Source organism: Phyllostomus discolor, chromosome 3, assembly GCF_004126475.2.
Source record: "Phyllostomus discolor isolate MPI-MPIP mPhyDis1 chromosome 3, mPhyDis1.pri.v3, whole genome shotgun sequence".
Taxonomy (NCBI): domain Eukaryota; kingdom Metazoa; phylum Chordata; class Mammalia; order Chiroptera; family Phyllostomidae; genus Phyllostomus; species Phyllostomus discolor.
The window spans coordinates 93,822,923-94,094,329 of NC_040905.2; the positions used below are offsets into that span (position 1 = coordinate 93,822,923).

The 271,407-nt window shown below is 42.2% G+C and overlaps 4 protein-coding genes, 2 long non-coding RNA genes and 1 pseudogene across 22 annotated transcripts; 4 read left to right on the top strand and 3 right to left on the bottom strand.

Moving 5' to 3' along the window:
• Positions 1-2,814: 2,814 nt before the first annotated feature.
• LOC114510426 (general transcription factor II-I) lies at positions 2,815-119,079 on the top strand. Of its 13 annotated transcripts, none has more exons than XM_028529059.2 (35): positions 2,815-3,223; positions 33,653-33,756; positions 40,031-40,169; positions 41,564-41,698; positions 42,728-42,911; positions 43,087-43,115; positions 47,737-47,791; positions 48,290-48,333; positions 55,146-55,223; positions 62,349-62,408; positions 64,442-64,498; positions 66,391-66,453; positions 74,317-74,427; positions 75,317-75,382; positions 79,288-79,471; positions 85,247-85,305; positions 86,478-86,549; positions 91,575-91,758; positions 92,763-92,821; positions 95,915-95,986; positions 97,021-97,204; positions 97,810-97,868; positions 98,227-98,301; positions 107,885-107,986; positions 108,559-108,624; positions 108,928-109,111; positions 110,079-110,137; positions 110,556-110,636; positions 111,121-111,204; positions 111,780-111,963; positions 113,586-113,614; positions 115,825-115,866; positions 116,670-116,711; positions 117,191-117,266; positions 117,938-119,079. In XM_028529059.2, exons 1-34 carry the CDS (start codon positions 2,944-2,946, stop codon positions 117,247-117,249), a joined length of 3,285 nt encoding a protein of 1,094 aa, XP_028384860.1. In that variant the 5' UTR covers positions 2,815-2,943; the 3' UTR covers positions 117,250-117,266; positions 117,938-119,079. The 13 variants fall into 13 exon arrangements, with proteins under 13 accessions (XP_028384860.1, XP_035876730.1, XP_035876731.1 ...); XM_036020837.1 differs by having other exon boundaries at positions 62,352-62,408; XM_028529075.2 differs by lacking the exon at positions 2,815-3,223 and adding an exon at positions 4,386-4,739 and having other exon boundaries at positions 117,938-119,062.
• Positions 13,688-14,585, top strand: LOC114502384 (annotated as a pseudogene).
• On the bottom strand, positions 115,496-117,191 carry LOC118499544. Its single transcript, XR_004902041.1, has 2 exons — positions 116,464-117,191; positions 115,496-116,267 (listed from the first exon to the last, which is right to left on the bottom strand). It is a non-coding gene; the product is annotated as an uncharacterized LOC118499544 (long non-coding RNA).
• Positions 119,080-120,569: 1,490 nt separating the features above from the next.
• Positions 120,570-122,794, bottom strand: LOC118499545. Its single transcript, XR_004902042.1, has 2 exons — positions 122,599-122,794; positions 120,570-120,902 (listed from the first exon to the last, which is right to left on the bottom strand). It is a non-coding gene; the product is annotated as an uncharacterized LOC118499545 (long non-coding RNA).
• A 5,903-nt stretch (positions 122,795-128,697) lies between these two features.
• NCF1 (neutrophil cytosolic factor 1) lies at positions 128,698-143,758 on the top strand. Of its 2 annotated transcripts, XM_036020847.1 has the most exons (12): positions 128,698-128,976; positions 134,103-134,183; positions 136,251-136,326; positions 136,475-136,640; positions 137,601-137,656; positions 138,893-139,015; positions 139,446-139,553; positions 140,364-140,481; positions 141,619-141,726; positions 142,269-142,414; positions 142,631-142,759; positions 143,629-143,758. In XM_036020847.1, the coding sequence occupies exons 1-11, from the start codon at positions 128,905-128,907 to the stop codon at positions 142,750-142,752; spliced, it is 1,176 nt and encodes a 391-aa protein (XP_035876740.1). In that variant the 5' UTR covers positions 128,698-128,904; the 3' UTR covers positions 142,753-142,759; positions 143,629-143,758. The 2 variants fall into 2 exon arrangements, with proteins under 2 accessions (XP_035876740.1, XP_028372741.1); XM_028516940.2 differs by having other exon boundaries at positions 128,699-128,976; positions 142,631-143,758.
• A 2,957-nt stretch (positions 143,759-146,715) lies between these two features.
• LOC114499295 (general transcription factor II-I repeat domain-containing protein 2B) lies at positions 146,716-211,328 on the bottom strand. Of its 3 annotated transcripts, none has more exons than XM_028515356.2 (16): positions 211,114-211,328; positions 202,823-202,926; positions 198,108-198,246; positions 188,978-189,100; positions 187,517-187,700; positions 187,325-187,353; positions 185,774-185,828; positions 185,187-185,230; positions 181,329-181,406; positions 165,972-166,028; positions 162,730-162,792; positions 154,151-154,228; positions 151,377-151,460; positions 150,463-150,646; positions 150,122-150,150; positions 146,716-148,525 (listed from the first exon to the last, which is right to left on the bottom strand). In XM_028515356.2, the coding sequence occupies exons 2-16, from the start codon at positions 202,919-202,921 to the stop codon at positions 146,922-146,924; spliced, it is 2,850 nt and encodes a 949-aa protein (XP_028371157.1). In that variant the 5' UTR covers positions 202,922-202,926; positions 211,114-211,328; the 3' UTR covers positions 146,716-146,921. The 3 variants fall into 3 exon arrangements, with proteins under 3 accessions (XP_028371157.1, XP_035876738.1, XP_035876739.1); XM_036020845.1 differs by having other exon boundaries at positions 162,730-162,807; XM_036020846.1 differs by lacking the exon at positions 162,730-162,792.
• A 15,588-nt stretch (positions 211,329-226,916) lies between these two features.
• RCC1L (RCC1 like) lies at positions 226,917-264,481 on the top strand. 2 transcript variants are annotated; one of them, XM_028517604.2, is made up of 11 exons: positions 226,917-227,363; positions 236,161-236,290; positions 239,103-239,231; positions 240,096-240,162; positions 240,734-240,785; positions 242,513-242,597; positions 248,911-249,092; positions 253,793-253,880; positions 254,737-254,910; positions 258,181-258,266; positions 263,477-264,481. In XM_028517604.2, the coding sequence occupies exons 1-11, from the start codon at positions 227,007-227,009 to the stop codon at positions 263,552-263,554; spliced, it is 1,428 nt and encodes a 475-aa protein (XP_028373405.1). In that variant the 5' UTR covers positions 226,917-227,006; the 3' UTR covers positions 263,555-264,481. The 2 variants fall into 2 exon arrangements, with proteins under 2 accessions (XP_028373405.1, XP_035876741.1); XM_036020848.1 differs by lacking the exon at positions 239,103-239,231 and having other exon boundaries at positions 226,930-227,363.
• The last annotated feature ends 6,926 nt before the right edge of the window (positions 264,482-271,407 follow it).

The following is a 271,407-nucleotide window of genomic DNA, read 5'->3' on the forward strand; positions in this document are numbered from 1 at the left end:
TGGGAGCAGGGACTGGATGGGGCAAGGGAGAACAACGGGGTGGGGGGTGGAGAATGGGGACAACTGTGACTGAATAACACCACCACCAACAAAAAGAGTATCTCAGCTTTTTCTAGGAATATGGTTTGGGGCAATTTAAAGTATGTGACAGTGACAAAAATATTATTCAGTTTAGATCTGAAAGGGCACCTTTGTTTTAAAATGAAGCTTTTATGTATTTTTAGAGATAGGGGAAAGGAGGAAGAAAAAGAGGGAGAGAAACATCAATCTGCAAGAGAAACACATCCATTGGTTATCTCTCCCACCCCAACTGGGGACTGGCCCACAATCCTGGCATGTGCCAGGACAACACCCAACACAGTGAGACATGTTGTTATGGGCCTGACCAGCATTTAGTCCTTTAAAAGAATGACTAAATGATCTCAACAATGACCTTGACCAAGTGGTGTAATGTGGGTGGTCAGCATGGGTAGTCAGGGGATCCTATCCTGGGGTAGGACACATGATAATGTGTCACTCCTGGCACCAACTATTAAAAACCCAAGGCCCTGACTGGTGTGGCCAAGTACGGTAGGTGTTGTTTCAAAAATGAAAAGGCCACTGGTTCAGTTCCTGGTAAACCAATGGATGTTTCTCTTACACATCCATGTTTCCCTCCATCTCTTTCTCTCTAAGAAATAAGGAAATAAAATACTAAAAAACCCCACAAAAACACCCAAGGAAGGGGTGATTATTCTTTTTTTAAATATTTTATTTTTTTATATTTAGAGAAGGGGAAGGAAAGGAGAGGGAGAGAGAGAAACATCAATGTGTGGTTGCCTCTCATGTACCCCACACTGAGGACCTGGCCTGCAACCCAGACACGTGCTCTGACTGGAAATTGAACCAGCGACTGTTTGATTCACAGGCCCGTGCTCAACCCACTGAGCCACACCAGCCAGGTAGGGGTGATTATTCTTCAGAACTTCTGAAGAGATTAAAATATCACCAGATTCCTTTTATTTAAAAATATATTTTTTAAGCCCTGGCTGGCATAGCTCAGTGGATTGAGCGCGGGCTGCGAACCAAAGTGTCGCAGGTTCGATTCCCAGTCAGGTCACATACCGGGGTTGCAGGCCACGGTCCCCAGCAACCGCACACTGATGTTTCTCTCTCTCTCTCTTTCTCCTTCCCCTCCCTCTCTAAAAATAAATAAATAAAATCTTTTTAAAAATATGTTTTTTTACTTATTGATTTTAGAGATAGAGAAGAAGTGGGGTGAGAAAGAGAGAGAGAAAGAAAGATCAATTTGTTGTTCCACTTATTTATGCATTCATTGGTTGCTTCTTGTATATGCCCAGATTGGAGATCAAATGGGCAGTCTTGGCATATTGAGAGGATGCTGTAATCAACTGAGCTACCCAGCCAGGGCCAGATCCTCTGTGTGTGTGTGTGTGTGTGTGTGTGCGCGTGTGTGTTTTAAAGAATTTATTTTACATTTTTTAAAGATTTATTTATCTATTTTTAGAGAGATGGGAAAGAAAGGAGAAAGAAAGTGAGGGAAACTTTTTAAATGTGTGGGTGCCTCTCACACGCCCCCTTACTGGGGACCTGGCCTGCAACCCAGGCATGTGCCCTGACGGGGAAATGTGCCCACGCATGTTTGCTTCACAGTGTGGTACTCAATCCACTGAGCCACTCCAGCCAGGGCTAAAGATTTTATTTATTTATTCCTAGAAGGAGGGGAAGGAGGGGAGAAAGAGGGAGAGAAACATCAATGTCTGGTAGCCTCTTGCATGTCCCCAATAGGAGATTTGGCCTGCAACCCAGGCATATTGCTTGACTGGGAATTGAACTGGCAACGTTTTATTTTGCAGGCTGGCACTCAACCCACTGAGCCACAGCAGACAGGGCTCCAATGTGTTTTTTTAAAAAATATTACATATTTATTCGTTTTTAAAGAGAGGGGAAGGGAGGGAGAAAGAGAGCCCTGGTTGTTGTGGCCCAGTGGCTTGAGTGCCAGCCTGTGAACCAAGAGGTCCCTGATTCGATTCAAGTCAGGGCACATGCATGGGTTCCTGGCCAGGTCCCCAGTTGGGGACATGGGAGAGGCAACCAGTCGATGTTTCTCTCTCTCATCCCCTCTCTCTGAAAATAAAACAAACTTTTAAAAAAGAGAGAGGGAGAGAGAAACATCAATCAGTTGACAGAGAGTATTATGCTAAGTGAAATAAGTACACTGAGAAAAAGGCTTGGCCTCCATATGTTGTTGAAACCACATAGCGTTCCATACACTGTTCATTGTCCCAAAGGGCCAGCTTTCTTGTCTAGAGGCAATTCAAAGCCAGCTTAAGTTTCAGAAACTGCTTTAGGATTTAAGAGTTTTAGGAACTGCTTCAACACCAAGGAAGTTGGAGTTGTTCGTGAAAAAGCAGCAAAATTCCACTCTGAAGCATTAAACAAATTCATAGAAGCAGGGCACTATCTCCCCCAGAATTTTAAATGACAAGGGTAATCTTGCCCAAATGAACTTTTGTCTGACAACTCACTTTCTAACATCCTTCCATGCTTTGTCCAGCGTCTCCACGCTGTAGACGCTCCCTCCCATGAGTCACTTAGTAGCTGTCTCCGTTATCAGATCAACCGTCTGGGTATCGCAGAGCTGGTCTTCAAGTAACCTTTTTTTACTTAATAATGGCCCCAAAGCGCAAGAGTACTGATGCTACCAATTTGGATATGCCAAAAAGAAGCCGAAAAGTGCTTCCTTTAAGTGAAAAGGTGAAAATTCTTGACTTAATAAGGAAAGGAAAAAAATCCTATGCTGAGGTTGCTAAAATCTACAGTAAGAACGAATCTTCTATTCGAGAAATTGTGAAGAAGGAAAAAGAAATTCGTGCCAGTTTTGCTGTTGCACCTCAAACTGCCAAAGTTACTGCCACAGTGCGTGATAAATGCTTAGTTAAGATGGAAAAGGCATTAAGTTTGTGGGTGGAAGACATGAACAGAAAATGTGTTCCGGTTGACAGCACTGTGTTGCGCCAGAAAGCACTGAGCCTATACGAAGACTTCAGCAAGGGATCCTCTGAAAGGAGTGACACCAAGCCTTTTACTGCAAGTAAGGGATGGTTACACAGATTCAGGAATAGGTTTGGACTGAGAAATGTAAACACTGCAGAGGCTGTGCCTGCTGTTGGAGAAGCTGCTGCCACATTTCCGGCAGAGTCGAAGTTGATTAAGGAGGAAGGTATGTATAGGAAAAAAACAGTGTATGTAGGGCTTGGTGTTATCTGGGGTTTTAGGTATCCACTGGGGGTGTTGAAAGGTATTTCCCCGCGGATAAGGGGGGACTGCTGCACATCAAGAGTGGCTGTTTGCAAAGTTTTCTTGCCAGATGCACAGGCTGGAAAAGGCGCTGCTGTGGTCGCCACCTACCGAGGAGGGGGAGGGGGAGGGGAAGGATGGCCGGCGTGGCTTGAATCCCCAGTGAGGAGAAAAATCACAAAATCACTCAATCGCGCACTTTATATTAACGTATATAATCTCTGGGTCAAGTTTTTTAAACTTTTGACTTTAACTTAGATTAACAGTAACGTTTCTGCATTTCCAAAATTCATGAGCTAATGACAGTTGAGAAGCCAAAAATAACTGGCGGGGGTGCGGTGGGTGGTGGATGCTTTTGAATAAAACTGCTTAGTCTGAGCAAAACCGGCTACAAATCAGGTTATCTGTTACCACTCCATGGCTTTTCCTCAACTTTATTTTTAAATGTCGAGTGCAGACGAGAGCAAAGCCGCAGTGGGTAAATAAAAACAGGAGTCCCATCTCTCCACTGTCCAAAGTCCGGGCAAAATGTTTCTTTTGAGGCAAGCTTACAAAACTAACGGGTTTCTCTGTGTCCCAGAGGGTGGTGCAGGGCGGAGAAAATCCCCTGGAGGAGCAAGGAGGCCGCCAGGCCGCCCTGGGGATCCCCGGCCTTTGCCGTGTCCCGGTCTCGCAATTTGCAGGGAATCTCCGGTGCAAGAGTAAGTGCGAGTCTTCGGCGGCGGCTGAAACTGGCTGGAGCTCCGCAGGGAACAGGCAGGAGCCACCACCGGTCTGGATTTTGGCCCCTGCTCCCCTCCCCCACCCGGGCCGCCGAACAGGCCCCAGGTGCAGCCATGTTCTCGATCCCACCACCCCGCGCCTCCATTGACAGTCCTTGTAGAGAGGGCCGGGCGCCGTGTTCTCGGCGTCCCCCGGCTCGGAGTTCGCCCGCGCGATGCTTTTTGGGAGTTGTAGTCCACCGCCCTCTCCACAGCGTTAATGGATAGGAATCACAAACTACAACTCCCGCTGGGCGGCGTTGCGGGTGCGCAAGCGCCGCGAGCCTTTGAGGGACAAAAAAAAAAAAAAAAAAAAAAAAAAGGAGGGGGGGGAGAGAGAGAAGCTCGGAGAGCAGAGAAAAGGGGCCACTGATCGCCCCCCCGCTTCCCCACACGCGCTCTCTAACCGTGGCCGCCCGCCTGCCGCGGTTATCCCGGCCCCTCTCTTGGTCCCTAGCGATTGGATCTAGGCGCTAAGCGAGGCCCTGCCCGGGCGGCCATGCGGCGGTGACAGAAGCTCGGCCGAGACGCACGAGCCCTCGCCCTCTCACCTCCTGCCCGCTAGTCAGCTCGCCTCAGACTGAGGCTGCTCCGTCGCCGCCACAGCTTGCGCACGGCTCACACTCGCTTTCCTTCAGCACCCCTACCCCGGCGCTGCCCGGAGGCGGCTGCACTCGGGTGAGTCCCTGGCTCCTCATCCCCTGTCCCCCGCCCCAGTTGCCATCGCGAGCAGAGTCTTTATTTGAGACTGCCCCTCCGGGGCCTGCACGGAGGGGAGTCTAGGGACTGTCGGCGGCCGAGTTGGGGTACCCCTGTTCCCCAGGCCCGGGCGGCTGGCTTTGGGGGTGGGGCAGGAACAGACGCGGTCGCGGGGGACAACAGTTGCACGCGCGCGCCTCGGTACTCATGGGGGAGGGGCGCGCGCGCCGGCGCCGTGTTATGGTGGGGGGGGTCTCACGCGTGAGGCGAGCGCGTGAACGAGCTTGCGGCTGCGCATGCCCGACTGCTGATTGGCCGGCTCGGACGGTGCGGATGCGCGCCGCGGTGCCAGGCTCGAGCTGTGGGGTCGCGCTTAGCTTGGTGTCTCTGGGGCTAGTGCGCCCGGGCAGCAGACTCTCCGGATTGGCCGCCGGGCGGCGGGGGCGGGGTCGGCGCTTCTGTGCTTGGTAACTTGGGCCGACGGGCGGGCAGGCTGGCGAGCGTCGCCCCTCCCTGTCCCTGTCTTTCCCTGCGTTCGCCCAGGTGGAAGCCGGAGTGGGCTTTGTCCCCGCCCAGCGGGCGCGCCTGCCCTGCTGGGCCGGTTTTGATGGGGGAAATAAACACAATGACCGGAAGGAAAACCTCAGCCTTCAGGCCACGAATATAAGCCGTCTGTATTGGGCCAGCACCTAAGCGGGTTTCAGGGCGGGGAGGAAGACAAAAAAAAAATTGTCTTTGCCTTTCCTCCCCCATACATATTTGCTTATCCAGATTTTTCCTTTATTAAAGCGAGGTTTCATTTATTTATTTATTTATTTATTTAGTTTTACGGTTTTGCGCTAATTTGCGACTGAGAGTGTTCAGATGTCTGGTCCGGTTCAAGTAGTGCTCACTTCAGCGAATGTGGGGCCTGGTGCAGACTTCTCACCCTTTCTGCATTCAGCTTTGCTTCAGACAGTGGATTGATGGATGGGCCACAGTGCCTCAGAGTAGTCTCTGGGTAGTAAAGAGACAAAAGGGGAAGCTAGTTTGCAAATGAGAATGTACAGAAGACTGCCCTGAGGAGGCAGGGCTTGCATTACACTCCTTCCACCTAAAGCCTATCATTTGGGATGACTTATTTCCTACTACAGTAGACATCCCTCATCCACGGTTTTGCTTCCCGCGGTTCCAGTCGAGGTCAGAAATGGAAAATTCCAGAAATAAACAATTCGTAAGTTTTAGATTTCTTTCGCTGTTCCGGTTAGAGTGATAAGGTCCTGCTCTGTCCCACCGGGATGTGAATCATTCCTTTGTCCAGTCTTTACACACTTACATGCCACCAGCAGCTTGTCAACTCTTTTGGTATACAGTGCTGGTGTTCGACTAACACTTACTTTCCTTAATTATGGCCCCAAAGGGCAAGAATAGTGATGCTGGCAATTTGGATATGCCAAAAAGAAGGCGAAAAGTGCTTCCTTTAAGTGAAAAGGTGAAAATTCTTGGCTTAGTAAGGAAAGAAAAACATCCTATGCTGAGGTTGCTAAGATCTACAGTAAGAACGAATCTTCTATCCGAGAAATTGTGAAGAAGGAAAAAGAAATTCGTGCTAGTTTTGCTGTTGCACCTCAAACTGCCAACGTTACTGCCACAGTGCATGATAAATGCTTAGTTAAGATGGAAAAGGCATTAAGTTTGTGGGTGGAAGACATGAACAGAAAATGTGTCCCTGTTGACGGCAGCACGTTGCTCCAGAAAGCACTGAGTCTGTATGAACATTTCAATTTCAGCAAGGGATCCTCTGAAAGGAGTGACACCAAGCCATTTACTGCAAGTAAGGGGTGGTTACACAGATTCAGGAATAGGTTTGGACTGAGAAATGTAAACACTGCAGAGGCTGTGCCTGCTGTTGGAGAAGCTGCTGCCACATTTCCGGCAGAGTTGAAGTTGCTCAAGGAGGAAGGTATGTACGTATTCAAAAAACATAGTACATACAAGGTTTGCTACTGTCTGCGGTTTCAGGTATCCACTGGGGTCTTGGAATGTATATGCTGCACATAAAGGGGGACTACTGTAAATGTTTTTGGTTTGTCCATTCTTAAGCTAGTATAGCCTTGTGCTTTCCTTTAGCCTGCTTCTCAGTATCTTCGTTCACACCTGTAGGCTAGAATGACTTTTTCTGTTCTTCAGGCTCTTCTTGTTTATATGTCTTCACTTTTTTAAAGGCTATATTGTTGGGTCAGAATTGGCTGTTCTTACATTATCCCAGTCAATTTGTCTGCCCCTTCTAGGAGGCCATCTTTTTTCCTCTGTGCATGTGTTTGGTTCTGCCTTGTTTTCCTGAGCCTGGCCTACTCACTAGGTATTAAACTCCAGGCTTTTCTGCCTGTGTCCTCCTCCTAGTCTACACTGTTCAAGTGCTTTAACAACAGCTAACATTTGAATACTTATGTTTCTGGCATTGCTCTGAAGCCCTTACCATATGTTTTCTTATTTAATCTTTAAAGAACAATTTTGTAATTCCATTTTACGATGAGGAAGAAGCCTAGAGAAGCTGAGTAATTTACTCGATCACGCTGTCAAGTTAACCTTGACTGTAAGGTTTGAATCTAGGCCACCTGACTCTCAACCTGGAAGCCAGTGGTTCTCAAACTACTTTGAGCATCAGCATCCCCTGGAGGACTTGTTAAAACACAATTGCTAGGTCCCTCCCTGGGTGGGGCCAAGTAATTAGCATTTCTAAGGAGTTCCTTGGTGGTGTTGATACTTTAGAACCTTTCACGCTGGCAGATTAAGTTTTAAGTGAGGGAAATTTATAGATGGGTGCATTTCATTACTTTAAAAGTAGATCTGAGCCCTGGCTGGCGTAGTTTAGTGGATTCAGCGCGGACTGCGAACCAAAGGGTCACAGGTTCGATTCCCAGTCAGGGCACATGCCTGGGTAGTAGTCCAGGTCCACAGTGGGGGCCACGTGAGAGGCAACCACACATTGATGTTTCTCTCTCTCTTCCTCCCTCCCTTCCCGTCTCTAAAAATAAATAAAATCTAAACAAAACAAAAAAAACTAGATCTTGCCCAGATTGGTGTGTTTAAGTGGGTTGAGCATCAGCCCGCTAACTGAAAAGTTGTGGGTTCAGTTTCCAGTGAGGGCACATGTGTGTTTTGAGGGCCAGTTCCTCAGTTGGGGGTGTGCAGGAGGCAGCTGATCCATGGTTCTCACACATCCATATTTCTTTTCCTGTGTTTCTCCCTCCTTCTCCTTCTCTCTAGAAATGAATAAATAAAATCTTAAAACAACAACAACTAGATCTTAAAAAAAAACAAAAATAAGCTGAGCTGTTTATAACTTACTGAGTGTTAAACACTTTTATTACCAATGGTTACAAAATTAAGAGTTTAAAAAATAAAAAGTCTCCATTTTAAAAAAGAGCCCAGAATATTTAAATACAGAATAAAATTAGGAATCTAACAATTCACGCTTACTCACTTAGTTAATTTATTCACAGCACAGGCATTTATCTCTTTCCAGAGATGCCTAAAGGTCATCCCATCCCCACCTTGGAGTACAAAGCCTGGGCACTGGAACAGGTGGGGTCATAGGACTAGAGCTTGGGACTGAGATAGGTTGGGCCAGGCTAAGGCTGGCAGAGCAGCTAGAGCTCCTGCCCCTCCTCCCTCAGCTGCTTAGACCTCCAAGGATTTGGCTTAGTTTTCAGAATATGACTATAGAGTCTGACATTAAAATACAGGTTTTGGGTTCTTTTTATTGTGGCACAAGTCTTGTTGAGAAAGATTTTTTTTTTTAAACCGTGGCTATTTTGTTACATTATCTTTTTTTAAAGATTTTATTTATTTATTTTTAGGGAGGGGAGGGAAGGGAGAGAGGGGGAGGGAAGGGAGAGAGGGGGAGAGAGAGAGAGGGAGAGAGAGAGAGGGAGAGAGAGGGAGAGAGAGAGGGAGAGAGATATCAATGTGCGGTTGCTGGGGGTTATGGCCTGCAACCCAGGAATGTACCCTGGCTGGGAATCGAACCCGGGACACTTTGGTTCCCAGCCCACGCTCAATCCACTGAGCTACGCCAGCCAGGGCGATTTTTTTTTTTTATAGTGAGTTTCGTAATAGGGAAAGCAATGTCAAATTAGGTAGGAGGAATGGGATTAGTTTACAATTAAGGTCTGTCATTTTTGATCATTCTTAGCTTGATGGTGTGTTCCAAAACATAAAATATAGAAGACAACCTCCCCCTACCCTATGCAACAGCATGGATGGAGCTGGAAAGCATTATGCTAAGCGAAACAAGCCAGGCAGTGAAAGACAAATACCACATGATATCACCTTTAACAGGAATCTAAACAAGAAAACAAAACAAAACAAAACAAAAAACTAGCATAATATAACCAAAGACACTGAAATAGGGGATAGTCTGATAGTGACCAGAGGGGAGGGAAGAGGGAATTTCAGGGGGGAATGGGTAGGGTTTACAGGAACAAATTTGGAGGACACATGGACAACACCTAGGGGTGGGGGTAATGGGGGGGAAGGGGGGAGGGTTGGGTGGGTGGGCTGGAATGGGAGTAGGGGGTAGAAAACTGTACTTGAACAATGATTAAAATTAAAAAGAAAAAAAGAAGACAAGCTCCCTAATCCAGGCTGTTGTTACTATGTAAAGGAGCAGTAAATAAAACACTGAAAGACTGCTAAACACTTAACTTTTTGTCTGATTACTGGTGAGTAGCTCTTTACATTACATTTCATTTCAGTTCTACCATTGTTTTATTCTTTATTGAAAATGTGAGTTTTTGCCCTGGCTGGTGTAGCTGACTGGGTTGAATGCAGGCCTGAGAACCACATGGTGGCTGGTTTGATTCCCAGTTAGGGCAGATTCCTGGGTTGCATGCCGGATCCCCCGCCCCTGGTAGGGGGCGCATGAGAGGCAACCTCACATTGATGTCTCTCTCCCTCCCTTTCCCTCTCTCTAAAAATAAATAAATTTAATAATAAAGACAACAGGAGTTTCTAAATACTGCAGTCCTTTTTTTAACAGTTGTGGTTATAATTAAAGTGAAATTGTCTTAACCTTTGGGTTCTGCCGATGCTGATCACGTAATTTTTATGTATGTCTAGGGGAAAGCATTGTTTTTGAAGAGTTTTTTGAGAAGTATTCTGAGAATGGTATTTCACTTTTCAAAAATGTGTTAGAGGCAATTTATTTGAAAGATAATTGTGAAGAATTTTATTAATATCAACCTACTAAAGATCATAACATTTTTCTTCAAAAGTTGTATATATTTATTTGGGTTAAGCTTATTCATTGTTACTAACTGAAAGAACATAAGAAATTCAATTAATCAGTTCATTGTAATTGTAGAATTGAAATTCATTGTATTCAGTGAGCTTAAAATGGCAGCAAAGCATTTGAAGAATAATATAAATATATCTTTAAAGATTTTATTTATTTATTTATTTTTAGAGAGAAGGGGAGGGAAGTAGAGAGAGGGAGAGAAACATCAATGTCTGGGTGCCTCTCTCATGCCTCCTACTGGGGACCTGGCTTGCAACCCAGGCATGTGCCCTGACTGGGAATCCAACCAGTCACCTGTTGGTTCATAGCCCGTGCTCAATCCACTGAGCTACACCAGCCAAGGCTGAAAAATAATATTTGATTACTGGGTTATCCAAAGTATAGCTGAGGCTATACTACCTGCCTGGGGTGGTAACATTAACAGTTAGTATTCTAGAGGATGTATGTAGACTGGAAAAATGTGGATAAATCAGAAGTGCTGAGGTTATTATCTTGATATTCATTCTCCAGTTTTTCCTCTTTCTGCCTTCCCCATTTTTCTTCTGTTTGTCCTTTACTGGAACACTTATCACTGCAGGTGTTTTTTTTTTTTTTTTTTTTTTTCCTTTTTCCTCTCTGTTCCTTGTATTATTCCATGGTTGTTTCTGAAACTACTTACTACTCTGCTATTTCCCATATTGGCCTAGTGGAAGAGTGAGAGAAAGTTTAATGTAGTCATGGATTGTCAAGAGTTGATGGAGGATTTAGTTGTAAGGTTAAAACTATAGAGGAGTTTTAAGGAATTGGTTTATTTAAAAAGTGTATAACTTGCGTGGCAAAATGAATTCATAACTGAGAGAGGGAATACCACTTAGTGAATATAGATGTAAGTTCTGAAGTCAGACTACTGGATTCATGCCGCTTCCTAGTGACATTGCCTTGGCAGTCCACTTTCCATCTTTGTGTCTTAGTTTCCCTCTTTTAAAGGTGGGGTGATGATAATAGAATCTGTTTCTTTTTCAGGGTTTTGAAGATAGAATGAGTTAAAGTGCTTAGGATGGTGTCTGGCATACAGTAAGCATTCAATAAATACTAGCCATAAAAATACTGTTTAATACTTTTGAGAAATTGAATTTCCTAAGGAAATGAAAATTTTGCAGTTTGACTACAAAGTTAATCTCCAGAAGCTCTGGAGGATATAAAGTCTGGGAGGACCAAGACTTGTTCATCCTGGGATTTTTCTCCTTGTGATTGTTAAATTGTTTTTGTTTTTGTAATATGGCAAAGGAAATGATATTTTTCCCTTAGCGAGTACTGTATGATTATATTATAGTATAACTATAGAAGCAGAGAGTAGTGAAGAGGTCTTATTTAGGGTGGGTATCTGGTTAAAATGAGCCCTGGCTTGTAGACAGAACCTGTACATTTATTTCTTTTTCTTTATTTTACTTTTTAAAAGATTTTATTTATTTTAGTTTTATAGAGAGAGGAGGGTAGAGAAAGAGAGAGGGAGAGAAACATCAGTGTGGACACCTCCCACATACCCCACACTGGGGACCCAGGTATGTGCCCTGACTGGGAATCGAACCAGTGACCCTTTGGTTTCTCAGGCTGGCGCTTAATCCACTGAACTGTACCAGCCAGGGCTTTTTTGTTTGTTTTAAGTTTGTTTATTGTCTTTTTTTCCCATTATCATTTATCCCACTTATAGCCCTCTCCCCCCTGCAATCACCACATTGTTGTCCATGTCCATGAGTCCTTTTTCCCTCCACCCCACCCTCATAGCTGTCATCTTACTCTCTAGGTATTTTGCTTGTTTGTTCAGTTCATCAGATTCCACATATGAGTGAATCATGCAGTATTTGTATTTCTCTGACTGGCTTAGTTCACTTAGCGTATGTACTCTAGGTCCATCCATGCTGTCACAAAGGGTAAAACTTTCTTCTTTTTTTTTTACAGCTGAGGAGTATGCCATTTGTAATGTATGTGTATAATGTATTGCAGAGACTAATGTCTACCTTGCAAATAGTGAACTTACAATTGAAATAGCTAGCCTCTGGAACTGGTTACATAGCACATAGATGGGCCAGACTGGTGTGGCTTGGTTGGGCATTGTTCTGCAAAGTGAAAGGTTCCCATTTCAATTCCTGGTCAGGGCATATGCCTGGGTTGCAGTTTCGGTCCTTAGTAGGGTGCATTCAAGAGGCAACTGATCGATGTTTCTCTCTCTCATTGATGTTTCTCTCCCTCTCTTTCTCCCTCCATTCCCTTCTCTCTAAAATAAAAAATAAAATCTTAAAGAAAAGAACAAATAGATAAATTCACCTATATTCTGTCTTCAACTCCTGTAAGTTTTGGAGGTAGTGCCTTATTTCCCAGTGGGGATGCTGAAATACAGTATTTGAGGTAGAAACTAGTAAAGGAATTGAATGTAGTTGCAGTTTCATTGCTTTTATAGGTCAGTTAAAGGAGATAAGAAAAGCACTGTGGCTGGTGTGGTTCAGTGGATTGAGTGCCAGCCTGCAAAGCAAAGGGTTGCTGGTTCGATCCCCAATCAGGGCACATGTGTGGGTTTCAGGCCAGGACCCCAGTACAGGGTGTGTGAGAGGCACCCACACATTGGTGTTTCTCTCCCTCCCTTTCTCCTTCCCTTCTCCTCTCTCTAAAAATAAATAAATAAAATTTTATAAATAAAAAAGCCTTAGCTATCTGATTTGTGGCCAAGACCCACTCACTTAAATGTTTTTACTAGAAATTGACAGTTTGATTAATGAAAGCTGAGAAAGAACTTTGTTTCTGCATTGTAATATTTTGATGAAGCTCTTATTATTGACTGCAACATAAATGTGAGTAGGCTTTTGCGTAGATTGGGTTTGCAGAGCAAAAGTGATTTAAGAAAATGAGGTTTGAAGCCCTGGGTGTTGTAGTTCAGTGGATTGAGTGCCAGTCTGTGAACCAAAGGGTCCCTAGTTCGATTCCCAGTAAGGGCACATACTTAGGTTGTGCACCAGGTCCCCAGTAGGGGCCTCCTGAGAGGCAGCCAGACATTGATGTTTCTCTTCCTCTCTTTTTCCCTCTCTTCCTCTGTCTCTAAAAATAAATAAATAAAAATTTTAAAAGAAAGAAAATGAAGTATTGAAGCTGAACTATAAAATTAACAAATGGTCTTGGCTCCAGACGTTACAACATTTAGGTTAAATTATTTTAGTTGTGACATGATAATTTGACAGGGGAGGATGACAGCAAGGTTATAGGGATGGGCAAAGTAGGTAAAGTACCAGCCATCATTACCTGAAAGAGAAATCATGAGTAAGGATACAAAATAATAACAATAATAAGGCAAATAATATAGATGAGTAATAATAATAAATACATACAGTACAAGAATAAACTCACATACTCAGAATGTAACTCTATTTTTGCCCATCCCAGTGTATTTCTACCCACTTTACACATGAAGAAAGAGCAGAGAAATTGACTGGAGTACTGGAATTTGTTTAAACTTGATTAAAGGGGTAAAAGATTTATTAGCTCCGTTTCTTCAACTTACTCTTTTTATTCCTTATATTCCATTTTAACCGTTTTTTAACATTTTTAATTTAATGGCATTAATTACATTTACATTGATAAAACTGTCATAGCTAGAGTTACCTTGGTGAAGCCCAAGATGGCTTGTCCACTTGGTACCAATATGAGGCCAGCGTGGGTGGTTCCTATCATCTCCTTGAGGGTCTCCTCTGTGCCAAAGTGATGGGCTGTTGAAGGGGAGACAACAGTGGCAGGGAGCCTTGCTGGGGGTTCAGGAAGGTGCCTGTGGAGTTGGGTGCCCTGGCATGGAGAAGCTTCTCTCTTGGTGTTTCTGGATTGTTACATGTAAGGCTCACCCACCCGCTGCCCAAAGTGGTTGATCATTGGAATGAGTAGAGGGCCATCCATGTTCAGGGTGTATGATAACATTGGGATCCTGGAAAATTTTGAAAAGCAACCCAAAGAATTAAACAAGGGTCCCAGATAGCTTCAAGGCTGGAAGGGGAATGAATTGCAGCGTTGTATCTAAGAGAAGAAAATGGTTGGAAATCTGATGTTCACTGATAACCTACACAACTTTAACAGACACATCAGCAATCTCTACAAATACCTTAATGATGTGGAAAGTACCTGTAGAAGACAAAGGTGGGGACAGTGGAAGAGGCCTGGCTATCATCTAGGAGAAGGGAAACAGTACTTTTCCCTGTGAGGAAAGGGATTTGTATCCTCCTTGTAATAAAACGGGGCTTCTTTAGAATCTGTTATACACACACTCAACGTGCCCAACATCACAGCTACATCTACAGTTTTATCGCCCCAAATGGAAACTCTGTACGAATGCAGCAATAAATCTCCATTCCTCCCTCTCCCCCTAGTCCCTGGTAACCTCTTGTCTATTTTCTGTCTTTGTAAATTTGCCTGTTAGAGATGTTTCGTGTAAGTGGAATCATACGTTATTTGTCATTTTGTGTCTGGCTTCATTAGTATATTGTTCTCAAGGTTCATTTGTATTGTTGCATGTATTGGAACATCATTTCTTTTTATAACTAAATAAGGTTCCTTTGTATGATATACCACATTTTATTTATCCATTCCTCTGTTTTTTGTTTTAAAGATTTTATTTATTTATTTTTAGAGAGGGAAGGGAGGGAGAGAGGGAGGGAGGGAGAGAGAGAGAGAAAGAGAGAGAGAGAGAGAAAGAGAGAAAGAAACATCAGTGTGCGGTTGCTGGGGGTTATGGCCTGCAACCCAGGAATGTACCCTGGCTGGGAATCGAACCTGGGACACTGTGGTTCCCAGCCCGCACTCAATCCACTGAGCTATGCCAGCCAGGATTCCATTCCTCTGTTGATGGGCATTTTGGTTGTTTCTACTTTTTGGCTATTATGAATATTACGTCTATGAACATTGGTGTACAAGTATATTTTCAATCCCTGTTTTCAGGTTTTTTTGTGTATATATTTTAGGAGTGGAATTGCTGGGTCATTGTCTTTTTCTTAATGCTTTTCTTCAGGTGGAAGAATTTGGATGGATCTGAACAACTCTCAGTAGTATGTAAAATCTTTACATTTATTTCACTTAGCATAATGTTCTCAAGGTTCATCCATGTTGTAGGATTTGTGAGGATTTCCATTTTAATTCTCATTGTGATTTTTGAAGTTTTTGTTTTTATAGTACGACGTAGAAAACAATTTTTAAAAAGCACTCTGTAAAAGATTATGTTGTAATTGTAGAAGCAGGGAGTAGTAAAGAATTGGTTAAAATGAGCCATTGTTAGATAGCCTATGATTTCTGATTGTATAGGTCCCATACATCAGAGGATTACTGTGTGTGTTTTGATTGCATTTACATACATGGGCCTTAGTAGTTTTATAGTAAATTAAAATTTCCTTTATTTTACTCGGTTTTATTTATTTATTTTTTTTAGAGAGACAGGAAAGGAGGGAGAGAGGGAGAGAAACACCAGTGTGCAAGAGAAACATGGATCAGTTGCCTCTCGAGTGCCCCCTATTGGGGACCTGGCCTGCAACCCAGGCACAGCCTTTTGGTTTGCAGGTTGATGCTTAATCCACTGAGCCACAGCAGCCAGGGCTGTTATTAACTATATATAAAATGGAACATCTGAATAAAACACCAGCCTAATTTGTTTCCCTTTGGAAGGGGGATCTGTTGAGCCTACGGATATATGCTCTTAGAAATGTGAATTAGCCCTGGCTGGTGTAGCTCCGTGGATTGAGCATGGGCCTGTGAACCAAAGGGTTGCTAGTTTGATTCCCAGTCAGAGCACAAGCCTGGGTTGCAGGCCAGGTTCCCAGAGAGGGGCGCACAAGAGACAACCACACATTGATGTTTCTCTCCTTCTCTTTCTCCTTCCCTTCCCCTCTCTCTAAAAAAAATAAGTAAAATCTTTAAAAAAAGAAATGTGAATTAAAATGTTTTTCTGTGTAAATAGGAAGAAGGAAATTCTGGGAGTTACAAGTCCTAGTGTAGCTTCTGGTGAACTGATCGGATCCAAAATGTCATGTCCACTTCTGGACATTGTCTGGACAAAATAGGGAATATTTTGAGGCTGTTGAGCAGCTGTGAAATGTTTTGGAAATAATGTTCCAGGTAAAGCAAGTGGCAAACTGGCCATGCTTAGTTTGGAGAAGAGGATTGTGAGGGGAGTGCAGTGCAGTACTGAAAGGCCTCTTGTAGAAGAAGTTTCTTCTCATTATGAGGACTGATTTTAAACTAGTACAATAATTGCAAATTATCACTTTAAAAGTAGCAAGCTCTCTACTAGAGGACATGTCAAAAGTGGGAGTTGGTGTGAGAATTAAACGGTAATGCCAGTAACGACTAGTAACATTTTTTGAGCGCTTATAATTAGTTTACTGTTGTGCTGCCTCCATTACTTCATTTAATGCTCATAGCAATCCTGTGTCCTAAAGTAGGCACTGTTAGGATTACTATTTTAAAGTTGAGGAAAATGAGGTTTTGAGATGCTGACTAATCCCAAAAAACCATAGCGAGGCATAGTTTTAATATAAATATAGGCAGTTGGATTCTGAGCTCTTAACTACCATATTATACTAGTTTCCTGTTCTGATACTGTTTATGTATAGATAATGATATTGACTAGCTAAATTTAAGGAGCATTGTCTTTATGAATTTTAACTAAAAAAAGATTTTATTTCATCTTAAGGAGAGGGGAATGAAGGGAGAAAGAGAGGGAGAGAAACATCCATGCGTGAGAAAAACGGATCTGTTGCTTCTTGCACATGCCGCAATCATGGACTAGGCCACAACTCCGGCATGTGACCTGACTGAGAATTGAACCAGCAGCCTTTTGCTTTGTGGGATAATGCCCAAGCAACTGAAGCACACCAGTGAGGGCTAATTTTAACTCTTAATAAACAAGATAGGTACAAGGTTGAAAATCGGGTAAAATTACCTGGGGTCAAATTATGACTTCTTTTTTCTTTTAACATAAAGATTTTTTAAAATTTTTTGTAGAGAGAGGGGAAGGGAAGGAGAAAGAGGGGGAGAAACATGAATGTGTGGTTGCCTCTCACACGCACCCTGCTAAGGACCTGGCCCACAACTCAGGCATGTGCCCTGACTGGGGATCAAAGTGGCAACCCTTCGATTTGCAGGTCGGCACTCAATCCACTGAGCCTCACCAGACAGGGCGTGATTTCTGTATTATAGCCTATGATCTGATCTATTTTCCGAGATCAGATGAGATCGGGCTCATTTGGGGTGGTATGACCATCGACAGTCTAATCTGTTTGGTGGCACTGGGACTAAATTCTAGTGTTGGCATGGGGAGGATCAACCTGGAGCCTAGAATTTATTCTGGAATTCAGCATTTGTGTCCTGAGTGCTTATTGTGTGCAAGTCATTGTGTTAGTGCTGGGATGAGAGGGTTCTCCCCCCTTTGGTTCCCCCCCAACTCGGCTTATAGTCAATAACAAATACTTTCCAAATTGAATGACCTAATTTACTGGTTGATGTATAGTCTGTTGAGTTTTATTTAATATACTTTAGATCATTTATACTTTTGGACGTATTTACCTGTATGAATTTCCAGTCATTCCCTTCTTAAAATGCAAAAAAGAAAAAAAAAAACAAGACGAAAAATAGCCCATTTCTAGGGTTTTTTTTTTTTTAGCTAGAATTATAATCAATAGTTTACTTTTTACTGTCCTTAGTTCTTCTCCCAGGTCTGATATTCAGAACACTTGTTGACAGCAGAAGCAGAAAAAGAAGACAAAAGTAGGAGAAATTTTAATTTGCTTTCAAAATTAATGTGAAACACTTATTTGAAAAAGTTACTGATTTTAGAGTGAAAGAGGAAGGGGGAGGAGGGACAGAGAGAAGAAAAAAACATTGCTTTGTTGTTCTACGTCTCTGTGCCTTCCTTGGTTGCTTCTTGTATGTCCCCTGACTGCACGTTGAACCTGCAACCCTGACACATCCTGATGAGGGTCTAACCACCTGAGCTATACACTTTTGACACACTTTTAATCTCACAAAATACAGTTGACCCTTGTGTCACATGGAGGTTAGGGGTGTGTTGATACTGGCAGTTGAAAATCTGCTTATAACTTTCGACTCCCTACCAAAACTTAACTACAGCTAGCCTACTGTTGAATGGAAGCGTTACTGATAACGTAGTCAATTAACACACATTTTGTATGTTATATACTGTATTATTATAAAGTAAGCTAGAGAAAAGGAAATGTTAAGAAGATCATAAAGAAGATAACATACATTTACAGTATTGTATGAATTTATTGAAAAAAATACTGCCCTGGCCAATGTGGCTCAGTGGGTTGGGTGTTGTCCCACAAAATGAAAGGTCACTAGTTCAATTCCTGGTCAGGGCACATGCCTGGGTTGTAGGCCAGGTACCTGGTTTGGGGCATGTGGAGGCAGCCAACCGATCAGTGTTTCTTCCCTCACTCTTCAAAGTTTCTCTCCCTTTCTCCTTCCATTCTTCTTTCTCTAAAAATCAATAAATCTTTTAAAAGTTTTTTTGTATAAGTGGGCTTGTGCACATCAAACCCCGTGTTGCTAAAGAATCAACTGTAGTTTCAAGAACAAACAAAATTCCCCACACAGAAACCCCATTCAGTTTTGCTAAATGTCACTTTATAGCACAAGGGTCTAATCCAGGATTACATTTTCACCCAGTTGTCTGACATACTTCACTTGATAACAGTTCCTCAGTCTTTGAGTTTCATGCCCTTGACCTATTTGAAGACTACAGGGCAGTCATTTTATAAACTTGGGTTTGTCCAATGCATTTTGGGTAGGAATATCACAGTGTTCTCATTGTGTTCTGTTGGGTTGGACACGATGTTTGTCCTGGGACTGGTGTTAACTTTGATCACCTGGTTAAGATGGTGTGTGCCTTGTTTTCCTTTGTTGGTGAGTATTTTGTGTGGCAGTACTTTGGGATAATGAAAATACCTTTTTCTAGAATCAAGGAATCTCTGAGGCTGGGTATTTTTTTGTTTTTAATTTTTAGGATAGTGTACAGACTTAACAATTCCATTATAGTTGTTGTCTAAGTCCTGAAATGATGATATTTTTCTGAGATTTGAATATGAAACTGTTAAGAATTAGATTAAATTTACAGTGCGTGATGTGGTTTGAAGGAACATGGGGAATTAAGAACAGTCAGATCTGGATTAGATACTATTTAATAATTTTGTGGTCTTAGGCAATTTACATTGTATGTCCAAGTTACCAAATGTTGTTTTGTGGGGAAAAAAGGTGTGCTTTGTAAATTGTGTCAGGTAGATGCCACTCTTATAAATAAACACACCATGATACTAAGTTAATTTCTTTGGTATCATTCAGAAGACAGATTAGTATGGTCAGTGACTTACCTTGAACACATTTTCTGAGGTAGCTACTAATTGGACATAATTAGAACAAATGGTAGTGTGTTGAAAAATTTACGACAATTGTAAATTCTGTGTCAAAATCTGAACCAATCATACTAAATGTATACTGACATTTTAGGGTTAAGTTTCCTCTTCTGAAAAACATTACCTTTTGGTATGCAGTAATTACAGGTTGAACATGGAGTTATTTAAGTATGATTAATTTCAGAGGTAGAAAGACGACTCTTAAAAGATTGCCCTAATGTAGTATTGCATGATAATATAGGTAATATTAATGCGACTGAGTATTATTTAGGATGAAGTCAGCTGATTCAAGTGTGAGATCCTTTTCATTTATTTTAGGCATCATCATAGGACAGTTTGTAACAATTTACATGATGAAGCGTAACTTATTCTTAGTACTGATTTTGAAGAAATTATTTTATAAGTAGATTTTTTTAAAAGTTTGAGATTTCACTTCCTTTAGAATTAGATGATACTTGAAGTTACATTATACTTCTCACTGAAGATGTTTCTCTTAGTGTATATACAAGTATTTAAGACTGTGCTGGAGCCTGTAGTCATTAATTTTGTTGAAACTTCGTTTTACTAGCTTTTAATAAAATGAATTGGTAAATTTGAGTTTTACCTCATATACACAAAATAACCTGAGACTAGGTCTCAAACAATGGGCACAACTGGAAGACTGAAAAAACAAGGCAGAGATAGCTCATTTTAAAATCTGGCCCAGAGAAAGACCATCCACAGCAGGGGAAAGTCACACTGCAGTTTTTGGAGTAAAGGTCAAAAACTTAAGTTTGGATGGAAGATTTTCCTGTTAAAAGTATCCTCCTCCCTGCCTTAAGCCTGTCAGATAATTATAGAATTGAATACCATTACTTTTCTTTAACACTGTAGCCTTTGATGAGTAATATCCTAGTGGTAGGTATTTTAGCTTATTTTAAAGATTTTCTCAGTTTTAGTTGATCCAAGTATCTGGAGTTTAGTGCTGATAGCTGTAGTACAAAACATTGAGTTAGGAAAAGTTACAGATTTTTGAAATCTTTGTTTTTTATTTTTACTTTTTAATTAAAAATGTTTTAATTACAGTTTACATTCAGTATTATTTTGTATTAGTTTCAGGTGGTTAAACGTTCATATGCTTTCAAAGTGTTCCAATATTTTCAGTACCCACCTGGTACCATACATAGTGATTTTTGCAATCTTGAAGTTTTTTTCATCATACTTTTGTAAATGTACATACAGGGTAGATTGTAAGGAAAAATAACATAACTTTAGCACTCTGCAGAAAATTGTGAAAATAAGTTTTTCTGAAGAAAATAAAATAATGGTCCTGGTGCCTTGATCAATTCAGATTCATTTCCTTGTAGCTGAGGGTGAATCTGATCTTCAATTTTGTGTTACTAAGTCAAACTGTTATTATTATTATTATTTGTTTATTTATTTTTAGAGAGAGAGGAAGGGAGGGAGAAAGAGAGGGAGAGAAAACATCAGTGTGTGGTTGCTTCTCATGTGGCCCTCACTGGGGACCTGGCCTGTAACTCAGGCATGTGCCCTGACTGGGAATCAAACCAGCAACCCTTTTGTTCACAGCCTGCTCTCCATCCACTGAGCTACACCATCCGGTGCTCAAACTGTCATTTAAACCCAACTCTCACACTGTTTATCTGTTAAAGGAGAGAAGTTTGTCTGTTAGTGCCTGTCAGCAGTGTTTTGTGCTGTAAGTTACATGTTCATTAGACAGTTGTTCTGTAACACATTCACATGTTTATCTTTGAGCCAAATCCTTTATTTTCTCTGTAGAAAATGACTGATGTGGATATAAATCAGGTACTCCTCAACTCATCCATGATTTTTGTGTCACGAACAAAAAAGATTTTTGCTTCAGTTTGTTTGCAATGAAGGACAGTTAATTTACTGCCTAATAAAGATTGCCTAGTGTTACAGTCTAAGTACTATATAATTATTTACTTTGGGTTTTTTTTAACCTGTCTTTCGTTATTATTGTATGTGAAAGAGTTAATTTGGGATTTGGAGATATGGATTCTAGTCCTTTTTTATAAAATGAACTGGGTAACCTTAGTAAGATAGCTAATCTTTCTAGGTTGGGCTTATTTATAAAATAATACAACAAAATTGTTGCACTAAAATATCTTACATTTTCTTCTTGATTAGATTATACATTGTAAGTTTGAAATGGGAACATGTTTGTTGAAAAGAACATAATAGCACAAGGAAGAAAAGGTATGAATGTAATAAAAAAAACAACAACAGATCAGGGTTATGGTACCTCCCTCACTTACCAATCTGACCTAAAACTTAATTTGAAGCAGATGTGTGTTGAAAATTTAGTGATATTTTAGAGATTGACATAATAAAAAATATTCAGAGCAACACCAGTTTTTTTTGTTAAGAATGATGATAATGTGTGTGAAAATCTTCAAGAGCTCTTTGGCTCACTTTAATTTTTGTTATTCTGCTGTTCAGTATTAACAACAAGGATCAGTAAATTCAAAGCAGAAATATGGGCAAATGAAAAAATTATGTGCAATTAGTGATTGGCATATATTGAGGTAGAACAGACCAGTAAGGACACAGTGAAGCCTAATCCCTGAAATGGATCTCCAACCAGAAACACAAGAAGGTTTTAAAGAGTGGCTGGAGTCTGTTTTGAGAAAGATAAAAGAAGTCCATGCAGGTATCTATGAAACAATAGCTGACAAGGATAAAAGGTAAGGAAATGAAACAGGGACAGGCCAATTAGTTCATCTTTGATACTCATAAAGGAGGATTAAAATCAAATTAGGGACACAAAAGATAAAAACTCAGAATGGAAGGATGAAGGAAATTGAAAGAAGATGACTCAGGTACCTGATGTAGTTTGTGTTCCTGGTGTGCTTTTCTCATGCCTTTCTCCACTGAGGGTCCTGTTTTGCCTTGTGAGTAGCTGCCTGTGTTCCTATTTCATGTGGTTCTAGCTACAGTAGGCTTGGTTATGATAAGCTTGTGACACAAACTCCTAAAACTTTTGTGCAGAGAGTAGGAGGAAGATACAATAGTCTGTTGTGTCTGGGGTTACAGTACAGGTGTGCGGTCAACTTGAAGATGTTTGTGGCTGTTGCCTCTGTTTTTGGGCAGAAACCCATCTCATCTGCTCAAGTGAGGCAGGCTCACAGGGAGGGAGTAGAGATAGGGTTAGCTGTGTGTAGAGTCAGTGCAACCTTTAGACTGAATACTTAAAAATAAAAATAAAAATTCCCTTCCTTACCTGATATGGCTTGAATTGAGAATTTGTAGCCTCATAACCTGGCTAATTCATACCTTGTTCTTGAGAATGAAGGTCATTGTAAGGTGTGGTTCCTGGAGTTGGTGGAACTCAGAAGACTGTTATAAAATTATAAAGCCAAATGTTGGTAAAAATACCAAAAAGTTGATAAGGTAGAGAGGAATTTGGAGGGGTAATGTGAAAAGGCTAATATTAAAAAGAAAATGGGAACTCCAATATGAGAATTTAGAATTACCTTTGCCCTGTGGGTGTTTGCTAGTATCACCAAATTGACTTGAGGTTTGCAGACCTTGTGACATGAGAGGCTCAGGAATCAAAGTTCAGCCCTGCCTGGATGGCTCAGTTGGTTAGAGCATCATCCCAATAAGCCAAGGTTGTGGGTTTGATCCCTGGTCAGGGTACATACAAGAATCAACCAATGAATGAGTAAATGGAATAACAAATTGATGTTTCTCTCTCTCTAAAACAAACAAATAAATAAATAAAAATAAAATGTTCTGGTTAATGACAAAATAGCACACTATTTAAAAAAAGAAAAAAGAAAGAAATCAAAGTTGAAAACCTGCACAAAATTCAGGGGTTATATTGGAGACTCTTCTCATTAAGCTGGAAGTGCAAAAAAGAAGTAAACCAGCTTACATCCCTATTTGTGGTCTGGGTTAACATCTTCTTGGTAGTCCAGGGAGCCTGAAGCCTTGAACTGGGATTATGGTGATCCCAGGCAGGTAGTATTTCCAGGTACCTGGAGGAAACTACCTTCATTGTGGGCCTGAAATTTAAAATAATTTATTAATGTAAAGTTGTCAGGACATAGTAAAAGATAATCGGGAATACATGGGATCGAGTATCATGAGTATGAGCAAGAACCGCCTGAAACAACAGAAATATACCTACAAAACTTGAGATTTTTAAGTTATTAGAGACTATGAAACAATTATCCCTATTATGTTTAAAGACATTTGTCAAGCTAGAAATTCTTCAAGGAGTAGGAAATGATAAAATGTGACATAGCAACAAATAGAAATCCTAGAAATGGAAGTTATAAATGGAGTAAAAGTTCGGTAGGTGGTTTTAATAACAGAATAAGCAGAGGTGAAGAATTAGTGACCTAGAAGATAAGTTAGAAGATAAGATAGTGTTTAGCTCAGAGAGAAGACTATACAAGAGGGGAAGAGATTTAAGGACTAACATGGAGTTAATCTGAGTCTCAGTAGGATAGGAGATAGAAAAGGGGGTGAGATAGTACCTGAAGAGTCAATCCTTGAGAATTTGCCACAACTGCATGTTAGTAATCCTTAGTCAAGAAGCCCAGAGAATGACAGACATACTGGATAAAAAGAAATTTGTATCCAGACACACAATGAAACTAGAAAACCAAAGTCAAAGAAAACATCTTTAAAAACAAGGGTGGGGGAGTGGCGATTACCTTCAAAGTATACTATAGATGAGTTCTGAATAGCAACAGTGGGAGCCAAAAGATAATGGAATAACCTCCATGTGCTGAAAGAAACTACTTGTAACCGTGACTGGTGTGGCTCAGTGGCTTGGGCATTGTTTCCGCAGTCCGAAAGATACCTTGTCTGTTTGGTTCCTGATTAGGACACATGCCTGCATTGTGGGCCAGATCCCTGGTGGGGGGGCTTCGTGTGAGAGGAAACCGAGGCAACCTATTGATGTCTGTGTACCTCTCTGCCTCCCTTCCCCTCTCTCTAAACATAATAAATTTTTTTTTTGGTTTGCAAGATTTTTTAAAATTTTATTTTAATCATTGTTCAAGTACAGTTTTCTCCCTTTTACTCCCATTCCAGCCCTCCCACCCATCCCTCCCCACTTCCCTCCCATTACGACCGTCCCCCTAGATTTTGTCCATGTGTCCTTTAAATTTGTTCCTGTAAACCCTTCCCATTCTCCCCTGAAATTCCCTCTTCTCTCCCCTCTGGTCACTGTCAGCCTGTCCTCTATTTCAGTGTCTTTGGTTATATTTTGCTTGTTTCTATGTTTTGTTGTTTAGGTTCCTGTTAAAGGTGAGATCATATGGTATTTGTCTTTCACTGCCTGACTTATTTCATTTAGCATAATGCTTTCCAGCTCCATCCATGCTGTTGCAAAGGGTAGGAGCTCCTTCTTTCTTCCTGCTGCATAGAATTCCATTGTGTAAATGTACCATAGTTTTTTGATCCATTCATTTACTGATGGGCATGTAGGTTGCTTCCAGCACTTAGCTACTGTAAATTGTGCTATGAACATTGGGGTGCAAAAGTTCTTTTCTATTGGTGTTTTAGGGTTCTTAGGATATAGTTCCAGCAGTGGAATTGCTGGGTCAAAAGGCAGATCCATTTTTAGTTTTCTGAGGAAGTTCATGCTGCTTCCCATAGTGGTTGTACCAGTCTGCAGTCCCACCAACAGTGCACTAGGGACTCCTTTTCTCCACAACCTTTTCAACACTTGTTGTTTGTTGCTTTGTTTATGACGGCCATTCTGACTGGGTAGAATCTTAAAAGTAATTGTCAACCTAGATTTCTATTTCAATGAAAATATCTTTCGAAAATAAGGGAAATTTTCGTAAATAACAGTTTGCCCTAAGAAAGAGCATTCTAAGGGATTTAACTTCAAGCAGAAGAAAAGTCTAAGATACAAGAAGGAATGAGCAAAGAATGGCATAAATGTGGTTAAATGAAAAATTGAGACAAAAATACTGCATTTCCAAATACAGAATTAAAATAAACATAATAGAAAAGCTGAATAATTAAGAACCTGCATCTACATAATGATTACCAGAATTAAAAGAACAGACTGGAATAGAAAATTTTTGGCCATTTATGCAAATATGTAGTTATCAGACATTAGTTTAGGAATGGCTTACATGATGAGTCACCCAAGAAGAAATACAAAAACTATGAAAAGTGTTTCTGTAGTAAGCAGAGAAATTAAACAATTTTAGTGTAATGAAGTATTCATAGTGATTAGGTCATAGACCAAAATATTAGTGAGACTGAATTTAGTATATATAAACTTTTCTGGTAGCTATTAAAAATTTTGGCATTATGTATGAAGATTCATAATGATGTTCATGCTATTTATTTCATATTTCAGTATTAAGAATTATAAAATATGGAAATAAAAAGGCAAAAGCTAACTTATATACGAGGATGTTAAGAAAATGGTGTTGCATTTTGGTGCCAGTTGATCATTGAGGGAAGGTCACTGCACCCGTTGTGGGTTAGGCTCTTCGGAATTTTATTAATTTATCCTAAGAATCTGTGTCTCTGATGTCTCACATCCATGTTAATCGTAGCTTATCGCAAGACTGTATTTCTATGTTCAATTTCTCAGGGAATCTACCTTGCTACCTGCTTCCATATGGACACCCTTGTGCCAGTAATCTTTGGAGATTGGCAGTGAAGAATGCTCATGTGGAGTTGGATGGACCTTTGTATACTGGCTCGTGTTCCCCTAAGTTCTCTTTTCCCTCGGTTAACTCATTCTTCTACTATAGCTACCACCATGGTGGTTCAAGGGGGCATGAGAATTTATTCAACACCGATTAATCTCTATAGCAGTCCAAAAGTTTTTGTGATCATGAAAATGCTCTTTGTCTGTGAACTTCAATATAGTAACCACTAGGCACATGTGGCTGCTGAGCACTTGAAGCGTACCAGTGCTTCTGAGGAACGGAATTTTAAATTCTATTTAATCTTAACTAATTTAAGTCTAAATAGCTACATGTGGCTATTGGCTACCATGTGGGATAGCACACACATAGAGGGACGCCGTTCCTGCTGGTCCTTGACTACTGATTTTCTGCCTTGGATGATTACCTTCTTCCTTATAAAGAGAGATGCCCTTTTCTCCCCACACCACTCCTCTCTCAAGGCAGCATCAATCACAGTGGGGGAAGCAAGTACATTATGTTGCAAATGCAGAAACCAAAGTTGTTTTCTTATCTAACATTGGCTTCAACATGTGAATTGTCCCAGTTTAATTGTTCTTCCATTTCTGTTTAAAAAGATTTCAGGAGGTCAAGTCATCCTTTTTGTATTTAATGTTTTATGGAGTACATGATCATTTTGGTCATTTTCCCTTTTGTTCCAAAGAACTATAACTGGTGAAGTTCAGAGGTACAAATCTTGCTTACTTGCATTACTTATGAGTGCAGAGCTAAATATCCCATTCTAGTTCCTTTAAATTTTTTGTTTCATGGTCTCTCATGGGAGAATAGTGACTAGATGTTTCTTTTTTGTCTGTCCAACTCATTTGAACATGAGGGTGCTCTGAAAGGTCAGGAACTTTCACAGTAAATGGCTGATTTAATCTTGCTTCTCTGTTCATAGAAAGGGAGCCTGGGTGCCACCCATTGGAGTTGCAGATTTTGTTAGTAGTCTGGGTAACCCACAACTGGCTTTCTTGGTGGCTGGTTCTGTGAGGACCAATGCCTCGTGCCTCAGAGGCTTACAACACTGGCCTGGTATGTCCTCTGATGTTTGTCATCGCCACTGTGTGACGCAGTATTTTCTTTTTGGGAAAGGGCGAAGAGAGAGAGGCAGCAGTCAGTGAATGATGGGCATGGGGAAAGTGTTTTATGAATAGTCTTGACTAAAGGGAAATAACAAATAACCTCTTGGGACTGGCAAAGAGCAGTTCAGCGAATTTGCTGTTGTGATCCAAACTCACCCATTTCTGCAGAGCAGAAAGCCCCAAACAGAATGTGCTGTTTTCTGTCAAGCCTGAGTGAACTTGGTGACCTCAAGGTTCTTGCCTTTGAAGATGCTTCCTGAAAAGTTCTGCTAATGGGATAGGACCTCTCATTGCTTGTGGCACCCCTGTGGGACTATTGGTGTGGCAGCTGTCTCCTGTTTCTTAACATTAAGTGTGAATGACATCATATCAGATTTATGACATTTTAAAGTGAGAAGTGGACATAGGTGTAAAATTGCCCTAGTGTTATGTTCTGGCTCTGATAGTGGATATATGACCTTGATAAGTCACTGCATTTGTAAATTGAGAACACTTTTGTGGGAGAATTAAAAGGAAAATGAGATCATTAAGAAATATGAACTTTCAGAAATAATGACAGCATTCTAAACTAACATTTTGATTATGGAACAGGAATATGCAGTTGTCCATTTTGACTGAGCTACATTTTAATATAAATTTATTTATCCAAGAGAAAAGAATTAGGGAAAACTTTTTCTGATTTAATTACTTTCTTGCTTGATGCTTTTCCTGATGCTGTCTCCATTCAGAATAGAGATCTTGTTTTGAGAAACAAAATTACCTCTATTTGTTCATAGATATGTGGTGATAAGTGTCAGTTGGTTTTATTACCATTTTTTATTAGTCAACTTTCATTTCCTCAGTTATGTATACTTTATTATTTGTTGATGCCTAAATCTAGTATAGCAGTTAATTTACATGGTAACAGATGGAAGATAGTTCATAGTTTTAATTTTTTTCAAGATTAAAAAAATTATTTTTAGAGGCAAGTTTTTGGTAACAGTAGAACATCCTATTTTTAAAATATATTTTATTGATTATGCTATTACAGTTGTCCCATTTTCCCCCTTTAAACCCTTCTACCCTGCACACCGCCTCCCACCCACATTCTCCCCCTTTAGTTCATGTCCATGTGTCATAAGTTTTTTAGCTTCTACATTTCCCATACTATTCTTACCTGTCTATTTTCTGTCTATCATCCATGCTACTTATTCTCTGTACCTTTTCCCCCTCTCTGCTCCTCCCACTCCCCTGTTGCTAACCCTCCATGTGATCTCCATTTCTGTGGTTCTCTTCCTGTTCTAGTTGTTTGCTTGGTTTGTATTTGTTTTTGTTTTAGGTGTGATTGTTAATAATTGTGAGTTTGCTGTCATTTTACTGTACATGTTTTTATGTTTTTCTTAGATAGGTCCCTTTAACATTTCATATAATAAGGGCTTGGTGATGATGAACTCCTTTAACTTGACCTTATCTGAGAAGCACTTTATCTGCCCTTCCATTCTAAATGAAAGCTTTGCTAGATAGAGCAATCTTAGATGTAGGTCCTTGCCTTCCATGACTTGGAATACTTCTTTCCAGCCCCTTCTTGCCTGTAAGGTCTCTTTTGAGAAATCAATTGACAGTCTGATGGGAACTCCTTCGTAGGTAACTGCCTCCTTGACTCTTGCTGCTTCTAGGATTCTGTCCTTCATTTTAATCTTGGTTAATGTAATTATGATGTGCCTTGGTATGTTCCTCCTTGGGTCCAACTTCTGTGGGACTCTCTGAGCTTCCTGGACTTCCTGGAAGTCTATTTCCTTTGCCAGATTGGGGAAGTTCTCCTTTATTATTTGTTCAGATATCTTTTCCACTTGTTCTTCCTCTTCCCCTTCTGGTACCCCTATAATTCGGATGTTGGAAGATTTAAAGATGTCCTGGAGGTTCTTGAGCCTCTCCTCATTGTTTTGAATTCTTGTTTCTTCATTCTTTTCTGATTGGATGTTTCTTTCTTCCTTCTGATGCACTCCATTGATTTGAGTCCCAGTTTCCTTCCCATCATTATTGGTTCCCTGTACATTTTCCTTTATTTCATGTAGCGTAGCCTTCATTTTTTTCATCTGATTTGTGACCAAATTCAACCAATTCTGTGAGCATCCTGATTATCAGTGTTTTGAAGTATGCATTTGATTGGTTTGCTATCTCTTTATCACTGAGTTGCATTTTTTCTGGAGGTTTGATCTGTTCTTTTGTTTGGGCCAGGGTTTTTTTCTTTTCTTTTTCTTTTTTTTCTTTTTTTTGTCTTGACACACCTGTTATGTAGTGAGGGGAAGAGCCTTAGGTATTCACCAGGGTGTGTCAACCCAGTTGCTGGGTTGTGATGCTGTATGTCGGGGAGGGGTCCAAGAGGGAACTGTGGCGCTTGCTCTACTCTGTTGAATTTTTGTCACTTTCCCCTCTTCCTGCAAGGAACTTGGGACCTTCTGGTGCTGATTCTCGGGTGGGTGGGCTTGTTTACGTTCTAGAACCCTGTGGGTCTCTCCAACGAACTCTCTTGTGAGGCTGGGAATCTGTTCCAGCACCCCAACCCACATAGGTGTTTTCAGTTGGTGTTTTGAGGTTTTATTTCCTTGACCTGGACCCTGGGTTGTGCAGTCGGTCTCGCTCCCCAGTTTCACCTGGTTTATCTGCACACTAATGTGGGACCACCCGGTCAGCCAGCCGCCTTGTGGTTCGTGTTTCTCCACAATCCGCTGCCTTGCCTGCCAGGGTCCACTAGCCTTGGCTTTGCTGGGAGCACTCTCCTCACCACTGCCCAACTCCGCACCTCCTACCAGTCTGGATGAATGTGTCTACTTTAACTCCTTGGTTGTCGAGATTCCATACAGTTTAATTTGCTATCAGTACAGGGTTGGTTTTTTTTCTTTTTAATTGTTGTCCTTATTTTGGTTGTGCAAGGAGGCACAGTGTGTCTACCTATGCCTCCACCTTGGCCGGAAGTCTAGATCATGCTATTTAATAGTAGGGAAAAGATTTAGGTACTTTTTATTTTTTATATATTTTATTTATTTATTTTAGACAGAGGGGAAGGGAGGGAGAAGGAGAGGAAGAGAAACATCACTGTGTGGTTGCCTCTCCCTCGCCTCCTCCTGGTGATGTGGCCTGCAACCCCGGCATGTGCCCTGACTGGGAATCCAACTGCCAGCCTTTAGGTTTGCAGGCTGGCACTCAATCCACTGAGCCACATCAGCCAGGGCTAGGTACATTTTTAACTAAAATAATTTTCATATGTTCTCTGGGATATTGGGGCTTCAGTTAAGGGATACCAGATATTCAGTAAATTAATTATATACATAGATATGTTTTTAGAATTTGCGTTCAAACTTAGTCTTTAATTTTTTAGACTTCCTTTCATTTGATTACTTGATCTCTAGCTAAAACTGGAATTAATTAAGCAAAATTAAGAGATAACTTAAAAAAGGTTTTATTTATTTATTTTTAGAGAGAGAGGAAGGGAGAAAGAGGGAGAGAAACATCAATGTGTGGTTGCCTGTCATGTGCCTCAAAATGGGGACCTGCCCGGCAACCCAGGCATGTGCCCTGACTGGGAATTGAACTAGTGACCCCGTGGTTCACAGGCCGGTGCTCAATCCACTGAGCTTACAAGCAGTCAGTGAAGAAAAAAATAACTTTTAGCAGGCATCTAATTTAGCACACTGATTGATGGGAAACAGTTTTTTAGCATGAGTGTTTTTAGAAATTTGCTTTAGATTTTGCCTTAAGAGTATTTTCATGTGACGTTTTTGCTTTTACATTTTGAGAAAATATTCGTAACAAAATTTATCATTTTAATCATTTTTAAATGTATAGTTCCTTGGCATTAGTGCATTCTCCTCGTTGTGTGACCATCACTCCTGTCTCTGGAACTTTTTCATCATCCAGATTAAAACTCTGTATGCATTAAACAATAAGTCCCCGTTATTCTCTCCTCTACATTTTTGGCAACTGCCATTCTACTTTTTGTCTCTATGAATTTGGTGTCTTATGTGAGTGGAGTCATATAATATTTGTCCTTTTGTATCTGGCTTATTTTACTTAGAAAAATATTTTCTTATAGAATACTTTTATGGTTCACATATATCATAGCATATATGTCAGAATTTCATTTCTTGTTAATGTTGAATTCCATTGTGTATATATATGTATGTATATGCATATGAGGTCTGTCCAGAGAGTATACAGCCATGCAATATGAAACATAGAAAAGTATATTGAAGAAGACATAAGAAACATTGTACATACGACAATAATGCCTCAGTCCCCTTCAAAGTAGGCACCTCGGGCACCTCACACAGTTCTCAGAATACATCAGCTGCACCTTTATATTATCCTGAATCTCATCAAAGTTCTGAAATCGCTTCCTTTCAAAGGTGATTTTAGTTGTGGGAAAAGCCAGAAATCTCAGGGTGTCAAATCTTGGCTGTAGCGGAGCTAAGTCACATAGGTGATTTGGTGATTTGATGTTTGGCCAAAAAACTCTGCCTGAGATGTGAGGCATGAATGGGCTCAGTGTCACGATGAGGCTTGCCCATCACCAGTTGCCCATAGCTGTGGCCCTCTGAATCATCTGAATAGTTTTTGTGGAACAGTGTTCAAGCTTGATACAAAATTTGATGCAGATTCATTGCTCTACTTGCTCAGTCATCTTGATCAGCAGGGGACTTTTAACTTTTGCTCTGTTTCCTACCTGGGCCAGTTCACCCCTCCTTAGGCAACCTGGTGACCCCCTGCTCCTGGGAGGTCACCATACTGATGCTGAACTTAGTGGGGACACTTGATCGGCATAGCACACTATAGCCCAGAACTCCTGGACTCAAGCGGTCCTCCTGCCTCCGCCTCCCAGGTAGCGGGACTACAGGCACGTGCCACCATGCCCTGCTTTGCTCAGTCATTTTGAATGTGATGGCCACACAGCACACATGCTCACTCAACAGCATCTACTGCCCCCACTGATTAGTACAGTGAAGTCGTCATTGTTCACACATGTGTATTCCAGTCCACTCTCCTTGGCTGTCAGTTTACATGGATGTTGCACAAATTGTTCTCATTATGTTAACAACGGCTGGATGTTTTCCAGACAAACCTCATACATTACATTTTGTTTATCCATTTATATGACAATGGACATTTGAGTTGTTCCCATCTTTTGGCTATTGTGAATAATTCTGTGAACATGGGTGCACAAATATTGTTTGAATCCTTGCTTTTAGTTCTTTTGGGTATACACCCAGAGGTGGGATTTCTGTATCATGGTAATTCTGTTTAATTTTTTTAGAAACTGCTATAGTTTTCTACAGTGCATCATTTTACATTCCTAACAGCAATGCACAGGGTTCCAATTTTTCCACATTCTTGCCCACACTTGCTATTTAGAGTGTATATGTTGTATTTTTATAGTGCTTGCAATTCAGCTGAGGCTTTTTGCTGATATCAAAGTATCAGAAAGTGTTTTTTAAAGAGAGTAATATGCTGTATTACAAAGAAATCTTAGATGACCTTTGTCCTGCAACCCATTTCCTTTATTTTTTAAAAACTATTTTATTTTTAGAGAGGGTGAGGGAGGGAGAAAGAGAGGGACAGAAACATCAATGGGTTCTCTTTTGAATGTGCCCCTGCCGGGGGACCAAATCTGCAACTCAGTCACGTGCCCACGCTGGAATCGAACCGGCAACCTTTTGGTTTGCAGGACAGTGCCCAGTCAACTGAGCCACACAAGTCTGGGCACCATTTCCTTTTTGGTAAGAAAGAAGAAATTATCTTCATGCAGCCACAGTTTACTATACGTACTGTTTCTATAATCAGTGTGTTGTATGGGAGAAAGGGAATTGTGCATCCGTTTCCTATGCTGATTTTTAATAAACTGTTGTAGGTTGTGAAGTGTATCACTTCTTCCTTCTACTTGGGAGAAATTTTAACTTGCTCTGGAATTTATTTGGGGGGATGATGCTGGCCTAACTTTATGGAGATAAAACTAAATGGAACCCTGGCTCCAGTGGATTGAGCGCTGGCCTGCCAATTGGTTACCAGTTCGGTTCCTAGTCAAGGTACATGCTTGGGTTGCGAGCCAGGTCCCTAGTTTGTGGTGTGCGAGAGGCACCCACACACTGTTGTTTCTCTTCCTCTTTTTCTCTTTGCGTTCTCCTGTGTCTGGAAATAAATACATAGAATCTTAAAAAAAAAAAAAACTAAATGGAAAGTTATGGGATAGAGGCTCTAATTTATAGGATAGCTGTTGGTGGCAAATAATACTTGGTTTTTGAGCTGTATTTTTCTCTTAATGCAGTGTTAATTAAAGCACTCTGTGGGGGACCTCATACCTATAACGTTATGTTTAGCAGGACACTGAGGATTTCTAAATACTCACTTTCTTCTTTCTTCTCTTACACAGGGATCATGGCCCAAGTAGCAATGTCTGGCCTGCCGGTTGAGGATGAGGAGTCTTCGGAGAGCAGGATGGTGGTGACATTTCTCATGTCAGCTCTTGAGTCCATGGTGAGACGGCTTTACAGTTCTATCAAACATCCCATATTTGGATGGATATGGACTTGTGGATGAGATTGGTTTGTTCTTGTAAAACATGGTTTTCAGTTTACTAATAAGAGTAATATATTTTGCTTGAGTAATAGTATGGATTTAAGCCTTTCAAATCAAATTTTATTACCAAGTTTCAGAATATTCTTAACTTTTTAAAATGTTTAATATTTTACATTTAATTTCAACTTTTATCTACAAATATCTTAGGTAACCCAGTATTTTGCAAGCATTAACTTTATGTGTAATATTTGAGTTTCTCAGAATGAGTTGGTATATTATAGTGTGGTGCTGGTGTTTTATTATATCTGTATAAAGAACATTACCAGAATTTTGGGCCTTAAGAGCATATTCACTATTTTATATCTTTTACTTTGATGTGCTGTGCATTCATAATTTTCTTGACTCTGCTAGTGTGTTAGCTCTTAGCTCTTTCTTTTTTTTTTTATTCTGAAAAATTTATTTATTTATTTATTTATTTATTTTTAATATATTTTATTGATTATGCTATTACAGTTGTCCCATTTCCCCCCTTCTCTCCCCTCCACCCTGTACCCCCTCCCACCCACATTTCCCCCTTTAGTTCATGTCCATGTGTCATATTTATGAGTTCTTTAGTTTCTACATTTCCCGTACTATTCTTGCCCTCCCCCTATCTATTTTCAACCTACATTCTATGCTACTTATTCTCTATACCTTTTCCCCCTCTCTCCTCCTCCCACCCTCCTGCTGCTAACCCTCCATGTGCCCTCCATTTCTGTGGTTCTGTTCCTGTTCTAATTGTTTACTTAGTTTCTTTTGGTTTTGCTTTAGGTGTGGTTGTTGATATTTGTGAGTTTGCTGTCCTTTTACTATACATGTCTTTTCTTTATCTTCTTTTCTTAGATAAGTCCCTTTAGCATTTCATAAAATAAGGGCTTGGTGATGATGAACTCCTTTAACTTGACCTTATCTGAGAAGCACTTTATCTGCCCTTCCATTCTAAATGAGAGCTTTGCTGGATAGAGCAATCTGGGATGTAGGTCCTTGTCTTTCATGACTTGGAATATTTCTTTCCAGCCCCTTCTTGCCTGTAAGGTCTCTTTGGAGAAATCAGCTGACAGTCTGATGGGAACTCCTTTGTAGGTGACTGTCCCCTTACCTCTTGCTGCTTCTAGGATTCTCTCCTTCGTTTTTACCTTGGCTAATGTAATTATGATGTGCCTTGGTGTGTTTCTTCTTGGGTCCAACTTCTTTGGGGCTCTCTGAGCTTCTTGGATTTCTTGGAAGACTGTTCCCTTTGCCAGATTGGGGAAGTTCTCCTTTATTATTTGTTCAAATACGTGCTCAATCTGTTGCTTTTCCCCTTCCGATTCTGGTACCCCTATAATTCGGATATTGGAACGTTTAAAGGTGTCTTGGATGCTCTTAATCTTTTCCTCAAGTTTTTGAATTCTTATTTCATCCTGCTTTCCTGCTTGGTTGATTCTGTCTTCCTTCTGGTCCACTGTATTGTTTTGAGACTCAGATTCCTTCCTTTCACTATTGGCTCTCCTCCGCGTGTCTTCCTGCATCTGTTTTATGGTACTCTGCATTCTTTCATCTAAATTTCGTCCAAAATCCACCAGTTCCGTGAGCTTTCTGATCACCAGTGTTTTGAACTGCGCATCTGATAGATTGGCTAATTCTTGGTCGCTCAAAAGGATGAGTCCTGGGGGACTGATTTGCTCTGTTGAAAACATGTTTTTTTTTTTCCCCCCCGTCTCTCTCTTTTTTTTTTTTTTTTTTTTCCGGTCTGGTTGCTCTTGTTACGGTGGGGGGCGGAGCCTTAGGTGCTCACCGGGGCTGGGCACCCCAGTCGCTAGATTGTGACGTTATATGTGGGGGCGGGGCGGGAGCGGGAGCCGGGCAGGAGAAAACAATGGCGGTAGTTCCGTTCCCCTGGACTCAGACCCTTGTCTGGGCTTCCGGGCCGCGAGTTCTGCCCTGGTCCACAATCGCTGCCCCTCTGGGTCTGCCAGCCGCGGCTTGCGTACTCAGGGATCACCGCTGCCTTCTTACTCGCCCGATGGCTTTTGCGCCGATTTTGCGCCAAACCTTCCCCTGACCTCCGCGCGCCGCCGACCCAATCCAGCCCCGCTCCCGCCGGCTCGTCTTCTCCTACCAGTCCGGATGAACGCGTCTACTTCAAGTTCTTGGCTGCCCAACTTCCATTCAGATAAATCCTCTGCCGGATCTGGGTGTTATTCTGATAGTAAATTATTGTTGTAAATTATTGGTTTTCTAATCTTGGTTGTACGAGGAGGTACGGTGCGACCACCTATTCCTCCATCTTGCCGGAAGTCAGCTCTTAGCTCTTTCTTTTCAAAAGACCTGTACAAAACATAATTACAGCAAAATACTAGTATTACAATTTGCTTATCATGTTTTTTAAATAGGTAGCTGGAAATCTTGTGTTTGATCTCATAGGTTTTGTTTAAAAATCATCAGACTTGGTTTCTTTTTTTTTTTAAATCTTCACCTGAGGATATGTATTTATTGATTTTTAGAGAGAGAGGAAGGTGAGGGGAGAGAAATAGACATTGACTTGAAAGAGAAACAGTGATGGCTTGTGTCCTGACCAGGGATTGATGCAACCTACGTATCTGCTCTAACCGGGGATTGAACCTGCAACCTTCAGGTGTTCAGGGACAACACTCCAACCATCTGAGCCACCTGGCTAGGGCTAGGTTTTTTGACACATCGAAATGAAATATCCTATAGGAGGAAGCTGTGTACTTTCTGTGTTAAGTGTTGACTAGTATTAGATAGTGTTTAACCCCATAAATTGCAGTATGACATAGTTTGTAGATTCCTTTTTCTTATCTCATTAGGAAAATTCTTTTTCTATCTAATAATTTTAAATGATCTCCTTAAAGAAAAATTTTAGAATGGTTAGTGGCTATTTACCATTATTTTCTGAAAATCACTTATTTCTTCTTTGTAATGATAAAAACTGCCAAAATTTGGGGCTTAATGTTAAATATTAATTTAGAGATTAAGTCTACTCTGTTGGTATCAAAATATTTTCTTCTGATCTCTGCATAGAATTAACATAGGGTGGGTCACATAGGGTCTGTTTTATTCCTTAGAATGTCTTTAGAGTTTTCTCATCTTTGTCGGTCACTTTATTATTCTCAGCTTTTATTTCCTCCTCGCCAGCAGGAGTAAGAGTATCTCTCCTCATGTCCCCCTAGTTGTAGTTATGAAGTATAATCGTAGGTGTATAGGCCGGTTTCATCCTTCCCTTGGCCTATAGGTTTCTTTGATCTAATCCTTGGACAGTGCATGAACCTTGCTTTGCTGTTTCATAAATACTGCCTTTGGTGACGGGGCTGTCCAGCTAAGAGGGTGGACAGTGCAACAGAATGCACTGCTATTACAGGTGAGCAACCAAAGTGCATCTCATACAAATGCAGTGTAACGGAATTTTGGTATAGCATGATTCTTCCTGCTGGGAACAACTTTTGGCTCACCTCTTGGTCGGAAGTTCTTCTACTATGGCTTCATTATAGTTCAGAAGATTTCTGCATTGCAGCAAGTATAACATTATTTATTCTAGATTACGTTTTAAAGTAATATTATGCAATTATGCAAGCACTTTCCATTTAAGAAATTAGAGGGTTGTTATACAAATCAGACAAAGAGAGGAAAGATGTAGTTTTCAATGAATGAGAATAGGCTGTTTGGGGAAAAAATTTAGTCTTTATCATGTGTCAGGTTAAATTCTAGATGAGTAAAAATGAAAAATAGTTATACTAAGACAAATTCAAAAATCAGAAAAATGGTGTAATTGCGTATTTAATTCTGTAAGGAGCTTTCTACGCCTGACATTGAGGATTTTTATGCATCAGTGGGGAAACACTACTAACAACAGTAAAATTAGCAAAGGATATGTTAATTGAGAGAAAAGTATCTAAAGTACAAAACTCTTATTTTAATACCAATCAGTGGCTTATTGACCACACTAATCACCCTATTAAATGTTTCTTGGAAACTTGAACAATAATATTTGCTAGGTAGGGAATTGTTAGCTCTTTTAGAAGTGCAAGTGGGAGTATAAACTGAAAGAGCCTTGCTTTCCCCTTTTTGTAGGTTTTGAGAACCTTAAAAATATTTCTTTTCAGCCCTGGCTGTTGACTAGGTTGAAACCTTGTCTTGTATATTGAAAGATTGTGAGTTTGATCCCCAGTCAGGGCACATGCAGGAGGCAACTGATAGATGTTTCTCTCTCATGTTAATATCCCCCCCCCCACCCCCCAAAATTCAGCTGCTTCAAGCAACAATAAACATTTATTATCTCACACAGTTTCTGTGGATCAGAAATTCAGGAGTAATTTACTCCTTCCCCTCCCTCTGTCTCCCTCTCTTCCCTGCTCCCCCTCTTTCCCTTCCCCTGTTTCTTTGTAAAATCTATAAACATCGTCAGGTGAGGATAAAAAAGAAAGTATTTTCTTTCTTTCTTTCCTCCCTTCTTCCTTTCCTTTCCCTCCCTTCATTTATTTATTTTTTGAGAGAGGGTATAGGAGGGAGAAAGAGAGGGAGAGAAACTTCAGTGTGAGGTTGCCTCTCACGTACTCTGTACTGGGGGCCTGTTCTGCAACCCAGGCTTGTGCCCTGACTGGTGACCCTTTGGTTCTCAGCCGGCACTCAGTCCACTGAACCACCCCAGGCAGGGCAGAAAGTATTTACTTTGATAGTCAAAGTTTCCATGTGTCAGTCTCTTCTGAGAAGGTCATTCAAGATACACATGAGTATTCTGTTCCCAGATTATTATATTTCAGTTTTGCTTTTAGGAGTGGTAATTAGGATCACCATCATTTTCAATAAGGTTCGTATGAAATGAATTATTGTATATTCATAAAATGGAGTGTTATATTGTATACTCTTACTAAGATTTTAAAGAGTATTTAATCTCTTGGGAATATACTTAGTAAAAACCATTCTTAGTAAAAGTATACACTGGAATGTGATTCCAGTTGTGTATACCTATGGAGATACTTTTGGAGGCAGAATAATGTAATGCAGGGTTGTCCAAGATTTTGGCATCTCTAGACCATGCTGGAAGAAGAGTTTTCTTGGGCCACTCATTAAATACACAAACAGTAATGAAAACTGATGAGGAAAAAATGAGGTTTAAGTACATTTACAATTTTGTGTCGGGCCACATTCATAGCCATCCTGGGCCCTATGTGGCCCGCAGGCCACAGGTAATGGATGTTGTGCTGTGACTTCCAGACCCCTCTTTAGGACTGATGGCACTTATCACCCTAGCTACTGTGTGCGTTAGAGAATCCCTTGCCCAAGATCTCTCCACTTCTTTGGGGAGGGCCATGTCGGTTCCAGAGCGCTCCTGATGCAGGTATATCTGTGTTCAACTCCCTGTGACTCCTGCGCCCTTCACACTCCACAGGTGTTATTACTGAGAGTGCTCTCCAGTAAGCCTGTATGTGTACCTGAGTCAGTTTTTTGTGAATTTGACCTTTAACAGATCAAATGGGATCTGTTTTCAGGGATCGCTGCCTTTTTTCTTATAAATTCTGTACTTTCTTCTTTTTAAAATCAGTGTTAAAAACTATTCAGAAAGAGCCCTGGTTTGTGTGGCTCAGTGGATTGAATGCTACCTGGGAACCGAAGAGTTACTGTTTGGATTCCCAGTTTAGGACACATGCCTAGGTTATGGGCCAGGTCCCTGGTGGGGGCGGTATGTGAGAGGTCACCCCACACTGATGTTTCTTTCTCTCTCTCTTTCTCCCTCCCTTCCCCTCTCTAAAAATAAATAAATAAAATCTTTTTTTCTTTATTTTTTTTAAGATTTTATTTATTTATTTTTTAGAGAGGGAAGGAAGGGAGAAAAAGAGAGAGAGAGAAACACCATTGTCTGGTTGCTGGGGGCCATGGCCTGCAACCCAGGCATGTGCCCTGACTGGGAATCGAACCTGCAATTATTTGGTTTGCAGCCCCCACTCAATCCACTGAGCCACATCAGCCAGGGCAATAAATAAAATCTTAAAAAAAAAGTATTCAAAAGAAAGCCACCTTAAAAAATGGGGACTCTTTGGCTTTGTATATAACTTAAGGCCAAAAAGTAGAAAGTTTATTTGTTTCCAGGTCATGTATTAAGACAAGTTTAAGTGATGAGATTTTTTTATTCATCCATCATAAATAGTACTTTTAAATTATATCTGTATGTAACACTTCGTTGTTTCTATTTCAGTGTAAAGAACTAGCCAAGTCCAAGGCAGAAGTGGCCTGCATCGCAGTGTATGAAACAGACGTGTTTGTTGTTGGAACTGAGAGAGGACGAGCTTTTGTCAACACCAGAAAGGATTTTCAAAAAGATTTTGTGAAGTACTGTAAGTATTGTATTGTTAGCTTTTGTATTTCATAAATATTAAACCTAAAGATTTATGCATTAGCACACCATAATATAGTCTAAAGCAGAATGAGATGTATACTAAAAAAGCACTTTCTGAAATATCCATGGAGATATTGCAAAGTGCTCCAAATGAGCTTTGGCCGGTGTAGCTCAGTGGATTGAGCACTGGCTTGCGAACTGAAATGGTGCTGGTTCCATTCTCTGTCAGGGTACATGCCTGGTTGCGGGCCTGGTGTCCGGTTGGGGGCTCGCAAAAGGCAACTGTATTCTCTCCCACATCCGTGTTTCTCTCCCTTGCTTTCTCCCTCCCTTCCTGTCTCTGAAAATAAATAAAATGTGAAAAAACAAAAATTCTGAAAATGAATCACTGACATGGGAACATATAAGGATAAATACCAAAGAGTAAGAAAATGGTAAATGTTCCTTATACTGTGTTCCTTGCTTGGCCTTACTCTGAATTTGTGAAACACATGAAAGAGAACGTAAATTTTGAATTGAGTGAAAGTTCTTGTTCAGATGAGTAGTTCTTTTCTTGATAAACAGTGTGTTGAAAAAAGTCTATTTGTGCATTCATGATACTGTGTTAAACAGGTCTCCCCAACTCTCACAGTGGAATGGACTTGACTGAGGGTTCATTGAGTTCTGCCAGTTGGGAGTCGTGCAGTTGGTGAACTTACTTGGCACTGGCACCAGTGCAGCAGAGAAAGTCACTGTAGGGCATTACTACCTATTGCTTTTCACAGTATAGCAATTTTGTATCTGTGTTTAACCTAACACTGTTCATAGCTTTTATTGGGGTTTTATTTTTTTTTTTTGAAGATTTAATTATTTTTAGAGAGATGGGAAGGGGAGCAGAAAGAGAGGGAGAAAAACATCAATGTGTAATTGCCTCTTGCAGGCCCCATGCTGGGGACCTGGCCTGCAACCCAGGCATGTGTCCTGACTGGGAATCGAACTGATGATCCTTTGGTTTGCAGGCCCGTGCTCAATCCACTGAGCTACATCAGCCTTGGCAAGCTTTTTATTTTTATATTTTATCCTCATCCAAGGATATAGTTACTGATTTTAGAGAGAGAAGAAGGGAGTTGGCAGAGTGGAGAGAGAAAGAGAAAGATTGATCAGTTAACTTCCTGTGCATTCCCCAATTGGGGATCAAACCCACAACCTTTTTGGTGTACTAGACTATATTCCAAACAACTGAGCCACCTGCTGAGGGCTTTGCTTTTATTTTTAAATTTTCCCGTCTTCGCTTTTCTTTCTGTGTTTATATAATACATCATAAGTGTTAGAAAATTGGAAAAAATAATTGTACTGAAAGCCAGATAATAGGAAATGGGTACAGGCCTTTGTATATCATTAATTATTTTACAGGTGTTGAAGAAGAGGAAAAGGCTGCAGAGATGCATAAAATGAAATCTACAACCCAGGCAAATCGGATGAGTGTAGATGCTGTAGAGATTGAAACTCTCAGAAAAACTGTTGAGGACTATTTCTGCTTTTGCTATGGTAAGGTTATACACTTGAATTTTCTGAAAGATAGATTATGTGAGTGAGTTTTTTAAAAGGTAGTTTAACATCATACAACACACTTTCACAAATTGAATGAATTAATCTGTAAATTTTGGGTGCTAACATTAGGAACAGCTTTATTTTTTATTTGAAGTTTGAAGGAACCCAGAAACAAATATAGGATTAGAGCTGTTTGTGTTTTTCCTTAGAGCAGGTTTAGAGTCACAGCAAAATCAAGGGCAGGTCCATAGATCTCCCGAATACCATTCTCCCTCACTCAGGCATAGCCTTTTGCCATCAGTATCCTTCACCAGAGAACCTGCAGTGGCACATCATAATCATCCAGAGGGAATTGTTTGTTTTTTTATATGTATGCCAATTGCCTAGAAAAAAACCACCTTTTGTTAATCCAGTTATGTGGTAACCACAGCCCTTTTAAGAAAAAAAAGTGGTCAGAGGGGGGCGATACAGGTTATGGTGTAAGGTTGTACATAAAATTGAACTCTGGGGGATGGAGTTCCAGCATCCATGGGCTCACTGCCTCATACATACCGACAGCCTGACAGAATACAGTCATTTGTAAACGTAGGTTTTGCTCATCTAATAAGTTTTCAATCAGAATATTAATCAAAAATTGCCTCTTGTGGTAGCAGTTTGATTTGTGAGGTTTCCATGTTCTGAGGCTGAATTGTAAGTGGGAAGATCGTGTTATACGAGAGTGGGACGGACCATCATGAGGAAAGAGAATAGTGCAAGAAATCGACCATTGTTCCTATCTGTGTAGGTTTTATATGAGTATCTTATGTACATGCTTTTCAGCCCTTTGGATTTGTTTCTGGTTTAGAACTTTGGCTAACATGGGACTAGGGCCCTATGATATTTCAAAGTAGTTTTGAAATTAGATGCCACAAGATAGCATGAATAGCATTTATTGAACCATGATAAACTGATGGTTTAGATTTTTATCTTAACATTGAATGACGTTATCTTCTTCCCACCTCACCTCACCACTGTCTCTTACCCCAGGGAAAGCTTTAGGAAAGTCAACAGTGGTGCCTGTTCCGTATGAGAAGATGCTGCGAGATCAGTCGGCTGTGGTCGTGCAGGGGCTTCCAGAGGGAGTTGCCTTTAAACACCCTGAGAACTACGATCTTGCGACTCTGAAGTGGATTTTGGAGAACAAAGCAGGGATTTCATTTATCATTAAGAGGTAAAGTATTTTTGTCCCTTGCCCATCAATAGTTTCTTTATATAAAATTGAATAATTCAGCTTATTTTTTTATATTTAAAAAACTCATGCTTAGTGTGGAAGTCATTTAAATTTATGCTCTCCAGTAATTTTGGTTTGTGTATTCTTAGAGTTGTTTTGTTTTCTTTCAATGCAGACCTTTCCTGGAGCCAAAGAAGCACCTAGGTAAGGGACTGCTTTGCCTGCGTGGTAGCTGGTTGGGTTCCTAAATCCGTTGTGCCAAATTTAATACATCGTAATGATTTCTCTTACTTCCTCTGAGAATACGATGTAAGGTATTTTGGAGTGAGGCATTATGCTACTTATATAAACCAATGAAAAGTCTTTGAGAGTAGAATTCTTTTCAGCTCTGCTACTTTGTTTATGATGTGTACTCAAAGTTTCATAGTTGCAATATGAATATGATTTAATTTCTTTAATATTTATTGCATAGGCACGGAATTATTAAGCACAAGATTGTGTGGGGAGGGGATACACAACTATGTGTAAGCATTAAAGGTTTTGAGTGCTGGTGGTCTAATGGAAAAGATGAAAAAATCCATAGTCACCCGAGCAAGAACATGCCGCAGGAATGGCGAGAGAAAGTGCTGCAGAAGTTTGTTGGAGGAAGGCTTCTGTCATAGTCCAGGAAGGCTTTCATGAAGAAGAGAGCATTAAGATGAGCCCTTAAAGAAATGAGGAGGAGTTGAACAGGATTTTCTTTGGGGAAGTCAGCCATTCCATTTGATGGGAAGAGTGATAGTTAGAAGACTGGGACTCCTTGGAGCAAGGTTCATTTGAGACTTTTCAAAATAAATAACCATTGTCATTGGCAACCTCTTAACCAATGTGAGGATAAAAATGGAAGGATAATGTATACACACCCAAACGTATTTTGTTTTCTGTTAAATAATCTTTATTTAGCTCTCATCATGATGACAAGATTAATTTTTAAAAGCTGTATTGAGGTATAATTGGCATGCCATATGATGTACCAATTTTAAATATATCATTCAGTGATTTTTGAAAGCTGTACAATTAAAAAATTAAAAAACAATTTTATAACCATTGCCACAGTCTAATTTTAGAATATTTCCATCATCCCCATCTGTTACTTCATGAATGTTATATAATTGAAACACACAGGTTGTATCCTTACAACATGTCACTTCAGGAGGATGCTTTAACCAACTGAGCTACTGGCCAGGGCCTTGAAATTAGCTTTTTTCACTCAGCATAATTGATTTGAGACAACCTTGTCCCAGGATGGCTATGAATGCGGCCCAACACAAAATCATAAATTTACTTTAAACATTAAGAGATTTTTGTGTTTTTGTTAGTGTTTGTGTATTTAATGTGTGGCCCAAGATAGCTCTTTCTCTTCCATTGTGGCCTGGAGATGTCAAAAGGTTGTACACTCCTGGTCTAGGCTGTTGGGCATATCATCATTTTATTCCCTTTTTATTACTGAATATTAAGTATTCCATTGCATGAATATATCAGCCATTTACCCATTTATCATTGATAGACATTTAGATACTTCCTACTTGGCTGTTATTAACACTAATACTATGACCATAAATAAGTTTTTATGTGTATGTATTTGATTGAATTTCTCTTGGATATATGTATACCTAGGAGTGGAAATGCTGGATCATAGTGCAATTTTTCATTTAACTGAGAAACTGCCAAACTGTTTTCCAAAGTGACCATTCCATTTAATGTTCTTACTAGCATTGCTTGAGGGTTCAAGTTTCTCCACACTCCTTTTGTTTTTGCCATCTCAGTGAGTGTGAAATGGTATTTCGCTGTGGTTTTAATTTGTGTAACCGTGATACTAAAGTTGAGTATCTTTTCGTATGCTTACTGGCCATTCAACGTATATATTCTTTGGAGAAATGACTAATCAGATCCTCTCCCCCTGGGTTTTGTTTTGTTTTTTTTTTTTTTTTAGATTTCATTTATGTTCAGAGAGAGGGGAAGGAGAGAGAAAAAGGAGAGAAACTTTGATGTGTGAGAGATACATTAATTGGTTGCCTCTCACATTTCCCCAAGTGGGAACCTGGCTCACAACCCAAGCACTCCAGGCACATTTGCTGACAGGGAATTGTACCAGCTGCCTTTCAGTTCACAGGCCAGCAGTCAGTCCACTGAGCCACACCAACCAGGGCCCTTTCTACATGTTTCAAATGGGTTATTTGTATTTTTATTACTGAGTTATAAGAGTTCTTTATATATTCTTCCTATAAATATTTTCTCTAGTTCTACAAATTGCCTTTTCATTTGCTTGATAATGTTCTTGTAGGAACAAAAATTTTAAATTTTTGTGAAGTTCATTTAACTATTTATTACTTTACTTTTGATGTAGTTATCCAAGAGACTGTTGCCGAATCCCAGGGTCCTGAAGATTTGTTAGGTTTTCTTCTGTTAAGTTTTATAACTTTAGTTCTTACATTTAGATATACTTTAAATTTTGAGATAATTTTGGCACATGGTAAAGATATAAATTCATTCTCAGTTTGTGTCAGCAGAATTTGTTGAAAAGACGATTTTTTCCTCTAGAATTGCTTTGGCATCTTTGTTAAAATTTCGTTGACTCTGACTTTATTTCTGGGTTTTCTACATGGTGAATTATGTTGTGTGTGAACCAAGACAGTCCATTTTTTTGCAATGTGAATGCTTTTTATTTTTTTAATTCTGTTAATGGGGCTACAATATCCAATAGAACGTTTCACCTTGTCCTAGATATTAGCTGGAAGGCTTCCAGGCTTCCGCCATTATGATGTAGCTGTTGTTTTTCTGTGCATGTCCTTTTTAAGACTGAGAAAGAAGATTTCTTTGTCATGTTTAAATTAAAATTCAGACTTTTTTCCCCCTTAAAGCTTTCTAGATTAAATTTAAGTCTGCTATTTGTATTTTGTTAAATCTTTATTTTAGAAACTTGCTTTCAAATGTTGTCACCTGGGCATTAATCAATGACATTTTTTTAGGTTTATTTATTTATTTTGTTTAGAGAGAGGGGAAGGGAGGGAGAAAGACAGGGAGAGAAACATCAATGTGTGGTTGCCTCGCGCGCCCCCATCTGGGGACTTGTCCTGCAATCCAGGCGTGTGCTCTGACGTGGAATCAAACCCAAGAACTTCTGGTTTGCGGGACGACGCCCAACCCACTGAGCCACACCAGTCAGAACTAATGAGTATTTGTCGGGTGTTTTATAGTGAGTGGTCTCAATTGGTGGGTTTGTATTACTTGGCTTCTTTGCCATACCAGCTCTCAAAGTAATTGAAATGTTGTGATTGTGATGGGATTATATGTTTTGCTTCTAAAACATTTTAACAGCTTTATTGAGATTTATATCCAATAAGCCCACATGTATTTAAAGTGTATAATTTGATAAGTTTTGATACTGTGAAACCATGACTACAATCAAGATAGTGAATACATCTTTTATCCAGGGGTTTCCTTACACCCCTGGGTGATTCCTCCCTCTGGTCCTTCCACCCCTCTTCCCTAGGCCACTACTGATCAGCTGTCACTCTAGATTGTTTGCATTTTCTAGATTTTGTGTAAATGGAGCCATATAGTATGTACTTTTTTTGGTTTGACTTATTTGGAGACGTAATTCATGTTGTTTCATGTATCAGCAGTCCATATTTTTAAATTGCTGAGTGGTATTCCATTGTATTGGTACACTGCAATTTGTTCAGTCATTCACCTGTCCTTGAAAATTTGGTTTTTCATTACTTGGCTGTTACAAAGAATGTGCTATTCATATTTTGAGTGCAAGTATTCATGCGAATATAAATTTTCATTCTTTTTGATAAATACATAAAGTTGGAATGACTAGATCATATGGTAGCTATACATTTAACTTTTTAAGAAACTGCTGGACAGCTCTGGCTGGTGTGACTGACTCAGTGGATGGAATGCTGGCCTGCGAACCAAAAGGTCACCAGTTCAATTCCCAGTCAGGGCACATGCCTGGGTTGTAGGTCAGATGTCCAGTGGGAGGGTGCACCAGAGGCACCCATACACGGATGTTTCCTTCTCTTTTTCCCTCTCTTCCCCTTTCTCTAAAAATAAATAAATAAAGTCTTAAAAAAAAAAAAAGAAACTGCTGGACTGTTTTTACATGATTGTTCCTACTAGCAGTGTATGAGACTACATCTTCATCAGCATTTGGTGGGGGCAGCCCCTTCTTTCCTTCCTTTCCTCCTTCCCTCTTTCCTCCCTCCCTCCCTCCCTCCCTCCCTCCCTCCCTCCCTCCCTTCCTTTCTTCCCTCCTGTTCTTCCAGAACAAAATTCTTGATGCTAAAGTATATAATTCATTGGGTTTTAGTATATTCACAAGATATACAACTATCACTGCTATATTATTTCAGAGCATTTTCATTACCCTAAAAAGAAACCGTGTACTTGTCAGCAGCCCCTCTTTTCCGAGTCCTCAGAACCAGCTCTACTCTTAATAGAAATTTTTATTGTTTATACATCAGTAGAGTCTTACTCTACATTCTAGAGTAATAGTACATTGCTGTGTTTGTTTCACTGACAAAAGGAAGAGCTTTTTCATTAAAGGGAGGGTGCTGTGGGTGAGGGGATAAAACTGGTTAGATCTTTGTCATCCCTAATTACCTTCCTTATAAGGGAACACAAAAGGCACTTTTATAAACTAGTGCAATACTCGCTCTAGTATGACCCACAACTGTGAACTCCCTTCTCCCAGTTCATTCTATATTTAGGACCTTTGGGAGTATTAGTCATATTTCAAGTGTTGTAAGAACCTAAATCTCTTTTTTTGTACATATAGGTGGTCGTGCGATGGTAACAGATACTGAAAGGTCAATGCTATCTCCAGGTGGAAGGTAAAAAAATTCATTAGTACTAATTAACTTGTACACTTCACCAAGTTTTAGTTTTTAAATTACTGAGTTACTAGAATATTGAAAGGGCCTATGTGACACATGTTGAAGATTAACATGCAATTGAATCATTCGGGGATCCTGTGAAGATGCAGTTTTTGACTTACTAGTTCCGCATGAAAGTAGTTCCTGGGTAAAAGTGATGTGATTGTCTGATGATCAGATTGTAGATAGAAAGGCCTTGTAGGTAAAGTGGAGTTTGAAAGTTAATTTGCTACTCTGTATTATTTTGATAATACTCCCCCACCCCAAAAATGTTCAATTAGAATTAAAGTACTACATTCAGTTGACAGGCGATATTCAAGGAATAAATACGTAAATTCCAAAGCTGATTCAGTGTGCATTCAGCTTGGTCAGGTGAATGATTTGATGCTGAGCTGCAGTGCATGTGAATGCTGTGTGAGTGGCCCTCACCGATGCAGAGCTTCCTTTCCCTTTCAGTTGTGGCTCCATCAAAGTGAAAACTGAACCCACAGAAGAGTCTGGTAAGTACTGGTGCTTTTAGAAGCAATTATGAAATTTAAGTAAGGAAGCCTTTTAATATAGTAGGTTATATTTTGACTCATTACTTATTATTTTGATGAGAAGTACAAATTTATTTCAATGGTGACATTATTTGTTAGTGTTAGCATATTATACGAAACTCAAAAGATAGTAATTTGTTTGATAAATGGTAGCTAGAGAAATTTGCTAATTACACTTTTGTGGACAGAATTTTTTAATAGTTTTACTTTTCAGTTATACCGGAATAATAATGTAAAATGCCAGCTAGGTTTTTCTGTTTGTTTTTTGTTTTTACAAAAATTAATATACTACTCTCTTATTCTCCTTTTCCTTTTGCACACTCCCATTTTCTACTCTCCAAAGAACCTGTTTTTTAAAGCTTTTTTGCTATTTGATTCCTGATTGCTTAATTTTAAATGTTATGTTCATAATGTTATTTCACATAGATTTTTTTGATAGCTTTATTGAGATATACTTTATATGCCAGAGAATTTATCCATCTTAAGTGTATAATTCATTGATGTTTAGTAGGTGTACAGTTTTGCAGTGGTCAGCACAGTCTAATTGAACACCTCTATCACCCCAACTAGAAACCTAGTTCCCGTTTTGAGTCACTCTGTACCTAACACTGATTCAAGTTTCGTAGGCATTTAATACACGTAGAATCAAAGAGTACATAATGTTTTACATTTTGCTTCTTTTACTTTGCATCATGTTTTGAGGCTCACCTTCAATAATCGTTATAGTGCATTTAAGTGGTTCATAGCTGAATGTTATTCCATTCTACTAATATACTGTCTTTTCTTTATCCAAATACCATTTGGTAGACATCTAAGTTTTTCCCACTTTTTGGTTGTTTTTAATACCACTGCTGTGAACATCCACTTATTTGTCTTTGTTTGGAAATATGTCTTCTTTTCTTCTGAGTGAATGCCTAGGAGTGTTGCTGTGTCTCTGGCAATTCTATGCTTAACTTGAGCTACCGACAAAATTTTCCCAAGTGGCTGAACCATTTTTTGTCTTAACACCAGCATATGAGGGTTTCTGTTTCTCCATATCTTGGTCAGTAGTTGTTATTATCTATCTTTTTTTTTAATATAGCTGTCCTAGAGGGTGTTTCTTTTCTTTTTCTTTCTTCTTTTGCTTTTAAATAGACATTTTATGGCAGTGTTAGCAAGCTTGGCCAGAAAGTACAGAATGTTCCCATACACTTTCTACCTCCACACATGCACAGCCTCCCTTGCGATTAGCCTCCCACATCAGAGTGGTGCATTGTTTATATTGATGAACGTACCATGATACATCATGATCTCAAAGTCCATAGTTTACATTAGGGTTGTGTCTTGCACATTCTGTGGATTTTAACAAATGTATAATGACACGTATCCACTATTACAGTAACATAAGAGTAGTTTGACTGTCTGAAAAATTCTCTGCTCTGCCTTCTCATTTTTACCTCCTGACACCTTGCCATCATTGATCTTTTTAGTATGTCCAGAATGTCCTATGATTGTGGTTATAATTTGATTTTCCTAATGATTTTGAGTGTGTTCTCATATGCTTATTCACTATTCAAATATCATGTTTGATGAAATGTCTGTTTAGCCCTGGCTGGTGTGGCTCAGTGGATTGAGTGCTGTCCTGCAAACTGAAAGGTTGCTGGTTTGATTCCAGGTCAAGTCCCTCTTTGTGGGCATGTGAGAGGCAACCAGTTGATGTATCTTTCACACGTCAAATGTTCTCTTCCTGTTTCTCCCTCCCTTCACATCTTTCTAAAAATAAATAAAATCTTTAAAAAAATCTATTTAAATCTTTTGCCTAATTTTAAATTGGATTGTTTGTTTTCTTTTTTTTAGAGTTATATGTGCTCTTTATATATTCTGCCTATAGGTCTATTATCAGAGATAAGGTTCCATACATACATTGTATTCTGTGGCTTTTGTTACTTCATTTAAAACTTTATTGATATTTTATTGCATTTTTCCCCTTACCATTTAGTCCGCTTATATTCCCCCTAAAATTTTTTTTGAAAGATTTTATTTATTTATTTTTAGAGAGAGGGGAAGGGAGCAAGAAAGAAAATCAGTGTTAGATTGAAATGTTGATCGGTTGCCTCTCATATGTGCCCTGAATGGGGACTGAACCCTCAACCCAGGCATGTGCCTTCACTGGGATTTGAAACTTGTGACCTTTCACTTTGTGGGATGATGCTTAACCCACTGAGCCACACTGGCCACAGGTTTCTCCTTCATTTTTTAATTGTTTTGTTTTGAAGCCTAAAAATGTCTATTTGGATGCAACCCAGTTTTCCAATTTCTTTTTTAATGGCTTGTGCTTCTGGTGTTATATTAGAAAAACTTTGCCCACCTAAGTCATAAAGATTTTTACGGTTATGTTTTCTTTTGAATTTTATAGTTTTAGCTATTATGTTTAGGCCTAAGATCCATTTTAAATTAATTTTTGTACATGTGGTCGAGTAAAGGGTCTAAATTCATCATTTTGTATGTAGGTATACTGTTGTCCCAGCACCATTTATTGAAAAGATATCCTTTCCTCATTAGATTGCCTTATTAGCACCTTTGTCAAAAGTCATGTGGCCAAATTTAGTTTCATTTCTATTCCCTTGAACTTGAATATTTATTTTTATCCCAGTAGCACATTGTACCACATTGTATTTTATGTAGTTCTAAAATTTGGTTTTGTTTCCTGTTAACAAAGAAAATGAGGATATCATTATTATGTTTTTAATGTTTATTGATTTTAGAGAGAAGGGCGAGGGGAGAGAGAAACATTGATTGGTTGCCTCCCATTTGCTCCCTGATTGGAAATTGAACCTTCAACCCTTTGGTGTCTGGGTTGATGCTCTAACCAACTGAGCCACCCTGGCCAGGGCAAGGATATAGAGAAATGGGGAGGGAGGAAGAGACAGAAACATCAATGTGTGAGAGAACCACCTATCAACTGCCTCACCATAGGCATGTGCCCTGACCACACATCAAACTAGTGACCCTTTGCTTTGTCAGATGATGGCCAACAAACTGAGCTGCATTGGTCTGGGCTGTACCATTTACTTTCAGTGCTTTTCCTTTTTCCACTTCTACTATATAGTTACAATTATTTTTACTGTTCAGGTCTGTCAGATCTCAGTGTGATCTGGAAACTTTTACTTAATATTTGCTTTCTTGCCATGTTCCATTTCTAGGGACATGAGTGATTTTGCTTATTTAAAGAGGACACAGCTCTTCATGACTTGATTACAATGATGTTACAGTTTTTTTGTAATTCTGGTTTTATGATAAAACTCAGAATGAAAGCAACTTGAAGTAATGTATAACTTTAAAGGATCATTGTATGTTTTATCATCGCCCTCTGTGATGGCAAAGAAAAATGGTATTTACAGTATTTTCTTTTTTAAAAAGAATTTATGTATTTTCACAGAGATGAAAAGGGAGGGAGAAAGACTGGGACAGAACCATCAATTGGTTGCCTCTGTCATGCCTCCAACTGGGGATCTGGCTCACAACCCAGGCATGTGCCCTGACAGTGAATCAAACTGGCAACCCTTCGGTTTTCCGGCTGGCAGACAGTCCACTGAGCCACACCAGCCAGGGCTACAGTATTTTCTTATCAAAGGAATAATTAAAATACGTAATATGAACATAGGCTATAGGTGGGGTGCAAACATTTTCATTATGTAAAAACTCATTTTCATGGCATTGCAAAGTAATGACATTGTTGGTTTGACCTCTTGCAGAAGATGGGAGCTAGTTTATAATTGTATTGTACCTGAATTCTCACTGTTGTAGAGTATGTCATTGTGGGGCTTTTACTGTGCCCTGAAATGAGTTAGAAAATCATCTTAGATGCAGTTAATTTTAGATTTAGGATTCATCTAGGAATACAAGGAATATTTTAGAACTCTTAATTCATTTTCTTATTTTATTGAACAAATGGAAGTATCATCTGGGCAGATTATGGAAAGGCAGCATAAATTCTTAACATGATTGGTTGGACTATTATATATAATTGCAAATGCCACCTCATCATTATATTTAATAGTGAACTACTAGAAGCACTCCTTATAAGAAAGAAGCACATTTTTACCAATTTTCTTACCAATGCTTTAGATGTACCAACCTATACAAATATGAAGTGTAAGTAAGTAGAAAGTAGAGGGCATCATTAACTTTCATAGGTGATATTATATTTATAAAACACAAAGAGAATCAATTAGACAGCTGCTGAACACAAAACATTCATAAGCTTATTTTTACTTAAGTATGTGTTAAAAATTCCAGATAAAATAATAACTTCGATTAAAAGCACTTAAACAATTTAATAATCCTTTGAATGCTTTTTAAAAAATGATTTTATCCATTTTTTATTTTTAGAGAGAAGGGAAGGGAGGGAAAAGGAGGGAGAGAAACGGCAAAGTATGGTTGCCTCTCCTGTGCCCCCCCCACTTGGGACCTGGCCCACAGCCCAGGCATATGCCCTGACTGGGAACTGAACCAGCAACCTTTTGGTTCAGATGCCAGCTCTCAGTCCACTGAGCCACACCAGCCAGGGTGAAAACTATTTTCTTTAGTTGAAAATACTCTTTGCAAAGCTTCTCAAATCGCATGACACCAATGCAATATCAAGTTCATAATAGGACTGGTATGATTATGGTTGAGTATCTTAGTCTGAAATGTGTATAGACACTCATTTGGTTTTTTGGGGGTTTTTTTAGTGATTAATTAGACTATTCACATTTCACCACCTTGTTTATTTCTTGATGCTTGCTATTCAAGAGTATTACTTATTCCTGCAATCATATGAGGAAAACAAATTTTTTTTTAAAGTTCTTATGGTCTAGCTTCATTAGATTGCTCAGCAAAGGATATTCATTTATTTTTTTAATTATTAAATTTTTAAAAAATATTTTCTTCATATAGGTCCTATACAATTTTTTTACTCATTGTTTTAAAAGATTTTATTTATTTATTTTTAGAGAGGGAAGGGAGGGAGAAAGAGAGAGAGAGAGATATCAATGTGCGGTTGCTGGGGGCCGTGGTCTGCAACCCAGGCATGTGCCCTGACTGGGAATCGAACCTGCGATGCTTTGGTTTGCAGCCCGCGCTCAATCCACTGAGCTACGCCAGCCAGGGCTAAAAAAATTTTTTTCAGTTACATTGGACATTCAACATTATATTGGTTTCAGGTATATAGCCTAGTGGTCAGACACTTATATAACTGCTGAAGTGCTTCCCCGTATAAATAAGCCTAGGACACCCCTAATGTCATATCTAGTTATTAACAATATTATTGACTATGTTCCCTATGCTGTACTTTACACCCTTGTGACCATTTGGTAACTGCCCATTTGTACTTTTTAATCCCTTTACCATTTTCACCCTTAAAAAAAAATTCTTACCTGAGGGTATATTTATTGATTTGAGAGAAAGAGAAAAGGAGGATATGTTTATTGATTTGAGAGAGGAAGGGAGGGAGAGAGAAAGAGAAATATTGATTGGTTGCCTCCTGAACCGATTGGTTCAACTCACCCCAACTGACAGTTGAACCCATAACCCCGCAACTTGGGTATGTGACTTGACGAGTTGTTGAACCCGCAACCTTATAGTGTACCAGATGACACTGTAGCCAACTGAGTCACCTGGCCAGGGCTTCACCCTATTTTCTCATGATACAGAGTGAGGCAAAAGTAGTTTTACTCTTGTGAATACACCTTTACTCTTGTGTTATTCTTATTAATTATTGTATTATTTTCCATATGAACAAATGTATACCTACTTTTGTCCTACCCTGTATATGAAGAATATATCCTTAATAAGAATTTATTAAAGAATTTGTTAAGAATATTTCTTAAAACTTTTAATTGAGATCATACAAAGTATAAATGAAAAATAAGCACACCTATAACCAAATACTCACATCAGGATACTGAACAGTAGTGATACGCCAAGAAGGCCCTCTCGTGTCCCCTTTTCATTACTCTTCTCCCAAAGCCAACCACTTGGTTCTTTTTTTTAATCAGAGTTTTATGTGTTTTATTTTATTTTTTCTTCAGCTTTATTGAGGTATAATTACCATTATTTCAGTTTTAAAAACTAAGATTTCTTTTCCCTGATTTTGACTTTTCTGTATGTGGAATTATATAACATGATTGCTTTTATATCTGGCTACAAAAGTGCACTTCAACTTATCACCCCTCTGATTGTAGGCAAAGGATTCTACAGAAGAGAGTGCTTTTGTACTCTTATTAACAAAGCAGTTTTTTAGGAGGAAAAAAAATCAGTATATCTCATTATTAAAATGGGTAAAAATTATGCCATCTTTACTCTGAAATACCGAGTCATTAAAACCTCATTGCCTGAGTTCTTGAAATACTTCTTATTTATTGTTCCTTGATTGGCAAATGTACCTGTAATATATATTAGAATAAAGTACTCACAAGTAATTTTCAGTGGCTGGTAAAGGTATTTTTAATAGTGAATGAATACAGAGTGTGACTAGTTTTCTTTAATTCCAAAGACAAGAACTGTTAGAGAAAAATTAGCAGGAAAATATCCCAGAATATTAATAGTAGTTTAAATTTTGTCTAGGTTGGATTTGGGTCATTCCTCTCACCGCCCCCTACTACCTCCAACCCCTGCTGTCTAGCATACTTTTATCTTTCAAAGTGTTTAAAATATGCATTACACTGCATTATTAGGAGGGCAGAAGAGATTTCCCTGTACCACTTAACTGAATGTCCTGAAGTATAATCATATAATTTCATTTGTTCTTACAGGTATTTCCTTGGAAATGGCAGCTGTGACAGTGAAGGAAGAATCAGAAGATCCTGATTACTATCAGTATAACATTCAAGGTAATCCTGTCTAATACAATTGTTCTTTCCAAAAATTATTACTGGTGAAAATTTAAATTTATCAATTGCCTGAGTTCTTGAAATGCTTCTTATTTATTGTTCCTTGATTGGCATGTGTACCTGTAATATATACTAGAATAAAATAGATTTAAAAAATTAGGCAGTACAATAAACTTAATTACAGGGGAAACATAGAAAAGAAAAGCCATTACTATTCATGAAAGGTACAGTAAAAGCGGCACAACCTAGAATTCAATTCCAGTTTCTGATATTTGTAAGGCATGAATGATCTTCTGAAACTTTAATAGTTCGTTAAAGATTTTTTAAAATTAATTTTAGGAAGTGGGAGAGAGGAACATTGATTTGTTGTTCCACTTATTTATGCATTTATTGGTTGATTCTTGTATGTGCTCTGACTGGGGATCAAACCCACAACCTTGGTGGATTGGGTGGATGCTCTAACCAACTGAGCTATTCAGCTTGGGTGTTGAAACTTCAATAGTTGTATTTGTGCAACAAAAATAACTGTGTAAACATTATCATTATCTTAACAATCTATGAAAGGTAAGACAGTAGTAAGCTATGGCTACTTTTTGTTACATGTCTTTTTACTTGATTATGAGGAAGGAATTAAAATTTATAATTTCATAATGAGTTTTGCTTTTAAGCTTTAATAGACTTTAGAAGAATGTTTTCTAGATTTCATAGAAAGTTTAATTTTTTTGCATGTGTAAATTACATCAAAACATTTAAAGAGTAAAATCTGTTTAGTTTTTTTGTGTATGCCTATCAAACCATGGTCACTTCAATCAAGATAATGAAATGTCCATCACCTCCAAGCTTCCTTGTGTCGGTTTGTCAATTCACTGCTCTCCCCAAGCAACCACTGATGTGTTTTCTATCATTTTAGATTAGTGTCCATGTTTTAGAAATTTATATAAATGGAATCATCACCAAGTATGTACTGGTTTTCCTGGAGGGTGGTGTGCTGTGAATTGCTTCATTCCATTCGATTGTTTTGCAGTTCACCCATGGTGTTCCATATACCAGTAGCTAGTTCCATTTTCTTTCTGGGTATTATTCTGTTGTATGGCTATACTGCAATTTGTTTGTCCCTTTGTTTATTGATGGACATTTAGTTGTTTCCAGTTTGGGCTGTTAGAAAATAAAGCTGCTGTCAACTTTTGTGTGCAAATTCTTGTGTGGAAATATGCCTTCCTTTCTCTTGAGTAGATTCCTAGAAATGGAATAGCTGGGACATATATGGTAGGTATTCAACTTTTTAAGAAACTGCCAAACTGCTTTGCACAGTGCATGAGTATACTGTTTTACATTTCCTTCAGCAGTGTATGCTAGTTCAAGTTGCTTCACATCCTTGTCAACATTATGTGGTCAGTCTTAATTCTGTATAGTCATTTTAGTGAATATCTTATGATACCTCATTCTGGTTTTAATATGCATTTGCATAATATAGGGTTAGTTCATTTAGAGAGCTAAGCCATTATCTGTTCTGGAATAGTATAAAAGTGTTATGAATTAATTTATTCTGGTTTGTAATCATGGGAATGAATACCTGTATCCATATGTTAAACTGTTTTATGGTGAATTCCATGATTTCTATCGGTCAGTTTTGAACATTTTATTGCTTGTGAGATTAGGAATTGCATGGCTAAAAGCTTGAGATAAATGTGAAAGTTTTTAATTAAAAAGTTAAAATTTTGGAAGATATTTAGCCTTCATAGCAGTTGTTAGTACCTTAAAACATGCATGAATTTATTAAATACTGTTTAATATTTTTTTCAACAGATTATTTAATTCTTAAAATAAGTTTACCTTTCTTTTTAGTATTGTGGTTTTAACATTCGTCTTATGTCGACCAGGATTTTTTTTTTTTCTGGTCCTCTTGAAATTGGGAGTGTGATTTTAAGATGATGCCTGAATAATAAGAGTTGGAAACCAGATATTATGAGAGGAGAAAGATTGTCTGAAATGATACAATCTTAAATGCAGTTGAAGAAGGTGGGAGCCAGACAACTAGTTTTTTTTGTTTGTTTGTTTTGTTTTAATCTAGCAAGCTGACAGATACAGTCCATGAAGTTTGGATATTTTTCCTAGTAATTGAATTTTGACAGTTCCTTGTGTATTCTGAGTAAAAGTCCTTTGCAGCATGATTTGCATACTTAGGGTTTTTTTTTTTCCTTGTATGGATTGTGCTTAAGTATCATAGCTAAGAAATCTTAGTCTGACCCAACATCATAAGAGATTTTTCTTCTATATCATAATTTGTATGGTTTTACACATAGGACTGATCAGGTTAGACCTAGATTTTGTACAGAGTGCAAGATAATGAGTACCCAGTTTCCCAGCATCCTCTGTTGGAAAGGCTGTTCTTTTTCCATTGCATTACCTTTACATCTCTGTCAGTTTCTTGAGTATATTCTGTTACATTGACCTCTGTGTCTATCCTTTTGCCAAAATTACATTGTCTTGGAATCATACTGTAAGAGTTCCTCAAAATTGTTCTTTTTCAAAATTATTTTGCCTGTTTTAACTTCTTACCGTTTCATATGAATGTTAAAAATCAGCTGTTGATTGGTTAAGAAATCCGTTGGGGATTTTAATGACAGCTGTGCTGAATCTATAGAGTAACTTGGGTTAAATATCCTAATACGGAACCCCGTAGTTCATGAGCGTGGCATATATGTCTTACCTGTTTAGCTTCGCCTTGATTTCTTTCATCAGTGCATTGTTTTCAGTATAGAGATCTTGTACATACTTTCTAAGATTTATATCTAAACAGTTAATGTTTTTTTGGTGTTAATAAGTGGTACTGTTCTTTTACATTTCAGCTTCCAATTATTTATTGCTAACTACAATAGATTTTTTACGTTCTGACCTTCTATCTTGTGACCTAGTTAAAATTCACTTACTCTAGCAACTTTTTGGTTCAATATTTTGGCTTTTCTAAATAGATATTGTTATTATTTTCCATTTTTCCCCCTTCGTGTTAGTTTTACTGGCTGGGATCATCTAGTGTTATGATGAATTGGGGTAGTGAGAGCAGATAATCCTATCTTGTCCACAGTTTTAGAACAAAATCTTTCAGTATGACAGCTGTGGGTATATGTTTTTGTGTCAGTTTGTGAAGAATTTTTATGGTGATTGGGTGCTTGTGAAAGGTTTTTATTGCAGCTATTTAGGTGATTACATGGTTTTTCTTGTTTAGAATATTCAAATGATAATTGGCATTAATTTTCAAATATGGAATCAGCCAGGTATTCCTGGGATAAACCCTAGTTGGTTAATTTTTATTTATTTCTTTATTTTTGTGTTTCATCCTCACACAGGGACATTTTTAAAATTGCTTTTAGAGAGGGAGGGAGAGAGGAAGGAAGGGAGAGAGACTACAGTATCAATCAGCTGCCTTCTCGCATGCCCTGATCTAACCCACAACCTGGGTATGTGCCCTGACCTGGAATTGTACCTGCGACCTTTTGGTCCACAGGAGGACACTCGAACCAGTTGAGAGCCACACTGGCAAGACCCATACTTGGTTAACTTTTAAATTTCTTTTTATACTTATAAGACTATTTAGTTTTATGTGTTTATTCTTGAATGATTTGGCGCATTATATCTTTTAAGGAATTTGTGTATTTTGTCTTTAAGCTTTTTTAATTTTAATGTTAGTAAGGGTTTATCCTGATCCCTCATTTTCAATTTTGTGATTTGTGCCTTTCATTTTTCTCTTGGTTGGTCTAGCTCAGGTTTATCAAGCTTGACAGTGTAGATATTTAGATCAGACAGTTAGCTGTTGTTGATATTTGTTTATTTGTTGTATGCTATGTGTTATATGATGTTCGGTAAACTCTGTGACCTCTAACCACTAGGTAGGTATCAGTAGCAACTTCCAAGTTACAAGAATTAAAAATGTGTCCAGATACTGCCATGTCCCTGGGGAACAGTATCATTCCCAAAACAGAACCACTGGTCCAGCTCTGGAGTTTTCTCAAAAAATATTTTTCCTCAATGATCCAGCTTTTATTTTGGAGATTTTTGCTCTTAATGTTTCCTTGTTTTCTGTTGCTTTATTTTTGTTTCCTAAGATAGAAGCTTAAATCGTTGATTTGAGGTCGTTTCCAGTATAAGCATTTAATGCCGTAAACTACCCCGCATAAGCATTCGTTTAGCAATACCTCATGAACTTTGATGTGTATTTTCATTCAATTCAAAATATTTTCTAATTTCTCTTGTGGTTTCTTCTTTGTCCTGTGGTTTATGTAGAAGTATGTAGTTTTAATTTCTCTAAATTAAAATTTGTGGACTTTTCAGATATCTTTCTGTTAATGATTTGCAGTTTATTTTTATTGTGCTTAGAGAACATTCTTTGTGTAATTTCGTTTAACTTTGTTAAGGTTGATTGATAAAGTGGTACAAACGTGCTCTGTCCTTTCTCATATATCTGTGTCCCTATTCTATAAATTGCAGTAGTGTAGAAATGTCCAGTTGCCTCTGTGGGTTTGTCTGTTTCTCCTCTCATTTCTGTCATTTGTGTTTCATGCGTTCTGAAGGTCTGTTGTTTGGTGTGAGTCTCATAGAAGCTCCTTCTCTTGGGCTACTTTCCTGGCCACCAACCCCTGTCCTGACTTGTAACAACCTAGATTAGTTCTGTCTGTTTTTGTATTTCATGTAAATGGAAGCCTTCAGCAGGTTCTCTTTTTTTGTAAAACAGAATTTGTGAGACATATCGTTTGGTGTGCTCCATTTTTTTGCATTGCTGTATTATATTTCTAAAATGCTTTTTGAAATGTTTAAAATCTACCAACAAATTGTACATCTGCCGAGGTTCACTGGAAATCTTTTGTTGTCCTCATCTCCCACATGACATAACATGTTAAATATGTAATTGACATCCTTCTTTGAGCTCTCCCAGATTACCACTTTTTCCCTGTTTCTCTTGAGTTCACCTTAAGTTTTATTGAAATGAAGCTTGTCCTTCCTGATAAGGCTTTTATAGTTTTACCTTGCATATAATCCCACAGAGGTGTCTGTGTGTGTATCTGTGTATAAATATTTTGTGTATAGTATTTTCTCAGTTTTTAAGCTTCACATAAATGGTATCATACTATATATATTATTATGTATGTGTTCTTGTGTGTCATTCAGTATAAGTTTTCAAGATGTGTGTATTTTATCACATGTAGATTTAATACTGTCATTTTGGTAGTTATATTGTGATCATTTGTGCATTCTTCTACATAAGCACATTTATGTTTTATTTTGGGTTTTTTTGTTTTTTGTTTTTTTCAAAACTTTGGTATCCCCAAATAGGCTTGTACATATTTCTGCATACATTTCAGTCTCCCTGTAAGATAGTAGTATTCAGATATGAGCGTTGGTAATATTCGATTTTCACAGTGATTGGTAGACACTACTAGCATTTTTGACTTTGAGGTTCAAATATGAATAAAATCAAAATTTCAAGTGATCAGAGATCATTTGAAATTTTAATGATCTGTGACAGTATGCTTGAAGAAATTAAAGTTAAGCAATATTAATTTGAGGCCAAAAAAGGAAGAGATAGGTATAAATAGTAAGATTACATAATATATATTGTAATAAGTTACCAAGTTGATAAAGCAGTCATTAACTTTGTATACCTAACAGTGTAGCCTCAAAATAAAAAAATTGACATAATTATGACATATTTACAAATCCACAGTCATTGAGTACTTATAAATGATAAGTAAAATATTTGAACTCTACAGTATATTGAGAACTCTATACCTAGCAAATCAATGTTTATTTACAAATCATGGATCTTCTGCAAAAATTGACTTTGTACTTGTTCACAGATAGCCTTTAAACATTCCCTGAACATAATGTAATTTATAACTTAGTAAAAACAGGTTATTTAAAATAGAAGTCCGGTAATAATGGAATACCTAAGAAATACACTTTGATGTAACAAGGACCTCATGAAAAAGAATTTAACACAGAACAATATTGAAAAATACCACATACCAAAACTTGTGAAAAAGCAGTTGAAGCAACATTTAGAAGTCTGTTACTACCCTTAGCTATCGTTTAATTAATGTTTTTTGTATGTCTTTACCCAGGATCACATGGCTAGGAGGCCCTGAATGTGACATTTAAATTTGGGGCTCTTTCATTCAATGCTTTGCTTTTAGCTATGCTTCCAAATACAATTTTTGTATTTTCTACAAAGTTGTGTCCCTCTGTGATCTGTTCTTTGCTTGTAATGTGTGGTTTTGTGCCTCTGTGAAATTCCTCATGTATTAGCAAACCAAAGGGTCTTAGGATATTTTCCAAATCAATAGTCAGAGATAGTGTGTATTTCATATTCATGTAAGAGGTTTCATGTTAAGTAGCCATTGAAAACACTTTTCTTTCTCTTTTAAATGTTTCATTACTAATGTGCTGGAATAATAACATGCAAATGTATTATCATAATCTGTATAGCACTTTGTGAAGGTTTAATTAACCCCAAATACTTAATATGTTAACAATTGGAAAGAACCATGTTAAATTATTAAAAAGTACATATGAATCTGCAGGAAAGGGGGATTCTGAATTAACAGTTTGTCATGTTTCTATTTCAAAGGAGATTCAAGCTTACTGGTAGCTTAATCACATAACTTTAGAGATCCTAAGAAAGGTATAACAACTTGATTCTGCATTTTTCTTCAGTAAGACAAAAAATTAAGCAAATATTTGTCAAGGAAGGAACAAATACACACTGTAAAATAATCCTGCACTTATAATCTGTACGATGTAAAAGTTGCAATTTGCTGTTATGAACCTTTTATTGTTGTTTAAAAAAAACCCATATTCACCATTTTAGAAATCATTCCCATTCACTTCATGTCTAGTCATTTTCAAAAACTCTTCTGACTGTCTATGAATTTATCTGAGCTCAATTTTTTCATTCACTGAGACTGTAAATTGACACCACTCATTTTGTCAGTCATTTTTTTTTAATGTTGCCCTTTTTTTGTTCAGGAAAAGGCTGTAGTATTCCATATCTTTCACCCAAATTTCTTTACTAAAGTGATCCAAAATACATTTTTGGGATTGCTTTTGAAGTATTATCTTTGTATTCCAAAGCAGGCCCTTCTGAAACTGATGATGTTGATGACAAACTCCCCCTTTCGAAGTCTTTGCAAGGTATATATAACTTTTCACTTCCATTTTCCCACATACTGTTTTTATTCAGTGTTTCTTTATATTGGACGGACTGTGTTTTAGTATTTATATTCATATTATTACCTTTCTAAATGGAAAAGGAAAAAATGTATCAGCCTTTTTATTTTTTGAAAAACATAAATGAACTTCACAAGCAACAATTTTTCAAAACCAATTTTCCCTTTTGTGAATCTAGTAATGAATCTCGAAATGGGTACATGACACACTTTCATATTTAAGGTAAAGTACACATTTATAAATACCTTATATCACAATAGCCAGAAGTAAGGTTTTTATTGTATAGCTAGTAATGTAAATATCGATAAGGACATGTTGATATTTAGCTTATTGAAAGATTGATCTCTTGTAAATCCCTAAGTTCGTTAATTGAATACTTTTTTGAGAATTTTTGTAGTGTTCCGTAACTTGATGACCATAGGCTCTTTGTGATGGCTTTTGCTTCTATCTATGCTGGCTTTGAGCACATTAGATTTATTTTCTTTAGCTTTGCTTTTTTAACGTAAATGTAATTGCTTATTTCATATTTTGAAAGAACAAAGAGGACACAAAGAATCATTGTTTACACGCACTCTTGTAATAATTGTGAGGGTAGAACAACCAGCTTAAGTGTTGTTATTCTTTCCCCAGTCTGTCGTTTTTTAAGAATTGGTCTCTTGTCCATTACCGCCCATTCCTTTGACCTCACTCACATCTTTGTTTTCTTCGATGTTCGAGCCAGAGAACCTAATGCTTCGTAAATCCCAATGTTGAAGTTTTAAAAAAGAAGGGAAGGTTCTCTGCGTTGAGAAAATATATTGGAAAAAGTTCAAGGTTCAAGAATAATTCATTGATTTAGATTTATAGATTTGTATTTTGAGCTCAGGTGAGTTTTCATAGTATGAAGTAGAAAAGAATCCCAAGATAATTATTGTATCATAAAGCTAGATATCGAAAACCAAAACTACTTGACCTTAGTATGACATTTCAAATTCAAAAACACTGAACACTGAATGACAGTTTTTGAAACTGATCAATGCTTTTTAAAAATCAAGGTAAAATATATTCAGAACCTTCGTCTCAGTGTTGTATGTTTAGTATAGCTTCTGAAATTAGTTGTCAATGGATGACAAAGTAAATGATTGATTTTTTTTCCCTTTCCCTCATGGGATTTATTTTTTACTCATAGGTAGTATATTTATACACAAAGGCAGGGATCTTCAACCTTTTCCATGTTAGCAGCTCATATATTTAAGGCCAGAGGATGACTATTTCGGGGCAGTTTGGGTACTTAATTCTAAGTGGCTCTCTAATGTTTTAGTTGACTATTTTCCTATTTATGAGTAAAGCTTCTGCGCTGGTAGGATGAGCCTGTTTACCTTGTGACTGCCTAACCTGATACATTGCTTTATGTTCCAGTTTTTAGAAGCAGGCAGATTATATTACCTGCATTAAAATGCTTTTGAGACTAAAGGTAGTATCTTAAATTTTAACTTACAAATTTCCTTTAAGTTCAACTTTGAATAAATAATGGGGATTGAGTTTCCATAGCTTCCATAGTAAAAATGGAAAGCAGGAAACATGTTACAGCAAAACCTGAACTTGTTTATTTAGACTCAATAGAGCCTATGAACAAAGAGAGAATTTACTGTGATTTGTGTTTTTTTTGTGTGAGTCATTGGCAGATGAACATGGTACATTGAAACTTAATTGTTCTATTTCTCAAATTCTAACATCTCTGAGTAATTATATTGTACGGTTATAGTAACTAACAGTAAATCCCCAAACCTACTTAGGTTTACACTATACATTTTATATTTTAAAATAATTTTTTTGAGTTTTCAAACAGAAGTGTTAAATGTTTTCTGAATTAGATCACATTGTGTGAAATAACTACTGAGTTAAAGAATCAGTTTGTGTATGTCATATATTTTAAATGGTTTGCATTGTTACTTAGTTTCTTTTCTTTCAATGTAGGTTTTTATTGGTTTGTTATATGTGGTTCATTTTCTTTTTAGGAAGCCATCATTCTTCAGAGGGTAATGAAGGAGCAGAAATGGAAGTACCAGCAGAAGGTTAGAAATAAAGGGACTTTTATTTTGCTGTATATGTATGCTGTTTGTGTTCTATATTACAGAGATTACTGTCCTTAAGACACCTTATTCGGAAATTAAAAGATGATTGTTTTGGTATACCTTCTTAGCCAACAGGTTCATTTTTTAGTCCTAAGATGTAATATACCTCTTTTACTATACTGACTAATAAAGCATATGGGGACGAAAACTTAAGTGGTAAGTAAAACTCTTCCTGATGCAAAGTGCTGTCCCTTTTTTTCCTGATCATCTTGTGGCATATTAACACTTTTGAAAGAAAGAAAGGCTTCAGTAATTTAGAATTGTAATTATTACTGGCTCGGTTCCTATTTCAGTTTTAAACATACTATTTAATGGTGTCAATTTTAAAAGTAGGATACTATATGCTACATAAGATAAATAAAAGAAAGTTTTCCTCTGTGCTTATTTTATACCCACAACTACCCCATGAACCACATTTTCTACTTATCAGCCATCCTCCTTTACTCTCAGGGTTGAATGAATGTTTAGCTGTGGTACAGCTTTTTTAGTTACTGGAATCTTGAGTTAAACTGTTAGAACGTAGAATGGCTTCCTATTTCTAAGTGGTTTATATAGTTGAAAAAAAGTTTTTATAGTTTGTTGCCAAGAAAAACGACTGGTAAGTTAACTGAATCTTGTTTTAGAATTAGTTCTCTCATAGACTGGTCGTGTTGCAACTTATTTTTCTAGGTTAAAAATGAAGTCTGTTCTGTAACTTTATAGTCTGTATATTTGCTTTTTTTTTATTTTTAAAATCCATTACTTTGATCTTTTACCCTCTCTGAGTGGAGGGACTTCTTAATCTTTCCAAATTCAATTTTATAAGTAAGGTTTCTAACTGGAATACATTTCTTGCAGAAATAGTAATATGCTCATTTTAAACAATATTTTAGATTTTTCAGTTTTTTTAGAAGATAGTGTACATGAAATTTTTTTTCTGTGTGGAGATAATTAAATACTTCTGATGTAACAAAATTTCTATTTTGAATAGGTGGTATTTACAACAAAATGCCAGTATATAATATACATGGAGCAGGTTTCCTCAGGCACCATGAATTACTTCACAGTTTACAATTCTATAATTAGATATTAGGCTTTCACATACTTTATTTTTGAGGAGATTTTTGTTGTTTTATGGCAGTGTTAATGGAGTTGAATCAAACCTGGGTTCTGGTCCTCATTCCTTTACTAACCAATAAACAATCTTTGGCAAATCGATTAATCTCTGAACCTTTGCAAAATCAAAGAGAGTTGATAAAGATACTTTCTAGCTTCTAGCACTAACCTTCTGATGCACATATATTTGTTTGGTGGAGTAACACAAATATTAATGAAATATTTAATTTTTTAAAGAATCTTGCATATAAAATTAGGGGATATAGTCCTGTTTGCATTTTTATTGTCATTGTCTTAACCTAAAAGTCCCCACTGCAAACAACTGTGGTTTGATTTAACAATTAAATCACTCCTAGGATTTCTGAAAGCAGAGGAGAAATAGTAAAAACGGGAAAGAAAAAAATAAAGCCTTTATTTTCATTTTAGCATTTTCTAGTTATACTAGGAAAATAATTGTGACTTTATTATAATCTCATTCCTCTAAAAATAGAAGTTTTTTGAGTCCATCAATGCAGGCAACTTGGTATTATCTAATAGTTTTCCTGAAGTTCTCTACTTCTTGTTTTTTTATCCCTATTTCTAAGTCAAGAGGCTAGATATTTTAGTAAATATGAGATGAAATAAAATGCCAGTAAAACTTTATAGTAGGCTGCTTTTGGAGTATCAGATCAATAAAATGTTGGAACATAGAAAGTGCTTTATAATGAATGTCATTTTAGAATTTTATTTTTTTCAAGATTCTACTCAACATGTCCCTTCAGAAACAAGTGAGGACCCTGAAGTTGAGGTGACAATTGAAGGTTAGTTATTGAAAAGCCTTGATTCCAAAAGTTTACTTCTGGTCATGAAAACACTTGTCACATTCACATTTCTAAGTATGCATTTCATTCATTCTTAAAGGAAACTTGTGATAAGAATTGACGCATATATGTGTATGTCTAACCAAAGCAGCCCACTTCCCAGCAGTGCACCCAGTGCTTTGGGAGTTTTAGAGAACAGAAGTAAGCTGTGAAAAAGAGCAGTGGACCAGGCTGTACCCTGTCATTGGGAATTGAGAATAAACAATGAAAACTATGACCAGACTGGATGCACATGAAGTCAAATTCTGTAATCTGTTATTGGGTTGTGCTAGCTAGATCTAATTAGTATTAGTAACCCCTGTTATCTCCTTGAATAAAGTAGAGAAGAAAGAGTTGATAGGTTAGTCAATTTTTAAAGGGAGTTTTCTCCTAAAATACTATTAGAGGCTAACATATAACCTGTTCTTAAAAAGTGTTTTTGAATCAGTAGCAAGAAATATATTCTAAACTAATCTTTATAGCCAAAGTTGCTTTAAACCTAGTTTTTTCTTCAAAGGTAATGCATGAATGCAGATGAGCCAGTTCATCCTGAATTATTTAAAAATTCAGCTAATATAATTGTTAACAGTATCATCATTCATATTTAATAGTGAAGTATGTATTTTTTCCTTTCACATTGTCCCACACTACTCCCCTATAAATTTTTCTCCCTCAGAGTAGTTCTTACCTAAGGAAAAATACTGAAACAAAACAACAAATTACACTATGTTATGTTTACATCTGCACTGTTCTCAAGTCCCCTTACACACTTAATTGTGTATACATCTAAGAATAATTTGATACATACACATGTATATAGTTAGTTTTATAAAACACATACTTTCAGCATATACAACATCATAATGAACATTTAAAATACACATATATCACATTTCCCATAGGTTTTTTCCCCACCATAACCACACATCTTGGTAGTTCATCTTTTTTCTTTTTTTTTTTTGTTTTTTAACTGTTGCATAGCTTTTCTCGGATTTATCTTGTTCTCTCTCTCTCTCTCTCTCTCTCTCTGTCTCTCTAATAACATGTCTCCTCCTGGTGTCACTTGGTTATTTATAGTATTTGGCTACTTAACAACTAACTACTCAAAATGTATGTCTTCATTGCTTCTAAAAAAGTATAAATATATTGGTAGCTTTCACCTAACATGAGATTTTTCTCATCCTTCAATCTCAAAATAATATAGATTTTTCTTTTATCATTTATCTAATTTTACTAACCTAAAAGCAGTTTTGAATTGTCTATAGTTTAGCATTAAATAATTTAGTTTTTTTAATTTGTAAACCTCATTAGCCATCAGAAAAGGAAATCTAACTTAAGATTTTATAAACATTATAAATAATGAAAATTTTGTCTTTTCTATGCAGATAGGGAAAATAGATTATATTAAAATTTATTAGGACAAAGATTTAAATAGGAAAATAACCAAGTTATTTTTTACCATATCTTAGAGCAGATGACAGCTGTATTAAAATTGTTTGGAAAGGAAACAACATGCTTTTTATAATATAAGACTTTTAAAGAGATGTTAATGATAATCATGAACTAAATGGCTCATGAACCTGAAATGCATCAATCTTCAATTTTACGTATTTGGAAGGACTGATAAATCTTATTCTTTTAAAGTAAAACATACTACAAAAAGCTTTACCATTCAAACTTGCCAACAAGTAGTAGAATTTTGCTATTTAGATGGGTTTTGTTCACAATACCAATGAAATTCCAGGTCTGTATAAGTAATTACTTTACATAGTAGGTTTTTCTGCGGCACATATGTATGTGAACAAACTGTATGTCAACCTTAATTAAATTGCTACTGTATTTGCCATGTATAATGTGTATTTTATACCAAAATTTTAGGGAAAAATAAGGATGCGCGTTACACATAGGTAGTACTAATTCTGTATCATATAAATGCTTTGAATTCTTTTATGTATGCTTATGCATTAAAAGTGTATGTCTAGAAAGCAATAACGATATCCATATGCAAAATAATACCCTGGAATATGATCATTGGTTTTGCTGAATTTTTGGCGAACTTACAACAAAAGCAGTTTTGGCCAATGATTCAACAAAATGAAATGAAGAGCAATATATTGTTATCCTCAGAGTAAGATAGATGATGCCAATTGTTATCCAGCTGATAAGACAGGGGATGCGGACTTTATTACCATCTGGGGAACAGCATGACATTTCTCTTCATACACTTTAGGCGGGAGAAATTATGGGAAAATCCCTTGGAGAATGTCAAAACAGTTTTCATACACTGCAAGCTTTAAGCTAAAAGTTATTAAATATGTTAAAAGCATGACAACAGAGCTGCCGAGAGACACTTTGGACCTCCTCCCACAGAGTGTGTCATCAGGTTGTGGAGGAAACAGGAAGAAAAGCTTCTTCAGATGCCAAGGCAGAAGAAGGCAATGCCAGGGAAACCTCCAAAACCTCCAAAGTGGCCGGAGGTGGGGAAGGAGGTGAAGACTTGGATTTTGGAGCAGCGTCAAACTGGGGTCTGTCTTTCAACCAAGATGATACAAGAAGAAGGTGAAATGATTGCACAAGAAAAAAACATGGATGATTTCTCAGGGACGCCTAAATGGTTTTGCCGTATATAAAGCACCTAGACGGTTTTTTATGAGTACATCAAGGAAGGTAAAGTTTAAGTCTGTGATATTAACAAGGAAGGTCAAAGGAGAACTTGTGCATATTTTTGATAGATACTATTTATGTTTTCTGGAAAGACTGCACAATGGTAGGAATTCATTAAATATCTATAGTTAAGAAATTAACTTTTGGCATATCTTCATAATAGAAAAAATATAGAGTCACTGAAATTGTGATTTTTTTGGTTTGTTTAATGTAGATGATCCAGAAAAAGGTCCCTGTTGTCATATGTTTAGTTGGGGAGCGGGGAGGAATTCCTGCCTTTCATGAATAAGACAAGTTTAAAAGGAGAAGTGTATGTAGAGAATGATGTTAGTTTTGTTCAGAAAAACACTGGAAGAAGAAGATAAATGAAGATCATTGCACATGCCTATGGATGACTTTTATTTTCTCCTGTTGTATCTTTCTGCATTTCCCAAAGAGTTTATAGAAAAGATTTAAAAAAGGACTTGGTTGTCTGAGTTTGTCAGGTTTTCCACACTACCTTAAGTTTGATGTATTCATTTGAAATTATGTGGCGTTCTAAGGGGCTGACTGGCATTAATGCAGATGCATTATCTCTGCAGGATAACATTCCTTACCCAGTGCCAGTGGTGCGCTCTTCCATTTGTGGTGGTCCCCCTATACTTAAATCGGTGGTACACCTTTACAAGTTGTGTGACTTAGGTTTGAGAAGTAGCCCTTAGAATTATACAGCTGCGCAAGCCTTAATTTCATAAGCACCATGACTATGTTTTTGGGTAAAATCAAATTGCTCTCCCGTCTTTGACAGGCTTATCTTTGATGTGTGCTGAGAATGTCTTAGCTCAACCTTGTCTGAGATCTAGCTGTTATGAAACAAGCTAATATGGGAAGTTTTTTGCTTTCAAAGAGGTTCTCTAAGCATGCAGTTCTCCTTTAGGGCATTGTTTCCCAAACCTGAGCCATTCACATATGTTTGTTCTGCTGTGGCCCAACCTTACCCTATTCATTACTTAGTTTTTCCTTTAAATTGATTTTATGCAGATTCATAAAAGTGAATTTTGTATCTTCCAAAGTAAAACTGTCTTTGAAATTTTTAGATTCCTTTCTTTCTCATATACATTTAGAAATATACATAAATATTTGAATAAAAGAATGCAGTTGAACATGCAGTTGGTTCACATCACCTCATACAGGACATGGACTACAATTCGGGCAGCACTGTTTTAGAGCTTCAGGAGTTGGATTACCTGTCATTCTCTGGTGGTATCCTTTTTTGTGAAATTCATGCTTAGGATGTAGGTAAATATTTGGTTGCTGTATATGATTAAGGCATGTGTTTATTGAAATGTTCATTTAAACATTCTGCAAATGCCAAGCAACTTGTATGTATGGGAGAAGGACTGCACTAGATGCCAAGGGTTTAGGAGTGAGCGAGATAGGCCAGGTTCACTGGAGGGTGTTGAACAAAGGAGCAACAGGTTCTGTTCTTCACTTTGGAGAAACAGGGCTGCTGTGTTGCCATAGTCTGAGAGCAGAGCATAGTGGAAGCCAGAAATCCAACTTGGGAGGCTGTTAGAATGATCTAGGGCAGATAACATGGTGCTTCAGAATAGGATGGTAGAATAGGATGGTATAAGGGGTTGGATTCTGGGTATGTTCTACAGATAGGGCTGATATGCTATGCTGTTTGTGATTGATTAATTATTGTGCTTATCTTTTTATTTTTAAAGGTTTTATTTATTCATTTTTAGAGAGGGGAAGGGAGGGAATAAGAAAGGGAGAAAACACTGACATGAGAGAGAGACATCAATCACATGCCCTGGCCCACAACCCAGGAACATGTGCTGATGGGGAATCCACCAGGGACCTTTCAGTTTGCAGGACAACACCCAACCCACTGAGCTACACCAGTCAGAGCTTTGCTTATCTTGTAAATGTAACTGGGGAGTTCACAGAACCTGTAACCAAGTAGGTTAGCATGTGAAGACTTTGTGAGTGGAGTTATGACCTGGATGCATGGGCGAAAAATGACAATTATTAATTTGTAATGTGAAGGGTAATTAATGACTTTGAGTGGTTTCAGAAGGGATACAGTGCCTGGTTGATTTTTATTTGTTTTTTGTTTACTTTGAATGGGTAACAGTTTGTATAATAAAACATACCAATTTGGTTATGAAAATAAAAGTATCAGAAAAAGCTTCATATTCTGTTTATGCATTTACCGATGAGATTATATAACATATTTTAGCTCTGAAGTCTGTATTATCTCTAACTGTATTTGTAAAGGTGATGCTAAAAGAAAAAGAGAGATTTTTTTGTAAGTACAAATTTTGAGTTGGGCACCGTTGCTGCCATCTTTTGAGTCATGGAATCACTAGTGTCAGTACTGGTAGAATAACATTTCTGATTAACAGGTTTTGTACATTAAAAATATTTTGAAAGTTGTTTTTTTAAGCTTTTAGTTTTGATGCTATGAGTAGTTTGGGCTTAATTTTGAAGCATCTTGAAATACATGTCTTTTTACACAAAAATGGTTGTTTATAAAGTTGGAACACCATGATATTTAGAAATGGTGCTATCTCCTGGACCCAGGTATTAGAGGTAGTGTCTTGGGGTTTTCTTTATATTCTCTGCTACAGAGAATTAATTTTGATTTTGCAGTCAATAAAAACATTTCTCATCCTTTCTTAATATCAATTATAGGGCTGTTTGTTTTCTAACAGAGTGGAGAAAAAATGGAAGGTGTGGCTAAGTTCATAGCTATTATGATTTAATTTTATGGGGTTTTTTATATGATTTAAATGAGTTACTCTTAATGTAATATGTGGTGTAATATTTTATCATTACAGGTAATCTGTATTCATTCACATAGTAGAGACTAAAATTCATTATCTATCCCTTCGAAATGTAACACTTTTTAATTTTTTATAATCTTTGTTAAAGATTTGAAATCATTGTTGTCTTGTTAAAAAATACTGTCCCAGACTTGCCTTTCTTCTGTTTATGATCAATCAGGTTACTTTTATCCATGTATTTATACTGCTAAACCCTTTGTGTTCTAAACTAGGTTAGACTGAAGAAGTGAGGTCTTGACACTAAAGAAAAGCACTCTTGGCCTTTCACCTTGGCCGCTGTTTCAAACAGCGTAGATGATCATTGAGATTAATATAATCATTGCAGTTCTTCATTATCATCCTACAGCTATACTTTCTTTTTCATTTTATGTAATTTAATTAACCAATTTAAATGATCTATAAATATTTTAGGCAACATTAGCCTATGGGGAAAATAATTCTGTTTTAAATCATTGTTCAATGTTTGGGAAGAAATATTCATATTAAATATTTAAAATGCTTTGATAATATTTATAGATGAAACTAGTATATTTCCTTTTACCTTTTGGAAACTAGCATAAAAATACTCTTAGGGTTCTAAAAATCTGTTAGGAGGTTGGAAAAGAGGGTTTATTCTTTCAGCATGTCTCCAGAATTGAAGGCCAAATGAGTGAATGATACCTAATGTTTTCCCAAATGTACCTACTTAGGTTTAAGTCTAATTACCTAAATAATCTATTATAGGTCTTTCGACCATTTTTAATTCTTGTTGTATTTTAATAATTATAAACCCAGGTGACATAGTCATGTCTTACTTTACTAGTAGTTGGTCCTTTTTCACTAGTTTTGTGCCGTGGATTTTTTTCTGTATTTGAACATGGATTTCTACAGTGGTATTCAACACATGAAACCTTTTATAGTGTTGTAAGTTGTCTTTATGATGTTTTCCTGAAATAGTGTCCCCCAAAGTAGCATTTTTGCCTTTGCCAGCACGTAAATTGGATCATAGTGGCACTACACCTGCTATTGGTGACATTGGTACCTTTTCCTCCTGTCGTCAGGTTTCCGGGATATCTGTGGGCATTATAGGAAGAACCCAAAGTCAGTGCACCCGAGCAACAATGTCTGTACTCAGTGCTGTGATAGCAATGAGATGCACAATGTTTCAGGCTTTAGGCAGATTATTTTCTGGATTAATATGTACAGCGTATATAATAGTACCCATTACTCATCCAGGAGACATTGTATATTAGGCTGAATTTGGATTTCATGTTATCTGTTTGAGCATTTATCTGTTAGTTTAGTGGAAAGAGTTTTACCCATAAACTAATCTCTCCCGCATTATCTAGTGATGCGACATGATTAAGTCGCGTAACAAACATTCTCTGAGTTTGTTTCTTAACCTTTAAAGTGAAAATGAAAATTATACTGATCTAAAAAGGTAGCTTATAGTTCAATGGTACCTTTTGTTACTGCTAGTATCTTTTACACAGTAATTATTTTCTATCCTATACTTAAAGTATAGATGTAAAATTATAATTTCAATAATTTACATGTGGTATTTGAGGAGAAATGTTAGTAGTGTGCAGTGACATTTTCAGGGACTATATGATGATAGTGAGAACTTTTTTTATTTGAGCCAAATGTCCTTAATTCTAGCATTAGATATGTTAAAGTATCATAGCGGTGTTGCGTTACAGACTTATCTACGAACAAATTAACATGAACTCCTGCTAGAAGTATTTTCGAAGTCTGTATTCTGTGCCTAGATATCTGATTACTTACTTCTACCTAGGTTTTGTACTGGCCAAATCAGTATTACCTGTTTCACAAATAATATAGCTATATTTCTTTAATTCTCTATATTCTGTTTTTAAGTGTTTGATGTATAGTTGTTCAACCTCCCTTGTTTATGTGCTTGAATTTTATGTAAGTTTAACTAATTTTCCACTCAAGCTGTATTTTCTCTCCCCTTTCTGATATATTTGTGTAATTGTAGGTAGCTATCTCCATCAAAAGTGTTTTTTGAAAGACAAAATAAGAGTATAATTCTAGGCAGTTATCTCAGAGCAGTTAATGAGAGGAGAAATTTCCAGTGACAGTTCAAATTAAGCCAATGAAAAAGGAAAAACAATGAAGAAGTCAGGGAAAATGAGGTATATTCACTTGAGCACACCCCAGTAGAGTAGGAAAACTTCAAAGGTAACTGGGAAAAATGTGCTGAAAACGACAGTACAGGAATAATGATTTCAAGCTCCCCTTATCTTTTGAGTGTTGAGGATTTACCAAGTGATGGCTGTAATTCATTTAGTCTGTCCCCCCACTGATGACAGTTTTCTTTTCCAAGATGATGATTATTCTCCACCTACCAAGAGACCAAAGAGCAATGAGCCGCCCCAGCCGCCAGTCACCGAACCTGCCAATGCTGGAAAACGGAAAGTGAGGGAGTTCAACTTTGGTAAGTTCCTGATTAAGCACATGCCCTTTTTCTTTGATTCTGAACCTCTTGTGTTAGTGATAAAAGTTTCAACATTCTTGAGGGGCATGCTGTCCAATGTATTACTGTTTCATAATCTACTCTGAGGAAAACCATGGACAGTTTGAAGTCACTTTACATTGTTTAAACATAGTTTGGGCTTACCAGAGCATAAGACATTCCATTTGTGATGTTAATTACAGTTAGTAGACTTTAAATCAGTGTTCATGACTTAGTAATTTAATTATTTTTTCTTAGTTTTAAAACATTTATTTTTTAAATTTTTTCATTCTTTCTTTCTTTTCTTTGTGTAACTGTGAGCAGCTCATCTAACCAGAAACGCTACTGCCAGTAGCCTTTTGAAGGGACTAAAGAAAACATTAGTGGCAGATTGTGTTTGTGATGTCCATTTTGAGTAGATAGAACATGTAGCTTGTTATACTTTTAAGACAGTGTGTTAATGTTTTAACTTGTCATACAGTCTCATGTTCATAAAACCTAGACATGATTTAGAAACATCCCTGAATGACCTTGGAGACCTCACTCTTTTTTGCCTTCACTTTGTAGTGTTTATTGTGTTGTATCGGTCTTTCTGCCCTCCTGCTTCTGAGAGGTTTTAAGGCTAAAAGGAGGGACTTTGGTATGAAGTGTTTAAACTATCAACTTTAAAACAGCCTCTATTGAGCAAATTCTAAGAACCAAAAAGGAAAAAATTCTTAGGAAAGCAATAAAATTATATAAGTGAAGATAGATTATTAAAAAATGAGGATATGTTATATAGAAAACAGTTATTAGACGTTAGGTAGTCCTCAGAACTTATTAGTACTCCCAAAGAGGTATTTCTTACTGAGATTTGACTTTCAATTTTCAGAGAAATGGAATGCTCGAATTACTGATCTACGCAAACAAGTCGAAGAGTTGTTTGAAAGAAAATATGGTAAGCTAAACTAAAAACTTCTTGTAATATTTTGTTTATAAGCGTTCCTTAAATTTTTTTTTAATTTATTGATTTTAGAGAGAGAGGGGAAGGAAGAGAGAGAAACAGAGAGAAACATGAATTTCTCATTTCACCTACTTAGGCATTCATTGGTTGATTCCTGTATGTGCTCTGACCAGGGGTGGCACCTGCAACCTCGGTGTATCAGGACAGCACTGGAACCACCTGAGCTACCCAGCCAGGGCTTGTTCATAGGTTTTTAACAATGGAGTTACTGATCATCTAACGTGAGAACATCCAGCTCTATTAGTAAACTGTGCCTTACTTTTACATATCTGTCCCTCGAAAGATTATTGGGTAGTGTGTGTCCAGATGTTAGTGTATTTGTTTCTAGATTTCTACAAAGCTTAGGAAAAGTTTTTTCCCTTTAGGTATTAATAAGCATTTTTTTTAAACTTTCAGTATGTATATTTGGGAGTTTATTTATATGCAAGGTGGGCAAAAGTAGATTTACAGTTGTGAGTATGTGAAAGAATTTATTCTTAAGATTTTATGTATTTATTTATTTATTTTTACATAGAGGAGCAGGGAGGGAGAAAGACAGGGAGAGAAATATTGGTGGTTGCCTCTTGCATGCCCCCTACTGGAGACCTGCAACCCAGGTATGTGCCCTGAGCGGGAATAAAACTGGTAACCTCGGTTTGCAGGGCGACGTCCAACCCACTGAGCCACACCAGTCAGGGTGAAAGTTTATTCTTGTATTGTTTATTAATAATTGCATTGTTTTTCATACAAACAACTGGAAACCGACTTTGCCCCCCCCCATCCAGATATGCTGCAAATTCCTGGTTCTTAGAGATTTAATTGAAGATTACGTACTTAAATAATAGTGTATCTTAATCTGTTATGTTAAATTTAGTATTCTGTAGATGTCCTTATTTTCTTTATGTTGATATGTAACTTTAAATTAATCACAAGTTAGTTTTGTTTTACTATTCTGTACTTTATGTAGTAATAAAAGAAACAAGGAGTTTGTCATCATCTGATGGTATATATCAAATGCTCACATTAAAAATAGTGACAGCCCCAGCAGGTATAGCTCAGTGGGTTGAGCATTGTCCTGCAGCCAAAAGGCTGTGGGTTTAATTCCCAGTCGGGGCACATGCCTAGGTTGTAAGTTCATCCTCTGTCCAGGCACAGAGACTTGTGACCCCCCAGTCTGGATGTGTACAATCCCCTGTCTGGGTGCATACAAAGGCAACCGATTTGTGCTTCTTTCACACCAGTGTTTCTCCCTCTCCCTTCCTCTTTCTGTCTAAAAAAGCAAATGAACCCTGGTGTGGCTGAGTGGATTGAGTGCTGGCCTGGGAACCAAAGGGTCGCTGGTCCAGTTCCCTGGTGGGGTACATGTCTGGGTTGTGGACCAGGTGTCCAGCTGAGGGCATGAGAGGCAGCCACACACTGATGTTTTTCTCCTTCCCTCCCCCTCTCTCTAAAAATAAATAAATACATCTTTAAAAAATAAAAATAAAAAAAAAAAGCAAATGAAAATGTCCTCATGTTAGGATGAAATGATAAGAAAAATAAAAAAATAATAACAATTATTTTCAAATACATGTTTTGTCGGTTTTTTTTTGTTATTTGGAGAATTCTTTGCTATTAACTATAAGTAAAGTTGTATAATATTCTGACTTAATTTAGAAATCTAATTTCTGTGGTTCTATTCTATATGACTAAATTTTTCTAAGTATTTAAAGAATAAATCACATTGGCATTATTTACTTTAATAAACTTGAAATTAACATTTCTCTGTTTATCATGAATTAGAATTTGAGTAAATTTAATAATGAATTAAATAACTTATTTGTTAAAATTCTGAGCTCTTTTTTATAAGGTTCTCTTAGTATTTATCACACTTTTCTTATTTATTTAGTCATTCATTCATTTTAGGGAGAAAGGAAGGAAAAGGAGAAAGAGAGAGAAACATCAATTGGTTGTTCGTGCACATCCCCAGCTGGGGACTTGGCCCACAACCCAGGCGTGTGCCCTGACTAGGGATCCATCTGAGGACCTTTCAGATTACCCTCAATCCCCGGAGCCACACCCTCCGGGGTTTATCTCACTTCTCCGTGGTCAGAGTGTTTTGCCAGTGATTTCAATTGGTCCACCTCAAAACAAATACTGGCCGTGACCCGTGTGGGGCAGTTGGTTGAGCGTAGTACTGCAAAGTGAGAGGCCACTGGTTCAGTTCCTGGTACAAGCCTGGGTGGTCGGGGGCACGTGAGAGGCAACCGATAGCTGTTTCTCTCCCTCTTTGTTTTCCTCCCTTCCCCTTTCTCTAAAAATAAATAAATGAAATGTAAAAAAAAAAGGTGAAAACTGAAAACATGTTCTACACAGGAAGCAGTATAACATGGTGATTGCCTTAGTGGAAGCTATTTGCATTGTTAAATGTGAATATGATTTTCAGGAGTAGCATATTAACAAAGATATTAAATATGTAACATGGTAGACTTGAAACTTTAGTACAGATATTAATATGTAGCAAATAGACTTTTATGTAAAATACCAGCAAAAGAAAATTGAGCTGTTGTCATGGTAATTTCTGAGGGAGGAGAGGTGGAGTGGAATCCACAGGAGTCGTGTTTGCTTGGGCAGGGTCAGGAGCATCTCCGCTGTTCTTTCAGCTACTAGAAAGCATTGTAGGCGACTGTGCTGTGTGAATTAAATGAGACGGAAGCTTTTGAAAGAAGAGTGAAATGTGTATGGTATGTGTCTGTAGTCATAGAAAACTTGGCATTGTTTTACTTAGTGACGAAAGGCTTACCTGTGGAAATTTTAATACGAACTATAAATGTGCCTGTATTATGCATGAGCATACTAATACTTCTTAATTCCTTTTTATCACGAAAATTTCCAAACACAAACGAAAGTGAAGAATAAAGGCCCTCTAAATATTCATCACTAAAGTTCAGCAGCCTTTAACATTTTACAGTATTTTCTTTTTCTCTTTTGTCCCATCTATCTCTTTTTCATGCAAGAATGTTTTAAAATTCCAGTGTTCCAAATATCATGTCATTTCATCTCTCAAAAGTCTGTTTCAAAGAGGGAGTTGAGTGAGAGGAAGGCATTGTCTTAATCTCAGTTCTCTTCTCACACATAAAAACATTTAATACCCAGTGATACTTAAATGTCTCCTATTCAGAAAAATTGACTCTTTATAGTTTGTTTAATAAAATGAAGATCTACTCATTATAGTCCGTTCTTTTTGAACTTAAGTATAGTTAGCATACATTATTATGTTAGTTTCAGGTGTATGGCATAATGCTTTGACATTTATGTATTATATAAAGTGACTATCACCATGATCAGTCTATTATCTGTCTGTCCCCATACAAAGTTACTATGATATTATTGAGTGTATTTGATTCTTAACATTCCTCATGCTTTTCATTTTTGAACCTCTTGTATTATTTTCCCCTTGGGTAAATAAATCTAGCAGAATTTTTAATTCAATATTCTGTTTCTGTTTTTTTAAATTCTTTTACACATGTTTTAAATGTTTCAAAAATACTCCTCTTTCATTCCGTATTGTACTCATTAGCTGAGATTAACTGACATGTTCTTCCGGGTTCATTTTTGGTTCAGATTTCAATAGAGAGTCTGACTGTGTCTACATTTACTGTACAACATACTTTAGTTAATTGCAGATCCAGTTACATAGAGCCTTGTCATCATTGGTATTCTTTTCCTTTTAGTTCTTCCGTACTATTTTCTGATTGAACTATAATAAGCAGAAGTAAATACAAAGTTTTATAAAAGTTACAGAACAATAAATATTCAACTGTTTTGTGCTTAATCCTTGTCATTTAATGGTTTTTCTCTTTCTCTTGTCATCCCTAAAGCTCAGGCTATAAAAGCCAAAGGTCCTGTGACGATCCCATACCCTCTTTTCCAGTCACATGTTGAAGATCTTTATGTAGAAGGACTTCCAGAAGGGATTCCTTTTAGAAGGCCGTCTACTTATGGAATTCCTCGCCTTGAGAGGATATTACTTGCAAAGGAAAGGATTCGTTTTGTGATTAAGAAGTAAGACTTCTGGACTTTTATCTTTGTTCATGATTAGTGAGGTTTTTAAAATATTATTGACAAATATTCAGTCGGTAGGGCTAAATTTAAATTAAGTTTCAATTATTATATATTGTTTTAATTTCAGTGTGTCGGGGTATCTATGTCAGTTATGACCGAGTTGGCTTTTGGAACATTAACACCTGTTACACCTGATTGCATAGAACTGTCTTTTTCTTTTCCAATTTCCTGCTAAATATACTAAAGAAAGTAGTAGTATAGTAGTATTGTCTTGTTTTTAGGTCTCAATTTTTTACAGCATATATGGAGATATATGTAACTTGTAAGATTGAAAATGAATGAAACGATACAAGCCCTGGCTTGCATGGCACAGTGGATTGAGCGCCATCTGTGGACTGAAAGGTCACTGGTTCAGTTCCCAGTCAGGGCATATTCCAGGAATGCAAGATCCAGATCCCCAGTTGGAGGCCTGTTAGAGGCAACCACAGGTTCATGTTTCTCTCCCTCTCTTTCTCCTTCCCTTTCCCTCTCTAAAAATAAATAAATAAAATCTATAAATTTAAATCTATTTAAAAATAAATGAGGTAATAAAAGTAAGAATGAGCGGAAGAACTAAGATAGTAGAATGCTCTAAATTGTTTAGCATTGATATAAAGGCTGTGACAAGGTTTATTTTTTTTTAATAATTTAAAACATTTTATTTATTTTTAGAGAGTGGGACAGGGAGGGTGAAAGAGAGAAACCTCTGTCTGTTTCCTCTCATTTACCCAAATGGAGGACTGAACCCACAGCCCACCTATGTGTCTTAAAGGAATCAAACTGGTGACCTTTTTTTTATATGACAGCACCCAACTCCCTGAACCATACCAGTCAGGGCACAAGGAGCTTTTGTAAAAAAAAATAAGTGCAGTGGTGGCCGGTATGGCTCATTGGATTGAGTGCCAGCCTGCGAACCAAAGGGTCACGGGTTCTATTCCCAGTCAGGGCGCATGCCTGGGTTGCGGGCCAGATCCCCAGTGGGGGTGGGGGGTGGTGCATGAGAGGCAACCAGACATTTATGTTTCTCTCCCTCCCTTTTTCATTCTCCTTCCCCTCTATCTGAAAATAAATAAATAAAAATTAAAATAAAAAAAAAACAAAACCCTTGCAGTTCTGGCTGTGTAGCTTAGTGGATTGAGTGTGGGCTCCGAACCAAAGGGTCACAGGTTCTATTCCCAGTCAGGGCACATGCCTGGGTTGCAGGCCAGGTCCCCAGTGGGGGCCACGTGAGAGGCAACCACACACTGATGTTTCTCTCTCTCTCTCTCTCTCTCTCTCTCCCCCTCCCCCTCTCTCCAAATAAAGAAAAAGAAAAAACATTTTTTAAAAGATTATAAGTTTTTAAATTGCAGAATTGGATTTGGATATATAAATGTTTCCATTTTAAAATGACAGCCACATCAAACATTTTTGTATTTTGTATTCTTTTATATTCTATTGAGATTACAGTAAAAGGTTTAAAAAACCTAAGAGAGCATTTATCAACAGATTTCTGCAGTGCAAATATATGGACACTTCCCTTTACATCCATGAAACAAGTACTAGATATAGTTGTAAAAGGAAACAATTGGAGAATACTTTTCTAGGAAATGATGAAATGTAATTGCTAAACTAAAATTTTCAATGAAATTGGGTTACAAGGGTTGTTAGTCTTGTAGATTGTAAAGAAGGTTCTGTCTGTGAGACACAAGAAAGAATATACTGAGTCATCTGGTGCCATCGGACTTGAAGTGAAAAGAGAGGGAAAATATCAAAAATGAGCCATCTCATAAAATTTTGGTGCCCTAAGGATAAGGGGAATAAATCATTTGGGTCTAGAGAGTAAACCAGGTCATCCATAAAGAATGAAACCACACTGATGAGAAACCTACTTTAAGCAGGAAAGGATGTTGTACTGCTAATTAAGCAATTCTTTCCAAGTTCTAAGTCAAGTGATTTCAATCTGAAATTCCAGCGTAGCCAGCCAAACAAGTATGAAAGCAAATAGAAATTTTTCAACCTGGAACAGGAAAGACAGCAGTTAGGGTTTCTGCAGAGGTAACAAAAACCCTTATTCAAATTAGCTTAGTACAGGGAGTTGCTTATCTCATGTAGCAAGGATCAGAGATAGGGTGATTGAAACTTGTGACAATTGGGGCTTTGCTCCTCCTCTTCTAGAGTCCTCCTTTTTAAAAAAGATTTTATTTATTTGTTTTTAGAGAGAGGAGAAGGGAGGGAGAATGAGGAGAGAAACATAGATGGGTTGCCTCTGACAACCCGACCCAGACATGTGCCTGGAGCGGCAGATGAACCAGCGACCTTTCAGTTCACAGACTGGCGCTCAGTCCAGTGTGCCACACCTGCCAGTGCTTTCCTTCCTTGTTTTGATAGTTTCCTTAGTCTGGTCTTGAACCAGATGCAGTAGTCCAGGCCTCACAGCTAGATATGTCTCTGCAGGAGAGACAGTAGCCACCTATGTTTCTTTGAGAGCAAGGACACCTTGGGATGTGGCCTTAATTCTCTGGTTAGAATTGTGTCAAGTGCTTATTCCTGAAGCAGGCACAGGCATGGGAAAGATAGTGTCTTGATGGGTTTAGAGGGTATGGGTTTATATCTCCTGAAAGGCATGGCTTTCACTTTAAGTTCTTCCATTTTGAATGAGTCTCTGAACCATGATCATATTATAACTGATTTTTTAAAAGCTTTCTGACATATCTTTTAGCTATTAACAATAACGTAAATAACATTAGTAGGACAATAGTCATATCATTTGCAAAAGCTTCTGCTGCATTTCTCTAATAATGCTCTGGTACTGTTGAGTAAATGGGGAAGGTAATGACCACCTTGATGAATAGGTACAATCAGGCAAGCTCACCTGTCTATATTGGTATTAAATAAAGGAATGTGTCTTTTTAAAAGATTTAGCTAAAGAGGAAAAGGGCCTGAGACATACCTTAAGATGATAGGTGAGCTATTCTCCACAGGGAGGAACTTGTTGCTAATAGATATTTTTCTTTCCAGTAAATTGTAGTTTAAGATTTATTAGTTTCTTTTCTCTTTTTTTTAAGATTTTATTTATTTATTTTTAGAGAGGGAAGGGAGGGAGGGAGGGAGAGAGAGAGGGAGAGGGAGGGAGAGAGAGAGAGGGAGAGAGGGAGAAACATCAATGTGTGGTTGCTGGGAGTTATGGCCTGCAACCCAGGCATGTACCCTGGCTGGGAATCGAACCTGGGACACTTTGGTTCCCAGCCCGCGCTCAATCCGCTGAGCTACGCCAGCGAGGGCGATTTATTAGTTTCTTATAAAACAGAGCAAAATGGCTTGTTCTAAAACCCCAACCCTAGTGAAGAGCCATAAACAAGACCCCCCTCCCTACACATTGATACATTAAGTGTATTGTTTTAAGAATTCTTTTGTACTGTTACTTTATGAAATTATTCTTTTAACTTGACAGAAATTTGAAGTGGATTTTTAATAAAGAAAATTTATAAATTAATTTATAGGTTTTGATTGTGTTTGCTAATCTTGTCAAACCATATAAAACTGTGTTTGGAAGTTTAAATGTTTATGTAAGCTTATCATAAGGTACTTGATGCTAGCATATTGAGCTTGAAGTCTTTTCAGTACACTCATTTATGGGAAACTATCTTCTACATTTGGAAAGGACTTTGAAAAGCCTTAGGTCCTTTGTAAAGCACATAAACTATGTTGTTTATTTAGAAGGGTAATTCTATAGAGTTTAGCAAATCTTTTATTTCACTTACTAATATTGATCAAATATTGTATATATTATTGACTTAATCCTGTGTTAGTTTTCATCATTTCTGGGATTACTGTTGATATATGTATGGTTATACCTGTTTTTGCCATCTCTTCCTCCATCTCCACCCCCAATTACTTTAGGCTGTTAAAACAAAATAGAGCCATACAGGATATGGAAGTTAAGATTGCAAAACTTATGTGATCCAAAAATTATGTTTTATGGGCTGTTTATTAGGGAAAATTCTCAAAAGCAAGCATATTGTCCTGCAAATGGTAGTATTGAAATGTATTTAGAATTTTTATAACCAATTTTTATGGTCTGTCCAGAAAGTATCGTATCATGTAATATGAAAAATAGAGGCATTTATTGAAGAAGATAGAAGAAACATTGTACATAGGGCAATGCTGCCTCAGTCCCCTTCAAAGTTAGCACCTTGGGACCTCACACAATTCTCCCAGCATCTCTTCCACTGTGTAAACACTGCAAAAAAAACCTTTGTTGGAATTGCCATCAACTGCCCCTTCATATTTTCCTGAATCTCATTGGTGATCTGAAATCATTTCCCTTTCAAAGGTGATTTTAGTTTTGGGAAAAGCCAGAAGTCTCAGGGCACCAAATGTGTGCTGTAGGGGGTGCTGAATCACCTGGGCGATTTGAAGTTTCACCAAAAAACTCTTCATGAGATGTGTTGCATGAGCAAGTGCATTGTGGTGATGAAGCTACCAATCACCAGTTTCCCGTAGCTGCAGCCAATTATGTTTGCATCTCTCACTGACGAAGAACACTGAGATAATAGTATTATTGTTTGGTCCGGAGGGGCATACTCCTGATGGACAACACACTTCCAATTTTTAAAAAAGGGGGTTAACATGGTCTTGATCTTTCTGCGACTTTGCCGTGCCTTCTTCAGTGTAGAGAACCAGGTGACTTCCATTGGGACATTTCCAGATCTTAACCGTAGACCCATGATTCATCTCCAATTATGAGCCTCTTGAGAAAATCTGGTTCATTGGTAGTGGTTCGAATCAAGTTGTTAGCAACTGCGGTAAGATGTTCCTTCTGCTTGGTAGCAAAAACCGTGGAAGGAATTTCACCATGACATGTTTTATGCCAAGATCCTGCATCAAAATCTCAGACACAGTAGTTTTTGGAATCCCCTGATCAGCTTCTAGTTCTTGTGCTTTCAGTCGTCGATCTTTGTTGATTGCAGCCCATACACATTCAACATTCTCAAGTGTTCTACTTATTGCAGGCCTTCCAGAACGTGGGTCACTTCCAACAGATTCTTGAACATCTTTGAAACGTTTGTGCCACACTTTTATCTGTGCTGCACTCACTGAATTGTCTTCAAAAGCCTTCTGAATCACCTGAATAGTTTCCACGGAGGAACGTTCAACCTTAATGTAAAATTTGATAATGCAGATTTGCTCTGCTCGCTCAATCATTTTAAATGTGAGGGCCACACAGTACACATGCTCATTGAGCAGCATCTACTGCCCCCACTGACTTGTACAGTGAAGTCATCATTATTCACAATGTGCATTCTAGTCCACTCTCCTTGGCTGCCAGTTTTATATTGATACCGTGTGAATTGTTCTAATTACATTAATAATGGCTGGACTTTTTCTGGACAGACTTCGTAGATATGTTGCAGTAAGGTAATCTTAAATGACGTGTACAATTAAAGGACCTCATTTAAAATTTTAGTAATTTGTCCTTTGGTGTTATGCTTTTATAAAATGCCTTTGGTTTGCATAATTTTTCTTTGAGGATGTAGGCTCTATGAAGCACCTTATGAAACAATGTGCAATTACCATTTACCTTTATTACTCTGAGGAAATCTCAAGAAATTAGGATTTAATTGTACTCAGGACTCCAGATTGTCTTTTCTTTTTAAACTGGTCTTGATGACTGAATATTAAATAAGTACTAGTAGTTACTATTTTTGCTCAGTATTACTTTGTGAATATTTAGTACTTTTTCTCACCTTGCAGACATGAACTTCTGAATTCAACACGTGAAGACTTACAGCTTGATAAACCAGCTTCAGGAGGTAGGTCTCCAGTCTTGTAGTCAAATCAGAGCATTTTGTGTAGGAGATACACGATGTCAAAATATTGTCCAGTACTCTCTAGAAGAATACTCATTTTTAAGTTTAATAACCCATTGCAAATAAGTGCAAGTCTGCATCATATTTTTGGATAGACTAAAGAAGCATGTCTGTTGGACTTTTTTTCCCCCCCAATCCTCACTGAAGGATATGTTTATTGCTTAGAGAGAGAGAAGCACTGATGTGGGAGGGAAACATCAATCAGTTGCCTCCTATAGTAGCCCCAACTGGAGATCAAACCCACAACGTAGGTAGGTGCCCTGACCAGACATCAAACCCGCAGACTTTTGGTGTACCGGACAATGCTCCACCCACCTGAGATACCCCGAGAAGACATGTCTGTTCTACTTTTGAAATGCAAATGTTATCTGGCATAAAGTATTCAATAATTTATTGCCCAAGTGTACATTAGTAAATTGAATAATCATTCATTGTTGTACCCAGACGATAAAAAAGATACACTGCTTAAAGCACATAGCCAATGGTATCATCATTTGTTTGTTAGATGTGTTTTGAAGGAAATACAGTTATGATATGTTCTCTTGCTTGCTGTTGCACTAGAGTGGAGTTGGGGTGCATATATAAAACAGAGTTTGAGCCCTGGCCAGATAGCTCATTTGGTTAGTGCATCATCCTCATACAACAAGGTTGCAGGTTCAGTTCCTGGTCAGGGCACATAATGAACCAACCAGTGAACATATAAATAAGTGGAACAACAAATTGATGTTTCTCAAATCAATAGATAAAAATTAAAAACTACAGAATTTGCATCACTTAAGAGTTTGTAATGGAATGATTACTAAGTAGTCTTAAATGTCTAAATTTATCATTGCAAAAAACTCCTGCCAGCTGTTCTTGAGTAAACTGAATTGTGGTGTTTCCTACCTTTAATTATGACTCTTGAGGGTACCTATGTAGAATTACTCTTCAGTTATAAATTTCCATTTTGTCCATGTTTTAGTTTTTCTTTTTCTATTCAGTGTCAGCACCATTTTAACAAACATATTCTGAAATCTTAGAAATAATTTTAGAACAGAAAAATACTGCTTATTTTAAAATTATAATATATTAATGCCATTAAATTGAGGAAATTTTTATATTTGTTATTCTTATAGTAAAGGAAGAATGGTATGCCAGAATCACTAAATTACGAAAGATGGTCGATCAGCTTTTCTGCAAAAAATTTGGTAAGTCTAATTTTTCATCAACTAAAGTATGATATAGAATAATTTTCCTAAATTTTGCATTATGAAATACAATGAATATGACTCAGTTTCAGTTTTACAGTTTTCTTCTGTTGTTTTCAAATACATGTTTATTATGAAAAGTTTTAAACCTGTATAAAAGAGAATAGTGTAACAAACCCCCAGATACTCTTTTTGTGTAATATATTTTAATACAGTATAGTTTAAGTTTATTCAGCATAGGGCATGCCACAGTTTTCGAATCATTTTGTCTTGGGATCTTTTAACAGTGTTTAGTTGCTTCTCCGGAATAAAGGAGACCTTCAGTGGCTGTGTATCACTGGAGTGCTGTGTAGTACACCGGTGGCTGTCTGAAAATGTCATAGGACCACACTACAGTGGTTATCTTGTTTGTTGTGCTTGCTGTGCTTGCATTCCTAAACACTGAAAATATTTAGACTTTGTTTATCATAGCAACATGTTTGGCAAAAATCACTTTCTTCCCTGCTTTATCCTTCTTAGCAGCATTCAATGGAATTGTTCTTCTTCTTATTTTTCTTTTTTAAAACTAATATAATGGGACAATTTCAAACTTTTTTGACTCTTAGTTTTTTCCTGTCTGTTGTTTATCATTTTCATTCCTTTTTTTTTTTTTTAAGGTTTTATTTATTTATTTATTTATTTATTTATTTATTTATTTATAGAGAGAGGGGAAGAAACAGCAGTGTGTGGTTGCCTCTTGTGCACCCCCTACTGGGGACCTGACCTGCATCCCAGGCATGTACCCTGACTGGGAATTGAACTGGTGAGCCTTTGGTTCACAGGTTGGCACTCAATCCACTGAGCCATGCCAGTCAGGACTCATTTTCATTCTTTTGATGGCACCTCCATTTTGCTCACTCTTTAAAGTTTGGGAGTGGTTCTCTGTAGCTCAGTCCTGAGCCCTTCTGTTTTTCTTGTTATACTTTTTCCACAAGTAATCACACTTCATCTTGTATCTTTAAATTAATATATTGTCTGTATCCTGATGGCTTTCAAATTTAAGTCTCTAGTCCTAAAAACTTCCCTTACCACCAGACCTTTATATTCACCCACCTATGTGATACCTCTTCTGACTTCCCATGTTCTAAGTAGAGACCTTGATTCTCCCCACTGCAACGTGTTTGTTCCCCAGTCTTCCCAGTGGCACCTCACTCCACCCAGTTGTCCTAGCCAAATCCCCTAGGAGCTATTTATTCTTTATTTTTATTTTCACAAGGCCTTCTGCTGACTCTACGTTTAAAACATACCCCAAATTCATACCCTCTTCTCCCTCACTGCTGTCTGTCACTGTAGTCAAAGCCAGTGCCACAAAGCAGCAAGATTTTAATCACATTAAAAATATGGTGCATGTCACTTCCCTGTTTGGTACTCATTGGCTTTTCTTTGTACTTGGAATAAACTCCACAGTCCCTGATCATGGCCATCCTGCCTTTTTTCTAATGTCACCTCATTCCCTATCCCACTTGCTCACTTCACACCAGCTGTAAAGACCATCTACTTGTTCTCTGCTTTTTTCTCATACCTTTTTTGGAACTGTTGCACTTTTAGAGTTCTTATTTCTGGAATGCCCTTACCTCAGGTCTTTTTGTGCCTCTCCTTTTTATTTATGTCTCAATGTAAATGTGGCCACACTGGAGGGTCTTCATTGAGTACCCATCTAACATAAACTGCCACGCACACTATAACTCTTCACCTTTTTATCTTCCTCAAAACTCTAATGGTTGTCTATTTCTTTTCACTCTCCTTTTTTTTTTCCCAGATTTTATTTATTTTGGAAAGAGGAGAAGGGAGGGGGAAAGAGAGGGAGAGAAACATCAATGTGTGGTTGCCTCTCACATGACCCCCACTGGGGATCTGGCCGGCAACCCAGGCATGTGCCCTGACTGGGAATCGAACTAGCGACCCCTTGTTTCACATCATGCACTCAATCCACTGAGCTACACCAGCCAGGGCTTCCTCTTACTCTTAACACAATAGATGTGACCACCCTAACTGATCTTGTCTGTCTGGTTTACTGCTAGAGCCCTGCTTGGTGCTTGATCAGGTGCAATGTCTTCTGAAGTTCTCAGAAATCACTGGGCCTTTCTGTCATATGGTATACGTTGTACCTCATTCAGTTTAACACTGACAGGACCAAAGTACAAAAGTGCCACAGCTATCATGGGCATGGAAAGTCTCCCGAGTGAGGATTCTTGTTTGTCCTGTGGTTTCCAAGATGATTGCTTGGCATTGGGTCTTAAAGTCTCAGTAAATCAGTTTTTAAGTGCAGCTCAAGTGGCAGCTACAAACTGAGGTCACTAATGTGTGGTGTTTGCAGAATCCATGTACTTACCTTATGGCTTATTGTATTCCCTGAGAATTTAACATATCAGGGAAGAAATTAGAATTTTAAGATTTTAATCTGTCAAAATCAGCTAACTAACAGTAAACAAAAAATCTTCACCACTTTAAAAGTAACTATTTCCAAGGAATTTAGTAAAATAAATCAGATGAAGAACACTGTTTATCATTAGAGGTGCTACCATAGTATCATTGTAATTCATGAGTAGGTGACATTTGATAATGAGTATCTGCATGAACAGGCTTAAACTTTGCCCTCACATTTTAGTTCTGGAAATGAGCCTGGTAAAAGAAGCAGCCAAGCCTAATGGCATCATTGCTTCTTGCCAAGCAAGCTTACTTTTATGCCATGGAAGGAAGAGGAGTCGATGAGTTCACCTAGTTGGAGTGTGGTCTGTAAGCACATACCTAGTTATGGGGCGCGTTCGATTCTTGGTTGGGCGTGTGCAGGGGGCAACAGTCTATGCTTCTCTCACATCAGTGTTCCTCTTTTTCCCTAAAACCATTGGAAATAAAAAGGTTCTTGGGTAAGGATTAAATAAGTAACTAAATAGTTTAAAAAAGAAAGAAAAAGTAGCCAGTGGAAAAGTATTTTGGCATTGTATCAGAGATAAGAAAATAGGTAAGAGTTTATGTATTATCACGTCACAAACAACAAAAGCCTGGCTCTTTTTTGTTGGTAGTAATGGCCTTAACTGGTCCAGGAGTCTAATGACTTTAGAGAGTGAGAAGGAAGAAAAAATGTTGCTTTCTTTAAATTAAATCTCCTGGAAGGGAAAGACAAAATCTTAGATTCTCTGTAACTGTCAAACATGAACAGTTTTATGGTAAGTTCTCACTACAGCAGCAGCGTAACCAGTCATTCAGCACCTGTGAACACCTGTGTGTCAGGTGCTGCTAGCCCATCCGAACAGAAGACAGTAGCCTCCCCCAGGAAGCATTTATTAATAAATTAGGGAAAGATACACATAGTAAGGCAACAATTAAGTATTCGTTACATAAGGTGTTAAGTAGCCTGGGGGAAAAAATGAAGAACAAGGGCACCCAGGGAGACAGGGTGACTGTTATCTTATAGAGAGGAGACCTCATTGATGAATCACCAATGCAGTGGGCTATCCCCATTTTCTGAAACTTCTCCTCTTTCTCAACTCTGACAGCTGTTTTTTTGTTATTTAATAGAAAGTTTCTTAGAATTATGATGATATTCTTTTCTTGTTATATTGAACTGTAATTAATACTACTCCAGGATGAGTGTGTGAAAGCCTTTTCATATCACAGAGATCCTGTATTTAAGCCCTTCAGATTTGGTCTAATGAAATAAAGGAAGAAAATCAGACAGAAGGCCTTTACATTTGAGAAGAAAGTCAATCTAAGAATCAAAGAAATGCAAATTAATTCTTCAGGGAGGCACTGATAAACCATCAGATTGTAGCATATTTAAATGTACCATACAGAATATAAGGGAAACTTATATATACTGATACTGTATAAATTGTTTGACTCTCTTATTTATTCACTTTAAAGATTTTATTTATTTATTTTTAGAGAGAAGGAAAGGGAGGGAGAAAGAGAAGGAGAGAAACTTCAATTGGTTGCCTCTCTCACACCCCCAACTGGGGACGTGGTCTGCAACTCAGGCATGTGCCCTGACTGGGAATTGAACCCAGCACCCTTTCGCTTTGTGGGACACTCAACCCACTGAACCACACTGGTCAGGGCTGTTTGACTCTTTTATTAAAACTACATTTGAATGTGGTTTCAGAGCAGGGATCAGGGTTTTCACTTTTACATCTTAAAATTTCAGTTCTACACCTGTTCAACAGAAAAATATACCCAATTTTAAATTCAGTGACCATTAAGATTTTTCCACATTTGTTCATCTTTACCTCTTTGGGGTGTTGTATCATTTTCCTTATTTAGTGTGCATCCCTGACAGTGTGGACATTCTCGTATGAACAAGCACAGTGTCATTTACTCTCATACCTCACAGGATTAGCTGTGTCTTTGTATCCACTCTCATCCAGCCCTTCATTGAGTTTCCTCATTCATCCAGAAAGTACCTTTGGAGCGTTTTTTTTGAATGTAGATCTAAATAAGGTTCATATACTAACTTTGGTTGATATGTCTCTGTTAGTGTAAACCAGTCTCTGCTTACTATTTTTATTTCCCATTCCATAAATTCTTTGCAGAGGGTTATTTCCTTATAAAATGGCACATTCATGATGTTTAAAGGGTAAAGAATATTAATTACAGTTGCAGGAGCTAATAAAAGAGGATTTTTACAGTCAAAACATTAAGTAACAAAAATCTCTCTTCGAATATTTGAAAACGTAGTATTTAACGTTCTTTATTGTATCATAATTTTCTTTTGATAATCTTTCAAAGATATCGAAAAAAGTTTTATGAGGTCTTAGCGTTATTAAGATGGTCTTAGAATCAGGAAACATTAAATCCATTATAAGTCACCCTTGATCAGGGGCCCTTTGTATTCGCATTTGCTGCATTGAGTCTGTTTTAGTACTTATTGTATGTATTTCCAGAGTGTACTTGACTTTTTAAAAAGTTGGCATGTCCATTGCTTTGGATTATACTAAAATTTGATTTCAGGAGAAACTTAGTCTCCTGAATTGCTTTTCTTTTGTAAAGCTGAAGCCTTGGGGAGCACTGAAGCCAAGGCTGTGCCTTACCAGAAATTTGAGGCACATCCTAATGATCTCTACGTTGAAGGACTACCAGAGAACATTCCTTTTAGAAGTCCCTCATGGTATGGAATTCCAAGGCTGGAAAAAATCATTCAAGTGGGCAATCGAATTAAGTTTGTTATTAAAAGGTAAGATTATAATCTACAGAAACAAGTTTAATGCCTGTAAGAAAAGATTGGTTTCATGAAAATGGGCCTTTTGTTCCCCTCTCTGGTATTCAGAATTAAGGTTTTACATTTAGATTCATTTACTGAGAAAATGTTTATTTAGTATCAGGTACCAGATACACAAAATTGTTTTTGGAAGGCTTATTACAGAGATAAATGCAATAAAGCATTGCTAAGCACTTTGGGGGAGGAGGCAAGGGGTAGCATGTAGATTGGTCAGTTGTACATAGAGATTGGAGAAAAGGTGTTTCAAATAAAGGAAATAATATAAGTAGGGGCAGGGAGGTGTCGAACGTACTTTAATGTTTACGTGACTATACCAGTCTGTGTAGAATGAGCAAGATGCCTTGTGGGCATGGCATGGTAGATTTCACGGTAGCCAAGTGGAGGGAAGGCCTTATGTCTTATACGATCAGTAGATTATTAAATAATTTGGATTTGCATTTTAGAAATGCTATTTTGGCCTGTTTGAAGGACAGCAGAGTGGGCAGTTCAGGAGCAGGGAGGGAGTATGAACAGAAGGCCTGTCTTTACTACAGAATGATGGTGGTGGGGGTAGACTCTGATACTTGGGCTTACTCTTTGGGGATTGTGCATTTGTGTATGTTTGTTGGACTAATTGTAGAAAGGAGTGGCAACTTTAGGATGGCACAGCTAGATATTTCTAGTTGTATTGTGGTATACTTCATCTGAGGTTTAGAAAGAAGGTTGAACTGGTTGGGGGGAACATAACGGTTTGGTGCATTTAAGGGTAGAACGCCTTTGAGGACACAAAGGTGGTCCCATGTGCATCTATTAAAATTGCTGTTTTCTAAATAATCTGTAGTCACCAGAATGATACTTTCCACTGCACAAGAAAGCAGAGTGAACCATTTTGAAAATCATTAGCACTGCAGAGGTGGTTGGGGAAAGCCTTTAAGGCATTCTTAAATGCTCTGTTACTAATACCAAGTGAATTTTTACAGACCAGAACTTCTGACTCACAGTACTACTGAAGTTACTCAGCCAAGAACGAATACACCAGGTAAAATAATTGTGAATTCCTTTTTAAAAAACGTATTAGATAAGTTTTTTTAACATTTTAAAAAATATTTTATTTATTTGTTTTCAGAGAAAAGGAGGGAGAAAGAGGGAGAAAAGCATCAATGTGTGGTTGCCCATGTGCCCTAACTGGGAATCAAACTGGAGACCCTTTGGTTTACAGGCACATTGATGCTTCTCTTCCGCTCTTTCTCCCTCCCTCCCTTCTCTGTCTAAAATAAATAAATCTTAAACACAATTTTTAAGTTATGAAATTCCTCTTCTTTCCCAGAAATACCTTTTGAGGAAGCTCAGTAGCATGTCTTTGATGTATCAGTATGAACATAAGCAGTTTTGGAAAAGTTGAGCTTTGACTTTAGACCAGTGGTGTTCAGTAAGAATAAAAGGTGTGTCACGAATGCAAGTTACAGAAATCATTTTAAGTTTTCTATACCCAAATCTGTGAAGAACATGTAATCATATAAAAATGATGAAGAAAACATGATGAAGAAATTTACATTTTATTTTATATGTTTATATTTTATTTGAAGTGCCCATGTGTATTTTACACTCTGTCTCATTTGAACTAGCCACGTTTCAAGTGCTCAGTCCCAAATGTGGCTGATGTGTCAGACCATTCAGACCCTGTGGGTTTAGATCTGAATCTTTATTCACATAGACCCTGTTGTCTAAATGACAAACACTGTAATTCCAGCAGCTGCACTGATGTCCCTGCCCAGTAAAAAGAACTATGAAGCCTCAGTCTCAGTTGTGTTAATGGTTTTATATTCTTTATTTGAACCATAAGTGTACTTTTATTTCTTTGACATCTTTTTGTTTACCATTGCATAATGTCAGAAAAGTGACTGCAACCTTTACAACCTTGGGGACTTCTGTTGCTAAGAACCAGTGGTTATTTCTGAATTCATGTGGCTTATCATTCTTGTAAATGCTAAGGTGGGGTTATTTGTACTAAAATACTGATCCTTCAGCTCTTAGTGTACCTGAGGTAACTGGTAAAGGTCAACCAGTATGCCAAATGGATTGCATAATTTTGTTTTATCATGGCGTGAGAAGTGGTTGAGAGTACTGAGCTAGGGAAGAAAAATTATCTTGTGGCAGGAATTCAGCAGGGGAGGAGGTATAATCAGTGTTTAATAATCAAGTTGATCATCAAAGTCAGCACAGTGGCCTCCTCAGCATGCTTATGATTTAGGCAAAGAAACAAAGTATTGGTGATGAATTGAAGATTAGAGATGGCATAGACTTTACTAAGGGAAGTAATGTAATACTCCCAAAGGTAGAGCTTTAATATGAATAAGGAAGAATATGATGAAAGTCTATGTATGAACTTCATTTCTCAAGACTTCAAATTAATGTGATTGATCACTGCTTTTATTAGGGGCAGTTGTAATATAGATAGCAAATGGAAAATGTTAAACATGTGTCATTGAAAGGATGTACAGGAACCATGGATGTTACTCCAAGGATTGAGCCGTGTCATTTTCAGTAGTACTTTATCTGCCATCTTCTAGCATAGAGGATTTAAAGCCTATTATCAAAAGAAGAATCTCGATTCTCTAACATTCTCGAGTCATTGATGTTTGGCCTCCTGTTATTCATAGATTTTGGAAAGAATTAATGGTTATCATTCTTCATTCCAATAAAACCTTAACTTGTTCTGCCAGTGAACCAGGCATTAGCATTTTGCTGGGCCAACTCAAGTCATAAACTACGTGACAGAAGGATTTTCTTAGTCACTATTATCATCAGCAGTGTCTTTTTAATTCTTGGCATGGCCTGGAATTAGGTAACAGTTGTATGCTTAAATACACTGTGGATACACTTTGCCTTCAATCTGGTACAAGATGTATGTCAGCTGTGAGAAAATTGTTTCACTAGACAAGTAATTGTGCTTTGAATGGGAAGAATGGGGAGGTGTTACTTGGCTCTTGTGAAGAGTAGTTCAGCGATTGTTTTTATTTGAGTGGCAAATACCAGAGAAGGAAGTGAAGGATGCGGCAGAAGGGGCAACTGAGCAACAAGTTAACAGAAGCTTTTTGCCGTGGGAAAGGAGAGGCTAGGCATCTTTATTAATAATTCAGATTTGATTTTTACCAAAGTTACTCTGGTTGAATGGTTGAGTTACCACGTTAAATCCTTGAGATGCTAGTATAGTAAAAGTAAAAGAAATGTTAAAAGACTTTCTGAGGCCACCAACTTTAGCAATATTTGCAGAACTTCCCCAACGTCTTCCACTGCCTTTGTCAGCAAACAGTAGTGACTTTCACATTTAATGTGATTCTTGTACTCTCTGCTTTTTCTTGTGTTCTCTCCACCTCTTTTCCTTACCCACTGCCCCTAGTCATCCCTCCATTGTCCCCTGAATCCATCTTCTTCATCCTCAACTGTGCTAAATATGCCCTGATTATCTGTCCCAGTAAGTGGCATCCTAAATGTCTTTTATAATGGCTTATTTTTTATCCATTTTTACATTACATTTAAAAAGGAATGGTTGTCTTACAAATAAGGGATAAGGAAATAAACTGGGTTGTAGATATGTATAGTTTTGAGTGACAACTCTCTAACCTCTTTAACGTTTATTTCTACAATTTCCATTTCTTTACCCTTTGTTTCTTGCTGTGATTAGTGAAGTTTTGCTTTGTGTGGATTTCTAGGCGCATGCCTGTTCAATAAAACAAGGAATGCCAGTATGGAAAGTGAAGCTGTTGTGGTTGAACCTGGTACAGGAGGCCTGGAGCCTTGCACAGCTGGCCTTCCAGTCCCCACGGGATTCTCTGATGTAACTCCGAGGAGGAGTGTTTGAGAACCACTCATTTAGAGCACTCCTGTGAACAAGTTCTTTATTTACAGTGTGAACTTAAATTTGAAGTCTATTTCCCTCAGTTCTTCTGATATTTGACAAGTATGGGAAATAATTCTCTTCCTTAAGACCCAAAGCTTTTGATCTTTAACAAAATAGAATTAAGAGCATCACTGGATTATACCCTAAAACTAATACAAAAACAGCTTCCAGTCTAATTTGTGTCAGAACCAGTAAGGAGCATTGTTAATTAGATTTATTTCTGCCTTCTAGTCAAAGAAGATTGGAATGTCAGAATTACTAAGCTACGAAAGCAAGTGGAAGAGATTTTTAATTTGAAATTTGGTAAGTAAAACTTGGTGATTATGTTTTAATTTAAAAACAAATGAAAGGCAGTGTTCTGAATGAGTTACAGCAGTTCAGGACTTAAAGAAGGATGGTCCCAGAAGCTGAGTTTTAGTTTATTTCTGCTACTAAATTCACTACTTAACCCAAAAGTTACTTTATTTCTCTTGGATTCAGTTTTCTCATATGTCAAAATGGGAGAGAAGGGAGGAGGTGGGATAAATTTCAGTTCCACTGTCTGTGCTTTAAATCTGGCTGACATTGAATGGCAAATAGGTTTCACCCTTTGTTTCAACCTAGATTTGTTGACAGCAGTTTCCTGGAGTGCTGTCTTGAGGATTCTGAGGAGGCTCAGCAAGAGTGTTTCAGTTTATTGGGTGTGTCTGTCACGGAAAAGGAAGGAAGGAGTGAGAGTGATAGCAGTATTCCAATGGGCAGTCCATCCAGTCATTTTATTACTTGGTATTGATGATTTTGTCCTAGATCAGGAATCTGAATTCTCTGCCTCTAATCTGTAACTTAGGTTCTGCTTAGATGCATCATATGCAGCATATTTTTTTAAACAGCAAACTTGCACCTAGTTGACAACACAAAGGCTGGGTACATACATGTCATTTCAGTGTGGGATGGCTATAGTTCATTTCTGTCCAGAGCACAGAAATAATTTTGACTAATATAAACTGTCCTTTTGATTTGAAGTGTTAAAATGTTCATTCTAAAAGTACTTATTTTTTAGCCTTGTTCTTCAATTTTGCACAATGTACTGAGCAAATGCTTTCGTATTAAATAGATATTAATAGATTGTAGGGAACTTGTGCATAACACATTTGATAATATCCAGATGTTAACTGAATTGTGGTGAACGTTGTGCAATATGTGCGAAGACTGTATTGTTATACTGTATACCTGAAACTAATATAATGTTATATGTTGATTACACCTCAATAAAAAGATAAGTAAAAAAATGCTGTCAGACAAAAATTAAAAAGTGTAAAATTTTACCTTCTGTAAGTTACATTTTTTTACAATTTCAGCTCAAGCTCTTGGACTCACAGAGGCAGTAAAAGTACCATACCCTGTGTTCGAATCAAATCCTGAGTTCCTTTATGTAGAAGGTTTGCCAGAGGGAATTCCCTTTCGAAGCCCTACCTGGTTTGGAATTCCACGACTTGAAAGGATTGTCCGTGGCAGTAATAAAATCAAGTTTGTTGTTAAAAAGTAAGTTCTTTTTGCCATTGTAGTCATCTTTGGAATTAAAATAATAGAATTTTATTTTTATTTAAATTATTTTCTAGCTGTATGTGACAGCTAAAGCTTTGGCATTCATGATGGAAAAGCATCTCTGAGCTATAGTCCTGGACTTTTCTATTACCTTTGCAGCTCCTTTCACTTGTACTTGATTTTTCGTCATTAGTACAAGGAGAATTAGAACACCTGCCTCACAGTGGCGGTGTTCAAGTTGGTTAGAGACACTATGTCTCCTAGTGTTCCTAAATAGTTGAATGGAAGATGAAAATGCTGATTAAACTTATGGACAACTGAATTTCTTTATTTACATGTCTCCAGAATTTCAGTAGCTGAAGAAACTATAGAGTTAATTTGTATTTCCATGAAAGAAGTTATTTGCTCTTCCTAAAATTATGTAGCAAATAGTTGTGGGAAGGAAAAGTGAGTTTTTTGGTCCAGAAATATAAGCATTATTGCTGCATTACAGAATGATCCTAGGGTCTCCTTTATATAAAACATTAGTTATGATCATTTTTACTGGCTGTGAAGACCAATATTACACTGGTTACTGTAATGTTTCTTGGTTTTTTCTCTAGACCTGAACTAGTTATTTCCTACTTGCCTCCTGGAATGGCTAGTAAAATAAACACTAAAGGTAAGAGATTGTATATGCTCTTTATTATATACTTCAGTTCATTAAAACATTATTTTTCAATATTAACCAAATTACACTGAATCATTGGCCAATATTTTTAAGTCATTTTACTTAATGGACCTTTTATTTTTTTCACACATTCATTGAAAATTTCATGTTTGCAATCCTCCTTCATTCGTGTTTCCACAACTTTGTTGAGAGTCATGTGGAGGATTACACAACCAGTTTAATTCTTCAGGTTTCTTTGAAAAGAGCCAAACTGTATGCATTTTAATACTCTGTTCTTATAAAACATCCCCTTCTGGGTTTTTTTTTTCCCATTATAATATGCAAAGGTAATTGTGTGCTCACTTTATAGCCTTGCAGTCCCCGAAAAGACCACGCAGCCCTGGGAGTAATTCAAAAGTTCCGGAAATTGAGGTCACTGTGGAAGGTGAGGCCCCTGTGGCATGCTTCTGTGGATTTTCCAGTTTACTCATTTCATCTGTTGATTCTTCAGATTACTGTGTGTGTTTTTATGCAGATGAGTTTTTACAAAAAACTCGTTTAGATGTGAATAGGTGACCTGATTAAAGCTAAGTTCCTGAATGTTTCTGATTGACATTTTCAGGACAGTTAACCATGATGCTCATTGAGAATATATTGTAAACTGCTTCCAAGAAAATCCTTGAAATCCTTTTTTATCCTATTAAAACAGTAAGGATGCAGATGGGAAGGTGTGGGATTTTTTCTGATCTCCTTTTTTCCCTATACTTTTCATGAAAGAAAGTTTAGGGATGGTTTAAACAGCAGTACCTTGTATTAAACTAGTTCCTTTTACTTCCTTATCTCCATTTCCACTGGGTCTGTGGGTGTCTTATCTTTTCAGGATCACAGTATTAAAGTACTTCATACGATATTAAAGACAATCCTCAGCCTACTCTTAGGTGTGCACATTTCCTTCTGTCTTTTCATTGACTCAGAAGAAAAGGATAGCTTAAGATAGTTCTAAGATAGAACTATTAAGATAGTTCTTTGTTGTCACATAATCTCAAGTTTTGTATTGAGTTTTCATGTTGATACTAAGTGGCACCTTAGTCCATCCTATTCAGAAATCCTTGTGCAGTTTATGGATATCATATGCCAGTTTAGTCATTTCTGTTAAAAATTTCCAAGAATTAAATTTAAATGTGCCCTGGCTGGTGTAGCTCAGTGGATTGAGCGCGGACTGGGAACCAAAGTGTCCCAGGTTCAATTCCAAGCCAGGGTACATGCCTGGGTTGCAGGCCATAACCCCCAGCAACCGCATATTGATGTTTCTCTCTCTGTCTATCTCCCTCCCTTCCCCTCTAAAAATAAACAAATAAAATCTTTTAAAAAAAAATTTAAATGTACTCAATCCTTTACTTTCCTCCTTTTGAAAAGATCTGAGGGAGATTTCCGTTACACAAGTTTTCCCATGCTTTCCTGGAGGAACTCAAATACCAAGTATGGATAATAACTTGCTTATGGTGTTAGTTTTAGTAGAAAGACACAGATGGTGAGGAACTAGATAAACCTGAGACTGAAACCATATAGATTTTAACAATATGAACAATGTGATATTGCATAAGATGGTGATGGGAGCTTCATAGAAAAGATTACATTTAAATTAGGCTTTGCTGGAAGAGTAGAATATCTTCAGGCAGAAACTCAGGAATGCCATTCTCTAGAGAGCATAGCATGAGCAAAGGTGCTGATTAAGTATAGTAATACAACCTGATGACAAATAATCTCATATTTTAGGGAGCATAGTTTTGTGTTTTGTTTCGATTGTGCTTGTTATCTTAGGAACTTTTAAGGTATCAATGCCAGAAGCGTCCTGGAACCAGTTGATTCTAGGGTCATAATAGTTGTCCTCTTGAAATGATTGGTCCATGCTATTTTCATTTGATAGATTGATGAGTAGAGCCATTATAGGAGTAATGGCCCAGAAGTGTCACTAGGTTTTGAGATTAGAGGTCACAAAGAGAGTGAAGGTCAGAAGGAAAGATGGGGTGGAATAACACATACTTAAATTAAGAGGTAGAAAAGGACCCTGGCTGGTTTGGCTCAGTTGATTGAGCACCAGCCTGTGAACTGAAGGGTCATTGATTTGATTCCCAGCCAGGGCACATGCCTGGGTTGTGGGCCAGGTCCCCAGTAGGGGGCATTCGAGAGGCAACCACACATTGATGTTTCTCTCCCTGTCTTTCTCCCTCCCTTCCCCTCTCTCTAAAAATAAAACCTTTTTTTTAAAAAAAGAGATAGAGCCCTGGCTGGCTTAGCTCAGTAGACTGAGTGTGTGCTGCGAACCAAAGTATCGCAGGTGCAATTCCCAGCCAGGACACATGTCTGGGTTGCAGGCCATGGACCCCAGCAACCGCACATTGATGTCCCTGTCTCTGTCTCTGTCTGTCTGTCTGTCTCTCTCTCTCTCTTCCTCTCTGCCTCCCTCCCCTCTCTAAAAATAAATAAATCTTTTAAAAAAGAGAGATAGAAAAGATATTTCACAACATATAATATATTCTGTGATAGGAGTAAAGGTGGCATAAGAAAACAGCGTGTACCTCAGAAAAGGAGTGACTGCTGTCAAAGAACCCTGGTAGAGTTACAAGCTATCTTATTTTAAAACATTGTGGACATTAAGCAACACATAAGACCTTCTGTACGCCAATGACAACATGCAGTAAAAGTCAATACAACTTCTAAACTTTTTCCTTTTGACTAGTATAAAGTTACATTGCATACACACTGTATCCTGATCTCCAAAAAATTAATCTGTGAATGTTTCAAACAGCCATTTAATACACACCATTTTTATAGGCACTGTTTGTAGATTGTTAGAATTAGCACATTTCCCCAAAATACATTAATTCATAAATGTCAGTTCACACGCAAGGGAACTTCTGAAAGTTCCTCTTATATTTTTAAACTTTATCCATTGCGCCTGTTTAAAGTAAAGCTTATTACTGAGTAAACTTGTTTATCAATTCGATGTTAGGAAACTAGAGAAGTGAAGATTGAATGTAATGAGTTAAAATAATTAGTCCTATAGAAGTAAGGTTATAATTTAGGATTGTATTCTATTATAACCAATAGTGATTTTACCAATAGGGAGATGCCTGCTTTTCTCACACACAGAAAATTCTGATGGTAGGTCTCCTTCAGTAGTTCAAAAACCGTTTGGCTTTGCTATTTCCTGTAGGCCACAGGTGGCAAACACAAGGCCCATGGGCTGAATCCGGCCCTCCACTGTGTTTTATCCATCCTGGCACCTTGTTTCTATACAGTGGCAGCACCGAGCTCTCGCTTAACTGTTAAGGGGCAGTTCTGTTTATACAGTCCTAAAATGACATTCGGCCCTTTGAAGACAACCGCAAGGCTGATGTGGCCCCCAGTGAACATGAGTTTAACACCCCTGCCGTAGGCGGGGTACATCAATGGTACAGGATGACTGACCCATAGAGCTTCAGTGATCGTGTTTGCGTTTGTGGCAAGACAGAGAGAGGCAGTGTATCCTCAGTTGTGCCTGCAGCTGTTGTCAGGGAAAGCAGGGCACTTTTCCAGAATACCCTAGCAGATTTTTGCTTGAGTATTTTGGGTGACCAAGAATTTAAAAAAAAAATTTAAAATACAATAAAGTGCAGTACTGAGACCAGTGTGTTTGGATTTGAATTGTAGGCACCGTAACTAAAATCTCTGTGTTTTAGTTAGTATATTTGTAAAATGGGGACAAAAATAGTACTTAACTCATGCTGTTTTTAAACTGATATATAATTCTCACATAAAGTTCACCATTTTAAAATACACAGTTGAGTAGTTTTTAGTATATTCATAAGGTTGTGCAACATCAGTAGTAATTCCAGAACATTGTTATCACCTAGGGGGGGAAACATACCAGTTGTAGTCACACCCCATTTCACACCACTGCACTTTTGTTGTCTCTATGGTTATGTCTGTTTTGGACATTTCCTATAAAGAGAATCATATAATAAGTGGTTCCTTGCAACTGGTTTCTTTCATTTTCCAGGTTCATCTGTCTTGTAGCATGGACCAGCATTCCATTCCTTTTTTCTCCCACTTTAAAAAAAAAAGCTGTGGTTAAATATATATGACATAAAATTTACCATTTTAACCATTTCTAAGTGTACAGTTCATTGGCATTACTACATTCCATTGATGATATTCACCTCCCACCTCCAGATCTTTTCCATCTGTCCTACTGAAACCACTTGTTAAACAGGAACTCCCCGTCCATTTCCCCTCTCACCCCAGCCCCTGATGACTACCTTTTGGCTCTTGGGAACAATGCTGCTATGAACTTAGAGGTACAGATAGCTGTTCAAGTGCCTCCTTTCAGTTCTCTTGGTTATGTATCCAGAGGTGAATTGCTGGGTCATGTGGTTATTCTGTGTTTAAATTTTTGAGGAACTGCCATCATTTTCCACAGCAGTGGCATCATTTTACATTCCCATAAGCAGTGCATCAGGGTTTGAGTTTGCACATCCTCGCCACTATTTTATTTTCTGTGGTTTAGATAATATCCATCCTAATGGTACCCATTCCTTTTGATAGATGAATTATATTCCATTATGTGGATATACCACTTTTTGTTTATCTGTTATTTGATGGACATTTGGATTGTGTCCATATTTTGGCTATTATAAATAATGCAGCTATGAACATGCATATACAAATTTTTGTGTGGACATATGTTTTTAACTCTGCATTTATTTTTTAGGATTTGATAATTAAATGCAAATAAACGTGTTAATTAAAACAATTTCTTATAGAACTGCAGGAACAACATAGAGGACATCTCCGTCATCCTAAAATCTTTCCCCCATGCTCCTTAGCTTTTCTTGCTTAGGTAACAAACCTATTCATTACACCAGACATTATGTTTATAAATTAGAAAAAATACCACCTTAGTGTTAAATCCTCATTTTGCACACTTAATACTTTCCTCTGTTTTTGGTGTCTGCTTTAAAAGAAAAGTTAATAGCTTTATATTGCTTTACCCATGCGAGTAATAGAGGTGCTTATCTCACAGTAGCTTTCTAGTGCCATAAATGCACTCAGTTTAATTAAATAGGTTAAAAATATCACAAAGTTGTTATTAGTACTTTAAAATTATTTTAGTTGTCTATAGCTGTCTCTGTGTCTGGGACCTTTTTGTCATTTTAGTGATAAGAAAGAGGTATTTTGGTTGTACCTCACTAATGTTGTTTTAAATTATGTATCATGCTTGTAAGTGAAATTTTTTATTGCTTTAAAAATCAAATTAATTAGGTATAATAAAATTTATTGACATTTGGTTCACAGGTCAGCACTGAGTCCACTGAGCCACACCAGCCAGGGCAAAATGTACCCATTTTAGTTATACCATTTGTGTTTTTTAAAATATTTGTTATAATCACTTAAGTCAACCTTAAAATGTTTCCCCCTCATGCTCCTTAGCAGTCAGTCCCTTAAAATTCAGGCCACAGGCAACCAGTGATCCACATTGTCACCACAGAATATTTCTGCTGTTCTAGAATTTCATGTAAAGGGACTACTGGCTATATCTTTTTGTATGATTGCCTTCTTTTGCTCAGCATAGTGTTACTAAATTTATACTTGTTGCCTATTACAGTTTTTTTTTTTTTTTGTCAGTTATTACTCCATGTGTGGGATCTCCACATTTTGCTTATACATTTGTCAGTGAACATTTGGGTTTATTTTTAGTCTTATTCTAATAAGGATGTTGTGAACATTTGCATACCAAAGATGATACATGCTTTCCTTCTCGAGTAGATTTTTAAGAGTGGAATTGCCGGGGTTTTGTCTTTCTAAGAAACTGCCCAGCAGTTTACCAAGGTGGTTTTATTATTTTACACTCCTGCCAGGAATGTGTGGGTATTCCAGTTGCTTGCTGCATATCCTTGCAGTACTGGGTATTTTCAGTCTCTTTAATTTAATTATTCTAGCGTGTGCATAGTGTTGTTTCACAGAAGTATAAACCAAAGGCCAATTTATTGATTTAGAATATGAACTGGATATTTTACTCAACTCAGTTCTGTCAGCTGATCATAAATTTCTTCCTGTCTTGCCCTGTTGTTGCTTCAAGAGCATGGAGTTTAAGCATAGATGTTAGTCAGATGACCTTGGTAGCCTGATACAGAATTATGATAATAGAATATACTGATTTCTTCTGTATTGTTATATCTGCATGGTAAACCAGGTTGATGGAGACAAGTGGTCCAGAAACGCCTTGCTGTCATCACTGTACTGTCTAAGGAAGCTGTGGTTTTTATTCAGGAGTTTTGAGATACTTTGAGACTAGAATGTTGAGTCTTGACATCTCATTGGGAACAACAGATAAATTTCAACTTCATCCTCCATTCCCATCAGACATTTCTGATACTCTTGAGGATTCTGAGTCTATATCCAGGTTAAATAAGGAAGATTGGGGTAGCTGTATGTGTGTTGTGTATGCCATCCATTCCCTAGATCTATAAAGTGATTCATGAAAGTATTGTAAGTGTTTCAGGGAGATAGTATGTAGTGGTAAAGGCTGAGGAGCTAGACTCTGAAGGTTGGTATCCCAACTCCACCACTTACCACTAATGGAATTGACCACATGACCACCATGGCTCTGTTTCTCCATAGGTAAAGTGGAGATGCCTGTGAAAACTAAATTAGTTTCTACATATGATATTCTTTGTACAGTGACTGTTACGTACTTTTAGCTGTTAGTGTTGTTGCTGCAGAAATTCTTCTTTAAGCAAAAAGTCGTTATGTAAAGATAACCATAGGAAGTAAGTAACTCAATAGAATGGCAATTCAGATAAAAGCCTGGAGACATACACACATTTCTGCAAATTGGAAAAATCAGAGTTTCAGGATGTATCTTTAGAAAGAATGTTGGTTATTTTCCAAAGAAACACGAAGAAATTTAATTTTTTTCCCATTATTTGGGCTCTTTTGTTTATTTTTTAAATTATATTTTATTGATTACAGTATTACAGTTGTCCTGATTTTCCCCCTTTTAACTCCGTCCACCTAGCATCTCCCCCTCTCCCATGCAGTCCCCATGCCATTGTTCATGTCCGTGGGTCATGGGTGTAAGCTTTTTGGCTACTTCATGTCCTACGCTTTAATTTACATCCCCATGGCTATTCTGTAACTACTGATTTGTACTTCTTAATCCCCTCACCTCTTCACCCATTCCCCTACAGCCCCTTCCCATCTGCCAACCATCAAACTGCTGTCCATATCCATGATTCTGTCTCTGTTCTTCTCGTTTGCTTAGTTTTTTTTATCAATTTTTGATAGATTTGTATTTTTTGCCATTTTATTGTTCATAGTTTTGATCTTTCCTTTTTTTTTTAAGTAAGTCCCTTTAACTTTTCATATAATAATGTTTTGGTGATGCTGAACTCCTTTAGTTTTTTCTTGTCTGGGAATCTTTTTATCTGCCCTTCCATTCTAAATGATAGCTTTGCTGGATAAAGTAATCTTGGTTGTAGGTTCCTGCTTTTTGTCACTTTGAATATTTCTTGCCAATCCCTTCTAGCCTACAAAGTTTCTTTTGAGAAATCAGCTGACAGTCTTATGGGAGTCCCCTTGTAGGTAACTAACTGCTTTTCTCTTGCTGCTTTTAAGATTCTCTATCTTTAACCTTTGGCATTTTAATTATGATGTGTCTTAGAGTGGACCTCTTTGCATCCATCCAGTTTGGGACTCTCTGTGCTTCCTGGACCTGCATGTCTGTTTCCCTTCACCAAATTAAGGAAGTTTTCTTTCACTATTTTTTCAAATAGATTTCCAATTTCTTGCTCTTTTCTCTTCTCCCTGTCGCCCCCTTATGATACAAACATCAGTCCTCTTGAACTTGTCCCAGAGGCTGCTTTTTGGATTCTTTTTTCTTCTTGTTCTAATTGGTTGTTGTTTGCATCTTTATGTTCCAGATCATTGATTTGAGTCTTTCCTTGTAAGTTGTTCTTTCTTTCAATCAGTGTATCCTTCATTTCTGACTGGAACTTTTTTATACTACTGAGGTCCTCACTAAGTTCCTTGAGCATTCGTATAACCAGTGTTTTGAACTCTGCACCTGATAGATTGCTTATCTCCATTTCATGTAGTTCTTTTTCTGGAGTTTTGATATGTTCTTTCATTTGGGTGATGTTTCTTTGCCTCCTTGTTTTGGGAGCCTCCTTATGTTTGTTTCTGTATATTAGGTAGATGAGCTACTATGACTTTCTGTCTTGGTAGTGTGGCCTAATGTAGTAGGGACCAGTGGCACAGGTTCCTCTTATACCCAAGCTGGATACTCAAGACGCAGCCATCATGTGGGCTGAGTACACCCTTCTCTTTTAGTTGAGCCTTGGTTGCTGTTGTCAGATCAATGGGAAGGATTTACCGAGGCCAGTCAGCTGCAAGGATTGCCTGTGACTACTGACCACCAACCTTTACCCTCCATGGAGGATCAGCTGTGCAGGGGCAGGGTGGTGGTGCTCCAGCATGGAATGTAGCTGTCTACTGGGTGCACTGGCCCTGGGGTTTCCCAGGTGGCGCAGGCCAAGGTCAGCCCCCACCTGCATTTTGGCCGGGGCCACCCTTCCTGAGCTATAAAGCATTCTGAGATGGCTGCTACTTGTGTGGGGCTTGGAGATTCCCAGGCAAACCAAGCTGTGAATCAGTTCCGTGCCTGGGGCTCACTGAGGCCAGCTATTGCTTATTTGATAGATTGTAGGAGTCGTAAAGCATGAGGCAAGACCAACCATTCAAATGGAAAAGCAGCTCAGGTGGGCCCGTAAGTTGGGTGGGGCAGTCTCTGGGGACCTCTAAGGACAGTCTTAGCCAGGTTGGTGGAGTCTCAGGTATGGCACCCACATGCCAGCTCTGTGGGGGGAGGCCTTAGAAAAGGGACAGTGGCCTCTGCTCACCTTGTTTCCAGACACCTCAGTTTCTCCCTTTATGCCACTGGTGCCCTTCAAGGTGCTGCAGCTCAGAAGGAGTGAGTCTTAAGTCAGTGAATCTGTGTATGAGTTCTTTAAGGGGAACTGCTTGGGACTCCAGAAGTTTCTTACACCAACTCAATCCCTGCTGGCTTTTGCAGCCAGAAGTTGTGGGGACTTACCTTCCTGGCACTGGAACCCTGTGCTGGGGGGCTGGGTGTGAGGCTAGGACTCTTTACTCCTAAGATATTCCTCCTGAATTTTTATTAACCACATGTGGGTGTGGGACCAGCCCATTTCACATCTCTGCCCCTCCTATCAGTCTGGATGGATTTGGTTTCTTTAATTCCGTAGTTGTTAGACTTCCATGCAACTCATTTCTGATGGTTTTGAGTGATGGTGGTTCTGTGTTTTAGTTGTAATTTTGATGTGACTGTGTGAAGAGGCCACTTTGACCAAAAGTCTGTGTTTTTGTTTCTTTGTTTTTTTAATTGTTAGCTTCAGATTAAGATAAGCTTATTGTTTAAGCATTAGATGACCCCACATAAAGAAGAGTTAGGGCCTAGGGTTTATAAGGATCACTGAAACTAACATTCATTTTCATTTAATGGAAAACAACTGATTGTTTTTCTAAGTTATACTAGGAATTCAAAGAAAGGCCATGCCAGGGGCAGTTGGAGAATTCAAAGGAAAGGTTCACACTGGAGATAATGTAATTGTACCTAACGTTGTCCTTGTGTTCAAGGGTTGAAAGGAAAACATATAAGCAAGCATAGGCAACCAAAAATTACATGGCTCTGAGGGGCATGATGAAGCGTTAAGTGAACTGAATGAACCTTAGGTGAGTCAGAAAGCCGATTCTGATTTGGGGAAGAATGCCTCATTGTAGGGACGGGAGTAGGAAAATGGGTGGGGGTCTGCAGAACTAGCAGCAGAACCCATTTTCATTGCAGAGTGCTTATGTACTATTTGAATCTAACTGTTTCCCAGCACAGGCTAGGCTTCAGTAGACACGATTAAATGTGTGTTGATTATGTTTTGTTTTGTTTTGTTTTGTTTTTAATTCTTCTTTAGGCCCTAATAACAACAACCCTCAGACCTCAGCTGTTCGAACCCCTACTCAGACTAATGGTTCTAATGTTCCCTTTAAGCCCCGAGGGAGAGAGTTTTCCTTTGGTAAATATGCACTTTATTTTATTTACTTTGTCATTTGAAATAAAAAAGGAATTCATAAAAATGTTTTACTAATTATTTTGTAAGCAGTATATATTAGCCCTTACTCATAGAGTCAGGCTGCTGGAGTTCAAAGCTGGTGCCAGTACTGTATAATTTTGTGACCCTGGGCAAGCTGCTTAACTTTTCTGTGCCTCGGTTTCCTTATTTGTAAATGGAGATAACATTACTTTCTACTTCATAGGGTTATTATGAGGATTATAAATACTAAATCATGTACAGAGTAGAACTATACCTGGCACTTAGTAGATACAACATTGTCTTTTGGGAGGTTTGAAGGTTTTATTTGTTTTTTATTATTTGCTTTAGCATATGTCATTTGTTAGTAGATAGCATATTAGTCATAGAATCAAACAGTTAAATAATTTGTCACTGTATTAGAATAGTTGTCAAGCCATGACTGTTTTAAAAGTCTATGTATTTTCTTATTTTGTATTTAAAATAAACCCCTGGCCATAGAAAGTATATTGGTCAATATTACTAACAAATTAACTATCTTGATTTTTTACATACAGAGGCCTGGAATGCCAAAATCACAGACCTAAAACAAAAAGTTGAAAACCTTTTCAATGAAAAATGTGGTAAGTTTATTTTCAAACACTATTATTAAAATATAAGGCAGTTTTTAAAAATAGAAGAATATGAGCTAAATAAAATATCCAACAGTTAAGTTATGCTGTTATTGGAAGTGTGGGCATATTTCACAATTTCTCCCACTTTTCTGAGCATCAAGAAATTTTTTACAAATTAAAATTAATATACTTTTTAAAAAATGTCATTTTGCTTGCCATAAAATGTAATTTAAAATGCATTTTTTTTAAAGCTTTCTTTTTTTTCTTTTTTTTAGTTGTAAATGTGAGAAATGTTATGTGTGTGTTTTGTAGGTGAAGCTCTTGGCCTTAAACAAGCTGTGAAAGTGCCATTTGCATTATTTGAGTCTTTCCCAGAAGACTTTTATGTCGAAGGCTTACCTGAGGGTGTGCCATTTCGAAGACCATCTACTTTTGGCATTCCAAGGCTGGAGAAGATACTCAGAAACAAAGCAAAAATTAAGTTCATTATTAAAAAGTAAGGAAGTAAGGCAGCATGAGATTGGCCGTGAGTTGGCACTGTTCGACACTGGGCGGCGGGCACACAGACACACCTGTGTGCTAGGGCCATGCCAGCCCTGGCGTCAGAAAGCTCTTTGAGCTGTATTTTTGTCTGTGATAGAAATTTTTCATAATGGTTAGAAGAGGGAAGGAAGGGCTCTCTCTAGCTTACCAGAAGGATAACAACTTTATTTTGTTAAATCTACCCACAGTCGTATTTTTTAATGGTTTGATGCTACTGGAATTTAACGAGTGGTTCCAGTTCTATAAAACCCTTTTATTTCTCCAACTTATACAATACTTTTAATTTCTCTCTTACTTGCTTGGAGATCTATGAATCGAAAGAGTTAAAACAATTAAAACTACAGTTGAAACAGATGGAAATCGTTAGAATTAGGAAATACATATTGATGCCCAAGAATTTGAAATTAATTGAAATGAATTTTTAGGCTTTGTTCATAAGTGCTTACTTTTGAGTCACCCAGAGATGCTGTCAAATAATCAAAGCTGACATTGCAAGCATACTGGCCACTTTTTGTACTTGTGTCCAGGTCTATAGAGCTGTGGCCTCTGCTTCTGCTTTCTCAGAAGAAAAACTTTTGCTCAAGTTTTCTCAACCTGTCTTATGTTTCCATGGTACCTGCATACAGGGTGCTTCCTGTTTCCATTCTCAGCTTTAACACTGAATCTTTCCAGGAGATCTTAAAATCATGGGAAGAAGCAGCAGTTTAAATTAGATAGGGCTGGGTGGATGTTATAATCACTATTACAATTAGTGCTTTTGTATGTGTTCCTCGAGATAACCTTGCTTTTCTGTTCTTAAATTACTAAGAACCTAGAGTATATTTACAGAGAATTACTGGTTTTAAAATCTTTTACTTGTTTAATTTTTAATGTTTTACCATTGGAATATTAGCATACATGTTTTCTTCTCTTGTTTTTAGGCCTGAAATGTTTGAGACGGCAATTAAGGAGAGTACCTCCTCCTCTAAGAGCCCTCCCAGTAAGTAAGCTCTTGCTATAGTAAACATGCTATTAGAAATTTATTCTGTGGCAGTGGTTAAAAATTGTTTAAAGACCATAAATGAGCTAAAATCAGGAAAGCTCATTCAAACTTGGGGTTGTGATTAGTTTAGGGGTTTTAGTTCTTCAGTAATTGAGAATCTCTATGTGTCTGCTATACTGAGCATCACACAGAAGAGAGAAGAGTAAAAATCCTTTCAGGAAGCTTATTATCGCCAAATGACAAAACATTCTGTGAAAACTAACAAACCTCAAATGAAAGTTTGGGTTAAAATACCATTTTGTGTAGTCTGAATTGTAAACACATTATTGAGAATATTTAATTCTTCATCACATAAATATTTATATAAATATTTAATATTTCATATATGTTATAATTTTAACTTTCTTATTTTAAGGAAAAATAAATTCATCGCCCAATGTTAATACTACTGCATCAGGTGTTGAAGATCTTAACATCATTCAGGTGACAATTCCAGGTATGAATTCTCTGCCTTTATCATAGTTTGTGGGGTGTTTTCCTCTTCTGTTTTTTTACTTTCAGCGTATGGATTGCTGACATTTGCCTTATTCGTTCAGAGATGCTGAGTACGTGGTGCATTGTTGTGTTCCCCTTCCCACCCCTCAGAAGTTAACGAGATACACCCCCCTTGTCAGTGTATTGCTAATCCACCCTGGGCGGTTCATTGGACGGGGCATGAACTAAAAACCTGCTGATCACCCAGACACCTAGTGTCTTGTTTTAAAAAATCTATAAAGTTCTTTGTAACAGGAATAAAATTGTAGCATTTTCAGCTTGGTGTTATTGTTAAATCATTTCATTAAATCATTACAATCTTGATTAGTTTAAAATACTTAAATGTTCCAAAAACATAAAGTGAGTTACACAGGGAGCATAAAATGTACTTAGAATTAAAATGGCATTGCTTAATTATTATGAGTTTTCTCTTAACTTTTTTTTAGATGATGATAATGAAAGACTGTCAAAAGTTGAAAAAGCTAGACAGCTAAGAGAACAAGTTAATGACCTCTTCAGTCGTAAATTTGGTAAGTTTTTCATTTGCATAGTACAGTTTTCAATAAGCAAGGAAATTTTGTTTCAATAAGATTTTTAAAAAAGATTTTATTTATTTTTAGACAGAAGGGAAAGGCAGGGGAGAGAGAGGGAAACATCAGTGTGTGGTTGTCTCTCACCCACCCGCAACTGGCGACCTTAGCCTACAACCCAGGCATGTACCCTGGAAACCTTTTGGTTCGTAGGCTGATGCTCAGTCCACTTAGTCCCACCAAATAGGGCTGTTTCAATAAGATCTTAACAGCAGATTATTCTCAGATAGTTGTAATATTATTTAAAAGGAAATAAAGTTATAAAACAAGTATTTGGGTTTTGCTGCAGTTCTTTAGTAAGAATGCATTGTTTAGTAAGACTGCATTAATTGTTTTGTATCAGTACTATTAATAATGGTTAGTGTCAAAGTGAATAAAATTAAGGTTTACACGTAAGGTTGTTTGAAGTGTTCAAAGACCTTAGTTAATAGTAGAGACAGTCTTTAAAGTAAATATGTTGGTCATATGTTTTGTAAACATTAACCTATGCTTTTATGCTGTTTGTCTCATTATAGGTGAAGCTATTGGTATGGGTTTCCCTGTGAAAGTTCCCTACAGGAAAATCACAATTAACCCTGGCTGTGTGGTGGTTGATGGCATGCCTCCTGGAGTATCATTCAAAGCCCCCAGTTACCTGGAAATCAGCTCCATGAGAAGGATTCTAGATTCAGCTGAGTTCATTAAGTTCACAGTCATTAGGTAAGTGAGAGAGTCCCCTGCTTGCTCGTAACAATGAATGCAGGTCATGAGACTGTCATCTTCCCAAATGTAGTCATACGTAGTAATAAAGTCAAGTTTACCATGTAATAAACAAATACAATACTTTAGTTATTATAGTATTAGATTTCCCTTCCCTGAGCTGACTTTCTAATTTTCTGGGTTTTAAGGCAGGAGGGTAGCAAACCATGGCCTGTGGACCAGATCCAGCCTGCCTCCTGTCTTTATAATGTCTTATTCAGACATAGTCACATCTGTTTGTTTGCATATTGTCTACGACTGCTTTCATGCTATAGTGGTAAAATTGAGTCTTTGGGACAGAGACAGTATGGCTATAAATCCTAAAATAATTACTATCTGGCCTTTACAGAAAACTGTTGCCAGCTTTTGTCTTAGGCATTTCAGGGGTCCAGTCCCAAGTCAGCCACATCCCTTCAGTTTTCTTGACTGGACAATTAAAGATTGTACTTGTTCCCTTTGAGAGTATCAGCTCCTTAGCCTCAGAGTAGGAATGGTGAGCATGCTTCCAACAGTATTACGAGAATCGTATCATTAATATGTGCGGATCATAATCAGTGTACAACAAATCTACCACTTCTTTCTGTCCACCTACTCAGAAGTCCCAAGGTGTCTTCACTCTTCTCTTGCAATTCACAAAAACCTAGCCATCACTAAGTGTACCCCAGTCAGTTCATTGTCAAGTTCCCACTGTCTCTAGTTTAAATGGCTTAGGACTAGCCCTCAAATAGCTAAATGTACTACCCTCCCAAGGGTTTTTCTCATTCATTCATCTTCTCCCAAAACCCTTGCCCTAAAATTCCCATATTTTTGCCCCATATAAGCAATGTTTATTTTCTGGGCCATGCCCCAGGGGTCTGGGAAACCACCTTCTTCCATTAGACCATTTCACTAGAATTAGTCTATTCCTTTTTCTTTGTTCCTTTTATTTTGTTTGTTTTTCCACCATCTTTAGTGTAACATTTTCATATTAGGGCATAGATACATAGATAGATAGATAGATTAAATAGTATATAAGATTAAGCCCTGGCCAGTGTGGCTTGGATGAAGCAAGTCCCATAAACTGAAAGGTTGTGGGTTCATTCCCTGGTTGGTGCACATACCAGAGGCAGCTGATAGATGTTTCTCTCTCACATTGTTGTTTCTCTCCCCCCCCTCTCCTTCCCTTGCCCTCTCTAAAATCAATAAACTTATCTTCAGGTGGAGATTTTTGGAAAAGGATATAAGATTAAAAAGTAGTGGACAACATTTCTCATTCTAGCACATAAGTGTCATGGTTTAAAAATTAGTTGTATAGCCCTGGCTGATGTAGCTCAGTGGATTGAGCCGTGGGCCTGTGAACCAAGGGGTTGCCAGTTCGACTCCCAGTCAGGGTACATGCTGGGGTTGCAGGCCAAGTCCCCAGTGGGGGACGCACGGGAGGCAACCACTCATTGATGTTCCTCTCCCTCTCTTTTCCCCTTCCCTTCTCTCTAAAAATAAATACATAAAATATTTTTTTAAAAAATTAGTTGTATAAATTGAATATACCTGTAAATTCCTGAAGATTAAAAATAAATGGTTGCACAATTTCTTTCTTTCTTTAGACCATTTCCAGGACTTGTGATTAATAACCGTGAGTATTTCATAAAGTCTTTTTCTTTTTGGAATATGAATGTGTATGGCTGTGTGCCCACAGATTTAGCTCACAAGATTTTACTGTACCTATAGCAGTAACCATGCAAAGTCATCGTTAATTTAGCCCTTAGAGTTAAAGCACTAGTCATACATAAAGCACATGTAATATTGGGTGAGTTGCTTAACTTTTTAAAATCTCAGTTTACTCATTTATAAAATGGCAATAATATTAGTACCCATTTGGGGAATTTTAGGACATTTTAAATGACTCATTATATGTTAAGCATCTAAAATGGGTCAGCAGTCTCCTACCAGTGTTTGTAAATAAAGTTTTATTAAAACACTGCCACGCCAGTTTGCTTACAGCAGGGTTCACAGAAGTTGCAACGGAGACTACATGACCTACAAAACCTAAAATACTTACTAACTGGCTCTTTGTGAAAAAGTTTGTTGACCCCCAACCCAGAACAATGCTTAACCTTATAGTATGTCCTCAGGAAGTACGATTTGTTATTGTTATCACTACTGTTAATTACATCTATTATTGTTATGTAATTACTGTGCTGGAATAAATAGATTTTTTGTTTATTATTTATCTTTATTTTATTTCAGTTGTTCAAGTAGAGTTTTCTGCCTTTTACCCCCATCCCAGCCCACCCCCCAGCCCTCCCCACCTCCCTCTTGTTTTCACAACGACACCCTCCCCCCCTTGTTTTTGTCCATGTGTCCTTCATACTTGTTCCTGCAAACCCTTCCTCTTTTCCCCTGAAATTCCCTCCCTTCTCCCCTCCGGTCACTGTCAGTCTGTTCTCTCTTTCAGTGTCTTTGGTTATATTTTGCTTGTTTGTTTGTTTTGTTGATTAGGTTCCTGTTAAAGATGGAATAAATAGATCTTTTTAATGTGATTTAGCTTGCTTCTGTTAATATTAAGCACAGTGTCTGATAGACATTTGCATTAACACATTAAATGTTCTTCCATTTCTATGATGTCCATGTTGTTTTAAGCAGTATTTTTAGCAAAACTTAATTGTGCTCACATTTTATGTTCTGTTAATTTTTTATTAAAATTTTTATAATTGAGAATGATCCTTTTCTACTTTTGGCATTCCAGTCTTTTTCCAGTTAGTGTAATTATTCTAATTCTTTAAAGTCCATCTACATTTGCCCTGGATAGTGTGACTCGGTTGGGCGTCATCCGGTGAGCCGAAGGCTCTCAGGCTCGGTCCCCAGTCAGGGCTCATGCGGGGCGCAGTGATTCTGCGTCTCTTTTGCATTGGTGTCTCTCTCCCTCCTCCCCCGCTGCCTTCCTTTCCTTCTCTCTGAAATCAATAAGCATGTCCTTGGGTGAGGAGTAAATAAATACATAAATACACAAATAAAATTTGTCTACATTCAGTTCTGTAGTTTGTTCACCGGGAAAGTGTAATGTAAGTCCCTTCAGTTTCGTGTTCCGGAGTCGTCAGTGGCCATTGAGAGACAGAACTTGTCCTGTCTCCCAGTTGTCGATCTGTCCCCCTGACCTGAGAGGTGTGCTGGCATTGCACCTGTCCCCTGCCATTCCCTCTGCTTCACACGGTTGACCCTGGCCTCTGGCCTTCATGCTTCAGGATCATGGATTTTGTTACCTCTCTTCTACCTCCAAGTTTTGAGTTTGATTTATCATAAAACTTACTCATTTGCTTATACTCCGAATCCATGAGTTCTTTTTTTAGTACATTTTGGTTTTGGTATATGCTGTATCATGGCCAAGTATGTTAGTCTCTCGTAATGTCCATATGAAAGAGAGGTATATCTTGCTTCATAGATTTTTAAGTCATCTTTGTGACACTCAGCTTTAATCATGCCAGGGACTTTGTTATTTAAAGAAATCCCATTGTAATTTTTTCTATACTTTTTTATTAATCCTAATTCCCTTCTAATTTTTACTTTCAAAGAATATTATAATTTTTTAACCCTCTTTATGTTTAAAATGTTCAATTTTGTTCTCATTATTGTGCAGGTCTATAGTAGAATTTTGTGGTAATTACTATGAATTAGTTATTTGGTGGCAACTACCAGAACTCTTAATTTTTGTTCCCTTCTTGTCATAAGGAAAATAGTATCTGTTATGGCAAAATTGGAGCATCAAAATAAAGAATGTATGTAAAAATGCTTTTCGAATGTAACAGTATGCTATTGCATTATTAAATGAATTTGCTTTATTTTCAGAGTTGGTTGATCAGAGTGAGTCAGAAGGCCCAGTGATACAAGGTAAATGAAGGAGGATAAAACAGGACTGTCCTGCTTTTCTCAGTAAAATAGGTCAGATAAAACTGTGTGGCTTCACATGCTGACGTTCATCTGACTTGGCAGAGTCAGTCCGCAGCGCACGCGTGTGCGCACGCTTAGACTTGGCATCTGCGACTCCTGTGGTTGAAAGCCCAGAGAAGCTCAGCTCGTAGGTCCTCACTGAGAACTGTGGGCTGCGTCCCACTTGATCCCACTGTCCCAGGGTGGGTACAAGGTCAGGCACCCTGAGATCATTGGCGTACAATGGAGTTTTTCAGTGAGAAGGTCTTTTTTAACTTTATTCTTCATGCCATTTGCTTATACTGGTAGTTGAAAGCCAAATTGTGTCGGGTGGAAATGGATGTACTATGGTTTTTAAATTCCTAATAAATATTTCCTTAGAAATAAATTCACAGAAATAAATACTGTGATTCATTGAAAGTAAGGAAAGGCTTTTATTAAGAAGGACCTCACAGAAGCAAGGGGGATGATAAAAAAGGAACTTCTTACTCTCATGTTAGAGCTGAGTTGATTAGGATTGTTATTTAAGACTTCAGTTAGGTAAGCTAGCTTACTTACCACATTTCAGAAGAGGGGAGTTTTGAAAGTCTAGTTGAGTAATTGTGCTTATCCCGCGAGTCTGTGGCTGTTGTTTTCATCTTAGACTTGTGACTTATGTACACGGTTTGAAGAGCTTTCTCTTGTTTTCCTCCCTCTGTTCTCTTCAAATAATTGAAAGCAACTTTTGAGCAGTGTTAAGTGAATCTTGACGTGTTTCCTTTCAGAATCAGCTGAGCCGAGCCAGTTGGAGGTTCCTGCAACAGAAGGTAAAATAGTGATCTGGTTGTCAAAAAAGTTGCTTAAGACTTTCATTAGGACAAAGGATTAAATGTGTTTTTACAGCTCTTAAACTAGAACTGTGGTGGTTTTGTTCTTTTGTTTCTGGGTGAATCGGATTTGTCGTTTTATGACCAGAAACATTGTGTTCAGAAATGACCCATGGGTTCTTGGGTCCATTTCCCTCACGTGACTGAACGAATTCCAAAACCGTGGAATGACTGCCGCATGGCGTAGACAGTGAGGACCCTTTACACACATACGGAATTGAGATGTATGTTACTTTGAAAACATAAGTAGCAAAATCTAGGACTTAGAGCTAAAGAAACATTGTCTCTGAAAATGTTATCATTTTTTAGTATCTTGTTCCTGTTAAATCATGTTAGTAAATAGTTTGGTATGGGTTTGTAATTGAGCAGATTTGCGTTAATAGTGCAATTAAGGAATTGTCTTTTGTTTTTCTTGATAGAAATAAAGGAGACTGATGGAAACTCTCAGATTAAGCAAGAGCCAGACCCTACGTGGTAGAACTCTTCCCTCCTAGGGTAACTCAGCTTCTATGTCCGGGATGCCGTGCCGTGTCTGTGCAAACCCACCTGCTTCTGTACATGCTGATGCGTTCTCCCTGCTTCAGCTGTAACAGGGCCCCACCTTCAGGGCTTGTGTGGTCCGAGTGTAAGCCCCATGGGATTGTTTTTAGCTACAAGATTCAAGCAGAGTTTTACTTTGATCAATGTGTCTTATTATTCAAAGATATAAGTACACTTTTGCCTTAAAAGGAAAATATTTTAATTGACAGGGTAAATTTTGTCCTCACATTAGAATTCACTGAGTCAGTATCACTACACTGACTTATCCACTAATCATAAGTTACAAGCCTGATCCTGTTATTCAGACTTCTTAAACGTGTCCAGGTTAGTACCAGGACGGGCAGCCCAAGACCAGGAATCAGCAAAACTTGGTTCTCCCACTGGTTGAACCTCACATAAGGCTGCGCTGTTGGGTGTCTAGGACTAGGTGGCAGTTAACGGGTTACAGCCTGACAGGCCTGGTCTGCGTCCGATGGTGCTTTTTGTTCAATACGGGGACCCTTTGTTGTGGAGTTCACCTTGCACTGTCCGTACGTGGGTTTAGTGCTACATTGTGGTGTTTGTGAACGTTAAATTCCTATAATTAGATTAACCTCTTTTCTTGTTTGTTTTCTCTCTTGTTTCAGCTTAAAGTATCAATGGATGAGAAGAGCTTTTTGGACCTGTTACTGCCCCAAGCTGTGTAATATACTTGTATAACAGAAATACCTTCTATACAAACCTTTTTTTCTACTTTTAGATAGAAATGTCTACTTTTTCAGCAGTTCTGTGAATTGAATTAAAGAGCAGAGTGACTGTAGATTTGGAATGGCTGGTTTACTTTGGAATGTATTATAAGGATTTTACAGCAATGCTGGAAAAACGACAGGGAAAATGACAGGGATGAATCTCACCAGATTTTTTTACGGATTCAGCAGAGCCTTCAGCCATGGTGTTTATTTTCCAATCAAGTGAAGATCTATCTCCTACTGGAACATCTCAGCTTCTGCAGTGAAGAAAACACTTGAGATAGTTTAGTTCTTTAGATTTTCTATTTGAAAAATCATTTAAATGATCCTTTTGTTCACAGCTCTCCTTAATGACTGAGTGAACAGTTAGTATCTGTATATTTGACTAAATCTTTTCCTAAGCTATCTATCATGGTTCATACATTTTTTTTTATCATAATTAAAAAAAACCACCACCTGGATTACCTAATAGGCAGTAAGAGGTCAGTATCTCAGCGTGTGGCTTAGTGATGGAATACAAAGGACCTCCCTACATTTACGTTTCATCCAGATAAAATGCATGGTGTACCAGAGGTTGGAGACCAGGTTTGAGCAAGCTAAATGACACTAAAGCCTCACTATCGTGGAACCTGTTGTTGTGTGGGTTTTTTTGGAACTCTGTTCCCATTTGGATCAATCTCAAGGGGTTTTCATTGCCTTCATTATTTTGTAGTTCTACTTGTGATATTGAGGCTCCAGTGTGGGGAGTGAGGGGTCATAAGCTAATTATGCACCCGCTGATATTCTGCACCATTTGTAGGAGAATCTTACATGTGTTGAGATTTCACAGACAATAAGAGTTGTACAATACCAGCTATACGAAAAGCTAGAGTATGTGATGGCATAGCGTGTTCATTAGCTTTATCACAATATTCATAATGGAGAATTATATTACATGGTAGCAGAAATAGGCATTTTTATGTGTTGCTTATATTTTACCTCAAATTAAAATGTAGATATAGGGTAATAAATAAAATTCATCCATGCCTTTCACACACTAATTTATTTCTTTCTAAAGTGTTTTCATGATTTTGTCCGGGGAAACTTGTGGGTGGGTCGGTAGTAGGTGGAATGCAAAATGAGGGTTAGGTTGGCACTGTTCAGAGGCTCGTGTCCTCGTAAGTACACCATTGTTTGTGGTGTTTCTGAGACCACTGTGCATCTAGTTAGAGCGGAGGCTGGGGACCCCAGCCTTTTATCTGTGTACACCAACTGCTTGCCCCTGAAGTATGATGTGGCCGAACCCCTCCCAGACAGCGTTAGCCCCTCCCACGTGAAATCCCACTGGTTTGGGATATTTTTTGTTCTCTCAGCAGAGCCTTCTGCCTCTGCTGTACCCTATAATCTATGCTCAGGGAAACTAATTTATCCTTAGTCTACCAACTGAAATGAGGAGGAGACGGCTTCGATCTACAGCAGAATCTCCCAGGCCCTTCAGAGTGCTCTAAGAAAGTGCAGACAGTGTGCTGCCCTCACCCACACCTCGGCTCAGCTGCTAGAGAACCGTCCCTCCAGAGGTGGCTTCTGAAGGGAGTTCAGCTCCTATACATAACTTCGTTGTTGTTTTTTTTTTTAACCAGAATATTGTGGAATCACAGACATACCAAAGAGATTTGTTTTCCTATCCAGTATAAAAGTCTATTGAGCACTGACTGGTGTGGCTCAGTGGGTTGAGAATCGTCTCACAAACCAAATGGTCGCCAGGCTGATTCCTGGGCAGGACACTGGCCTGGGTTGTGGTCCAGGTACCTGTTTGGGGGCGAGTGAGAGGAACCAATTGATGTTGCTCTTGCACATCAGTGTTTCCCTCTCTCCCTTCCATCCCCTCTCTCAAAATACAACGCCTTAAAATTTTTTTAAAACCTGTATGTGCATGCGCATTTTTTGTTTTTATATATTGTTAGCATTTTTAAAAGTCTGTTACATGTACAGGAACAAGTATAAAGGACACATGGACAAAAACTAGGAGGGGTGGAAATGGGAGGGAGATGGGGAGGGCTGCGGGGGTGGGCTGGGATGGGGTAAAAGGCAGAAAACTGTACTTGAACAATTAAAAGTTAAAAGAAAAAGCATTGGATGTTCTGCAGATAAAGGGTTTCTAGATTCAAGATTTTTTTTTAAAAAGCCATTGTGTGTACACATCACACACACACACAGAGAAAACATTTTTTAAGAAAATGTCCTCACATCTACCAAGTAGACCAGTTTCTGTACTCTGGATAAACAGCACAGAATCTGCTATGTCTTCCTCATGACTTTATAATGGTTTAAGGAACACTCTCTTGTCCCATTATGTCTCTTCCCTAAACAAAAGAGGCTTAATTCCTTCAAGAAATGTTGAACTTCACCCTCACCACTGTAGCTCGGTTGGTTGGGCATCGTCTTGCAAAGCAAAGGGTCACTGGTTTGATTCCCGGTCAGGGCACATGGCTGGTTTGCAAACGTGAGAAGCAACTAATCAATGTTTCTCTCCCTCCCTTTTCCTCTCTTTAAGAAGGAAAAAGAAAAATCTTTTTAATGTTGAACCTCTCAGGCCAGGGGTGCTGCTGCTGCATCTGTCTTCTGGAAAACTCAGAGGTGGTACAGGTTCCTTCTAACTCACTGTCTTCTGAAGCTTTAACACTTCTTAGTCTCTGCTTCCTACAGTTGGGTATTTATTAATAAAGCTTCCCTTAGAATAGCATTGTTACCTCTTAAATTGCATCCACACCTATATGGCAAAATTAGCCCTGGTTTCAGCACCATGGTCAGTTTTAAAGGTGGGTGGCAGTGTGGCCCTGGCTCAGTAAACCAGAGCCCAGTTGCAAGATGAAGCCTTCAGCTCCTGTAATGAATAGTCAGTTCATAAGTGAGACAATGGATAAAAAGCACAATTCTTTCGGGGGGGGGGGGCGGGGGTTAAAGTTGCCCACCAAGACCTTTGTGAGGTCAGTAAGGACCAGACTTAAGTACAGTTCAGATAGGTCTTAGAAATAATTACATCGTGGTTAGTGTTTCTAAAACTGTCCTGATTCCATAATGGTTCAAGGTTAAACATTTACCAGGGAGTGTAGTAGAGTGACTAGGAATGCAGGCTCCATGACCTATCCAAGCTCCACTTCTGGACAGCTGCTGTCCCAAGGAGACAGCCACTAGAAAAACAAAACCAAGGAAATGTCTACATAGTATTAAATGGAATTGGGCTAAATGCTAACTCCATCCCAAGTCCTGGGCCTTTAGCGTTTGCCTGGAGCAGCCTCTGCCCTTGGGTGTTTGGGGGCACGGGGCGACTGGTCAGAGCTGCTGAGGGCGGGCTTAGAGTGTGCTGTCCTTTGCCCGGCCTGGCTAAAGCTGAGCTGCTCAGAGCCCATGGACTGCCCTTTTCAGCAGCATGCTGTTGTGCTACCTTTATCTTCGCACTGGTCTAAATTACCTGTGATACAGGAGGTGAGGTTAGGTGTCAGCCTGTCCCCGAGACTGAGGGCCAGGTCTAGCCCTCAGTCCTCCCACGATGGTGCCATTTATAGCAGGCAGCCAGTTCCCTTTTGGAGCAGGTTGGTTATTCTGAGCATCCTTCCGGCCTCCGTTTCTGCTTGCTTCCCCACTGCCCTGCCCCTCCCCTCCCCTCCCGGGACAGAAAGGTCTGTTCCAGAGGAAGGCTGGGCCTTTCTGCTGTCCACAATGCCCCAGCCCCTGTCCAAACTTCCTGGAACTGGCTTGGCTTAATGGTTAGTGGGCATCTGGAAGTGCACTGCCCAGTACTTGGCGTTCTCAGTGGCAGTATGTGTTTGGAAGATGAGTTCTCCCAGCGAGAGTGTCCCTGTGACGGAGGAAGAGGGGGAGGATTTTAAGAATTGAGATGATCTGAAGGGCACTCGGTTGACTCACTGTGTTGCTCAGACCAGTGAGTCTGATGGGATGAACACAAGTGAGGGCTTTCATCCTGTTCAGGCCCCCGGGGTTCTGTTTCTACTGCATGATGAGAGATCAGCTTTTTTTATTTTTAAGATTTTAGAGAGGGGGGAATGAAGGGAGAGAAACATCAGTGTATGCTTGCCTCTCCCATGTCTCCTACTGGGGACCTGGCCCACAACCCAGGCATGTGCCCTGACTGGGAATTGAACCGATGACCCTTTGGTTCTCAGGACAGCACTCAATCCACTGAGCCACACCAACCAGAGCCATCGTTACCTTCTGTATTTCACCATGACCATGACTGCCGACCGTGGCTCAAAGAACAGACTGAGGCAGCTTGCCACTGGTTGTAGAAATCATGACTCCCTAGGACCCTGGTGGCATGTTGACAGAAAACAGTGGACCTAGCCTAGCCTGGCAGCACCAGAGGTGCTGCCACGCCTCTGGAACTGGGAGAAACAAAGGGTTGATTTGCTCTTGGCTTTCCTGGCTTCCCTACTCTGGTCAACAAGGGTCACATCACCTCCCCCTCCTGCCCTGCCTCACCCCCAAACCACGCATACTTTGTGGTTTTATTTTGAGGAAGTGTCAGGAAAGAGCACTGAAAGCAACCTATGGTACAATACCCATTTGTCAAGATGTTTCCTGCAGAATTTCCTCAGAAGCAAGAGCAGGTAGTTGACAAATGTGTGTGCTCTCAGGGTTGTCGGTTTGAAGTCCACAGTGCCTCAAGTTCTATAAAGCAATGGCAACCCTTGTCAATGACCATACCCTTGGCAGTGCCTGAGAGGACCAGGAGGGGGGAGGGGGCGTTGTCCCCGCCTCAGTCCCACCAAGAAGCAGCGAGAGAAGAGGCAGCCCACCACCTACCTGGGCCGTGAGAGGATCTAGGTCAGTCATGAAAGGGTCTATTGACTTGGTGCTTTGCATTTAGACCAAAATTATCCTCTTCCTTATGATGAGTCATCCAGATTTTCTAGGAAAAATCTTTGATAAAAGATGCTAAGTGCAGGTTTCCAAAAAGGTGAGGTCGGAGCAGGCAACCCGTGGTGTATGGTCATAAAGCCACGTGGTGTTGGCTTGTTGGCCTTCGGGAGCTGCCATCCCAACAGGTGGCATCACTTTGGTTCTGATGGTTGGTGCAGGACCTGCTGCTTCACACCTTTGTTGGCCACCTGCTTACAGGGGCACCACCCCCTCACTCCAGACCTGTGTGTCTTTTAAAAATTTGTATCCGGGCAATAGATTCTAGAGAAGGGAAGGGAGGGAGAAGGGGAGGTAGAGAAGCATCGATACAAGAGAGAAATACTGGTCAGTTGCCTTTTGTCTGTGCTGTGTCTGGGAATCGAACCCACAACCCAGGCACGTACCCTGACCGGGAATCAAACCAGCGATCTTGGTTTGCAGGACGGCACTCAACACACCAAGCCACAGCAGTCGGTATCCTGCGTATCTTTACTGGCCTGTATTTCCTTGGGATTGGCAAAGGTACTGAGCTCTTGGCCGGTCCCAGCCTGACTTCCTCATGCTGCCCGCTGGTCTTTCTGCACTTTACATGTCAAGGCTGGAGAGATGTAGAAGTGGCCGCCCAGCCCTGGTGACTGGACCCAGAGAAATAATTTCCCCACAACAGGAATTAGTTTCAAAGTCAAACATCACAGAACTGCCTGCGCTCATAGCTTGCTGCTGGATTTTAACACTGGTGGTTGGTTGGTAAGCTTTGAACAACTCCCTGCGTGACACATCTGGCCCCACACAGCAAGGAAGAGCATCAGGAGGTGGGTCTGGGGAGGGAGGTACAGCAGGCCCTGGCGGCTCCCTGGTCGCCAGCGTGGGAGGAGTTGGGGCTCCTGGCTTTGGAGTGGGACTTGCTTGTGGAGTCTCCATTCATTAGGTATTCAACTGGAGCTCCGCCAGAAACTGCATTACAGGGAAACAGACAGCCCTGTCCCCAGGACTCCCAGGCTCTCATCCATGGCCTTGGTCGCTGTCTTCAGCCCAGCCTGGGCTGGGAGAACATCCTACCGCCATAGGCCTTGCCCTCAGCTCCATCCCTGGGCAGAGCAAAGGTTGAGCCCTCCCAGGTGTGGGCCAGAGGCTGCACCACACACGGCCACCCACCTCTCTGCCGACGGTTCCCACAGAGAATACAAGCCTGCCCCCATGGTGCCAGCCTTGCACAGGTGGTCCCAGCAACCTCGATTGCCTGCTTTCATGGGACACAATGGCCCAAGAAATATGTATACTTGTTAGTGCCATTTTACAGATTAGAAAACAGCACGAAGCCTGAATTACTGAGCCAAAAGACACAACTAGAAATAAAAGAATCAGAGTTCAAAGCAGGTCTATGTGACTGTCAAGCCACTCTTCCCACACCAGCAGTCAGGGTGTGCACGTCCTCCTGTGTCCAGAGGCCAAAGGGGGAAGAGATTCCCAGGATGTGTGGTTCCCAGGGCTGTGACTCAGGTGTGCCCTGAGCCTCTCTCCCAAGTGCAGGCACCTGTTTCCCTTCTGATGAGGCCTCAAGGTCCAGCCCAGACCCTGGCAGAGTCCACTGCTAGCCTGATTTTGCTAAGAAAGGAAGCCTGAGGCGCCTTGGGTGGTAGATCGTGAGTGGCCTGCATTTCTGCAGAGACACCTGCTTGTGGTTAGAGCCTCAGCCCCACACAGCTGCATCACCACCAGTGGCCTCTGCCTGCCAGTCGGCAGTGCCTCAGGCACCCGGCGAGAACCAGTCCTGTGGGCTGGTCCAGGAGGCCTTCATCACAGGGCCAGGCACAGGGAACCAGGCCGTTCTAGCTTGAGAAGGGACGAGAGGGCTTGAAGTTAAATCTGGAGAAAAGCCCTGGCAGGGTGGCTCAGTTGGTTGGAACATCATCCCGTACACCAGAAGTTTTCCAGTTTGATTCCTGGTTGGGGCACATACTTAGGTTGCCAGTTTGATCCCTGTTCGGGGCTGCGTACGGGAAGCAACCAATCGATTCCCTCTTCCTGTCTCTCTCCTCTCCCCCTTCTCTCCAAAATCAATAAACATATCCTCAGGTAAGGATTTTCAAAGATAAATAAATGAATACACTTGGGAAAGAACTGCCCTAGAGCGAGGCCCGATTTGTTCAACCCCAGGAAGCCCCAGGTTCCCTCAGAGGCACTGCCGGGGCCTCAGGCTGTGGTGCGAACCTCTCTCCACACAGCCTGTCCCCATGGCCCAGCCCTGGGGATTTCCTGGGTGAGGAACTTGTCCGCCCAGCCCATCCGTGTAAGGCCTGAGTGTGGAGAAAGTGGTGTCTGGAGAGAAGCCAAGATTCTTGAGGCCTGACGGCGAAGCCCTGCCTCCCTTTCAGTCTGGCCTGATGTAAGAGTCTCCCTCTTTTGAGGTATTCATGCAGGCTAGCTCCTCCTCTGTGAACCCCCCGACCATTCATTCACTTGGCATTCCAGAACAAAGCAGGGGAGCCCAGTGGTTAAGGGCATGGCCTGGGACCCAGACTGCCTAGGTTCAAACCCAAGCTCTTTGCTTACCAGTTGTGGCAACCTATTCCCCTGCCTGTGTCCCGGCTTTCCCATCTGGAGAGCAGGGATGATCGTACTACCTACCTGATCGCTTCATTGGGAGGATAGGATGTGATCATGGGTGGATACACAGCTCTCGTGACCCAGGTTAAACCCCTCACTAACACTTGATGGGAAGTGGGGAGGGGGTTCTAGGGACTTGGCATTATTCTCATACCAGGTGATGTATGGGGTCCAGCACAGACAGTGCCTCTTTTCTATTACAGAATTTGTTATTACAAAACCATGAGCATGTAATTCTGTAACATAACAATATCACACTCAAGCACACCATATGACATTCTAGGTGAAATGTCCAAATTAAAACTATAAATTATTACACCCATATTATTACCCTGCCAACCATACTCTAGCAGGCGTTACTTCTGCCGGACCCCATATAGTTAGATATCTACTTTATAATAAACAAAGTTTTATAATCATTGGTTAAACTACATTTTTCTGAAATTTTCTATGTATTTCACAACTTAAAAGTTATAAAATGTTACAAAGTTTATCTCATACCCCCCATCTTATATTGATTTATTACCTCCATTTTTGTTTATTCCTTTTCTTTTTTAATCATGCGGTCACGCCCTTGTTCCATCTGTGCACGAGACGAAATCGAAATCCTACCTCATCCTGACAACAGGCTGTGAGCCTGCTGACTCAGTAAAACAGGAGCTCCTCTTACTCCCTACTTCAGACGCCTCTCTTCCAGGCAAGCCACAGGGGGGCCGCAGGAGGGAAGTGGAAAGGTAGCAGCTGGTGGCTCTGGCTGCTGTGGCGGGTGTCCTCTGGACAGGGCAGTCTGGCCAGGCAGTTACGCAAGAGTGGAAAGACCACTGGGAGGAAGAGAAGGAAGTGCTGAGGGCCACGGACTGGCGTGCAGGGGGAGGTCCTGCACCACCCTTTCTCCCCCTGCGCCCAAGTGCCCAACGCCGTGGGTCAGGCTCCGTGCGGGGACCTGAGGGCAGCATCCTGTGGGACAGCTGCTTCAGCAGTGAGCCCGTGCCCTGTGCCGCCGGGGGCCGCCTTCCTGCCGTGAAGTGAAGTGGGGACAGTCATCCATTATATGACTCCTCTCAACCCATTCTGTTTTCAGCCTTCTATTCAAGTCAAACACACCCACAGAACAGAGCCCTCCACAGATCGTCTGTGCCTGGGGCTAGGTTCGTTTCAGACAGTGAGCACCCTTGTCGGGCTAGCTCCCTTACCAAGAAAAGGCCTGTCACCTGCTGCCTCCTGCTCCCCTCCAGTCACTCCTGGCCCCCACCTGTGCCCCAGGTCACCCTGGCTCCCAGCACCACAGTCTGGCTTAGCACAGTTTGAGCTTCTGTAAAGGTTCTGCATGGGTGCTTTGTGTCTGCCTTCTCTCCCGCCACACTGTGTCTGGAAGGTTTGCCCATGTGGGTGGCTGTTTCTTTCCACTGTTGTGGAGTGTCCCCTTCTGTGTGGGAAGATCCTAGATACTTAAATGGAAATAACCAGAGAAAGGACTTGCAAGGCTTGACACACCCAGGCTGATGACCTCCTGGTGAGATGTAGGGAGCAGCAGTGATGGGAGGGGACCTCCCAAGCAAACCTTTCTGAGCCAGATGCCAACCCTCTGCCCCCATAGTCCTGGGGGACCCGTGGCTACCCGAGTGCTCTCAGTGCAAAGTGCTTGCTATGTCTCTCAATCTTTTTTTTTAAAAATTTTTAGAGAGAGCAGAGAGAAGAAGAGAAACATCAGTGTGTGGTTGCCTCTGGGTGCCCCTACTCCTACTGTGGGGACCTGGCCAGAAACCCAGGCACGTGCCCCGACTGGGGATGGAACCTGTGACCCTTTGGTTCGCAGGCTGGTGCTCAATCCACCGAGACACCAGCCAGGGCCATGTCTCTCAATCTTGCAGTCTCCCTGGGCCACAAACTGGTCCTGCCCATCTGAGCCTGAAGCCAGACTGCCTGGGTCTGAGCCACCTGCTGTGTGACCTGGAACCAGCGCTATAACCTCTGAGCCTCCCAGGCCCCCGTCTCCTTGGTCCTGGTGCCCAGACTTCAGTGAGAGAGGCCACAGCCTCTATTCAGGCATGCTGCCCCCTCCTCCCTTCTCCCTCCCAAAGCCCCTTCTAGGCAGAGATGGCAGAAATGATGGCCCCTATTTTTTTTAAATTTATTGATTTGATAGAAAGAGAAAGAGAAAGAGATATCCCCTTGTTGTTCCGCCCATTTACGCAATCAGTGACTGACTCCCGCAGGCGCTCGGACAGGGCATGGAACCCACAACCTTCAGTGTATAGAGAGCATGGTCCAACCAACTGAGCCATCCGGCCAGGGCCTAAGGGTCTAATTAATTAATTAATCAATCAATCAATCTATCTATCAATTTTTAGAGACAGGGAAGGGAAGAAGAAAGGGACAGAAACATCGATGTGTGAGACAAATATCGATCCAGTGCCTCTCCTACACGCCCTGACCAGGGACCAACCCCCCCTCGGCCCCACAGGGAGTCCGCTGCCCACCTTTCACTTTGCGGAGCCACGCCTGACCGAGTCACACCGGTCAACGCTGAGGGCCTATTCTTTGACAGGATTTGAACTCAGGTTAGAAAGCCTGTCCCAGCTGCCGCGGACACTCAGCCGGGCTCGCGCACTGGGGATGTGCACCCAGCGCTTGCACGCCCTCCCTTGGAGGCATCCATTCATTCATTCATTCGCTCGGGGAGTGCTGCAGTCACTACCCAAATATTTGTGGAGAGCCCACTGGGCGCCAAAACAGGCCACGCCCTTGCTCTCACGGCGCTCACACTCGGGTCCGGAGAGACATCGTAAAAAGTAAAATAAGCAATGTGTCAGTTGAGGGGAGCACTCAGAATAAAGACAGGTGGGCAGCAAGCGTGGAGTTTTGCTATTTTCTGTGTACTTATCATGGAAGCCCTCTCAAGGAAGGGGCGCCATCTGAGCAGAAACCCAGAGAAAGGGAGGGAGGCAGCGACCGATCTGTGGGAGAAGACGGCCCGGGCGGGCCCCGCGCACAGGCCCCGAGGTGCCGGCCGCTGGCTGTGTTCCGGGGGCAGAAGCGAAGGCGGTCCGGGTCGGGGAGGCGGGGGGACGGGGAGGGCCAGGAGGAGAAGGGGGCACACGGGAATCCCCCGACCTGCGAGGCCTTGTGGGCCGCGCCGTGGGGAGAGCAAGCTTGCCCTCGCACACACGCGTGCGCGTGGCCGTCCACGTCCACGTGGTGGGGGCCTGGGGAGTCCCACCAGCAGCTGAAAGAAGAAGAAGGAAGCCCTCTCGCCCCCCTGCCGCTCTCCGTGTCCCCAGCAGCGACTTCCTCTTTTCAGCCCTTTTAAGGCCCAGCCCGGGGTTGCCCCGAGAAGTGAGGCCGCACGCAGCCGCGCCATGGAGGGCACCTTCATCCGCCACATCGCCCTCCTGGGCTTCGAGAAGCGCTTCGCCCCCAGCCAGCACTACGTGAGTAGCGGGAGCGCCCTGCCAGCGCGCGCGGACAACCCTGGGCAGGCGCGCGGGTGCCACGCAGCGCTGTCCCCGCGCCGTCCCCAGGGCCACGGCAGGAGACACCGGATCCCTGGGCGGCTGAGCGGGGAGAGCCAGATCGTGGGCAAACGGCTCCCCGTCCGGGCCTCAGCCTGCCCGTCTGGGTTCGCAGCGGATGCGCGCCCCTTAGTAGTAGGAAGCGCGCCCTGGCCCCGCGGCCCCGCCAGCCCACCTCACTCCCCGGACTCCTGCCCCAGCTAGGAGGACGCTCTCCACGCCCTGTAGTGCCCTTCCAGGCAGCCAGCCGGAGCTCACGTCCAGGGCACCCTCCTCCGGGCAGTCCTCCGGGACCATCCCAGCTCTTAGGGAGTGGTCCTCCCGAAGGGAGAGGGGGCGGCGGGCGGTGGGCTCTCTGTCCGCTCAGCCACCCGTGGGGTCAGTTACCTGAGAGTCTTATCCCTTCCAGTAGGATGACACCACCCCGGGGTTGCCCCTGGGGAGCTGGCGAAGTGTCTGCCCAGACAGGGCATTGCAGCCTAGTGCCCCCGAGCCCAGAGGAAGCCCAGGGAGGATCTCCATTCTCTCTCTCTCTCCCCCTTCCTCTTTCCGTTTCCCTTTCCCTTTCCCTCTCGCCCTCCCCTTTCCTCCTTCACATCTTCCCACTCTGAAAATAAATCTGAAACATTTGAGACCAAATTGGAGAAGCTGTTTCTTAACCTCTAAATACTGAGGCGTTTGTTAAAATCAGTGACGTTCTCTTACATAACCACAACACAAATATGTCAAAATTAGGAAATTCGAATTGAGAAAACACTGCTGTCCACCCCGCAGACATCACTCAGATGTCACCCTTCGTCCTACTCGTCCTCTGTGGTAAGAACATTTCAGGCCCAGGGTCCGTCCAGCCCGGGACCACCCGCTGCATTTCGGTCGTCCCGTCTCTCCAGCCTTCCTTCATCGGGGTCAGCCCCATCTTTCCTTGTCCTCTCGCCTTGGACGTTGTGAAGAGGTGGGACCAGTTATTTCACAGACTCTCCCTCCGTGTGGGCTGTCTGGTGCTTCATGATGAGCTTCAGGCCACGTGCGCATAGAGGGCGGGGCGCCCGAGGACTGTGTTCTCGCCGATCCCATCGGGCGCGGGACACTGACTTTCCCGCGTGGGTGATGTGACTCCCGTCAGCCGTCCCGGCTCGCCCTCCGAGTTTCTCTTCTGTAAAGGTACTCCTTTCCCCTTTATTTTAAGTATAGTTACCTGTGGGGGATTATTTCAGGTGTGAATATCTTGTTCTTTATAGTATTTGATGGCTCTTGCCTGAGTCAAATTACTATAGGGATTGCTCTTTTTAAAAAAAAAAAAAATCTTTACTCGAGGACATGCTTACTGATTTTAGAGAGAGAGGAAGGGAGAGAGGGGGGAGAAAAACATCGATGTGAGAGAGAGACGTCAGTGGGTGGGTTGCCTCTCAGGCACACCCTGACGGGGAAGGAGCCTGCAACCCAGGCATGTGCCCCGCTCCAGAACTGACCCTACCAGACATCAAACCTGTGACCTTTTGGTTTATGGGCACTGCTCCAACCAACTGAGCCACACTGGCCAGGGCGCCAGATAGTGATTTTTAAACTCTAGCATTCCTTCTGCATTTACTACTTTACATTTTACTGTAGGGTTTTTCCTTCTCCCTTATTTATTTACTTCTGTCAATATGGACCCATGGATTCTGACTTCATTCAATGAGTTAGAGCCCATCACTATCATGACTTACTTTGATGCTCAGGTCATCCCGGACTTGGCCAGTGGGAGCTCCTTCCAGCTGCTTCTGTGCCTCCCATTCTTCGAGCGCATTCTTCCTTCTGGCACCAGATGGTCCAGGCTCAGCCTCCCAGCCCCAGTCCTGGGCTCAGCCGTTAGGCTAAGGACTCCTGGTTCTTTTTAGTGGGGCGTGATATTAGAGCCCACGATCTGGGAGCTAGGGGTGCTCATGTCTTTCCAGGAGACACACTGGGGAAAAGAGCCACTTCGTATCATTCTTGCCTTTTGCCAGTTTATATTTGTAGCTCCTTTCTCTCTCCCAAGAAGCCTGGCTCCCAACAACATCAGTATATTTACTCCTTTGCTCAGCTCTACGAAACACATCAACTTGTTTCAGGATCACTACACCCGCACTGCTATTAATAAACCTACCAACATATTAAGTCAAATTCAAGGTTTCTTTGCAGTTTTTCTGGCCCTTTTATCTTCACACTGAGGGAGTAAAAGTATTGTAGCTAAAAGTTAACTTGGATTATTTCTTTTTCTTTTCTCTTTAATATGATTGTTAGCCATTTGATATATTGGTAAGTTTGTTTCTGTTTCCAACGTTGAAGTGAAAGGAAAATCCTGTTGATTTTACTTCTGGCATTTTTATTATGGTGTGCCTTGGTGTGGGTCTCTGTGGGTTCCTCTTGTTTGGGGCTCTCTGGGCTTCCTGGGCCTGGACGTCTGTTTCCTTCACCAGGTTGGGGAGGTTTTCAGCCATCATGTCTTTAAGTAGGCTTTCTATCTCCTTCTCTTTCTCTTCTTCTTCTGGGTTCCCTATTGATTCAAATCTTAGTATGCTTGATGTTGTCCAAGAGATCCCTTCAACTATCCTCATTAAAAAAAATTCTTTATTCTCTTTGCTGTTCTGAAATGGTTTCCACCTCCATGTCTTCCAGTGTGCTGACTCATTATTCTGCATCAACTAATTTGTTGTTGATTTCTTCTAATGTATTCTTCACTTCGATTCTTATATTCATTTCTGACTGGTTCTTTTTTGTGGTTTCTATCTCTTTATTAAATTTCTCAGTGAGGTCATTGAGCATCCTTATAATTGGTATTTTGAACCCTTTATCTGAGAGATTGCTTGTCTCTTTCATTTAGTTCTTTTTCTGGGGTTTTGTCTTGGCCTTTCATCTGGAAGATATTTCTCTGTCTGCTCATTTCGGCTGCCTCTCTGTGTTTATTTCGGTGTATTAGGTGAAACAGCAATCTCTCCTGGTCTTGAAGGAGCGACCTTGTATAGGAGCTGCCCGTTTGTCGACTGTGTGGCCAGGTGTCTTTGGCAGGCCAGCTGGAGCTGGAGTGTTTGTGGGCCTAAGGGAGTGCTGGGTGTGAGCTTTACTGGGGCCTGGAGCTGTAGGAGGAGTGGGCACAGGCCAAGGAGTCACTGGGGCGGGCTGCACCAGGACTGGCTTGGCAGGCAGGTAGGAGTTGGAGCTGGAGTGGGCTCAGGCTTTAGTTAGGCCCTGGGGGTAAGCTGAGCCAGGGCCTGGAGCTGAAGTCCATGTGAGCCACCGCAGGGGCTGTAGCTGAAGTGGGCACGGTCTACAGCAAGCCCAGGGGACAAGCCACACCTGGGCAGAAACTGTAGCCAGGGCAGGTGTGAAGCTGAGGAGAGTCCCGGAGGCCAGCAGCACCAGGCTCCCCTGACAGGCTGGCTGGAACCGGGAGCTGAAGCCAGCCAGCTGCAGCAGGTCACTGGGGACAAGCAGCAGAGCTGCTGGGGTCTGGGGTGCATGGGGCGGCGGGGGGGGGGGCAGCCTTGGCCTGCGGCTAGAGCGCCTGGATCAAGAAGTGGGGGCCCAAATGGCACTCTGCCGCCTTCAACCCTAGAGAGTTCCACACTTCCTCCGCCACTTGGCAACCGCTCTAGGGTGAGTAAATAGATTTCCTTCCTGTGGAGCCTACGTGTCCTCGTAGACTGCTGTGTTTAAGCTGTGCCCAGGGGCAGGCGACTGCAGGGCGTGTGTTGGGTGGGTTGCCCACAACCTGCCCGTCTCCTGCGCTCGCTTCCCTTTCTTCGTGCTCTGTCATTTGCTGGGCAGAAGCTGTTCAGTGACCCATGTTTCCCTTTGGGAAATCGCTGTATCTGTAGGTATAAATTCAATGCGCTCCTGCGAGGAGGTGAGTTCAACATCTTCCTGCACTGCCATCTTGGACCTGAAGCCCCTCCTTCTTATTTAGATTTTATTAAGATCTAAAATCTTATTTTTAAATATATAAACCACCCACATGTGATCAGACATCAAAACTTTATAAAAATATACTCAAAGACTCATCCTGGTTCATCTTTTCTATACTTCTCTTTACGAAAATAAGTGCATGTATATATACATATGTATATATAGTATGTACAGATATACTTATTTTTGTGTGTATATATACATGTGAAGGGGGACCTAAAAAACTGGAATTATCTTCTGGAGGGCTGGCCCCTTGTAGTACAGGCTTCCCCCACTAGGTGAGTATTCAGGTAACCCATCCGTATCAGTGTGCCAGCTGGAGGTGTTGTGAGAGGCTGCATTCAACTTCAGTGAATTTTGTTTTGAAGACTCTTTCAACGCTTTTGTCCATTTCTTGATGGGGGGCCTATAGCACACCCACCCACACCGCACTGAGTGTCGGGCAGTTTTTGACCAAAATCAGCGTGACCTCTGTGCCCCTCCCTATCCACCTGATTTCACCCCGAGCAACTTTGTTTTGTTTCCCTGGGTTAAAAAAGTTCTCAAAGGGAAACATTTTGCTGTGGAGGAAGTGAAACAAGAAAAATGGCAGAAGCACTAAAAGGCAACAAAACTGATGAGTTCAAAAGCTGTTTTGAGCAGTGGAAAAAAATGTCCCCACAGGTGTATGGTAACAAATGGAGAGGACTTTGAAGGTGACTGAAGTTTAAGCATGTACCAATGAATACACAATTTATTATAAATAAATTCCAGTTTTTGGGGTCCCCCTTGTACATGGAACTATACAACACCCTACTGAGTTCTTGCGTTGCCGGGCCCAGGCCTTTCTGCATCTCATCTCCTGTAACTCTCTCACACCAGTCCCGGGGGAGGGCCTGCTTTTATCCAAAAGGACAGGCGAGGAATTTGAGTAAATGTGGGAGAGGTTGGTCATCTTGTCCTGGGTCCTAAAGCTGGGGAGTGACAGCTCCGGGGCCCATGTGGTTGGTGCCCTTCCTACGGCCCAGGTTGCCCTGGAGAGCGCTCCAGCCCCCGTCCTTCAGGCTCCCACCCGGGGGTGGGGCGCAGCCCAGGTGCGCGGCAAGGCCCCCTTGGAAGCTGAACTAGCCTCCCACCCGCAGGTGTACATGTTCCTGGTGAAGTGGCAGGACCTGTCCGAGAAGGTGGTCTACCGGCGGTTCACGGAGATCTATGAGTTCCATGTGAGTGCCCGGCGGCAGGGGGGCGGGGACGGGACCCCCACCCAGCCCCAGCTCTGCCTTTTGTGGGGGACAGTGACCCAGGTGCTGGCTGGGAGTGAGGAGTCTGGGGTCTGCCCGCACCAGCGCACAGTTCAGGGGGCATTTTTTAAACTTTAAGAAACATTTTACTTAATATATTTTTTATTGTGGTAAAATATGCATAACATAAATTTCCCATTCTAACCTTTTTGAGTGCATTAAATATATTCACCATGTCGTGTGATGGTCACGACCACCCATCTCCAGAACATTTCCACCTCCCCACACGGAAGCTCTGTGCCCATTCGGCACGAGCTCCAAGGGGGGCCTTCTTTAGGGACACACTCTGTCCCTGCAGGGCTCGGCCGTCCCCCGCCACCCCCACCCGCGGGTTCGCACTTCCGCTCACCGTCAGTGGCCTGATGAGGTCTGCTGGTGGGCCAGAAAGAGGGTGGAGAAACCTGACACCCAAGAAACTGGGCACTCCTCCGTGTGGTCGCCCGCTGCTGTCACCCAGCTTTACGTGAGCAAATCCCACAGGCTCTGAAACCCCATGGGGTCCCACGCTGGCGACGGGTTGGACAGAACTGGGGGCGGTGACTGGGGGTCACGGTGAGCAGAGCTCAGCTGCCTGGCCCTGGTCTGAGACGGCCTCAGGTGGGTGGAGGGACCACGAAAGCTGGACGGGTCCCCCAGGAGCCCACTCCATATGCAGGGCCCTCCTTAACCAGGGAGGAAATCCTGCTTTATGGCTTCCCAAGTTTCTCTTGCGAGAAGAATTTAAAGCAAAATGCAGAGAAATGTGAAGAAGACTAACACCAGCCCCAGACACCCAGCCCCTGTCCTCACAACTGAGGTCACTGGGCTGTTGGCTGCGAGGCGTTTTCAGGTCAGGGGAATAAAATGTTACAGCAGAAGTGGGAGGCTCCCTGTGTCCTGAACCTCGCCCCGCTCCTGCCCTGGGTGGCCACGCGTGCACACAGCTCCAGAACCCTGTGCGTGGCATTGAGGGTGCATTTTCTGTCGTCTGGATAAAAGCCGTCAGAATGCCCCTGGCTTCCTGGGCCACATTTTGGAAACCTGTCCTTGCTGATAGGTTTGTGGCTCCGTCTCACCTCTTTCAACTGTTCTGAGTTACTTCATTATAGGATTAGCCCCTTTTATTAGCTGGCGGACTCACTCGTTCATTCAACAAGTATTTATGGAGCATTAGGCGACAGGCACGCTCTCCTCCGGAGCGGGAAGCACCACTGAAGGGGGCGGGGCACCAACAACAGGTGGGCGCAAAGCCTTGCCTGCCCTTGTAGGCCTCAGGTTCTAGTGGAGAACTCAGGATAACAGGCCCCCCCAAAATAAGTAATTTATACAGCGTGTTAGATGGTCATTAGAACTATGGAGAAAAATAAGGCAAGGCGGGGAGGGAGGACTCGGTGGGGAGGGAGGGGCAATTGTCAAGGATAAGGCTTAAAAGAAGGGGTGATATCTGAGCAAAGACTTGAAGAAGGGGAAGAGAACGAGAACACCATGACACATGCAGAGAAAGAGTGGGAATAGCAAGTGCAAGGGCCCTGGGGCAGGAGTGGGCCAGAGGTATGCAAGGGGGATGGGGCAGAAGGGGTGGGTAAGGGGGTCAGGGCCAGGTCTAGTGGGGCCTCGCCGACCGACATGAGGCCTTTGGCTTCCACTCTCAGTGAGCTGAGAGGCAGGGAGGGGCAGGGTCCAACTCAGGTTTTGAGAGGATCCCTCTGGGTGCTGGATTGAGGACAGACTAGGTAGAAGCAGGGGATGACATAAGGTTGGAAAACCCAGGCCTCATGGAAGCTCAGACCAAGGTGGTGGCAGTGGGGGTAGTGAGGAGGGTCAGGTTCTGGAAAGATCTCTGGACTAGAACTGAAAGGGTCTGCTGGTGGCTGGATTCGAGGTGGGGGGAAAGAGAGGAATGCTACCGGAAGTTCGTGGCCTGACTGATCAGGAGGGTATTCGGGTCATTTCCAGTGTGCTTCAGTGTTGTAATGAGAAATACCCCTTCATGTCTTCTATCCTGTCTAGAAAACTTTAAAGGAAATGTTCCCTATTGAGGCGGGGGACATCAACTCGGAGAACAGAATCATCCCCCACCTGCCAGGTGAGGGGCTGAGTCACCTGGGCGGGTTACTTGTCCTGGCTCTCCTCACCTGCCCTGCAAGCTGCCCCCTCCTCCCCTACCCCTTCTTGGACTTGACCTCAAGAAATGTGCTCACGGTTTCTCTGGCGCCCCTTCCCGGTCCGGTCAGCACCGAGGTGGTTTGATGGGCAGCGGACCACGGAGAGCCGCCAGGGCACTCTCACCGAGTACTGCAATACGCTCATGGGCCTGCCGGTCAAGATCTCCCGCTGCCCGCACCTCCTCGAGTTCTTCAAGGTGCGCCCCGACGACCTGAAGCTCCCCACGGACAGCCAGTGAGTGACCTCATCCTGGTCCGAGGCAGGTGGGAGAGGATATGGGATGATTCCCCGAGTCGGGGGCTGGGCTTTGCCCATGTTACAGATGAGGAAGCTGAAGCTCAGAGAGGGGAAGCAACTTTCCCAATGGCACACAGCCAGAAAGGGAAGGAGGCAAGATTCCAACTGTGGCCTGTGTGACCTCTAACCACTGAGCAACCTTTTCAAATCTCTGTTTGGCCCTCTCAGAGCGTTGTGGCCACAGGAGGCAGAGGTTGTGGGGAGGGGGCCCCCAAAAGCCTTCTGAAAGCCCTTTATCTGTGTGGCGCACCCACAGATGGTGCAGTGCCAGAGGGTGTGGGGCTCTGGTGGCCTATGCTGACTGCTGCACACCTCAGGCCCCTGGCTCCCTTTTGTCACCTCCTTCTCTGCCTGCCCCTGCCCCACGGGTCTCCTGTCCTCAGGGCCTTGCGTGGAAGTCATCTGAGAGGCTGAGATCTCAGGGGGACAGGTTGGGAAGGTCCCTTTCTGGTCACTGAGTGTGGGGTGACCAGAGGACAGGGCTGCCATAGACCGTCGCTTCAGCCAGTGCTTACTGACCCCTGAACTCACCCTTGATGCAGGAAGGGCAGCTCCCATCAGCTCGGGCTCCGGCCTGAGGCAGGCCCCGCCCCCACGTTGGCCGCTCTCTCCCGGCTCCAGAAGAAGGGAGCTGGCCCAGGAGCTGACCAGAGCCTCTCCCAGAACCAGGGTGCCAGGACAGGAGGCCCTTGCTGTCTTTACAGCTGATGCCTTTCCTTGGGGTTCCCGCCTCAGGCTGGCAAAACAACCACCCCATAATCCCTGACGCCCCTTCTCTCTGCAGTGGCCCCATTTCTCACATTCCTTTCTCCTGTGGGAAGTTCTGTAGGTCCACCAGGAGCTCCCCATTTCCCAGTAGGGAACTGAGCATCTAACCCAGACTGTTCTCTCTTGCAGGGTGAAAAAGCCAGAGACATACCTGGTACCTAAAGATGGCAAGACTAATGTTGCAGGTGAGAGGGCCAGGGGCAGCCCATGCAGGTCGCCCCAAGGGGAGTTGACATGGCCAGGGACCCGAGCTCAGGGTGTGCAGGGCAAAGAGCAGGAGGTGAGAGCTGTGGCGAAGGCACTCCCCTTGCCTCCGTGGCTGTAGAGCCCAGCACATGCTGGGGGATGTGGTGGCTGAATGAATGAACAGGTTCAGGGGCAACGGTCGCATTCAGGGGTGACACAGCAGTGTCTTATCCAGCTCTGACTGCCATAACAGTACTGCCATCTGGGTGGCTTGAACAACACACGTTTATTTCTCCCAGTTCTGGAGGCTGGAAGTCTGAGATGGAGGTGTGAGGGTTGGTTCCTGCTGAGGCCTCGCTCCTGGGCTTGCAGATGGCTGCCTCCTTGCCGTGCCCTCACATGGCCTTTCCTCTGCACTCACATCCCTGGTGCACACATCCTGGTGTCTCTTCTTCTTTTTAAAGATTTTATTTATTTATTTATTTTTAGGGTCGGGGAGAAAGAGAGGGAGAGAAACATCGATCTGTGGTTGCCTCTTGTGTGTCCCCAACTGGGGACCTAGCCTGCAACCCAGGCATGTGCCCTGACTGGGAATCAAACCAGTGACCCTTTGGTTTGCAGGCCGGCACTCAACTCACTGAGCCACACCAGCCGGGGCTCTTCTTCTTATAAGGACACAATCGTATTAGATCAGGGCTCCACATTTATGACCTCATTCAATCTTAGTCACCTCCTCAAAGGCTCTGACTCCAAACACAGTCAGATTCCAGAGTACTGGGGGTTACGGCTTCAGTGTGAGAATTCAGAGTATGGGGGCACAGTTCAGCCCATAACACGGCACCAGCAGCTGCATCATCTCGGGGCTGGTAGAAGATGCAGTGAGACTCTCTGGTCTCACTACAGACCTATGGAATCAGAAACGCATTGCGCTTTGAACCCCTGGGTGATTTGTGTGCACCCTGAAGGTGAGGGGGACAGCTCACTAACATCATCAAACGAGAGAGAGAGCGTGTGTAAAGTGTGTGACTAGAACACACTAGGCGCTCACTAAATGCAGGGCTGCACAGCTTGTCTCTGCTGCTTTCCAGCTTGCAGGGCGCATGTGCCTGTGGCATGCCCGGAGCCGGGTGGGAATGGGATGCCAGTGCCAGTTCTGGTGGCCCCACAAGGGATCACAGGGAGGCCAGGAGGAGCCCCCCCAAAGCACCCACTCACCCTGTGCTCCCTCTGCCCAGACATCACCGGCCCCATCATCCTGCAAACGTACCGGGCCATTGCTGACTACGAGAAGAGATCGGGCTCTGAGATGGCTCTGGCCATGGGCGATGTGGTGGACGTCGTGGAGAAGGGCCAGAGTGGTCAGTCTCCTGCCCTGCCCTGACCTTCCTCCCCTGCTGCTTGGGCCCATGGCCACAAGCCCCCCCCCCCCCCGCCAGGCTCTGCCCTGGGGCCCTGACCGTCCTCCCCACACTGCGATCACCCTGTCTCTGAGCGAGCGCTCTGGGGCCGCTGTGGGCACCTGCACACAGGCAGGCTTCGCTGTGCATCTCTGGGGCTGCATCCGGGTGGACAGGCCGGCTCCTCATTGTGTGTGTGAAGCGGGTTCCGAACTCTGATTCTGTGGCCCTGTTGTGTATGTGTGTGTATGATTTTGGTGTGGAGTGTGGTGAAGGTGACATTTCTGAATCCAAGTGTTGGATGTCTGTGTGTATGGGTGTCTTCCCCACCCTGTGGCTGAGGAAGGCTGCCAGGCCCGACCTGACTTACTGCCTCCCACCCCGGGCACAGGCTGGTGGTTCTGCCAAATGAAGACAAAGCGAGGCTGGGTCCCAGCCTCCTACTTGGAGCCCCTGGACAGCCCCGACGAGGCAGAGGACCCAGAGCCCAACTATGCAGGTACCCCTTACCCTCCATGGTCACAGGGGTGCGGGCAGAAGGAGTGGGAGGAGCCGGGGGATATTGAGAAGCCAGAGGTGACTCCTTTGGGGTTGGACATCATGGGGGCTGGCAGAAGGGGAGTCAGAGCTGAGACCCCACAGTTTGGCTTGGGGGATCTGGTAGGAGGTGGTCAGGGCAGGGAACCAGGAGGAGGAATGAGGTGGGGGTGATGAGGTCAGCCTGGGGCGCTGGGTGGCAGTTGACTGGGGCCAGGTCCAACGGGAAGCTGAATGGTGAATAGGCCTGAGGCTCAGGAAGGAGGGCTACCTGTAGGAGGGGGGCATCATTGCTTATTAGAGGGGAAAACTGGCAGCCCCCACGCTGAATGGGGCTCCAGTAAGGTTTGAAAAAAATTAGAACTGGTTCCCCATATTTTAAAATGATTAGTTATGTGGATTCATGGGTCCTCCTTAAAAACTGGAAAAGGTGTGCACACTGGGCCTCAGCCCCACATGCCCAACATCGGCTGGAGTCAGTAGACGGGCACTCCACCCTCACACTTCCTGCAAGGCCGCTCCTCTTGTAGGGGCCCCACCAAGGCTTCGAAGTCATGGGAGCTCCTGGCCCCTGGTGTGGATGGTGGTGGGTGGGAGTGGGTCAGGGGGGCAAAACTCCAGGATGCCCCACAAGAGGCCGGGAGGAGCCTGCAGAAGGAGACCAAGAAGGACCGGTTGGAGGAAGCCCCAGGCCCAGAGAGGAGAGGAGGGCTGCCGAGTCCTGTGCTGGGCAGATCCTCACACCACGCCCCTCCCCCTCACTGTGGACCAGGTGAGCCCTATGTCACCATCAAAGCCTACACTGCTGCCATGGAGGACGAGGTGTCCCTCCAGCAGGGTGAAACCATCGAGGTCATTCATAAGCTCTTGGACGGCTGGTGGGTCATCAGGTAAGAGAGCACGTCTCCCCCCACTGCACCAGCCCTGGCCCCCGGCAGGGCCTGTTTGGGGTCTGGGCTGATTTGCTGCTGACTTGGCTGTGCGACATGGGGGAAGCTCCTCTCTGGGCTCAGTGTCCATTGTGGTAGGAGGCGAGTGGTAATCCCACCCTTCCTGTTTTGAGTTCAGTGTCCTTGTCAGAGTGGGTACATTTTTCCTTTGTGACTTGGGGTCACTTACCCTGACCAGTCCATCTATTGTCCCTTGTCCAGCAACACAGCTAAGTTTTGTATTAATTATTATGTTTGATAACTGGTAGAGCAGACCCTTCATCCATTTTCCTTTTAAATCTTTCTCTGCAATTCCATACTCATTTCCCCCTAGTTGTGAGAAAGCGGAGACGTTTCCCTGGAGCCACTGGGCCTCCCCAGGTCCCTGCACAATGCTTACAGACGCTTGGGTCACAGGCCGGTGCATGACTCCAGCGAACTGTGGGCACAACACCCATCCCCAGCATGGCTCTGGGCTGGAGGTGTTGAGACAGGGTTTTTCAACCTTTTAAACTCACACTTGTTAACCCCTATCACATACCCCTGAGAGTCTCCTTGTGATTCTTCCATCAGCCAAGAAGAATCGGAGTTTTACTGAGTGAATTTTGTATTATGTAAAGTTTTTTTCACTCCCAAATACAGTGGTGAGAATGGGAAAAAAAAGTCTTTTCAATGACTGGATATCCATGTGGAAGAAAAAAAAACAACAAACACCTAGACTCCTACTTCACACCATACACATTTATTTGGGGTGGATTGAGGGTTTTACCAAGCACGAAGCCCTAACCCGAACAGCTTTTGGAAGAAAGCATAGGAGAACTTGGTGCGTGGAGTTGGGCAAAGGTCTCTCAGTATACACAAGGCAATCCAGAGGTTTTACAGCAAATGCATGTCCCTGGGGAGGTTTGGGTTTGCTAATTTCCTCCCCCAGTGTCACAGCTGGTAGGGTCTGTGTTGCACAAATGAGTAAACTGAGGCCCAGAAGGTCAGGGTCTGGTGTTTGCCAGCAGGGTGTTTGCAACCTCCCAACTGCCTTACCTCAACTGTAGAGAGGGAGCCCTCATCTCCCCACTGCCCTGGCTTCTATCTCTGCTGCAGGAAAGACAACATCACGGGCTACTTCCCGTCCATGTACCTGCAGAAGGCAGGAGAGGACATAGCCCAGGCCCAACGTCAGATCAAGAGCCGAGGGGCGCCGCCCCGTAGGTGAGTCCTTGGAACTGGGGTGTACCACGGGTTCCCTGGGTTGGTCCTGGATGGGCAGAACTGGTGCTGGGGAGACAGGGTAGGAGCTCCGAGCCTGACGGGGAAAGCAGCACCCTCACTGGGTCAAGAGTCAGGACATCCTCCCCAACCTCGCCCTGTGGCACTGGCACTGGGGTGGTAGGAAAGCAGGGGTGTGAGGTGGAGGTGAAGGCGTTGATGGCCAGAGTCTTTGAGGATGGTCCTTGTGGGCTGAGGCAGTCCGGAGGGCTTCCTGGGAAGGGGACCGGCCGAAGTCTGGTGAGGGGCGTGGGAAATGGACCTGGGCTCTGCGGCACGGTAAGAGCCCGCGTCGGGAAGGGCAGCCTCAGTCAGGCCGTGTCGGACCTCCCCACCCCAACCCCCACTTGCCGCTCCCCACTTCCTCGGGGCAGTAGCTGGATCCCAGAGGTGTCCGTGCAAGTCCCCGCGGGCAGGGACGCGGGTGCTCTGGGGCGGTGGGGGCTCCGGGGCGATGACCAACGTCCCCGTCCCCTTGGGCCCAGGTCGTCCATTCGCAATGCGCACAGCATCCACCAGCAATCTCGAAAGCGCCTCAGCCAGGACACCTATCGGCGCAACAGCGTCCGCTTTTTGCAGCAGCGCCGCCGCCAGGTGCGGCCGGGTCCGCAGAGCGCAGGGAGCGGGCTAGGTAAGTGCTGGGCCCGAGGGGAGGGGCCAAGAAGGCGGAAAGAGCCTGGGGGCGGGGCCCGCGTGGCCAGAACAACAGAGCGCTGGGATCCCGCAGCTAAAGTGCAGGAGGGCCGGCTTGGGGCGGGGAGGTAGGGCAACGAGAGGCGGGGCCAGGAGAGGGCACTGGGGTGAAGGCGGGAGGCGGGGCCTCTTATTAGATCGCTCTCTCTGGCAGCGGAGGAGCTGGAGACTCAGCGCCCGAAGCCGCAGCCGGCTGTGCCCCCACGGCCCAGTGCAGACCTCATCCTGAACCGCTGCAGCGACAGCACGAAGCGGAAGCTGGCTTCCGCCGTCTGAGGACCGGGTACCGCCCCCAGATGACGCTCAGGCCCCTCTGCCACCTCTGGCCCGGATCCCTGTGCTGTATATGTTACTAGAGTCTGAGGTCTGGATGCTTAGGGCAGCTCTGGGCATAGCCCTAGCTAGCTACCCTCCACCCTCAATAAATGTTGCTTGGAGTGGACAGAAGCTCTGCAGAGACACGAAGGTGCTGGGCTACAATTAGAACATGGCTGTGAGCTCTGCTGGGGTGGGGGGTGAGGGGAAGTTGCAAGAGCCGAGGTCTGACTGCATACTGACCTGGCCTTGGCCAATATCAAGTTTGCATAAGGTCAAATGCAAGAGGAACTTCTGGACCCCAAATGCCTTCTCATACTCTGGCCCCCCTGCAGAACAGTCCTGAATTTGGACACAGTACACAGTGAAGGGGGCCAGAGCAGTTTGTGACTTCGTGTGTGCACCCTAGTTGACAAAAAATTGTAACTTACATATAGGGAGGAGGTGTCTCTGATTCTTCACCGAGAGCCGGTACAGTTAGGAGGCTGTCCCAGAAAGCAAATGTTCAGATGAACAGATCCTAACCACTTGCCCCAGCATTACCGCCAGCCTATGGCCTCAAAGGTTTTGCTGGTGGGTCTTTCTCAAAATGCAAAGACTAAGGTGCACACTGGAGCTGCAAATCTTGCAAAGATGCAATGTGTACAAAGGCCATGGGTGACATGAAGAGCTGTGCTCCCGTGGGTGAGCGGCTACCTGGGGATAGGCAAGGCTGGTCCCTTAGAGATCAGAGGAAAGTGGGAAGGGGACAGGTGCTTCTCAAGAGAGTAAGTAATGATCAAACAATTGACAGAGGCTTTGAGAAAACGACCGGGCCCTTCTTTTGCTTTTTTGCAGGCTCCTGTTTGCTGGAAAAGTCCAATTTCAGGGACTGTCATGAAAACCTGTGGAAAAATTAACCACAGGCACCCCAACCTTTTAGCTTGTTCTTGTAATTATAACTTAAAAAAATTAAACACAGTATAAGTACTTATTTTCATGATTTTTACTTTTTTTTCCCTCCAAGGTAAAGCCCTTTTCCCCACATTTTTCTGTATTTCTAGTTCCTCGGAGGTGGTGATGTGCTGGCCCCACAACAGCATACTGGTGTGGGGGACCCTGGTGGTGGGTGTGCCTGAGGTCAGGAGGGAGCCCCTGCAGGCCTCTGCCATGCACAGGGAAGCAGACTAGAACGCTGCCGGGTGGGCATGTGGTGGGCGCTGGGGTCTGAGTTAGGGCTGCACTGTCTGCACAGCCAGTGTTCTTGAGGCCAAGCGTAGCGCCGGGCTCCTTACATCATCTCTAGTTCTGACAACAATCCTGTCAGGTAGGTACTTTATGGATGAGGAAACCAAGGCTCAGAAAACGTAGGTGATTGGTTGAAGGGAGCAGAGCAAGTTGGTGGCAGAGCTGGGAGGGGGAGCTGGGCTTTCTTCTTTTTGACTCCAAAGCCCTATTAGACCCACCGCATTATCCTGGCCCTGCAGTGCCGTGGTTGAGGGACACTCAGAGGACAGGGTGTGATGTGGGACAGCTTCCAGCTTCCATGGGGCAGCTCCACGGCCCCCACATCCATTTCTTGTGTTGGAGGAGTAAGCAGCTCTTTCCTCTGCCTACCCTGGAACCCTGGGTAGGAATACAGGGCCTTGGGACACACGCAGACCACCCCTACCCCATGAGCTGACAGGGACCTACCAAATCCAGGCCCCAGAGCCTGGGCTGAGCCCTTCTCCATCTCTGTGACCACAGCTCCCTGTCACAGACACTGCATCCCGTCACGTGAGTGACAGTGTCGGTCAAGCCACCTAGGTCCCAACACACACTGCAGGGTAAAGAAGGAATGTAGGGGCCTGAGGAGTTTAGTCAAAGCAGCCCACGAATGGCCCCGTCAGAAGAAGGCAGCCCTGGCTGTCCCTTGAGTGTCATCAGGCTAACCACCAGGGAGCCACAAACTTGACAGATGAGCTGAGGCTGTACAACAGCCTCCATGTCAGGCTCTGTGGCCACTTAGAAAAGGAAAAAGAACGTGAGCTTTGGAGTCACACAAACCTGGGTTTGAGTCCTGAAGACTCCTCTACTGGGTGCGTGGCCTGGGGTAGCCCTTTCAACCACTCTGCACGTCAGTGGTCTGTCTCTAAAAGGGGAGGCTGAGCTTTCCCTGCCAGCCAGCCAGCGTTGTTTGAAGTTATTCTAGGTCCCAAATCTCAGGCAAGTCTGGTTAATGCAGGGCCCCACCTATGATATCCAGGGTCCGCATCTGTTCAGGTGTGCCAGGAGCTGTTCCCCCCATCCCCACAAATCAGTCCATCCTGGGTCTCCTCCCCAGGAAGTAAGTCTCTGAGCTAGCAGGACCCAGCTGTACCTGCAGTCAATCTTCCAATGACAGGAACTGCCCGGGCTGGGTCATTTCCCAGGTCTGCGGACAGGCATTCAGGCTCCAGCTGGCGCTGGGTGCCTTGTCAGGTAACCACCTGCAGATTGTGATCTCTCCCCGCTGCAGCCTCCCCTCACCCTTGTTAAAGCCTCCTTCTCCAGATCAGGGTCCTTAGCCTGTTTGCACTCTAGTGAGATTAATTCCTACAACCTGAAGTATTCACAATTTGGGGTCACTAATTCCAATGACAAACAGAGACTAAGAACACAGATACACACACACACACACACACACACACACACGCTTTCAAGTGGCAACCCTCCAGGGGGAAATGCTATAAAACAAGGCCATTACTGGGTTAGCCGACAAAGTTGGAGTATGAATGGTAAAACGGATGAAAGTGTTGCATCAACGTCCAATACACTGGAGATGACAACTAAATCCTGGTAATGTTAAGAGACTATCTCTGTTTTTAAAAAAGATTTTATTTATTTATTTGCTTATTTTAATAGATTTTATGTATTTATTTTTAGGCAGAGGGGAAAATAGGGAGAAAGAGAGGGAGATAAACATCAATATTGCCTCTCATGTGCCCCCTACTGGGGACCTGGCCCACAGCCCAGACATGTGCCCCTGACTGGGAGTCAAACCAGTGACTATTTGGTTCACAGGCCGGTGCTTGATCCACTGAGCCACACCAGCCAGGGCTATTTATTTATTTTTAGAGGGGAAGGGAGGGAAAAAGAGAGGAGAGAAACATTAATTGGCTGCCTCTCACATGTGCCCCAACAGGGACCAGGCCTACAACCCAGGCGTGAACCCTGACCAGGAATTGAACCAGCGACCTTTTGCTTAGTGGGACGACACCCAGCCAACTGAGCCACACTGGTCAGGGCAAGAATATCCCATTCTTAGAAAATACTCCATAAAGTATTTAGGGGTAAATGAGGTGTACAATTTTCCCTCAAATGTTCATAAAAATCATGCACAAGACGTTTACACACAGGTAACAGTTACTCGTTCCTTTCTACACTTGTGGGCACCACTGTCCACACAGGAGAGGCGGGGGAAGGCAAACAAGTGATGGAGCACCGGGGGGAGGTGCCGTGTGTGAGCATCTGGCTGACAGGTACACTATTCTCATCTCAGCAGCTTTTCTGTAAATTTGAATTATTTCAAAATGAAGTTGAAAAAATACAAATAGGGGTAGGGCTCAACTTTCTATGCCTTTCAAGGCAAATGCTATTTGTTTTGGGGTTTTCCATTTCAAGCCCTCCCTTTCTGGGGTCCTGTGGAGGCAGAGGCTGATAACACAGGGACACTACCGTCTTCGAACGCGTTTCCAACCAACTCTACTTAAACTTGGAATCACGTTAGGTCACGAGGGCCACCATCTGAAAGGGGGGGTGATACATGTGTGTGTCCCTCAATGAATACACACACCCATCTATCTCCCTGTTCTCTGCTGACTTATTTAAACCTGGAGGTGCTGGCCCCAGCGGCTACAGGCATGAAGCAAGTATGTGAGTAAGTGACACAGGCCAGGCATAAGAAAAGTCAACTCCTAGAAGTACAAGAAAACTTTCTTGGTTTTTACTGGACTATAGTGAAGCATAAAATATTAAAAAACAGGTATGATACTGCAAATTATGTTTCCAAGTCATAGTGAAAAACACTGAAAAACAAAACATTTAATAATTCACTTCCCCATCTCAAAATCCCTCGGGCCTGGAGGCGTCCAGTCTTCCGCCCGTTGGGGAACTGCCGCGAGTGTTCTTCATGTGGCGATGTGGAGGACGGAGTCCCACTGTGAGTCCTTTAACTGGGAGGAGTACTTCATCTTACTCAGCTTCAGAATGGAAAACAGCTGTTCACAAATGTAAGTGCTCCCGAACATGGAGAGAATCTTTGCACAGTGGTTTTTATATTTCGGGTAGCTACTCCAGAGGTATTTATAGAATTCCGGCACTCCCACCTTGTCATACTTGGTTTTCAGTACCGTGTTGCACTGCAGATCGATGACCTCCATCTGCAGCGCTTCATGCACGTTCTCGATCTTCACGGAGAACGGGGAGCTGAACAGGGTCAGTTCGCTTTCATAGACTTTGAAATCAGACAGTCTCTTCTGGAATTCAGTCTTTAATTCCACAATTTTGGGAATGTAGTTCAGGCCATCACTTTCACTTCTGGAAACTGATTTCAGCGTGGGAAAGTGGGCCAGATTATTCCTTGCCAGATGAGTTTCCCAAAGGCACAGTTTTGCCAGAAATGCCCGAATCAAGTCGTACATCTGTGTAACGATCTGTGAATGCCCCTGGAGAGATACGTTTAGAGTGTTCAGATGCATTGTCATATCAACCAAGAAGGCCAAGTCTTTGACCCAGTCTTGAGAGCTCAGCTGAGGAATGGGCTTTCCTCTGGATGACATGAAGGAATCAATTTCTTCCAACGATTCGAAAAATCTCTTCAGCACCAGCCCACGACTGAGCCACTTGATCTCTGTGTAGTACAGAAGGCTGCCATATTGGCTGTCCAGTTCATAAAGCAGAGTTGTAAACTCGCTGTGGTTCAGCCCACGGGAGCATATCCAGTTGACAGAGTTAACCACCACATTCATGACGTGGTCCATCTTTAACTTTTGAGCGCAGAGTGACTCCGGGTGAATAATGCAACAAATGGATTTCAGGTCTGAACCCTTGCAGACCGTTGCCACCTTGGACTTCAGTTTTGTAACAAGCCCATTGTTCGCATCTACCATGGCAGGGGTGCCAGTGGAGGCCACACTTACTAATTTAGACCAGTCAATATTAAACTTTTTAAGGCTTTTCTCAACACGCAAAAATATCTCATTTCCAGATTTTGTACCTGTCATGGGCACTGTATCCAAAAGCTCTTCGGACACATCAAAATTCTCATCGACACCACGGATGAATATGGCCAACTGGGTGGTATTATTAATATCTGTGATCTCATCAATTGCAATAGAGTATGCCACAAATGATTTGATTTTTTCACGTAACTTCTCCCATAAGTTCCCAGTCACATCTTCTACAGGCTGCACGGCAGCATTTTCATTTGGACTCACATTTGCAAATACTTGTTTTTGTTCAGGACACAAAATTTCTGATGACCCTAAGAGATACTTTCTGAGTCCTTTTTTCAACTCATGAAGCTTCTCGTCACGCATCTTCTCAGTATACTGGTCATAGTGCTTACTGTGGTTGGTTTGGTAATGGCGTCTCAGGTTGTATTCTTTTGACACAGACATGCTCTGTTTGCATATTAAACACGTAGGGATGTTCTGCACTTCCACGAAGAAATACGCTCTTTCCCACTTTTCTTGAAATACACGGCCTTCTTGGTCTATCTTTCTTTTTCCCACTTTTGATAGAGACATGGAGACAAATATATTTCATTTTTCTTTTAACTCTACTATTAGAAAAATAGCCGCAAAAGCATGATGTTAAGTGGGAGCGAGAAAGCGGCTAGAAGGCATGGTTAGCTGGAGAGTAACCCGCCCCCCGGCAGAGAGGGACGGCTGACACTCAGCCCTAGCCAACTGCTGCCGGAGGGGAATGGGCCCTCCAAGGCCAGAGCTTCAGATTTCTAAAGAAAGCCTGGAAATCGATTTTCATGAAAAAGCCCCTGTTTTTTCAAATATCGGCAACTAATTCCCATTTTTTCCATTTTTTAAAAGGTATATGAGCCAAACAAAAGACATCTTTGGGGAAGTTCAGCAAGTAGCTCTTTTTGCCACATTTGGTTTAAACAGGAATGATTTGAAAGTACATTTGCATTTAACAGATATTTTTTCATTTGATTCTCAAGAGAACTTTGGAACCAGAGAAGGGAGTGAGCACAGAAGGTATGTAATTCACCTGCTGGGAGGCACAAAGACAGGCGGTAGCCACGGGACCGCGCAGGGCTCACGTGGTTTAAATTTAAAGGACCTGGCCACGGTGCAGGTGAGCTTTACTCCGAGAGAACACAGACATAAAAACTTACTTTTGGTTGTCTTTCAGTAGAAAATTAAATGCTTGAACTTGACATCAAATTTTAAAAACAAAGAAAATATGTGCAGAGACAGTAAGTCCACTTAGTGGTCGGCTTGCCTGGGGCTGGGGTGGGAATGGGAAATGACTGAAAATGGTTGGGAGGAATATTTGGGGGGCAGGGTAATGGCAATGTTCTAATATCAGACTGTGGTGATAGCTGCACAGCTCCCTTAAAAAAAACCCTGAATTGTGTACACTCTACCCAAGTGAGTTTTCTGGCATGTAAATTATGCCTCAATAAAGTTATTAAAAATGTAAACAATCATTTAGAATCAAAGGAGTTTAGGAGTACTAACTGAGCATTTGAAAAGAATACTTAAGTTTCCAAGCTTTGAGGAGGTTCCCTAGTAATCCAAGTTCTTGAGAACATCTCTACACCTTCTGCCTCACTCATACTAGGATATTGACTTGCTTGCAAGAATTCCAGGGGGGACATTCAGAACATCTGTTTACTCAGCAGAGTGCCTGGGGCATTGCTCATCAGAACAGATGTCCACCTCAGGGTAGGGGGGACTATGGGAGCACCTGCTGTGCTAGGCGGTACCTCTTTTGGTTCTGAACTGTGGGAGTTTGGGGCTGGGAGCCCCAGGGCATGGGGCTGGGGTGGCCAAGCAGTCACTATCTACTGAGATGGAGCAGTTCCATATCACGATGAGCCTGGACCACAAAGGGCTCACACATACACACGGTCTGCTATGCAGCAAGCTCCCTCAAACTGCTATGTGAAAAAAAAAATGCCTGGCTAATAAAATTCAAGGAACAGAACTGCAAGACTTTCCAACTACCAGGAAAAATAAAATGCACATAAAGAGCAGCATGCTTTGCTCTACAGCTCAAGAAGCAAGGACCCTGTGGTTAGTTCCCACCGACGTTTCCCACTACACGCGGTTGTTGGAATGATGTCACCACCCCAAATACTCACCATTACTGAACTCAAGGCCTGGAAGAGGTCTGAAGAGAAAGAGACATTGGTGAACACAACAATGTTCATGTGGTTCTATTTGACAAACCTTCGTAGGTGCCAACTCTAGCTATGCCAGGCAGATGAAACTGAGACAGGCTGCCCACGATCACCAAGAAACAGGAACAGGGACACACAGCTCGCAGAAGCAGAGTGTGATGAAATGAGTCGAGAGGCAGCTTGTCACAGCAGTTGACCCAGGGACCCACAGCCCACCTCCTGGGGGATCCCTGCTCGTCCACTTCGGTCAAGTTACTACCTGCAGATTCATTCTCATGACCAAGAGGGGGCCTCTCACTTACCTGATGACTGTGAATTTGATAAATTCCGCGGCATCCAAGATCCTTCTCATGGAGCTGATTTCCAGGTAACCAGGGGCTTTGAAAACTACCCCTGGGGGCATGCCATCAATGACCACGCAGCCAGGGTTGAATGTGATTTTCCTGTAGGGAACTTTCACTGGGAAATCCACTCCAATGGCTTCACCTGTGATGAGATAAACAGCAAAAAATTAGTTGTGTTCGTCATTTACTTACCCAAACTACGCTTTATCTTTAATGTCAAGATTTAAAAATCATTCATATAAAGGGGCAGTGCTGGTGATCAGCCATCATTACTTTAATTTCCAGTAGTACTGTGATGTATGAAGAATCTTACTGATTTTGAAATTGGCAATGGGTAGTATAGCAGACTCAGTTTCTCTGTCCATTAAATAGGTATTATCATAGTATCTACCAAAAAAGGGTTTTGTGAGGGTTAAATGTTTAATCACATGTTGAACACTAAAAACAATGTTCAGCCATGGTAAGAATGCAGTAAATTAAAGATAGCTATTATTATTATTGTAATCAGCGTTTCCACATAAAACCTCTTCAATAAAAATACACACTAATTTTGATCATTGCTCCTTCACACAAAGATCAGCTTCTTAGATAAGGTATTCAATTAAAAAGAAATATTGCAAGCCCTGGCTGGTGTGCCTCAGAGGGCTGAGTGCTGGACTGTGAACTGAAAGGTCACCCAGTCAAGGGCACATGTCTGGGTCGTGGGCTGGGTCCCCACTTGGGGGTGTGTGAGAGGCAGCCAGCCGATGTTTCTCTCCCTCTTTCTGCCTCTCTTTCTCTCTCTCTAAAAAATAAAATCTTTAAAAAAGTTACTAAAAAAAGGAATACTGCAAATATATAAAACTTGGATATATAATGATATAAAAACTTACCAAATTTTCGGCTAAAGAGGTCATTGACTTGTTCTCTGAGTTGTTTTATCTTTTCAATGCTTGATAACCTTTCCTTCTCATTATCTAAAAAAATTAAACAAATACACAAACTAGGATTATTAGTGTATTTGCCCTCAAAAAAGCTGTTAAAGGAAATGCTCATTGGCATATGAAAAATCATTTTACCTGGCTTATCATTCAGTTAAATTTTAGCAAAAATTAAGCATTTTAGAAATTTGTAAATGGAAGCCATTACAGATGGTATAGACTTTTCAAAATTATAACTCTGTATAAACATACTACATACGACTTTCAGGAACATTTTCAATATTGGGAAGACAAGGATGTCTACTTTTATCATTACTCTTCAACATTATAATAGAAATCCTAGCCAATGCAGTATGACATGTAAAAGGACTAAGATGTATTAAGATTAGAAGATAATATTTTTCAATATTTAAATTTTTAAAAATTAAATTTTTGAACAAATAAAGAAACTACATGGTTCAAAATTCAAGAGATATAAAATAGAGGACTTCCGTTCAAGATGGAGGCATAGGTAGACATGCTTCACTCCTTCATGCAATCACAAAATGAATTACAACTAAATCTCAAAACAAATAACACCTAAAACTGTCAGAAAATCAAACTGCATGGCAGTCCAACAACCAAGGATTTAAAGAAGCAACAATTATTCAGATGGGTAGGATGGTCAGAGACACAGAGACAGCATAGAGAGGAGAGGAGACACAGTGTGTCCCACATTCAAGTGTGGTGGGATAAAATCAGGAGGGATACCTTGGGAGCAAGAGATCCCTGAGGGAAATGGGGCAAATGCTGGGTAAACCCCCAGAAGCCAGGCAGCAGCACAGTCCCCTCTCTGAGCCCTCCACTGACACTGAGCCACAAAATGGTAAAGCAGGTTGCCCCAACCTGGTGATTACCTAAAGCTCCGTCCCACACAATTTACAGGTGCCTTTTATAGGGAGTCAAAGCAGCTCTGCCTAATACACAGAAACAAACACAGGGAGGCTGCCAAATTGAGGAGACAAAGAAATATGGCCCAAATGAAAGAACAGACAAAACCCCAGAAAAAGAACTAAACAAAACAGAGATAGCCAACCTATTAAATGCAGAATTGAAAACACTGGTGATAAGGATGCTTAAACAACTCATTGAGTATGGTAATAATATAAAGGAAGAAATGAAGGTTACATTAAATGAAATAAAGAAAAATCTACAGGAAACCAACAGTGAAGGGAAGGAAGCCTGGATTCAAATTAATGATTTGGAACATAAGGAAGCATTCAACAAAAACAGAAAGAAGAAATAAGAATTAAAGAAAAAAAAAACGAGGACAGTATAAGAAGACTCTGGGACATCTCCAAATATGCCAACATCCAAATTATAGGGATGCCAGAAGCAGAAGAGGAAGAACAAAAATTGAAAACTTACTTGAAAAAATAATGAAAGAAAACTTCCCTAATATGGCAAAGGAAATAGACATACAAGTCCAGGAAGCACAGATAGAGACCCAAAGAAGTTGGACTCAAAGAGGACCACACCAAGACACATCATAATTCAAATGCCAAAAGTTAAAAATAAAGAGAGAATCTTAAAAGCTGCAAGAGAAAAGCATGGGGGTTACCTACAAAGGAGTTCCCATAAGACTATCAGCTGATTTTTCAAAAGAAACTTTGCAGGCAAGATGGGACTGGCCTGAAGTGTTCCAAGTCGTGAAAGGCAAGGACTTACATCCAAGATTGCTCTATCCAGCAAAGCTTTCATTTAGAATGGAAGGGCAGATAAAGTGCTTCCCAGACCATGTAAAGCTAAAGGAGTTCATCATCACCAAGCATTATTCCATGAAATGTTAAAGGGACTTATTTAAGAAAAAGAAAAAGATAAAAACTATGGACATTAAAAGGGCAACAAATTCACAACTATCAACAACTGAATCTAACAACCCCCCCCCAAAACAAACTAAGCAAATAAGCAGAACAGGAACAGATTCATAGGTATGGAGATCATTTGGAGGGTTATCAGCTGGGAAGGGGCAGGAGAAGAGTGGTAGAAATGGTGCAGGGATTAAAAAGCATAATTGTAGGTACAAAATAGACAGAGGGATGTTAAGAACAGTATAGGAAATGGAGAAGCCAAAGAACTTACATGAACATGAACTAAGGGGGAGATTGCTGGAGGGAAGGCGGTACAGGGCAGCAGGGGACAGAGGGGGAAAAACTGGGAAACTGTAATAACATTATCAATAAAATATACTTAAAAAGAGAGATTTAAAATAGCACACAGTGAAACATCTTTCTTCCATCCCTATCTCAGCTCTCGGTTTCCCTCTCCAGCAGAACCATGCTATTAGATTCTGTTGTATCTCTCCAAATATATTGTACATCACTTACTCAGAAAAGGAGATTACTTCATGGGCAGGAAATAAATTTCACCTGTGTGGCTAAGTGTAATTCAATGGTAGCTAATGCTTGGAGTTGTCTGCTGTTACGTGTTTTCCATGTAATGCCAGGGTATGGTTGGGAGAGCAATGTATCTGTTACCAAGGTTTGCTCTAAGCAAGATACTCAGTGTGGGGGAATCTGTAGCATATTTTCTGTTCCTGAATTGTCATTCCATAGTCGACAGGGTGAACTAAGGAAAACAAAAGACACCACGACTCCAAGAGACTGACTTATGTCACAAAATGGTTAAAATACAACAAAATAAAAAATATAACATTACTTATGATAAAGCCAGATAAACTTCCATACCTGGAATTGTCACCTGAACGATGTTAAGATCTTCAACACCTTTTGCAGAACTTGAAGTACTGGATGAATGTATGTTTCCTTAAGACAGAAATTAAAATTTAGAACTCACAGAAAATGAGGCCAATTCTCCTCTAAAAATGTCAAAGCACCATTACTCAGAAGCCCAGAATGAGTTTTGTAAAATCTTGAGAACACTCAGCTGGAGGAAAGCCAGATGGCTTGGCACTAACTGATATTTGAGTCTCTGCGGCCTAATGGTGATGTCAGGGGGGAAAGTGCACCATTGCTTTTAGTTCATAGCCCCACTACTTCAGTCAGTCTAATTAGATATTAAAAGAAGAATATTTAAAAGTATTGACCTTGGTTGTTATTCTCAGTTTAAAGGGGGAAAATAGGACAGAACGAATATGAATGTGTCCGAGAAGACATTTAATGAAATAGGTGAAATACGATTTAAGGCAGTCACAAAAGTGCTCAGTGTTGACAAGGCAGAGTTGACATTCTCACGTTTTAATTTTTTGCCAAACAATAAACACAACATTCACTCAAGCTGTAGGTGAGAAGTGTAGTAGTTCCTGTCTGGCCCTCTCCCAGGAACTCAGAGCTCGGGCCAGCATAGGGTGAGCGACCATTCCCATTGGGGCCCCTGAGGGGATCCACCCAGAACGAGGACTGGGGAGGGGGGCGGGGCGGGGGACTCAAGGAGCCACGGCGGCGACCACCGCCGCCAGGTTTTCCTCTGTCAAACACGTATTTCTGAAGGAAATGTGGGGAAATGTGCTGCTCTTTTCCTCGAAATTAGTCATTTTTCTGATCTAATAAATCCTGTAAGGTCTGCTTCTTCACAGTCGGGCTCAACACGGAGGGCCGACTGAACTGCTGTGAGGTCTCCTCGTCACCTTGCAGCACGCGGACTCTCTCAGGACAGCCAGGGCCACTGAGCCGCAGACACCCGGGGCCCAGTTCAGGGCATTGCAGTCCATGTGGGGAGAGTGGGTGCCATTATGTTCTCGTGAAGTGCTAATGTTTTACCGTTTGACTCCTCATAATATGAACATCTGTCCCCAAACACAGGAAGCACAGTTTAAAATCTGATCAAAATCCAATTATAATTAGTGGATAAATGGGCAGTTAATCCATTTTAATTACCTTACATATTTCAAATAAATGGATGGCATTTTCACTAATGGGTTCACATCTTAACTCCTCTGAAACTCTCCCTTTACATAAACAACGAGTCTTTTTGAATTGACTGCTCAGCAACCTTGTCAGTCAGTTTAAAACTGCTCATCTGGTCCGCATTCTAGGAGCCATCACAACGCTCCTGTGATGGACTTCCAAAGCTTTTAGACCTTTGCTAGATGCATGCTTGTTGGTAGATATATTAATTGCCAAATAATTTATGACTAATTTTTATTTTTTAGGTTTTATTTATTTATTTTTAGAGAGAGGAGAGGGAGGGAGAAAGAGAGGGAGAGAAACACTGATGTGTGAGAGAAACCATCAACTGGTTGCCTCTTGTGCACCCGCAACCGGGGCCCTGGCTGGCAACCCAGGCTTGTGCCCTGACTGGGAATCAAACCAGCAGCCTTTCAGTTCGTAGGCTGACAATCCATTGAGCCATACCAGCCAGGGCTAATTGATGGCTACCTCTTTTAAAAACTATCCAGAACAAAAGGCTGGTCCAGCCTGCACTTCCTGTGCAATCCTGATGCGGCACAGGCTAGAGGCTGCCTTGGAGAACACTTCTGGCATTCAAATCACTGCTGGACTTTGATGCTAATGTGGGATTCTTCTCTTTGCGATCTAAAACATACTTTAAGGGGAGAACCCAAGTGTCCATCAACAGACGGCATTATTCAGACTTGAAAAGGAAGTTTGGCACATGCCGCAACATGGATGAACCCTGGAGGGTTTAAGTGAAAGAAGCCCAACACCAAAGGGCACATACTGTATAATCCCATCAGTATGAAATGGGTAGAAGAGTGAACTGATAGAGACAAAGTGAATCGCTGGCTGGCAGGGGTCAGTTAGCTGAATGGCAGTGGGGGAGGGGAGGAATGGCTCAGCGGGCATGGGGTTTTACCTCGGGGAGATGAAAATGTTTTGGAACTGCAGAGGTGTGCCGGTTGCAGACCTCTGTGGATGTACTAAATGCCACTGACCTGTTCACTCTAAAATGGTTTATTTTATGTTCTGTTAATTTCACCTCGGTAAACTATTTTAAAAGTAATTTAAGGGGTTCCTTTGGTGGGATTTTAAGGAAAACAAACTGTGGCTCAGAATGGTGGAACCTGATGCCACACTGACGCCCTATGACGACTTTGAAACTTGGCCATGGAAACACATTTTACCCATAAACCTCCTCAGGCCCCACTGACTTCAAGAACAGATGAATGAGCACAAATCCAACCTCACTAACATCTGGGGGTCGGGATATCGTCTCCTCGGCGCTCAGTTAGCCTGACAACATCACACATAATTTCTGGGAAGGCTGTCAGGGCAAAAGCACAGCAGAAGCTGTCCACGCACACAGAGCAGATCAATAGCTGAATTTTTCCCCTTAATATTTAGGTAATATATGCTTGCTGTGGAGAGTTAGGGAAGTAGGGAAGGTAAAAGGAGGAAAAGTTGAATCCTGCATATAGTTCTTTTTGTATTTTCTTTTATGCATTTTTTCCTATATATTATTTTTTAAAATATTTTTAAAATTTTTAATTACAGTTGACATACAAGTATATTAGTTTCAGGTATACAGCATAGTGACTAGACATTTATATAGCTTATGACATGTTTACCCGATAAATCTAGTACCCTCTGACACCATACATAGTTACAATATTATTGACTATATTCCCTGGACTACATCCCCACGACTACTTTGTAACTACCAATTCGCATTTCGTAATCCCTCCCCCCTTTTCCCCCATTCCTTCAATATCCTTCCCATCTGGCAACCATCAAAATGTTCTCTGTTAACTGTGATTTCTGTTTTGTTTGTTTGTTTGTCCTTTAGATTCCACATAGAAGTGATATCACATGGTATCTGTCTTTCTCTGACTTATTTCACTTTGCCTAATAAACACCCTGTAGGCCCATCCATGCAGATGGCAAGATTTCATTCTGTTTTATGGCATCGTATAGGTAATATTACTTCGTTTATTGATAGACACTTGGGTTGCTTCCACATCTTGGCTATTGTGAATAATGCTGCAGTAAACATAGGGATGTATATGTCTTTTTGAATCCGTGTTTTAGGTTTCTTTGGATAAATGCCCAGAAGTGGAATTGCTGGGTCCTTCTTTGTCTCTCTCCCTGTCCCCCATTACCTCCCCTTCCCTCTGGTAATTGTTAGATTTTTTTAAACATTTTTTTTTATTATTCAAGTACAGTTTTCTGCCTTTCCCCTCCAACCCTTCCCCATCACCCCCTTCTTTGTCTCTTGTAGCCTTGCTTTAAAATCTGTTTTGTCTGGTATGAGAATTATTACCCCAGCTTTTCTTTCATTTCCATTTTCATGAAATATCTTTTTCCACCCCTTTACCTTCAGTCTGTATGTGGCTTTTGATCTGAAGTGAGTCTCTTGAAGACCGCACATGTAAGCATCTTATTTTCTTATCTATTCAGCCACTCTGTGTCTTTGACTGGAACACTTAATCCATTTACATTTTAAGTAACTGTTGATAGCTATGTAGTTATTGCCATTTTATTACTCATGTTTTTATCTCCTCTCCCTCCTCCTCCTCCTTTTCCTTCTTCTTAAAGAAGTTCTTTTAACATTTCTTGTAATACTGGTTTGGTGGTGATGAATTCCTTTAGCTTTTTCTTGTCTGAGAAGCTCTTTATCTGTCCTTTAATACTAAATGACAGCTTTGCTGGATAAAGCAGTGATTTTCAACTGGTGTTCTGCAAAAAACTCTAAAACATGCAATACCTTATTATTCAGTTAGGGACACTAACCTCTTTTCCCGTAGATTGTCAAACAAAAAAATGACAACAGCCAACACAACAATAGTTGTCCAGTGTGAATCAATAAAAATTATACCTATTTTTTTGTCAGATTGGCAAAAAATATATTTTTTGGTGTGCTGATGAAGTTTAGTAATTAGTTAACATGTGTCATGAGATGAAAAAGGTTGACAATCACTGGGGTAGAGTAATCTTGTTTGCAGGTCTTTGCTTTTCATCACTGAGTTCTTCTTGCCAGTCCCATCTTGCCTACCAAGTTTCTTCTGAGAAATCAGCTGATAATGTTATGGGAGCCCCCTTGTAGGTAACTAACTGCTTTTCTCTTGCTGCTTTTAAGATTCTCTCTTTATTTTTAACTTTTTGCATTTTAATTATGGTGTGTCTTGGTGTCGGCCTCTTTGGGTTCATCTTGTTTGGGACTCTCTGTGCTTCCTGGGCTTGTATGTCTATTTCCTTCACCAGGTAAGGGAAGTTTTCAGTCATTATTTTTTCAAACAGGTATTTATTTATTCATTCATTCATTCATTCATTCATTCAAAGATATTTATTCATTTTTAGAGAGTGGGGAAGACAAGGAGAGAAATATCAATGCGTGGCTGCCTCTCATTCACTCCATTCTGGGGACCTGGCCTGCAACCCAGACATGTGCCCTGACTTTGAATTGAAATGGCCACCCTTTGGTCCCCAGTCCACACTCAATCCACTGAGCTACACCAGCCAGGGCTCAAATAGGTTTTTAATTCATTGCAGTCTCTCTTCTCCCTGTGTTACTCCTCTGAAGCGATTGTTGGTACACGTGAAGTTGTCACAGAGGCCCCTTAAAGTACCATCATTTGTTCAGGTTCTTTTTTTCCTTTTGTTGCTCTGATGGGGTGTTTTCTGCTACCTAATCTTCCAAATCACTGATTTGATTCTCTGCATCATCTAATCTACTGTTGACTCACTGCAGTGTATTCCCCACTGCAGTTATTGTATTCCTCATTTCTGAGTGGTTCTTTTTTGTTTTCTCTCTCCATTTTTATGTTTCCTATCTCTTTTTAAAAATATGTTTATTGATCTTAAAGAGAAGAGAAGGAAGTGAGAGAAACATCAATCAATTGCCTCTCATACATATCTCTACTGGGGATTAAATCTGCAACCTGGGAATGTGCCCTGACTGGGAATGTGCCCTGACTGGGAATCAAACTCCTGACCTTTTGGTGTATGGGTCGATGCTCCAACCAACTAAGCCACACCAGCCAGGGCTATTTCCTATCTCTTTGTTGAAGTCCTCACTGAGATCATTGAGCATCCTTATATTGAGTGTTTTGAATGCTGCATCTGGTAGATTGCTTGTCTCCATTTTGTTCAACTCTTTTTCTGGAGTTTTGTGCTATTCTTTCATTTGGGACATGTTTGTCTCCTTATTTTGGCTGCCTCCCTGTGTGTGTGTTTATTTCCCCCCCTATATATTAGGTAGAGCTGCTGTGTCTCCCAGCCTTGGTAGCATGGCCTTATGTAGTAGGTGTCCTGTCAGGCCAGCTGGTGCAGTTACCCTGGTCACCTGAGCTGGTGCTCCACATGTGTCCCTTCTGTGTGTTGTATGTGCCTTCCTGTTATAGTTGAGCTTTGACTGCTGTTGGCACTTCAGTGGGAGGTCGATTGACTCACAGGCTGACTGGTTGTGAGGACTGGCTGAGACTACAGAGGAGGAGCTGTTGTGCAGGGGTGACCTTATGGAGCCAGCTTTACTTTGGCAGGGCTCTGGTGCTGCTGAATCTGCCCTTTGGATTCATTTATTGAGGTGGTTGGGTGCTGCTCTGGTGTGGTCTGAAGATGGCCACCAGGTGTGCTGGTTCTGGGGCCTCTTAGAAGGCATTGTGGTGCAGGTCAAGTTCAGACACTGCCTATGCTCTGCCTGGGGCCACTTGGTATGAGCTTCAAAGTGATCTGCAGATGGTTGTCACTTGTGCTGGGCTCGGAGTTGCCTGGAAGAGCCTAGGCTGCAAACTGAGGTGGGCTGCTGGTAATCCAGGCTTGAGGCTGCTTAGCAAGAGGTATGGGCACACTGAGGCCAGACGCTGCTTGTTCGGGTGAGCCTTTGAGAGATTTTAGGAAAGTCGCAGTATGAAGACAAAAGACAGGCCATTTGTATGGAAAAGCCAGTGAAAGAGGCTTGAGCTCTCAAGTTGGGTAGGTTGGGGTCTCAGGGAATCAACAGGTCAGGGTGAAGGGTATTAGCCAGGCTGATGGAGACAGATAGGGCACTTGCCTGTACTTGCAGGCTGTGGTGGGAGGGAGGAGAGGGAAGGCTCAACAAAGGAGCAGTGGCGTCTGCTAGCACTTCTGTCTGGGAGAAAGCTGTCCCTCCCGCCCTTGTCCTGGAACAGAACAATTCAGTTCCTCCCCATACCTCCCTGGTGCCCTCTGAGCTGCTGCCCCAGGGCTGGAGCTCAGAGTAAGTAAGTCTGAGTAAGTTGATGTGCAGTCCCTTTAAGAGGAACACCTGCAACTCCAGCTGCTCCGTCTTACTCAACCACAACCTCTGCTGGTTTCACAGCCAGAAGTTATGGGGACTTCTCTTCCTGACACTGGAACCCTGGGCTGGGGAGCCTGGTGTGGGGCTGGGATCCCTCGATCCTCAGGGGGGACCTCTGAAGCCAAGATATCCCTTCAGATTTAAACTGCCACGCATAGGTGTGGGACCAGCCCGTTCTATGTCTCTGCCCACTATACTGGTCTGAATGTGGCTTCTTTATATCCCCAGTCATAAGTCTGTTCAGCTGGATGTCAGGGGGTTCTCAGTGATGGTCGTCCACAGTTCAGTTGTAAATTTGATGTGGGTGTGGAGGAGGCGAGCACAGTGTTTTCCTACTCTGCCATCCTGACTGGAAGCCTGTATATTAATTTTTCCAAACAAATCTGAGATTCCCACAGTACCCTGCGATGTCTTGAGTCCCCTCTGTTTTGTGTATAGTTCGCTCCAGCCCCAGAGAGTTTAGTTTCTTGCTGAACGTGCGTGAGCGTTTCTCCAAACAGATCACCACCAGCCATTCTCTGCCTGCTGGGCACTTACATTGCTCCTACTTTTTCTCTGTTATAAACAATGACAAGAGAGGTTTTCTTCCCCCTAAAATAATCAACTTAATGAAACCAGTTTTAGAATTCAAAAAAGTGAAGTACAGTACATTGGAACAATTAAATTAGGATGTGAATATTCATTCAATCTCAAAATTTCCCATAATGGCAAAACCAGTTCAAATGCTGTGATGTTTCAAGGGAAGTAATATTATATATAAATAGAAAGGACCCACTGAAAAAAAAAGTAAATACAATTTTGAGGGCATAAATGTTTACTTTCAAAGCATAATTTGTATAGTTTGTATACTGTCACCCAAATACTACCGTCTTCTTGTTAAATCATGTTTCCAATGGAAAAATGATAAAACTGCACTTTTATAATTCAGGTTTTACTAATGCCATTTTATAGTTCAGATTTTCCTAGTTCAAAATCACATCTGTTCATATCAGTGAGATTTTATTAAATGCTAAGATAGAATTACATACCTAATGGCCTTAATTCCTAAATATATAAAATAAAAGAACTTCTCATATTAGGAAGACACTAATCAGCTCATCTATCCCAGCATCAGAGATAAAAATGTTTTTAGCAGATTATTAAATGGATCACAGTGAAAGAAAATAGGTACATTCTTTTAACTAAATGGGTTGAGAATCCACAAACTCTAGGATAAATGGTGTCATTTATATGAACAATAAAAAATGTTTTTAAGAATTTTTAATTGTAAAGAATACCCTACCCCTTGCTGGCATAGCTCAGTGGATTGAGCGTGGGCTGTGAACCAAAGCATTGCAGGTTTGATTCCCAGTCAGGGTACATGCATGGGTTGCAGGCCACCCTCCCAGTGGGGGGCCATGTGAGAGGCAACCACACATTGATGTAACTCTCTCTCTCTCCCTCCCTTCCCCTCTCTAAAAAAAATAAATAAAATCTTAAAAAAAGAATATCCTTAGAATATGTTTATAACTATTAGGTATAGTTTTTAAACAAACATCAAACAAAAAAATCCAGTTACCCCAATAAATTTAATTTTAGAAAAGATTTAGTTTTAATAAAATATTATGCCACATTAAAAACAAACAAACAGGTTGTGTTTTAAAGAAAATAATCTTACATAGTGGATTGTATAAATCTTTCTAAAATCACACTTTGAGGTTCACTTCCTTTGATACCTGCACTTAGACTGAGTTCACTGACTCCAGGCCTGGTGGTTGCCACTTTCCAGCTGTTTATCACACTCCGTTAGGAGAGGAATGTTTCAGAGTGAGCCAGCCCCTTCCTTCCCTCCCCCCTCCTCTGCCCCTCCCCCTTCATTCCATTCTCAGTGAGACGGAGTGCAATTGGGTCCCACGATGGCCCCGTGCTAATCTGCACGCCCTAATTCAAAGTCTAAAAAGCCTAAAGCACCGTGTACTCGATGGGAACACGTGCTGCTCTTGTCATACATGCACACACATCAGTTTCAATCTTTCCCCCCCAATAATGCTTTAAGAAATGAAAACTGTACTTAGCAAGCAGTGTGAATGTGAAGAAGCTTTCAGCAACTAACCTTCAATTTTCACCTTGGCTTCAGGGTCCTCATTTGATTCTGAAGGGACAAGCTGAGCAGAATCTTGAAAAAAAAATTCTAAAATGACATTCATTATTATCTATTCTCATGTTCCAACATTTTACTGCTCCTATACAAAAAATGTAGTTTATCCTGGCACTTTAAATACATTTTGCAATTAATAAAGGTAATTTTAATTTTAGAAGGGATAAAAGGATAATAAAGGATAATCTTATAAGGTGTAAGAAGAAATAAGAAACTTTCAGACATTGTCCAATAATACAGAGTTACCCACACTAATGGACACAGAATATCTTTCTATTTGAGCTTTCTTGTTGTCAGCAGGAATCACTGGGATAGAGAAGGAGCTGTCTGCTTTGGTTAGCAGCTCCCCTCTGATCCTCCTAGCAGCCCCCGGCTGTTCAGTCTACACTGCACTGAAGCACAATTGAGTTTTCTGGTGGATAAGAATTATGACAGATTACTAAATTTTACATGCGGATAAAAATCTGGTTAGATTATCTTATTTAACACTGGCTTATTTTAGAAAAATCTGGCAAAGCTTACATTAATTGTTAGTAAAGGAAGAAAGGCTAGAACTCACAACTAATTTTAGCGGTTTTGCTATTGTACTATTGCTATGTGAGATGTAACCCTGGGGAAGATGGGTGAAGGAATATATGACCTCTCTGTACTATTCTTGTAGCATCTTGTGAATCTAAAATTATTTCAAAATTAAAAAAGAAATCAAACTAACTCAGCTCTATCAAAAATAGGCTGCCCACTATAGTGTGATAATAAAAATGTCTTCAGAAATAAAGTAATTCAAAGGCCAACATCTAATGAAGTCTTTCTGACTGTCACTCAGCACCAATTCTACAACTGTTTCCTATGTAGATTTTCTTTTTTTCTAAATATTATCTATCCATTAAAAAATAATCAAACAACATCTTAGGCTTTAAAAAAGGGAAGCAAAATGTTGTAGTGGAGGAACAGATTTCAACAGAATTCAGAATAACTGTCCTCCCTCACATCCAGAGAGGGCCAGAGACCGCTCTGAAGAAAAAGAGAAAAACAAAAAATAGATGGAAGATTTCTGTCATGCGCTCCGGCATGGATGGACCCTGAGGGCATCATGCTCAGTGAAATACGCCAGTCACAGTAGAACAAATACTATAAAGTTCCGCTTACATGAGGCCCTAGAGGAGTTGAATTCATAGAGCCAAAGTAGAATGGGGTTGCCAGGGCAGGAGGGAAGGGCTTCTCTAATGGAACAGATTTGCAAAATGCAAAGTTCTCAGGATTTGTTTCATACCCATGGGAACAAACTTAACACTCAGGGCTCAGCCAGTACTGAGCTGCACATTTAACAGCAGTTATGATGGTAAATTTTATTTTATGTGTTTTTCACCACAATAAAAAAACACATATATATATACAAGGTCCAGCACAAATAACACCCCTTTCTATTACAAAATCTTTTATTACAAAATTATAAGCATGTAATTCTGTAACAAAACAATATCACACTCAAGCACACTGTATGACATTTGAGGTGATATATTCAAAGTAAAACTATAAATTATTGCACCCATATTATTACCCTGCCAACCACACTCAAGCAGGCGCTACTTCTGCAGGACCCTGTATATAATTCAGAAAAATAAACAGAAGTTAAATAATGACAGAATGAACTTGTTCTCTTGGTTTAAAGCAATCAAGTTCAAACGACTAACTTTATAAGTGAATGAACAATCCTAAGACCAGAATCTAGCGTAGTATGTTTTCTGGCAAAGTCTACCCAAGTTCTTTTAGGTCAGCAGACTGGAGAAATGGCTCAGGGGGCATTGGGATTGTCCTCCTCAATAAAGAACCCCAGACCCCCCCAAGTCAGAGAGGAGCTATAAAAATGACTGAAACTATAATAGAATAACAATAAAAATGATTAAAAAATAAAATAAAACGACTGCAAATCAGCTCCTTGGAAAACACTTTTGACTTAGAGAAAAATACAAACCGGTTTGCTACTAAGACAGATGTACAACTCCTAAAAACAAGGTCATCTTGTCTGTAAACTGACAAAAACATTGCATGCCTCTAGATTTGGAGAGGAAGTTTACTTTATTAATGCTACTGTGGACATATACAAACCACTTTAAGAGTTCAGGCCTTAAATATGAGGCTCAAGATTTATGAATGAATGGAGGGAAGTATTATCAAATTTTAGTTCTAATTCAAGAACTTCCCAAGCCCTGGCTGGGTAGATCAGTTGGTTGGAGCATCATCCCATATGGAACGGTTGTGGGTTGGATCTCTAGCTGGGATGAGTACAGGAGGCAACCCATTGATGTTTCTCTCTCACACTGATGTTTCTCTCTCTCTCCCCCTGCTTCCTCTCTTTCTAAAATCAATAAACATATCATCAGATGAGGATAAAAAAAAGAATTTCCTATAATACTTTTCAACTCAGTTCAAAAAAATTTGGGCATGCCCATCGAAAGCCAAAATGAAATAAAGCAACAAATGGCACCAGTGCTGACTTTTTCTTTTAACCACTTAACTTTTACATTCAGGTGCTTTAAGCAAAGTCACTTACAGGTAAGGGAGTACAAGAGTGCACGCATTGACCTGGCTGGTGTAGCTCAGTGGATTGAGCTTGGGCTGCGAACCAAAGTGTCGCAGGTTCGATTCCCAGTCAGGGCACATGCCTGGGTTGCAGGCCATGACCCCCAGCAACTGCACATTGATGTTTCTCTCTCTCTCTCTCTCTCTCTCTCTCTCTTTCTCCCTCCCTTCCCTCTCTAAAAAATAAATAAATAAATCTTAAAAAAAAAAGAGTGCACACATTCCTAACCTTACATCTCATGCCCATCTCATGCCCTGGCTGGTGTGGTTCAGTGGATTGAGCACCGGCCTGCAAACCAAAGTGTTGCAGGTTCGATTCCCAGACAGGGCACAGGCCTGGGTTGTGAGCCAGGTCCCCAGTAGGGGGCGTGCAAGAGGCAATCACACATTGATTTTTCCCTTTCCTTCTTTCTCCTCCCCACTCTAAAAATAAATAAATAAAATATTTTAAAAAATTACATTTTAGGACTAGGATTCAGCCAGTTTTCTAAGAAAGCACACCAGGAAGTTCCTTTCTTTATTTTCAAACATGTGTTTAAAAGAGTGTGCTCTCTGTAAAATACTGTAGACTTAAAAAATATACATACACACAGAATAAAATGCTTTGTTTTTCTAACCTTCCATTGGCAATTCCATTTCTATTACTTCACTGATTGCAGAGGAATGATGGCTTTCTGAAAGGAAAGCAAATGATGTATTAAAAAGGTGGAAATATAAATTTTAAAAACAAGTAATTTAAAACAATACAAACAATTCAAGACCCACACAGGAATGTACATAAAATACTTTGACTCCTTCAATAAAATTTGCACAAACGATCGTTTCACTTTTACTTTGTTCCTTTATTTGTCCTTTGGAAAAGTTTCAAACCTACAAAACAGAGAGATTGTACAAAGAAGCCATGTGCCCAGCCCCCAGTGCCATCAGCTACCAACTCATGGGACCCTGCCTCATTGGAGCCCACCCCGCCCCGACCCAGCTCGTGTTTCAAGTGAATCCCAGATATGGCAGAATTCAATGTGCAAATGCTGTGTAGGTACCAGTGAGACAACAACTCTCTTCCTTCAGCATTACCGCAATATCACGATGACCCCCCAAATTAACAATTATTCTGTGTCTCATCTCAAATCTAGCCATTGTTCAAGTTTCCTCAATTGTCTCATAATTTTTTTTCTAAAAAGAGCTTTTTTACTTTGCAGTAGTTATAAGCTTACAGAAAAGTTGCAAAAACAAAACAGAACAAAGATCTATACACCCTTTACTCAGACACCATGTTAACATTTTACAGTTTCCTTACCATTTGTAATTTCTCCTCCTCCTCCACCCCAATCTACCTATATGGGAGATATACATACATACATACACTTTTCTCTCCCCGAACCATTTGAGGGAAAGTTATAAACACCATGGCCCTTTATCTCAAAACACTTTAGTGATTATTCCCTAAGAACAGGGATATTCTCTTATATGATCACATTATAATTACAAAAAATCACAGCATTGCCCTGGCTGGTGTGGCCCAGTGGATTGAGTGCCAGCCTGTGAACCAAAGAGTTGCTAGTTTGATTCCCAGTTAGGACACATGCCTGGGTTTTGGGTCATGCCCCCTGTAGGGGGTACACAAGGGGCAAACACACATTGATGTTTCTCTCCCTCCCTTCCCCTCTCTAAAATTAACTAAATAAAATCTTTTAAAAATTAAAAAAATCACAGCATTTAACAGTGAGACAAATACTTTTATTTATTTTATTATTCAGATTCCAATTCTGTCAGCTGCCCGGAGTGTCCCTTATAGCTCTTCCCCTTCCTGTGGAGCATCCACTCTTAGATCAGGACGGTTTTTGTGTTGTCACATCTCTTTTAGTTCCCTGTCATCTGCAGCAGTTCCACAGTCTGCTTTGATATTTATGGCACTGCCACTTTTTAAGACTAGAAACCCTCTCCCCCCGCATAGAATGCTCCTCATTTTGAGCTCATCTGATGTTTCTTCATGATATGATTCAGGTTTTCCATTTTCAGCCAGAATACTGCCTCGATGATGGTGTATCCTTCTCAGGGGTTCACATCTGGAGGCATGTGACGTCTGCTATAGACTAATGTGTCCCCTCAAAATTCATATGTCAAAACCTTAACCCCCAGTGGGATGGGGCTTAGAGCTGAGACCCTGCCGAGGGGATCAGGTCACGAGGGTGGAGCCCTCATGAATGGCATTAGTGCTCTCATAAAAGAAGTGCCAGGGGGCTCTTCTGCCCTTCCATATGGGAGGATACAGGAGATGATTACCTATGAACCAGGAAGTGGGTCTTCACCAGACACTGGATCTGCCAGTACCTTGATCTTGGACTTCCCAGCCTCCAGAACTGTGAGAAATAAATGTCTGTTGTTTCTAAGCCCACAGATCTGTGGTATTCTGTCACAGCAGCCCAGACTAAAAGAGTTAATCTGTCTCTCTCTCTCTGCTGATGGGAAATTTGATCATCTGATCAAGGTGTTATTTGATCTCTTCGCAGTATAATTAGTTTTTTCCCTTCTTCTTGCAACTGACAAGCAATTTTAAGATCGTGTGAGTAATCCACTCCTAAATTTCTCTCTAGATTTAGTGTCCACTGATGATTCCTTCTTGATCCAATCTTTTATTATAATGGTTAAAAAATAATGACTTTCCAATTCTGGCATTCCTGCCACTGAACAGCCATCATTTGGCATTCCACAGGAAGTGGTCTTTTTGCAGTTGGTTTGCTGAAATCAGGACCCCAACAAAGCCCACACATTGCATCTGGATGAAATGACTCTTAAATTTCTATTACTGCAGAACAGGTTTCTCTCTATTAAAAAAAACCCAAAACCTTTCAATTATATGATGAAGAAATCAGCACATTTGGCTTGTTGCATTTCTCCCATCCTGGAGTTTACTGCCTGCGTCCTTCTGGTGTGTTTTCCTAGGTTCCTGTATCTCCCGAATTTCCTGCAAATTGGTAGTTAAGTCTAGAGGCTGGATCCGACTTAGGTTTGATTGTGAGGGGCAGGAACCCTAAAGGTGTGGCCCACACTAGGTCCCGTCAGGAGGTACACAATACCAGGTTACCTCTACTTTGCAAGGTTAACATTGGGCCAGTGAGTGAGGACCTGTCAGCCTGACCCACTTGTGATACAGTCCGAATGGCTTTAATGGCCAGCCGTGATTACAGCTGAGATGCATTGTTCCATAGGGGTTGCAAAATGGGCACATCTTATGACTTCTTTTTGAAAGCCTTGTGTTTTATTCCCCAAAATCTTTTTGAGAGACAGAGAGAGAGAGAGAGGGAGAAGGAATTCAGCAATACTTTATTTACTAGGCAAAAGACTGAAGCCCAACACATTTCAGTTTTTATCATCAGTGACTCTAACTATATTAATCGATGTCTGTGTACCAGCAACAATGAGAAACCCAAAAGCCTTGCTTTCATGCTGTTCTTACATTCTTTTCCTCACTGTGAAGGGGAGACATGGGCATGGAACTTAACTGACAGAAAGTTTTTCCTCCAGTGAGTGACAAAAAGAAACCTGTCAGCCACTGCTGTCCAGGGTGCGCTGGCTGACGGCGTGGGGCTTCAGTTCCCAGTCCCACGGCTGAGATCAGAGCTGCTGAGGTCTCGGAGGAGGACTCCTTCCTCACAGGTCTCAAGTCCGTCACTCACAGCCAACGGTGTTGTGGGAGGGCCACAGCCTGACATCAGTTAACTTTCTGTTTATTCACCAATTCTGCAATTATTTGAAGAGAGCTTTTTAAATCTTTCCAGCCTTTTGCCCACGTTTGGTCATACTGGAAGGGAAGGAGCAGAGGGAGGCTGAGGCCGCAGGGAGTGTGCGCTGGGGAGAGGCTGTTGGTAAGAGGCGGAGGGCCGCCCACGCAGACCAGGACAGACCCCTGTGGGCCCTCCCACCAGCACTCCCGTGAGGCTGTGTACTCGCAGGCCCTCGCCCCCTAACCCTCGACTCTCACTGCCTTGTTAAACCTCCAGCGCACTACTGCGCAGGCTCTGTGGTCACATGAAAGACAAGGTAATCTTGGGCTGTTCACAGGCAGAACAGATACAATGACGGCCTTTCTTTTCTTTCTTGTTTTTATGTTAGACATTTTCTTATTTTTATTAAAAAAAACCCGCACCTGAGGATGGGAAAGCCTTTCAACAGCTAAAGGGCATGGTGTGACAACTGAACTTACAAACTGCTTAATCAGTTCACCTATTTCTGCCACAATTCAGCTGAAGATCAAGCTTAGGGGGCTCGAGGAATTCCGGGGCTGATCAGGAAAGAGATATGACCACGAGGTGGCGCTAGCACGCACAGCTATATCTGGAGGACGGTCTGACAGGTCCGGAGGTGGCGAAAGTTCCTCACAGAATGAAAGGTCCTGAGCTTCAGTGCAGGGACCAACACGCAGAAAGGTGAGCAGCAAGGGAACGCCCAGGGAGAGGGAGACAGGAAGGGGGCTTCTGTGTCTAAGCGACATCCTTCACGGATAGGGGTGTCTCTGGCTCAGAGGGCTGTGGGAGGTAGCAGTGCTGGGGGTCTTTATAGTCCTGAGGTTTTCCTCCCCTCGTCCCTAGCAGATGTTGGGTGTACCTGGAGTTTGGCACCAGCAGGCATTTGAGCTAACAGGTCTCAGCCTGCTGTGAAGAGATAAACAACCTAGGGGCCAATCGCAGAGGCCATCTTTGGCTCATTCCAGAACACCAAGTAAATTCAACACTGCACCACCAAACTGTTCCTGCTGGGCGACACGGAGCCACAGATAATACAAAATATAAATCGCTTAAGTATAAAGTCCGTTATATGACTTTACCGAACAGAAGCAGAGGTAAATGATTTAAAAACAAATTGCTTCTTGTCAGGTTCAAGTCTAAGCAAGACAAAGTCTACATAAAAACCAAAGTAGGCCAATGTATTTCTTTCCTTCCTCTTCCATTTTCAAAAGTCAAAAGAGCTCAGTATCGCACTTGGTAAAGTCAATGAATGTTCACTCCGAAACACTGACAAGCTCTAGAAAGTGAAGGGGGATACATCTGAAATACTTTGGGGTGAGGCATTTTTCATCAGCAGAATAACTCTTTTGAAGGACCTGCTTTGGAGTACAAATTTAGTCATCAAATTTGGGTTAAAAATATAGAATAGAGACCATTCCATAAAGAAAAAAGGCAAAATTAAAAATAAATGGGCGGCAATGAAATTCTGACACCTGCTACAAGAAGAATGAACCTCGAATACACTATGCTTAGTAAAATAAACCAGTCACAAAAACACAAATACTGTATAATTTTACTTATATGAGGTACTTAGAACAGACAAATTCACAGAGGCAAAAAGTAGAATGCTGGTTGCCAGGGGCAGAGAGGAGGGGAGAAGGGGGAGTTGTTGTTTAGTGGGTGCGGGGTTTTCTCTTTGTGAAGATGATAAAGTTCTGGAGATGGGTGGTGGTGATGGTCACATAGCAGTGTGAATGTACTTAGTACCCCTTACCTGTGCATTTAAAAATGGTTAAAATAATTCTACTACAATAATGTGTGAGAAAGGAAGTGAGGACAAGAAGACTAATGTTGACTTCCGGTCAAGATGTTGGCACAGGTAACATCATCAAACAAAAACATCAAAATTACAACTAAAATACAGAACAACCATCACTCAGAACCATCAGAAATTGAGTTGAATGCAAGTCTGACAACTATGGAATTGAAGAAACCACATCCATCCAGACTGGGAGAAGGAGCAGAATGCAGAATGGGCTGGTCCCAAAGCCACATGTGGTAGATAAAAATTCGGGAAGCATATTTCGGGAGCAAGAGGTCCCAGCCCCACACCAGGCCCCCAGCACAGGGTTCCAGTGCCAGGAAGATAAGTCCCCACAGCTCCTGGCTACAAAAACCAGCAGGGATTGAGTTGGTGCAAGAAGCTTCAGGAGTGCCAAGCAGTTCCCCTGAAAGAACCCACACTCAGGCTTACCTACTCAGACTCACTCCCTCTAAGATGCAGCACCAGGGTAGCAGCTTGAAAGGTACCAGGGGCATATAGGGAGGAACTGGTGTTAGCATCAAGGTGAGAGTCGGGGGAACAGCTTTCTCCCAGACTGAAAGGAAGGCAGAGGCCATTGTCCCTTTTCTGAACCCTTCCCCCACAGAGCTACAGAGCAGGCTGGTGCCATATCTGAGACTCCATCAACATGGCTCACACTGCTCTGCTCTGGAGATCCCCAGGGACTCTGTCCCACCCAACTTATGGGCCCACCCAAGCTGCTTTTCCATGTGAATGGCTGGTCTTGGCTCACATTTCACAACTTCCTAAATCCTCTCATACAAGTAACAGTCAGTTCCACTGAGCAACTCCCCCTTCACTGTATCTCTTGCTAAATGGCTCCAGGCCCCAAACTAACAACAAGTAGCAGCTATCTCAGATTGCTTTATAGCTCAGACAGTGTGGCCCCAGGGAAAACACAGGTGGTGGCTGACCTTGGCCTGCACCACTGGGGAAACACCAGAGCCTGGGTACCCAATGGATAGCTACAGACCACATAGGAGCACCACCATCCTGCCCCTGCATAGTTGATCTACCATGGAGGGTAAAGGCTGGTGGTCAGTGGTCACAGACAGTCTTCGCAGTTGACTGGCCTGCAGCTGCTGTTCGCAGGTCAATCCCTCCAATTGACCTGCGAACAGCAGTCAAGTCTCCATGACAAGAGAAGGGTGTACTCAGTCCACAAGAAGGATGCACCTTGAATAAGCAGCTTGGGTATTAGGGGAGGCTGTGCCACTGGACCGTACACATATTATATTAGGCCACACTATCAAGGCAGGGAGGCCACACTACCAAGGCAAGGCATAATAGTTCTACCTAATACATAGAAATAGACGCAGGGAGACTGCCAAAATGAGGAGACAAAAAAAACATGGCCCAAATGAAAGAACAGATCAAAACTCCAGAAAAAGAAAATGAAATGGAGATAAGTAACCTATCAGATGCAGAGTTCAAAACATTGGTTATACTGTTGCTCAAGGAACTTAGTGAGGACCTCAACAGCATAAAAAGATCCAGTCAGAAACAAAGGACACACTAATTGAAATAAAGAACAATTTACAGGGAAATGACAGTAGAGTGGAGGAAGCCAAGAATCAAATTAATTATTTGGAACACAAGGAAGCAAAAAACAACCAAGCAGAACAAGAAGAAAAAGAATAAAAAAAATGAGGATAGTACAAACAGCCTCAGGGACAACTTCAAGCATTCCAATATTCGTACCATATTGTGGCAGAAGGAGAAGATAAAGAGCAAGAAATCGGAAATCTATTTGAAAAAATAGTGAAAGAAAACTTCCCTAATTTGGTGAAGGAAACAGACATGCAGGTCCAAGAAGCACAGAGAGTCCCAAACAAGATGAATGCAAAGAGGTCCACTCCAAGACACATCATAATTAAAATTCCAAAGGTTAAAGATAAAGAGAGAATCTTAAAAGTAGCAAGAGAAAATAAATTAGTTATCTCCAGGGGAGTTCTCATAAGACTGTCAGCTGATTTCTGAAAAGAAACTTTGTAGTCTAGAAGGGAATGGCAAGAAATATTCATTCAAAGTTATGGAAAGCAGTGACCTACAGCCAATATTGCTCTGCCAGCAAAGCTATCATTTAGAACGGAAGGGCATATAAAGTGCTTCCCAGATAAGAAAAAACTAAAGGAGTTCATCATTACCAAACTATTATTATATGGAATGTTAAAGGGACTTATTTAAGAAAAAGAAGCAGATCAAAACTACAAACAAAATGGACATAAATATATATCTATCAACAACTGAATCTAAAAACAAACTAAGCAAACAGGAAGAACAGAGACATAATCGTGGATGGATACGGAGAACATTCTGATCGGTGCCAGATGGGATGCGTTGTGGGGGAATGGGTGAAGAGGTGAGGGGATTAAGAAGTAGAAATAGAGCCCTGGCGGGCGTAGCTCAGTGGATTGAGCGCGGGCTGGGAACCAAAGTGTCCCAGGTTCGATTCCCAGCCAGGGTACATTCCTGGGTTGCAGGTCAGACCCCCCAGCAACCGCACATTGATGTTTCTCTCTCTCTCTATCTCCCTCCCTTCCCTCTCTAAAAATAAATAAATAAAATATTAAAAAAAAAAAAAAAGAAGTAGAAATAGGTAGTGACAGAATAGCCATGGGGATGTAAGGAACAGTATAGGGAATGGAGTAGCTGAAGAATTTATATACATGACCCATGGACATGAACAATGGTGTGGGGATTGCCTGAGGCAGTGGGGGGTGCTGGGTGGAGGGCGACAAAGGAGGAAAAATCTGGACAACTGTAATAACATAATTAATAAAATGCAATTTTTTAAAAAAGATGCCTAATGTTCATTTACCAACAGAACAAGGACACTGGTAAATTTATCCACAGACACTTGTAAGAAAAATATTTTCCTGGTCCATTTAACAGTGAAAATCATATGTAGTGAATAGGTATCAGATGTGTTGAAAATGATACGATAATCAGTCTTTTCAATCCAAAAGCTAATATTATTCACAAATTTTATTTTATACAGATCATAGATACAAGTTAACCTTGTGTTGAATCTGCTTATTTTTAATTTAAGATATATTCCCTTACCATAAAATTCATCTTTTTAAAAGTATAGAAGTCATTGATTTTCTGTAAATTCACAAGGTTGCACAACCATTATCACTATCTATTCCCAGAACAGTTTCATCAGCCCCAAAACAAACCTTGTACCTACTAGCAGTCACTCCCCATCCCCTTCTTGCTCTAGACCCCTGTAACCACTAACATGCTTTGTCTCTGTGCATTTGCCTGTTGTGGACATTTCATGGAAATGTGTTCATACAACATGTAGTTTTCGTGTGCCTGGCTTCTTTTACTAAGCATGTTTTCAAGGTTCATCCAAGTTACAGCACATATCACTAATTCATTCTTTTTTATGGCTGAATAATATTTTACTGTATGGATATACCACATTGTGTCTATCCATTCATCAGTTGACTAACACTTGGGTTATTTTCATCTTTTAGCTATTGAGAATAACGTACAAGTTTTAGGCATGTTTTCAATTTTCTTAGGTATATACATAGAATTGTATATATATATCTAAGAGTGGAATTGCTGAGTCCTATAGTAACTCTAGAATTTATTGAAGAGCTTCCAAACTATCCTCGAAAGTGGCCAGACCATTCTGCATTTCCACCAGAACTGTACGAGGCTTACAATTCCTCCCCATCTTCACCGACACTTGTTATTGTCTGCCTGTTTAATTATTGTCACCCTAGTGGGTATGAAGTAGTATTTCATTGTGTTTTGGTTTGTGTATCCCTAATGATAAGTTATGTTGAGCATCCTTTCACATGCATACTGGCCACTTGTATAGCTTTGGAGAAATGTCTATTTAAATCATTTGTGAATTTCTAAACTGGGTAGTTTGCATTTTTTATTATTGAGTCAAGAGAGTTCTTACATTTTCTGTATACTGAATCTTGGCAGATATATAATTTGCAAATATTTTCTCCCATTCTGTTGATGGCTTTTCACTGTCCTGATAGTATTCTTTGAAGCACAAGTGTTTTTAATTTTGGTGAAGTTCAGTTTATCTATTTCTTTTTTGGCTGCTTGTGACTTAGGTATTATATCTAAGAAACCATTGCCCAATCCAAGTCACGAAGATGTACATCTGATTTTCTTCTGAAAGTCTCTGATTCACTTTGAATTAATTTTTTATATGATGTGAGGTAGAGATCTAGATTTATTTTTTGCATGTGAATATCCAGTTGTTCTAATACCTTTTTTGAAATAACTATTGAATTGCCCTGTTTAAAATCAATTTTCAAATTTATGGTTTACTTCTGGACTATTGATTCATGTCTTACTCTTAAGCCAGTTCCAGAGTGTTATTTTAGTTTTGTAGTGTTTTTTTTAAACCTCACACTATTGATTTTAGAAAGAAAGAGAGTGAGAGAGAGAGAAACATCAATGTGAGTGAGAAACATCCATCAGTTGCCTTCTGTACACACCCTGGCTGGGGATTGAACTTGCAACCTAGATATGTGCCCTGACCAGGAATCGAGCCTGCAACCTTTTTGGTGCATGGGACAGAGCTCCAACCAACTGAAGCACCTGGCCATGGATGTAGTAGGTTTCGAAATCACAAAGTTTGCATATTTCAATTTTGTTCTTTTTTTATTAACAATTTTTCAAATTTTTATTTAATAACATGTATCATAAAAATCATGGAAAAGTTAATAGGTAATAGAAAGAAGATATTTATATCATATAAACTGAAAGTGTTAAATAAGGTACATTTATTATAATTAATGAAACAATATTGATATATTGTTAGCCAAAATCCATAATTCTTCAAATTTTCTTTATTCATATCTAATGTTCTTTTCATTCCAGGATTTTATCCAGGTTACCAGATTACATTTAGTGGTCATGTCTCTTTAAACTCCTCTTGGCTATGATAATTTCTCTAACTTTCCTGGTTTTTGCAATTTTTTTTAAAGATTATTTTGGCTACTCAGGGTCCCGTGCATTTCCATATGGATCTTATGAAAGTTTTCCAATCCGTGCACACAGGATGTTTTCCCACTTAGTTAGGCCTTTGTTAGCATCTTTCAACAGCTGCTTTTTTTTTGGTGGTTTTCATTGTACAGGTCTTATACTCCTTTGGTTAAATTTATTCCTAAGTATTTTATTCTTTTTGATACTATTGTAAGTGGAATTTTCTTAATTTCATGTATCAATAGTTCATTGCTAATGTATAGAAATAAAATTGATCTTTGTATATTGATCTTGTACCCTGAAACCTTGTTAAACTTAGTAACTCTAATAGTATGCGTGTGTGTGTGTATTCTTTAGGATTTTCCGTATACAAGATCATGTCATCTGCAACTAGAAATAGTTTTGTTTCTTGTTTTCCAACCTGGATGCCTTTCCCCCCTTACCTAATTGCCCTACCTCGAACATCTAGAACAAAGTTGAAAAGAAGTGGCAAAAATGGCCATCTTTGTCTTGCTCCTGGTCAGCGGGAAGCTTTTAGTTTCTCATCGTCAAGTATGACACGAGCAGTTGGCATTGTGCAGCTGCTCCTTATTCGGCTGAGGAACCTCCCTTCAATACTCAGTTTGCTGCATTTTCCTTTTTATCATGAGAGGGTGTTGGATTTTGTCCTACACCCTTTCCTACATCCATGGGGATGATTGTGTAGTTTTGGTCCTTCATTCTGTTAATACGTTTATTCCACTGACTGAACCAACTGTAGGCTGAACCAACTTTGCATTCATAGGACAAATCCCATCTGGCCATGATGTTGTAACCCTGTTTCTATGTTGTTGCATTCATTTGCTAGCATCCTGTTGAAGAATTTTGTGTCTGTATTAACAAAGTCATTGCTCTTTAATTTTCTCATGTTTTTGCTTTGTGATACAAGGGTAATGCTGGGCTTATAAAATGAGTTGGGAGGTGTTTCCTCCTCTTCTATTTTTTGGAAGAGTTTGTGAAAGACTTGTATTAGTTCTCTTTTAATGCTTGGTAGAGTTCACAAGTGAAGTCATGTGGTCCCAGGCTTTTGTTTGTACAAAGTTTCTTTATTACTAATTCAAACTCTTTACTTGCTATATGACTATTCAAATTTTGCATTTTACCTTTAGTCAGTTTCAGTAACTTGTCCATTTCATCTAGGTTACTTAATTTGCTACTTTACAATTATTCATAGTATTTGTGGTAGGCAGATGGTCCCCGCCGAAGGATATCCAAAACCTGAACTCTATCATGTTACATGGCAAGGGGTAATTAAGGTTGCAGATGGATTAAATTTACTAACCAGCTGACCTTTGGAAGAAATTATCCTGCATTATCCAGCTGGGGTCAGTGGACTCACAATGTGGAAGAGGGAGGCAGGTGAATCGGTGTCAGAGTGATGTGCTGAAAGAAGACAATGCTAATTCCTTGGTCTCAAGGGCTTTTCCATCCACTTCTCTCTGTCTGGAAGGTTCCTCTCCCAAGTCATACTGAGTCAGCAGGGGAGAAAGCTGAACTGGTGTTGATATTCTTACACGCACCGAGGTCAGGGGAGCCCCCACACAGAGTATCTCAGCTAAGCTTGTACTGTACGTTTTGCATTTCCAGGATCCCTGGTGATGAGGTCCCCGCATGTGTAAACGACCTTATGGGACTTCTCATAGGACCAAGCGGTGTGTGTGTGTCACGGGTTTTCCAAGAGGTCTGTGCTGCAGACAGAGTGTGAGGTCTTGGTGGGGTTGAGTGGGGAATCAGATTTTCGTAGAAACCTCACATGACCTTCTTGTAGGGAACTGATCTGCTTGGCAATGGCAACTGTAGCTCAGCCCTACTGAAAAGCCCAATAGGCGTATTGTGGGACACAGGAGCCAAACCCCATAGATTGGTTCTCCTGTGGGAAATCAGACCTGCATTATACCTAGGTTGCTTTGTGACTTGCTCTTGCTAAAAACTCTCTCACCCTGAGTTCAGGCAGCAAATGCTTACTGCACATCTTTAAAGTAACTTCCTGAAGTCTGTGCTAATTCTCCCAAGGACTGAAGTGTAACCAGACCTGTTACTCTTATCGTTCCCTTACATTTGCAACATTTTTTCCTTGTTAATCTGTAAGAAGTAATCAGCAACATCCCTTCCACTGCTATCTGTAAAAAGTAATTACCTAAAGCAAACCTGAGCATAATGAATGAAAACTTTCTTTGATGTATGCTATTAGAAAGCCAATAAAAGCTTTTTAAGGCAAGGGTCGGTGCGATCTCCTCTTGAGAGAGTGGCTGTGCCGTCTCTTTTCCTCCGCAGGACTTGGTAGTCCATGTCAATTTGTCTCGTATCTCATCCATAACGCCGTGGACACTGCGGGCCAGTGTCTGCATCACCTTCTAAACACTGTGGGGCAATGGCTGACTTTACTGGGGCGGGGGTCCCCAAGGGCTAGTCATCAGTCTGAGCAGGTCACATTTGTAGCCTTTATGAGTTAAAAAATGTCTCCCTTACTTAAAGATTATTCAAAGACATCATTTCTTCAAATTATGAATATTTAACCTAAATGGCTACAAAAACAAGCAGTGCTAGAAATACAGTCCATGATAACTGGCATTAGTAACTCTTTGGTCATAAAGAAGAAGACTGCCCTCATCGGTGTAGCTCAGTTGGCTGTGTGTTGTACTGCAAAGCAAAAGGCTGCCAGTCGGTTCCCAGTTGGGGAACATGCCTTGGTTTGGGCTCAGTTCCCTGTTAGAGTGTATACGAGAGGCCACCGATCGATGTATCTCTCATACATTGACGTTCCTCTCCCTCTCCTTCTCTCTCCCTCCCTCTAAAAGTGAATAAATAAAATATATTTAAAAAAACACTAAGTGTGTTGGTTGTAGGATTACAAATAATTTTTTTAAGAAAGAAGGAAGCTTCCCAACTAAAGGAATTCTACAAAGAATATCTCTTGAATAGTTCTGTCATTTCCAAGCCAAGCGTGAGAAAAGTTATATATATATTATATATAACATATATTATGATACATATTATAATGTATATTATATATTTAACCTAAATGTTTTTCTTCAAGTAATGTACTTCTTTCTGAAAAATTAAGATAGAAGGACTGCAGGTACATCTATCTAATCACTTATTTATTCCACTGCTAACTTTGGGAGCAGACTCTACAAGTAGCCTGTCCCCACTGTATACGTTTTGATCAACACCAAGGTCATTTAACTTAAAAAACAATATTCTTGGGCCTGGCTGGTCTAGCTCAGTGGATTGAGTGCAGGCCTGCAAACCAAAGGGTTGCCAGTTCAATGTGCCCATGTGCCCAGGGCACATGCCTGACTTGCAGACCAGGTCCTCAGTTGGGGGCATGTGAGGGGCAACCACACATTGATGTTTCTCTCCCTCTCTTTCTTCTTCCTTTCCCCTCTCTCTAAAAATAAATAAATACAGTTTTTAAAAAAACAAAAACCAAAAACTATATTCTTGGGGCCCTGGCTGGGTAGCTTGGTTGTTAGAGCATTGTTCCAAAATGCCAAGGTTGTGGGTTTGATCCCTGCTCAGGGCACATACAAGAATCAACTAATGAATGTGTATATAAGTGGAACAACAAATTGATGTTTGTCTCTCTTTCCTTCCTCTCTCTCTAAAATCAATCAATAAATAAAAAACTAAAAAATGTATTCTTGGGAATCAAGACATAATTTAATTATAAGTACTTTAAAAAGAAAACAACCGTAACTTAGAAATAGAGGTTACACTGATTCCCTGTATAGGACACACTCAATTCGACAAGTACACATGAGCCCTAACTGGTATGGCTCAGTGGGCTGAATGTCGTCTTGCAAACCTAAAGGACGCTTGCTGGTTCTATTCCTGGATGGGGCACATGCCTGAGTTACGGGCCAGCTCCCCGGTTGGGGGCATGTGAGAGGCAGCTGATTGACGTTTCTCTGACACATTGATGTTTTCCCTTTTCTCCCTCCCTCCCCTTTTCTCTAAAAATGAATATATAAAATCTTTAAAACACACACACACGTGTGCGCACAAGTACATGTGAGTGACCAGTGTGTGCAAAGCCCTAAGCTTGGGCTCCAGGGCTGGAGCAAGATGCTGGGTCTCCCTGCCAGAAGCTCACTGCTAGCTAAGGGAGTCCCCAGCAAAGGCACGGACAGAACACAGCAGGCCACACTAAACGCTGAGTGCTATCAGGGAGCTGAGATCCTGGCTGCCGGAAAGAGGGCTAGAACTCACCAGGAGTGTGTGAGTAAGCAGGGAGTCACACAGTGGGATGGGGTTATACAAAGCCAGGTGGAAGGAGGATTCGGGGCCTGTTCCAGGAATCTGAGAGAGCAGTGTGTACAAAGGCAGGGTGGGGAGGGAGGCAGACTGAAAAGGAGGGCGTCTGGAAAGAGCAGTAGACATGCTGCTGTGAACTGGGCTCTACAGGAGGTGAGGAGCCACAGGCAGTGTGTGAGCAGGGGAGGGCCTGGGCGGGTCTCAGGCTTCAGTGAACAACTGTTGTGAGGGGACGCAACGGCATAGGGTGGACAGTCCCTGCCCAGGGGAAGGGAGACTGGTCGTCAGGAATTGCCGCAGGCGGGTGGGGGCCTGGCCTGGGGGACAGCAGTAAAAACAGACACTCCCGTTAGTCTCTACCTTTAGATGTCTTTGTAAAAAAGTTCTTAGTAAAATTTATGGAGCTACATGATGCTGTTGGAAGATTTCAAAGATTTTGCAGAAAATCTTTTTTCCAATGTGATAACAATGTTTAAGGAATGAAACTGCAAACCGTCCTGCACTCTGCCCACATCCCCAGAGCAGCCCAGAGACGGAGAAAGGAGCGGGGTGCTGGACCACAGCCATCGAGGTGACACACCGTCTCGCCCGACTGGTATCACGCTGGGGCCCTGCAGGATTCCTGTCTCTGGGTGGAGGACTGAGCCACAGAACAGCACAGGCCACCCACCTGCGCCACACTGAAAATCGTGTGTGTCTGCTAAGAATGCTCTTCTGCCCCCCATTTAACCTGCAAGATGTCAGTGAAGCAACTATTATTAAGGACATTTGAATTTCTTAACTCTCATCTCCATTTCTTTTAACTTTGACATATTTTCTCAGTAACACGGGGACAGACTGGACTGGACAGGATTGAGGAGGAAACATTTTAGAACACAGAAAATAAGAGTACTAAAAGACAAACTCACTCAAATGCACCCGGAAATACTTTCACATTCACGTATGCTTACGAGCACACGGATTAGGCCAAACAGAATCCACCTGATGACTGCACACTGTTTTCTTTAAATGACAGCGTGCTAGGGCACAGGGGAAGGTGCAAGGTCTTTCTTAGTCTTTGCCTATTTCTCAGATGGGAGGTAATTAAAACTTTTCCTCATGAATAAATTTTGGAGATGAAGGTGATTATAAAACAGTATTACCTTGCATGTTATATCGATAGTAATTAGGATCCTCCGATTCTTTCTTGACTGACACCGCTGCTGCTTTCAGTGGAATGCCTTTGAATGTGATGGAAATTACAGAATTATGTTAGGCCAAACCCACCAACACAGAAATATGACCAGCTGATAGAACTTCCAGGTTCTGTTTTGATTACCATAGCAACATTATAATCAGCAAAGGAACTTGTTCGCTTGCTATGATCAAATGGCGTATCCACATAAAAATATAAATATTATAAAGATAAAATAGCCCTGGCTGGGTGGCTCAGTTAGTTGGAGCATCATCCCACACACCAAAAGGTTGCAGATTTGATCCCCAGTCAGGGCACATCCCTAGGTTGTGGGTTCGATTCCTGGTCAGGCCACATATGGGAGGCAACCAATTGATGCTTCTCTCGCATCGATGTTTCTCTCTCTCTCTCTTTCTTTATCTCTAAAACAGTAAAAATATCCTCAGGAGAGAATTAAAAAAATACAATAATATCAAATCAATATAAAAGGAAAGAAGAAAGGAGGGAGAGAAGAATGAAGGAAGGAATGGAGGGAGGAGAAGATAGGAAGGAGAAAGATCTAGATTCCAGTTTGGGGAAACTTCCCTTTTTAAAGTGGCTGAATATATATGTGCATTTATGTGAAATACGTAAACATTCTTCTGTAGTGGGACTTGAACTGGCACATATAATCTTAACTCACAATGAAATGGACTTGAGAACCTGGGGAAACTATGATAGTAAAACAAAACAGCCTTCATCAGGGAAAGGTGTGGTAGGCTGAAACACTTCGCCACAATGGTCTCCCATCCAGTGTGCACACCTGTCTGCAACGTGACCCGCCCCCTCCAGTTCTCTGGAAGTGAGGCCACCACTTCACCCTTTCAAGTTTGGCCTGACCACGTGACTTGCTGTGGCCAATGGGACATAAGCAGATGCTTGAAAAACATTTACAGCAGTGCTTGGTGCTTTTGAAGCTGAGTGGCCATGAGAACAAGCCTGGGCTGGTCTCCTGGAGGCTGTGAGGCTGTGAGGCTGTGAGGAGAGTGGGGCTGTGAGGAGACCAGGGCCCACCCCCCCACCAGCTGAGGCCTCACACCCAGGAGCGAGGCCTCCCAGACTGTACAGCCCCACCCCAGTCAGCTCCGACAAGAAGCCATGCCAACTAATACAGAATTGGGAGAAAACTGAATCACTGAAGCCACAAGTTGTGGTGCCTTTTCATACAGCAATAGATAACTGCTACTGCAGTGTTCATGTCATTTTACCGTGAACGTTCATAACATCAAATGCAAACTGTGGGACAGCCCAGGCTTCACTGTTCAGCATCAGTTTACACGTTCAGAGGGGTCTTCTGAAAATGAACAGCTGTTGGTATAAGAATAGTTAGCCTGGATTTTTAAAATGTGATTATCAAAAAGGAAAATTTGTTAGAACCACCGAGGAACAGAACGGGTACGGCTGATGGACATGGCAGTGGAACGGCAGATTACGCTGAGGAATCTGCTCAGAAATAGGACAAAAAGGTAATTTGATGAAAAGATCAAACGGAATTCGACAAATGGAGGTCTACTTTTGCTTAAGAAAGAAAAATGCTATTTATGTGCTTATCTGTAAGTAATCTGAAAGAATTTTTACCAACTGGTTAAAAGTTGTTACCCCTACTATGGAGAAAGGATTGGAGTTGTGCAGAGAGCTTTAGGGGGCCATGGAGTTTTGAGAGGAGAGAGTGAAAGGGTGAAAAAGAACTTTTCTTATTATATTCATAAGTCTGCGTTTTAAAAAAATTTAACATGTATAACTTTTGTTAATATTTTATAGTAAAACTTTAATTAAAGTACATACTCTGAGTTGATTAGGCAGTAATGGCTCTACTAACAGAAACATTTGATAAGCATGTGACAGCTGGGCCATCAAGGAAAAATGCCTTCTTAATCCAGGCCACTGAAACCAGGTTTAACAGTGTAGAATTTGTGTGAAATGCTGATGAAAACGTTTATTGCAACCTTTCCTCAAAATAAGAGAGACAGCAGGGCGGGGGGGGGGGGGGGGGGGAAGGGAAGGAAGGGGGGGGAAAGGAGGGGGGAAAGGAATTAAAAACCCAAAACCACTTAAACACTGGGTCTGTGGAACGGGGCTACACAAATATCATGGGAAATAAGGCCCATTGATGGCCGGCTCGCAGAAGCATGCAGGCAGCCGGCAGCAATTTGTATTGCATCACGGAATCCACAGTAGAATTCATTAATAGCATTTTTAAAAACCGATTTTTATTTATTTATTTTTAGAGAGAAGGGAAGGAAGGGAGAGAGAGAGGGAGAGAGACATCAATGTGCCGTTGCCTCTTGCATGCACCCCGCCCAGGGCCAAACTGTAACCTGGGTATGTGCCCTGACTGAGAATCGAACCTACGACCCTTCCTCCATCTGACTGAACCACACTAGCCAGGGTTCATTTTTATCTTTTTGAGGTCTGAGTTTTAGTTTCATGTACTTGATTATTTTGAGTTTTTTAACTTTTCCACTTTTAATACGCTCAATATTTTCCCATCTCTTGATTAAACATTTGAATTTAAAAAAAATATATATTTTTAACCTTTTAACATTTTCTGTCTGGTCAATGCCATTTTTCTTTTTTGAGGAGTGGGGCGAGGCAGGGATGGAGATGAACTCCTATGACCCGCTGAAGAGGGATTTTTTCCAATATACATTGTTTCAGTAATGCATGTTTATTATAGAACATTTATTTATTTATTTTAAAAGATTTTATTTTATTTTTTTTAAATGTTTACATTTTCTTTTTTTTTTAATATTTTATTTATTTATTTTTAGAGAGGGAGGGGAGGGAGATAGAGAGAGAGAGAGAGAAACATCAATGTGCGGTTGCTGGGGGTTATGGCCTGCAACCCAGGCATGTACCCTGGCTGGGAATCGAACCTGCGACACTTTGGTTCGCAGCCCGCGCTCAATCCACTGAGCTACGCCAGCCAGGGCTAGATTTTATTTTTTAGAGAGAGGGGAAAGGAGGGAGAGAGGGATAGAAACATGATATGTGAGAGAAACATTGATTAGCTGCCTCTCACATGCCCATAAGTAGGGACCTGGCCCACAACCCAGGCATGTGCCCTGACCAGGAATTTAACTGGAGACCCTTTAGTTCACAGGCCAGCGCTCAATCCACTGAGCCACACCAGCCAGGGCTGCACAATGTTTATAAATGAAGGAAGAGTTCAAGAAAGCAGTAAAATATGTCCAAAAATGAAAACATTGCTCTATTTGTAAGTCAAGTCATAATTCTAAATGTGTGCTCAAGGCTTTTTACTCATTTCACATTCAGGTTCTAATTTAAATATAATTAAAATAATATTTTGTCCACAAATATATTTACTACATAATATCAAGCCCTAGCATTTACTGAATTAGAAGGCTCTTTCCTAGATATGTGAATGAAATAGGATTATTCTGCAAATACCTTAGTTCTCATTTCTGTGGTTGATTCGTTCAGATTTTCTGCAAATTCAGGTCATCTGTGAACAACACAGTTTTCTTTCTTCCTCCCCAATCTGTGTACCTTTTATTTCCTCTTCCTGTCTGCCTGCATTCACTAGGACTTCCAGCAGGAAGTGGGAAGGAGTGGGGAGAGGGGACAGCCTTGCCTTGCTCAGCAACTTGGGCGGCAAAATTCTAGTTTCTCGCCATTGACTCTAAGATTAGTTGTGGTTTTTGGTAGATTTTAACAAACCAAGTCAAAGAAGTTCTCTATTCTTAGTTTATTGAGATTTTTTTTTTTAAAGTAAACAAGAGAAAGGAGTCAAGTGACCGGATTCTGAAAGCATTGGTGTACATACCAGAATCTTCCATGGGTTCGGTTTTCACATGGACGGGGCCACAGCTGAAAGGAGAAGGGAACCCTGGTCAAGACCGGCGGGGGAGGACTGAGCCCAGGCGCTCAACACAGTGCATGCAAATCCCCGGATCTCCAGGCTGCCAAATCCCTCTTCCCACAACAGACTGAATGCAAAACTGCCACAGCTTTAACATTCATGTTCTTAATAGTCTGTCACAAAATTAAAGGTGTCAACTGAATACAGCCTTATAATCCCAAACATCTTTTTGAATAGAGAATGTACAGCTGACTCTTGGATACAGGGTGCGGTGGGTTAGGGGCACCAAGCCGCCACACAGTGGAAAACCTGAATGTGATTTAAGTCGGCCCCCCACAGACGTGGACTCCCAGCCGCAGACTGAAGACGCAGGCGACCCCTGAACGACAGGGTCTGCACCGCACTGGTCCGCCACTGGTGCTAGAGGGGCCGTGTGGTTCAAAGCCAGGTAGTTCACTGGTCAGCCGTAGAGCAAAGTAAGGAAGACTTTCTGGTCTAAAAAGTAACCCTTTGGGACTAGGTGTGGGCTGTATTTTTTATTTATTCCTTACCTTTCACTTGGCGATGGCCCTGATCTCTCAGCATCTGTTACCGCCCCAAGTCCACCTGTGCAGGAGTAAAAAGACACACACCAGCCCCTTTCCACGTCTTGAACTATGACAACATTCAAAAGCATATTAAGTGGCAGCAAGTACAGACAGAGCAGAACTCCCATCTCTAGGTCATCATGGAACAGCAGTGCGGGTTGACCCCAACTCAAACTTGACCCCACGCTCTGGGGTCGTGTGTGTGGGCAGAATGGGGGCTGAGGAGCCGGATGGGGCTGGAGCACAGGCGTGGACCCCATGTCACTGCTCACCAGCTGGGTGACCTCCAGCCACTTAGTAAACCTCCATGTGCCTCTGGTCCTCTGTCTGAAAACGGTGTCCGGGTGAGAGTTAATATGTGTAAAGTACTTAGAACAGTGCCCGGCACACCGTGAGCACTAAAGAAGGGCTGGCCACTATCACTACTGTTCTATAATGAAAATATAAGTCATCCGGCCAACAATCATCAGGTCCCTGCCACTCTCACCTTCAAATCCCTCCTTTAAGGTGAGCGAGAGGATTCCAGGAGCTTACAATTGCTCCAGGAGCAAACTCTGCCCTGTGAGTAATCCATGCTCAGAGCGTGCCACACTGCCCTCTGTACCCCACGGTGCACCTTGTAAACTGTGCCTACCTGGCCCTGCACCCCCTAGGCCACCTCTACCTACACAGTCTCAGTATGACACCCTCGTTAGACCTGATCTTTCATGTCCAGCTATGGTTTCCAATTACATTCTGAATAATAAGCTGAGAAAACTGGGTATAGACAGATCTCTAAACACTTCTGGTAAATTATTATTATGATTATTAGTCTCTTCACAATCACATAATCACAAGTTCAGGAGATTATAAAGGCTCATTGGTTCCCAACCGTGTCCTCACACACACTCTGCACTGCTTTCTGCCTGATTGCACTGCAGGTGCTTCCTGGCAGGACCAGCCTGTCGACACCCTGCATCTCTGGAGGGCCCGTTCCCCAGGAAGCCCCTCCAACTATACAACTCTAACCCTGTTCCAGGGGCTCTTAGGGATTTCCTCCAGCCACTCTGAGAGCATGGGCCACACCAGGCTCCCTGCTGGACAGTCTCACTCCTCCAAGACTGTGAGTTTCAGAAGCTCGGGAAGAGCCACACATCCCAGACCCACTCGGGAACCCAACAATGCCTGGCCCACGGTGGTGATCAAAGACCAGGATGTGACCCCAGAATGATCCCACGCCTGGGCACAAGGACAAGGTAGGTGTACGGCTGTCTGGGGTCTGGATGCAGAAACTCACTAGAGTGCTGGCTGGGGGGAGGGTGGTGTCTCAGCTTTCTAGGTGGGCATCTTTCCCTAAGCTGTGTACCCTGCAAATGTCATGACCACCCACCCTGGAATGTCAGGGGCTGCCTCCTCAAGGAGGAAACGCAAAGAATAAACAAGCTTTAGAATGTGCCAAACTTGCATTTTAATTAGAAAAGCAGAAGTGGTTTAGCAGACAAGGGCAGTCACTAAGTAGGAGAAGCTGGCACTTACCTCGCTGATCTGCCGGACCTAGGAAAGGTCTGCAAGAAAACCAACACTATTACCCAGTATGAACACACAAAACAGACAGATTAAACACTGGAATAAACAACTTCTAAATGTAACAGAACATAATTAACTAACCGCAATTAAGCCCTCAGTTTATCTTTAACTAAGCTGTTAGGAAGGGATAGAGCCCGTCACCTGTTTATGATGAATGAGATCCCCGCTTTGTTCTCCAAAATCCACTTCAGAGTCACAAGATCGTAGTTCTCTGGGTGCTGAAAGGCAACTCCCTCTGGAAGCCCCTGCACCACCACAGCCGACTGATCTCGCAGCATCTTCTCATAGGGAACAGGCACCATTGCTGCTGTTCCTAAAGCTTTACCTAGATAGAAGAGGCACGATGACTTTAAATGCTACGGGTGTGAGACCCTCCCAGTCAGTTTCACACAGTGTGATCAATGCAGGTGGTGACATCTGGCTTTGAAGATACACTAGAAACAGACAGCACCCTATTTCTCCATACCCCAAGTTAGAAAAATTCCCAACCAGAGGGACAAAAAAACCCTTAAAAAAGATTTTTTTTAGACAGGGGAAGTGAGGGAGAGAGGGGAGAAACATCAATGTGAGGTTGCCTTTTGTGCACCTCACACTGGGGAACCTGGCCTGCAACCCAGGCATGTGCCCTGACTGGGAAATGAACCCACGACCCTTTGGTTCACAGGCTGGTGCTCAACCCACTGAGCCGCACTAGCCAGGGGGGAAAAAAACCCTTTAATATTTATTTTAAATCTTCACATACAAAAGAGGAAATAACAGATCTTTTTTCCATTCTCTTGGAGGCTGTACAATTTGGGGTACTTTCCCGGCCACACCAGGGCTGCAGAGAGCACCCCATGGTTACTTGGGCTGCTGCCAAAAGAGGACAGGGCCTCCATTCAAAGCTTAATTGTCTCTATGTCACACCAAACAAGTCAGGCCAACTTGCCTGTGGAAAAGTTATGACATTAACATTGTCTCATGTCACCATCGGGGGCTGTGTGTCTTTCTATACTGGCTGCCAGCCCAAAGGTGCTGGAGCTCCATTGCGCAGAGAGGAGTGTGGTCTGAGGTCCCAAGACCCCTTGTGCTGGGGGTCACCAAAGTCCAGTGCTCACAGGGACCTGCAGGTCACATAAGTGTGCACAGCTGTTGAGGAGAGATAAACAAGGCCTCAAGACACTAAGGTATGTCTGCACAGTCAAGTATGACACCTTATTTGGTTATCCAGCTTTTTATAACGATGTGTAGGTATGTTTAAAAAATCCGTCTTAATGCCTGTGGAAAGATGTGGGTCGAGGGAGAGACAGATGAGGGTGAGGCTGCTGACCACAGCAGTAACAAAAATCTTTAAGTAACTGGGTTGGCCGAGGAGTGGGGGCTCCTTAAAATGGGAGCAAAGACTGAAGTCTGACTAGGCTGGAGGTTTCGATGGACCAGAGCAAACTAACCTGTCTTCTGTAACAAAACCTGATCTGGTACGTTAAGAACGGGCTCTTTGCTTGATGAGAAAGTGCATTTTCAAATGTTACAAACCTAAACAGTCACAGCAATAAGATCATCTAACTCTGTCCTACTCCATAGGGAACTATTCAGAGAATTAATGCTTCAAGCGCACTTTACCGTAACAAAAGCAGAAATAGTCCTGGACTGCTTTTCTGAGTATTTCCGTTTCTCCGGAGTGGAGCTGCGTCCCATTCACCGGGTGCGGGGGTTTCACCTCGGGCAGGCCTTCCTCCTCGACGCCTGCGAACAAGTCAAGGCACAAAGTCAGCCTCCAGGCATTCGTACTGTACACGTCCCTAACCTCCATGCTGCTGGTGTACGGAAAACAAAAAGGGAAAAAGAGTAATAAACATAAAACAAGATCTTTGTTTATTTAAATAAAAACAAAGAGCGAGCTATTTATAATGAATGGGATAGTATAACATGGCGATCATCTCTGAAATGAATCTACGGATAAAGAGCTGTAAGTCATTCAATGCACAAGACACATTTGTAGTTCAAAGGAAGTTATTTTCAAACAGACATGTAATTTGTTATGGTCTAAAAGTAACAGTCATTGTGTAGACGACTCTCACCACTGAACACGTTCTGGACCAGCTCCGCGCCCCCCATCTGCCACCAATACCCCCATCACCCCTGTCAGCTGCTGTTCCGAAAGCTTTGAAACTGGTAGGTTTCTTATTTTTAATCCTCACCCAAGGATATGCTTGTCGACCTTAGACAGGGAAGGGAGACACAGAGAGAGAGAAGCACTGATCAGTCACCTCCCGTACGCTCCTGAACTGGGGATTGAACCTGCAACCCACTGGTGCATGGGATGAGGCTCCAACCAACTGAACCACCGGGCCTGGACTGGTGGGTTTAATCAGAGCTGGTCAGGAGACAGAAACCACACGTTCATTTGAACAGGGAAAGTGTAATAAAGAATTCATTAACTATTTATACTAGCAAGGGATTGACGACGTAGGGGTAAGAGAACTCCAGAGACACACAGTGGGGAGCAGCCTCACTGCTGGGGCTGAAGCAGAGCGCTGAGGAAGGAACTAATCTGGAAGAGGGTCCCCCAGAGAGATCCGGAGCTCGCCAGGGTGATGCAGCCATGGCCTACTGGATGGTGGAGAAGTCGGCTGGGGTGCAGCAAGCTTGGGCCAGCAAGCAAGGACCCACCTGGGGGTGCTATGGGAAACCGTGGGCAAGTTGCCCCCAGGTGCCTGCAAAGCTTGCTGGGTATTGTCAAGAAGCTGTCCTCTGGGGTGCTGGTGGAACCCTGGAAACCACTTGCGGGCGATGCCAACAGAATTCGCTAGGAAGCCACTCTCTGGGGCCCTGGAGGACCTTCCTGGAAAACTACCTGTGGGGGTAGTGTTGCTGCTGCTGCAATTCACTGGGAAGTCCCCTTCTGGAACTTTCTGGAAAGCTCAGGAAATGGTAGCTTGTGGGCCAGACCCTGCAGACTCACTGCCTGTTTTTGTGTGGCCTGTGAGCTAGAAACAGTTTTTTACATTTTGAAATGGTTAAAGAAAGTTTGAAAAGAGAATATCATTCAAGACATGTGAAAATCACATGAAATTCAAAATTCAAATTTCAGTGTCTGTAATAGGGCTTTCTTGACCACCCTCATTCACTTACGTTTCCCCAGTTTTGCATTCACCTACAACGGCAGGCTGGGTGGCTGCAGCAGAGACTGTAAGTGCACACAGTCAGAGAGTGACCTATATACTCTCTGCCCCGGTAAAGCACAGAAAAAGTTTGCCAATTCCTGGTTTACTCCGGTTTTTAATATTAAGCACCTATAACCCTCATGCAGGGTGATTCTAAATTTATGTTGGTTTCTAACTTCAGAGTGGAGATAAATGTGTGTGCGTTTTTTAATCCTCACCCAAACATGTTTAAAGATTTATTTTTTTAGAGAGAAAGGGAGGGGGGTTGGGGGAGGAGAGAGGGACAGACAGAGAGAGAGACAGAGAGAAACACAGATGTGAGAGAGAAACATCCATCAGTTGCCTCCCACACATGCCCCAACCAGGAATCGAACCTGCAATATTTTGGCATGTAGAATGATGCTCCAACCAACCAAGCCCCTGGCCAGAGTTAAATGTGTTTTTGATGTAATTCCACAGTAATTTTTTTAAACGCAAGACAACTTTTAAGGAAACAAACACCACATATTCAAGAATCATATCCAGTATTTCAGTTCAGTAAGAAGTGTGTATTTGCCAATAACAGTGATGGGTTCTGGACAAAATATTGAAGTCAGGTAGCTGAAGGCACTGAAGTACAATGAAAGCCAGGCAGAAATGGGAAGGAATGCTATCTTTGAAAGAAGGAAAGCTTAGATACTGAGTAAGATTCATGCTGAGCTGTCTTTTCCCCTGTAGGGACACCTTAGTTCCTCAAGTTCTCAAGGAAAGAGAGCTAAACCAAAAAGCAACATTCCTGACCTGGTGTGGCTCAGGGGACTGAGCACCGGCCTGCAGACAGAAATGTTGTCGGTCCGATTACTGGTCAGTTGGGGCACATGCCTGGGTTGCAGGTTCAGTCCTTGGTCAGGGTGTGTGTGAGAGGCAACCAATTGAGGTTTCTCTCACATTGATGTTTTTCTTCCCATTTCCTCCCTTCCCCTGTCTCTAAAAATAAAATACATAAAATCTTTAAAAAGAGAAAGAAACACCCCTGGCTGGTATAGCTCAGTGGATTGAGCGCGAGCTGTGAACCAAAGGGTTGCAGGTTCGATTCCCAGTCAGGGCACATGCTTGAGTTGTGGGCCAGGTCCCCAGTGGGGGCCACATGAGAGGCAACCACACATTGATGTTTCTCTCTCTCTCTTTCTCCCTCCCTTCCCCTCTCTAAAAATAAATAAATAACTAAATAAACAAATAAATCTTTTTTTTAAAAGAAAGAAATAGAGACAGAGAGAGAAAAGACAGAATTCCAGAAATAAAAAAATAATTGGAAATGAAAATTTCACACAATGAACTTAACAACATTACACTTTTGAAGAAAGAATCAGCCCTGACTGGTGTAGCTCAGTGGATTGAGTACGGGCCTGAGAATCAAAGGGTTGCAGGTTCGATTCCCAGTCAGGGCACGTACCTGGGTTGCAGGGCATGTCCCCAGTGGAGGGTGTACAAGAGGCAACCACACACTGATGTTTCACTTATCCTCTTTCTCTCTCCCTCCCCCTTTCTAAAAATAAATTTTAAAAAGAGAATCAGAATCCTCAAATGTAATAGAAACTGTCCAATCTGAAGCATACACAGAAAGAATAATAATAATAATAATAACAATACCTGGCTGGCGTAGCTCAGTGGATTGAGTGCGGGCTGCGAACCAAAGTGTCGCAGGTTCGATTCCCAATCAGGGTACATGCCTGGGTTGCAGGCCTTAGCCCCAGCAACCGCACATTGATGTTTCTCTCTCTCTCTATCTCCCTCCCTTCCCTCTCTAAAAATAAATAAATAAAATCTTAAAAAAATAATAATAAAGGAAAAGAGCCTTAATTAACTGTGGGACAATATCAAGTTTTCTTCTATATGTTTAAATGAAGAAGAGAATGGCTCAGAATAAATATCTGAGGAGACAATGGCCAAAACTGGTGAAAACCACAAGTATATCACGGCCAGATGTGCTGAAACTGGAGATTAAACAGGGCAAAGGGAAACGACACATTACCTTCAGAACAAAGGTAAGAATTCTAACCTGACGTTGCATCTAACACGATGGAACCTGAAGGCAATGGAATAAAACTTTTAAAGGGCTGAAAGAAAAGAACTGTCAAGTTAGAATTCTATATCAAGTCAAAATATTCTTCAAAAACAAAAGCAGGAGAGTGATGCTGGCACTACAGCAGATTAAGTGACAGCCCTCCCCTCCCCCACAGATACAGCAAATCAATGACAGACCAGAACACCTCTGCGAGAGCTCCCCAGACCAGTGGAGGAGCACCTAAACCGCTGTAAAACCAAGAAGGGATTCCAGCACAAGAGGCAGGAAAATCCCTGGCATTTGCTGTGTCTATCTGTGTCTCTCTCTCTACATGGCACAGCTAAAGAGCAACTGGGAGGAAAACAAAAGAGTGGGTTGTGTGTCCAGCACTCCGGCTTGTCTGGTGGCTGCAGGAGGAATGGCGGTATTTTGCCATGTATAGTGCACACCCACGTTTTTGTGCACATTATACACGGGACTATTATACCCATGGTATGTAATCATTATACCTACGTGTAATGTGCATCCTTATTTTTCCCTCAAAAATTTGGGCAAAAAAGTATGCATTATACACAGCAAAATATGGTAGACTCTGTCTCATATTATTTCAAGCCCTGAGGGGATCCATATCAGGGTTTGGCAGCTGCTGAAAACAGGGCTGAGTAGCATGTTAGAGCTACAGTTCTGCGGGTAGACACCAGGCGAGAAAGATACTCAAAAAGGTTGGAGAGGCCCTAGACCCCAGCAGGAAGATTGGTGAAGGTCTTTGCCTGCACAGAGCCAGTATGCAAAGCCTAGGAGCGGTGGTTGGTTTTCTCAAATGCCCAAGGCCCAGAAAAAAAACTTACAAGGCATATGCAGAAACAGGGAAACAGGCCAAATCAAAGGAATAAAATAAAAATCCAGAAACAATCCTAAAGAAATGCTGATCTATGGACCGCCTGACAAAGAATTTAAAATAATTGTCATAATGTCATAATGCAAAGATGCTCGATGAGCTGGAGAGAATACAGATAGACAACTAAATGACACACGAACAAAATGAGAACACTGTCAAAGACAGAAACTATAAAAAGAACCAAACAGAAATTATGAAGCTAAAAAATACAATAACTGAACTGAAAAAATTAGAGGTGTTCAACAACTTACTTGATTAGGTAGAAGAAAGAATAAACTCAACACAAGTCATTTGAAGTCACTGAGTTAGAGGAGCAAAAAGAAAAAAATGAAAAAAAGTGAAAAAGGTATACAGGACTTAGAGGACACTATGCCATACAGGACTCACTTCAGATTTAAGGATATATTTAGGACAGATTTAAGAACATGAAAGGATGGAAAAAATATTCCACACAAATGGTAACCAAAAGAGATGCAAAAGGTAATGGTAACGCAAATGTAGCCAGCATTGGCTCTTCCATATCAATCAATATAGACTTTAAATAAAAAACTGTTTGAGACAAAAAAGGACACTATATAATGATAAAAGAGTCAATCCACCAGGAAGATAGAACACCTGTAAGTATTTATGGACCAGATCTCAGAGCTCCTAAATATAAGAGGCAGAAATGAAGGGAGAAATAGAGAAAAACATAATAATGTACGAGACTTCACTACCCCCAGTTTCAATAGTGGAGAGGACAATCAGACAAAAAACTTGAAAAGTAATAGGGAATGAAACAACACTGTAAGCCAACTGGACAGAACAGCCATATGACCACCCAACAAGAGCAGGACATGCATTCTTCTTCAGTGCACACAGACCACCCTCGAGCACGGATCAAATATTACGCCACAAAACAAGTCTTAACAAATTCAAGAAGACAAAAGTCATAAAAAGAATCTTTTCTTTTTCATCACAATGGAATGAAACTAGAAATCAATAGCACAAAGAAAACTGGAAAACCTACAAATATGTGTAAATTAAACAATGGATCAAAGAAGTCACAATGGAAATTAGAAGACACCTTGAGACAAATGAAAATGAAAACACAACATACCAAACCTTATAGGCTATAGCAAAAGCTATGCTAAGAGGAAAGTTTATAGATAAAAAATAGCATTTTTAAAAGAGATCTCCAATCAGCAAATTAATTTTTACATTTCAAGAAACTAGAAAAGAGCCCTGGCCAGCTAGCTCAGTTGGTTAGAGTGTTGTCCTGATACACCAAGGTTGTGGGTTCAGTCTCTGGTCAGAGCACATACAAGAAGCAACCAAGGAAGGCATCAATAAGTGGAACATAATCAATGTCTCTCTCTCTCTTTCTCCCCCTCTTCCTTTCTCTCTCTCTCTCATATCAATAAATAAAATTTTTTAAAAAGAAACTAGAAAAAAGAGCAAACTAAACTCAAAAGTACATGAATGAAGGACAAAATAAAGATTAGAGCAGAGACAAGTGAAATAGAGAATAGAAAAACAATTAAAAATCAATGAGACTAAAAGTTAGGTTTTTTAAAAGGTCAAATAAATTGACATTCCCTTAGCTAGATTAAAAAAGAGAAAATTCAAATAACTAAAATCAGAAAGGAAAGAAAAGACATTCCAACCAAGGACTCAGAAATAAAGAGAACTGTAAGAGAATATTATGAGTAATTGTACACCAACAAATTGGACAACCTAGAAAAATATGCATAAATTCCTCGAAACACATAACCTACCAAGACTGAATTCTGAAGAAATATAAAATCTGAACAGACCAATAATGAGTAAGGGGATTGAATCAATACTGAAAAATCTTCCAACAGTGAAAAGCTGAAGACCAGATGGATTCACTGGAGAATTCTATCAAATATTTAAAAAATTAACACCAGTTTCCTGAAACTCTTCCACACAATATAGTTGTAAATTTTAGCAAACCATCGGTACTAATTGATAAATACAAGGAGGTAAAGTCAAAATGATACAGATGAATTGAGTAACATCATTGAACAACCTGACCTACTTGGTCTGTTAACTGCAGACTGTTTTCAGATGTGTATGGGATAGTCACCAAAGTAAGTGATATGCCAGGCCATAAATTAGGGCTTGGCAAATTAAAAAAGATTAAAATGATATTGAGTAGGATGTATGGGCGATCTGGCTGCGACATCTGTCACCCCATTGATCACGAGGGTTGATTTGGCTGATCTGGCTGGCTAGGTGGCTGTCCCCTTCCTCCCTCACCGATCCATGTGCGTCCCTCCCGGAGCTGCGCGCTCGGTCAAAGAGGACGACCTTCCCAACTAGAGGAGAGGACCGGTCTTCGGCCAACGGTATACGAGTAGCTGCGCTCCCCTGCTAGAACCTCCAAACAAGCTCTCAAAATCATATTGAGTATATTTCTGGAGCAGCACTGAATTTAATTAGATATACATAACCCAAAAATCCCCAAACATTAAGAAAGTAAGAAACATTCTTTTAAGTAACTATGGGTTGAAAAAAATTACTCGGGGTATTAGAAAATATTTTGAACTAAATGATAATAAAAACACAACATTCAGAGTCTTTGGAATACAGCTAAAATAGAACCTAAAGAGAAAATCATAACTTCAATATATTTTAAAAGTCAATGACCTAAGCTACCAAATCAAAAAGCTAGAAAAGCAAATAAATCCAAAGAAATAATAAAGATAAGAGCAAAAATAACTGACAAAGAAAACAGACAAACAATAAATAAAATCACAAAGTTGAAAGTTGGCTCGTTGGAAAGATAAGTAAAACAGATTAATTCCTTGCAAGATCTATCAAGAAAAAAGAGAGAAAACACAAATTATTGATATCAGAAACTAAAGTAGAGAAATCAATAGAGAAACATATAAAACAAATATTAAAAACCATTTAATGCCAACAAATTTGACAACTTAGATGAAATAAAGAAATTAAAAATAAGGTTCACTGAAGTGGGTGCAAAAGGAAACAGAAAACACAAATAGCCCTGTATCTGAAAAAGTTAGCATGCAGTTGTGAAATTTTAAAGGACTCTGTAATTAGTTTTCAACAATTAGATATCCAATAGCCAGCTGACATTAATGAACTGAGAGTATACCCTTCTTGTTCACCAATCACGTACCATACGCACTGCTTCATTTTTCAATCAGTCTTCATGAGGGTGGAGACCCTAAATTTTGGTTTTAGAAGTCAGTCTGAATCAATCAATCTCATACATACATATATATGAAAGTGTCCTGTGAGTGGGAAGGGAGCTGGTGGACACGCCCCATCTCAGCCTGTTTCCTAAAGTCGAGTGGCCTCGAGGCCTCTTCCCCAGGCCCGGAGCCCCTTGGTCACATGCCTGCCTTGCTGGTGTCTGAGAGATGGCTCCCAAGCAGCTTGTTCTCTCTCTCTCATTGCACATCTCTGAGGCCCCTCCCAATTTTAGTCCTGTTCCGTGCTCCCCTGTATCTCCCCCAGCTGCTCCCCCCAGCAAACACTGTAGTGATCACTCCTTCGGTCTGATCAAGGTGATGCTGTGTGGGACACACAACAGGACCCAGGCATCATCCTTGAAAAAAATTATGTATACATAATTTTAATTAAAAACAAATGTCTATCTATCAAATCAAGATCACATAAATGCATCAAGACCACTCACATATACATATATATGTGTGTATGTATATACCCTCTGCCAATCCTTGGAGACATCTACATATGTATGTATCTGTATATATGGTCATCTGTATCTATTTCTATATCTACCCTTTGATTAAACTTTCTTTTTTTTCTTTCTTGATTCTAGGAGATACAAAATCGTAACTCAATACTTGGTAGATGATCTACAGCAGTACAGATAATCACTGTACAAAATGTTGTGAACACCTGAGAGCAGCAATTTTCAACTGGTGTGCCATAAGAATTTTTAAAACATGTCATACCTGCCTGTTTAGTCAGGGGACCTGACCCCTCTTCCCTTAGACTGTCACATTTAAAAATGACAACAGCCAACACAATAGCTGTCTGGTGTGAATGAATAAAAAATATACCTTTTTTTTGGTCAGATTGGCAAAAATTATATTTTTTGGTGTGGTGCAGAATTTTAGTAATTAGTTTATGTGTTCCATGAGATGGAAACGGTTGAAAATAGGTGCCTTGGAGTGTAATTTCCCTGCAATGTGACCACATCGCTCATTAATGTCCCTGGGCACTTGCAACACACACTGGCCCACTGAAGGCTGTAAAAAAAAGTGGAAAAAGGAATATAATGGTTATTAACCAGAAATAATACCTAATAAGCCCTGATGGAGTATTACCCTTTCCTTTGGGAAGGAACAAAATAAGGGCATTTTAAAAAATGTGGGTTTATTTTAGGAATCAAAGATGATTTACTTTGTGTGCTTCACACGCAGTCTGCAAACCCCAAGCCCGCCAAGGACCGGCTGCGAGATGCGATGGGCATGTCCCGCGCTCGCCGTTCTTAGTGGCTCTTCACCGAGTATCGAGTCAGAGGAGGTGTGGCAGCATCACTTTTAGAATGATGCTTATATCTTAGAAGGAAAGATTGCATAAGACTTGCCTGGAAATACTTTAAGATTCATGAACACAAAGGATAAAATTGCTAACACCTACAGTATTGTGCAAAGTCCTTCTGCAAATCCGTCCTGGCACTGACGAAAGCTCGTCCTCTCTCAGTTCCCACGACAAACACGTCTGCTTCGTACACTGCAATGCAGGCCACCTCTGCCTTGGACTTGGCCAGCTCTTTGCACTGAAACCCAAAGAATGAAGTGTTTTATTCAAGGGCAGATCCAGATGTCCTAGGGCCTGAGAGGTCTGCTTTAAGAAAACACAAAATTTTAGGTACAAAATGGATATTTATTTAGAACGAGAAAAATCACCAAGAGAAAAAAAACAAATTTATCAAGCAAATACCATCAACATCATAAAACCTAGAAAACATATTTTTATTAACTACCTGTGATATTGTGATTTACAATAAAAACATATTTATTTGGTCTTTGTCCACTGTTCCTGGCACACAGCTTCTAAAAGCCTTGGAAGTCTCTAAGTGCAGAGAGGAATAAAGGTGAAGTCTGTGACCTGCTCTGGCAAATGAATCAAACCTGAGGAGGGGGTCGTGGGAACCCCCACTGATGACAGATCAGATACGATAGATACATCAAAAGCACAGGTGACAACCTTGATTGCAACTGGCATCCGAAGTGGGGACAGTCTTGTGGGACTGAGCGGGCAGACCGGATGCTGTCCCTGGGTAGGTGGTGTCCGAACTGAGCTGAAGTGCAGGACACCAGCTGGGGCTGGAGAAGTGCTGGGTGGTGCGGGCAGCCTGCCTGGTACAATGGAATTGGGTGCAGAATCTTTTTTCCTACACTTTTGGCTACAGACTCTTAGACTGCCTCTTCCTATGACAATAATGTTTTAAATATCATTTTAATAATTTAACATTTCCTCTATCATGGTCGATTCCATTTTTATTACTGATGGTAGGGATGCATAAAACATGAAACCTCATACACAGACACACTTGCAGGTTTATGGCCTGCTGACAAGCATTCTGATACATCATGCTTTGTGTAATTCCTTCCAAAAAGTCAAAGGAATGTTTGGTGTATTTATAACTACATACGCTACATGACTGCGTATATTCCCGACCAAAGAGAACTTTGGTTTCAAAAAGGCATCAATGAAAAACAAATTTTCCTCTGTTTACAATTTTACATGTTTAATGAGTAGAAGAATTCCCTGCAGAGTAGCTTCCGGCTCTGTCCATTTAAAACCTTGTTTCGTCTCCACTACCCATATACATTCCCACCACAATACCACCTCAGGCTTTGTTCTCTGATGTCATGTTACTGGACAAGTGGACGCAGTGAACTGTAGGAATATTCCTGGAAACCATTCCTACACTGAGATGTGTAGCAATAACTTATCCAGACATAAAAATAACAGCAAGCCACATAATACCACTAAACTAAAACTAAAGGGTATCTCCAGCCCAACTTTCCCTTCTCAGGACCCCAGAGATGTCATGTCCGCTCCAACATCACCTGACATGGTGGACTCAGTCGGCAGGATAACGGCCCCACACGGATGTCCATGACCTCATCCCCAGAGCCTGTGAACAGGGCACCTAACATGGCAAAAGGGACTTTGCGGATGTAATTGTCTTTAGGATCTTGAGATGGGAAGATAGTTTTGGACTATCCAGGACTATGCCCAACATATCATGAGGATCCTGACAAGGAAGAAAAGGAGGTGGCAGGAGATGAGACAGTGGAATCAGAGAGCAGAGTGGTGCCCTGGCTGGAAGGGGCCACAAGACAAGGGACATAGGGGCTTCTGGGAGCTAGAAAAGGCCAGGCACAGTGTCTCTTCGGGAGCCTCCGGAAGAAACGCAGCTCTGTTGACACCTTGACTTTAGCCCTGCAAAGCCCATTTTCTGCCTTCTGACCTTCAGAATGATCAGATAATAAATATATGTCATTAAAGCCATGAAGCTGGTGTAATTTTTTATAGCAGCCGCAGGGAACTAGTACAGGGACTGGAACAGAGAGAAAGAGTAGAAGGAGATAGCAACCTTCACTAATGTGGTTAAACCACCTGATTCCAGCAAGTTCAACAAAACCCCATGTGCCCATACTGCTAGGACTCTCCCAGGACCACGGAAGGACCAGGGCAAGCGGGGAGCCCACAGCTCAGGCTCCATTAGCTTCACGGCAAATCCATTCATGTCAAATGAGCCAAAAACTCAGCAGTTAGTCTAACGCGGAGACTCTGGTTCCAGGCGAAGGTAGCAAGTGTTAGCCTCACTTTGGTCATCACCAGTAGAAAAGACCTTTTTAAAAGCATTTTTCTCGGTATGAAATATGCATATTATAAAATTTTAGTGATAGCAGAAACAGAAAAAAAATCCCCCATAACCCTACTGCCCAGAATTAACCACTATTCACATTTGAAATATGCGCACACATAAAATTTTTAAAACAGAATTAGAATCATACTACTGTATATAAGTTGGCTTTCTGCTTGTTATTTTTGAGCATTTATAATCCTGAAAAATATGACTTTTAAATAAATATATAATATTCTGTCTTGAATTATCCAGTTGGGCCCAATGTAATCACATCTGCCAGTTTAACCATAACATTATTAAAAAGTTGTTTTCCTATCATGAATACTACTACAAGAAGCATCCGAGAACATAAATATTTCTGTGCAAGTTTGATTATTCCCGTGGGATGGAATCAGATAAGTGGAACACCCCAATCAAAGGGTAGAAATTCTTTTAAGGCTCCTGAAACATATGACAAACAGCATGTCAGAGGGGCTCACACTCCCACGAGCCCTGTGCTGGGGGCTGTGCTGCCTCGCTGGTACCAGCCTGAGAATGCTGTATGTGGGCTGGGCTCAGGGACTGCTTTCCCAGAACAGGACCCGAAGAGGGAAAAACAGTAACTCGACAATAGAGAAATGTGGCAGATGCTCCCTGTATTAGGGTTCTCCAGACAAACAGGACCAACAGGAGATTTTATACATATAACACGAGGTTAATTCCAAGGAACGGGCTCATGTAATTGGCGGAGAAGGGCCATGATCCGAGGTCTGCAAGCTACAGGGAAAGCCAGCAGGGAAGGTCAAAGGCTTGAGAAGGGGGGAACTGATGGAGTAAATTCCAGTCCAGGTCTGAAGGCAGGAGTATAGGGGGCAGGAGAAGATCAATGTCTCAGCTCCACAGGCAGGCAGAGAACAAACAACCTCCCTTCATTTTTTTGCTCTAGCTGGGCCCTCAACAGAGTGGACGATGCACACCCACATTGGGAGGGCCATCTGCTTTACTCAGGGTGCAAATACAATACTGGTCTCTTCCAAAAATACCCTCAGAGACACATCCCAAGGTATTATTTAACTAGCTATCTGGACATCCCATGGCCCAGTCAAGCTGACATAAAACTAATTGTCACACCACCTTGCCCAAGTGATCAGGGTGAATGTTACCAGTGATTAGACATCTTGGTGCCGTGCACCCCTGATGCAGAGTGATGGAAGGGATAAATGGCGATATGCGGAGGCCTGACTGGGGGTGGAAAACACACAACACAGTGTACAGATGATGTGCGGTAGAATCGTGCCCATGGAACCAGTGTCACTCACCCCCAAGAAAGTCAGCGAAGAGGAAAAAGAAAGACATACGGTGAACTGAACGGATCACAAAATAGGCCCACATATGTACTGTCTATAAGAGACTCACTGCAGATCAAAAGACACACACAGACTGAAAGTAAAGGGATGGGAAAGAAATGTCATGAAAATGGAAACAAAACAAAAAGCTGGGGCAGCAACACTTATATCAGACAAAACTGACTTTGAAACAAAGGCTACTGCCAGAGACAAAGAAGGACCCAGAACTCCACTTCAGGATATTTACCTGAAGAAACCCAAAACATTATTTATTGAAATAAATAAAAATAAAACTTACTCCCTGTTTTTTTTTAAGAAAAATAGTTTCATTTACCCCTAGATAATCTAGGATAATCTCCCGACCTGAAGAGCCTTCACTTAATTGCATCAGTAGAGTTCCTTTTGCCAAATCGGGTAACATCCACAGGCTCAGGATGAGGATGTGAACATCTCTGGGGGAGGGCAGCAGTCAGTTCATCAGAGTTTGTTTTCAAAATTTCTTTATTTGGTTTTCCACAGTTTGACTATGACAGGTCAACATATTGTGTATGCACATGCATGGGTGTATGTGAGAGTTACATGTGTGCTTGGCATTTTGCCAACTGACCCAATAATAGTGTTTATAGGAAAATAAAAATAAATAAATGTATATTTTAGAGTGATTTTTATCACTTGATTAAGGGGCTGTCTGTGGGCTTTCTCCACTTTTATAACATTATTGGTTTTCCCTTTCTTAATCAAGTATTTTGTGATCAGATACTTTGAGTGTATAGAAATTTTGGCATCAAATTTTCACACACAAGGTAAAGTTTACATTTGGATGTAAACAGATGCATGTAAGTGGCTTATTAATTTACCTTTAAATTTAGATAAAATATATCCTCAAACAAGGTAATACAAGTGTCTTCATTAAATTTTCAGATCTGAAAAGCTTAAATTTATATCATTATATCCATAATGTAAGAAAAAATCATTAAAAAAATTATCTGACAAGCCCATCACCCTCTATGAAGGAGGGTACACGTACACAGACAGGAGGCAAACTCAAGTTGAATATTAAACATGACAGTGCAGTGTTTCACAGTTCTGCTATTTCTACAGTCACCCAACCACCGCTCGTGTTATAGAGCCGCAGACCGTCTCACCATGGACTCCAGAGCAGACACGAGGAACGTGACCACCATCCTGCTCTCTGAGGACGCCTCATTTTCGAGGGGCAGGGAAGACATCGCTACTTGGGCCATGATCCCTGTGCAAGAGAAGTAAGAAGCAAGTGAGTGGTAGAAACCCAGGGTCCTGCCAAACACACACTGCACTGTGAGGGTCCTCCACTGACCTAGCTCAAACCCTCCTGAGAGTTGAAGAAATGGGCACTTAAAGACATTAAGTGATTGGTCCAAGACCTCTGTATAGAAATGCTCTTTCACCTAGTGCATTTCCCACTCAACCTAGACATCAATCACCTCCTCACAAAGTAAATCCAGGTGCTATGCAGGAGAAGCAGGTTAGCTACTTCCTGGCTGAGGCAGGGAAGGAAATGACCCCGACTGACCCAGTGACGTTCTGTCCGATCTCAGCAAGGCAGTGCCAGGTACCACAACCCCTTTCACACACACGGAAAAAGGAGATGAGTGGGTCTGTACACTAAAGGTGGGGAGAGAAAATCAAAAATCCCCTTTCCTTTTCTGTTAGGACTTCTCTTACATAAAAGCTCCCTTCAAATTTTGCCAAACTCAATGATCAAGTTAGCATTAAAATTTTCCTTTGAAGCCCTGGCTGGCGTAGCTCAGTGGATTGAGCGCGGGCTGGGAACTAAAGTGTCCCAGGTTCGATTCCCAGCCAGGGTACATTCCTGGGTTGCAGGCCAGAACCCCCAGCAACCGCACATTGATGTTTCTCTCCCTCTCTCTCTCTCTCTCTCTCTCTCTCTCTCTCTCTCCCCCTCCCTTCCCTCTCTAAAAATAAATAAATAAAATCTTAAAAAAAAATTTTTCCTTTGAAAAAGTTTCTCTAACACCATAGAATGTTTTTCTATGTTTTAATATAAAACATAGAAAAGTTAATACTTGCTGTGCCCCTACCATAGTTGGCTTTATTACATTTGTAATGAAAAGGTACATAAAGCAGGCCAGGCTGTGACACAAGCTTATGGAGTCTGAGGCACGATGTGCTGGTCCCCACAGAACCAGCGGCCAGGAGAGCTCCCCAGGCTACCCAGCTCCGCAACCCCTGTGGGCTGCACCCAGGCTCCTCTTCTATGAAGGAAACACTCAGTCAACCACTTTCACCTCTGTGTCTGATCCCCCTCACTTTAAAATCAAGGATACCACATATTTTATGAGTCCATCCAAATGAAATGTCCAGAATGGGGAAATCTACAGAGACAAAGATCAGTGGTGGCTCAGGGCTGACAGGAGTGGCAGCTAGGGGCACAGGGTTTCTTTAGGGCGTGATGAAAATGTTCCACAGTGGACTGTGGTGATGACTGCACAACACTGAATACACAGAAAACCATTTAATTGTATACTTTAATGGGTGAATTGTGTGGTGTGTGAATCTTATCTAAATAAAGCTGTTTTAAAAAATCAAATGAAGTCAGGTGGGTGAAGGTGGAGGAGGGTACAAGGGGGATAAATGGTAATGGAAAAGATACAATAAAAAATAAACAAAATCAGCCCTGGCTGGCGTAGCTCAGTGGATTGAGCTTGGGCTGCGAACCAAAGTGTCGCGGGTTCGGTTCCCAGTCAGGGCACATGCCTGGGTTGCAGGCCACGGCCCCCAGCAACTGCACATTGATGTTTCTCTCTCTCTTTCTCCCTCCCTCCCCTCTCTAAAAAATAAATAAATAAAATCTTTGAAAAAAAAAAAAACAAAAACACCTCAGGAGAGGCAGCGAGGTGCCAACAGGAGGTGTTCAAAGGTCAAAAAAAAAAAAAAAGAAATAAAAAAATAAAATGAAATGAAATAAAAAAGAGGCTGGATGAAGAAAAAAAAATTAACACTCAGAGAACACACACTAGCTGCCAGTGCTTCTCTCATAATCCAATTCAACACTCGTACTCTAAGGGAAAAATGACCCCCACGCAAGCACCGAGAGTGGGGATGGGGCCTGTCAGGGCTGTGCAGCTGCACATGGCGGAGCAGGGCTAGGGCCGCAGCAGCGGAGGGGCACACCAGCACACAGAAGCCCAGATAAAGGACCTCGAAGGGGCAGTGCCCCATGATTAGAGTGACCACACGTCCGGGCCAGGCCAGTCCTTGGTGCCGTGCAGGTGAGGTTGGTCACAGAACTCCCTTCCTCTCAGGAGCCCGGAGGGAGCGTTACACAATGTTCCCGCGTGGGCGGTGTGTGAGATGGAAAACATCATGAGGACATGACGCTGTGCATCCTTAAAACCACCCCCAGGCCTAGAAGTCTCTCGACAAAGCCATCAGAGTGGGACATCGTCTCTGAGCTCAGTTCCTGCCCACGTCTGCATACTTCATTTAGCAGGAAGAAAAATGGTCCAAATGACAGTTTGCTCTTTCCTGTTAAGGAATATTTTTACCATATTATAAAAATACTTTCAACTGATATAAACTAGACCCTCATTAGAACTGTCTCGTTTCTTTGATTATTAAAGGTGAAATACCTGTTCATGTCATAAAAATTCAATTAAGGTATAATTTACATATAGTGACTTCACCCTTTTTAGTGTACAGTTTTATATGTTTGGACAAATATAAGTCTGTAGCCACCACTAAAACCGAGGCATAGGACACACAGTTCCATCACCCCCAAAACTCCTCCACGGCTCTTTGAAGTCAATTCGTACCCTGTCCCCCACCCATAACTGACTGGTTTCTGTCCCTGTGGTTCTGTCTGTCCCAGAATGTCACATAAATGGAATCTCACGCTGTGCTGTTCACTATATCAGTTTCTTTTTTTATCACTGAGTTTACCATTGTAGGGATGTAACACAATTTATATCGTCAGTTAAAGAACTTTTGTGTTATTTGCAGGGCTTTTTTATGATCATGAGTAAAACCACTGAAACCATTCACATGTAGGTTTTTGTGTCAACCTAAGTTTTCACTTGTGCAAGGACCTAAAAGGCGTTTGCTAGGTCTAATCTTAAGCATGTTTTTAGCTTGATAAGAAAGTACCAAACTGTTTTCCAAGTCAATGTACCATTTACTGTCCCTGTCACTAATACAGGAGAACTCCCCAGCTGCTCTGCATCTTTGTCAACACAGAGTATTAACAGCTTAAAAATAACTAGCCATTCTAATAGGCGGGCAGCAATACCACTTTGTGGTTGAAATTTGCATTTTCATAGTGTCCAGTGGTGTTAGGCATCTTTTCATATGCTTACCTGCCATCTGTATATCATCTTTGGTGAAATGCCTGTTCATATCTTTTGTCCATTTAAAAACTGGACTGCTTCCTTATTTTTGTACTGAATTTATAGAATTCTTTATGTATTCTGGAGACAAGATCTTTATATGTGATGTGCAAAAGTTTTCCCTTTTGCTGTAGAGAACATTACTGGGCAACTGTAAAACTTAATACGGAGCCCTGACCATTGTGGCTCCTCAGTTGGTTGGGCATTGTCCCACAAGCCAGAGGTCACAGGTTCCATTCCAGGTGAGGGAACGAGCCTGGGCTGCAGGTTTGGCCCCTGGTCAGGGTGTGTGTGAGAGACAATGTTTCTCTCTCGCACTGATGTTTCTCTCCCTCTCTTTCTCCCTCCCTTCTCCTCTCTAAAAATAAATTAATAAAGTCTTTAAAAAACTTAATGAAGTTTTACCATTGTAATGATTAAGGTTAGTTTTGATTGTAATATTGCTGTTATGCAGGAGAACATTCTTGTTTACAGAAAATACTTGTGGTAAAGTATTTGAAGTGATGTGCCCTCAGGTCAATGCCTTCTCTCAAGTAGTTCAGAACAAATAAAAGTTCTTTGTACTATACTTGCGATTTTTTGTAAGTTCAAGATTGTTTCAGATTTTTAAAAATTATTTTAAAAAACTGACCTAAATATATGTCACTTATTCATTTGTTTTTAATAATTCTATGCTCAGTATATGTAATTTCTTTTGGGAAAATCAGTATCTAGAATGTTTCATCAAGAATTCAGATTAAATAATTTCACATGAAGAGGCAAAACTTGAAATGATTTCTATTTTATTCAAACTATGTCCATTGGCAAAACTAGAGTTTTCATTTCAATTCTCAATCTCCTGTATTTTTTAAAATTAACTGTATTACTTGGTTAGAATATTAAAATTATTTTTCCATATAAGTTATAGATATCTCACAGAGATTTTTATAAAATAAACTGTAAATATATTGAACATGTGTTCATTTTTTATTTAAAATAAGGCAAATATTTGTTTTAAAAAAGCATTAATGTGGGTAAAGGCACACAGTTATAAAGATATATCTACAACCAAAGCTCTTTAATACATTATTGATATTTAAAATTATGACTAAGAAACTGGTATTCTTGCCCTGGCTGGTGGAACTCAGTGGATTTTAGATGTAGAGCATGAGCTGTGAACCAAAGGGTCGCTGGTTCGATTCCCAGTCAGGGCACATGCCTGGGTTGCAGGCCAGGTCCCCAGTGGGAGTTATGTGAGAGGCAACCACACATTGATATTTCTCTCCCTCTCTTCCCCTCTCTCTAAAAATAAATTAATAAAATATTTTTTTAAAAAGAAACTGGTATTCTTGACCATTATCTTTCAGAATAAACTACTTCAAACACTGTTTAAAAAAATAAAGACAAGGTCTCATAAAGCAGAGTCTTATTTACAATGGAAGTAGGTATACCCAAAGGCAAATTCAAGCATCGTCCAAATTATCCAAGGGAACAGTATTTGTCCAGAAAGGCTATTGAAGCAGGGACTGGCATATTCCAGGTTCCCAGCTCATGCTTGCTGCTAAGTCAGATGCTCCTATATTGAAATGGCAGAAAGTGTCTAAAATATTGTAATAGGTATTCTTCTCATTTCATTTTTGCAGCTCAACCATACTGTGACTCCATTGTGTATTATTTCACACAATTCTTTCCTTAGAGAAGACTTCAACAAAGCCTTTCTTTAAAACACAAAAGTAAACTGCTTGATCAGTATCTGTTAGTGCCAGTGGTAAAGATATTGTTTCTGCTAATTACACCACTGTAATCTCTAAGAGGACTGTGATGTCAAACTCTGGTGTTTGAGAGAAGAAAAGAATACACTGAATGAAACTAGGTGGATCTCAAAATGGTATTAGTTGGTATCAACTAGGATACCAGCAATAATTTTAAAAATGAATGTTTTATAATTACTGCTTTGTTTGTATCTTTTAATGAAGGCAGAAACTTTGTCTTTTATATTTTTTAATTTAGAACACACCATGCATTAATACAACATTAAAAATAATGAAACATGGTTATAAGCTAACATGGGGTTTCCTGCACTAAACATTTCCTTGAGAAAAAAATCTTTTCATCCTAATAAAACTAAAAATCCTTGACCATGAAAGCTTGTAATAGAAGCTTGACCACAGAATAAAATCTCCCAAAGTCTATATGGTAATTAACTTCTTTTCTATTCAAATCTAAAGCATCAACAACATTCATTTAGATCACAGATTTTATATAATGCTTAATGTTTTGATCTTTAAAAACTAGACATGTAAATTAAAAGACTCTCAAATCTCATATAGTTTCCTCAGCAATCCTTGAGGACTGTCTCGCCTTCTGGACAATATTTTACTGATAAAAAGCAAACATCTAGAACAGGGTTCAACAATCAGCAGTATGTGGATCAAATCCAGACTGCCACATATTTTTGTAAATAAAGCTTTATTGGAACACAGCCACATTCGTTTACATCTTGCCTACAGCCATTTTCCCGCCAAGGCAGGGTTGTACGCATGTGACAGAGAGCACATGCTGCCGAAGCCAAAAACATTATCTGGCCCTTAACAGAGAAAGTGTGCCCATCCCTAATCTAGAATTCATTTCCATCACTTACAATTTTCATCACTTGGAAAGTCATCCACTCTGTTTATCAAACCTCTGAAATCTTGAAACGGAGGCCTGGTTTATTTTTTAGAGAGTTTCTAATTTTCCTTTCCAAAGGTTAATTTTTCAGGTCTCTAAGGCCTTGATTTTTTAATTAACAAGTTCCTGAGATGCCACCTTCTCCAGAACTCAGCATTCAACAGCAATGTATCGAGATGGTCAAAAGGTACAAACTCCAGTTTAAAATAAGTCAGTCCTGGGATGTAATGTAGAGCATGGTGACTACAGTCAACAATACTGTATTAAGGTGCAAACAGAGTAGATCTTGAGAGATCTCACTACAAGAACAAAAAATTGTAATATATGAGGTGATGAATGTCTCCTTATTGTAGCAATCATTCACAACACATACATATTATCAAATCACTACAGTGGACACCTAAAACAAATATAATGTTATATGTCAATTATATCTCAATAAAACTTGAAAAAACTTTTTAAAAGAATAACAAATTTCACAAAGTATTCTTTCCTTTCTGGAATGATACAGGAGTATGGAAGAGAAATAGAAGTAACATGTATTTTCAATAAAATTTAAACAACAAATGGTAAAGAAGTTTAGCTTAGCCAAATACATTGATAAAAATTTAAAAAATACAAGTGATGTAAAAATACACCAAAAATGTACTGAGCACCTCATATGTGAAAACATACATACTGGCAGGATGGTCAGGGAGGAAACAAAGACGAGTAAAATCCACCTCCTGCACGCTCAAGTGAGGCGAATCTGCATGGATAGGGCAGAATAGCAGGTAACAAAGGCAAAATGAAAGGCAGACACCCTTCAAATGATCCAGGGCATGTGGGAACACAGAGCCAACAACTGGGCACTTGAGCAAGTTCTACAGCCTGAGAATAAGGGAAAAAAAACTGACCCAGCAGAAGGTGTGGGCCAAGACCCAAAGCTCTGGGCAACAAACTTCAGGGGCTAAACAACAGGCACGAGGGAAGAACCGCGACCCATTCCCAATTGCCACCGCAGAGTAACACCTGCTGCAGCTGGCGCCAAGCCCTCTGTCCACTGAAGGCAAGGTGGCCAGTCACACTGATCAAGCCTTCCTCTCCAAGTGGAAGAAAAGAGGAGGAAAAGGCTGCTTAATTCTTCAGTTGCAGCTCTGAACAATATCCAACTTTATACCTAAACATGTTTACTTCAAATTACCAGCATGAAACTAAACTGTAAAAAATTTCCCCCTTAAAACACAAAGCTTGGTATATACCTGAGTTAAAAACATATGCACACAAAAACACGTACACAAATGCTCACAGCATTATTCATAATAGCCATAAAAGTGGAAACAATCAAAACTAACATAAATTGATAGAAAATGAAAATGTGGTATACTCATACAATGATTATTCATTTATATATAAAAAAAAGAATCAATCAAACCATCTAAGGCCCTGGTTGGTGTAGCTCAGTGGATTCAGGGTGGGCTGCGGACGAAAGGGTGGCCAGTTCGATTCCCAGTCTGGGCACATGCCTGGGTTGCAGGCCAGGACCCCAGTGTGGGCCATGGGAAAGGCAAGCACACATTGATATTTCTCTCCCTCTCTTTCTCCTTCTCTGCCCCTCTCTATAAAAATAAATAAATAAAATCTTTTTAAAAACCATCTAAGGAAAGTGTTCAGAATAGTCAGAGCCATAGAGACAGAAAGTACATTAGTGGTTGCAAGGGGGAAGGTGGGACATGGAAAATGACTGCCATTAGAATCTGGAGCCCTGAGGGTCTTTTCCCCACTTTATCTTTAAACCACAAGTGATGGACTGCAGTCCTCGGCGAGAAACTCTTCTTGGTGACTCCCGGTTTATTTTCTACCATCAGGCCACTGGAGACTGCCGGGCTGACCTAGTCGACTACAAAACCCACGCAGCGGGTCTTCCGACAAGGTGGTAAAGCGCAATGTCAGGGGCAGAGTCAAAGAACCTTCACTATGGAACCTGGGCGCCGTTACCAAGCAACAGGGGAAGCCCCGCCCCCTCACCTAAACCAATCAGGCACGCCTTCATGCAGCGCGAGAGTCCTGCGTACAATAGACTGGTTGTGAGCTCACAGGCACAAGGCCCCCGTGAGCCCAGGGCGTGCAGCATCCTCCTCCACCGCTCCGTCCAGCCAATCGGAAGGGAGAAGAATGCGCGTTCTGTGCGTAAGACCGTTGCCCCCACGACTGAGCTTCTTCGCCCCACCCCCACTCCTTGGGCCCTACCCTCGAGCAAAGGGGTTCGGGGCCCGCTGAGCCAACGGGGAACGGGCCACTTCCCTCCATGCGCCTGGGCAGGCGACCTCCGTAAAACTCCCCTTCGGAGCCGTAGGCCCGCGGAAGGAGAAAGTTCCAAGAAAAGCACCCGCTCTTAATGGCGGCGGGGGCGGGGTACGCACCTGAGGTCCCCGCCAGCGGGCAGCGGCCGGCGGGCCGCGGGGTCCGAGGGCTAGGCCACCGGGAAGCGGCCAAAGGCCAAGGGCGGCAGCCGGGGCGGCGAAGAGTTGGGGGGCGCGGCGTGTGAGTGGCGGTCGAGGGCCTGCTCCCCACTATTCCTCCTTTTTCTCTTTCTCCCTTTTTTTTTTTTTTTTTTTTTGGCTTCCTGGAAGGCAGCCTCAACTCGTGTGTCCGCAGCGCCCCAAGTGGGAGTTGCCGTTTCCGGTGATGCCGAATCCAGCTCAGATGCACACTGAGTCTGTTCGGAGGCTCTCAGCCCCGTTTAGCTGAAGGCCAGACGCGTTCATCCCTCTCCAGCCTTTGATTGAGTGCTGGCACCTGTCTGGTCCCATCCCTGGATACCGCCCCCAAGCGTGGACGTACTTTCTTGTGGTTATTTCCTGTGCTTCGTGTGGTTGAAATGGGTAGAGGGCTGAGGTCACAACTCCAGTGCCCGGTGAAACTGCCTTAAAGCCATAGAGCTGCTTGTTAGGAACTGTAACAGCGTGTCAGGACACACTGTGTCCTTCCCAGTGACTTAGCCAGCCAGTCAAGAGCTGTCCATCAGTTCATGATGGCAATTTAACAAATAGCCAAGTATTACAATAGTGTTACTTAATCTGAGTTAGTTACATAATTATTTTAAATATGTCAAAAGAATAGGATAATAAAACTTTTACCCATTGTTCAGATTTAGGATAATATACCTTATTTATATTAAAAAATATTAACAGACAATTGAAGAACAGCCTCATTTCTCTGCCTTTCCTTGACAAAAGATAACCGCTGTCTTGAAGTTAGTATGTGTTCTAATACATGTTTTCTTTTGTAAAAAAATGTGTCCCAAATATGCTGACATTTTTTAGGTGGTTATCAAAAATATGCTTCCTAGTAGATGGCTGTTTTTTCTTTTTGCAAGGTAAAGATAATTCAACAATTAGTTGAGAAAGTACCTGCCTTTTTGACATCATTTAAAAAAGATGTTTGGCTCTGGCTGGGTGGGTCAGATGGTTGGTGCAGCGTCCTGATACACCAAGGCGGTGGGTTTGATCTCCGGTCAGGGCACGTACAAGAAGCAAATAATGAATGCATAAATAAGTGGAATAACAAATCAGTGTTTCTCTTTCTCCCTTACACTCTCTCTAAAATCAAATAAAATTAAAAAAAGATGTTTGAAAATATTTGTTATGTTAGGGTTGACTCTTATTCGATAGAGTTCTGTTCAATAAAGTCATAACAAATGCTGACTTAGCAAAACTGAACCAGTGCTCCCAGGGGAAATACAACGTTAGATTTCTTCGAGGCTCTGGTCATTACATTTTTGTGACTCCATCAATATATAATCTTTTATATGTGTTTCTGTTTAAAGATACCTTATTTACTATATATTGTTGATTCATTAGTTGAAGTCATGGCCAATAGCATTATAACTCCTGCCTAAGAAAGCTTATCTAGCAAATATTTTCTATATTAGGCACATCATAGCCTTCTTGTGCTTAGGAGCACTAGAAAACACCTTAGCACTGCACTTGAGAGGCATTTTAAACAGCAAAACCAACAAAAAGTACAAAAATATGAAAGTACAGCATGAAACAGTCCCGTGCAATAGCTGAAATCAGACTGTTGCTTTGTGCTACCTCAGCTGGGAACGTGCGCAGCCAGCAACTCAAACTTGACACTCTGCCCAAGTCTTCAAAAGGTCGGATTTGAGTTTATACATTTTAGTGAGTAGGTGAATTAACAAATATGAAATTTCATTCCTTTTTTTAAAACGTATTTTTCTTAGAGAGGAAGGTAGGGAGAAATGGAGAGAAACATTGATGTAAGAGAGAAATATCGATTGGCTGCATCTTGCCCCAACCAGGGACCAAACCAGCAACCCAGGGATATGTATGCCCTGACCAGGAATGGAAACAGGGACCTTTCACTTTACAGGATGACATCCGACCAACTGAGCCATGCCAGTCAGGGCTCTCTCGTTTTTTCTTGAACCAATTCCAGTTAATCCACATGATTCCATTAGAAGTGCTGTTTCCAAGGTCACAAGTGACCTCCTCATTGTTAAATCTGTAATCATTTTTCAGTCCATGAATTACTTGGTCTATCAGCATTTGACATAACCAATCACTACAACCTCTGAAACACTTTAGGCTTCTAAGAAGCCACACTTGATTGTTGTTCTGCCTACTTTTCTGGCTGTTCTCAGTTTGTTGCAGGTCCTCTCCATCCTTCCCCAACCTTGAATGGAGCTCTAACTCAGGGTTTAGTCTTGGATCCCTTTCCCACTCGCTCTCACCCCTTTGATGGGACCAGCCTTGGTCTCATCCAGTCTTGGGACCTTAAATACCTTTGAAGTGGCTATGACTCAGTATGTATCTTCAGCACCAACCATTCCTCTCAACTCCAGTCTATGTAACCAACTGTCTATGTTGAAATTTACATTTGAAGGTTAAATAAGCATCTCAGAGGGAACATGTCTCACCCTCCCCTCAGTTCCTTGTGCAGTCTTCCCTTTCTCAACAAAACTCTATTCTTCCAGTTACTCAGGACAAAAACCTTAGAAGCATCCTTTACTTCTTCCATTTCCAACACTAACTCTTCCAACAGTTCAGTCAGCTCTAACTTAAGATTCTACCACTTCCTGACCACTACCACTGTACTGGTCCAAGCCAGTGTAGTCTTTTGTAATTAAGTACCACTTTATCTCCTTGATTCTGCCCTTAACCCACTTCAGATTATTCTTAACACAACATCCAGAAGAATTCTGTAACTAAGAACTCATTTCATGCCTCTGCTCAAAGTGGTCCAGTAACTCCATCTCAGAGGAAGAGTTCAGGTTCTAAAATGTTTCTAGATAAGCAACTAAAAAACAAACAAGCAAAATATGTTATAAAGGAAAATTATGAGCAAGTTCTTGACACGAAATTTGCCAATTTAAGTGAAATGGACCAATACCTTCAAAGACAAATTACCAAACTTCACTTAAGAGAAATAGATAACTTGAATAACTCTATATCAAAGAAATTCAAATTTAGTTAAAAGCCTTTTCACACAGAAAATTACAGACCTAGATGACTTCACTGGTGATTTTTACTAAACATTTAAGGTAAAGAGAAATCTTCCCAAAAGCTGAAGAGAAGGAAATCTTTCTAACTCATTTTATGGTCCCAGCATTGCCATGGTATCCAGACCAAAGACATTGCAAGAGAAGTAAAACACAGACCTTGTCACTCATGAACATAAATGTAAAAATTCCCAATAAACTTTTTTCATTTAAAAATTGTTAAAATGATAAATTTTAGTGTGTATATTTTACCACAATAAAAGATTTAAAGGTGAAAATGCTCCCACCATATGATGCAGACATTCCATTTATAGCTATTTATCTAAGATAAATGTATGCCAATTCAAAGACTTGTATATGAATGTTCACAGCAGCTCAATTCCATTATATCCGATGCAAGCAACAAGCCAAATGTCAATTGACAGGTGAATTAATAAGCAAATAATGGCATGTCCATATAATGAAGTGGTACTCAGCAGTAAAAAAGAATGAATTCTGGGTATATGCAAAAACATGGATTAATCTAAAAAGTCATCATACTAAGTCAAAGAATCCAGATATGACCGAGTCCATATTTTATGACTATGTATACATATTCTAGAAAGTGCTTCATATTCTAGGAACTATTTTCACAATGGTGGAAAACATATCAATTTCTTAGCACTGACTATAAAAGACAAGAGAGTGTCTTGTGGGGGGTGGAATTATGCCATATGTTGATTGTGATCATGCTCTAACAGGGGAAAGAGTACATTATACATTTTTCAAAATTTATCAAACTGTACAGTTTAAATGAGTGCATTTTATTACATATAAACTATACCTCATATTAAGAAAATCAACCTTTCACATTTCTGTTTCATGAAATGTTTAAGCATATGCAGGTACCTTGTTCTCACTAGAATATTACAACTGCTGTTTTCCAACTGCAGTGATTTTTTAAAAAGATTTTATTTATTTTTACAGGGGGGAAGGGAGGGAGAAAGAGAGGGAAAGAAACAGTGTGTGGTTGCCTCTTGAGCACCCCCTACTGGGGACCTGGCCCACAACCTGGGCATGTGTCCTGACTGGGAATTGAACCGATGACCCTTCGGTTCACAGGCCAGTACTCAATCCACTGAGCCACACCAGCCATGGCCCATCTGCAATGATTTAAAAAAATTTTTTTTATTTGCTTATTTTTAGAGAGACAGAAAGGAAGGGAGAAAGAGACAAACATTGATGTGAGAGAGAAACATTGATTCATTGTCTCTTGAATGCACCCGACTGGGGACAAAACCTGCAACCCAGGTATGTGCCCTGTCTAGGAATCAAGCCAGTGACCCTTTTCGCTGCAGGATGACCCTCAACCAACTGAGCCATACCAATTAGGGCAACTGCAATGGTTTTTAATTAGAGCAAATGGTTTAACAAAATAAGACATTTGTTCAAACATCATTGTTTGCCCTGGCCAGGTGTCTCGGTTGGAGTGTTGTCCTGGTGTTCCAGGGTTGCAGGTTTGATCTTTGGACAAGGCATATACAGGGGACAACCAGTGAATGCATGAATCAGGGGAATAACAGCTATTTCTCTCCCCCCTCCCTCTAAGAATCATTTTTAAAATAATTCTTTATTTAATCTATCTCATTATTTAAATGCTTTGTATATTCTATAAACTATATATTACTATACTAATGTGTATAAGTAATTTGTATATATTTTTTCATGCTCACAAATTTTACACATTGGGATGTGTTATCAAAATAATTTGGAGACTACTGCCCTAAAAAAGGGAACATCCTGTTCTCAGAAAACTGAAAAGAAGAATTTATCTACAAGCAGAGGTTTAAAACCATTCAAGAAGGCCATTGAAACCCGTGCTAAGATTAGAGTATACCACATTTTTGTGGCATAAGAAAACTCAAGATTGTGAAGTGTAATTTTTCTCCTAGTTAATTTCTCTCAATTAGTTCATGAATTTAATGCAACCAATAAAAACCCCAGTGGGATTTTTAAATGCAACTTGACAAGATGATTTTAAAATTTATATGAAAGTAAATGTTATGAATAGCAAAGACAATGTTGTAAAAGAGCAAAGAAGAGAGACTTAATTGAATAAAAATCAGAGCATGTTATAAAGCTGTAGCAGTTGATACCTTGTCATATTGGCTCAAAAATAAATGAGCCCTGACTGGTGTGGCTCAGTTGGTTGGAGCATCATTCCATAAACTGAAAGTTTGGGGTTTCATCCCCATAGGGGCACATACATGGGTTGTAGGTTGGATTCCTGGTTGGGGGGCATGCGGGAGGCAGCCGATCGATGTTCCTCTCTCACATTGCTGTTCCCTCTCTATCTCTCTCCCCCTCTCCCTCTCTAAAAAAGCAATGAAAAAAAAAATGTCCTTGGGTGAGAATAGAACAATTTTTTTAATTAATAAAAAAGAATAAATCAGTAGAAACAGTTTACAGAAATTGACCCATGCATATGGAAATTTATTATATGTTATAAATGGCATTTCAAACTTTCAGATAAAGTCTGTTAATAGCCCATAAATGATTTTTGGACCATCATGTATTTGAAAAATATTGGTAAGTATAAAATCCAGTCTCATTCCATTCATAAAAATCAACTCCAAATCTAAATATAAAAAAATAAAAGTAGACTTCCAGCCAAGATACAGGCATAGGTAGATATGCTTTATTTCCTCATACAAACAAAAGAGGGACAACAGCCCTGGCTGGCGTAGCTCAGTGGACTGAGCGTGGGCTGCAAACTGGGCATTGCAGGTTCAATTCCCAGTCATGGCACATGCTTGAGTTGCAGGCCATGGCCCCCAGCAGCCGCACATCGATGTTTCTCTCTCTCTCTCTCTCTCTCTCTCCCCCTCCCTTCCCTCTCTAAAAATAAATAAATACAATCTTTAAAAAAAGAGGGACAACAATCAATTTAAAAACAAAAAGCAACCAGAACTGCCAGAAAATTGAACTGTATAGAAGTCTGACAACAAAGGAGTTAAAGAAGAAATATTCATCCAGACTGGTAGTAAGAACAGAGACGGGCAGCTGGGGTGGAGAGGATGCACAGCAAGGCAGTGAACCAGGCAGGTGAGGTGGCAGCTGGCGGACCAAGTGGTCCTACATCTGTGTGCAGATAAGCTGGGAGGAATAACTGGGGAGCAAGACAGATTGAGCAACCCAGGGTTCTAGCATGGGAAACTAAAGCCTCAAAACTTCTGGCTGTAAAAACCTGTGAGGGTTGTGGCAGCAAGAGAAACTCCTAGTCTGACAGGACAGTTCATTGGAGATACCCACAGGATCTTAGGATGTACACAAACCCACCCACCTGGGTATCAGCACCAGAAGGGCCCAACTTGCTTGTGGGTAGCAGGGGAAGTGGCTGAAAGCCAGCTGAGAGCTGAGCAAGCAGCATTGTTCCCTCTCAGACCCCTTCACTACATACAGGGCCACAATGCAGTGATGTGGGTTGCCCTACCCTGGTGAATACCTAAGGATCTGCCCCTTACAACATTGCAGATACACTGAGACAAAGAAATATGGCCCAAATTTAGAACAGATAAAAACCCCAGAAAAAGAACTAAGTGATGAGAGATAGCCAACCTACCACATGATAAGTTCAAAAACACTGGAATCAGGATGCTCACAGAAATGGTTGAGTATGGTCTCAAAATACAGGAAAAAGTGAAGGCTATGAAAAGTGAAATAAAGGAAAATGTACAGGGAACCAACAGTGAAGGGAAGGAAACTGGGACTCAAGTCAACAGTTTGGAACAGAAGGAGGAAATAAACATTCAACCAGAACAGAATGAAGAAACAAGAATTCAAAAAAAATGAAGAGAAGCTTAGGAACCTCTGGGACAACTTTAAATGTTCCAACATCCAAATCATGGGGGTGCCATAAGGAAAAGAGGAAAAGGAAGAAATTGAAAACTTATTTTTAAAAAATGAAGGAAAATTTTCCTAATCTGCCCAAGGAAACAGACTTCCAGGGAATCCAGGAAGCTCAGAGAGTTCCAAAGAATTTGGGCCCAAAGAGGAACACACCAAGGCATATCATCATTAAGTTACCCAAGATTAAAGATAAGGAGAGAATGTGAAAAGCAGCAAGAGGAAAGGAGAGAGTTAACTACAAAGGAGTGCCCATAAGATTATCAGCTGATTTCTCAAAATAAACCTTGCAGGCAAGAAGGGGCTAGAAAGAAGTATTCAAAGTCATGAAAGGCAAGGACCTACATCCAAGATTACTCTATCCAGCAAAGCTATCATTTAGAATGGAAGGGCAGATAAAAATGCTTCCCACATAAGGTAAAGTTAAAGAAGTTCATCATCACCAAGCCTTTACTATATGAAATGTTAAATGGGCTTATCTAAGAAAAAGAAGATCAATACTATGAACAGTAAAATGACAACAAACTCACAACTATCAACAAATGAACCTAAAAAAAAAAAGAAAAACAATGAAAACAAAAGCTAAGAAAACAACAAGAACAGGAACAGAATCACAGAAATAGAGATCACACAGAGGGTTATCAGTAGGGAGGGGGTGAGGGAAGGATGGGGGAAAAGGCACAGGGGATAAGAAGCATAATTGGTAGGGACAAAATAGACTGGAGGAGCCCTGGCTGGTGTAGCTCAGTGGATCAACCAAAGGGTTGCTGGTTTGATTCCCAGTCAGGGCACATGCCTAGGTTGTGGGTCAGGTCCCCAGTAGGTGGCATGCAAGAGGCAACCACACATTGATGTTTCTCTCCCTCTCTTTCTCCCTTCCCCTCTCTAAAAAATAAATAAAATATTTAAAAAATAAAATAAAATGAAATGACTGGGGGAGGTTAAGAACAGTATAGGAAATGGAGAAGTCAAAGAACTTACATGTATGACCCATGGACATGAACTAAGGCGGGGCGGGGAATGCTGGTGGAAGGGGTAGTGCAGGGCAGAGAGGGATAAAGGGGAGAAAAATGTGGGACTGCTGTAATGGCATAATCAATAAAATATATTTAAAAAATGAAAGAAAAGTAGAAGGACTTCTGCTAAAAATTGCAGTGTAGGCAGACATGGCTTGCCTTTTTGCAAAACCACATCAAACTTACAACTAAAATATAAAAGAACCATCAATCAGAACCATCAGAAATTGAGATGAAAGAAGCCTCACAACTATGAAATAGAGTTGAATGGAAGTCTGACAACTGTGGAATTAAAGAAACCACATCCTTCCAGTCTGGTAGGAGGGGTGCAAGCATGGAACGAGGTGGTCCCACACCCATGTGTGGTGGATAAAAATTCAGGAGGGATATATCAGGACCAAGGAGTCCCAGCCCCACACCCAGCCCCCCGGCTCAGGGTTCCAGTGCCAGGAAGATAAATCCCCACAACTTCTGGCTGCAAAAAGCAGCAGGGATTGAATCAGGGGAAGAAACTTCTCGAGTCCCAAGCAGTTCCTCTTAAAGAACTCATACACAGGCTCATCTACTCAGACTTACTCCCTCTGAGTAGCAGCACCACCAAGGCAGCAGCCTGAAAGGCACCAGTGGTGTACAGGGAGAAACTGAAGTGTGCAATATGAAGGCGAGGAGAGGCCATTGTCCATTTTCTAAGCTCTCCCCTCACAGAGTGGGTAAGCTGGTGCCATATTGAGACTCCACCAACCTGGCTAACCCTGTTTGGCCTACCTTGGAGATCCCAGAGACTCTGCCCCACACATCTTATAGGCCCATCCAACCTGCTTTCCCATTTGAATGACTGGCCTTGGCTCATGCTTCACAACTTCCTAATTCCTATCAAATGAGTAACAGCAGGCTTCCATGAGCCCCATGCCCTGCACTAGCAGCAGCCAGCCTAGATTCACAGCTGGCTTTGTCCAGGAATCTCCAAGCTCAGCACAAGTAGCAGCCATCTCATGTTGCTTTATAGCTGAGGCAGGGTGTCCCTGGGCAAAACATAGTGGGGGGCTGACCTTGGCCTACACCACCCTGGAAACCCCAGGGCCAGTGCACCCAGTAGACAGCTACAGACCATGTTAGAGCATGACCACCCTGCTCCTGCACAGCTGATCTTCCATGGAGGGTGGAGGTTGGTGGTCAGTGGTTGTAGCCAATTCTTGTAGCTAACTGGCCTGGGTAAATCCCTCCCATTGATCTGCCAACAGCAACTAAGGCTCAACTATAAGAGGAGGGTGAACTCAGCCCACATGAAGGTCGCACCTCAAGTACCCAGCTTGGGTATAAGGGTGCCTGTGCCACTGGTCCCTACAGGACACGTACTACACTAGGCCACACTACCAAGACAGGGAGTCAGAGCAGCTCTACCTAATACATAGAAACAAACACAAGGAGGCTGCCAAAATGAGAAGACAAAGAAATATGACCCAAATGAAAGAACAGATCAAAACTCCAGGAAAAAAAAAAGAGCTAAATGAAATGGAGATGAGCAATCTATCAGATGCAGAGTTCAAAACACTGGTTATAAGAATGCTCAAGGAAGTTAGTGAGGACCAACAGCATAAAAAAGATCCAGTCAGAAATGAAGGATACACTGATTGAAATAAGGAACAATTTACAAGGAAACAGCAGTAGAGTGCATGAAACCAAGAATCAAATCAATGATTGGGAACATAGGGGAGCAAAAAACAACCAAACAGAACAACAAGAAGAAAAAGGAATTTAAAAAAATGAAGATATTATAAGCAGTCTCTGGGACAACTTCAAGCAATCCAACATCTGCATCATAGGGGTACCAGAAAGAGAATTGAAAGAGCAAGAAATTGGAAATCTATTTGAAAAAAATAATGAAAGAAAATTTCCCTAATTTGGTGAGGAAATAGACATGCAAGTCCAAGAAGCACAGAGAGTCCCAAACTGGATGGATGCAAAGAGGCCCACTCCAAGACACATAATTAAAATGCCAAAGATTAAAGATAAAGAGAGAATCTTAAAAGCAGCAAGAGAAAAGAAATTAGTTACTATAGACTGTCAGCTGATTTCTCAAAAGAAACTTGGCAGGCTAGAAGGGATTGGCAAGAAATCAAAGTCAGGAAAAGCAGGAACCTACAGCCAAGATTGCTCTACTCAGCAAAGCTATCATTTAGAATCAAAGGGCAGAATAAGAGCTTCCCAGACAAGAAAAAACTAAAGGAGTTCATCATCACCAAACCATTATTATATGAAGTGTTAAAGGGACTTTAAGAAAAAGAAGAAGATCAAAACTATGAACAATAAAATGGCAAAAATTGGTTATCTATCAACAGCTGAATGTCAAAAACAAACTAAGCAAACAAGAGGAACAGAGACGGAATCATGGATACAAAGAACATTCTGATGGTGCCAGATGGGAGGGGTTGTGGGGGAATGGGTAAAGAGGTGAGGGGATTAGGAAGTACAAAAGGTAGTGACAGAATAGCCATGGGGATGTACAGTACAGGAAATGGAGTAGCCAGAGAACCTATCTGCATGACCCATGGACATGAACAAAGGTGGGGGGATTGCCTGAGGCAGTGGGGAGGGGGGTGCAAAGGAAAAATCAGAACTGTAATAGCATAATCAATAAAATATAAATTTAAAAAATGTATTAGGTTAAGTGTTTTACAATTATTATAGAATATCTTCATATCTTAGATAAAAACAATCGTTCTAAAGGAAAAACACTCTAGTGAATAAAATTAATAAAACTGACTACATCAAAATAAAATTTTGTAGATCAAAAGACACTATACTTAAGACAGAATAACATACTTCAGCACATAAGGGTTTCTATGCAGAATATACATATAAATTACTTGAATAAATTAATGAGACAAACAACCCATACAACTGTGGACAAGGATATGAATAGACAAACTATTCTCAGTGGCAGAAACATGAAATGCCAGTTACCCCAGATGTTCAAAGTTTCTGGAGATTACAGAAATGCAAAGTAAATGAAAATGAGATATGCTGTAGGTATCAAGTTGACAAACATTAAAGAAATTTGTATCAGGGGCTGTGCATACAAAAAAAATGAATCTACTCATATACTTGAAACACAACTTTTGGAGAACAAATTAAAAACATCTATTAAGTTTTTTTAACATGAGCATTTTCTATGACCCAGCAGTTCTGTTAATCTACCCAGGAGACCCTTTCACTCAAGTGCAAAAGGAAACTTGTACAGGAGTGTTCTTTGTAATGGCAAAAAAATGGAAACCCCCAAGAGAAGAATGGTTAAACAAGATGTAGTACTTTATTCACACTAACATGCAACAGTGAAAAATAATGGGGTATGCCTAGAAATTATTATAAAATTGTCTTCAATACAGTGTTGGCATGAAAAGACACAGTTGCAGAATAAGATATTCCAATTTCCTTTAAACACACACACATAAAAAACAAAATAATATTTTTCTATGGCACCAGATATATGTGGAACTCTTTAGCCTTATCCATATATAGTGTTTTTTTAGATCTTTAATTGTATTTTTTCCATTGACATTTCACATATAATGTTTTATTAATTTTTTTTCCCCAAGGTAAAAATCACACATTAATTGTATAGTTGAAAGTTAATAAAAATGAAAATATTAGTCTAAGTTTACTCCTTCCCAAATTAGAGGGTTTCAGCTACTCCAAATTAACAAAGAAATTAGAACATCTGAGGACAATGTCATTATAGGTGGTGGGCAAATTTAGCTTGGGCAACAGCAGACATTGTAATACATTTGAGTAGCTGATACTCTGCTGCAGGGCCATCTTTTCCAAGCGACAAATTGGACAAAAAAGCAAGTACTGTATTTGCCAGCATACAGCCAATATATGAATATAAAACCAACCAGGTTTTGATAGTAAAATATGAAAGTGCAGTTGTGATTATAACTTAAGTTCTTTATTGGAAGAAACCTACTTTTAGACTCGGTTCTCCTTTCCCTGAATAGCAGGAGCCACATAATTGATAGGCGAGCACCGCCCTCCAGTGGCCATGGTCCACATTGCAGGGTTTGTCTCGGCACCCTTTTTTCCCCCAAATCTCAAACCAGAGGTTCTGTGTTTTGGATATCCCTTAAAAGTAAAATGTTTTAGAAACTCAAGAGACCCACATAGGATTATAAATTTTTAAATTCCGGCAAGTAAAGATTTTTTGAAAGCCTACCTTCTACCAGTTTGTAAAGGAACAGATATTAAAACCAAAAATTCAGAGAGGCCATAAACTTAAATAAAGGGACAGTTATGAAAAAACAGTTGAAAATTGTATATGCATTTCACACACATATAAATTAATAAACTGTATACATAAATATAATACATTGTATTAATAATTGAGATGGGTAATTTTATGTGTCAACTAAACTGGTCCACAGGACGGATGCCCAGATAGGTGGTTACGCATTATTTCTGAGTGTTTCCGTGAAGGTGTTTCTGAAAGAGATTGGCATTTAAGTTGGTAGACTGAGTAAAGAAAATTTCTCTCCCTGATGTGCATGGGCTTCATCCAACGTACCAAGGGCCCAAAACAGAAGAAAAAGACAGAAGAAGGTCGGGAAAAGTACAACCATGGCTCAGGGATGATAGGGGTCACTGAAGTGCCGTGTGCTTGGGAAGTTCGCAGAGATCCATTTTGCAGTGGGCCAAGGAAAGCCTTTCATGGGGAGGCACCTAACAGGAGGGGGAACAGAGTTGCCATGACATTGCACCAGGGGGGCTGCTGGAGGAAGCTGCTGGCTGCTCTGTGTTGCTCTCCGCCAACTGTTGCAGGGCTGGGTGCTGGAGAAGCTATTCAGGCACCTGGAACCAGGGTTGAAAACTTCTTTCTCCTACTATGTTTCTCCAGGAAAAATATTTATTTTAAAAATATATTTTATTTATTTTTAGAGAGGGGAAGGGAGGGAGAAGAGAGGGAAACACCAATGTGTGGTTGCCTCATGCATGCTCTCTACTGGGGGCCTGGCCCATAGCCCAGGCATATGCCCTGACTGGGAATTGATCCAGCGACCCTTGGGTTCTCAGACCAGCACTCAATCCACTGAGCCACAGCAGCCAGGGCTCCAGGAAAAATATTTAAAGGGTTCATCTTTATTTTTCCAAAGCATACAATGAAGAGTGGATTTGGAGCTGACAGGCAATAAATAGATACCTGACATAACTGGCATAGGAGGATGTGAAAAATGGACTTTCATGTGTGCAATTAGTGCTAGACAAGACTTGGAAAGCAGATTTTTAAGCTATTCTCTCCCTTACGTGAACAGGGCATGAGGATCCAGGGGGACTTTCACTCTTAGAGATGGTCTGTCAACTGTAATGCCAACTGCTCTTAATAGGGAAAGAAAATTGTTTCTGTAACGTTCTATCTGCTTTGAGAAAATCTTTCATGCACTGGGCTGGTAGGTGCATCTAAAAGGACAGAGAGCTGACACGTTCCTGAACTTACAGTTTTACGCATTGTATGATCCCTACTTCCTAATGAATGTTTTAAGGTAAATGTCTATGTGACAAGATTTGGCTTGAGACTTGCTTTTATTATAACCTAGTAATGAAGTTGTGGGGCTTAGTTAACCACGACTAAGGCAAAGATTTTGGTGGCCATCATCAACCAAAAACTACCTAAGAGTTGTGCAGGGCTGTTTTGGGTTAGCTTTAGCTGCTTGGACCCCTGAGCAGCACAGGCACCCAAGAGGTCTCTCACCTCTGGGCCTTTGTCCTTGCTGTACCTCTTGTCTAAGAACACCCTTCCCAGGACATCTGATGGCTCACACTTCTATTTCTTCATGCCTAGGCTCCTTATATGTTAGTTGTATCCTCTGAGAACTAAGGACTGTAACATCAAGTAAGAACTAAATGGGCAAGGATGTTATTAAGGAAAATGCTCTGTAAGAGAAAATGGAGGTGGGGCAGAGCCTGGGAAAGCTGGGAGAGCCATTAGGCCTTGGTGAGAGATTAGGCCTCTTAAGTGAGGGAGAGAGAGACGGGAGGGTGGGTAAAAGTGTCCTAGACTATGTCAATAGTCTAAGGAAGGCTTGGCAAGGCCACTGGGGAGTTCTCCAGCCCAAGCTGACCATCAGAAAACCAGGTCTGGCTGAGTGGACATTCCTGCTGCACTCACTGAGTCACTGGGAAGTCCAAGGGAAGCCAGACCTCAGCGTAAGCAGAGGGCAGAGTTCATAGCCCATCAGACTGTTGATCTCACAGCTTTGGCTCATTATGTTCCTTGTAGTTGGAAGTATTTGAGGAGCAGTTTCATGGCTACCACATTTTATCAGTCAGTTTTCCCTCATCACCCTCTATGAAACAGCCCCACAGAGCGGTAAAACATCAACCACATTTCTCCACAGAGCAGTAAAAACATGTTTCACAGGCTGAATACAAGGCACATTCCAGAACAACAAAGTAACTAGTCTTGGGAGTACATTAAAACTGGACTAGTGCCCTGGCTGGCATAGCGGATTGAGTGCAGGTTGCGAACCAAAATGTTGCAGGTTCGATTCCCAGCCAGGGCACATGCCTGGGTTGCAGGCCATAACCCCCAGCAACCGCACATTGATGTTTCTCTCTCTATCTCCCTCCCTTTCCTCTCTAAAAATAAATAAATAAAATCTTTTTTAAAAAAAGTAAAAAAAACTGGATTGGTTGTAGGTATCAAGCAATATAAAGAGAACGAGTGAAGAGGAAGCAAGGGAAGGAATAAATAGTTTGACCCAGCATTCAGGACTAGGATTTGGGAACACCGTCATGGATTATAATGGGCTGCAAGATCCTACAGGCTGTAAGTTCAAACACCCGATTTATGAAAAAAATTCATTTTGTGTATTAATTTTTTTACCTCCTTATTTTGGAGGTGAGATCCAGAGAAGGGAGACAGTTTCCCAATACCATGTAGCAAGTCAATAGCAGAGTCGGAACTAGAACCCAGGTCCCTATACTCTTGGGTCATTCATTCCTGAGGGAGTCCTCCCTTCTTGGTGGCATGCTAAAGCCTAGTACAAAACTGTTGAGGATGAGCTGAATAAACTGAAGTCCCTGGCTTCATGGAACTTCAAAGGAGGTGCTGGAGTTGAAACTTAGAAAACGAGTAGGAGTTTGCCAGACATCTGCAGGGAGGGGAGGCAGTGGGCAGGGCATTCGAGCCAGTGGGCAAGGTAGGGAGGCCTGAAACAGCTCTAGGTTTCAAAAATAACAAGTAGAACCACCTGACTTACGTGGAGTGACAAGCAAGTCAGGTCAAGGTGACTTGAGAGGAGGATGCACTGAAGACAGCAGGGAATCCCTGCAGGCTTTGGGGCAGCGAATGGCAATGCTAAGAGCTACATTCTATCTCACTGTGACTGGAGCATGGGCTAGTGGCTTGGTAGCTCACGGGAGCAGGAACAGCCGCAACTAGGTAAGAAATGACGAAGGACAGCGGCAAAGGGAAAAAAACTGAGTAGGGGAGAGCACTATACTGGAGTTGCAGAGAGTGGGCCACCCCTTGTTTTACCTCTGCTGATTGCTAAGAAGTGAAGGTCCTTGCAACAAAAAGAAAGCGCTCGCCGGAGCAAATACTCAGCAAACGAGCATTGTACAGGAAGGGACGTGAGTTCAGGCCACCAGACGGAGCTCGGACAAAGGTCGTGCACTAGGTGGGGAGAGCCAGGACCAAGTCCCCACAGTCCACTCTTTTAGGTTCCGTGGTAACCGGCTCCGCCCAGCTCTCTCGCCAGCCTGGGCCCTTTGCTGTCCTCAGCACCTTTGCTTTCAGCCAGTAATAAATGTGATTGCAGGCTTTTCCGCTGGGGGGTGGGGTCAAGGGTCAAGCAAGATGGCGGCGCCCAGGAGCTGCTGAGGCGTGAGGCCGAAGATGGGGCTAGCGGCGCTGGCGGCGGGGGCGGCGAGGGCTCGGCTGGGGTGCTGGCTAAGCCGGCCGGGGCTGGGGCCGGGGCCGGGGCCGGGGCCATGGCGAGGCCACTGGACAGCGGCCAGCCGCTCGCGGAGCCGGCGCGAGGCGGCAGAAGCCGAGGCAGACGCGCCCGTGTTCCAGTACGTGGGCGAGCGTGCGGCTCGCGTCGACCGCATCTTCGTGTGGGGCTTCAGCTTCTCCGGGGCGTTGGGCGTGCCCACCTTCGTGCTGCCCAGCTCTGGACCCCAGCCCCGCGCCGGCTTGCGGCCGCGCCGCAGGATCCAGCCCGTGCCCTACCGCCTGGAGCTGGATCAAAAGGTGCAACCTCTTTCCCCTAGCGGCACTTGGCCCTCTTTGAGAAGCTGGCCGCACTGGGTGGTCAAACTTCGGGAGGACGACTCGGGAGCGGGCAGCAGGCGGGAAGGCGTTAGGGGCGCTGCCGACGCTCACCGAGTGGCTGAAATGTGCCAGGCGTTGTCCACTCTTGTCACTCGCACATCACCCCAGGAATCGGGGTTGTCACCACAGTTACAGAGAAGGAATAGGAGGCTGAGAAGGGTTAAAGGACAGGTTCCAGGTCTCACAGCTGGTAGGTAGGTACACGTACAGTGGGATTCTCCCTCGGCCCAGTGAGACTCCAAAAGTTCCATTGTTAGAAAAGGCGACTTGAAAGGGTCAGAGAAAATGGGCCCACTGGACTCGATGAACAACTCTGAAAGGAAGGATTAACTGGAGCAATAATAGGAGTCAGAGAGGAAGGGTGAGCAGCCTGAGCGCGCTAGAATGGTTTGCACATGAGGCCTCCGACTTGACTCAGATTGGAAAAGATCGCAGCAAAGGACAGCTTCAGCCAGGCGGTTATCTCGGAAGCCAGCACTCAGAGAGCAAAAATAGATGTTTAGGGATGGGTGGCTGTGGAAGGCTTGGTGGGTGATGAAAAAGAAGCAGATTTGACTTGTTTGGCTCCTGACTGCTGTCAAGGATAACAAACGATCTTTTAACTGAAAAGGGGAGGTCAAGAGAAACCGGGAATTTAAGCTCAAGGTGATGAAAAGTTGGTTGTTTACTTCTTAGGATTGAGTTGTAAGATTTATTAATGTATTCATTTGGCCATAGGTCCTTAATCGCATATATGATGTTGCAAATACTTTCTGCCAGTTTGTGCCTTTTCTTTTTTAAAAAATTAATAGTGACCTTTGAAGAGCAAGTTTTTAATTTTGAGGAAATTAAGTTGATCACTTTTTCTCCTGTGGATCATGCTTTTGGTATATCTAAGACATCTTTGCCTAATCCAAGCTCACAAAGATAATTTTCCTGTTTTCTTCTAGGAGATTTTTAGTTTCAGTTGCTATATTTATATCTCTGATCCAGCCATTTAAGTTGATTTTTTTTGTGTATGATATAGGATAAGGTTTTATTTGTATGTAGGAAATGTAAGTCTTCCAGATTAAAAAAAAAGATTTTATTTATTTTCAGGGAGAGGGGAAGGAAGGGAGAAACAGGGAGAGAAACATCAATGTGTGGTTCCTCTCACATGCCCCTTGATGGGGACTGGCCTATACCCCGGGCATGTGCCCTGACTGGGAATTGAACTGGCAACCCTTTGATTTGCTGCTGGCATTCAATCCACTGAGCCACACCAGCCAGGGCTATAGTTGTATTTCTTGATGCATTGGTCTTTTTTTTTTTTTATCATTATAGAATGTCTTCTTTGTTTCTAGTAATATTTTTTTGTTTTCAGTTCTATTTTGTCTAGTATTAGTGTAGCTGCTCCAGCTCTCTTACAATTACAACATGTTTGCTTCTATCATTTGCTAACTTTTTACTTTCTACCTGTTTGGACCTGTGAGTCTAAATGTGTCTCTTTTGGCTGCGTATAGTTAGATCCTGTTTATTTTTTTCTTTTTTATCCATTCTACCAGCTTCTGCCTTTCAATTGGAGTGCTTATCCATTTTCGTTTAATGTAATTTACTGAAGGTAGGCTATGTATGTATCTACCATCTTGTTATTTGTCTGATGTCTTTTTTATTTCTCTGCCCCTCTGTTTTTCCCTTCTTTTGTGTTAAATAGCTATTTCATAGTGTACCATTTGAATTCCTTTGTTATTTCTTTATTTTCCCCTTATTTCTTTTACTATTTTTTAAATGGTTGCCCTTGGGTTACATTTTAACTTAAAACAATCTAATTTGGATTAATTCTAAGTTCATTTCAATACTATACAAAATCGTTGTTTCTTTCTAGCTTCAACTCTTCCTGCTCCTCTAGTGTGCTATTATTGTCATAAATTACATTTATAATTATTGCTTTATGCTGTTTTCTTTTAAATTAGGAGAAAATGTTACAAACAGAAAATACATCTATACCGTCGTCTATGTTTTTATCCATTAAAAGTGTGTTTACTTACGCAGTGGCTTTCCCCAGCGCCCTGTGTTTCTTCCTGTGGGTTTGCCTTGCTGTCCAGTGTCCCTTCGTTTCCAACTCAGACTCCCGTTGGTGCTGCTTCTCCATCGGGTCTGCTGCAATGAGTGCTTTCCATTGCTGTGTGTTGGGTAGTAGCTTTATTTCTTCTTTCTAAAGTTATTTTTTAAAAATAGTTTTATTGATATATAATTCACACACCCAACAATTCACCCATTTAAAGTGTGCAGTCAGTGGCTTTTGGTATATTACAGATTGTTAGTTTCTAAAATGATGGTAAAAATACATAACAAAATTTTCTACTTTAACGATTTTTAAGTGTAATTCATTGACATTAATTACTTCAATGTTGTGCAACCATCACCACTATTTATTTCTAAAACTTTTCATCACGTAAACAGGAACTCTGTGACTGTTAAGCAATGACTCCCCATTTTTCCTACTCCCAGTCCCCAGTAACTGGTAATTTGTTTTTTGTCTCTCTGAATTTGCCTATTATAGATATTTCATATAAGTGAAATTGTACAATATTTGTCCTTTGGCGTCTAGCATATTTCACTCAGCATAATTTCTACAGGGCTCATCCATATTGTAGCATGTAACAGAAACTCATTCCCTTTTACCACTAATAATACCCTCTGTGTGTATATACCACATGTTGTTTACCCATTCAGCTGTTGATAGACATGGGGTTGTTCCTGCCTTTTGGCTGTTGTGAATATGCTGCAGTGAACATTGGTGTATAAATATCTCAGTCCCTGTGTTCACTTTTTTGGTGCATGTACATAACAATGGAATTGCAGGGGCATGTGGTAATTATATTTTTAATCTTTTGAGGAACTCTCAAAAGGTTACTTTTGAGGTACTTCCCACAGTGGCTGCAGAAGTTCACTTTCCCAAAAGCAATTTCCCTACATCCTAGCCAATAACTTATTTTCATTTTATTTTTAAACAGCCACCCTTGTTATCCGTTATTTTTTTTAAAGGTTTTATTTATTTACTTTTAGAGACAGGACAAGGGAGGGAGAAAGAGAGGCAGAGAACCATTGATGTGTGAGAGAAACATCGATTGGTTGCCTCTCGTGTGTGCACCAACAGGGGATGGAACCAGCCACTCAGGCAGGTGCCCTGACTGGGAATTGAACCAGTGACCTTTTGCTTTGTGGAAAGACACCCAACCAACTGAGCCACACCCGTCTGGGTGCTCTGCTTATTTTTCTTCATTGTTTTCCTGTTTCTCAAAGTGGATAACCTAACTTGACCTATCTTCAAGTTTGCTCTAATCTAATAAGTGCTCATCTAATGAATTTTTAAATTCAGTTACTGTACTTTTCAACCTCAGAATTTCTATTTGGATCTTCTTTATGATTTCTATCTCTTTATTGATGTTCTGTTTGGTGGGACATTGTTCTCATACTGTTCTTTAGTTTTTTCACATGTGGTTTCTCTTAGTTCTTTGACTGTATTTAAATCAGTTGACTTTAAAATCTTTGTCCTAAGTCCAACATCTGGGATTCCTCAGGAACAGTTTTTGTTGACTGCTTTTCCCCTCTCCTGTATAAGGGCTATACTTTATTGTTTCCATTGCTTGTGTTTTTCTTGTTGTTGAAAACTCATTAAAAATGATACAGGGTGTCAACTCTGGAAATAAATATTCCCATCACTCCAAGGTTTGTTGTTGTTGCTGTTTATTGTTGTTTAGTGATTTCTTTGAACTAATTTGGTAAAGTTTATATTCTTTGTCATGTGTAGGCACTGATGTCTCTGTTCAGTTAGCTTAGTGGACAGCCAGTAATTGGACAGAGATTTCCTTAACTGCCTATAAACAATAAATCTCTCCATCTTTGCTAAGGGGTCAGGCCAAATAAAGACAGCCTTGCAAGTGGGGCCTTCAGGGAACCACCAGATAGTACAAATGAGAATTCTCTGGGAATGGGGCTTTGAGGCTCCAGTCCTCTTCTGCCCCCTTCAGTAGCTGCCAGATTTCTGATTTTCCCCGTGGCTGCGAGCTGTTGGTTTTCAAGGCTACTCCAGAGCTGTGGAGAGGTGAAATGGAACACAGGGCAAGTTAAAACATGCAGATCCTGCTGTTCTTGCTGAGGCTCCGCTGCTTTTCTTGAGTAAACACTCTTCACATTCCTCTGAGCCTTTGGTACATTTCTAGAGTTCTGAAAAGTTGATCCTGACAATATTTGCCATGTTTTCACTGATGCTACTCAATCCATGTCTTTTTAATGTAATTATGGATAATGTGGATTATACCTGCAATTTTGCTGTCTTTTTTGTTCCTCTCTTCTTCCTTTACTGCCTTTTTTTGGTGTTAAATAGGTATTTTTTCTAGTAGACCTTTGTATTTCCTTTATTGGGTGTTTTACTATATTTTTTGAGTTCATTTTTTTAGCGGTTGCTCTTGGGATTACAACAAGTGTCTTAATTTATCACAATCTATTGTAGGTTAGCAGTGACCTAATTCTTAAAAATTATAATAACTTTCTGCCAACATAGCTTTATTTCCTCCTCTCCTCTTTGTAGTTACTGTGATATATATTACATCTTTTTATGTTTTAAGCCTACAGTACAATTCTGTAATTGTTGTTTTATGCAGTTGTCTTAAATCATTTAAGAGAAAAATATATTTATACAATGTTTTATAATTACCTGTGTAATTACTTTCACTGGTGCTGTTAATTTCTTCTTGTAATTGTTAGTTATCATATTCTGTCATTTCAGCCTGAAGTATTTTTTTAAAAACAAATCAAGATGTAACTGACATATAACATTGTGTAATTTTAAAGTGTACATGTGTTAACTTTTGATACATTTATGTATTGCAATAAGATTGCCAACAATGCATTAGCTAACACATCTACTGTATCACAGAATTGTTTTTTAAAAAATTTTATTTACTGATTTTAGAGGAAGGGAGGGGGCAGAGAGAGAGAGAAATTGGTTGTTGTTTTACGTATTTATGTATTCATTGGTTCATTCTTACATGTTCTCTGACCAGAGATCAAACCTGCGGCCTGGGTGTATTGAGACAATGCTCAAACCAGTTGAGCTATCTGGTCGGAGCTATTATTTCTTGCCTGTGTGAGAACATTTAAGATCTAGTCTTAGCGACTTGGAAGTGTATAGTGCATCACTGATGACGGAAGCACTTGAGGGTGTGTGACGGCAGGTCCACCAGCAGCGACCTCTCTCAGTCTTTGGGAGTGTCTGTATTTCATCTTCATTTCCTGAAGATAGTTTTGTTGGATATGGAATTCTTAGTTGGCAGTTTTTGTCTGTTAGTACTTTGCAAATGTCATTCTGCTGATTTCTGGTCTCCATTGTTTCTGATGAGAAGTTATCTGTTAATATTATTGTTCCTTTGTACTTGAGGAATCCATTTTCTTTTTGATGCTTTTAAGATATTCTCTGTTTTTCAAGAGTTTAATTGTATTTTGTTGAGTAAGCTCCATCTGTAGATTTATGGTTTGCATAAAATTTGATAAATTTTCTCACATTCTCTTTTCTTTGTTTTCAAATACTAATATTTACTCTTTTAAAAAAATTAAGTGGTATTGGAGTAACATTGGTTAATAACATTATATCAATTTATGTGGCCTGACCAGTAATCAAACTCACTACCTTTCAGTTTGTGGAATGATGCCCAACCAACTGAACCAAACTGGCCAGGGCAGTATTTCATCTTTTTAATGACTGAGTAATATTCCATTGTATATACATACTATGTCCTCTTCATCTAGTCTTCTGTGAAGGACACTTAGGTTGTTTCCAAAGCTTGGCTATTGTGAATAATACTGCAGTGAATATGGTGTACATACATCTTTATAAATAGTAGATTTCAAATTTTCAAGTAGATACCAGCACAGGGATTGCTAGAACATATGGAAGCTCTATTCTTAATTTTTTTGAGGAATTTCCATACCTTTTCCATAGTGATTGTACCAGTTTACCTTCCTTTCAGCTGTGTGATGGTTCCCTTTCTCCATACCCTTTTCAGCAATTGTTATTTCTTATCTTATTGCTAATAGCCATTCTAACAGGTGTGAAGTGGTATCTCACTGTGGTTTTGATTTCCCTTATAACTTATGATATTGAACATCTTTTCATATATCTGTTGGCCATCTGCATGTCCTCTTTGGAAAAGTGTCTATTTAGGTCCTCTGCCCATTTTTAAATTGGATTGTTTTGTTGTTGAGTAGTTTGAGTTCTTTTTGTAAAATTCTTTTAAAATATTTTATTTATTTACTTTTAGAGGAGAAGGGAAGGAGAAAGAGGGAGAGAAACATCAATGTATGAGAGATATGTTGATCTGTTCCCTCTTACATGCCTCAAACTGGGGACCTAGTCCACAACTTAGGTGTGTGCCCTCACTGGGAATCAAACTGGCAACCTTTTGGTTCACAGGCCAGTGCTCAATCCACTGAGCCACAGCAGCCAGGGGAGTAGTTTGAGTTCTTTATGTATTTTGGATGTTAGCCCCTAATTGGAGGTATCATTTGCAAATATCTCCTGCCATTCAGTTGGTTGCCTTTTAGTTTTGTTGATGGTTTCTTTTGCATGCAGGAACTTTAGTTTGATGCAGTCTCATTCATTAATTTTTTCTTTTACTTTTTATGCCTTTGAGGTCAAGTTCTCACACACACACACACACACACACACACACACACACACACAGGTTGTTTTTAAAACAACCCTGAGACCCACGACCATAGTATAGTAACTGTGTTTTCTTCTATGTATTTTATTGTTTCAGGTCTTATATTCACATCTGTAACCCATTTTTGAGTGAATTTTTGTGTATGTTGTCAGGTGACAGTCTAGTTTTATTCTTTGCACATGGCTTCCCACTTTTCTCAACACCATTTATTAGACTTTCTTTTCTCCATTACATGTTTTTGGCTCTGCCGTTAATTCTGTGAATATTTTTATTTCTGCCTCTTTCTTTCTTTCTTGCTCTTTTGGGACTCCCATTACATAAATGTCGATACACTTGTTTCGTTACAGGTCTTTGAGGCACTGTTTATTTTTCTTTAATCTTTTTTTTCTGTTCTTTAGAATGCATAATTTCTGCTCACATTTCTTCAAGTTCATAGGTTCTTTCTTCTGCCATTTGAAATTTGCTGTTGAGCCTACATGGTAAATTTTTTTCTTTTGGTTATTCTACTTTACAACCCTAGAATTTCCAGTTAGGTTTTTAATGTTTTTATTTCTCTAGTCAGCTTCGATATTTGTTCATTGTCATCATGTTTTCTTTTAATTCTTTAAATGCAGTTAAAAATTTTCTTTTGAATAATAGTTCATGAAAGTCTTTGATAAAACCATCATCTTTGTTCACTTAGGGTTAGTTTCTGCTTTTTCCTCCTTAGTATAGGCCATACTTTCTTATTTCTTTGCATGCCTTATTCTTTTTTAATGAAAGTAGACTTTTTGATGATATATTGTATATAGTTTGGAATCAGATAGTTTCCACTTATCTGCTTTGTGACTATATTAAGCAAGTTACTTAATCTTGAACTTGTGTCAGAAGGAAACTTGTATCAGCTGATTGTTGTTGGCACAAAATTCAATGCCAACATGAATCCCCAGTTTGGGATGCAGGGAGGAAGGATACTTTATTCAGTGCAAACAGTGATACAGCACAGCTGTGAGGCTGCCCCAGGGCCAGGCCCCTCCAGCTAGGGAGCTCTGCTCTGTTCCACTGTGTGCTGGTCTGCTCCCCTAGACTCTGGTGAAACATCTTGGGTGTTTCAGCTCTAGCCAGGGAATGACAGTCTTCAGTGGAAAGTGAGCTCTCTGAGCCAGAGAGGAGCTGGTGTATATGGACAGGAATCCCTTTTCTTGGTCCCTGGTTGATCCATCCTCATGCAAATGAGGGTTCTGAATCCTTGCAGTTTGATTGGCCCAAAAGGCACTTCCCTCATTCATCAGAATAGAGCTGCTCTGATTGTTCAGAGCTGTGCAGCTCTGATTGGATGGGGAAAACCTCAGTCCTATTGGTTGAAATGGGATTCCAGAAATCCTTTATAATGGCTGGCTCAGATGGCAAGAAACACAGTGTTAGGGCAATTGAGCACAGGCTTCTCTGTGAAGTGCAGATTGTGTGAGAAGGCCCTGTGCAGAAATGGCTGCTGGGTTCTGTTTTTAAAAATTTGATCCCAGTCAGCCACCAGGAGTTCTCTCCACCCTACCACCAGGTTCACACTTGATTTTCTCATCTATCAAATACTACTGCTAGTAGTAATAATAAGTACATTAAATCATATACTGTTTACTGTAAGGGCTTTAGCTGTACTAATTTAGTCCTCACACTAACCCAATGAGAAAGATACTTATTATCTCTGTGTTACAGAGAGGTAAACAGATACAGAAGGTTTAGTAATCTGTCTTGGGTCACACAGCTGGTAAGGGATAGAGCCAAGATTCAAACTAAGGCAGGTATCACCTTAACTGCTGTGCTAGACTATGTCTGAGTGAGTGGGGATGATGATAAGACCTAGTTACAGGGCGATTGTAAAAATTAAATGAGATAATACATATCAAACACTTAACACATAGTAAATGTTGAATACCTGTTAATTGCTATGTTAATAGTATGTGTTCTTGGATTGGGCAAATAATCTGCCATAAACTGCCAAAAACAACTTGATGTCACAAATCAATTAATGCCTCATGGGGACTCTTTTTCAGATTTCATCAGCTGCTTGTGGCTATGGGTTCACGTTGCTGTCCTCCAAAACTAAGGATGTTACGAAAGTCTGGGGTATGGGACTCAACAAAGATTCTCAGCTTGGATTTCACAGGAGCCGGAAAGATAAAAGTGAGCATTCTCACACTAGCTTCTCTCTGCTGTGATTGGTCCGAGAGCTCCCTTGGGATTTTCATGAGTATGATTACATAAACCAACGCGTAACAACAAAATAGAGTCTTAAAGGGGTGCTGTTTGAAACCATTTGGATTAGATTATTTTTCAGCCTCTTTGGTATAATAATATTGAACCTTTAGGTAAAAGGCGTTTGCTGATAAGTAGAAATGTTCCTTTTTGCCCCCAAAGAGATGACCTTCCTTTCCCAGCTGGGAGTGAGCCTGAAACTCTCTGCAGCTCCTGGGGCGTGGCCTGGGGTTCGTGAGGTCCTGACACTGGAGGCGTCATTCTGGCTCTTTGAAATGCGGGTTGTAAAAGAGTTAGAAATGATTTCCAGTGACATTTTAAAAAGTAGACATTAGCCAGACAATGTTTTAAGAACAATAAGAAATGTTTTTTTAAACTGAGGGAGAAATTACCTAGACACACATACTAGGGCATACCTTTTCATTTTTTCCTGCTTTTTCATTTATATACCAATATATTGTTTTATTTTGATCACAACATATGTTTTATTTTTCTACCTTTTTTCCACTTAATTTCATATTGGAATTCTTTTGTAAGTTAGTGTTGAAGTTTTAGTAGCTGTACGATGCTAGTTCACATTTTTTATACCGTTCATTAGGAATAATCTTGGGTACACGCAGCAGTGGACAGAGCAGGGGGACGCGTCCCGTGTGCTGCTGTGTCCCTTGTGCTGCCGTGTCCCGTGTGCTGCCGCCAGCTTCGGCGGCCGTTGGCTCAGGCCGGCCTCATTGTAGTCGTTTGTTTCCCCTCAACACATTGGAAGCGAGTCCTGACATTATTGATTTCATTCATAAATATTTCAGCGCATGTCTAAAAAAGTAGGGGCTCTAAAGTAAGTACCACATTATCACACCTAAAAATAATTAACAATACAATAACAGTGTGATCTCTTAATATCATCAAACATCTAGTCAGTGTGCAATTTACTAGTCTCACAAATGTCATTACGTTTCTATTTTATTTTTAAACATTTATTTGAATCAAGATCCAGATAAGGTCCAGACATTGCAGTTGGTTGATAAGACTTTTAAAAGTCTCTTGTGTTTTAATTTTTTTTCCTTGAAATTTATTTATTAAAGAAACCACATCATTCATCCTATAGAATTTTCCAGTCTGGGGTTTGCTGAATATGTCCCTGTTTATGATCTTTTATTTTTAAGATTTTATTTATTTATTTTTAGAGAGAAGGGAAGGGGAGGAGAAAGAGAGGGAGAGAAACATCAGTGTGTGGCTGCCTCTCATGTGCCCCCCACTGGGGACCTGACCCACAACCCAGGCATGCGCCCCAGAATGGGAATCGAACCGGTGACCCTTTGGTTCATAGGTCTGCACTCAATCCACTGAGCTGCACCAGCCAGGGCTGTTTATGATCTTTTATATTCCTGTCCATTGATAGTTACATCTAGAGACAGATTCCCTTTAAATGTTATGTATTTACAACTTCTCAGGCCCTTAGGGGTATATGAAGATGGTAATGGGGGATGTGAGTCACTTTTCAGTATGCTGAAGTGCTGTATATTTTCAGCTAATAAGATTGTACAAGCTAACAACATTGTCTAGTTTCTTTGATTTTGCCTAAAATTATATCATCTTAGTGTGATAAGCCAGTTATTCCATGTTGATCAAAAACTCTGTCTGAATATTATGTTAGTCACTAATGAAACAGATGGGCAAGTGTATTATTACAATCTTAATAATGCCATTCATTTGATAGACAAAATCTTTTTTAACGTGGGGTTCAAAGGAGAAAATAGAGGGGTTGTTTAGTGGGGTGTAGGTTGAAGACTGGTACATTCTCAGATTTTCTCCTAAACTCCAGCCTACATTATAAATATTCAAAAGCTCATCATATAAAACCTACGAGAGGAATTCTTTACATAGACCAGTCTAGCTTCTTCAGTGGGGTTGTAAAAAACAATAAGGTTCTTCTTTAGAGTGACTTTGAAAAAGCTTTCCCCCTTACTTGTTTTTTTAAATATTAAAATTTTCTTTTTTATATAGTTCAGAATCCCAAAGGCATAGTAGAATATACGATGACTAGTGTGCTTTCTCTCTCTGTCCTCCCAGCCATGTGGTTTTTCTCCCTGAAGACAGCCTGTGTTAACAGTTTCTAGGTTCCCCTCCTACAGAGATTTAGTGGATATGCTAGTAAATGCATCTATGTATTCTTTTTTTTTAAAAGATTCTATTTATTTACTTTTAGAAAGGGAAGGGAGGGAGATAGAGAGAGGGAGAGAAACATCAATGTGTGGCCGCTGGGGGTTATGGCCTGCAACCCAGGCATGTACCCTGGCTGGGAATCGAACCTGTGACACTTTGGTTTGCAGCCCATGCTAAATCCACTGAGCTACACCAGCCAGGTCTACGTATTCTTTTTGTCTCCTTTTAATGTAACAGTATTTGCTATTGTTCACTTTACTGAGAACGTTAGTGGGTATTGGAAGAAAATGCTTTTACTTTCCTTAAAAATTCAAACACAATTGAATGATATGCAAAGAGATTTTAAAATAAACTAGTATACTTTCCAAGAACCCAGTACATAACAGAGGCAGTGTGATGCAGTAGGGTGAGAGCTGGGGATCGGGGTTCTAGCCTTAGCTTTGCCACTAGTGTATGTGCCTTGAGTAAGTCATTCCGAGATCTGACCGAGGAACAGAGTGGCAGGTCAGCAGCGTGGTATCTAATGCTAGAGGGCTGGGGCTCTTGATCAGTGTAATGAAACCAATTGTTTTTGTTTCAGTGAGGGGATACGAGTACGTTCTGGAGCCCTCACCAGTCCCACTGCCTCTGGACAGACCTCAGGAGACACGGGTGCTACAGGTCTCCTGCGGCAGAGCCCACTCTCTGGTCCTCACAGACAATGAAGGAGGTGAATTGACTCACTCGAGACCTATGGAAGGGTGGGGGAGCCGCTTTCTTGCCATTGGGTCTAGAGTGGCTTGTTTGATTGAGCCACATGTACTGAGCGAAGCTGTTGGCATTTCCTGAGCACGTCAGTAGGATGCCCACGAGAGCTGTGTTGGGCAGACCTTGCTAAATCTTTTATGCTGTCTGCTCTCTGTGGTTCTTGGAAAATCTCAGGTGTTTCTGAATGTGACGGCACACACCAGGCAGCCTTACCAAGGCCTCCCACTCCCTTCGCATAAAGTCGCCGAGCTGGGCTGCATGTGCAGATGGCTTTTTCTGTGGTTCTGAAAGAAACCCGCTTGCTAACCTTCTTCCAAGTGTTGGGGGGGCTTTCAGAATCCAGGCTTGTGGGTAACCTCACTCGTCCCCAGAAGAGTGGTTTCTAGGGAAAGACCAGCTCAGCTATATTTTTCAAGTTTCATTTTCTGTTGAAGTGTGCTTTGTAGGAAAAGGTGAAGGTAGTGTTTAGGAGCTTTTTCAAGAGGGATTTTTGCATCGAGGGCAACCTGGTGACAGGTTCAGGAAATGGGGCGCCGAGGCCTTGCACAGGAGGTGCTCCCCTTGTGTCAGGTGGGGTTTCTGAGAGGTGGACCTGGGGCCTGGAGCGGGGGGCAGCGGGAACAGCAAAGGTGGCGAGCGCCGATGCGGCAGGCCTGGACCTCAGCGTGCCTGTGGCTCTGCCCACACAGCTTACGAATGTTGGAGAAGGAAACCAAATGGCGGCTAGGGTGAGTGGTTGGACTAGGACCACCTTTGAGGCCCCCTTCCAGACTTGACACTGCAGGATTTCATGAACTGAATTTGACTGGGGGTCTTGTTTTTTCAGTCTTCAGCATGGGAAACAATTCTTATGGGCAATGTGGAAGAAAGGTGGTCGAAAATGAAGTTTATAGGTAAGTTCCTGAAAGGACTTCCCCTTCCCCCAGTTGCACTAAGTATTAGACATTTCTTGAGTGACAGACCCACAGAGCAAGAAGGGAGGTTCCGCGTGTGTGAGAGGAGCATTGAGAGCTCCCCGGAAAGCTGTGGAGAGGGTTGTTCCACTGCAGGCTGAGCTCCATGCATTAGCTTGGTGGGAGGGGAGGGTGCGTGAGCATTGATTGTGATGTGTAGAAGTTCTCTGGATTAGATTTGTATTTTTAACCAAATTGATTAACTTCAAAAATTCCCCTTTGTTTCAGTCCTACTCATTTAGTCTTTTAAAAAAATTTCCCCCCAGTTCATTGCATTGTGCTGGTGGTTCTAAATACCAGGTACAACTCTGGCAGCATATGAAAATCACCAAAGGATTTTGTTTGTTTTCTTTTACTTTCACACCTTGGCCTAATTCCGCCTTATATTTCACCTTGAGAGTTTTCCTAACAGTCACTATGTATGTGGGGCCACAATTAAGGGGACAGGGAAGGGGCCAGAACTCCAGCTTACCGTGAACATATATCTCTTGCTTCTCCCCAAATTGCGTAGTGAAAGTCACAAAGTCCACAGAATGCAGGACTTCGATGGACAGGTGGTCCAGGTAAGCCACGCATCCCGCTTCTGGGGTACTTTTGAAAGGGGGAAGGTTGGGTAGAGTGATGGCAAATTTGGTAGGCAGATTTTCTGAATTAATAAATTATTTTAGTGAAAATTATTGCCTGCCTACTATAGGGTTAGGATTTGCAGTAGATGATCAGGGTCGAAAGTTTAAAACCGTTTGGGGGATGACACTCTAGTGGGAAAGACAGATTGAAAAAATTAGCTGTATCAGAGCACTGTGGATGTCCTGGGCTGGCTTTATCTTGCTAAATTTCTTCCCACCCCTGGTGCAGTGCCTGGCACATGGTCAGTACTTACAATAAATACCTAACCAAGTGATGTACACAGAAATCTCTATGAAAGTACCAGTAGGGGAATTGTTGAGCAGCTGGGGTGGAATGGAAGGGAGAAAAGGCATCATGGGAGGTGGCAGAGAAGTTGACTGGATAGACTGGTGGGAGGAACAGTTTTCTGTCAGAGGGGAGGGAGCAGCTGGAGACTTGAACTACGGAGAATGTGCATTGTGGCTGGAGTTTTGTATGATTATGGCCGAGTGGTGTGGGATAGGCTGGTAGGTTCAGAGTGAACAACGCATGGTCTTGAATGCCTTGCTAAGGAATTTGGACTTCATCCCCTTGAGAGTTGGGGCCTATCAAAGGTTCTAAGCAGCAGGAGTGACAGTCAAATCATGATCTGTTTAGAAAGATAACTTTGGTAGTGGCATGGAGTAGAGTTGGAGGAGGAAGTGATGAAGGCCACTTGAGAAGCCATGGGGAGAGGGACAGGTGGAGAGACGTGTAAGGAGAGTTGACTGGGTTTGGGGCTTGATCACACGGGCAGGGGGTGAGCTGGAGGGAGTCGAGCATGAGTCCGTAGGCAAATGACTTGGCTGCTGATGTTCTCAGCCCAGGCGGCTGGGCACTGGAGGAGGGTGGGCTTGGGTGGGCGGGCGAGAGAAGTGAGGAGAAGCAGGAGAGGGAAGTTGCAGTAGAATGGAGTGCTGCTTGCACCGGCTTCACAGTCACATGGATGGGAGATTAACTGCTTGCTTCTCCACACATTAACCGGATGACTTTGGGCAAGTTTGCAAACTTCTCTGAGACTCAGTTTCTTGCTGGATAGTCTAGGTTATTGACTTAGCATAGTGTCTGACGTAAGTGTTCCGTGAAGGGTGCTTTTCATTAGGTAGTTAGGAAAATAGGTGTACCTCAAAAGATTTGTTGGGACTAGAGAGAACAGTGTGGAGGTGACAACGAAAGCCCTGGGAGTGGACGCAGCCTCCCAGGGAAGTGTGAAGATGAGGAGAGAAGAGGGCAGGGAACAGAATCTTGAAGGGTTCCGATACTGAAGGGTAGGAAGTAGACATGGAGCGAGAGACAAAGATTGGATGTTACTAGAGAGGCAGAAGAGTGGACTAGCAGAGATGGAGGAGGGAGTGGTTCCTCAGGTGCGGAGGTGGTGGAGGAGCTCTTGGGTTTATTTCTTAGGACACCTGGCACTTCACTTTAGCAAGAGCAGTTTCAGTGGAGTGGGAGACAGAAGCTAGGCTGCAGTGTGTTGAAATGAATAAAAGGTAAGAGGCAGTAGGGGGCAGCCCACTTCGCGGAACCCAGCCTGCTGGGTGCTTGGGAGCAGTAGGGAATGCTGCTAGGCTTTGGGTCCACTGACTAGGACCCTGGGCTTCTAAGGATTTCTTTTCATCAACCTCGTCCTCTGTTGGTCTGATAGGTTGCCTGTGGTCAGGACCATAGCCTGTTTCTGACGGATAAAGGAGAAGTCTATTCTTGTGGATGGGGCGCGGACGGGCAGACAGGTATTGTACCTTTCACTCCTGGGGGTGGTGGAGCGTGGTGCTGTAGGCCTAGGGCTTTCATAGGCTAGAACCTACCCTCCTTCATTTGATTCTTGGGGAGCCTGTTCTGCTTCTCTCGTCCCATTCCCTTTACCCCTGGCTCCCACAGATATGAACTGATGAAGGATTGGATGGAGGAGTGGAGCCACCCCTCAACAAAGGAGGTTTGAGCCTTGTAAAGAATAAACAAGTGCCACCTCAAAGGAGCTCGATTTTACCTGATGTCAGAGAGTGTCATTAAGGGAGGGAGGAATAAGGAATAAGCTTTATCACCTTGTGTATTTAACTTTTTTGTTTTTGATATTTGTCTGAAGGAAGGGCCTTTAAGTTAAAAATTAAATCTTGTATGGATCCTCAGTAATCCTACCCCCACCAGATGGTCTTTGTTTATTCTCTCAGTCTTTGTTCACATGTGTACACTTTTACATGGTGATGGCAGCATAGGTGTGGTTTTGTATGCGTGCTTTATCATTTAAGTTTGCATAGAACATTTTTCCACATTGGTGCAGTTTTCACAGTTCTAGTTTTGTTATATATATGTTATAATACTTGTATGATACATGTCAAACTAATAATTGATCATTACCCTGTTATCAGGAGACATGCTCTGGGGGGTGTGGGATGTACGGCATGAGGTATGTCTGTGCCGTCACATAGAGACAGCTAGCTTTTTCTTTCATTCGAAATATTGTTGTAGGATGAATTCTCAGGAATGGGACAAAGGTTTAGAATATTTTCTTTGCTTTTTTATTTTTTAAAATATTTTAAGAAATTTCTTTCTTTTTAGAGGAGAGGGGAAGGGGGAGAAACAGAGGGAGAGAAACAGTTTATGGTTCCGTCTCATGTGCCCCCTACCAGGAGTCTCGCCTACAACCCAGGCCCGTGCCCTGACTGGGAATCGAACCAGCAACTCTGGTTCGCAATCTGGCATGTGCTCCAGTGAGCCACACCAGCCAGGGCAGGTTTAGAATATTTCCATTGTTTTCAGAATGTTGTATTAAATTGCTTCCCAAAAGGGGTACCAGTTTATACTGCCACCGGCAATGTGCAGAGGAGCCTCTCAGATCATAACCTCTCTAGCAATGAACAGTGCCTGCTAAAGTGTGCTAATTTAATTACTGTGCCAGTTTTCAAAATGTGCATTTCTTTGGTAACTATAAAGTTGAAGCTTTTCTCTCCTGGGCTCAGAACTCGTCAAACCCTTTGCTTGTTGCATTTTGACGAGGAAAAAATGTTTCAGCACTCGGTGCTTGCTCAGGACTTGTTGCACTTGGGAGAACTTGTGCTAGTCACTTTCGGCACTTTTCCTGAGCTCTGGAACAAATTAGCGACGAGTACTGAGGTACCATTGTATTTTTAAAATTATGTGTGGGTAATTCCAAAGAAGCACCTTTTCATTTAAAAATTGTTGGTACATTTTAACAGTGTAGACAGGAATAAGGTGAAGAGGAAATATCCCCCTCGCTGGAGGTAGCCATGGCTGACGGTTTCCTGGTGCCATTCCAGGAACTTGTGAGGTGCTGCACCTCCTCTGGCCTCACTGCTGTCGGGGCTCTGAGTCCAGCCACACGGGGGCTCCCTGCAGTTGGTTTCTGGAGCTTGCCCTCCTCTTTGCTGCCATAGGGTCTTTGCACAGGTCATTCCTCAGCCTGGAATGCTCTTCCCTGCTCTCCTTTTTATCCTGTTGGCCTCAGCATGGCTGTCATCTCTTCAGTCAAGGCTTGCCTGACCATTTTTTCTAAAGTGGTTGTTCTCTTTTTCCCTTGCACTTTCTTTCTTTCTGTTTTTTTGAAAAGATTTTATTTATTTATTTTTAGAGAGGGGGAAAGGGTGGGAGAGAAACATGATGCAAGAGAGATACATGGAGTGGCTGCCTCTCTCACACACCCCAACCAGGAACTGAACCAGCAACCCAGGCGTGTGCCCTGACCGGGAATCGAACTAGTCACATTTTGCTTTTCGGGACAGTGCCCAACAAGCTGAGCCACACTTGTCAGGATTTTTGCACTTCACATCTGAGCCAGACACAAAAGGACACGTAGTGTGGGATTCCATTTGTGTGAAATGTCCAGAGGTGGACAGATACATAGAGACAAAGTAGGTTAGTGGTTGCCAGGGCTGGGGGTGAGGTGGGAGATGGGGGACAACTGCAAACGGGTACCAGTTTTCTTTTTGGGTGATGCGAATGTTCTTAAATTAGAGGTATTGTTTGCACAGCATGAATATACCAGAAGCTACTTAATTGTGTACTTTAAAACGGTTGAGCCCTGGCCAGGTCACTCAGTTGGTTGTCCTGCACAGCACAGTGTTGTGGGTTTGACCCCAGTCGGGGTGTGTGGAAAGGCAGCCTGTCGACGTTTCTCTCTCTCTTTCTTACTCCCTCCCCCTTCCTTTCTCTCTAAAATCAATAAACATATCCTTGGGTGAAGATTTTAAAAAAATTTAGATGGTTCAAGTGGTGAATTTATGTTATATGAATTTTATCTTAATTTAAAAATATGTAACATAAATGTAAGTAATAAAACATGATAATGAAACAACATTGGTGAAACCACTGCCCAGTTTCAGACCTGGACATTTTCAGCACTGCGTGCTACCTGTGTGCTGCTCCCGTCTCTTATGCCGGCCTTACCCCAGGGAGACGCGCCGTCCTGCATCTTATTTCTGTTATTCTTTTCTCTGAGGGGACAGAAAGTTATACTCATACATTCACATACTCCTCAAGGATGTGTTGAGTAGTTTTGCTTATTTTAGGGGTCATACTACATGTGTCTTCTGTAACTTGGTTTAAACTCAACATTAAGTTTCTTAAGATTCAGCGTGTTATAATCATTTGCACTTTGTTCCTCCCCCCACAGCCCTGACGGCTGGGGAGGCCAATTCCAGCCTTGACTTGTTTTTTGTTTTTCTTCAGTTTTTTAAAATTGTGGTTAAATACATATAACATAAGCTTTACCCTTTGAACCATTTTTAAATGCATAGTGCATTAGTATGAAGTATAGTCATCTTGTTGTGTAACCATCCCCCCATCCATCTCCAGAGCTCTCCATCCGGTAAAACTAAAACTTCACACCCATAAACTGCAACTCCCCGTTCTCCCCCCCACCCCCTGTGCCAGGCAACCCCATTCCACATTCTGCCTCCATAAATGTGACTGCTCTAGGTGCCTTGTATAAGAGAATTGTAGTATTATTTTTTGTGACTAGCTTATTTCATTTAGCATAATGTCCTTAAAATTCATCCATTTTATGGCATCTGTCAGGATTTTCTTCCCTTGTGAGGCTGAATAATCTTCCCTTGTGTGTATGCACCACATTGTGCTGATTCGTTCACCCACTGACGGGCGCCTGGGTTCCTTCTGCTTTTCAGCTATTGGAATAGAGCTGCTGTGGACATGGGTGTACGGATATCTCTGTGAGACCCTGCTTTCACTTCTTTTGGATGTATACCCAGAGGTAGAATTGCTGATCCTATGGTAATTATATTTTAAAGTATTGAGGAACTGCCATGCTGTTTCCCACGGCAGCTGCACCATTTTATTGTCCCACGAGCATTGTATGACGTTCTAATTCTTGCTGACACTTGTTATTTTCTGTATTTTTTTCCTAATAGTGGCCATCCTAAGGGATGTGATGTGGTATCTTATTTGCATTTCCTTAATGGTTAGTGATGTTGAACATTTATTTCATGTGCTTGTGCTTGTTGGCCCTTTGTATATCTTTTTTGAAGAAGATAATTTTTTAAAAAGATTTTATTTATTTTCTTTAGAGAGAGGGGAATGGAAGGAGAAAGAAAGGGAGAGAAATATCAATGTGTGGTTGCCCCTCACGTACCCCCTACTGGGGACCTGGCCTGCAACCCTGGCACGTGCCCTGACTGGGAATTGAACTGGTGACCTTTCATTTCACAGGGTGGTGCTCAATTCACTGAGCCACACAAGTCAGTGCGTGATCTACTCTCTTAGCAGCTTATTTTTTCTTTAGTTGCCTGTGCTTTGGGTGTCATATATCTAAGAAATCATTGCCAAATCCATTGTCATAAAGCTTTTGTCCTAGGTTTTCTTCTAAGAGTTTTATAGTTTTAGCTTTTACATTTAGGTTTTTGATCCATTTTGAGTTGATTTTTGTATGTGGTGTTAGTTAGCTAAGGGTCCCATTTTGGGTTTTTTTGCATGTAGATACCCAGTTTTCTCAGCACCATTTGTTGAAAAAAGTGTCCATTTCCTATTGAATGGTCTTGGGATTCTTTCCAGAAATCATTTGACCATGTAAGTGAGGGTTTATTTCTGGACTCTGTTCTAGTCCATTGGTTTATATGTCTGTCTTTATGCCTGTACCACACTATTTTGATTAGTGTAGCTTCACAATAAGTTGAAACCTCCAATTTTGTTCTTCAAGATCATTTAGCAATTTGGAGTCCTTTGAGATTCCATATAAAATTTAGAATGGATTTTTCTGTTTTTGCATGAGACATTGTTGGGATTTTAATAGGGAGTACAGTTGAACATGAGATGTTTCCCATCTTTATATTTTCTTTAATTTCAGCAATGTTTTGTAGTTTTGATTGTACAAGTCCTTTATCTCTTTAAGTTAATTCGAAAGTATTTTAGTATTCTTGATGCCACCGTAAACATCAAACAAGAGTCGTGTCCTTGATTTCCTTTTTTGGATTGTCCACTGTTAGTATTAGAGATGAGCTGAGTTTTGTGTGGCGATTTTGTGTCCTGCTTCTTTGCCAAATGCAGTTCATTTTTCTAGTTGTATGATATTCCACTATGGAGTACACCTTGATCTGTTCATTTTCTGTTGATAGGTATTTGGATGGTTTACAGCTTTTTGTTACACAGGAATCAGTATTTCCACAATCATCAGTATGTCTCCTCGTCCATTTGCTTAAGAGTTCTAGGAGCTCTGGTGAAGCTTCTGTGAGTGAAGTGCTGGGTGGGAGAGCGTGCGTCTGTGTTCCAGTGGGTGTTTTCCAAAGCAGTTGTAACAGGTGACCTCCCCCCACAGCTGCAGGGCGTGGTTCCACAGCCCGGCAGAGTGTGGTGGTGTCCACCTGGAAGTGTTTGCCTGTTCGGAGGATGTGAAGTAGTGCGTCCCTGAAGTTCGATTTTGCATTTTCCTGCTCACCACTGAGAGTGAGGATCTTTTCATGTATTCAGTGACCAGTTTTGCTTTTTTTCTCTGAAATGTACTTGGTGTTTTTACCTATTTTTGTTGACTTATTTGTCTTTTTCTTTCTGATTTTTAGGGCTTTTCAGTACATTCTGTGTCTGTAGTCTTTATCAGTTACAATGTTACACACATCTCCTAGATTGTGGTTTGTCTTTTTTTGTCCATCCATTTGAGTTTTTAATTTTAACTATTTTTTTCATTTTTAATGGTTTCCTTTCCAAATTTACCAGGCCATGTTATGTAATCTCTTACTCCTGCTTTTATTCCTTGAATGTTGCACACAGTTATTTTTTATTGGCTGTATCATAATTCCAGCATCTGAAGCCTAAAGGGTATACATATTTTGTTGTGCGTTGGTTCTGTTGACTCTCACTCATAGTGGCGTCTTTCCTGACACATTTAATACTTTTTTGTGTGATCTCGTATTTCATTGAGCTTAATGTGTGGAGACTCTGAGGGCCTTACTTTGGAGATGCTTCCCTCCAGAGAGGATTTGGGTTTGCCTTTGTCCTTGCTGGCGTGCTGCCAGCCTGGCTGCTCTGAGCCCCTGCGAGGGGGCCCTGGGGAGCCAGAGGCAGTGGTGGTTTAGTGCTGTGCCTCGGTGCTGCCCAGGGACTGCCCTCCGTCACTGTCGACGGTGACACTGTCCTTGGGGCAAGTCCTGTCTTTTCCTGTTTACTGTGTACCACTCCCGTTTGCCTGTTTCCATTTACTGTGTTTAGGGGGTGGGGTGGAGGGTTTGATTGGGATGGGCTCAGAGATTTTCTTTATTTTCCAGCAAGCTCAACAGTACATTAGAAAATTCTTGTTGTAATAGATGCAATGTCTAATAGGTTCATCGAATAGTGGGATTTCATCTTGAGAAATTTTCTTTAATTAGACCTAGAAAATTCCAAGGGTCTTAAAATGATCCAATTACAAGTATGCCTGTTTCCTCCTTTGAGAGAACATGGAGATGGAAGTTGCATATAGCACGCAGAGGAACAGATGAGGATTTTTGGTATTTGTAAAGTGCTTAAATGTATTTGGCATATAGCGAGTCTTTGTAAGTGTTAAGAGAATAAGAAATTAAAAGTAAGTGTTTTCCATTATGTTAGGTCTGGGTCACTACAATATTACCAGTGTGCCCACCAAGCTGGGTGGAGACCTTGCCAGCGTGAACATTGTCCAGGTTGCCACCTATGGTGATTGTTGCCTGGCTGTGTCAGCTGATGGAGACCTCTTTGGTTGGGGCAACTCTGAATACCTGCAGCTGGCTTCTGTCACGGACTCCACACAGGTATGAGGTCACTGTAGCATGGTGCTGGGAGATTTGGAAACATAACGTGTTAAGGGCATTTGTAAGAGGTTCCTCACCAAAGTGTGATGTATGAAGTGCTAGAATGGTAAAAGCTAACCTGTTGTAACACCGCCTCTTTAAGGTCCCAAGTTCTTGGCAGTCTTACTGGAGCCTGGAAAGAAAGCTTGAGTTCAGAAGCCATTATTAGCAATACTTTGGTGAGATGCTCCTGGTTTAGAGCAGTGTTTTAGGCATGCCTGGGTACCCTGTCTCGTTTTATGAGGCTTTTTGCCTAAGTTCCTGTGATGTTACAGTGTAACATCTGTGCCCCCAAAGCACACGGATCATAAGCCCGCAGCTCGCTGAAGACACTGTGTGGCCCCACCTGGGCTGAGCAGGAGAGTGCCAGCAGCCCTTCAGAAGCCCTGCCTGTGGCCTCCCCCCACCACTAGCCCGGCCTTCCCATCAAAGCAGGCCGCCATTTACACAATATAGCAGAACCTTAAATGTTTTATTAAGTAAATATAACAAAAAATAAAGCTCATTGCATAATTAATCTCTGTATACCCATCACCCATATTCAACAATTACCAACTAATGGCCCATTAAAAAAATAGAGATATAATCATGATTTTTAAGTATATAATTTAGTGGGTTTTGGTAGTTACCAGGATATGCAACCCTAACCGCTATGTGATCCCAGACATTTTCATTAACCTCTCTTCCTTGCCCAAAACTCCCACACTTCCTAATGGCCAGTTTTGTTGCATATATAATTTTATCTATTTCTCTGCTCTGGATTATTTTGAAGCAAACCCTACATACCATATTTCACCTATAGAGTTTTCAGTATGTATCTCTAAAAGATAAGGACTAGTTAAAAAAAAAAACATACTTTTGGTTTGGCCAGAAAGTTTGTTTAGTTGTGCTTAGTCTAAGTCTTTAACTTCATTTGAAACAGTTTTGTTAGGCTGTATTGTGACAGCTGTTGTGTCAGTGTGCATTAAAAAAAATTATCAAAATTGGTGAACTTTTGTGCAGCCATTTTAATACTTAAGATGGAAGAAGATACACAACATTTTCAGTGTATTATGCTTTATTATTTCAAGAAATATAAAAATGGAACAAGTGCAAAAAAGGATGTGTGCAGTGTATGGGGAAGATACTGTGACTGATCAAATGTGTCAAAAGTGTTTTGCAGAGCTTTTTGGTCCTATTGACACTTTGGCCAAATAATTCTTTGCTGCGGGGCTGTCTGATGCACTGGAAGATGTTTAGCAGCACCCCTGGCCTCTGCCCACTAGAAGCCAATAGAGGGAGATAGCCAACATACTCCACATACCCGGATCAATAAAGTTATTGGTGAAAATGAAAAATGTGTTTTATTTTATAGAAAAAGCTAAATGGGCTTTTCGGCTAACCTGATACATTCCTTAATATCATCAAACTTCTGAAAAATACAGAAGGGATTTTAGATACATATTAATGATAAAGAAAGTGACACAAAGGGAAACTGAAGATCAGCTAATAAGATGAAAAAATGCATTCTCTGTGGTCTGGCACAATGGCTAGAAGTGGTTGTGGATTTGGCTCTGAGCTTCCTAGTAGCCAAAGCAAGGAAGGAAACATGGTCATTTAAATGATTCATTGTTTCTGTAAGATAAACAGCAAATAAAGTGTTCAGGAGAATCTTCCTAATGCCAAGGCCTGAGAAAAGGTCTCCTGTGGCCTTCTTCTGCAGAGCAGGCCCAGTGTCGTATCACTGCGTAACAAATGACACTTAACCTTAGTGGCTTAAAACAACATTTTTAAAAAGATTTTATTTATTTTTAGAGAGAGGGGGAGGGAGGGAGAAAGAGAGGAAGAAAAACATCGATGAGAGAGAGAAACATCAATCAGTGGCTTCTCGTATGTGCCCCGACCGGGGACTGAACCCGCAACCAGTGACCCTTGGCTTTGTGGTACAGTGCCCGGCCCACTAAGCCACATCAGTCAGGGCAAGACGACATTTTATCCCATCGCTTCTGTGGGTCAGTAATCTTGGGGTGGCTGAGCTGGGTCTTCTGGCTCCGAGTGTCTCAAAGACTACAGTCATCTTCGGGTTCAGTGGGGGAAGGCTGGTTTCAGGACCGCACTGGTGGTGGTTGGCAAGGTGCAGGTCCTCGTGGTCTGTTGCACCGGGGCCCCAGTTCCTCGCTGGCAGTCGGTCAGCTAATAGTTGTGGGCCAGGCCGTCCATGGTTCCCTGCCAGGCCGGCTTCTCCACATGGTAGCTCACAACATGGCACCTGGCTTCATCAGAGTGAGCCAATGAGAAGGGGGAGAGAGTGCCAGTGAGACAGAAGCCTGTGTTTTGTAATTTCATCTTGGCACTGACTTTCCCTCACTTGGCTGGTATGCTGCTCATCATAAGCAAGTTGCTTAGGTCCAGCCCCTGTATAGGGCTTGCTTACATGTGGGTGTGAATAGGAGGGAGTGGGGCCTATAGGGGTCATCTTAGAGGGCTCCCGTCACAACTGTGATTCTGTACTGTGGCCTCAGCCTCATCCTGTCACTAACAACAGTGGTATGCGTCCAGTGGCTCTTTGCTGGAATCGTTCTCGGTACTCGGGGACTTTGCCAGAGCACAGCGGGCTAAAGCAGCTCCCTGCCCCGGGCACCCAGCAGCAGAGGCGGGGCCCCAGCCCTGACGGCCCTTCTTTATCCAGGCACACATTTTCTGGGTTGGTAAGCCCCTTTATCCCTCCTCAGTCAGTTTAGGGACTGTTATCTTTCATCTGTCTCCATTTGAAAGTGAATCTATGAAGATTCATGGCTGTCACTGAAGCACTTAAAATCTATCTTTTCAGAGTTATTCCTCAGTAGAAGTGCCAAGACCAAATCCTGCTGGAAAGCAGGGTTGGCCACGTTTCACTCTCCAAACCCCTGATCCTCCCATCTCTCACTCTCCGCAGATCTCGCCTCCTGTTTAATGGAGAAAACAGATGCTGTCAGAGGAGAATGCTCTCAGTTTCCTGCTATGACTCCTATATACTTACCTGGGCCTGCTCCTCTTTCTGGCAGTAGAGGAGGGATATCCCTTCCCGTGGATCCCATCATCTTCCACCTTCTCAGAGGCCATCCTCCATCTGCTGGGCCTCCCTTCCCATGACTTCAGTCTGTCCTCCTCTGCTGGTCCCTCCATCGGTCTATACCTGACTCGTGCCTTCCCTCTTAAAAAGCCCTCTGTGGACTCCTCGTCTCCTTCCATCCTCCCACCCCTTTACTTTACCTCCTGCTTCCCTTCCGGGACAAGCCTCTCAGGAGCTGCACTTATGACTATGTTTCCTCACCTCCTGCTCCTTTTGCAGTCCATCCTGCTTAGTTTTTACCCTTATTAGTTTGCTGGCTAGCTCTTGATAGAGTTACCAGTGACATCCATGTTGCTAAAAATAATAATAAAAAATCTGGAGAACATTTTTCACTCTCTCTCGACCTCTCAGTGGCATTTGACATCTTTGTGAAGACCATTCTTCCTTTTCCCCCTGTGACTAGACTCTTCTAGTGCTCTCCTGTCTTTCTCATTCCTTCTTGGTTTTCTCTACTGGGTTTCCTCTTGTGCCAGGCCTTTAAGTGTTGAGGATCTGCGTGGCATGAACTTTTCTTTTCTTCGTGTTCCCTCTTTGGAAGGTCTTATCCACACCCGTGTCTGCAGTTACCCTGTATATGCTGATGATGCCCCAGCTTACATACCAGTGTTCCAGACGTCACTAAGTGGCACTCAGCATTTCCACTTGGTTGTCTGAAGGCCCTGCGAGCTCAATACATCTAAAAGTGAGCTCATGCCCACCCCCACGCTCTGGCCCTTCTCTTCCACAGGCATCCACATCCATCATGTTCTTCTCTAAAATTTCACAGCATCCTGTGTGATCTGGCTGCCCTCACCCCACCAGCGTCCTATACTAAGTTCCCCTCGTCCCCCTGCTTCAGCCTCTCTTACCTTGGGGTTTTTTAAAAAATTATTTATTTATTTATTTATTTATTTATTTATTTTTAGAGAGAGGGAAGTGGGGGAGAAAGAGAGGGAGAGAAACATCGATGTGCGAGAGAAACATTGATAGGTTACCTCTTGCACACCCCAGCCAGGGACTGGGCCCTCAACCTAGGCATGTGCCCTGACTGGGAATTTAACCAGTGACCTTTTGGTTTGCAGGATGATGCCCAGCCCATGGAGCCACATCATTTGGGGCCACTCTCGCCTTGTTTAAGTTCCCTGAATGTGTCATGCTCACCCCGTCCCCTTTGCAGATTCCATCTCCTCCACTTGGCACATCCTGCTCTAGTTACTTCCACTCTTCCTTCAGGTCACAGAAGAAGGTGAAGCCTTCCCTGACTGCTCTTTCCCTCAAACTAGACCTGTCTCCCTGGCACTCATGCTCAGAGACCCTGTACATTCCTTGCTCACATTCAGCACAGATGAATTTTATGGTAGTTTGGGCTGTCATCTGCCTCCTCCACTAGACTAAGAGGGGGACCGGGTCTCTTGCTCCTCCTCTTATTCCCAATGTCTAGTTAGAAGGTTGGCATATGTTCAGTGTTTGGGAAATGTTTGTGGTGTGAATGGATGAACTGGGACTAATCTACTCTGTGCACAAGACCAGATTATTTCCAAGTTCTCACTGGTTTGTCTTCCTAACAGTGTGGATCCTTGCTTTGATTCAGGTGAACATTCCCCGGTGCCTGCCCTTCTCAGGAGTGGGCAAGGTGAAGCAGGCTGCGTGTGGCGGGACAGGCTGTGCCGTGTTAAATGGTGAGACCTTCCTGCAGACTCACTGGGCAGCTCTAGGTGGGTTGGATAGGGAAGGGTTGGTGTGCAGTGGACTCAGAGGCAGCAGACCTCAGCCTGAGGAAGGGCACGTGGCTGGGCGAAGGTCTAGACCCCCAGATGGCGTTCCCCCAGATGGCGTTCAGCTGATAGAGGGTAAGATGACATTCGTGACAGAAAGATAATAGCTGTGATTTATATGTAGACAGCACAGAGCTTAGCGGTTCTGTAGCAGACCTCTGAAATGGAGAGTTAGGCATTTTCTCCCTGCCCCTTGGCTGGGGCCAGAGACCACAGCGACGCTGCCTTCTCCAGAGAGGCGTGCCAAGGAGCAAAAGGCAGATAGGAGAAAGGCCTTAGGGCTTAGATACTGAGAGCCATGCCTCTGGGATTAAACATCTGGTACCAGTGATGAGTATTAAACTTTTTATAAGCAAAAATCATCTCTAAGTTTTAAGCATCTGGCCAAAAGTTGTTTAGTGCTTGGCTGAGTCTCCTGGTCAGTGTGAGACACAGGGCCGTTAGGAAGCACTGCCCTTCGGGGGGCACTCCTGTGTTCCCGTGGGGGTCTGGGCGCTTCGGGGTGGGTCCTGTCCCGGTTCCCTCAGGATGTGGGAAGTCTGTTCTCGGAGGTCGGTGAGCTGGCTAGACATACTCCACAAGCAAGAATTTGAAAGAGGAGAAAAGAAACATTATTTTAAATATCTGTCAGCATGTTCTTTCCAAGCAAGGAGGGAAAAAATGCTTGTGGATATAATGTATCTTGGTGGTGCCGTTTGAATTTCTAGTGGAGGGCTGCTCTTGCTTTGACTTACTGACCGTTGTTTTTCCTGTAATGTAGGAGAGGGACATGTTTTTGTCTGGGGCTATGGAATTCTTGGGAAAGGACCAAACCTAGTGGAAACTGCTCTTCCAGAAATGATTCCACCCACTCTCTTTGGCTTGACGGAGTTCAACCCAGAAGTCCAGGTTTCCCGCATACGATGTGGACTCAGCCACTTTGCTGCCCTTACCAGTAAGTGAGCAAGCCACGAGGCCCCCGAGACTGCGAGGGCTTCACTCTCTCAGGTTCAGCCCCAGACTGTGGGCAGCTCTCAGTTCCCATTCGTTTAGTGCAGTGGTACCCCCGTGTGGGTAATTACAGAGAGCGGCTAATCCAGAAGTTGTTTGGCTTGAGGTTGTATAATATGTGTCTCTTTTTTTCATCCTGGAGTTTTGTTTTGGTTCATTTGGTTTGTGGTTAGGCTAATGTGAAAGTGAATTTTCTCAAGAAGATACCAGTTGGTGGCAGGAGAGGGGACCCTTGAGTATGTTGGGGTGCTGGGGGAAACCAGCAGAGGTTTGGCAAACCCGCAGTGGGAATTAGGAAATAGATGTGTGGGCCTTAATCCCACTGCCTGGCCAAGGCCAAACCCTGATGTGACCCAGGCACGGGAGTGGCAAGGGGCAGACTTGCAAGACCATCCTGCGGTTTTGCGGAAGCAAATCTGCCCGACTTCCTAAGTGCTGGGGGGACAGGGATCAAAGGGAAGGCAGCAGTGGCGATGTTCTCAGAGGTCTGCCGGACGACACAGCGGCGACGCATCCAACAGTTACTCTGCGGGCCCCTAGAGTGTGTGTTTCTTGATGACGTCTCTTGCGCTGCTGCAGCGACTGGTGGTTCAGTTTGCTCCTCTTCAGTGGACTGGAGTCATCAGGCTGTATTAATTTCATTTCATCTTGTGATTCTCAAGCAAATTCACTATTTCCTTGCAATTAAAAAACCTTTTTGTCCCATGGTAATTATTTTCTTTTAAACACCTGGGCTGGGACAGTCAGCTCGGGTCACCCTGGTGTGTGTTCCTGGGCCCCATGCTAGTGTGAGGGCTGTTCCAGATGATCACCATTCAGCATTACCTGAATCCGGGCCTCGGGGCCTGGCAGCACACAGGCTGCGTGCGGTGTGGGCTGCTGTGCTGGCGGGCGGGTGGGCGTCGTGCTGGACTGTGTGCATTGAAGCACCAAGCGGCAGCAGTGCTGGCTGGGGTGGAGAATCCCTCGCCACACTCAAGCAGAGCCAGCCACTCCCATATGTAAATGAGCCTAGTTCATGTGAGTTTTTCAAAGCTGCTTTGGCTTAGTAAGTAAGAGTCATTGTGGACTGATTCTGGAGGTGTCACTGGTCTATTTTCCAGACTTTTCTAACCGGGAGTGTGCAACCCATGGCCCGCAGGCTTTGTGCAGCCCAAGATGGCTATGAATGTGGCCCAACACAAAGTCATAAATTTACTTAAAACATTATGAGATTTTTTGTGATTGTGTGCCGCAATGTATTTAATGTGCAGCCCACGACAACTCTTCGTCTAGTGTGGCCCAGACATACCAGGAGGTTGGACACCCCTTAAACTGTGTGCAGAGTTGCGCACCTGCAAATGCACCCACGTGAAGTCTTCCACTAGACCAGACTGTTTGCTGTCCTGCCATGCGGCCGTTTTGGGTCACAGTGAAATGAGCTCCTTACATAGCAGTGATTTTCAACCAGTGTGCCACAGGAATTTTTAAAACATAAAATACCTGATCATTATTTTTTTAAAAGATTTTATTTATTTATTTTTAGAGAGGGGAAGGGAGGGAGAGAGAGGGAGAGAAACATCAATGTGTGGTTGCCTCTCGTGTTCCCCCCACTGGGGACCTGGCCCACAACCCAGGCTTGTGCCCTGGCTGGGAATCGAACTGGAGACCCCTTGGTTCGCAGGACAGTGTTCAGTCCACTGAGCCACACCAGCCAGTGCAAAAATACCTGATTATTTAGTCAGGAGCACTGACCTCCTTCCCCTTAGACTGTCAAATAAAAAAATGACAGCAGCCAACACAACAATAGCCATCTGGTGTGAATGCCCTGTCTTAAACCATAAATATATAGATCCTATAATTGAGTTTCATCTTACTGGGCACATTGCATAAGTTTGCATCTGATTGGTTAATTCTTGGTACCAGAAATCCTTATGTATAAGTGTAGGTACCTGATATTTTAAAAAGTCACTTTGGAACAAAAATGGTAGGTAATTACTATTATTATTTTTTTTTCTGTAAATAAAAATTATACCTGTTCTTTTGTCATACTGGCAAAAATATATTTTTTGATGGGCCACAAATTTTAGCAATTAGTGTATGTGTACCACGAGATGAAAAGGTTGAGAATCGCTGCTCTGTAGCTTTCTCCCAAGATGCAACAGCCACCCTCCAGGAGCCAGCTGTGCCCCTCAGTAGAGGGAGCATCAGAGCTCGGGCTGCTCTGTCTCTGTGTCCGGCATCTGCATATGGCCAGCTGGGAGTTGGAGTTGCTTAGGTTACCCTGAAATCTGCAAATATTTTGGGGCCAGACTGAATTGTTCCGTTAAACACGTAAAATCTGAGGGTGGAAGACTAAGGGTGATGGTCAGACCAGAGGGGCTCTGAAGTCTCGTGACAAAAGGACTCCTTATTTAATCAGCCCATATTATTTTAGTCCTGACTTTTCCATGGCTTTTCTCCTTCTGCTTGCCAGATGCGGGTGGCCGAATGGGCCTCTGCTCCGAGGAGCGCCCACAGCTGCTGTGGATGGAAGTAGGAACTGAAGGCTGGGTTGTGGAGGCTGCCCTGCCAGGTCTGGGTCCCTGGCAGGCATTCCCAGAGCCCGGGCCTAGATGCTTTCTCCTGGGCTGTCCTCAGTAGCACCCTCTCCTTTCCCTTCTCCGCACTTCTTACAGTCTGTAAGCGTGTATGTATTGGTTGGATCATTTGTTTATTTCTGTCTGTTCGACTAGTCCCCTGAGGGCAGGAACCATAATGCTTTAGTCACACAGGCATAGGTCTGGCCCAAAGAGGTCCCAATCACTGTGTGTCACTTGACTGAATACTCCTGAGAAATGGAAGCCCAGGCATTGGATGTCAGTCATCCTACTTTGAGGATGCTCAGATTTCAGGATTTGTGGAGGGTGGGGTTTGGTTGGACATAGCTGTGGGCGAAGGGCAGTGCATCGGGGCGAGCAGAGTGGGCTGTGAGTGGGAGCCGCTTTGGCCCACTGCTCTGTGCATGGATTCATCTCCCATGTGATGGACACAGTGTCAGTCTGGGCTTGGGTGAGTTTTCAGTATGGGGGCTGTATGCTTTTCCCTTCAAAAGAAAGCATTACTCTGGCAGAAGCTGAAGTTTATCATTGGGCTCTGTTTGTACCAGGTCCTAGAAAGCCTGTTCTCATGACTCTTCTTGGAGACTTGCCCTTGGTCCAGTCCCAACCAAGCCACTGTCTTTCTTTCTTTGCAGACAAAGGAGAGCTGTTTGTGTGGGGTAAGAACATTCGAGGGTGCCTGGGAATCGGCCGCCTGGAAGACCAGTATTTCCCATGGAGGGTAAGACTGGACTGGGTGGACTGGAGGGCAGGTCCACAGGGTGGATTCACCTGATGTGGCAGTAGTGTCCCCGGTGCAGCTGGGCCAGTGCTGGGTCCCCGGGACTGCCCCACTGCTGGGGTCATGGCTGCCTTCCTCCTCCTGCTCTGGGGAATCAGGTGAGGCCACTCAGGCAAGGAGCCGATTCTCTCCTTCCTGGAGCCTGTCGATGAGCAGGGGGAGGGAATGAATAGCCTGTGTGGGGTTCTGGTGCCCTGGAAGCAGCCTCATCGCAGGCTGCCCTTAGGCATGTGGAGCAGGGAAACAGAGGCAGCTCTGAGATAACTGGCTACAGACTGGGTGCTGTGAGGCTCCAGACACTGTGATGGGGAGAGGTTTGAAATGAAGAAGCTGGCATGCCAGGGGCTATTTGCCGAGGCCATGCAGAGGAGTGTTTACAGTGAATTTAAAAGAAAGCAGGATGTTTAATATTTAGAATGCTTTACCACAGCCACCAAAGTGAAAAAGCAAAGGTTTCCCTTAGGGGGAGGATGCAATTAGACAACAAGGCTCATTTCAAAATTAAAGGGGAACTTCTTCAATTATAGTTTATCTTAGTGTTGTTTACTAAGTTTTTTAAGTTCTAAAAAAAATGCCATCTTTTTTTTTTAAGATTGTATTTATTTTTTTTTAGAGAGGGAAGGGAGGGAGAAAGAGAGAGAGAAACATCCATGTGCGGTTGCTGGGGGCCATGGCCTGCAACCCAGGCATGTGCCCTGACTGGGAATTGAACCTGCGATGCTTTGGTTTGCAGTCTGCGCTCAATCCACTGAGCTACGTCAGCCAGGGCGAAGGCTATCTTTTTGAACATAGAACACATGGCCTTGGTTCAAAGTGTACTATGAAGAAGAGTGTCCCACGTCTTGTATCAGGGCAGCCACCAGCACTGGTGTCTGGCGTGCCCTCCAGAGATGGTTTCTGCATGTGCAGAAGTGTGTGTGTGAGTGTGCATATGCCTAAGCATTTTTTAAAGTTTGATTTTAATAATGTGTTTTGAAGTTGTATGAAGTATCTTTTAAAAACACATGTAAAAATGCAAAAGATATGTATAATTTAAATAAGGATTTGTCTGTCCAAAACCCACTGCAAAATGTTTTGGGGCTCTTTGGTATTTTAGGGGCTTGTTTCCACTGGCTCTTCCCTCGGCTGCTGACTCTCCTGGCTCCTTGTGAACTTAGCAGGCCCTGACTCCTTTATAAACACAGTAGGTGCAGTTTCTAACAGAATAGGTCAAAACGGAGACTTGAAACTTGTTAGGGAAAAAATGGTTGTGCACCAGAGCTGTTCCCAAGCTGGTTGGTGCTCACTGGCCTGTTCCCTGGAAATATCGTGACGTGTGAGGAATGGAGAATCAATTGGTGGGCAGTGGATGGTGCCGCAGGTAATACGAGAATTTAGACATCCTACTTGTTTTCTTGGTGGTTCCTTACTGCCCTCTTTTGAACTGGTGCCCCCCCAAAAAGGCCTTTCCGAGGGGAAGCTTAGGGAGTAATAAAGCACTGGGGTTGTGGACGAATGACTGCTGTGACTAGGGGCTCCCCACCTGCCTTCATTTCCTCCAGATGGTAGTGAGGATACAAGGACGGCATGAAATACGATTTGAAATCTGACAGTATTTTCCTTATTGGAATGGCTAGCTACCTCTGGGCCCTGCTGGGAAGCTGGGTGCAGCTGGCTGCTGGCACCAACACCACTCGCCATTCAGACCAGACCCCCTTCCCCGACTCCGTGCTCACCCAGCCTCCCTCTGGGAGTGTCGTCCTCTGCCTCTGTGCCGTCAGGGAAAGGATCCTCGGCTGCTTTCTGCCAGGCCCTTGTCCTCCCTCTTGTACGTGTGTGGAGCCCTCACTGTTTGTGCAGCTGCCTTGTTCCCTGCCACCTTTTGGTTGGGGTTGGGCGGTGGGAGAAGGAGGGGGCTCGGGAGGAAGGTGCTGAGCCCTGACAGCCTGGCCCTCCCACTCCTGCAGGTGCCAGACCGAGGCCCGGGACGGGGTGGCGGAGGAGCCGGGTCTCGGGTCAGCCAGGCTGGGTCCCTTAAAGATGCGATGGGCCTGCAGTTGAGTAGCTGGACCTTGCTCCTGTCTCTTCTGTTATACTCACTTAAAAACATTTCAGGAAGTTTTTAATCTTTAAGAAACTCTATTTTGTTATTAATCTTCAGCGGGGGCTGTGTTGCATCATTTTTAAAGTATCTCGAGAAAGAAAAAAAGAGTAAAGTCTCATTTGTGGCTCCTACAAAGGTACTAACTAGTTATCCTGGGACTCACAGAACCTGCGCTTTTCTCTCAGTGTGTAGGCCCAGGTAGTGACATCCAAGCCACCTGATTTAAACCACTCCTTCCGGAAGCTGTTCAGGATGTTTTGCTACTACACATTGATGCTCAGAGCTCAAAAGATTCAGTGATTTCTTCAAGGTCGCACATCTCGTAAGCAGAGCCGAGGTTCAGACTCAGGTGTGTCTGGCTGTGAGACGCCAGTCTCCTCACAGCAGTGCCTGTCCTCTGTGAGGGCCTGAGCTGGAGATCCAGGGTCCCCCGAGGACAAGGGAAGGGCGTGTGTAGAGGCTGACACACTGCTCGGGGTCATCTGGCTTTTGCAGGACCCTCTGACCTCAAAGGCAGCACTGCAGTGTGGGGACAGGCTGCTACGGGAGGTTTGTGCATGGCCTCCACCTTCCAGCCCTGGGAAGAGCGCCCGCTCTCCCCAGTCATGCAGCCTTTCGGAGGGGACGGTGGACCGATAGTGCACTGGGGGCTCTGCCTCTGTTCTCGAATCCTCAGAATGGCCTGTGACGGTCGGGCTCCTCCCCCACAGTGCACACCTGTGGGCGCTGATTTTAGGAGTCGAAGGGGCTGGCCCATCTCCTAGGCATTCTGGGTGGGGCTGCGATGTGAATTTGGGAACCTCATCATGAGCCCCTCTGGTCAGCACCAGGGTGGGTTTGGGAGCACAAGCTGGGAAACCCTCTGACTTCCAGGCCTCTTTCTTACGTGAGTGACCTCCTCAGCAGCCCCAGGCCTCGGTGGTTCCCACGGCCGGGAGGGAGGTGCAGTGTGGGAGCTGGGCACCCATCCCTGCAGACCGCGCTTGCTCGCTGCCTTTCTCAGCCTGCCCACTCGGTGCCGGGAAGGGAATTTCAGAGCCAGCGTATCAGGGAGGCTGCGAGTCGGCTGGGCCCCGTCACAGCCCCAGGTTGGCGCTGCTTCTCACCTTCCCCTGCTCTTCACCTGGTGGGCGCCTGTTTTAGGAACAGTACGTGTGGGGAGAGGTGTTCCTCAACTGAGTCTGCTTCAACTTTTAAGTCACTCGGGGTAAATGTGCTTTTGGTTTTTAGACCTGTTGCCTTTTGCAATAATGTGAGTGTAAGCTGGTTTAGAAATTCCTGTTGATCTTGATGAGGACAAAAACACAGTATGGCTGAGGGCATTCTTCGGCACTCAGTTCAGGGACTGCGAGCCTCCTGCTGCCCCACAGAGGGAGGGCTCAGGGGCCAAGACCGCGCGCCCGCCCTCCTCGGCCAAGACCACTGTCCTGGTGAGTAAACCGAGGCCAAGTGGTTTACTCTGCTTTGGGCACTAATGGCCAGAGCACGTGGGGAACAAGGGCAGAAGTGCGAAAGTGCCTCAGCTCGGCTGCAGGTGAGGGTGGGGAGGGGCGCTTCTCCAGCAGTGGTAGAGGACATGTGCTCTGATGGCCTGGGGAGGTTGCTAGGAGTTCACCTACTCCCAGTCACCACGGAGGCAGCCCGTGTCCCTCTGCATCCCCGGCCGTCCTGGACGCTCTGCATCCATGAGCCTTTGCGATGAACTGGGCACTGCTTCTCATTCGTTTAGTGATTTCTCTAATAGGTTTCACTAAAGACGTTTGTTTAGGGAGGGGTGGTGGGAAGCCCAGCTTGGTTTCTAGCGTTCATTTGTTTGTGGCCAGGAGTCCTTAATGGACTCCTCTCCCACGCCAGAGGCACCAGGCTCCAGGGCTCTGGGCTTTTAGGCCAGGCCATCTGGATTAGGCTTTCCCCCTCTTAAGCTCAGTACACTCCACAGGCCGTCACAGGTCCCCTTTCCAGCTGTCACACTGCTGGGCTGGGCACTGCCACCAGGGCAGGGTGGCGGGATTGGGATCTGTCGGAAGAGCAGCATTGTTCCTGGCTGAGGCCTCCGGAGTAGGTGGTGCAGGTGCGCTGTCTTCATGTTTGCGTCCAAGGACACAGTGTGCGTGGCATTCGCTTCTGTTTGCACCGGGAACCTCTGGAAGGACGACGAGAAACCAGTTGACAGTAGTTCCATGTCAGAGGGAAGGTGGGATGAGGCCGGGGATGCCGGGCACTAGTAAGACGTCTTTGATGCCTTGTTATCCTTTTTCATTGCGTGTTTTATATCGTAGGCATGTGAATGTATTGTCTATTCAAAACAATAATAATATAAAATAAGAGAAAGAAAAGTGCCCCTTTTCTGGAGAACTGGCGTGGGCACAACACCCAGTTCCAAGGCCATGCTTCGGAACAGTGAGGCATTTTACAGGCAGCCGGGCTGGAGCCCCCTTACCCCAGGAGACTGCCCGCTGCCGTCGTGGGAGTGGGCCTTCCTGTGGTGAAATGTCGTCTGCGTGGATGGGCACAGTCGGCAGGACCGCTGGCCAGGCCTTGGGCGCCTTCTGAGACACAGTGAACCTCCCTCCCTGAGGGCACACGTGACTCGCGTGCCCGTGTCTGGAACTGGTGGGCAAAGTGGGTAAAGACACTGGGCCAGGGGGAGGCCGCGTTCCCAGAGTGGACCCTGAAAGCAGGAGAAAGGGTTTCTGAAGCCCTTCTCATGGGCAGGGTGGGGACCACTAGGAAAGGTCACTGAACACCTGGCTTGAGAACCAGTGTTGTCCTCTGGCGGGGCCCCGCTCAGAGGGGTCTGACTCTGCGGGGCGTGCACTCAGGCTTCGTGCGCGTGCCCGCGTGGCCCCTTGGGGGGGTGGGCGTGAGCAGTACGGCTGCTGGTGACGAGGTGGGGCATCGGGAGGGCCCTTTCCTTGGGGGTTGTGTTGACGCCTCCTAAGTATCCCCACTGCCGGGGAGGGAGCCGGGGCGGGGCCAGGATCAGGCCCGGGTGAGGCCACCTCCCAACCTGCCTGACTCCCCACTGGCTGCTTCCCCTCACCCTGTGCTGGGTCTTGTTTTTCAGGTGACGATGCCCGGGGAGCCTGTGGACATGGCATGTGGTGTGGATCACATGGTGACTCTAGCCAAGTCATTCGTCTGAATCTCCCGCCTGGCCCGCTTGAGCCTGGCCCTGGCCTCAGAACCACTCGGACTGCGTAGCAGAGGCAGCCAGCGGGGTTTGATGGGGCGCAGTGAGGGTCAGAGCCCTTCATCATGTATGGCACTTGCTCCTGCAGCCCCTAGGAGCTACACATGGTGGGCCTGGGCCGCGGTGCCTGCTCAAGGGGAGCCCTGCTGAATTCACACGTGACGGCTGCCTTGATCAGGCTGGTCTACAGGCAGTCGAGTCCCAGGGCCGTGTGGCCCCAGCAGGGCGAGGATAATTAGAACATCTCAGCTCTTTCCAGGGAACACAGGGCACTTTCTGGTGTCACTTCTGGCCCAAGAGACTGGTTTTAGGAAATCTTAGCTCCCATGGCATGCCATTTTGTTTGCTCTTTCCAGGAGGCCTGAGGGAGCGCAGTGCTCAGGAGGGGCGCTGGAGCCCCTGCAGCCCAGCGGGGCGGAGCCCTCAGTGGGCCTCTGGGCAGGCTGGGCGTGTGCACCCGGGTGAGCCCCGCCTGGCCGAGGGAGCTGGCCTGGCTGTGGCCTGGTTTTGTCATTCAGGTCCCCCTTCCACTCAGCATTTCCGGTCAGCTGCCCACAGCCGGGTCACCACTGGGACACGTGCCGGAATCCTTTCCTTGGGTAGGGATTCCCCCCGAAAATACCGGGTGGGCGCCAGCTTGGTACCACATGGGCTCGCAGCTGTCGCCAACCTTGTAACTGTTCCCGGTGCCTGGCCTGGGAGCGAGGAGGAGCCCCCGCAGGAGGGAGGTCGGCCAGGTCCTCGTGGGCCAGGTCCTCGTGGGCCGAGGGCGCAGGGCACACCCCGCAGAAGCTTGGCCGGAGCGCCGGCCTCGGAGAAGACAGAGTCAGAGTTGTGAAAAGCATTTGAGTTAACAATGTAACTTGTCTTACTCTTTAAAAAAATATTTAAAAAACTGTTTTGGAAATAAAGTCTATTTTCTGCCTTTTTATTTTTAAGAGCTATGGATGTCTTTATTTTACCTGATCATTTATAGAAATTAGCTTTCAAAAACAAGGCTTTCGATAGGCTATTAGAAGCCAGTGAAAAATACTGTAAAAGACAGTCCTGCTGGAAAACTATTTTCTGAACAGCCTACTCCCACACACAGTTCAGCTGGAAGGAAACAGGTGTAAAAATAGCTGGTGACCATGTCACAAACTGGGGGCTTGCTCACTGCCTGCCTGCGTCCCTTCCTCCGGCTCACTCGTCCACAAGCTCACTGTGTGCCCGTGCGTGCCGGGGGCTGTTGCTCACACGGGGGCCCGTGGTAACGGAATTTCTGTGAGCAGACCTCATTCCACTTACATTTTAGGGGGCGAAGTGTACAGTAAACAAGCAGAACGCAAAGTATGTTGGGTGTTGGGTGGGCTGCGGGGGAAAAGCAGGAGACGGCTGATGTCAAGGGGGCTGCCGCTTAAAGTGGGGTCGCCGCTGAGCAGGCGTCCTTGCTGTGACCCAAGGCAGCAAGAGCCAGCGCTGTGGTACCTGGGGGCTCGGCCCCAGGGCCCCTTATTTGGGCTTCTGCCCCACAGTGGGGGACTAGTTCTTGTGTTTACAGCAAAGCTTTTCCATAAACTTGAAATAGAAGTTCAAAACAATGTGTCATTTTCCTTCCTGAACTCCCGATGGGCCCAGTACCACACTGCCCCGGCGGTGAGGAGCAGTAACCAGTGCCTGGTGAACACACGCCGTGCGCACGTCCTGAGCTGTGGAGGGCGAGCAGCCCCGAGTGTCGGGGGCAGCAGGTGATGGGGAGGTGAGGGGCCTCTGCTGACGTAGGGATGGTTATCAAGTTTCCTACCAAGTGACAGAACTAAGATTCCGGTGCAAGGACTACCTCCACCTTGGACACAGTAACCAGGGTCTGATGAGGGACATCTTTGGGTTTGTCCTAAAACTCAGTGTCTCCCAGCCGGGCTGGGTCTGCCTGCCAGCGCGGTGCGGCGTGTTCTCTGTGGGCAACGGGAGTTCCCGGCCGGGTGCCTCTGCTGCCACCAGGCCCTTTCCATGCTTGTCCGCTGTGGACAGCGCGTGTCCTGTGTCAGCTCTTGGCCCCTCGCCCCCAGCCCCTCCCGGCATTTCACCCAGATAAACCTGTGCCATTAGCTCGGTTGCTATGATGGGTCATGTTCCTGCATCAAGTCAGCGTTTGCAGCTCTGGGCTCCTCACTCCAGGGAGCGTGTCAGAGACACTCCAGTGATGTGGCCACAGGCCAGCTCTGACCGTTCTCTCTTCTCACTCAGACTGCTCGCTCACGTGTTTGCGGTCAGCAGCCACAGCCGGCACAGAGCCTGAGTGAAAGGTGCTGCCCAAGAGGTGAGGGGACTCTCGTCACTTGGTGGCCACCGCCATCCCTGCCAGGGGACAGCTGTTCCCTGGGTGCCTGGTCTCCATCTTCCGCCCCAAGCCCCTGCCAGACGTGCAGGCCAGCAGGGACAGAGGGATGGCTCCTACTGGCATGCAAAACCTGACGTACGCTACGAAAAGTCACCTCGCCTGCCGCTCATACAGGCCAACTCCAGACACTCAGAGTCGTGGTGTGACCATTCTGGTTTCTCGAATGAGGTTGGCCACTATTTTCGTGTGTTCAGGAAACAGGTCCTGTGGTCAGCGTGACCGGCCAGGTGGATGCTGGGAGCCGCGGGACGGTGCTCTGTGCCCAGCATTCCGCCTGCCCACAGCGAGAGCGCGGGCTGCATTTGGGACCATGCACACCGTTCTCTCACATCACCCCCGGGCCCCCGCTCCTGCAGCGGGAGCTGTTCCCGCGGTTCTGAGGGCCCTGCTCTCACAGTCGCTGCATCAGAACCGGCCCGGTGCCTCGGTCTGACTGCAGCCTGCTGGAGGGACAGACCCGGCCAGATGGCCTTGGGGCAGCGCCCAGCGCTGGCTCTGCAAGGCAGCCATCACCCCAGCACCCACCCGGCCCTGTGATTGGGCCCCAGGAGCTCGCCCCTCCCCGGGGAACCCACACCTGCCTTTCTCCCACGTGCGTTGATATTTCTCAGCTGCCCTCAGACTCAGGCTGCCCCAATCGAGGAATCCCAGCCTTTCTTTCACGCAGACTTTGCTGTTGAACATGGAGCAGCAGCTGCCGAGGTCAGACTTGAGTTGGAGGCCATGGTTGGAGTCCTAGCTGTTCTTTTCTCAGAGCTGGGGCCACGCTGAAGTGCATGCTCAGCTGTCAACTTTAAAAGGATAAATGCAGGTACTGGTGGTCACCTCCTCAAGGCAGGAGTTGACTGTGTTGCTAGGGAGGCAGACAGGTGGGCTGCAGCTGGGGGTGGGGAGGCTGCCCGCAGGGAGCAGAGAAACGTCTTGCTGTCCCTCTGGTGGCATAGTGGTAGCTGAAGTGCTAGGAGACCGGAGAACGCAAAACCATGCTCCTCGGGAAAATGCCCTGTTGGAGCATCCCCTCGGCACGGGAAGCGGGTCAGGCTCGGGCTCGTGGCCGTAAGCTGCGGTGCAGGGGCAGTTGTAGACCCGCATTCCAGCGGGAGGAGGTTGGCGGTGAAGCACAGGCTTCACGGGCTGTGCGCGCACCCAGCCGTGCTCCTGCGCACCCACCACACTCCAGGCCCGGTCAGGCCTTGGGGAAGTGGCAGTGAGAAGGGTGCATTCGTTCCAGCTTGTGCGTCTGGGGGCCGCTGCCTCTGGTCCCGCTTCAACACGGAGGGACACAGGTGAGGCCACCTGCTCAGGGAGCAGCTGCTTGGAGGCAGAGGCGGAGTGTGAGCCGGGCCTCCCGGCAGATCCCACCCCTTGACCCCAGGCTCCTCCGCTCTAGCTGTACCAAGGGACCCCCTGGGGCAGTCCGTTCTGTGTTTGGGGTGGTTACTTCCTGAGACACCACCTTTTGGTTGTTCATTCTTCAGTTGGTGGACACTGCAGTGGGTTCCACGTTCAGGCTAGTGTGAATATTGCCAACGCATTCATGTACAAGTTTTATGTTGGCCAGTTTTACATTTTCTGGAACATTCCCCTACAGGCACTTGTGTGAATGTTTTCAGTTTTCTTGGGTATATACCTAGGTGGGGAGTTGCTGAGGCATTCCATTGATTTTTAACTTGGGCACTTACATCATGTAACCTGTTAACACACTCTGTGATCTTGAGTTCCAAGACACTGAATACTTCTCTCCCTGACTACCACCTGGGCTATTCCCCACAGGCTCTTTAGGGGCAATCCACGCTGCCTCCCCCTCCTCAGGACCCTCTCCGTGCCGGGGGCTCTGCAGTGTGGAGACGAGGGCTGTGGGTCTGGCCGGGGGCTGCCCAGGCTTCCGCTGGCTCAGCTCAGGCAGAGCTCCTGGAAACGCGTCTCAGAGGGGATGCTCGACCACCAGCCTTGCCAGGCACGCACCTCCCACCTCCCCCATCCCCCCTTCCCTCTCCATGACCTTCCCCCCGCCCCGTTTTCAGGAACTTTCTTTACAGTCAACAGCTGTCAGAGTAACACACATTTCTTCCTCAGCCGTCCTTTGTGCTGTGCCTCCACACCTGTTGTTTTCTACTGCATTCTTTTTTTCAAAAAATCCAGACATAAGTCGCATAAAATGAATCACTTTAAAGTGTACAACTTAGTGGTTTTCTGAGCGTGTGTTCTCTGTGGGGCGGCCGCCCCCACGACCGTACCCCACGCATGCCCTCTGAGAGCATGTGTTCTCCCACTCTCTCTGCCATTGTGACACCATCCCCTACCCCCGGCTGCCTTTCTCATGATAAAACCAGGAGAGGCCCAGTGACCACAGTTGGTGCTCTTTCTTTCATGGCCTTGCGTTGTTACTGTTTGAGAACAGGTGGAGACTTTAAAACTATACTGGAGCCAAGACCAGGTGGAGTCCGGCCACGGGTAACCACCCCCCGCCCCCAGGGGATTCCAGTAGGCTCCGGGGTGAGAACCCTGCCAGGCAGCAGCCAACGCCGCTCCCAGCAAGAATTACGCCCTGGCTGGGGGCGGGGCGCACTCCCAGGTCTGAGGACTGGGTGGAAGTCAGCGAGCTCTATGTGCCCGGCGTGCCCACCACCCTGCCCCAACTCAGCACCGGGAAGGCCCTTCTTGAGCCAGCTAGGGTCACCTCTCCGAAGAACTGAGGCCACCTGCCATCCCACTTCTATTGCCGTAGTTGATAACCCAGACCCACCATTCAGGGGCTAAGTGGTCTCCCACGTAGATATCCTCAATGGCTCCCCGTGGCCTGTGGGGAAGTGTGAGGCCCCTAGCTGGCGTGAGCACCCACCTTGCCTTTCTGCCTCAGGCCCGGCTAGCCTTGTCCATTCCCTCTGCCCCTGCATTCCAGCTAGTTCTCTCTAGGCCCTGTGCACCTTTGCTGTTTCCTCTTCTTGGGTTCCCCTACCCTCCTCCAGTCCCTGCCCCATGTTACCAAGCTCGCCTCTAGGATCCTGGCCTCCTGGTCTCCCCGCCACCGCCAGAGGTCCTAGGGCACTGCGCCTCCTTGTGGTCTAACCTGGAGCTGCACTCCCTGGAACAGCTGTCTCTGTACCTCCTACAGCAACTCTGGTCTGGACATCACAGGTACACCTGGGTCCTCAGCTTCTGGCACAAGGTGTGGCACTGCCTGGGTGACAGTGAATGCGAGTGAGCAGTGGGAAACGAGGCCTTTGCAACTGGTTTGAGAGTACTGAGGCAATCAAGAGTCCCCATGGAGGCTGTGGCTCCGGTGGGGTACCTGAAGGACTGAGGGTCCTTATCCCCTGTGGACACCGGAGAGAAAAGCCTTCACAGTAGCCAGAACTTTCTTGGGCTCAGGGTGGTGAGAGTGCCTTGGCCCCCATTTCACTCCCATCTCCAGTGCTGCTTCTCCTGCAGGCAGGGGTGAGGCAGAGTGGGGACAGGGTTGGTGGGGCCAAGTGCAGGCACAACCTTGCCCTGCTCACACCTGCCCTCCGTGGAAAACATCAGCAAGGGGCAGGGTGAAGTGCGTCCGAGTTCCAGGACCTGCTGGTCTCAGGCTTGTCTCTCTCACCTGGGCGGTCACAGTGCCCACCTGCCCAGAGGGCAAGAGTCAAAGGTCAGAGCACTTGTGGATGCCGATCCTCCACAGCACCAGCAAGGCCCTGCCCTGCCTGACACCCAGGCCTCCCTCTGCCAGAGGCTTGAGGAGGAATGGTGGGCGTTGCAGCCAGTCTCCAAGGTGGCCCCAGGGACCGTGGCCTTTTGGTTTTCCCGCCCTTGTGTAGTCTGCTCCTGTGTCAGATCAGCTGGGAGCATGGTGGTGATGGTGCATAGATTCTGAGGCTAGGGGAGCAATTTTGGCTTTGACCTTGCCTCGTGTATGTTGGGCTCTGAGGGGAGCCAGGCATCATAATGGGAGGACACTGGCACAGCCCTGCGGGGGGAGGCCCGTGTGGGGAGGGCCGAAGGCCTCCTGCTGGCGGCCGTGTGGACGCACCACCTTGGACGTGGACCCTCCAGTCCCAGCCGAGACTTCAGCTGACTGCAGCCTCGTGAGCGGCTCTGGGCCACGACTGCCCCAACTGCCCCCGAGTTCCTCGCCCACAGACACTGTGACCCGTGAGCAGTCCTTTCAAGCCATTACGTTTTGGGAAAACTTACTCCACAGCCTCTGCTGACTAACACAGCCCCTCTCGCTCGGGGGGCTGCTCCCCCTGATTCTGGATGTCGGGCTGGAAGGCTCTTCTGTCTCCCTCACTGCCCCCCGGCCCCCAGCCCGTGCTCCCCAAGCCCAGTGTGGAGACCGGGGAGATGAGAGGGCGCTGGACGGAACAAAATCACACGGCTCGCAGCCGACGTTTTCTCCTCCGTTTTAATGAACACTTTACAAAGTACAAAATATACTGTCTTTTTGGGGGAACATTAGGTACTTTTTCTCTCCGTCATACAGTACATGAATCTCGAGGGTTTTGTTTCTTCAACAAAGAAAGTAAGCGTGAGGGGCCCGGGGGCGGGCTGCCCGGCTCCCCCCCTCACCCAGGGCCGGGTGGAGGCGCCACTGATGCTGCTGGTGACCGGGGCGCGCCGGCGAGGGCCCGCTCCCCGAGACGAGGCCCCTCGGAGCCCCACTGTGCGCGCGACGTCCGCTCGCCCCCATCGCAGGATAACGGAAATGGTTTTGGCATCGAGTGCGGGGAGGGCTTCAGGGTCTTGTGTTAAGTGCCCCCCACCCCGGTTTTGGAGCCAACCCTGCTCAGTTCTTCCCAGACCACCTGGTCTCCATCTTAGGACCCAAATTTGGCCAGTTTTTCATTTTTCCCCTCCTCTGGCCTCCGGGTCTCCAACTTTGCTGGACACTCTTCCCAGAGGGGCTCCGGCAGGTGAGGGGCACGGGCACCCCCCACTGCTCCCTGTGAGTACCAGCCTCAGGACCGCATGTCTCTGAGGAGCTGGCTCAGCTGGTCTAGGCTTTCAGGCTGGCTGTGTGGACACGGCGCTGCTACCCCCTGCCCCAACCTCAGAGCAGTCTTAACAAACAAACAGTCAAGTGCACTGGGGTAGTCCTCCTGGGCCTGCCGCCACCTGCCCACCCCGCCCTCGACGCGTGGCCCACAGGTGAGAATGCTACCAAGGCCTCCAAACACTGACTGAGCCAGCCCCTCAGCTCAGCTATGGACTCCGCACACACGTGCTCCTACACACCCGTGCATGTGTATGCCACAGCACATACACACGGTGTGTAACAACAAACACGTGTGGCCACGCACAGAACAGTGTCCTGACTCTCAGCCTCCCAACCCCTTGAACCGAGGGCCACAAACTGCCTCACCGCCCAGCTGCCCACAGGTATCGGGGGCTGAACTGCAGCTTCCACTGCCTCTTCCCCCCTCGGCCACTCCTGGTGCCC

Bases quoted from the DNA above. Each gene is read 5' to 3' on its own strand.
- LOC114510426 (XM_028529059.2), top strand. From the start codon at position 2,944: ATGGAAAAGGCATTAAGTTTGTGGGTGGAAGACATGAACAGAAAATGT. The intron at 98,302-107,884 runs GTGAGGCCCCTG...ATTCTTCTTTAG, and splicing joins AATTGAGGTCACTGTGGAAG to GCCCTAATAACAACAACCCT. The intron at 115,867-116,669 runs GTAAATGAAGGA...GTTTCCTTTCAG, and splicing joins AGAAGGCCCAGTGATACAAG to AATCAGCTGAGCCGAGCCAG.
- NCF1 (XM_036020847.1), top strand. From the start codon at position 128,905: ATGGAGGGCACCTTCATCCGCCACATCGCCCTCCTGGGCTTCGAGAAG. The intron at 136,641-137,600 runs GTGAGTGACCTC...TCTCTCTTGCAG, and splicing joins AAGCTCCCCACGGACAGCCA to GGTGAAAAAGCCAGAGACAT. The intron at 139,554-140,363 runs GTACCCCTTACC...ACTGTGGACCAG, and splicing joins CCCAGAGCCCAACTATGCAG to GTGAGCCCTATGTCACCATC.
- LOC114499295 (XM_036020845.1), bottom strand. From the start codon at position 202,921: ATGGCCCAAGTAGCGATGTCTTCCCTGCCCCTCGAAAATGAGGCGTCC. The intron at 187,701-188,977 runs GTAAAGTGCGCT...TCTTCTATCTAG, and splicing joins CTATTTCTGCTTTTGTTACG to GTAAAGCTTTAGGAACAGCA. The intron at 185,829-187,324 runs GTAAGTGCCAGC...ACTCCTGCACAG, and splicing joins AGGTCCGGCAGATCAGCGAG to GTGGACTTGGGGCGGTAACA.
- RCC1L (XM_028517604.2), top strand. From the start codon at position 227,007: ATGGGGCTAGCGGCGCTGGCGGCGGGGGCGGCGAGGGCTCGGCTGGGG. The intron at 227,364-236,160 runs GTGCAACCTCTT...ACTCTTTTTCAG, and splicing joins GCCTGGAGCTGGATCAAAAG to ATTTCATCAGCTGCTTGTGG. The intron at 254,911-258,180 runs GTAAGTGAGCAA...CTTTCTTTGCAG, and splicing joins CCACTTTGCTGCCCTTACCA to ACAAAGGAGAGCTGTTTGTG.